The following is a 288,358-nucleotide window of genomic DNA, read 5'->3' on the forward strand; positions in this document are numbered from 1 at the left end:
GGTACTAGACTGGCCTGCCTGCAGTCCAGACCTGTCTCCCATTGAAAATGTGTGGCGCCTTATGAAGCGTAAAATACGACAATGGAGACCCCAGACTGTTGAACACCTGAAGCTGTACATCAAGCAAGAATGGGAAAGAATTCCACCTCCAAAGCTTCAATTAGTGTCCTCAGTTCCCAAACGTTTATTGAATGTTGTTAAAAGAAAAGGTGATGTCACACAGTGGTAAACATGACCCTGTCCCAGCTTTTTTGGAACGTGTTGCAGCCATAAAATTCTAAGTTAATGATTATTTTCTAAAAACAATAAAGTTTATCAGTTTGAACATTAAATATCTTGTCTTTGTAGTGTATTCAATTAAATATAGGTTGAACATGATTTGCAAATCATTGTATTATGTTTTTATTTATGTTTAACACAACGTCCCAACTTCATTGGAATTGGGGATGTATACATATGGCATTTTTCCTCATCATTTTACAGCCTCATTTTGTCATCCTCCACCCTGCCGTCCGTTTCTCATGGTGATTGATTTTGCTGCTATCTCTGGGCAGCAGTTCTGTTTGTCCAGTGCCTATATGTATCAGAAAAGAGCAGGCTGTTAATTTTATGAACTGTCACACGCCTTGCCTTTCTGTGGCGACTAGGTCTGGATTTCCTTATCGCGTTATTCATTCCTGTCCATCCCTGCCAGGCTAAAGTATCATCACATATATGGGGATCAGGGCTGAATTGGTTTCAATGTGATATCGAGAATGGGTTCACTCAGAGTAAAGATTATTTTGATACTATGACTCTGAGTCAATAACCTGTTCCAGAGAGAGAAAGTTTGCTATATTGATGGGAGCTAAAACTTTTATGTATTCATAATATATATAAGGGGTAAGGTTGGGTTTCAAAGCAGGCTTTCATCACAAGAAGAAATGGAAAAAAATTATCTACCTGACACTTCTTCTGTCACCAAGCCTCTGAGGAAATGTTTCATAAAGCCAGTTCAATGATTTGTGAGTGCTATACTTTTCTACATGGTCGTGAAACAGGAACCCCACTGGGGTACCACACTGTTGTTCCACTAAAAACTTGTAGGTGGTAATACAAGTAAGAGGAAGTTGTCTGTGGACCCAGAATGTTTTTGTTAAAAACAATGCTAACAACAAAACAATGATGATGATTTGTGCGAAAAACACAAAACGGAGATGTTAGCACATGCAGTATATTCACTACATACAGCATTTGTGCCATGGTTTATACAGGCTCTTCATCAGCTTTGCAGAAAATTAGTGAGGGGAAAGATTTAGGGTTTGGGAAAACTACGCAAAGAACTCTTTACTTTAATTGCATGAGAAATGTATCCAGTCATTGTATGACCAGCTGGGATGGACCATCGCTCATTGTTCCTTTTTCCTGACAAGAGACTTAAGATTGCCCCCAATTCTGATGCTCCCATTTAAGGTAAAGTATTTTTCCAATAAATATCAGTGATTTTAAACTGTTCATGTGCACTGACTCACTTTGTAGATCTTACTCTGTATGTATTTTAGCATTGAAAGTTGACAGTCCACTGTTCACCAATGCAACCCCCGATGACTGAGACAGAGGACAACAATTTTAAGGAGTAACGCTTGTATGTCCCAATTGACTCTGACAATCAAACAGCAATAGGCCTATCGAAACATTGTTACCTTGAATGCATGGCTAGCCTTGTTACACACTTGTGACGGATAATAATTTACTGCAGCTCACATTAGTCGCTTAACAGCAACATTTTTTGTTAACATGCTAGGAACAGCATACCATTATTGCACAAATAATAATCATAATCAATAGTTGAATGGTTTGCTTGGAGCAAATAAATGTGTGCATCTTGATTTTTGAAGGATTCAACTGACTATGCAGATGACTGCATAGCTTTTTCCTAAGCCAGCATTCATTCGGTTGATTTTGGATTTTAGAAACGGAAAACAGCGATTGTCTGAATAACCTGTATGACTGGTGCCTCCAGGTGCCTGGAGCATTTCATCTAAGTACATTACATTTAGTTTTAAAAAATAAAAAAATAAAAAAATGTTGAATGGAGCGGCACGGTGGTCAACTGGTTAGAGCGTCAGCCTCACAGTTCTGAGGAGCGCGGTTCAATCCCTGGCCCCGCCTGTGTGGAGTTTTCATGTTCTCCCCGTGCCTGCGTGGGTTTTCTCCGGGCACTCCGGTTTCCTCCCACATCCCAAAAACATGCATGCTTGGTTGATTGACAACTTTAAATTCCCCATAGGTGTGACTGTGAGTGCGAATGGTTGTTTGTTTGTATGTGCCCTGCGATTAGCTGGCAACTAGTTCAGGGTGTACCCCGCCTCCTGCCCGATGATAGCTGGGATAGGCTCCAGCACGCCCGCGACCCTAGTGAGGAGAAGCAGCTCAGAAAATGGATGGATGGATGGATGTTCAATGGAGGTTCATCAGGACGGTGTCAGCCACTATTGGAGCCTGTTCTGTGCTGTGATTGGCCAGTGTCTATTTCAGGGGTGCGATTTAGTGAAAGGTAAATTACTAAGAGTCATTCGTGAGGCTTTGTCAGCTCTATCACAGCTCTTTTTAAAATGTGTATTAGAAACCTATTAATAATCATTTGTATTACAATCAAATTCCAACATTGTGTAGCTATGACCTGAATATAACCATTTTATCCTTACAAAGTCCCACTAATTGCTAGCCAAATACAAAGCAGGATGGGTAACTTGGCTTTGTATACCTTTAAAATTGTGAAATTACACACAGCAGAAGACAGTACAGAGAGTCTTTGTCTATGAGGTAAACAGACTTATTGAGAACCTGCACAAAAGGGCCTTAAATTATTGCACAAGATCAAGGACACGTTCATCAGCATAGAAACAATACGGGACCTTTGAGAAGTACATTTTAATTTGTCAACATGTGGTTGTAGGTTGTGTTTGTGCAACAGGATGATGCTCTGTAGAAAAAAAAAAAAGGGGATTAACAACTGCCTGGGGAGCGGGCTGATGATGTATTATGGGCCGTGTCCTTTTCAGAACTACAAGTTTTGTGCCAGGAAGTCTTCCCGTCTGTTTCGAGGACATGAGTGTGTGTGGAGTGTGGGGGGGATTTGAGAGGGGTGGGAGAAAAGATGAGAACTCTCCCACCCATTTTAGAACAGTTCCCACATGCTGGGCTTTCAGTGGGAGGACTGGGCTATTACAGTAGTTTGTCAAGTGTTTTGTTTGGAACCATCGCTGCATCTTGGTTTTTCCCAGAGCTGGTTAATTGTTGGAAAGCAATCAGTTTTGATTGCAGTTAGTTCAACCTCCAAGCAATTTCAGCCTCTCACTGGGTACTTTAAAAAGCTTCATTGTATTCCACATGAATGATAGACGGTGTGCACGTTAATGACCAAACATTATATTTGACTGACCAAACCACAAAGTATGTTGTGAACACTTTTCTGTGGTTAATTTAACCCATGGCACAAGTTTATAATAGTTTGGTTTGCAGTTTTACAATATATCCGCAGATCTATCCATTCATTTTCTATACCATTTGTCTTCATTAGGGTTGGCGGTGAACTGGAGCCTATCCCGGCAATCTTTGAGTGAGAGGACGGGCACACCCAAGTCAGCATAAAAGTAAGCTAACAACCAATCTTAGCAAACTTAGCTTCAAAATTGCAGCGATACAATAACATGTAAAATGTGAAATCAAAAAATAGTAATTCCAGCATTAGACTGAAGAGCTTGACTTGATCGACCGACATCCAACGGATGTTTCAGTGACATGGGGCACTGGAATGTGGCACCCCTCCTTAGCCCTATTTATTGCATTGAAGAGGAGCTACTACACATATCAAACTTTTAACGAGAGTCAATGGATAAACATTTCTGTGCTCTAGACCAGAAGTGTGTGATAATTTCAGGCAACAGAGATAAAAGAAGCATGCATTCATCATTAACTATATGCTTTTTTATCTTGATCATCTTAAAATATTTATTTTAGTTTGTCATCAATTTTTATTTATTTTTATAGCTTCAAGTAAAGTGCTGAACATCACCAGTGATAGGACGGCCGTCAGTGGTGGGCTGTGCCCTCTATTAACCAATAAAGACATAATACAATACAAATACAAAATAGTATAAATAATGATGTTGTCAATCAGGGGAAAAAAACTGGTTGATAGACTGATAGAAGTTGATGATTGACAGAAGCAGCACTCAGATACAGTAAGTGTTATGTTCAGACCTCATCTTTGAGATTTTGATGTGTTTGGAACAGCGGTAGTAAGGACTTGTTTGTATGGGTTGCGTCTTTAGACTCCAGTCAGGGTGTGGCACAATTGAGACCAGATGGAAAAATATGCCAAGCAAATAGAGCAGAAATTCTATTGTTGTGGGTAATGACTTTCCACAACATGTGGTGAATATGAAAGGAAACCCCCATCCTTTCCTTAAGAACCACCTTTTCATCTCACTCCCCTCCTGTCTATTTTGGGCTATTTTACAGACAAAGCCAACAGCAGTGCATATACGTGAATCGTCTTCAAATGCTCAAAGAATCTGCATAAATAACAAATATCCAAGCACATGTAGAAAATTCATCCATTGTTTATTTATTTTTGTTCCTCCACCAAGCTTCAATGTATAAAAAGGAGGTGCCAGTCTGTTGGAGGTTGCTTGAGGTTTTCTTATCCCATTATGGGCGTGATATACTGTACTTTTATTGGGTCCAAGCAAACAATTAGCCTCAGCGTGGTGGTGGCTCATGATATTTTCACATTGGCCTAATTTGGGCTCAAGTCACAGTGGCTTACCAACAAGGGTGTGTGCTCAGACTCCCACAACATGTAGCCATTATGCAGAGACCTTAAAGGGAAAGTTTGCAATTTTCAAAATAAATAAATTCCTTTTTTTATGGCTGTAGTTATAACCTAACAATAGTACACGAGTGAGATGATCTGTGAAAAAAATAAGCCCTCTCTAGCCCCATCTGACAAGAGAGTGGACAGATTTATCAAGACAGGCTACATTCAAATATCGCTAGCAGTTTTAACACTGCAAAATGCCCTTAAACTAAATAGCACAGTGAGTTAGGTCATAAAGTGCCCAGGAAGATAACTTGAGTACACATTCACAGTCTAATAGGATCTATGGACAACGCACAGATGAACATAAAACGGACAAATGATGTATGTTTCAAGGGGGGGTGGGGGGTGGGGGGGGGGGGGGGGGGGTATAGAACCAACTGTGCTGGTTTGCCACAAAAATGTCAAAGAGCAAATACCATGTGTTACTTACGAAATATGAGAATAATATTCCTCCATTACATGATAAGCACCGTTTCGGATAGGCTAAACACTCAAGTCTACATACACCATATTGTATGAAACAGCGTCACCAGATTGGACCGATAAATGATGTTTGGACATTCTATGGATGGAACGTATTATTATGAGAGAAGCACAGAAAAATGTGCAAGTACTCTCTTGTCCCACAAATTATATATAGTCAATAAAAGGAAATATAACAGAGATTGCTACACACTGTACAACCCACCCTTCACGACCTCCTTCCCTGTGATGAGTAAAAGCAAAGCACCAGAGGCAAAGAGAGAAACGGCAGTCATTACATTGGGTGAGGTGTTCCTTTTGATTCAGGAGGAATAGGTTTCTGCATTAATGGAGTCATTTTGACTCGTCTCCTACTTCAAAAGTGGAAAACAAAGACTGGGGAATGATAGCTGCAAGCAGTGTCTTCACCCTGGCAACATTGGATTGCTGTACATTACTGCTGTTTTTAATGCTGTGGTATTCATGTTGCAAATGCAATTTCACTGAGTGACTGATTATATTCAGTTGATTACATGATTTAACTATATCCTACATAATTCTCAATGTTGGAAATTGCTCTATACTGCGATTTAACAGCCACCCTGGTCTTGTAATTGGAGTGTTTCTTGAATACAAGCAAACAGATGAGCTCTAATGATAATCAAGCCGAAATTTGCGTGGCAAGCTGCAGGTGCCGAGTGCTTGAATCTGGTGGCCGAGGCTGGCTGCACTAACTATTTATTAGCCGCAGCCACCTTTAGCTACACAATCAGCAGTTTGTACACCACTGGAATTAGCCATCTGCATCTGCTCCTTGGATTTGCATCACTGTCAAATTATCATCATCACAAATGATATAAACCCATTGGAGAGTGGTTTAATCAGCTTTGTGTTCAAATGAATGGTAGATTGTATTGAAATTCACTGTTATGTATTGACCGTTTGGTACCTTTGTCATGTAAAAATGGAGATGACACGAAGGAATGTTGGTGAAGAGAATGACATAGAGACAAAGGAATCTTGTCGGTTTAGGAGAGCACCAATGAGGTGAAATGACAACCATCATAGACATCGGGCTAGAGTCATGACATTTGAGACGCTTCGGGAAAGGAGGCGGCTAGTGAAAGAGTAGAGAATATAGTATCCAGGGAAAAACAGACCTTTTGTTTGTCTGACTTATTCATTTCTTTCCTTGTGTTGGGAGCTGCACAAATACTTGAAAGATGCAAAACCCAACTCAACATCACAGGCTTTCTTAACAAATGAGTATAAGGGCTGACTGAAGCAGCATAATGTTGTAACACAATCTGGGAAACATGAGGTTATGCCACATCACCAGAGTACCAACAAGATATTGCAGGAATGCAATGTATGTATTCTGCTACAATTCACTAGATTCTTAACTTTAGCTCTTTCTCGTGTGCCAGTGTGAGGGTGATGTCAATCTCCCACTGTCAGGATACTTTTCTTCATGTAGCGAAAACAAAGAGTGCACGTTATTACTGCAAGACACGAATGAGAGAAAGACACTTGAAGGCATTAGCAGCTGCACGTACAACATACTCTTGGTCTATTTCCTTTGCCCAAGTCAGCTTCAGTACCGATTCAGATTTATCATCTTACATTTACTCATCACCTTAAAAAAAAAAAAAAAAACCTCATTGCACAAAACAATCTATGATCTGTTTGATTTTAGATCAGGTGACATATGTTTATTTATTTTTCTTTACCCTTACATTACCATGACACATGGGAGAACAAAATCAGAATAACATCACTTGACGCATGGAGCGCTACCAAAACAAAAACAGTGATAACAATCTGCATCAGGAAGTATTTACAGTAGGTATGAGGTCGAAAACATCAAGAAAATGAGTATGTAGGGGCTTGTTTAGGAATTTTAAGTTCTACTAAGGACAATGCAAATTCAGATTGGTTGATTGAAAGGTGCCAGTTTACTTTCTGAGCAGTGGTGAGGTAGCACAGAGCAAAGCATTTACTCCTAACTGCCAGGATACACTCATTGTTACCAGCTTAGTGACTTTGTCACAAGATTTATAAATTTTTTGACCCCTCTGAAAACTATTTTTCATAAAAGCGACTACAAATCTACCTACATTTGACACTCAATGAATACTGTATCGGTCGACATAGATGTAGGATATTCATGCTTTGTCTTTTTTTAAACCTTGTGATGTTCAAGGTTACTACAACGTGAATCTTCTTTGATGATATTATTTTAGGTCATGTCTATAATGCTGAATATGTAAATTGTCACTGTTTACACAGATGATGCATGTTTGGTTGTGTCTGTACGGATATCCGCTGAGGAGTAACCCCATTAGCACACTACAGTATAAGAACTCAGGGACCCAGGGGAGATCATTATGAATAAGCTGTTTGCTAACCTCCTGTATGTAATTAACAATGCACAGAAAAGAACTGGTTCAAGAATAGTTATATTATTAAGGTAATTGTCTAGGTTTGATGCAATTCACTTCATACTTGCAGAATTGTGTGATAATGTGCAGCGTGTTCTGGTTTGGCAGGAAAATAGAACTGGGGCTAGCAAAGGCGTGTGTGGTATACCAAGTTCCCCATGTGAGCTGTGAGCTTACACATGACAGCTTAATATTTACATGTGAAGACAGCATGAATATAGAACTATTCCATCAGAGGGATACACCTCTGATTTTATTCCCTCAACATGCAGCAAGACAAATGAAAACAAAAGCAAATAAGTGAGTTTTGGTGATAGAATAGGCACCAATGTTTCATTTGAAATGGAAAAAGAATGAAAAGGCTACCGGGTATCTGTTGTTTGCACCGAAAATGATAAAGTCGCTTTGATTCACGTTTTTTTGTGAATTACATGAATTCACTTGGAGGAACAGGTTGGGAACTGGTTGTGTTCATTTGTGGACTGTCTAGAGATGGTTCCCAGAGGCAGTGGGCGAGCATTCAAACAAATGCCAGCTTCGTTTATCAGAACCCTGCCTCATCTCACCATCGATCAGTCTCTTGCCAAGTGGTTCACAGGCTGCTGCATGCAAAAGGCGCAATTTCACGGGCTGTTGGCCAAACTTTCTGAATAGACAGGCTCATGTTTGTTGAGTCATATAATTTAGGGATGTATTTAATGCAGCGACGAGCATGGACAGAAGTGGTCGCGCAGCTTCAAATATTACTACTGACTGATTAACTGTTTTGATACATGTCAACAGCACCAACCACAAAATATAACTCTTTTTAGGATGAAGCCAAATTATTGTGCCTGCTCTACTAGTAACAATTTAGCAGAGCGAGAACCTTCTTTATTTGAGTGATTTGTTCCAAAATGTTTGTGGTTGCTAGAGTTAAAGGTTGACACTTTACTGCTATCAAGTGACAGTTTAGTCTGGATCATGCTCTCTTTGTTCAGGTTACAGTGTTATATTAAGTGGAATTCAATTACTGCTAGTTCTCTTTGCCCAAAAGTACATTTCTTTTTACATGTTGTGTTGTTAGACTTGACATGCCATCGCTGTGCAAACATTGACAATATGTTGCTTTGCATAACTGGAATCTAGAAGAGCATGGTTTAATTGGGATTGTTTGTTTAAAAAATGCTATTACCAAGTAAAATACATTTAAAATGTTTATACCATAATACAATGATAAGTACATACATAAACAAAACAAAGTGTATCACCTGGAATGGTTATTGTTACTGATTGAATTAGTGATGTGGGAATGGGTAACATTTTCCAAATAGACATACAAGGGATTTTGAGTTTTAACTTAGCAATGAGGGAAATTAAAATGCAGGTCCATCACTAAAGGGCGAAAAATAGAAAGAACAAACTTTACAGCAATATATACCTCAGTAATAACACAGAGATGACAGCTAATGAGAGTAGAAGACCAATCAAAGAGGTCCACATCCAGGCAAGTGTCACCACTCCATCTTTCCTGTAGCACCACCCAGGTGGAGTAAACTACTCCGTTATTATTTTGATGTCCTTTCTGTTGCTCTTCATCGACAAGCTGTTCAGCTTTCAAAGGGCTGTGGTCAAAACACAGCATGTGAAGCCTGTCATGAAACAAAGCTGGACAAAGTTATAACATGGCTTTCATTGTAACAAATGACAATTTGGTTACAGTGGAAATGGTTTTAAGACCATAATAGCGATTAACGTCTCAGCTGTTCAGGAAAACACAATAATAATCATGTTTTTGTTATTATTTGTATTTATGTATTTATGTATTTCAAGAACATTAAAGGTAAAGAAAAATCTGTTCATTTAGTAAGTTCCATATTCGATTGTCTTTTCCTCAGGAAATTAATCAGTTATAACAAAGTTAAGTTTGAGTTATCTCTTTGTGTTAACGCAAACCTTTATCAACTGTACGGTGTATGCTTTAAGAAATGTTTTACTGTAAAATAAAATACATTACCCACTATATTACTAATGCATAAAAACAATAAATGACACTTTAGACACAGTCAAGTTCAAAATGAAGTAGATCACTAGGAAACGTAAAATTAAGAACACACTACATACTAGCTGCTATCATTAGCAATGAATTCCACTGACTAGACTTCGACCTATTTGTTGCCAATTTTTTAGGCATATTTTTTCCCATTAATTTGTACAATGTATGCGGCCTTTGAGGTACCACTGATTTTACAGTGTGTGATATGCACAATTACACCTACAGTACATCTATCCATTTTCTCTACCGCTTATTGTCACAAGGGTCGCGGGCTGCTGGAGCCTATCCCAGCTATCTTCGGGCGGGAGGCGGGGTACACCCTGAACTGGTCGGCAGCCAATCTCAGGGCAGATAGAAACAAACAACCGTTGGCACTCACATTCACACCCACGGGCAATTTAGAGTCTTCAATCAACCTACCACGCATGTGGGAGGAAACCGGAGTGCTCGGAGAAAACCCACCCAGGCACGGGGAGAACATGCAAACTCCACATAGGCAGGGCCGGGATTTGAACCCCGGTCCCCAGAACTGTGGGGCAGATGTGATAACCAGTCTGTCACCGTGACAACACCTAGAGTACATGTAATACTAAAATAAAATGTCTGTTGGTTGCAGAAAGTAAATGAAGTGCAAAATACTGGAGCGCAATTTTGGCTTTCTGTTGTTGATTGGTTATGTACAACAGTGCAAAAGCAATTGCCAAGATTTCCTGCTGCTCAACGTGTAGCAAGCCAATGCCTTGACAAGCATAAGGTAGCAGCTGGTCAGCAGCGTTTTCATTTGGAAATGAAAATGCTTTCATGCATACAGTACGTGCAGAAACACCTACACGCACACACACACACACACGCACATACACAGACGTATAAAAGAGCCTCAGGTTGTTTCAAAAGTTCCAGATGAGCAAAACTTTTGAAGTTGTTAGATGTTGATGTTCTCCAGGTTTAGTGTTAAGATGACTGGGCTAGCCTGGAGTCCATATTCTGCTTTTGATGATTCAATACCTGATCCAAAGGATTTTGGTGCTCAGACAGGACCCATAGAATGAAAAGTAGTAAAAAAAAAGTGTTAAGCAAGGGGGAAAAAAATCTAATAAATGTGACTCCTCTTTTACCTTGTCATACACTTTTCTTGTTGCTTTACACCCAATTCATTGAAGGGAAACTTTCTGTGCTGGCAAGATTTGCTTATGTTATGGAGTTTTACTGCAGGTGCAAGTTGCATATTAACAAAAGAGACAAATGGGACTCAAACAGAGCTTTAAGGCATCGCAGTCTTTCATTAGAATGCTGAGCCTGTCAAATGAGACTGGAAAACACAAACTTAGTGAGGAGGGGTTTGCTTGCCTACTCAGGATTTTGCATTCATCCAACCAAGAGGGCAGCCCAGACTATCTTTTTTCCCCTTCTCTTTCTGTCTTCTATTGTTCTGCTTCGTGGCTTCATCAGCATTTTCTCCCAATCGGAAAGTGTGGGATTATGCAAGACAGGCGGCATCAAATGATAGGTAACTTACCCCTTCTCTTGTCTTTAAGTCTCCTAAATGCTGAGCATGTATATCTGTGAAGCCTGGAACAACACAACAGTCAAGTCTGTCAACCAGCACTGTCAGCACATACACGTGTGTGCGGACATGCATATACACACATTCACTCACACAGTAATTCACACATGTATCAATGCTTTTAGATATCAAGGTCAAACTGTGACAAAAACATGCAGCTGACATGCTGTACAATGACTATGACAGGCATACTGTATATTATAAGCCTTTACATTGGATGTCTTTAAGCCATTCCTGTATGCGCTGTCAATTTTTCTACTAAGCAGCAGCATAGCGACAACTGATTTAGGGTTCTGAGCATTTGCGGGGCCCTCGGCTGGCAGGCAGGGGCCCAAAGTATGGTATAGAATATAGAAGTTGGATGGAAGATGGATGGACTTCTTGTTGCTTCAGCAATATTGAACTGGTCAGCCATGACAGAGATGGCGGCATTAGAAAAAATAAAATACACTTGTGGTTATATTCCTTCAGATGTTCATATTTACAAGATTAGGTGATGTTGCACGTGACATTCCGTATAATTATGCAAGCCAAATTTCTCTGCAATGTTTGAGGCATATTCAGTACTTACGTTGTTCAACTTTTATGGTTCCACTATTACCACTTTGAAAATATTGATAAATTGGTAATAATGTACAAGCCAAGCTTTTGTATGAAGAAACAATAGGTTCAACTATGGAAGCATTTTTACATACTATATGTGTCATTACAATTATCATTATTATTCATCCCTGAGTGGAAATTCTATTTATTTTTTAAAATTGCTTTATATGTTTTTGTCCGGGTACACTCCGGTTTCCTCCCACATCCCAAAAGCATGCGTGGTAGCTTAACTGAAGACTCTAAATTGGCTGTAGGTGTGAATGTGTCTGTGAACCTGTTGTTTGTTTCTATGTACCCTGCGATTGACTGGTTTTGGGTGTACGCCGCCTCTCGCCCAGAGTCAGCTGGGATAGGCTCCAGCAACCGTTACCCTAGTAAGGATAAGCAGTTCAGAAAATGGATGGATGGATGTTTTATATACCTGGACTTGGATAGACTGTAGCCAAAGGCTCATGGATAAAATTTCATTTAATTTCATTTAATTGCCATATTATTATTACTATTCTTTTTTTGCGTTATTTCAGAAGAAATGTATTTCTTGATAACACCGGCCCTCAGTGGCGTGTCCCAGAAACTCATTGGATGCTTTTAAACTCAAAGGACATTGATTATTGGGTGTCAGTGAGTGAACTGTCTCTGAGGCATTGTGTCTTATCAGTGGCATTGGGTCATCTTTTGAGTCATCACGCTGTTTCTCTTCCTGCAGGAACTCACACTGTCCTTTTAGTTGATGAAATCTCTCTCTCCATCCCTGCCAATTTGAAAAGATCCAGTTCAATACCTTGTTCCTTGCGCTGGAAATTTCTCATCCTTTGATTCAAGTAATGCATTTCTGTGCCTTGCAGCTCATGGATCCAACAAAACCAGTTTTTGCTTTTCACCTGAATCATGAATTTTGTTTGTTATGCTTGTTCATTTGATATAATGGCAGAAGTGATGCCAACATAGCAATTAGAGAGCAATTACTTGTTTGATTCAGAGACGTGTATATATCTGGTAAGCCAATAATCCATTAAATATACACACATTGCCTACTTTGCCAATTTAAACGGATCCACTATTACATCCAGTAAATACTTTGCTCCGTTTAATAACGCCATTAAACTTTATTGTGCGATGAAAAGACTACCCAGAGTCCTTCATAGTAGAGCAGAAAAAAAGTGTACTGCAATTTGGACAACATTATCATCATTGCTCCGTTTTACTGTTAATGTAATGACCCATTGTGGTAGTATAAAAAGGTGGGTGTGGGTAGGATCCATTTTATTCAGCCACCCAAGTTTAGATGATATTTATAGTTTGTGTATTACTAATGCATCTTCAATATTGCTGTGCTTGGTGAAATACATTAACGGTGTGATGGAACATTGCATCCTCTACCCATGCAGAAGCGTCACACCGAATTATACTTCGGTGGCTGCACAGTAAACCAAACGGCACAAGTAACGCTTTGCAGGCAGTCAGTCATTCTGCCCAGCAACACCTTATCCCAGGCATGACAGATAGAGTAAGTGTGGGGGGCGGGTTTCAGTGGGTGCAAGGAACGGGTGGCTGACTTCAATGTTTGGGAGTGAAGGAGTGGTGGATTGCTGGGGTACTTAAGCATTAGCTATGTAGGCTCAGAAGTGTTTTCTATCATATTTTAATCTGAATAAGGTGTCTTATCAGTTTTAGAGTTTTGGGTAAATTCCAACTTCTGTATGGTATTTTGCTTTATTATTTTCACTATAATGGGTGGTGAATATATTTTACCCTTGTACAGTACACTGTATTTTACTAAATATTTAAGTATATCTTTTCATTCGACAAGAGTGTAAAACTGTTGTCCCCTCCAAATAACCCGACACAGCCATTAATGGCTAAACCGCTGGCAACATAAGTGAGAACACCCTTAAGTGAAAATGTCAACTTTTTGTGTGGCCACCAATTTATTTATTTTTTTATTTTTTGTAAGCATTGCTTTAACCGTCTTGCGCATACTCATCCCATACCACACATTCTCCCTTTACGATATTTTAACTTTGTGATAGTATTGATATTGTGTAAGCAGCATTTGGTTGGGCTCAGTACATTGACATATTTTCCCTGAAAGGTTTTGGTCATATACCAGAGGGGGTTTTAGACATAGGAATACCATTATTACTACAACAACTATGCAAGATCCATAAAATGTGATCCAATCTCAGCCTCAAAGTTAATTTCAAATACTACAGCTGGTGGTCACGTGTTCATTTCAATTCTTACCATTTAGTCATGCATATGTGTGTCATCACATCACTGTCCATTGACATACTTCACATAATGTAAACAAGTTTCTGATGTATTTTGTGCCTCGTCTTGACCTTGTGGACCTCGTTATTTGATATGCCCGTGGTAAGATGAGAAAGAGGCTGGAACACAAACTGATACTGTGCAATGAATTGGCAGACATAAATACGAGTTAGAATTACAATAGTACAATTATGTAATTGGCTGTTATGTGCTTTCACAATAGTTGTATGACAAGTACAATGGTAGGAAACATATGGCTGACTGATGTATTGTAATAGTTTAAGAATTAGAAGCTACAGCAAGAGGGGGTCAGCTATGGGGATGGAGGTGTCAGAGGAAGAGGTAAAATTAATTTTCAGTAGAGCAGAGCCCATGACAGGTAGGGCGCATGGGCTCAGACAGGTGGTTCAGTAGTGATAAGGAATCAAAGAAGCAGAGAGACACACAGAGACCTGTGATGGCTTATTCTTTAAAGAACTGGACACCAGAACCCATGATTGATTCCAGTCAGCAGTTGAAACAGATTCATGTATGAAAGAGAGAAGGGACTTGGTGTGTCATTGATGGTGGTTGATCACATCATGACAGTGTCTTGGAAGGATAAACTAGGAAGCTATCCCCAGTATACCCATTGCTATTACTTTGTCTTTATATACCACCACAATGGTTTAAATTGAAACAAATCAAATCTAGTGTTTTGGAGTCTTTCATCTTAATTCCATTGGTTTCAGTCAAATATACTGGTTACCTTTTTAATAATTGTAGCATCTATTTTCAAGGGCTCATAAGTATTTTGACTGATCAGTATTTCATTTCTTCTATGGCGTTGTCCTTTACCAGATCTCATACCGGTGGAGCCCTTTGAAAGGAATGCCCCACAAACAAGTTGAATGAGGCACGCTAGAAGTTTATCCAGCCTCTCCAGGGAGAAAATTGAGGGCAGTGATTAACTGCATTTTTTTCTTTGTACAAAGCAAAAGCAAACCATGTATCATATATTGTACAGTATATTTTAATTGCTGCTGTTGTTATTAGGGATGCTGTACAGAGAACATCTGAAGTAGAGAAAAAAAATAAAATTGAGAGGCAGCACTTTTCCATCAAGCCGTTTCACAGTTCTGTATTCAATGTATGAAAGCATAGCAAGAAGCGTTGTTATTAACTGATAGTGGAATTTATCAAATGGATATCTGGGTAAAAAGGAGGATTAAATGCTGGGACATGGACCAAACAAACATGTTGCCTGTTTGAGTTGCATTTTGGTACCCAAGTTTGTCAAAGTTTGTCAAACTTCTCGTCATAAATGATGACGTAGAAACATACTATTGGACTGAGTATATGAAAAAGTTGCACAATATTACTTATAATACGAAATAATAATACAAAATAATACTATACTATCAACAGTTGTATCAGTATTCTGAGCGACTGGACCAGCAACATGACTGGAGTTAAGGGGAAAAAAAATGGAAGGGCTTTGTTGTAGCAGGTTTTCAAAACTGCTGTCGAAAATCCATCCATCCATTATCTGAGCCGCTTCTCCTCACTAGGGTCACGGGCGTGCTGGAGCCTATCCCAGCTGTCATCGGGCAGGAGGCGGGGTACACCCTGAACTGGTTGCCAGCCAACCGCAGGGCACATACAAGCAAACAACCATTCGCACTCTCAGTCACACCTACGGGCAATTTAGAGTCTCCAATTAATGCATGTTTTTGGGATGTGGGAGGAAACCGGAGTGCCCGGAGAAAACCCACGCAGGCACGGGGAGAACATGCAAACTCCACACAGGCGGGGCCGGGGATTGAACCCAGGACCTCAGAACTGTGAGGCTGACGCTCTAACCAGTCGTCCACCGTGCCGCGCTGTCTAAAATCATATGCTACAAAACAACAAACATAATTAGCCAACATTATTTTTTGAAAACGTGTCAATATATGATTGCAACACTTGATGGAATGTTACCAAATCACAAAGAAAACACAACATCAATGAAGAATCAATTAGATTAGATTAGCTATTATATCAAGATAATATGATCCTGTTAAATTGCAAGAGTCTGCTATAGGGGGTCTAAAACAGGTCTGGTTAATGGTTGGCTCCAAAATGCAACAGATTTTTGAGCAGGAGATAATTGGTTTTCAAATCCTGTTAAGGTTGTTTCGTGTAGCTCTACGTGTGTGTGCGCGCGTGTGTGTCAAATAGGGACTGGAGATCATCAGATTAATAACCGCCTCTTTTTAATAAGAAACACTGTTACTTTGTTTGTTCATCTAAGCATGACCAAGTAAGCCAATGCACTTGCTGCTGCAGAGCTGATTATTGTCCATTATGTTTGTTTGGAGGACTTTGGTTTGACCCAAACGGATTAGGGCTGATTTAAAGACTAAAAAAGAGGGGATTTGGGGGGAGTGTGCAGTTGTGTACATGTGTACAGAAGTGGTTGCTGAGAGTACGGAAGCAAACACTTTTAAATGAGACTGGTACTGTATAGCCTTGTTGCCTGGTGACTCTGTTGCTAGCTATTCTGACAATTCAAGAGGATAATGACATCTCTTGCTGTTCCAAGTCTCAGGGCTATGGCACAAACAGAATAGAGGAATAAATATACTTCGAGACTTTGTTGCCTGTGGATTACAACTCACTTAATAACCCCTTTTGCGCAGAAGCAATAGCTTGCGACATTATACAGTATATCAAGAGAAAATAATTCCCAATGGAGCCTCTGCTAGTACTGTAAAAGTTCCCTGTTGTTTTGTATGTTTTAACCTTTTATTCATGCAAAATCAAATGAGTAAACTCTCACAAAGACAAGAAGTCGAAAATAATGCATGCACTCAATGGCTACAAGAGGTGAAAATTTCAATGAGAAACAGTAGGAAGAGCTATGACTAGGGCACTGTCTATATTTACTGTATTTAGTATTGAACATTATTCTTAGCTTTGACAGTACTAATGTAAATGTGTAAAAGGTGTATCATATTTACTGGATTGGACTTTCCATACTATCTTGTAACATTTAGCATGTTACATAAACATTACGGTTTTTACAGTGTATGACATTCATTATGTAGAGTATTTACATTGTTTCACTCCATCCATCCATTTTCTATACCACTTATGCTCACGAGGGTCGCCGGTGAGCTGGAGCCTGCACCAGCTGAATTTGGGCAAGAGGAGCTGTACACTGTGGACCAGTAGCCAGCCGAAAGCAGGGCACTGTTTGTTACCATTAACTTAATTTACAGAATACCATTTAATCAATGGATCAGCTATGTGCCTTTATAATAACTGACATGAAAGTGCGTGACTCCGGCTATCCCTTAGTGATTATTTGCTTGAGAGTGTTAGCATCTGAGTTAACTAGTATATCTTCTACTACCAGCATGCCATACACACTGAACTGTAATCGGTCTCTTGAGTAAGATTCTATTCTGAGTACTGTTCCACAATGACAATCTCAGCTGCTTTGGTACTCCTCTCCATACATACAGTACCTGTCATTAGTGAAGAGGCCGATCCTCTTTATTCTCTGGGCAGGTCACCTCATGGAAGGTGTTAGCAGAAGCTATTACAGCTACCTTGGTGTTCCTGCTCAGGGACTATGAGAGACTATGAGGATTGCCGCATGGATGTGTGCTGGATAGATGTGGACTATCTATCCGCTGCCTCCCTTACCTATTTATTTTAAACATTTAAACACAACAACACTGCTGGCACTAACTCTTTATTGTCTCCTTTCTCCACCTTCCTCATCTTATGTAAAATAGTCTATGCAGACTACCTGACATCTTGACAATTACTTGGAGCAAGGAAAACAACAGTCACACTGAAAAACAATTCAAGAAAAATACATGACAGTCAAGTGATGTCTGCAGGCTCTATCGCACAGACAAGATAAACATGTATCATGTGTAACTCTGTGACTTATTGAAAGCACACTGACTGTGGTTCTAATTAGCTGATGTGTTCATTAGCTCTGTCAAGAGATTACACATTCAGTCAATCAGGGTGACGGGCTAAAATGTGACTCTTGTCTCTCTTGTAATGACACAAACTAGTGATAGAAGACCACTAATGGACAGATCACTGTTTCTGTTTCAGTGTTTCTCACTCCTGCTTAACATTATGTTACATTAAAACAGCAGTGCATTGTTTCTGTTCCACACAACATTCTGAACGTTGACAAACCGGGGTGCGGTGCAAAACTCCTCCTGCTTGAATTCAAAAGAATAACATTTCAATGGCATTGGCAACCAAGGGGAAAAAGAAAGATGTGGCTCTTGTGTATCCATGGTTACATTGCTTTTATTGCTGTTTGTTTTGGGCAGTTGATGCAATAAAAATGCTGTAAGAGAAATGAATAGGTATCGGGTGCAGTTCCAAAAGAGCTCATAGAATCCACATGAAAAAAAAATCCCTCCTTTTCAAAGCCATCTGGTTTCCAAGGGTCTCGTGATTGGATTGCCCTGAATGCATGCGTTCATCATGTTTTAGTTTTCCAATTAAGATTCAGAGTGCAAGGACTCTCATGTCTGCTATTTAAATAAAGCCAAATGGAAAATTAAGGGTCTCTAGTAGCAGGCTCGAGCAAGCTTGGCCTCATTTCGGTGTTAATGAAATATAGCGGTGACGACTCATGCATGTGCAAAGGAGGGGGAAAGGGGAAAAGTGCACGGTGAAGGTAAAATGGGGAGTGTCAAGACACAAAATGCATGTGAAGGCTTCATTTATTAGATAGTGGAAATAACACGTTGTCATGGTTGGTAATGTTCTGTATGCTCGTCATCTATTAGCAGCCTCTTCTAAGGGTATTTAATATTATTATGGGAGAAATGCTTGGCACGTCCACTTCCAGACTGATAACCAATAGGGCATTGGAACACACAAACTGACACAAACAAAAGGGCACAGACAGGTTGAACAATGTTCTTCAATGCGGAACAGTGTTCAGTGTTGCTTGTCACTGAAATGGCAACTTCTAGGAGACATGGATGAATTTAAAGGATAGATAGTGAGATATCATGTTAGGCCATATCTATCTATGCAGGTAAAACCATTTACCAAACATTTATTTACTGGGAAATGTGTAGCATGTAGGCTTGTTTGGCAAATCTTATGGTATTTGTTTGCATATTTTTAAGGTTAACAATAACGATTGGAAGCCATTGAAGAAGTGCTTTATTGTAACATGTTAAAAGGTATGGTTTGTACAAAACAGGAAAATCCAAATAAATCAGGAACAGATCTATAGTTATTCGGTCAATATGCATATTTTTAGTTCCTATTAATATACAATTTCATTAACCATTTTGTTGATGTTCAAGGAAACTGTTCAAATGTACAGTATATATCAGTATATCAAATATAAATGTCACGTAAAAAAAAAAAACATGTTCTTAGATTAGTTCCCATTCTGTTTCTAAATTATGATTTTAAAGCATCAAATTTGTTTCTAATCAGTGGAATCCTAAAATGAGGATAAACCCAAATTTAAACTTTGAATGATATACTTTGTCCCACCCATTTGTTTCTACTTAGAAGCTCCAGTTGCAGCTCTGAAATAAAATATACTTGTTCAGTGAAGTAAGGCTAGATGAAATAACACTTAACGACAAATAACCTTGGTTCACCAAATTAACACATTTGCCTCATCAGTAAGAGTGCTACCATTTGGGGAAAGCCCCCGTGAGACCGAGAGCAAGTAAGCATTGCATGGTTTGCTGTGCTCATTTAGATATTCACCCTTGGGGGCCATAACTCCCTCATGTCTGCCACTGGCAAGCCATGTCCTGATGAGAAGCATTGTCTTGTACTGCAGTGTCATAGTTTTATGTAAAAGCTACCCCGGGTAACTTTTTGAACACTATGGTAAATACGCAATTGTAATAATATTTTTGTTTTCTTGTAACCATGAAATGGACACATTATTAAATGATTGTCGAGCTACAGATAACCAATGGAATGACTCACATTTTCTGTGATTCACATTTGAAATACACTGTGTGTGGGACTAATAAAACTAATTGATTAGATTAGTGGAATCATCTCTTTTGGATTAAATAGTCACCCTACGCAGTTGTTTCCTGGGTTTTTTAGTCAGTCATTTTCAAAAGAACCATACAGTATATCTCTGGTATTTTAAAGAACCATATATCAGAAATGCTGGCCTCCATTCTTGCCACCCATGCAATGTTTCAATTAATTAGGGAATGTATTGTCCCTTTACAAACCCCAATTCCAAGGAAGTTGGGACATTGTCCATCCATCCATTTTTCTGAGCTCACAATCATGCCTACGGGCAATTTTGAGTCTCCACTTAATGCATGTTTTTGGGATGTGGGAGGAAACCGGAGTGCCCGGAGAAAACCCACGCAGGCACGGGGAGAACATGCAAACTCCACACAGGCGGGGCCGGGGATTGAACCCGGGTCCTCAGAACTGTGAGGCTGACGCTCTAACCAGTCGTCCACCGTGCCGCGTTGGGACATTGTGTAAAACGTAAATAAAAACGGAATACAATGATTGGCAAATCATTTGCAACCTATATTCAATTGAATACACTACAAAGACAAGATATTTAATTTCAAACTGATGAACGTTATTGTTTTTTTTTTGCAAATATTCTCTCTTTTTGAACTTGATGCCTGCAATACGTTCCAAAAAAGCTAGAACGGGGATAACAAATGACTGGGACATTGAGGAATGCTCAAAAACACCTGCTTGGAACGTTCCACAGGTGAACACATTTATATCCTTTTGGGTATAAAAAGAGCAACCCCGAAAGGATCTGGTTCTCACAAGAAAGGATGGGGCGAGGTTTACCATTTTGTGAGCAAATAGTCCATTCCCGTTGATGATTGGCCAGGGGGCTCGCTGTCAGGTGGGCGCACAGTGTGCATAGTTTTGGGACAATTAAAGAGAAAATTCTGAAATGTGAAATGTTTATGATGGAACTGATGTCCCCCTGCAACCTCATATGTTGGTATAGAGAAAGAAAATTGCATACATTTGTTTGATGTTTTCAGTCATAAGCATTATTGGAATTTTTTATTTATTTTATTTCTATCATTTATTTTCATTTTATTTTGTTTTGGGCAAAATAGAAGAGTTTAAACAAAAGCTTGACTTTTCCAACAAACATGCAAATAATGAGGAATAAACTTCAGCAAATGTAGTCACCTAAACTACAGCAGCAATATGATCATTCATGGTGACCGCCCAACACTTATCCAGGCTAATATTCATCATCTGCCTTTCTGAAGGCGTGTTCAGCAAATTGGATGAGAAACATGTCTCTCCAGTTATTATTTAGCAGACTATGAGGAGTTGCCATAAAAGCTAAATGCACCCTGTGCGTGCAGCAAACATGAAATTAGACACACATCAGTATCCAAGGGCATACAAATGGCATGATGAAATGCGTTCAAGCATCAAAATCTGCAATCTGAACATTTGCTACTTTTGAGTTATTCCTGATTACTATTGATTGGCCATGCAAGAAATTTTATTTGGAAATGGATTTCTGGATGGTGGCTGAACGACGACACCAGATGCTTTAAAAAGCTCTCTTCATTCATTAAAAAGTCACTGTCACCAGAGACGAGGCGGGGACGGGGGTTAATCCTTGCTTATATTTGTGTGTGTGTGCTCGTGGGGTTGTGTGTGTTTGTGTGACACAGCTGAGTGATCCTCCTCATGTCTCTGAGGGGTAATTAGCTTTGGCGTGGCCTGTCGGTGTTCTGCAGGCCTCCTCAGTCCCGAGACTCAGCTGGCTGTGTCATGGCAGAGGCAGCACTTTGTCTGTGGGGAGAATAGCAAGCAGTGGACCGGTTATGGTGGAGGAGTGACAAGGGGGTCACGTTGGAATAATACGCTTGTCAGGTTGCTGTCTTTGTGCAAGAAATGTCTTTTCCTTACGTTATCTCCACTCCTTTGCTTTGTTGGTCATTCCATTCGTCTTTCCCCGTCTCTTCCTTTTTACTTATCGCTCTACATTTTTGTCCTTCTTCTGTGTCATTGTTATCCTTCTCATCAACATTTCTGACATTCCCTGTCGCCCCCCCCCCCCTCCCCTTCCATCTTTTAATAATCCATTGGTCTATTATCCTGCAATTGGCTGGCAACCAGTTCAGGGTGTACCCCGCCTCCTGCCCGATGATAGCTGGGATAGGCTACAGCACGCCCGCGGCCCTAGTGAGGAGAAGCGGCTCAGAAAATGGATGGATGGATGGATGGACGGTCTATTATCTATCACTGGTTAGTGTAAAGCAGTTGGATATCACTAGGTTTGAACACTACACATTACTGTATGAGATCTAATTTGAAAAATATTGCCTTAACCGAAATTATAATGCTCGGTTCTTAGATTGTAGTTGTAGTTTGCAGTGGTGTATAAATACAATAGATATTGTAAAGTAGTCCCTTGCTGATATTGTCAATCAAAAGTGTCATCTTATCTTTGTGAAATCACATGTTTTGATACATATGAATATGATTTTTGTATTGAATCTCATAAGATTGTGCAAGTGTGCCTAATTCTGTGGCAAGTAGTTTCTATGTAGAAAAAAATCATTTCATTTCAATTCCCCCTCTCTCTCTGCCCTCTGTTTCCATCAATTCTTTCTTTCCCTGCAACCTTACATTGATTTTCCCTAACACGGAGCATGACGCCTATCGATATTTCCCGCTGCGATGGCCAACAGCCATCCACCAGTGATTAAAATCCAGAACGCACTCATTCTTTTGTTAACAAACTGGTGATCAATTTCCAGTCATATGTGTTATATCTTTAAACATAATCCACAAAAGGTAAATTGTTGCACCCGTCAAAACAGCTATCATCTTAAATTTGCTCAATGTTTTGTGGCTCTAGACACTAGTTACATTTTGAGGACCAAACTAATCTCAACTTTATAAGGTTAAGTACAGTATTTATTGTTAGTTTTACAGTGGTAAACCCCTTTTTATGCTCGTATGGAAGACAAGAATGTTAAAATGTTATTTGAAACATTGTCTACCAGATACTGTTAATGAATGTTTTATGATGGCAGCACTTTGACCTTGGAACTGTTTGATTCAATTTCACCAATTTTGAAGTATTTCTTTAGTGGAAGAATTGGTTCGAAGGTCAAAGAAACTGGAATGCATTGTGAGTTCTTAAGAGGTTCTTAAAAGGTTACTATAATTAGTTTAAAAGTGCCTGCTCTTTTTCCAAATAGATTCCAAGAGCTCTTCCATAGATGGACTGTCAGGATAGTATTTAGTGTTGACATTTTTAACAGAGTGGTCAAGGCAGGCTGATACATAAATAATTAAAGGCATAGCGCTAGATTAATGAAGCCCATTGGATGTTCTTGGAAAAAGTGAAACTTTAATGACAAGAATTGAGTTTGTAGAGTGTAATTAATGAAGTGAATGAGGGGTCGCCAAGCCTCATTAAAAAGGGTGACTTTTATTCTGTCTCTAAACAGACAGCTTGGGTGAGCATCACAAAGCCATTTCACTAATGATCGGGTCAGCACCTTCATCCATAACCCCGGCATGCCAATCAGAACCACACACACACACACACACACGCACACACAACACACTCAATTGTGTTCTTTGGGTGCTTGAAAGGGGGAAAAGGCCAAAGTCGGAGCTTATAGAGTCATCAGAACGCCACAGGAAGCTCCTGAGCTCAGACATTTCGCGGAAGTGCGAAGGTATCTGCCATCTGGTTGACCTTTTATTTGGTGTCATCAATACTCAGTAGGCAAGCTAATATTGAACCTGAAAGTTGCTGTTCGCCAGAGCTGCAATAATGTATCATTTGCACAGTGAAATTGGCATTTTAGTGTTATAAAACAATTGTATGTACAGAATATTTACAACACTATCCATCATTTCTATAGATGGGGATGATTGGTAAGCATGTCACCAGCCCAGTATAGTCAATGTCTTTCTTTAGGATGTGTGCAGTGTAGCTGACATATTCAGTATATATAAACACGGCACATGGAGTTTGCATTTTCTGCCCATGGTGGGATCAGTACTCCCTTCTCTCAAAAAACAAAAACAAAAAAAAAACATGTAGGTTATGATAATTGAAGAATACATTTCCCATAGGTGTGCATTGAGTGTGAATGTTTGTTTGACCTAAACACGATGTCAAGCGGGAGCAAATTCAGTAACAAAAGCATGCGAACTTCTTGTTCTACAGCAGTACACAGCTAGCAATATGTCTGGATTATATATTTTGAACCAATGTGCAAATGTGTTTATTTTGGCATGGGCATACACACAGATGGGTATGGTCTCAGAGGATGACCCCGCCTTGGGACTCCCTACCCACCACCCTGTACCCAGTTAAGACCTTGAGGCAGTAGCTCCATCCACAGCAGAAAGAAGGGCTGTCCCACATCCTGAAATCCCTTAATGAATGTGACATTTAGCTGATATTTGGATGTCATGCGTGATGTTAAATTAGCATGCTGAAACATTAAGCTTCACATTAGACAAAGCTTAGTAAATGCATACAATCCATCATGCAAAGATTTGGTACAGGTGACCCGTGTAGCTTAGCCAAGACACCCACTTAGTCCTACTTCCTTTGGAACCTTCATTAAAATATTACACACATGACTTATTTACAAAGCGTTGGAGCGAAACACAGAATCTCTGCGGGGAGAACCTTTCAATCCCATCCGTCACCACATGAAATTGCACTGGTGACAAGAGGCGAAATATCAATCAGAAGTAATTTCTTCTCACCGCCTCAGTTGTCGGAGCTGCAGTAGAAAGTTGACCCTCTGTCATTATACATTTGTATAGCCTTTACGTCATCCACCACACTGACTACAAAGCACTCAAAGATGTTGTGGCAGCAGCAAAGTGAGAATATAATACAGCAAGGTCATTTATGTGGCATGTTGCTCGAAAATGACTTTACTTAAAGTCACAGGCATGTAGACAATTGAGGCTATATTGATTGCTTCTTATATTAATCATGTAACCGCAATAGTAAAGTCGACCATCAACACCCCTAATGGCGATGTTACCTGATTGGCAGACAGCTATCACCAATAATAGTGCTTATATCAGCAAGTTTTGCCCAGACAGCCTTGGGAGACCCGCCGCAGTGCCTGTCAAGAATTCAACTGATTGGTAGTACTGGTTTCAGTAGAATGAATGTCATTCCAGTAGTCACAGTCTATGTATGTGTGTCTCACACGTCAGACTGCATCCAACTCCAATGTCGCCTGCAGACAAAAACACTGAAGTGCCCCTGAAATGATTCCCTCAGCTCCCCTTGCAAAACACTGTGGAAGTGGCTATTTTTGAATAGAAACGTCAGGTCATTAATAACTATTATCACAGCCCTTCTGCATGTTCTACATCTGAGGCAGAGAAAACACTGTTTACTTGAATAGATTTGTTTCCTACTGGGTGACCAGGGAAGGCGAAGCTGAAGGCTGGGGTATGGGTCCAATAGATAAGAATGACATTTTAAGTTGAAAGTCAACTACAGATGCCAGTATCACTCCACCTTTACAAGTAGAATAGTCATTCCGAGAGGCCACAAATGTGGGACAGTGAAAGGATTGTATTAGCAGTCTTGTAGGCAGCATCATTGACATGAAAAGTTCCATTTCTAAAGTTAAGAACATCTAAAGTAGATCACCATGGCTTACATTAACTGTTCATGAGACACATGAAAGCGGTACTGTACAATCCATTGCTTTTTACCATAAACTTCTTTTTAAACTTGCATATTTGTAAAAATGTTAAAATGCTACCTAAAATATTGCCTGTAGAGATTAAAAAAGGTTTTATGATGGGAGCAAACTAAAACTGTCCATCCATCCATCCATTTTCTGTGCCGCTTTATGGAAATGATTAATTAGGTTTCAATGTGAATTTTCTTTTTCAATATTCAGTCAAATAAGAGGTCAACCGGCATCCTTGAACCGATTCTCTTCAACCATAGATGCATTTATTTCAATCCATCAATAGCAAAAGCAGTTTTGGTACAAAGAAGAAAAAAAAAAAAAAAAAAAAAAGAAGTCAGCTCCCATGCTCATTTACACTTGTGTCCACTGTATCTGCTTTCATGGTGACACCCTTCAGGTGTGTATCTGTTCATCACCTTCTCCAAGGTGTCTGGGAGCTGAGAGCCCATCTGTGGGCTGGCTCTGGAGCCTCTTGAGATGGCCACAAAGCCTTCTAATTATCCCTGACCTTCTGGCTCTCCCTCAGCTTGCCTCCCTCTCAGGGCCCCTGTGGCTCACTCAGGACTGCACTCTCCTCATGGGTTCCACATCTTCACTCGGTTTGCCCCATCTCACCCTCAAAATAACTCCTCAGCTTGGCCCCAGCTGCTAATTGCTGCCATTTCCGAGACAAAGAACGGTGTTTGGTACAAGGCAGTCCTCAAGGGCAGTCAAGGAGAAGCCCTCAACCACCTGCATGTCTGCTCAGGCTTGTGGGGTGTTTGTAATCATGTTGGTCTGACAAGCAAAATGTTCCATTTGAGGGCAAAGAGAAAACCATCCACAGGCATCACTGTTGAGTGAGACAAGGAAAAAAAGCTTATAGCTATCCCTTCACCGTTTTCTTTTAAAACTATGTACCTATATAGTTTACATCAGCTTTTGTTCTGCTCTGGGCTTCCACTGTAACTAGCTGCAAGTGCAACATTGTCAATAATGTGCCTAACAATTTTACCACACAGCATTGTTGTTTGCTAAAATCTGAATGTAAACATAACATGACTATCATTTTTTAAGAAAGGAAACTCTGATATGGTTCACACCCACACACACACACACACACAACAACAAACTTATAAAACAATTTTGAATTCAGAAATTATCTTTTGCTGTTATTATAATACCACTTTTTAAAATGTGGGTTATTGGCTGCTTCTAAAGTTGAGTTTTAAAAAAATATATATTTTAGAGATGCAGCAATTAATCGATTAATCGACAACTAATTGATTATCAAATTAATCGACAACTATTTTAAAATATGATTAATCGTTTAGAACCTGTCAACAATCAACATTTTTCCCATTTTCTGACATGTTACGGCCCAAGCCAGTAACTGAATCATAATCAGTTTGTTTGTGTATATTCCACAATGTCAATTTGAAATAGTGTCCTGTTTTTAATAAAGGGATGGATTTGTTTTTTATTCATTGATTAATCAAAAAAAAATCAACAGATTAATCAATTATCAAAATAAACATTAGTTACAGCTCTAATTTATTTTGTTTTTATTGAATGCCCTTTAAAAAGGGGTTAACACATGCTTTTTTATCAATGCCCGCCACAGTATAATAGTTATTGAAGTTATTGTTGCATTAAATGCTTAATTAACTAACATTACATGATCTTGTCAGCAGCTGATGAACGGATTTGAGACAAGGTGAACTTTACTTGTTACTCCAAGCATGTTATAGCTTAAGCAGTATTTATTATTTACTAATGCTCTAGCATGAATTTAAAAAAATCTGAACACAGGCAGTAATTAAGACCACGCCTTATTGAATTTCACAGTTTTCAGAATGTCTATTAACCACCTCCTAAAATGTGGCCTTGCTGCTTGCTCTGGCCCATTATGAAAATGCTGAACCCAAAAACAGAAATTACTAGTGTAGTTGCTGTTCTAATTTTCTTTTTACGACAGCAGAGGCCCATAAACTTTTTAAAATGATAGCGTTTCCACCTGCCACAAACCCCCAACCATCAGGGACGTTTCTCTCTTTTTCATTACACATCATTGCCGTAAATCAAAAATGTCCAGTGAGTAATCTGACCAAAAACATCGCTGTGGAGATTGCAATTACATAGCTCCGAATGCAGAGGATCGAACTAGACATAGGAGAAAAGGGGCTGACACTATAAAGCATGTCAGTTAATATCAGAGCGTCAGAGCCCTGCTGTAAATAATGACTCCACTGCTGCTCTCTGTCTCTTGCAGTCATTCCACTGATAATTAGTGGGAGCGTTGAATGGACTGTTACTTATTCTCTACATTTTGACACCCACAGATAAAATAAGAATGTTTTCAAGCAAGATTGTGAGATTACTATTATGCTTGAGAGAGCTCAATTTTCTCTTTAAATGCAAGCTAACATTGGATAACCTTGAATTCTAACAGTGAAACATGGAAAAAACAAGCTCACTGTCAACCTGAACAGGAATGGTAAACTACATTGCGGAGCATAACACTATTATATTTGTAGAACTGACCTTGACTCACATTAACCTTAGAAGCTTCCTAGCAGAGTAACTAAGCATCATAGCCCTTTGCTAATAATAATAAAAAGAAACTAAAAATATATATTGATATATAAATAAATATTCGCTATATCTTTCAAAAGAGGTTGCCAACTAATCAAAGACAAATCACTTCCTAAATTCTTCACTTATTATTATGCTGGATCACATTTGTAGTTTGTGAGTGTTTGTGTAGGTGAAAAGCAGACACACTCTATCTTCTTTCTTTCTATTTGTAGATACACCCTTAAATATCTTGTCTTCCACCTCCCCCTAAACTAGATAGATCCAGGGGGACCATCCTGTTTAGTAGTTGTGTGTGTGTTAGTGTGTGAAAGCGTGCTGGTTTGTTTTGTCCTTGTTATCCATGTTTGTTCTTTGTGCACCAATGTTATCTAGTCATTTCCTACAATTACAGGCGAACAACATGACACTGAATTCCCTGGTTCATCCATAATGGATCAAGTGATGTCCTAGCTGCTAGTACTGGATCACCTCCGGAAACAGGCCTCAAAGAGCTCGCCACGTCCTGGAGCTCGTTCCAGCGAGAGGAATGAGGACCCATATGACAAGGATTGGGGAGCTGAGGCAGAACAAAGCTGCTCAAATATTGATCACTGGGGGTGTCTTTGAGGTGTTTCCTCTCAGCCAGACAGCCACCCGTGGGACTTGGTGGCGGGTTTTAAAGGCTATGCAGCCAAGAGTGTAAGCACAGGCAGGCTTCGTGGGCTTCATCCACCATCCGCTGTTGATTCAAGCAGAACAGAAGAGAAGAGTGTCACCAGAACTGTAGTATTGATCAGTGAGGATCTATTGGATACACATGGACACTGCATCTTTCCCAGTCGAAGAGGTTGGTACTTAAATCACTCGAGATATCCATCGAACGTTTCCACCAAAACATTTTTGTTCACTTTCTGCATGCATACAAAACAGAACTACTTTCAGTAGTTAGGCCAAAGCCAACGATTTGTGCCCCATAGGTGGCAGGAATGTTTTGGGTCCTGCATGTTTTGGGTTTCGCAATAGTAAATGTTAAATTAAAAGAAAATCCTGGAACAACACCCAAAACTCAAAATGTATTGTTGTAGATGAGCACAGTATATCTCTCTTCCAATTGTTTATTTGCTGTATAGAGTATGCAATATGTAATTTTGTTCAACAAAAAAATTCAGATTCCAGTTACCTCAAGCTACACTGTAAACCATCTTTTGATCTGGAGGAAAACGCAAATGAAGAAAGAGAATTTGTGGCCCATGTTGAAATGTAAAATACTGTCACAAACACAAAATTGCTTCAAATAGAACTTTGTTCCCAATTCTGTATCCAAATACCCTGCAGTGGACAGATAGATTACTGAATCCAAAGTACAGGCTTCTAAGCTTAGCCCGTTTAATACCTTATATCGGTTGCATACATACTGCCTCGTGCTTTGTTCTTGATGGATCGATACAGTAGATGTAAATATAATGACTCCGTGCACTCTCTTACAAACAATAGCATTTCCGATCATATTATGAATAGCAGCAGTGTCATCATGTCATCAAGTTATTTGAAGCATGAACGTAATTATAAAACATACATATTATCAGGACGAGGGTGGAAAATGAAAGCACTTGCTTGGCTCTACAGCTCATCTGGCTGTTCTCTAATTAAACTAAACTTTTTTGATGAGCCCCCAACTTCTACTTCACCTAGCTAAGCTGCCAAAACCACTCTGCCTTGCTACCCGTGCTCTCAGAGCTGATTTGGATGACTGCCACTGATTCCCTGCATGTCAACACAGCATCAGGTGCATTTCGACTCATTCCATGCCCATTTGAAATTTCCATCCTCGGTACTGCAGGCTGCTGAGGGGCGATGGCTCGCCAAACATCGCCACTTTGCCAGAATCCCGAAGCAAGCTCCAGATGCACACGGCGACACAGGGTCCCTTCACCCTGCTGGCACAAACCCCCGCCTGGCCATCTGGTCCTTCAAAAACAGGTGCCAGTCACTCATCACGCCTTCCCTCCTATTTTCCTGAAAGACACAGCCCTCCAACACTGAGGTCCTTGCACCAGCTTCACAGCCCCTCACCTCGTCCCTGCCAACGCACTTATCTCCTGCTGGGGACACAGCCCACATAACACCAGAGAGCTGGCGTGTTAGAGTTGTTCAGAATCAGCTCATATGCACAATGGGTAGCCCGGAGCTGAGCAGGGATGTTCTGAATAAGTAGCCCCAGCTTGCCACTACGGCTTTTCCAGAAAAAGAAGAATGTCTGTGGAATGCACAATCACTTGCTTTGTCTTGTCCATTCATGCGATGCTTGAAGAGAAATAGACCTATTGCTAGGGAAGACAGGCTCATGTCGACATCCGCATCAATCCATCCTGTCACTCAAAGATGGCATGAAAGAAACCTTAACTGGGAGCAGAGGATGGAGGCGTTGATTTGACTGATGAAATTCCCCTGGACATTAGCACTTTAGCCACCTTTTGATTAAGCCCATCAATATGGCAGCCTTCTCCTTTCAGACAGCTCATATTTCCTTCCAGACATATTTTCCATATATATATTGCATTTTCTAAGTAACTATTATCCAAAAAATAGCACTTTGTTTCGAGAACCTAAAACAACTTGAATGTGAGCACGGCCAAAATGTAGGTAAAGAGGTAATGCTGATGCAAAACTTACAAAATTGAACAAAGATATTTTTTGTCATAATCCGTGTTCAGTACATTAAGCCCAACTATAACAGTCAACTTGGTCTGTGTTGCACAGTTGTGTCACAGGGTGATTATGAGGCTGATGTGCAGATGATCTTGACTGATTAATTCACGTCACGCAAACGTTTACCTCATGATTTCTGATCAGTCAGTCAGAGGCTTCAAAAGGTTGAACTGTGGTAAAAAGCACGTTTTGCAAGCCACTGCTGATCTTATCTCGGAATTCCTAACGATTTCCAGAGCTCCTATTTTCTCTGCTGTCGTGGTTTAATCATAAACTTGTGAATATACTTATGTACGACTGTGATCTTAATGCCAGTTCGGTTTTCATGCTATTTCATTCTGTTTCAATTTGTGTTCTTAACATAGGTTTTGCACCTGGACCAGACACCATAAACTGTTTGAACGTGTGGGGGGTCTTTGGCTTTCACACACATTCATCTCAGCAGAATGTGTTCCAGCACTCATTAGCGTTGTCATCTATAGACTCCTCCACCACCATCTTATATATACATCTAAGTAGCGCTTCAAATATAGACTGTTCACACTCACTTGTGTTCCAACAACGCGATAAATGCCACTACATTCGCCTTCATCACCCTCTCTTAGATAAAGACTAACACAGATGAAAGTCGCAAAGAAAAAATAACAGAGGTATCCATTTGTCGTGTTTGATAGCATCTACATGGAGAGGACGATCGATGGGAGCGCTCATGCCAAATGTTTTAAGTTCATTCATCATGCCACCGACGTCTGCACTCTGGGAACTCTCGATCTGAAGAGAAGAGATCATCTTGGTAATATACTTTGAGGATGTTTTGAGAATGTCACCACCACTTAACGATGTGATATTGAACAGTTAAGGAGCCATTCAAAGTTAGATGGGGTTAAGATTAAAAAGTGGTGGTGGTTACTGATATTATTTCATCATTTAATATAGGCATGTTTAAAATAATTTTATGTTCTCTGGTATTAGTAAATGATATGATATGTTTAGTCACTATGAGCTAAAATATAAAAAGAAGACAACTTCATGAGGTACTAGCCAGCTAAACTGGCATTTTCCGGGCTTTTTCTTGGCTCGCTTTCCTGTGTGTAAGGGGCCAATGTGGAATGAGGCGTTGAAGTCGACACGAAAAATCGTCTGCTTTTAACGTAGTATCATAGGCGGAAAGCCACCACCCATGACCAGGTTGTAAAGTTTTAAACCTGAAATCCACGCCCCTTTGCGCTAACAGAAATTATCTCTGTTGCGTTGAGGTTGTCATGCATCTAGTTATACGAGAGCGGTGGGTGCTCTCTGAAACAAACAGGATCACGGCTCGACACTTAATGCAGTGTGAAAGTGGCTAAAGATACGTAGTCTGAAGTCACTCGCTCTCTGATAATCACATGCATCATTATTTCTTGGCCCACCCTGCATGTACAGTCTATGAGATTTTTAGCCTTGCTGAATATCCAACTTTTTTAAATTTAAAAAAATAAAAATAAAAACCCATCTCTGATTCAGTAGACTGTCAAATAATTCAAGTATAAATGAGATTCACGTCAAAAAGACACTCATATGCCTAATGCGCATGGCTAAAATAGAAATTAACATAGTCATTGGTTTCGTGTTGGTCAGTCATAAACCTCTTGAGCTTTTGCAGAAGTTACTGCTAAGGGCAGAGGCCTTCCTCAAAATAATGTACACAAGGTCATTTTAAATGTTTGAATTATGTTTTTCTGCAGGAAGGGAGATTAGAATCTCACTTTAAATGAAAGTAAGCAAAGGGAAAAAATGTATCATAAATATAATGATTTGGCTTTTTATACGTTGTGTCCTTGGCCAGTAATTGCAAGCGTAACAGCTATTAGAGTCTCCTAAGTGTTGAATTCTTCAAGATTACCTATGCGATCATTTTGCATCTTTATTATGATTTATGCATGAGAAAAGTGCAAAAAACCCACACTCAGCAATCAGTTCTTGATCTCCACAAAAGTCAATTTGCTCTTTGTTTTGCTTCTGCTGCATATCAACTGAGACGGGAGTCACTTTGGTTTTCCATTTTGATCATCAGCGCCAGTCAAGAACTCTTGATTGTGCCTAGTGAGTGAGTCATTTTCAATCATGATATGAGACTCGTACAATATCTGTCATGAATAAACATGGCGAATATACGCTGTCTTTTTTTCCTTTCGTAGTTATAATTCTCACCTGCTGTATTAAAATGCGTAATCGTCTCACAATTGCAACCTGAGTGATGTCTGTTGTATCACAATATCATAGCAAGCAACAAAGACCTAATTAGTACCTGCCTGGATATGATGAGCAATAATTAACGGGATCATGGAGAGTCAGTGACGGCAAACTTACAAGCGGCAAACGTGGGCCCATGAATGGCATGAAACAAAAAAGGGCCTCATTCACCAATTGCTCTTAAAAAAAATATATGATTAAATCCCTCTTACTACTTTTTAAAGTTGAATATGGTATTCACCAACGTGTTGTATTTGTTCTAATATGATTTCAGAAGTTGTTTGCATCATACCCGCACATTTTCTTGGCATTGTATTTATACAACAATTATATTTTTGTCATTGTAATGTTTTTTTTATTTAAGAGGTTACTTTACAAAAAGGTGCCTTGACTTAAAACTGTTGTCCCTCACCCCTGATTAAATATGCGAACCATCCAACTATGCAACAGGACGTTTTACAACTTTCACTGAGTCAAATATTAATCCAATATGTAACTACTGCCCTTCACTCTTCAGAGAGTTTAAATCTCTCCCCATCACCCAACTAAATTTTTGTTTGTGCAGCTATCTTTCCCTTCTGGGTGACACAACTCCGTGGAGCAATAGAATTAAACAAAGAGAGCAAACAAAAGAGTCGAGTGACACCAAGAGGATAATTTCTATTTTTTTTTTTGTCTACTTTTGCATTGTTGTGCTTGAAAATCACATACGAGTAATTTAGCCTCTTCTGCCCAGCTTTACAAAACAAAGACTTAGGCTTGGACATTACTGCGAGGCATGTGCAATTGAATTGTAAAGGGACAGTTGCACATGCAGATGAAATATGTTAATAAACTGTCAAGGCACAAGCACAACCTCTGGGTAATGGCTCAACGTTGCAATCTGGCCTTCTGGGAGGATAGCAATATGAGCATCTTCATCACTAAAATCCCTTCCTAAGAGTGGAAGACTGATACTGACAGGCAGCAAGAAAGACAGAGACGAGCTGCATAGGCGCAACTACCATTCAACAATATCCCTTCAACCAGAGGAGAGGGAATATTGAAATAAGAGTATCATTCCCTTCAAGTATAAAGAATAGAGCACATGAAAGGAAATAAAGATAATAAAAGTGGGTTGCCTATAAATATGAGAAATGACTTATGGAAATGAAGGGATGGTGATGTGTTGGTGAAAGTGGAACACTACATCTCCAACAACTTGTAGATGACTTTCACTATTGCGCTGTGCACTCCACACACACACACGGTATGCTGTTTAAAACCCATCAGCCAGCACCACAAAGAGGCTTGGGATCCCCCACACCAGGTTTTAAAAGTGAAGAGTCATCCCATTTCTGGGTGTAGTTGTGCTTTTAAAGGCTGACTTCCCGAGATGGTGCACGACGAGGTCACAGTGACATTTTCACACATGATGTAAATAGAGGAAGCGTTTCATAGCAACACTTGTAATCAAGCAGCCAGTCTTGGTTAGAATGACACATTTGTTTTTTATGCAGTTCCAGCAAATAAAATGGCCTCATTAAACAGGCATCTATGTGGTGCTATTAGAAGAGAGGAAGTGAGAAAGTGAGGTAGACAATATGTCTTCGCTGTTATTTAATTAAACATCTTACAACAGGACATTTATCTGAGGGGCAAGCTGTCCAGTAATTTTGTTATTGCCAACAAATCTTCAAATTCCTCAGTGAAACTGCCCAGTATTTCCTGCCTGGAGCCAGAGGCTGCTATTATTTATTGTTTTGTGTCATATGACACTGTAACATCTGTAACTCACTCCCTGTCCACAATCTAATGTGGTTCAATGCAAGACCTTTAGAAATGTTTTATGAAGACTGTGTGGAAAAGATCAGAATGATACCACCTCGATTTTTAGACAAACCAACACTTGAGAATTGTGTTTAAAAAAAATAAAATAAAATAAAACAATATTTTTTTTAAAACATCACTGCAGCAAGTGCAAACATAAATAGATGTAACTTCACTAAAGAGCTTTCCCCATCATTGCTTCAGCCGTGTTGTTGAGGCAGGTGCGTCTGTAGTGAGTGACAAGCAGCAACCTTAACAGGGTTTGAATTAACATTTTGTGGAAACAACCACCAATAATTTTTCCCGATTGAAATACAACATGGCAAACTTGCTAGTGGGAGTGACGGTGCCCGTACCAGCCACTGCTGAAATTCACCCACATTTGTCAGGTTGGTGGGTGTTAATGTCAAGCCCTGGACAGGAATCAATAATAAAAGACACTCACGTAAAAACTGTGACCATTGAGAATTTACAGTTACACATATCATTCCCATTGTAACCCAGAATTTACCATTTTCCGTTCACCAGCTAACGGACGGCAGTGTGTTGAGCTCTTCCTTTACGCAAAGCATTTTCACGAATGAAGTCCTTCTCTCAATAATTGGCTTACTTCCGATGTTTGCTGGTTCTCTTTGCACTTGTAAATAAGCACCTCAGCCACTATTTCAGGAAGTAAGGTAATACCGCTCTTACATTGTCTACCAAATGTCAGAATTACTATTGTTTGTGAAGATTTTTTTTTTTAATAAACCTCTTATCATAAAATAAATGAGAGCTAACACTTTAACCAAAAGTGGAGCTATACAATACTACAATTACAGCTTTTTGCAAGTCCACTGCAATTGCCTACTTGCTCATATAACCTACCTTAAAACTTATTAGTAGACTATGACAGCTCCATGATCTGATTTTACATTTTATGATGACTTTGCTGTGAGATTATTCACGAACATAACGCGTTGTTTAGCTGCATTTTCGCAGCAGCATAAGCCAACATTTTCTTTTCTTGTCTGTTTATAGCCCCTTGGCCATTAACATGCTTACTCATTTACACATTTTGATGAGTTTACCCTGCAGCTGTCTTCTGGCCCTTTGTGAATGTATGTATGTGTTTAACTTCAAACATGTCAGTTTTGCTCCTGTGCAAACAAAATGTGAAGGGACGTCTAACAGGGCTTCAAAAAAAGGTTGCGTTTGTGTGTTTGTCTGGAAAGCGTGATCGTGGTGTATTAACCCCTAACACACACACACACACACGCCTACACAAGAGAGGAAGTGTTCAGAATGATGACACATTGAAGATTGCTATTGTCCTGTTAATGCTTTCTGGTTTGTCCCCACTTGATTGATAAGGGAAGCCAGGCCCAAATGCATGTGTGCGCTCGTGCTTGTTTGTGGAGAGAATTGGAGATAGAGCAGCAACAACAAAAAATGGTAAACTGCAGCAGACAAAAAAAGATGGTTGTGATAATAACATTTGTAATAAATATTTTAAGAATCTTTTGTTGACAATCTATCATGTTTAAAAATATTTGAAGACAGAGCATAGATTTTCTGTCTTTATTTAATTAAAGTTATTGGATCTGTGAAAAAAAATATGAATTCTCAGCAATGGCTTCTCCCTGGTATCTTTTCATGCAAATGATCTGCTACCAGGCTTTCAGTCGAAAAAGAAAAGATGAAGGGGGAGCTCCAGCAAAAATCCTGGTTGACTAATCAAAAGATTTAGCAGAGCACTGAAGTTGAGGACTCACCATGATGCTCTGTGAGTTGGAATAACGAAATTTAAATTGAGTCCCGAGGGCTGAGCATGAAGGGTTTCCTGCTTGACACACGACCTGCTCATACACTTCTAACTTGCCATAGCTGCAAATACTGATTTTCTCAAAACCAATTCAAATAAAACAAGGAACAGATTCAGACTAATGGTGCAGAATTAAATACAGTTATAAATTAAGTAAAACCATCCATAAATTTGTAAAAGCTGCTGCAGTAGTTTTTGTGTCATACTGCTTGCTCACAAATAGAGTAACAATTGGTAGAGTGCTGACCTCCACCAAAGCCCAACAATACTAAATGAGGAAAAACATATTTGTATTAGTTCTTATTTCACAGAAGATAAAGAATATTTGCCTGTGAGTATTGTTGTATGCTCTGTCTGCATGTGTTCCTACCGCTGTCAAGTTGGTATTGCAAATGAGAATCTGTTCTCAACTGCCTTACCTGGACAAGTAAAGGTTTTATATATATATATATATATATATATATATATATATATATATATATATATATATATATATAATACACACACACACATAATTTGGCCACTTAAATATGTAGAATATTTGTTTACAAATTAGTTAAGTCAGTTAATCAGTTGGTTAAAAAAAATAAAAAAGGAATTTCCACCCAATTTAAATCTCTTCTTCATTGGCCACAGGCCTTAAGTGTTTTGCATGGATCTAGTTTGAATTGTTTATTAGTATATTTTTTGTAATTTTTTTTTATGCTGCTCACAAGCTCATAAATATCAATGAAAACAAAACCCTTCTTCACAGAGGAAAGGCTCTCACACACACGTTCGATCTTGTTTACAAAGTCCAAGCAGCTTTGCACTTACCTCCTCACACAGGAGCCTGTTTGGCCACAGAGGCCAGGTGACAGATAAAGCTGGCGGACACTCCATATCCAGAGTTGAAACGTCACTGACCTTAGTAAACACAAATAATCAGTGACTCATGCAGCCCGCAAACACAGGACCTCGGTTGTTCAGCAAGGTTATCTTCAACTAAAAGTGGAGTCTGGAGCCTGCAGGCATGTGACAGGATGGCAAGCTTATGTGACCTTGTTAGGCTGTGACTCCACACAAACTCCCGATAGTAACCCTGGTTAAGGGTTAACACCCACAGATGATAAAAGAGAGTTTTTTGTTGTTGACATGTCCAGTGAAGCATGCATTTAAAGGTTTACAACCCCCTCCAAAGTAGATTCTTGTGTAAAATATATGCCATTCTCTACATTCCATTAATTTAAATAAATTCCATTCATATTTGACCCTCAGTGCCTTTTATCAGCAGTGCAGGCTATGTTTACATGTACAACGTAAATATATGATGCTACACTGTATTTACTTATTGATACTTTATATTAATTCATTACTTTAGGTTATACGTAATGAATGGAATGACTCATTCTGTAGTAAACCTGAAATTAACTGGTAAATATGGAGCAATTGTGTTATATTTACCACATTGTTAACTCTCTGGCCTCTACATTTTGTACAAGTGTACTATATACAGTATAAGCCTACAGATGTCAGAGAGCTGTCGATTTGGCATTTAGCATTTATTGTGGTTGTAATTTGCATTGCATCTCATTGAGACACTATTAATAAATGACTGTTTGTCCGTGTTACGATAACATAGCTAATTCTGTGGCTGGTTGTGATTTAAAAAATTAAAAAAATCTTAAAAAGTATCTTCGTTAGTTTGTCTATTAGGCCAAATATACAATATTAAAAGGCCAAACAACCCACATTTAGGCTTAAAGCAGTAGTAAAGACATTTTGTGTACATGTTCATGACCTCCAGGCATTTCATTATGACTGAAATACGTGACTTGGTGGAGTGCAATATTTACCCAGCACAATGGACAGCCCAACTCTCCTTTCATAGCTCTTTGCTCAAACCGAGCACTACAGATCCTATCTATTTGATTTTTCACAGTCCTAATATAACCTCTTCCACGCAAGGCTTTTTATTACTGCTCAGGGAGACAAGCTATATCTGCAAGCTGTTTGCTGTAGCAAATTGTTATTGCTCTGTGGCATTTCAATTGAGTGAGCTATCAATGGATTGTGTCATTCACTGGACAGACGTGACTCCAATAGTAAAATAAAATATTGGAATAAGGATTTTATTAAACCGAGCTTTGATATGACTTGACCGGAAGAGCGTCAGGAATATTCAACGGTAGACTGACGACAATAGCCAAACTCGTGTCTGTCAATCCTAAATTTTGCATTCATATATAGAGACTCTTTATTGGTTAAGATTAATCAGAAAAACGACAAATCCTCTGAGCCGAAAACTGTCAAGGACCCCAAAAGCCAAATATTATCTTTAGACATTGATTCTTCTAATGAAGGACTTGTGCTGTCTCAGTAGTTTAACTTTCACAAACATAATGCTCAGTTTTGATTGAGAGTTAATGATGATTGTGGTCATAAGTTGCATTCATTGTATGAAGTGTTTCTAATACTAGTTGCCGAGTTCTGCACCACTACCAACCATAACACAATTATGCCAATATATTTAAACAATGGACAACCAAACCTAGCATCATTATTTTTAAATTGTTCGTACACTGCTTGCATCGAGTGAATCTTGTCATATCAAAGTAAGGCCATTGTGTTCAATCGCCTGCTCATATCAAATTACAAAGTGCCCAAAAATGTGTGTAAAATGTTCTGCACTGTTGCGCCCTTCCTTCTTGGTCTGGCCCCGAGTGATCTCTGGCATCTGTCTTTGTCTCGAACCTCTTTGTTTCCCTGCCTGTCTTCATTTAACTTGTCAAGTTCTTGTTGCAGCTTTGCCAGCCTTCTTCTTCTTATGATTTGCTGCTCTCATCAGCATGCCCTTCAGTTGCCTGGAAACTGAGTGTGACGAAGACCTGAGGAGAGCAGCAAAGCACACCTTCCGACGCCAGCCAAACATCAGATCGAGTTATATAAAGTGGATGAAAAGTTTCAGAAGCAAGGTGAGGCGCATGCAGAATGAATGCGATGTGTGCTGTTATGATTGCATTGTATAGCCTTCAGTGTTTATAAATTTACTAAAGAGAATGTCACATCCACAAGCTTAGGTAAACAGCAAAAAAAAAAAAAAAAAACATAGCAGCCTCAACATTAGATAATCTGAACCAATGAATCAGATATATAGGTATCAGTTTGGTTTGATTTATTTGTCACTGATGGTGTAGTGGTACATTCGCCTGACTTGGATGCCGGCAGCGTGAATTCAGTTCCCACTCTGTGACGGTGTAAATGTGAGAATGAATGGTTGCCTGCCCTGCGACTGAATAGTAGTCTTGTCCATTCATGTAGGAATGACATATCAAAGTATTCTTCATTAACCAAACGTAGCCTGCGAACACAAATATAGTGCTCCACAATATATTTATTACCTACTGTGTTCATTTGGCGACAGAGCCGCCCCTACCACCGAATCCAAAATAGTACAGCGTTGTTGTCTTTCCTCTGTTATATGCAAGCATACGGCTAGAAAGGCAAGCACAAATATGATGTTAATAACGGAGAAGTAATTCTTGCAGACTTTCTTACTAGCTATGCCATTACCAGCGTAATTATGCTTGCAGTTTTTGTAGCGGGTCGAACTTGGAGTTATACACTTTCATTGTAGTTATCCAAGACAGAAAATTCAATACAGCGCATGCCATTTAATTTGTTTTGTGTAAACCAAACAGCTTAATGATGATTATGCAACTGACCGGTTACTGTAATGAGAAACTATAAAATGATATAATTTAATTCATTTGTTTTACTGAATTTGGTGGACTTCACAGCCCTTGAAAAATGTACAACCCCAATTCCAATGAAGTTGGGACGTTGTGTTAAACATAAATAAAAAAAGAATACAATGATTTTCAACTCATATTCAACCTATATTTAATTGAATACACTACAAAGACAAGATATTTAATGTTCAAACGTAAACGTTATTGTTTTTAGCAATTAATCATTAATAGTAAAAGAGTGCGGGTACTAGACTTGCCTGCCTGCAGTCCAGACCTGTCTCCCATTGAAAATGTGTGGTGCATTATGAAGCGTAAAATGGGACAACGGAGACCCCAGGCTGTTGAACAGCTGAAGCTGTACATCAAGCAAGAATGGGAAAGAATTCCACCTACAAAGCTTCAACAATTAGTGTCCTAAGTCCCCAAACGTTTATTGAATGTTGTTAAAAGAAAAGGTGATGTAACACAGTGGTAAACATGACCCTGTCCCAGCTATTTTGAACGTGTTGCAGCCACAAAATTCTAAATTAATGATTATTTACTAAAAACAATAAAGTTTATCAGTTTGAGCATTAAATATCTTGTCTTTGTAGTGTATTCAATTATATATAGGTTGAACACGATTTGTAAATCATTGCATTCTATTTTTATTTATGTTTAACACAACGTCCCAACTTCATTTGAATTGGGGTTGTACAACAATTGGTACAGTTTCCTGCATGTGCACAAACTGTACTGATTATTTCTTGAAAAATACTAAGTACTAAATGCTGTATTACCGCTGCTGAAAATATTTGATTGGAAATACACTTAACTACACAAAACTGTAACAGTGTTAATAGATAATATAGTACAGTATTATTATTATTTTTATGATTATTATACTTCAATGTGGTCACTGCTAGTAATAGAAAGGAGGAAAACACTGTACTAAAAAGGTCATTATTTTTCCGTCTGGAATTTTGTTGTGAATAGCTATGTTCCTGTTTAAAGTGTAAACATTCTGATACTTAGTGGATGTATAATCAGCGCCAGATTTCCTGTCTTTGTGGATTCAAGCTCCCTTCTGGAAAGTGAGCATTGCCATGACTGCCCACTTTTCCAGGAGTAAAAGGAATAATCTATCAAATGTCGTATCTCCTTTTTGTCACCAGCTGCCCACTGTCTCTTGTCAGTGTGTAACAAACATTAAAATGAGCTCCCTCCCATCACTTCTGTAAAACCCATGCAAAGCAAAGCTGATTTGTACATCACTGCCAGGCAGCGTGTGATGTTAAATCAATATAAGGGGCATGTATTTGTGCGTCGCTCTGTGAATGCGGAGCTAATGACCGAACAAAACAGATTGAGTGTCTGCTTAGAGGAATGATGGGACAGCAGAGTGGGGAAACAAGGAAACAATGAGGCACCTATCTGAGAAGAGCACTCCATCTTATCGCACGGATTTGGAGGGCTGTTGGATGTGCTGTGCACAATGTGATGTGATGCTGATTGCATCCACCGTGTCAAAGAGGGATAATGTCTGTATATACTGTATATGTCATGCTGGATTCGTTGTGTGTGTCATTTGTGCATTGAGGACCCATTGTGAGGCTTTGAGAGGTTGAAGAGACACTGAGAGAGCAGACAAATCAGACAAGCATATCTCGAAATTGGATGCATGCAAGTGAAACTAATTGACTGAGAACCTCAACAATCTTAGAATGTCAATCTTACTTTGTTGTACTATTACTAGTGTATAAGTAATACAGTAAGCAGAAAACTCACAAAGCATGGCCCCCAATCACTAATGTCTACATTTAAAATATATATATGTGCCAGACACTCAACTGACTTCATATGGCTTATACTGTTTGAAAATTGAGGCTATTACCTTGGTAAAAATATAGTAATAATGTAAAATGCATCCTGATCTAATCCTTTTTCTAAAATTGAATACGTTCATTTTCTCCTCAAAATTCTACACATAACACCCTAAAATGACAGCTGCAGCCTGTTTCCACTCCTCGTCCATTATGCTAACAGCAATAGACCAACCAGCAGGAAAAGCCACCCTGTTACTTCCTCATTGGCAGCTACGCAAACACTTCCAAATATGGGCAAGCTTGCACCAGGGAGCTGTCGTCCGAACACGAAGAAAACCAAGTGCTTGTGTGAAATCACTTGTGTAGAAGGGGGTATAGTTATGGATATAGCCAGCGGTGGCTTTGCGCAAGGTAAGCAGGCCACGTTGAATATAATAGTCCTCGAAATCTGTTTTTGAGACTCAAAAAGAATCCCTGGAGGTTTGAGAAGGATTCGGGGGAAAAAAACGAAAAATGAGTGGTATCGAGCTGACAGATTGGGGCCAATTCTGCGCACAATTATAACATAATTATAAATCTGACAAACTAACATCTGTGCAAACGAAATATCTGGGAGCCGACACAAACCAGTAACTCATAATCTGGCGCCAGATCCGTATCAGTGAAGCTGGGCTCAGGGAAAGCCGGGAGTATTTCACAATTCAGCAGATCCTGTGTCCAATGGCAAATTAACATAACAGTTAACAAGAATTCAATGTGTTGGAACCAGTGTGTGGTTTGTGCTGTGGTGTTCTCGCCCATTTTTAAACATTTGCACAAACCTTGTGGCAATTACAACCAGCCATATGTCTAGTCTGTAGCTTCACAGCCACTCCAATCCATTTATCCGTTTCAAAGGACAGCCACTATCTTCAAACACTTAATAATTAACCATAAAATATGACTGGGGGAATTGTGGTTAGCCATCGTTTTTTTGTTTTTTTTTGTCTGACATCCAGAAAGGGTCTCTGGCTTCTTGTTGGGTGATGTCATTATTCTTTACAGCAAATTTACAACAATACCATGAGCTGTGAGTGTGTACTGTGGCCTCATTTTCATCAGGCAGTACAATTCTGTTGATTAAAATGTGATGATGACCAATTGGAAATGATTGCAGTGCCTTGTTCAGTGGCACCTCAACAGTAGCCTGGATGTAGACTAGCATCTCTCCAACAACTGGTTGTAATTCCTTTGGCCTGCAGTGAGACAGTATTTATTTATTTATTTTATTTTTTACACTTGTATGACAGTTATGAATGTTAAAAGCATGATACATCATTAAGTCAACTCACCAGCTCCACTTCCCCCCAACTCTAGGTGTTCATTTGATTTTTATTTGTTATATAGAATGGCTACAGTGGCCTGTTGAGTTCATAAAGCTTTTATGATTTATTTTTATTAATTGTTTTACTTCCTGACAATACATGTTATTCTACTGTCTTTTATCTTATATGCAATGCTTTTTCCCTGACTGCTCAGAACAGTATCTGCTTTTCAACATCCGTTTCTCCCTCTTGATGCTCTTGTATTCCTCTCTCGTAGCCCCCTTCAAATATTTTGCATTCCAAAAAAATGTGTCCATTTCAGCTCTGCCTGTCTCCTCCTTCGCTCTGTCTGCCCTGCTACACTTCTTTGTCTTGCTGTCCGTCTCTATTTGTCTTTGTGGAAATGTTGCTTTCTCTGAGGGCTGCACTCTGACACGGTGTAAAGAAATAAGTTTGCTCCTGCAGTGACAGCAGCAGTTTGCAGCCTGGATAACAGCTCAGAATATTGACAGAGTTGAGGGAAAGGGTCACAGTTAGTTGGCAGCCAGGAGAAGAGAAGCTTATTTGTCTACAGGGTTAAAATAATGGCATGAAAATGCTTTAAATTAAGTGCTTATGTAAGAGTCCTTCACATTCCGTTCTTCAATTGCAGAAAAATCAAGAATGACGTAAAATGTGAACGGCACAATTTAAAGATTTGCTGACCCCAAGAACCAATTAGAACCCACATCTTTGTCACATCCATGCCGACACGTACTGTCATATTATAACAATGTTGTATTTATCACAATACAGGAACAGAGTGACTTCACTACAGTTACATCAGCCAAGGAATATCACCTCAGTAGAATAACCAGTGAACACAAACTGCATTTTAATGGAGATACAGTATATGAAAAAAAAGCCCTAGACCAAAGTGTACTCATGTAAGAAGGTCAAATATTTTTCTTTTCTCTCTTTGAAAAATGTTCCAATCGCCCAAAGAGATGCGGTGGAAATGAAGGGGAAAAAAATAGCACATCTGTGGCCACCAAGCTGTTGGATTTAGGAGGCCACTCAGCCAATAAATTTTGAACCGAAAGTCCACTTATGTCAATGAAGCGAGCTTAAGGTCCTTTCCTAATTAGCTATTGTTCCGTTTTAAGTCACAACCATGGAGTCAATGGATCTGCCACCTTCGGTGATGACCACACAGATCGGAAATACTGAACACGTTCGACATTTATAATTGTCTGCCCCAACTACTGATCTGGGAAGAAAAATCACTCTTATCACACCCCACACCAAAGGATAATCGGCCAGGATAATTTTCAGAGCCATCCAATAATCGGGTCTTTGTTGATTATCACTGGAAATGGGGAATCGATTATCGGAATGTACTTACCGCTTTAAAAGAAACGGGTATGGTGACAATGACTTCAACTGAATTTGCTTTGAACGGGGTTGCTCTTACTTTACTCTACTTCTACATTCTTATTCTCTTCGCACCATCTTATACTCTCAACTGCCTTTGTTGAAGCTAATCCTGTTAGAAAGATGCATTACAAATTAATCATTTAAAATGCTGAAACACTACCACTGTAAAAGTAAGATAAGATAAAAGTAAAAATACCCCGGCGTAGCCTAAAATTTTAAAATGACTTAACCCTGTGACAAATTCAGAGGAAAACGTTCATGCTTGATCCCATTCCTTAGTAATGTTGAAGGATCTCGTGACGTCTGCAACCACAGTTTTCTGGAGAAGTTAGTGTTCATCAGACTTCCTTTTTTAGTCTGTGCATCACATCCTGTTGGCAGGCTCCTCCTGCGTTTGAACATGATAAGACCAAGTCATTTTGTCCAGTAACTTTTGAGGCTGTACTTCTGTCTACAGTGGCCCCATGACAACTGTTAGACCTTGTGACACAGAAAAAACACCGCCTTGTTCAGAATATAAATCATGGACATAACTACAATTTATCCAATGAAACTTAAAATTCCTTATTTAAAAGTATTAACTAGAAGTTAAACCAATATGAAACAAATGCATGTTAAACACTAACAAAACTCACCTATATGAAATTATTTTCCATCATGCAGAAAGGATATGTTCAAAGCGCTGACCAAAGTAGCCCGATTCCAAATTTTTGTTACCATGTGTGTATGTAGTCCTCGATTAACAGATTTCTGATGTTTTGCGGTACGGTCTGAGCAGCAATGTCGTATTTCCTCAGGTGTGAGTGTGTTCTGTTGGCAGGCACTCAAGCACCCTACTCCTCAAAACAGTATGATTAAAAATGTTGCTCTCTTTCTTCACTTATTTTGCCTACTTCCACTGCACAGCAGTATTGAAAATGATCTGTACACTTTTATTTCTATATTTACTTTAGTAAACACAGTGTGCTGCGTGTAATGTGTATGTGTGTCACTTAGGGAACTTTGAAGCTGATAGCAGTCGTATGTGAAAAAAGATGGGTGCAGAAAATCTGATTTAAACATCAAAACCTGTATAAGCATACCAACAAGAACAACAACAAGAAGTGTCCTGGGTGATACACAAATTGCAATATACTACTCGAGTAGGTGATCTGGGGTTACCAAGGAAATGAATGACACTGTATTTTTTTTCCAATCCAGCATCTCATTAAAATGCACTTAAACCTGTTATTTTAGAACACAATTATGACATATTAGAGCTTTATTACTCATTGGGGATTTATTTCAGGACTTGGAACAGCATGCATACTGTATATCCACTTACACAAACACACTTTGACTGATTGAGGTACCTCCCACCCCTCCAGCAAGACTCGAGATACAAAGCCAGCTTCTCATCTTCCTCAGTTGCCTGTCTCACTGTTTCAGCTAATCTTCGTCATCACAGGCATTGTTGGGATTTCCTCCTCTTAATTGCCGGGACTTTGGGCTCTCTCTGCTGCTGTTTCAGGCTCGATTTCAAACCTTCTTTATCAACCATCCGACAAAAGTGGATTGGCCAGAGGGAGAGCTAGATTTACCACCTGTTGGGGCAGTTCCTGTCACTTAACAAAGCATGGGTGACAAGTGTGGGGGTTATAGTTCGTTCACTTCATTGTCCTCCTCATGAAAGAGCGTTTGACATTCATTATATATCATATTGTTTGTTTAGCTCAATTGAATATAAAGTTGAAGAAGAGCATTTGCAGCATGACCCAACTCCTTTTCACAGTACAAAATACAATGGAGTCTTTGAAAGAAGACCTTTAGATTTTATCTTTTTACCTTCATCTAATGATCCAATTTTTTTTATTTTTATTTTGCATCGTTTATTCAAGTATCATTTGTCTCATGTGATGCGTGACTCTAACAGAGGAAATCAAATAAGGACCTCACTGTTTGGTAGTGGGACACATCAATAATGCCAAACTTACCTGAACTCCTTTTGTCCCAATTAATGGGCCATCTTTGTAAAAATAAAAATATGTGAATTTGAATAACAGAATCCCATTAATGGTAGTGACTTTTAAAATAAATAACTATTATTTTTACACTTTAAAATGCAAACAATTAAAACATTTTAAAAATACATTTTAAGTCAGAAGTATAACTTCTTATGCTGAATGCAATGAGGGAAATCTTGTTAAAGTCCAATTTGTTCAAATTTAAAATATAATTTTCCTTTGGGGAATAACGGGCAAAGATAATTATTAGGTTCAGGGTCAGATGTGCCCAAAATGTTCTTCCTACTTTTCCTTTCCTGCGCAATAAGTTCCTTTTCTGGTTCATGCTTGTCTTCGTTATCACTGGCACCTTTCTGTGGTGGCAATCACAGAAAACACAAGACAAGAATGACAAAAGAAAAAGGAAAACATACTGTACTTGTAGAGTCTGAACTCTGGGTTTTGCTACGATTTTAGGGGCATTTCCCCCCCACCCCCCACAAAAAGACGGTCCAACAACAACTGACGGGTTGTTCAAATTCAGACGTTCCACTTTATATTGAATGTAGTATTTGCCTAAAAGCATGCATTAACAGACTGGTGAATAGAGGATACAAACGGCCTTCATCCAATGGACAAACTTCTCTCTGACAATGTTAAGCAGATCTACTGTATGTGGCGTAATATACAACAGTCCACATGAAGAATAGATATTTTTTTATCCCCCTCGGGGAGCAGGGTTTATGACATCATTCACCAAGGAGATTTTAGAAGGGTAATCGCTCATCATTTAAGTCAGATGGATTCAGCAGAAATCATATCAACCTCCCAGACTGTGAGCTGAGGAGGCAATATCCCAGTGCAATTCTTCATTGACCTACATAGCTTTTCAGGCTGACAGTTCCCTCCTGGACAACACCTCCCTCCCCTTCATCACAACCATCCCTGGGATTTTTCCTACGTGTGTGTCTCTTTGTGAGTAGTACAACATTCGTTATCACAAACTCAAAAATGAAGAAAATTCCAGAGAACCAAATTAAGCATGTTAAAAAATAAAAAAGACCATAATTGGATAAAAAAAAATAACTAAATAAACATTTCCCAACCAAGGACTCAACTTGCGTTCCAGAAATGTAATTAAACATCAGTAACAATTGTAAATTGGGGTCTCAAAAAAAAAAAAAAGATTGCTTGATTAGGTATCGGGGATTTGCTAATTTCCATCAGTGATGAGAAATTCTGGTGCTGCAAGAGCAAGTTTGAGAGTGTGTGAATGTAGGCCGCGCGGACACACGCACACACGGCAGTAAAATGGCGGCACATGTTCAACTCACACGCACACCCCGAGACTGACAGTCGGCTGCCTCATCATTAATTCAGGAGCAGTCTCTCGCACCCTCTTTCTACCCCTGAGAAGCTCGCAGTGCTTCCCGGCAACATTATGCATATTTATTCATACATCTTCCCTGCTTCGGTAAATGTCACTGTAAATGTGTCTACTACCAATGAGGCCATTTCTTTGTTTTTGTTCCGTTCGCTCTACACCACCTCCTCTTCATATGATCCCCCCACCACTCCCTCCACCCCCCTTCGCTTGAATGAGCAACCGCCCCTGAAAATGTTTCATGTTCTTTAACTATTACCATAATGTCTCTAAACTTCAAATGCGCTTTATTCAGCCCTCTGCTAATTTCATTCACACTTGGGTTCACCTTGCACTAATGGCTCGGCGGAGACGCCTGTCTTTGTAGCACTTACACCAGAGCTTGATATCATGTCCCACCTCCCCCCCCGGAACTCCCGCCAATCTCACCCTTCTGCTAAAGAATCGGCAGCGTAGAGATTTGTTAGTGTCCACTGGCACCCATGTCTTCACCCATAAATTCAGACAGTGAACCCATAGAGAACCATTCCACTGCTGCTTCTGGTTGCCTCCTTTCTACTTAGTTGTTGAATTTGCAACCTGCAGTATAAGACACACGCACACACACACACACACACTCACACACACATTTAACATTCCTCTGATATTATAAAAAAATAATAATAATAATAATATATCCCAGATTCCCAGCTTGTAGCTTTTGTCTCAGCAAACCCTTTAAAAGAGTGTGTGAAGTATTTCTTTGGCTAGCAATCGTCAACATCTGCCTTTTTAACTGTGTCGATATTTAAGACCATGTCAATGTATTTTACTATGGTTGTCATGAAGGACAGACCAGAATACAGTAATGGTGGGAGGGGGGGAGTCCCAAAATGTTCATGGGCTGCACCTCTAATAGAGGCTGTAATGCCTTGGAATGGTGCTGCCATGCTCGTAGCCAGCTATGAGGTCCCCAAGGTCTGGAACAGAGATTTTTTTTTTTTTCCTCCTCTCAGACTTAAGATTGCAAGATGTGAAAGGAGAGAGAGATGTTTACATTATTGTTACATTATTGTAACTGCTGTTTACATTATTAGTGTATGCTAATGTGCAGACAGGTGATTATATGATGTTAATGTTTTAAAAATGAGTATATTAGTGACAGTGGGCACACAAGCACATGGGGGTCATCGAGGATGGTTTGATGGATGTGGTGAAGCGAGTTGAACCCAAATGATTGTGACAATCAACAATGACCAGCTTCCTGCCTTTTACCCTTCCCTGTTTTTAAATCTTTCGAACTCAACCTATGTAGGAATCTGGTGGAATTATCCACCAGTACTGATCCTCTATCCAATCACCTAAAGTGTAGTGCCCACATACAGATAATCAGGCTGAATTTGAGCATTTTCCCCCAGTTCCGATCAAAGTCAGCAAAGGTCCAATTGCCGAATGCCTCTAAAGGATTATTCTGATTGATTATCCTAAAATGAGTTAAGTGTGATTTTCCATCCCCAATTTGCTTTGGAAATGATCTTGGTCAACAATAGTAAATGTTAAACCTGTTCAATATTAACGATTGCAAATCCGAGACACGGAATCCTTGATTGTGACGTGAAACAAAACGATAGCCAATCAGGAAGCGAACTAAAGCTTGAGCTGTTGCTGGACACAAATAGAAGAGCAACTGCTTGCATTTAGTGTACAACGTGTCTGCCAAGTCATTCACCGCAATAAAAATGACAAGGAGAAGAATTTGCAACCACAATGTGGTTAGGAGATCATATAACAGTTAGCTTAGCTTCTCAGACTTCTTCCAGTACTATTATTCTCTCTTCTTTTTATTTTCTGGCATTCTGGATCCCCTCATGTAGCACCATGCTGCCTCTCACAGTTAAGTCTTGACACAAGGTTTGGGTAAGGAGACTGCCGACTAAGAAATTGGAGATAGAGATATTGTTACAGGTATGGGTGTGGTGTGCTGTGTTGATCATCTCGAGAACACAACACACTATAAGAGCAGAAACCACTCATGCATTTATTTTCTTTCCCTTGTGTGGGTTTCGTTATGATCTGAAAAAGCTGCATGTGTGTACCCCACTTAATCCACAGTAACTTATAGGAGTCTTATATATGTCATCGTATAGCGTTCTCATTTTTTGTCAGATGGTGTTAACAGTAAAAATAAAAAATTGTTGCATTTCGCAGAGACCCAAGTGCTTGTCGCTCAGTACGATTGCACACGGAGTACTCAAGCAATTTTCACTAAATTTCCTCGAGAGGTGGAGCACAGGCCAAGGTAGAACCAATAAGACTTTGGGGCAGATTTCTATATAAGTGGCCTTGGAGGAGGCATGGGCTCTAAAGAGCGCTCTGACAGTACATTGTTTTGCTTCCATTCAAAACCTTTTTGTAACCTCTCATCCAAAATAGCCCAAAAGTATTTAATTGCAAACAGGTTGTTGGGATAATACTCAGAAAAATTGATTTTTCAATCAGAAATCCAGGTTGGAATGTTCTCTTCTGTGCCAAATAGCTTGATCCTGAAGAGCTTACTTTGAAGGAAAAGAAAATACTAATGAAATCAAATCCACCGCTTTCCGCAGCAATAAAAATGTCTGCTTTTTCCCCCAGAAGTAATTATTCACCCAGCTCTACAAAAGATTATTGGGGCAATATAAGAGAGCAAATCCTTTAAATGGTTCTTTTATTGTTCGTCTATAATCAAGCCCTCATTTCAGATGACACAGGCAGGCACTCTTGTGAAATGACTATACACATTGTTCCTGTGTTATCACGTGGACACCAAAGGCTAGTTCTGCTTTTGAAAGAGATGCCCAATGCCAATTTAATACTTGCACTATCAGTAAGAAAGATAATCAAAAGAGTTGGGATGGGAATGAAGCTCTTGCTCTCTAGGAAAAAAAAAAAAATGTATATATATATATATATAATATACTTCAACGATGGTCTTATCTTGCTCTGATCTGCTATATAAACCTTTCATCAAGTGGACATCTTAACAAAGTGTATGCTGTTGAGCTGCTAAATCACATCTTATTTTGGATTTCCAGTGGCATTTATTCTGCCTTAACAAAAAATAATGGTCCCTTTGATCAGAATCATCTTTATTTGCCAAGTATGTCCAAAAAAACACACAAGGAATTTGTCTCCGGGAGTTGGAGCCGCTCTAGTACGACAACAGACAGTCAATTTACAGAACACTTTGGAGACAGAAAGACATTGACAAAAAAAAAAACAGTCACTGAGCAGTAAAGGGTTGCTAGTTATCTGGTAATGGCGGTACATTTTTTTTTTTTTTTTTTTTTTTGACAATTGTGCGAATGGTTGTTTGTTTGTATGTGCCCTGCGATTGGCTGGCGACCAGTTCAGGGTGTACCACGCCTCCTGCCCGATGATAGCTGGGACCCTAGTGAGGAGAAGTGGCTCAGAAAATGGATGGATGGATTAAGAATGTTTTTTTTCTTCTTCTTAGACACAATTATTACCATTTCAATGATAAGAACTTCCAATCATTCAAATACTCATACCAGTAAAATGTATCAATTTTCAAAAGGAAGTGGGGTATGTCTTTACCGTTATTGATCAAATGATAAGAAAATGGCCCATTTATTTTAAAAAACTTGGATTGCAGTAGCACAATGCAGTAAACATTAGCTGCCATTCGCTTCCTTGTGGAGTCAACAAAAGACTGTACCATTCTCCGCTTTGAATCCACGGCATTGGCTTCTATTACATTGGAAGGCTTTACTCAATCAAGTGGCCCGTGAGTGCATATCACAACCATTATTTTAACTTCAAAGAAAATACATGCATGAATTATTGCTACTGAAACAACTTGTGCCATGTAGAGTCTGATTAAAATGAATACAGGACGATTTGCAAGGACGCAAGTCTGACAACAACCTTTATTCCACTTTAGTGCACTTGTCTGGAAACCAGCTGTGCAGTCACTCCTTGAGGCTGAGGAGCAGTGCTCAGCACCCCAAACGCCCCCTACAGGGCACAAGGGTCATAACTGCACAGACCTGCAGCTGGAAACGCTCAGTTATTGGACTCAGTGGAACTTGAAGCCAGCATTTTCACCTAGATTTGACCTCTAGCCCCAGTTGATCAAAAAGTCAAGAATGCACCACCTATCTGCTGCATTATCAAATTTCCCTTTTATAATCCATTCTAATTAAACATTTAAATTTCTAATTCTCTATGACAGGTAATTGTTTTAACGTCACTGGTTTATCTTCCACTCATAGGTCCACACCAATAAGTACACCAGCAGTTTTATTAATTTAATGATGATGAAATAGATTGAGGCGGCACAGTGAGCAACTGGTTAGCACATCTGCCTCACAGTTCTAAGGACCGGGGTTCGTATCCCGCCCCCGCCTGTGTGGAGTTAATATGTTCTGCCTGTGCCTGCGTGGGTTTTCTCCGGGCACTCCTGTTTCCTCCCACATCCCAAAAACATGCGTGGTAGGTTGATTGAAGATTCTAAATTGCCCATAGGTGTGAATGTGTGCGCGAATGGTTGTTTGTTTATATGTGCCCTGCGACAGGCTGGCAACCAATTCAGGGTGTACCGCTGGGATAGGCTGTGTGTTTCTAATATTCCACCTTCCAAGTGAACCTCACCAACACATAACTTTAGAAACACCTTCTCTTATGTTGCAGTGCAGTTCTACACCACTATAAAGCACAACCACAATAATAAACATATTTTTAAATGAATAACTCCAAGTATAATAAAGTTGTACTATATATTATTAAACTAGGCATAGATGAATTTAAGCATTGTCACTCATACTAATACTTCAATCCTGCCTCTTTTAAAATACAGTACACAGCCCCTTTTGCACTTTTATAACTTTAAAATTTGTATATGCTAGTATGTAAAGTGCAAATAAGATTAGCAGTGGGTAAAGTAAACACACTGTACTTGAAGTACAAATACTTGTTTTCGGGAAAAAAAAGACTGGTAAAGAGAAGCACTACATCAAGTCATTTAATTAAAGGTTTTTAAAAACAAGTAGACTGAAATGTATTGAAATGTAAGTACAAAAGTAAAAAGGTAAAAACGAGTTTTTACTGGCAATTATATACAATATCTGTTTTGATAACTTGGCACGATGAAATAAAACTGCACACACGTTTTTAGGCTGGTAAAAAAACAAAACCCATTTGCTCCAAATCATTCTGGGAGTGGACAACATCTACCAGTACTCTTGACCAATAAAGCCAAGGAAAAGGGAATCTCTTGCTTCTCCTAATCTGGTGCATCATTGTCTCACTATTCCCTGGTTCAGAGTTCAGATCCTTGTGTTTTTTCTGCTTTATACTATAAATCCGCAAGATCTCAGTACCTCAACTGCGGTTGACATATCTCTCTAGTTACGCCTTTTTCATCTGTGGAAAAAAAGTAACTTTTTGACAAAGAAGTAGAAAGTACAGATATGTGTTTTGAAATGCACAGTGTAAAAGTAAAACCATTTCAGAAAAATAAATGGGCTCATGCCCATTGCTAGCACAAGCAACTTTTGCGCTGGATGAGAAAAGTGCCCTTTACCTGGAGCCCATTTTTTTCTTAAAATATAAAATAAAAAGAAACACTTCCTCTATTATCAATTCTCCCCAAAAAGTGTTTTGATATCAAATGGGTATTTATTTAAATTCTTGTGAGAATTGTCCCCGTCGGTGATCCGCAGTGCACACAAGCCACTGCCATTTGATCAGGGGTGTGTAGACTTTTTATATTCACCGTAGTTTTCCTCCACCTCCTTTCCTAACTCAGTTTATTGACTGTAAATTGATTGTCTTCACCGAAATGAATACATAAATTAAATACATCTACATATTGTCTTAATTGTGTGTATAAGTATGGCAAGTGACTTGAGCACCTGCCCCCAAAAATGTCCGTGCACGTGCCTGGCCCACTCAAGTAAAGTTACAAATGTCAGAAAGTAATCTACTTAAGTACAGTAACGAGCTATTTGTAGGCTACTTATTTCCCACAACTGCGAGATAGAGAGAATGACAAACACCACCGTAGAGATTGGCTTCAAATGTGCCCTTCGAACTCCTTCGGGTCAGCGCATGAAGTTCAATAAATGCGTATCGGATCAAAGAGAAAAGACAGCTGTGTGAACTCCCGCACCCACATGCGCGCGCCCGCGTCCTCGCGTCTCGTAAAAGGGGCGTGAGAGGCTGGCAGCCGCTCAAACCCTCCTTGGCGTTTTCCATCAGTTGCAGCAGCGGCAGCAGTGGCGCACTTAGGGAGACGCGGACGGGAAGAAACTTGCACAAATTGGCTCGCTGTGGATTTCGCTGTCGCTTTATGTTATTTCAACCCGTCGTCTCGATCGAGTGGAACACTTTTGGGTCTGCTTTTGACAAAGACGGGGGAGAACGGAGCGAACGATTGGCCCCCCAAAAAATTATAAAATAAAATAAAAAAGCAGCCTGGAGAAGCGCGTCTGAATGCGGGGAAGAGAGCAAAGGAGTCTTCGGGGCATCGGCTGTGCGTCTTAATTGACGCAAATTGTGGTTGTCCCTCCGCGTAAAAAAAACAAAACAAAAACACGAAAAGGAGGTTGGAGCTGTATTTACTTATTTTGATTTGTTTTGAAAAGACTACATTATTTGAAAACACAGCCTGTCGGATTTTAGCCTGGAAGTGGTGGACTGAATGCACGCTCCTTCAGACAGGTGAATATAGCCATTTTTTTATATATATATAAAATATATATATTACATAAAGAACGTAGTAATCTCGGTGGTTTTGTGAGCACTTAAAGGACGAGAACGAGCATTATTTTCATGAACCATTGGTTGTTAACCTCCCGACTTTCTTTGCATTTGTCTTTTTAATCAAACAAGCCCAAAAGCAGATCATGCAATCAAGATCAAATGCATTGGGTTGCGATTTGAGTGGGGACTGCACACATGAGTGAAGGTTAAGGTACATGACGACTACAAGCCGTCTTTGTTCTTATTTGTGCAGCCTGACCCTATAAAGGCAGCCTTGAGTAAAACACCAGTACAATTCTATCATTTATGCTTGAATTGATTCCCCCAGAATATTAGAGTGCTTTTTTTTTTTGGGGTGTCTGCGCTGTGGGGCATGCTCCTATCGCTTCATCTTAATAACAACTGGTGCGTGCAAAATGTCAAGCACAGAGAATATAAACTGTTTTATTCGAGTTTATGTGAAGTGACGCCGCAACAAGCTGTTTGCCGTATAAGTGACCTGAGTATAAGCACACTTATAAGTTAGAATGTTGCATATATAGTAAAACAGAAGAAGAAGAAAGGAAAAAAAACATTCTCATTTTAAGGTCTGCTTCATTATTGTGTGTGAAATCAATTTGGACCTAATTGGAAATATTCCTTTAATATTCTTGCTGTTATAAGAGGGCATCTTTCATGAATGTCGCGCTCCTCTGTGTAAGAGAAGACAGGGGGCGAAGAGAGGGTGGTAAAAGAGAGAAAGAGATGGGGAGGAGAGAAAGAAAAGAGGAGAGAGAGAGAGATAGAGAGAGAGAGAGAGAGAGATAGGCATGTCACTTAATGGACGACTGCCGCTGTGTTCGTCAGAGCTGCGCTCCGCTTTTACGCGTAAAACACTTTGGGTGCGTGCAAGCGGGCCAACTTCAACCTCTCATGAGGTGGTCATTACTTAAATAGTCTTTTATGTCCAATGAGTCCTCAACTGAGGGTTGAATCGTTTTTGACTTGTGAAAAGCTCACAACTTCATCGCCAGTTTCCAAGCAGCGTGTTGTTTCTCCTCTCCACAGCGGAGGATTGCGCCCTGCCAACTTCTGGTTTGACTAAGGTTGAGTGGATCATCGATTTGCATTTTTATACACTGCGCACCTGGGCTCCGGTGGCGAGGATATGGCCAACTCCGGCCTGGAGAGAAGAGCGCGCTCGGCTGCTGCGAGAGGAAAGAGGAGCTGAATGACAGGATGCCAGCGACCTGAACCCCAAACTCAGCAGCTTCACTACAAGTGACACTTTTGGTTTGTTTGTTTTACTACTGCCAAGCTTAAACGAGACAACTTTCCAGCAATAAGGCGTTCGGATGAGTTTATCTGGGATTTTTTGCTAATTTTATTTTGACAAAACAAGGATGCATTGTGGATTAGTTTTTGTCCTGTGGATGGGATTCCTCTTGTTGGCCAAGGCATTCAAAAACGGTAAGTGACATCTGATATCTATTGAAATAATCCCTTTATGTACTCTGCATGGCAACTAATCCCAATATTTTTTAAAAAGATTAGGCCCGTGTGATCCTCACTGATCTGCTGGCAAACTCTCACAAGCACCTTCTGGCTATAAAAAAAACAACTTATTTTTATTAAAGAGAATTTGGCTTTATGCTTACTTTTATTCAAACGCCCATGATAACATTTTGTTATACCCCATTCACAATCTAATACAAAAAAAACCTATTCTTTTACTCTAAATCACATAATTGATAGATACAAAATATGATATTTTTTTTTTTAATCTATCATGACTTTGAAAGATTTTTTTCTTCTTCTGCATTTTACATTTTCTTAGTTTAACATTTTCCTCTATTCTAAATTTCCCAAAGTGTCACGTTTCTCTTTACACTTAACACTTGTTTTCTCACATTAAAACCAAACTGCGGGCTCCGAAAAGAATTGTCATAAAATCTGAGCACTAAATAAATAAATTGATTGACGAATGAATTTTGAAAGTAAGTTTCAACCCTCCTTTTTGCATGATTTCTTCGGCTTCATATATGCCAAAAATATATGAAACTGCTCCATTTCCTCCCATGCATGTTAAATCTATGTATTTGATGAATTAATAGCTTTGTTTGTAGACTAAACATGGCTCAGTTTGGATTTGCGGTTGCAGTGAAACAATAAATCAGTTAACAGTTAGATTTTGTGCATTTGTGCCATAGTCAACGATACAATCCGGCTGTTCTGTCCTTTTTGCCGACTGCTTCAACATGTTAACTCGTTTCACGTTTCGCAGACAAATGTGGAGGCAACATCCGAATCTCAAATGCCAACTACCTCACCTCTCCCGGGTACCCCCAGTCCTACACCTCCTCCCAGCGCTGCACTTGGGTGATCTCGGCCCCTGGACCCCACCAGCGGATCCTCATCAACTTCAATCCACATTTTGACCTGGAGGATCGGGAGTGCAAGTATGTACCGAGCGAACTGGTTCTCATGCTCTAGGAAAAGGGGAAAGCTCACACACTCTTTTGGTCCGGAATGTGTTCGTTGTAAATCGAGATTATAAATGACTATAATGCTCTAGATTGACAGGAGTGTCTTTGTTTAAACTTCCCCATTCTCCCCGTTAACCTCTTGTACATATTGCACGTGAAACTGCGCCATCTAGCGGTCGAGAAGTGTCCTTAATGCGACCCCAGCCTTGCACTGCAATACATACAGTAAAGGTCACAAAAGAACCTCTTGTGGAATGAATGTCCTCACTTCCTGTCTTTGTGGCATGGAGGAGTCACATGGTTTTGGGCTAATATACTTTTTGTATTGTCTGAGTCGGGCACACAAATCATCACTAGAGGGTATTTTCGCAGCTTTGACTCAGACACAAATGCTTTCACAGCCTCTGCAGTAGGAGGTTCCATTGATATGTTTTCAAAAATTAGTCTTTAGCTCATTTTCGGCAATGAAATTACAATAATCGCCCGAGGAGGGTCGCTTCGTACTCCTTGGTTAAGAGGAATCGCAAACGTTTTGAGCAGTCCCACTCAACAAAGCCCGTCAATCTGTTGTCTGATTGCGAGTTGGAGCAGATGAAACCAGAGACGGACACTAATGTGATGAGTCAAGTCTCAATGTGGGTGCCCGGAGGTGAGCCCTAGCTGGGCAGACTGCCTCGCTCTCACTGCCCGTCTATGCATGTGTGTGTGTGTGTGTGTGTGTGTGTTTGCGTGTGCGGTTCGGTGCGTGTGTCAGAGCCTCTGCCCCGCTCTGTCCCAGCTGTTTGTTTATGCTGCAGGGCTCAAGAGAGTACAGGGTTTTGCTGGATCCTGTTACTGTATCCCCACTCCACCCAAAAACCTGGACCCACTCTCCCTTTGTCTCTCCCTGAATGGCTCCTGTATCTGTTTGCAGCTTTCTTTCTTTTTCTTTTTTTAAATCCCGGATTTCAGTCCCACTTTAACCTACCTTTATCGCTCCTGAGATTAATGGCTGGGTGTTTTTAAAGGCTGGATGCTCCCCGATTCTTCTTTTGGTTCAGATTTCAGCACCAGAGGGACTATTAAACTGTCCAATGGAGTGGGTGAGGAAGCGCCGGGAGGAGTGGGGGATGCCTGCAACAATGATCATGCTAATCAAATTAGCCAGGAATGAATTTCCTGTGTCTCAACACAGGCGGGGGAAAAATAATCTGGTCTGTGAAGACTCAAGGAAGCCATCTTTTTAGGATGACATGAGGGTGGGATTTTAAATATAGTGGACCGTCACTGAATCATGTAGGATTTAGGTGTTCTTTTTCATTTTCAGCCGTTGATTGTATACACTTGAGCGCCAGTTACTAACGTGTTCAGAATAATTTGTATTAATGTTTGACCCTTGTAGCTGCTCCTTACAAATGCTGTTTTATGTGGTTTTGCCATTTGGCATTTGACTCATATTTGGGGGGGAAATATACCTCTTAAGATCCGTAAACCCTCAATGTGTGAACAATGTTAACAATGGTTAACTTCTTTATTTAAAATTTTACCATGAAACAGATTACTTTTGTTGCTATTATTTCCTATATGAGAAAAACGGATTTCAAATCCAAATGAATCAGAAGTCAGCCAGCGTCCTGTTGGAGGATCTCAGAGGTTCCACTGTAATATAAACAAACACCAAATTGTGACTCTTCGTGAGAACTCTAGAGAGATTGCACTGGAAAGCTGAGCTGTCCTGACCTCAAAATATTTCTATTTTTAACCAGATGCACTGATGTTTCATTTTTAATGGTTTTATAATGGAGCTGGTTTCCATGGGACTTAGGTTCTAGTACACATTACTTTCCAGCTTGTATAGCGTTCTCACTTCAGTATCAGCCAGCCTTTGGTGGTTTTTCAAGTTTAGCCAGGGGCTCATGTATTTAGTTACTTTCACAATATGCCAATTTGTCACATGTGGGCGGGTTGTTTTGGCCAATGCTCTATAGTTGGTTATGCTTTTTCAAACTACATGTTGCAATTCCATTCACTAAATCAGCCTTTACAAAATGGACACTGATGAGAGACAGAATAACCTTCTTATCTGATAGACTGGCAGAGTGGGTGGAGATGGAGGAGACATGAGGGTGGGGGGGGAGTGGTGGGTGCTACAGTTCATGGTTCAGTGCACACAGCCTTTGCAATCTAATTAGTGGGCAAATGGAACACACATGCACCACATGTTCCCCAACATAGCCGTTATCAGCAAACCAAACAAGAAGCACTCAAAGTGGTGCTGGTAAAAAGAAAAGAAAAGAAAAAAACACAGTGGAGCCTGGACGCATTGATGTTGTTGTACATGCACGATACCCTTGTCGGGTTTGTTTGGGGAAGTGCATGGGCCTGTATCCTGAGAGGAGGAGGAGGAGGAAAACACTTCATCACAAAGATAAGGTGACTAAGTGAGCCCTGCGATTCTCAATGCAGAACGTGTTTACAGTTCACGCACCGTTGTAGACTTTCACAGAGTGGAGTTGAAGGTGGGCCGACCCTCGCAAGTAATGAAGTTTGAGCCGCAGGCACAGCCTGTGTCGGGACAGATATTTGAAGTCATTTCGTTCTTAAAATCAGTTGAAAAAGTATGCTTAACTCAAATGAAAAAAAACTAAGTAAATAGATTTTTCTTTGTGATACAAACGATGTGAGGCCGAGCTAGCTTTTTCAGCTGTACATCTGTGAAAAAAAAAAAGTTTGTTTTTCAAACAGGCTTTAAAGAGCAATTGATCTACAAATTAAAATAGACTTTTCTGTTTTAAAATCTGCTAATGTTTAACCGAGGCAAGACCTTCAATCGTCCATCTGTAGCTGCAGGCTGTTCTCGCCATCTCACTCCCCCCTGCTGACTCATGGAGGAGAAGAAGCTTTCAATACATATGATCCTGACAGTCCTTATGAATCATTGATAACATCAGATTTGCTGACCATTCCGAAAAACATGTAAAATCAATCAAAGCCAGACAGTCAGTCACTGTATGTTGCAGCATTTGTTTTATCGAGGCCGGGAGTAGGGGACTCTGAGTTTTCTGGATTCCATGGTGAAGAATTCCAAGAGAAATGTTGGAAGAGTGGGCTATATGAGATATATGGCAGGGTGGTACTAAGCAAGCAAAGTTATTTGAAGAATGCCTTCTCAAGCAGCCTTTTGTGTAGGTGAAGGAATGAAATCATCCCGCCTTGTCACGGTTCAGAAGTCTGCAGGAGCCCCCCTGCCTTTCGGTGGCTGTAACTCAAAGCTTGGAAAGCACTTCTTTCCTCAATTGAATTGTAGTCTTCCTTTTACTTTGGTTCCCCACAGCCCCTTCCACACAGATCTCCTGCGGTGTCGCTCCCGTGGAGCTGCTCGGCCTGCTGGGAAGGCAAACATTCTCTGCTGAGCACCTTTTTCCAGCAGACAACCTGTCCCTTCCTGGTATTCTTGACCAGGTTTAGACTTTAAGAGGGGCAGGGTAGAAATGCACCCTGGAACTATTGTTAGTTCTTGCTTTGACATTTGAAATCCTACTGACAAGGAATGCCACCTGTTACTGGGAAGTGAGAGTAAAGGACAGAATGGTCGATTTCCTTTCTAAATCCTATTTACCCCTCCATCTGAATTACAACAATAATTCCATGATAAAGTGATGGGGTGCTGCACAGCTGTAACTTTCCATGAAAGTCTGAAAGCACCTCCCTCTTCCCAATCCAAACTCTCCTACTCCCCCTGCAATCCCACCAGAGAGGGGCTTTCAAGTAAAATGTGCCCAAAGCTACATACAGAAAAAGTAAATACAAGAGACACTTCTTCTTCACTGCTATGAGCATGGCTTCAATGGATGTACAGGTGGTTTTCACAATTTCTGCATTGTCTCGGGGCAAATAGCTTATGATATGTGAAATAATCACTGCCTAAGTACAGTTCAGTTGTATTTAACTTCTAAGTTCAACATATTTACATTTAATCTATCGGAACAGTTGATGTTTAACATTTATTTAGGTCATTTTCTTTATCAGTTTTATGTGCACTACATTTTATTTATTTTAAAGTAGTTTTTTCATTCTGCAATATTTAATAGTTTCAAACAATCAATGAAACATCGTGATAGAAAGTTAACTTTTTATTTTACTATAATTTGAGCAAGATTGTAGAGAATCTAGCGATTGTGGACAATCTGACCAGCCTTGGTGGAGGTTAGTGCTCAAAGTTTGAATTCAGTTGACATATTTTACGTCTCTTCAGAGAGAATGGCATCCATGCTGCGGGAGTCCAAACTGGAGCTGCAATTGAAAAAAATAGGTGTGTTGGGCAGCAACGTTCTCTAAATGACCACCTTTGACAAAAGTGTCCCAAATTATGCAGCTGGTGTTTTGCACAGCAATAGACCACTGCAGTTTATGACAATTGAAATCAAATTGCGTCTGAAATTACACTGAAACGCTGGGCCGTCATCTGAAAGAGCAATCTGCTTTGAACATGTCTCGTTTGTGCTTCACAATTATTGTAAACATATTTTCTTAACATTTCCATGTACGGTCCCTGTTACTTACAAATAGAGGCGAGCAAGACAGGTGAGCCATTGAAGGCAAATGAAAGCTGCAGTACTTATAAATGTTAAGTGTTCACCTTATCAATTAACCAGAGGCAAGAGAAGAGTCCAGCATACAGAATCACCATTGACCTTCACTCTCATTACTCTCTTTCTTCATCACTTTTACACATAAAAGGTTACTCCCTGGCTAATGAGCAGGATTACAGCAGGCCCTTGCACTGTGCGATAGAAAATGTGCAGCAGTGCGAATGACCGAGGGTGTTTTTTATTCTTCTTTTTTTTTTTTTTTTTTTTTTTTAATCTGCTGGTGAAGTGTTTCACCTTGGCTGAGACTTGGAAGGGCAACCTGATTGAAAAGCTTTCTGGCTGTGGCATCTGCCATCCTCCCTGCTGCTCTGTCACCACTTTGATTCATGCACAACCTGACCACAAGCAGGAGGTGAGCCACTCTACCTCGCAGCGGGAGGGAGGTGCACTTCACAGCAGAAGAATATAGGAAAAGGAGGGGAGTGAATGGAAGGGACAAGGGGCAGTGTTCATAAATAACATGCTGGATTTTAAATCCGCCTCTTTGGTTGTTCCTCACGATGTAGGGTGTAGCAGCCTATGTTTGCGAGGGATGGAATGTTGCTCAAATGTCAGCACACTGTTGATTTTTTTTTTCTTTCTCTTTCATCTTGCTAGACTTCTTTCCAACTCCAAACCGATTCAGGCGTCCTTACATGCAAGTCTCTTTCTGGAAAGAAAACGCTGCTCTCTAAATTGGTTCGACATGTTTCTACAATAGGACTCATAATGAAAAAATCATGTTAAAATGTATTTTTTATCGAAATGTAGACATTATTACTTTCAGTACAGTGTGTAGTCTGCCTTTTGCTGAAGTCATCTGGATAGGCTCCAGTTCCCCACAACCCTGGACAGGATAAGCGCTAAAGAAAATGGAGGGATTGGGATTCTTATTGATTTGTGTTGCAGTATTGCCAAAATAACAATTTTATTATTGGTGAAGCCTCTTCCCTATCAGTCTGCGTCATGTCTTCAGACTTCTGCGGAATCTAATTTCTCTCACAATAATTCAATATCATAAGAATTGATTTATGATGGTGATAATTTGCAGCGGTTTGGAAATTCACTGCGTCATACCGAGATGTTTTTCTTGTATTTTGAACTCGTCATTGAGCTAAATAAGGTCATCAGAAATATCTTTCAGGTGATGCAGTTGTACAATGTCACATAAATAACATGAATATTGCTAAATGAATTGCTCTCTGTCAATATAAATAAAAGCAAGGTTTTTATTATTATCTTTGCAAAGGCAGAATTTATGATGCCGCTCTAGTGTTGGATCTGTTTGCATTGTGCACTCAGACTGATGGGGAAGGTAAATGAATAAGCAAAACAGTCTTCATGATTAGCGGGTTGCTGTATACCTGTGGTGGTCCGCTGACATATTTAAGTCGCCAGTGGCTACCACCAGTTCATTATGTATTGACTCAGGGTACCCGCTCACATTGTCTGTTGCCACACCGGCCAAGACCAGTGACAATGCTCCGGTCGGCTTTGTTCACTCCCACAGCGGCACATAGCGCCCTTTTTCATATGCGCAGGCTTGCGTGCGTCTGCTAATGAAAAACCGGCCTAACCTGCCTCCCGCAGATTTACGCTGTCCACCACGCCCAATTTACGGCAGTCATGAAAATAGAGCCGGGTGTTTCCATGCTTGCCTGATTTGTTTTTCCCCAGTAATCTCAGTGTATTTGCATCTCATGATTTTGATTGATGCAGGGCTGGTGCTAAGTCTCCTGTTTGTTACCCAGTGCGTACCCAGATCGTCACAGGTCACAAGAAAGGGAGCTCAGCAAATACAGGATGCTTTATTCCACGAATTAAGCAGATCCCATGAGGGCATCTGAGTGAAATGTAGTTTGTTTGCAGTGGGTAAGAGAGTTGGTGGGTAGGAAGTTAAGCCCGAGACCCCCAGATCCACAGGGTCATTTAAGGTAACTGTGTTTTCACACAGCAGGCTTCAAATTGCTGGTGGTTGTCCATCACTCAACGTTGGCGTGATTCGGCCACAGGACAAGAAGACAGTGATTGATGCGGCGCTTGCCTGCTGCGCTCTGATTGAGTTCCAGCCACTCACAATCTCTCGCTTTGTTTGCTCTTTGCTTGATCTCTCCTCACTTAAGTGGCTCCTTCTTTTTCATTGCCGCCACTGTTTTTTTCAAAGCTTTATGTCTTTTGTTGGACAGCAGTAATTGTGTTTGTGTGTGTGTGTGGGCGGGGGGGGGTGACGACGACGACGACTGTAATTGTCTCCATAGCGAGCTGAGAGGCGGTACCTTCCTACCCATCCATGCCAACCAAAAAAAAAAATAGGCTATTTATCTACTAAACTAAATTAACCTAAATACCTTTCCCCCATCCTTTCCTGTTAAGAACCAGGAATATCCTGTTCCTGCGTCAAGGTTATTTTATTGTTTAAACCCGTGTGTAGCTGCTGATAGGGCACACTGAGAATTCCAAAAAAGACATTTTGTCAGGGTCTGACCACAATCTACATCACTCGCGGCCAAGTGGCTGTATGTCCAGAGACATGACCCGGTCACAAAGCAACATGCCCAGACTGATCTCCGACACCCTCATTATCTTCCCCTCCTTCTTTTTTGGGGGGGGTTTGTAGCTGCGTATTATAAGAAGAAGACGAGCTTTGTTTGAGCCCTACACGCTTGACAACTTTTGGAAATGGAAATGCGATAAAATCGACTGAACTGTATTAAAAGGAATAAGGCGTGTTTAATTGCACCACAAAACAATACAATGATTTTACAATGATCAAATATTGGAAAGCAAATCCAGCCATGAGGTTTCTCTATGTATATGTCTAGCTAAATATGTAACAGATGAAAAACAACTTTTGGAAAGTTGCCAATATATGCAATTCCATTGTAAACTGTAAAACAAAAAGTAGGTGTAGATATAGATTCGAAAGTTGGCAGTGTGTAGTTCTACATGTCACATTTACACACTTTTGTTTAAGGAGCATCACTGTGACAAACTTTGAAATATTGACCCACATATAGCAGTATAACTCCTTTTGACTGCCCAGTTATTTAATAAAAATATGAATATTAGATGCTGTCGATACTGTCTGACAAGATACTGTAATCATATACAATGCATTGCTAGATTGATATTCGGTTTCCCCTCCGAAGTGAACCCTACTGTTCTATAGAAACAGGGCTTAAGTGAGCAGACTGTCTTTTATAGAGAAGTTATTCAAGTTATAAACATGCTATTAACAGGAAACATAACAGAGAAAAGATTATAAAGCTTCATGTAGTTTTTTTTGTTGTATTCATGTTGGAATGCGGCGGCACGGTGGGCGACTGGTTAGAGCGTCAGCCTCACAGTTCTGAGGACCCGGGTTCAATCCCCGGCCCCGCCTGTGTGGAGTTTGCATGTTCTCCCCGTGCCTGCGTGGGTTTTCTCCGGGTACTCCGGTTTCCTCCCACATCCCAAAAACATGCATGAATTGGAGACTCTAAATTGCCCGTAGGCATGACTGTGAGTGCGAATGGTTGTTTGTTCCTATGTGCCCTGCGATTGGCTGGCAACCAGTTCAGGGTGTACCCCGCCTCCTGCCCGATGACAGCTGGGATAGGCTCCAGCACGCCCGCGACCCTAGTGAGGAGAAGCGGCTCAGAAAATGGATGGATGGATGGATGTTGGAATGCAATTGTGATATCTTTATTTTATCTATATATATATATATATATATATATATATATATATATATATATATATATATATATATATATATATATATATATATATATTCTTTCTTCTCTATATACTCCTTCACTATGTCTCACCAGCTCACTCAAAGTCTGTTTCCTTTTAACGGACCCAAACCCACACACAGCACAACTCTTTTCTCCTTCCTGCCCATTGTGACAGTAGCGAGCGAATTCCACAGCACCCAACAGCTTTTACCTCGGACTGACCTCAGTTTCAACTCGCCTCCTCCCATTTCTCGTCTCCTCCTCTCGCATCTCCTGCCCACTTTGAATGTCGTACGCTCCTTGCAGCTCATTACTGTCCAGCATCGCTCGCTTTTACAAGCAAAAAGTCTCAGCTAGATGATCAGATGCGCATATCTGTTGCTTTTTCTCATCTTCTGTGATTTCTTTTACAGTGTAGATTACTGGGTTCATATAAATTGAGAACTGTATTTCTATGATTCCTTTTTCAAGCATGCACAAGCGACTGTATATCCTACATCCCTAGCGACACTGACACATTTGTTTAATTGTAGCATAATCCTGCATCGTTCCTCATGCAAATTCTCCCATTAAAATGTGATCACCATACTAGTGTAAATAATCTTAATGCTTTCAAATCATGTAGAGTTTGGTGATGTTTAGTCAAGTGGGCATTTAATTCCCTCCTGACTGATGTGTAAATTTGTCATCTTCATTGAATGAGTAGATGGAATCAATACCATCTGCACCTTCCACATGATGGACATGTGTCCATGCTAATTGGAGTTAGACCTGGTACATACATAAGGATTATTAAAATCTCAAAACATTTTTTATCTGTGACAGACCCCGACACATGAAGATAAAAAAAAAAAAAAAAAAAAAAAAAACAGGCATTTCACAGTTGTGGTTGTACCATGTGTGGTGTGCTCTGATAAACTCAACACAGACCACCGCACACATAAATATTCTTTTCCGCCACCAATCTAGAAACAAGACCTCCGAGGCAGAAATCTCGCGTCATCACACGTGATCATGCAGACACTTCCAGGTATACACTGGTGTTTGCTGAGTGTTTTCAAGGGGAGCGGAGGCAGCAGCATTGTAAAATGCCGATGTTGTCAGAAAAGACTTGCTTTGGAAAATACTTTTTGCCGTCTGGGGAACCCACTTTTATACAAAATATTATATTGTGCAGGACATGTTTGTTTTTATTCATGTCCGCTTCCTTGTGCGACAGTTAGGGCGCTTCTTTGATTGGCTACATTCCGTTCCACGTCACAGTTGTGTCAGTAACTTGATAGAAGTCTGCTTTCCCCACACACATGAAGATTTTTGGTTGTAAATATTGAACACGTTTAATAAAGATTGTAGGCACCAACCTGTTTCTGCCCCGATTATGGTAAAGGGTATTCCCAGCTGGTCCTTCGGCCTGGAACGAGTTACAAAAAGACTTCAAATTGCCAGGACTAGTTGCACTAGGAGAAATAAAAACCGCTGTATTCTAAAAGACAATGAAAACATCTCTTTCGAATGGTGCCATTGTGTCTGACAACTTGCCTAGAATCTGAACCTGTTGTGAATGTTTTTTTGCCTGTTGAAATGTGTTGTAATTCAGTTTTTTGACTGACTCACTTGGCCAGGTTGCTCTTGTAAAGAGCTTTTGACCTCAATGACGCTCATCTCTCACTCATTCACTGCCAGCTTTCCCAGTTAACATGGTTATTTGACTTCTAAAGCCGTCAATGGCAGTGAATGTGTTAAAATAAAGGATTTGATTTCATTGTTTGATTATCTTAAAAATAATCTTATAAAACATGAGATAGTCTGGTGTTTAGCGTCATTCATCGAGAGGGGCATCACAGCCACAGTCTGATTGTCTTTGTGTAAACCGGGTCTTATGTGACGAGATAAAGACAGGAAGAACGAATCCTGTTTAACACAGACATACAGTATATATTAGCCTCGCTGTGCCTCTTCGCGTCCTTCTTGCACTGTTATTTTTACCGTTGACCTCTCTTCGCTGCCACAATGGCGGATCATGTGGGTCACGTCACCAACCCCTGTGGAGGACTCTCTTTGCTCACCTCTGCCTGCTCCTCTCTCCTTTGCAATCAGAGATCCTTTAAAATGTCAAGGTGGGACAAATCGGAGCTATTCCTGCCTGTAATGGCCCACAGAAATGAGGAGGTACTCTCTCTCTTTCTCCCTCTCCCTCTTGCTCTCTCTTTCTTTTGCTCCCTCTTTGAGCAAACACATCATCAGCCTTTCAGCTCTCCATCTTATAGGCTCACTTAGTATTTTAATGCCTTGGTCTTCTTTGTCCACTAGGATATCCCAGAACATCTCTGAAATTCTCACCACTGCAAACTACCAGCACAGTAATACGCTCATTAATCAGATTTTTCTTTCAAGTGTATCCAAAAGAGACACTTCATTTGCAAAAGTATGCTCTCAGGGTGTGATTTAACTGTCCACCGAGTTAAGCAATTTATTTCACAAAGCACACTATAAACAGCAACAGTGTTAGATGTGTATATTCTAACTTAGCCTTTTTGCACATACATTTATTATGTTAAGTTAAATTTTGTGATAATAGACAACAAAACCTGATGGACACTTTCAAATGCAATTATGAATATTCCCGTTATACACTGTACTTTACAAGACCACCTAATAATCCTGCTTTGGCCCGTGAGTATGCAATAGAATACAGAGCTTCCACAAACCACGTTCACACTGAGTAAAAAATAAAAAAGGCCCCTTGAGGCAAGCAAACTTTCCTTGTCAATGAGGCCTCATATATCTAAATGAAGAATTATTCTGTGCATTGTATACGGAGGGGGTAGTTGTAATAATGGAGTCTAAATAGCCAGATTCATTATTGTGATTGTTGTCGTCTACAGATCGCATGACAACATAATTAGGAAAGATAATAGATGGAGGCTGGCTACGTCCATCAGTGGTAATGATAATTGCTGTTTAGGAATATGCTTAGGCCACAAAACCAGAAACAACATTGGCAGCTAAAAATGTTTCGCAAGTGAGTGTGGCCATATTGGCCAAAGAGGCCCGCTTGATGGGTACAGCTGGGCTTTTGAGGACAGAGATTTTTCCTCTTTCTTATCTTTTCAACCATCCCTCTGGCAATGGAGTGGTGCGCGAAGTAATCACGGCCTTCTTCCTTTACTGACAATGAACCACTTCTGAAAACACATCAGCTTTGATTGGTGAGTGTTTTATCCTGCTGTGTCACTTTCCACATCCAGATACTTCAACACTGATTTTGGGGGCAGGTTAAGGTGTGGGCACACAGCAGTGCTTTCCCTTTATTGGGCAAAGAATCATATATGTACGGCACACGCTTTACTATATAGTAATAGTACCCTATGATTTCTCTGAGCCAATCAGTCAAAAAGATGGTGATAATGAAAATGTTAACATATTGAAAGAAGAGTATTATAATGCAAAATAATTATTACAAAAATAGTTGTGACTGGCGGCACGGTGAACAACTGGTTAGGAGTTCCGCCTCACAGTTCTGAGGACCGGTGTTCAAATCTCGGCCCCGCCTGTATGGAGTTTGGATGTTCTCCCCGTGCCTGCGTGGGTTTACTCCAGGTACTCAGGTTTCCTCCCACATCCCAAAAACATGCAGGGTAGGTTAATTGAAGACTCTAAATTGCCCGTAGGTGTGAATGTAAGTGTGAATGGTTGTTTGTTTATATGTGCCCTGCGATTGGCTGGTGACCAGTTCAGGGTCTACCGCTGGGATAGGCTCCTTTTTTTTTTTTTTTTTTTGGTCTTGTAGTTGTGTTTCTGATATTCCACCTTCCAAGTGAATCTAACCAACACATAACTTTAGAGACACCTTCTCTTATGATGCAGTGCAGTTCTACACCACTATTAAGCACAAGCACAATAATAAACATATTTTTAAATGAATAACTCCAAGTACAATAATGTTGTACTACATATTATTAAACTAGGCCTAGATGAATTTAAGCATTGTCACTCATACTAATACTGCAACCCTCGTGAGGATAAGCAGAACGGGAGATAATGAATGAATGAATGAATAGTTGTGGCCAAAAGTCCTAGATTGAGTGTTGTGTTTCTGACTTTTCTGTTTCATATCTTTTTAAATAGTATTTGTATGTTCTATGCTCCACTAAAAACCAAGAATAAACAAGTTACAGTATAATTTTTTAAAGACTTTGCTACATCAAATGTGTGCAAAATGTCAATATTTATTTTGATCCTTCTTCAGAACTTCTGCAGTTCACTCAATGCATATATATTTTTTTGCGAATATATAAGCAATGTGAGTCATTGACGCGACAAAATATGGAAACACAAAATTTGAATAACTCTTCTAACCTAAAAGAATAATGTCAACGTATACATATACATTATGTTTTTGATATGATCCTTTTTGTTTTTGAGATCTCATTAGGTCTACCCGATGTTGTCTGCTGAAGAGTGTATTTTCTCCAAGGGGACTTTATATTCCTGCTCAAGGAAATAGAGTAGAGCTCAGTTTTCGAGTGAAGGGTAATGAATGTCATATGCGAACCAGATTTACAGGGAAGGGAAAATTATGAGGAAAGAACATTTTATTTGAGCCAGGATCAAAACATGGAAAAAGCACCTCAGCGATCATCTTGTACAACTACTAATAATGTTATGCCTGTGCCCCCAGTGACAGTTTGTAAGCATGTGGGGGCCCAACTTTCCTGACAGCTGACAAAAGCTCATTTTCCTCTTTAAGTCCTCTGGGGCCTCCCAGACCTGCAAATCAGTTGTTGAGGTTCATTCCCCCTAGTGTTACCCTGAGATGTTTGAACATGTTGTTGGGGACATGTTTTCATACAGCAGCCATTATAGTAGGACAGCTGCAAAAAGAGAAATGTCATGGACAGAACATTTTCTCTTATTCGCAGCTGAGATCTTATTTGGGGGTTTCCACAGCATGTTCAAGCGTTTTGAGGCTCTTATTAAGAATCTAGCCAGTTGTAGGAGGCTTCCACATAAAAAGCACATCAAGTAAACATTTATAGCCAGTAGACAGACTATTTCCATGGGAAAACTGCAGGCAATATAAATGTTAGATCGTCAGGCTGAGGGTTTGTTGCCTTCTTTTCGGCTTTGCAAGAAGCTACTAATGTTCTTGTCCAATGCTAGCCAATTGCTTTCTCTCTGTGCCTGGAGAAAGACGGCAGGCTAATACATTTGAGTCGGTGAAGCGAAGGTTGTACAGAATTACTTTCACCCTCTTTCCCCTCCGAACTCCCCCTCTTCGTTCATTTTAATTTCCCCATTGGATTGACAAACAATTTTCACTATTAGCACAGTGTGTGTGGGTGTGCTTGTGGAGCTCCAGAGCAGACAAGACAAATAAATAGGTGCAATGTTCACCTTAATTATATTGTCGTGAGGCATAAGAACAACATCCACTGCAGTGATATAAAGGTGCATGACACCACAAAGGCTCTGAGAGGCAGCATACAACTTTAACTTGACAGGTTAGGGCATTAATGACAAGCTAACCCTGAAACTGAGGGGCCATTTGGGACTTTAAAACCAGGCTCTGTTTCCTTTATGATTATAGATAAGAGACTGATACATGACCCCTGTCATTTCTAAAGACTGTCGAGTTTTGAAATAAATCCTCACAGGTGTAAATGGCACTAGAACAGACAGGAGAGGCTTTTCAGAGGCGTTAAACTGCCCCACCAAGCAATTTTACCATAATGTCTTCCAGATGATAAGAGTCTAAATGGATTTGCGTTAGCACAGAGAGTGTCGAGTGATTGGTGCAGAACTACTGGAGGTCTGGCTGACAGTCCACTCATCAAGGCCCAATAAAGACATTTTGTCGTCTCCTTTTGGCACTGCATGCACACAGTGAAGCAAGCACTCCGAAAAAAAATCTATTCTCTTTTTTTTTCATTGTGTCACTTTTCCAAGCACCACCTGACCTGAGGATGAAGCAGGATGTGGTAATTAAAACATCAAATGTGTGTGCAATAAACATCTTTTCCAGGAAGTATGAGGAGCTAATTTAAATGGTGAAAAGGGAGACTTTGCGAGTAGGCTAAATAAAAACATTGTTTATCATTATCCAATCATAAACTTGCATGTGGCATAAAAATACCATGCAATGCAAATGAGCATTAATCTTTGCTCCATTTTTGGCAGGTAGCTGCAGAAAGAGGGAAATGGATAAGAGTTATAAATCAAAGAGATTTCTAGCTTTGATGGGAAAATACATTAATGGGATCAGATAATCAACAAATGCAAACTAGTAAACCTTAAATGAACTTCTAACACCTGCATCCGAGAAAGTAACAGGCATCATTAACCCAAAACGATTCCTTTAGGTCGGGGGAGCGTTTGAAGGAAAACTCCCAAACCATTCAATCACATTGCAGGGAGAATCAGAATCAGAATCATCTTTATTTGCCAAGTATGTCCAAAAAACACACAAGGAATTTGTCTCCGGTAGTTGGAGCCGCTCTAGTACGACAACAGACAGTCAATTGACAGAGAACAACATTGTAAACACCATGTGAACCTAGCAATATATTTATTTTGTTGCAATTGATAAATAAACTGAAGCAAAGTAGTTCTTGTTAAAGTTGCACGAGCAAAGCCATTCCCACAGCTGGAGGAAAACAAAGAGCATGCAAAGGTTTAAGGCAGGAAACAGGAAAAAAGTATAAAAATACTCAAAATGGCTTTGCGCTATTTAAAAAAAATAAATAGATCTCCTGTTCTGTGAGTTTGAAGTCACCCCAAGAGAGTAACAATAAGAGGAGAACAAGTGGGAGAATTATATGCATGTTGAAAACTTTACTTTGGATCCCTTTCAGTTTTGCTCACTGGACAACATTTTAAGCATGACATACAAATGGTAGTCTGTAGGTTCTCAAAATAGCTACAATCTAACTATGTCATAATGTTTCATATTAAGATTGTAAAATTAGAATGGAACCCAAAACCCATGCACATCGTCACTAAATCACTAACTAAATTTCGGAATCTATCTAATCTATGAAAAGTATTCCATCTGCGAGGCAGTTTCATAGAAAAGGGGAGAAACAAAGGATACAAATCTGGTCCCACTTGAGGAAATTATCCTACCCTGAGCTATAAGCAATTGTGAATAGGTTTTTTTCTGAGCAATCCTTTTCAGATAAATTCGGAATCACCGAAAAGCGCAAATGTTTTGACAGTAATTTGGGATTCAAGCAAACCTTGGAAAACCAGTCCATGTGCCCAAAAGGTACATATTTGATCAGTATACGGAAAGAGCTCGTGTGCAACCAAACATGTCTGCACACCTGCCATTCAGTATGCCTTCACAACCTAAAATTTCAAATCGGTGTACGGTAACCCCTCGTTTATTTCAGTGGTTAGGTTGCAGACCATTATTATCTATACATATACCTCCCCAGACTATTATTAATCTTCCCCACACTCCTATAAACCTCGTCCATACTCTTATACTTTCTATACACTTAAACACCTTAAACTCTTAAACATACAGTAGTACTCTATCACTATGTACAGTACATTTTATTCCTTGTCAAATGTGTTTTAATGAATTTTTTGTTTTTTTGTGTTTTTTTGTTTTCACAGTTTTAATGTTTTAGGCTAGGAAGCGTTATTTTTACCACAAAAAAAATTACATCATACACTCAAAATCCCGCAATATGGCAAATTATGCGCAAAAAATTAATATGAAAAAAAACAAATTCAGCAATGCGCTGAATCCGCAGTCAGTGAACCGCGATATAGCGAGGGAACACGATATATGATTAGTTGTCAGGTCAGACTTACTGCAGTAGTGGTTAAGTTAATTGTAAAGATGCATTCCAAAAAATTTAATACAACGTTCTCTGACATGATGGAATGAAAGTGCAAACTGAACACTTCATAGGTTACACTTCCACAATAATGAACTGGTTCTTGTTTGTAGTAATGTAAAACTGCTACTAATGTTTCATATAGAGAGGTGTTTTCAATATTTTAAGTTTAAATGTCTAAATAAAGTCAAATGTTACCTCGCTCTCATTATGATGTGGTGCAGTTCTTCATGGCTGAAAAGTAATCCTCCAATAAAAAAACATATTACATCCATCGATCCATCTTCTATACCGCTTATCTTCACTACAGCCTATCCCAGCTGACTATTAAATTCATACTTCTCTGCCAAGAATAATAAGAGGCATGCACATATTAACCTGAGGCTGTTTGGACCACCCTTGGTGATCTCAGCCTACTTCTGCATGCGTTATACTGTGTGTGCATGTCTTTTTGCATCATGTCTCCTTTCCCAGAGTCCTATTTCAAAGTTTATCTGCTTCTAAATTCATCCATCCATCCATTATCTGAGCCGCTTCTCCTCACTAGGGTCGCGGGCGTGCTGGAGCCTATCCCAGCTGTCATCGGGCAGGAGGCGGGGTACACCCTGAACTGGTTGCCAGCCAATCGCAGGGCACATAGAAACAAACAACCATTCGCACTCACAGTCATGCCTACGGGCAATTTAGAGTCTCCAATTAATGCATGTTTTTGGGATGTGGGAGGAAACCGGAGTGCCCGGAGAAAACCCACGCAGGCACGGGGAGAACATGCAAACTCCACACAGGCGGGGACGGGGATCGAACCCCGCACCTCAGAACTGTGAGGCTGACGCTCTAACCAGTCGGCCACCGTGCCGCCGCTTCCAAATTCAGTTCTGACTCAATTAGTCTGCTGTTTCCCCTCAGGTGCTGGAGATCTAAATTCCATCGACATTTAATTTTTAGCGTGTGTGCATGTTTAATAGATTTTACACCTGCGCTGCAGATTCAGTGCACATGGAAGGCAATACATCAGCAGTGTTTGTGTGGTGTATAGAGTGTAATGATGTTAGATTACAGTATGATAATATGGACACCTCCCCAACTTCATTAGTGGGTGTTTGCGACAGAATTTTTTTTTAAATCCCCCCAATGATCCAGTGTGTTATGTAGCTTATAGTGACGCTGATTCTCTTGTACTTCACTCAGGTATGACTATGTGGAAGTGCGAGACGGCATGGATGAGAGTGGTCAGCTGGTTGGCAAGTACTGTGGCAAGATCGCCCCCTCTCCTGTGGTCTCCTCTGGAAACCAGCTCTTCATCAAGTTTGTCTCTGACTACGAGACCCATGGGGCAGGTTTCTCCATACGATATGAGATCTTCAAAACAGGTTCGAAGCACCACAGCAAAGCAAAATTTTGAAAATCACCATTGCAAATTTTTTATCATTTTATCTAAAAGTTTTGATGATTGGGCTTGTTAAGGCTAACTTTTAATTAAGCTTAAAATGATTCATGTGCATCACTGTAGGATCTGTGAGCATCTCTTTCTAATATCATGCTGTGTTTGTGATGCAGCAAGGCAAGAAAGCGTCAAAATTATGTTGGAAATATGGCAAGCATTATGCGGCATTCCAAACCAATGATTTACAGACTCATATGTTCCACAATTGCGGCCCTATTTATCTGAGGAGAAATATTATAGAAGGAGCAAAAGCATGATTTGATTTAACTTGATATCAGGTGTTCTTTTGTCACAAGGAAGCTACTACCTGCTAGATTTCAGGATATATCTATTTATTCAATTTCAATACCACCTCCTATTCATGGTCACGAAAGGGGCTGGAGCCTATCTCAATTAGTTTTGGGCAGGAAGGCGGCCTCCATCCACACTACAGTGGTTGGCAGGCAATTGCAGGGTGGTTGTGAGTGAGCCATTAAGTGGGAATCGATCCCATGCCAGCTGCACCAAAGTCAGATGTCACATTACTAGTGCCCCTATTTTAAGACGCAAAGTTTTGAAAAAAAAAAAAAAAAAGCATAGATATAGGAACACAATTTAATATTTTCTGACAAAGAATGATCAACAGATATCAGATACCCAATGCAACATTGAGAGAATGCCCTGCTGCTTTTAAAACACATAGCTGCAAGTGACTACCAGGCAGATTCCACTTTCATTCATTAACCTTAGCAAAAGTCTATGGGAGAGCCCCCATTGACCTCCAAGACATGATGAATAGTCCACAAGGTCCCCTTCTTCATTTTAATCTTGGCGTACGTGTGTGTGTGTATCTGTGAATGTCACCACCACAGGAACGCAGCTGGTGGAGTGTGGGTCCATTTATAAGATCAAAGTGACACTCCACCCTACCACATGGAAGCTCATCCTCGCACACACTGCCTGATCCCCCTTGATGGACCAGTTAAATCCACAACATTCTTCCTTTGATTAGCCTGGTATTTTCCAGTCCCATCTATTATCATAGATTTGAATTTGAAATGTATAAGGGGCCTGGTGGTGAAAGTAATGCAATTGCAGAACTCATACTTAGAGAACTGAGGACATACAAGGACTATTCCATTAATGAGTCTATATAGTCAGAGACAGATCAACAATTTCATGGGGAAATTGTGCTTACGTTACTTTTTGAAGATAAGGTTACGCCTTAAATCAATCAGATAAAAGATGTAAAGTCTATATACATGTATAAATAAACACATATTCTCTTGTGTTCCAGTGGCACTGTTAAAAAAGCACACAAAAGAAAAAATATTTTGACTTTACAACAGAAATAAAATTGTTTGTATTGTTTTTCCTGGTCAAATCACAATCCAGGTGGTTGTTGCCCAGCCGAGTTTATGGCAAGCTATCGTAGATCGTATATTAAACATCTTAATATGTCAGTCAATCCCAGGAAGTAGTACAGGCATTACTTTCATCTCCATATGTATTATGCAATGCAATCAGTAATCTGAATTAAATTTTTAAAAAAATGCACCAACTACTGTTGGGACACTGCCCCCCATATTTAGCGTTTCAAGAAGGAACTGTTATTTCTCAGTAGACCAAAACCCTCATTATGCTATGAATAGACTGCATGTTTTGACTACTGCAGTGCAGGGAGCCAAGAATGAGGCCCCGAGATCAATTAAGAGTGTGGTTTCTTTGACGGAGACAGAGAGCCTAGCAGAGCGAGGGGTACAAAGCTAGCTGATTAGCACGTCTTATCAACAAGCAGGGTATTAGCTGGGAAAACATTGTGTTGGCAAACACATGTAGCGTTAATGATGATGCACAGATGATCTGATAATGGAAGGAATTGCCAACTTGTGCGTGCCAATGAAGTCATATACAAAAAATGCAGGCGGTTTATTACTATGATTAAAGACTCGTGATCACTAGATGTCAAGCTGCGGGACTGGCACCGCCTTTTGTCATGGGTTAAACACAACCAAAGCTCACTGTCACATTCAAGCTAAGCATACCCTCAAAGCAAAATTATGCAAACACACTTCATTGAGGATCACATACCGAGCTGAATACATACAGAAGCGTTTAAACTATAGACTCACAAATACCTCAAATATACTAACATTGGAACTCCTGGCCTTCATCACTGGGGTGCTGAGAAGTGTCTAATTGGAAGAAAGCAGGTTGTTTTGCAGCGCTCTATGGTCCTTTCCTCATCTGGCTCTCACCCACTCCGATCCCATCCAACCATCTTAATTAGCATAGGCTATTTAGTTTATAGCTTGCAAATTGGCAGCCACACTCCACTGGAAACAGAGCGGAAGTGCCACAAGGTGGAGGAAGTTGAATAATCCTACATGCACAAACAAAAATTAAGGTTAGGAGATTGTATTGTGTTTCCTGATGGAATCTAAGTAGTACTCTAGCAAGAAATTAAGAGCACAGATAATGGCAGGACCGGAAAGCTGCTTTTTATTATTATAATTATTGATAAAATATATACATATATAGTTCAGTTTAGTTTCTATAATAGACTTTTCCACTGCAACTTGTTCATGCCTATGTTAAAAAAAATACACCTTTGTTATTATTATGACTTTCATACTGTATTGTTTTTAATTCACAGTTTATCTTTTTCCAATACTCATATGATGGTTAAAAAAAACATGTTAAAATATAACTTAAAACATTCAGGATTATTTTGGTACTCTACGTTTTACAAAACAATGTACTAAGTTAAAGATAAAATAGTCTACTCAGTGGAAATTATCAGGCAAACAAAAAGGATGTCTTACATGATTTATCCACAGACAAATCATGTTCCTTCTACAGAAGACAACCTTTATTCTTTTAGATAAAATCTTAAATCTGAAAGTGTTTCTTAAATGTTAGCATGCTGGCTCGACATATGTTTTCCTTTAACAGCTTGGCAGTTTGCATAGACCCACATCAAGGCTGGCTGCGGGCCCATTCAAGTGGGCGAGGTGGCTTCAATAGACAACCTCCGCCCCCCATCCCACACCTCACCCCCCGCATCGCATTCAAGCTCAAGCTCATCATTACTATTACTCAGAAGCATGACTAAGTCTGCTTGGGGGCCGTCTGACATGACTACTATCTTTGAACATAAAAATAGCCTTTATTGCAAATGCCCGCTTTATTAGCCATTAGCAGTCAAAGTGCTTTTACTTGTACACACCTGTAATAACACACTCAAGGTGTGTGCGTGCGTGCGTGTCGGGTGGGGCTCAGAGGGGGCAAATGTAGCTTTCATGGACTACACGCCCAAGAGCCACAGGTCACATCTGGCACAGAGACATGCTGTCATCATACAAAAAGACGTTTGCCTCATGGAAATATAAGACTATGTATGAGTGCGACCAGAGGGAGACTGCAGCCCTTTACGTCAAGCCCCCTCCCCATTAAGCGCTGTGTCATCCCCCATTTTATTGTTAGAGCTTGTGTGTGTGTGTCACCACATGCTTATGGGTTCATTCTTTACCTGTGATTTAATCTCAGTGTAGTCGGATGAAGGAGGGTCACAACAAAATGATCATAAAAGGGAAAGGGTTCCAGGGGGTCGGAGAGTAGGCTAATGATCAGCCAGAGAACAAACAGCGTGGAACATAGTTTTCATTTACTGGGCAGCTCAGGAACAATGTTCCCTCCTATGGCTCCAGACGCTAATAACTAGTGACCAAGGAGAGCAAGTGATGAACAATTGGGAACAAAAATTTAGAGGGGAAAGACAGAAGCCCCTTTTCCACTGTTTCCACTGTCTGACGATACATACGCCTTGCAGCTCTGTGTAAATCAAACACAGACGTAAATAGGCGTTGTGGAATGTTACACAGTACTAATAACGCTGTGCTCTTTGTCTGTAAATGGAACATCTAGAATGGTGGGATTACTTCTTCATTCCAGAACATCGGCTCGATATAGTAGCCCGTTAAGAGCAAAGAGCCCTATTTGATAATGTCGTCGAAATGTAGCCCCATGCCTTCATGTGATTGCTCCCAATCAATCAGTGAATAAAGTTAATGATGATGATAAATTATCATGAAATATCATTTAACCTCTCACTACACTAAGACTGTATCATCATATTTTACTTTACATGTCAAATATGCAGCAAAAGTTTTTTTTTTTTTTTTTTTGTGCTTGTTTTATGATGCCACTACAGATTGAGAATACTTTTTTTATATTGCTTCTTGCTGCTTGGGGGGCAGTTGAGAACACGTCAATAAATATTTGTAACAAATCTCGAAGTCTTGCAGGAATTGAAATCTGACAGCAATCAAATAGCATTTCAAAAGCATATTTTGACCTTTGTTAAACAAATTCCAATCACTCAACGACTGAGCCAGAGTGACATTTGTGTACTCCCCTAGCCGGCACAGAAGGCTTAATACAATGGGGAGCTCAAAGAATCCATTACTGCTGGTAATACATATTGTAGCCCCCTGGTTGGAGGTTGTCACTCAGCATTACTTCTTTTATTCCCATTTCCTGTCATAAAATGTATTTTGCTGAAAAGCAGTATTTGGACTACAGTGGCTACACTGTCTGCTTCATCTCAGATGTGGTGACACATCTCAGTGTGCGTGTTGCTCTGCGATGAGCTTTTCCTGAGTCAGTCCTCACAAATTCCCTTTCTGTTACTTATTTTGACCCTGTGGCTAAATTCCGGCTGGAGTGAAGCAAAAATCTTGGGTGATAAAACAGGCAGACGCTGAGTCAGTTGGGAGCGTGTACTTGGTTGTCAACACGATATACATTTCTTGTGATGCTGATTGTCATGACGACTCGGTGTACACATGCTCCATGGACTGATGGTGTCGCAGGAAAGGAGTGACTGTGCTATCAAGCAACAAGCACAAAACTTCCGGGGTGGAATATTTGTGCTTTCCTTCTCTTGGGGGATAGCAACACTGTTAGGCACACAAAGAATAGCACACAAAAGTATGACTCATAACTATTAAAGTAGCCGTAAGGATTCATCTTTCTTAATGTTGCTGCAGGACTCCCCCCCCCCCCCATGTCATTTACTACTGTGATTAATATAAATCGATAGCTGTAAATGGGTTTTTGATAAGCTACAACAAGAAGCAGCCAACCAATGTGATAAACTCTTAACAGCTCAACTATCCGCTTTACAACTTCATGTCTAAAAATGAACATTGTCTGATCACTTAAGGTTAATGCCAGACAAGGGATTTAGAAATGCATTTTTCAACACGCTGGGGTCTCTGCACATATGGAAATGCATTTCATTCATTCATCTTCCGTTCCGCTTATCTTCACTAGGGTCACGGGGGAAATGCATTTAGTATAAGTAATTAAGTACCATTGTGAAGAAAGTAATTACCAGAAGGCTTTATATAAGAACAACGAGACACACCTGGACAAGACCGGCTCTGTCTACTACTGAACAGAGATAAGGTTCTTGATAGTGAAATGGTTACAAGTAAAATTACACTGTAGAGGGCACAAAGGCAACATGGCCAATAAGAGGTCTGCGTCTTTCCCCCCTACATTACTGTCAAATTTGTCCAGGTAAAGCAAATCAGTGCAGCAACTAGTGATCCAATCCTTCTCCTCAAAGTATTCCAATTTTCTAGGCCCAAATTTGTGTAAAAGCTGTGAAATTATTGTCACCTACTGTTTTCAAAAGCCACACTTTCACTGCTGCTCTAAATGTCAACTCTGTAAAATGGTCCACATCGGGGCTTTCAACTTAAATTAAGAGCAAATCGACATGGTTCTCCCTTTAATTTCCCCATGAGTGGACAGTCTGAAGCGGGTATGATGGACTGAATTTATGGCCCAGCAAGATGCCTGAGTGGAAAAAGCAGTTTGCCACATTCAGTTCAGCTATGACAACTGTACCCTGCTGTTTTTTATCGTGCAAAAAAAAAAAAATCCTTCCAGTTATGTTTTCGGTCAACCCCTTCTGCACCCATAATGCAGACTGTCAGACTAGTGGGAAATTATGTTATCCCGGGCACATTTCTGCCACTAATAGCTCCAAATGATTCCCTTGGATGACACATGACTGTGTGCTTGTGTGAAGCGGGGTCATTCACAGTTTGCATTTGTGCGAGCATAGAGACCATCTTTCCCTCAAACGTATTGTGTCACTCCTTCAGAAATTGCCTGGATGTCACTGATTTGTGAATTATAATCTCACGCTAAAACTTGGATAATGCAGGAACTGTATAAATGCTCAAGTAATGACAGTAAGCACTTTAAGATGGGAATTAAAATATTTTGGCATGAAGCTTTGTCAAAAGGTTTGTTTGAGTGTGAATATTGATAAGGTTTGCCTTATTCATGTTGTGTTTTTGTGTTTAAATAATCCAAGCAAGTTTCTTTGCAGTGTGAACCAATGCTGTATGTTCAATGTTACCCTTCCTTTCTCACTTTTCAAAGTTCACGTTGCCGTGATGTGATAAGCTCATCCTTTGACTAGCCTCAGCCGACCGAATAGAACAGTTTGAAGGCCGCACCGCTTGATAAACTTTATTCAAATTTACCAGAAAAACAAAAAACAACTAACCTTTTTATAGAATATCAAACTTTACCCATTTCTTTGTCTGAGGTTGTAATTTACCATTAGGTACGATGTTCTTTCTTGCAGGTCCTGAATGCTCCAGGAACTTCACCTCTAATAGCGGTGTAATAAAATCTCCAGGCTTTCCAGAAAAGTACCCCAACAACCTGGACTGTACATTTATGATATTTGCCCCAAGGATGTCAGAAATTATTTTGGAATTTGAGAACTTTGAGCTGGAGCCTGACCAAACGCCTCCGACTGGTGTGTTCTGTCGTTATGACCGTCTGGAGATCTGGGATGGCTTTCCTGGAGGTGAGCTTTTCTCTTCACAGCCCTCAGGATTAAATAGAGTGTGTGAGTGTGTGTGTGTGTGTGTATATATATATATATATATATATATATATATATATATATATATATATATATATATATACATATATATATATATATATATATATATATATATATAAAATATCTGAAAAGTAATATTACATCGTGGCAATACAGGTTTTGTGTCTTGCTTAAAGATAGTTGGACGGGACCTTTGTGTTGATGCCACATATTCCACAACATCATCAAATTTTAATAGAAACTTGTTTTCATAAAGGTCCCTCTTTAGACAAAGCCAAAAACAAATGTTCTGTGATAATCAGAAGTCTCAGTTTGAGCTCAGTATGACGCAGAAGCAGGTATCTCTTGTCAGGGCAAAAACTGGACAACACCACCTCAGAGTGTCATGGCATCACACGAACTGAAGTGTTTTTGTATGTGATAGACAGCCTTGACTAGCATTAAGCTGCAGGAGGAAAAAACGTTGTCTGCTTTTGTTGTGGATTCCGAGGTAACTGTTGGATCAATAGTGCATTAGCACAAGGGATGGAAATCTGCTAGTCCACTACCAACTACCATAACCACCAGCTCTCAAATCAGTGAGAGTCAGAGAGGTTTTCCACGCTGAATTTGGCTTTGGAAAAACCTCTGGATCCGCCTTCTGATTCTATGAGGTGTAAAGCAACAAAGGAAAATACATGCGAAGGCTTAATTAAAATGTCATCATGCTGGGGACTCATGCAAATAATCTAGGAGATGGTCTTCTTTTGTCTTCAGCCCATCCCTTAGCATGTTTAAAAGACACACAAACCATTATGTGTACACAGCCCGTACTTGGGTTATGAGGATTAAACTGGGCCATCACTGTGCGCCCCCTAAAATCTCCGGGGCCCGGCCTTTGCTTTTTATCCATCAAATAGACAGAAAGCGGCGTGATGGGATGACAGCCGGCTGCAGGGATGTTGTACTGTCACTCGTCACTGATCACAACATTAGTAATCACAGATAAGGTCTCTGCACACCAACATGGGTGCATGGATCATAGCACACATGAGGGACACAGAGCAAGGTCATTGTGCTTGTGTGCCATCACCTCCCTATGCTGCTAACGTTGCTGTCCATTTTTCTCACTCTGCTTAGTAGAACGGGCACCACATGAGGCTTTATTGCGTTGCCTTTTACAGTTCCTCTTTTGTGTCTGCCCAGTCTCAACTTGTTGCTCCTCCACAAAAGTGACTCGAAGATTGCAGTTTATCGCCTTCAGTGCTGACAACATTAACAAACATGGTTGGGTGATGGGACAGGGCTGAGGTATTTACAGCCAACAACCCGACAATGATCACAGGAAGCTAACCTCACCACGTTTGATCACAGTGGCCCATGGAATGTTGGAACTCTTTTCTCCAAGCTTCTTGCAGATTTATAGGGTACTAGTCAAGGGGGATTAGTGGTAGGTGTTGTTAGTTGCCATTATTAGAATAAGGTCTCTGTGATGTCCCCAGTGCTGTTATGAGAGACTAAAATTTCTTCGTGGATGGCAGCTTTAACTGACGGAAAGCAAGCTTGTTGTCATGATGAAACAGGAAGAGAACTATCAAAATTTTAACTGCTGGTTTTTAAGTTTTACCACCTGTCAGAGGCAGGAAACACCCTGGACTAAGCCCCAGTGAACTGGGGGACTAAAACCAAAATAATACAGGCAATGTTAAATTACTATTGAATCATTTTGGATTTTACGGGATTTTCTTAAAATACAATACAATGTGCTTGGCAGTTATGAGGTTCTGTAAAGGTTTGATGGAAGAGTCCTTATGGTCTATTAGGTAAGGGCTGTATTTACCTCGCCATGAGTGCTGTCAATACACACAAGGTTTTTTCATTGGGTCACTGAAACATTTTTTTTACATGACTATGGTACACAAATAAGGCAGTTGAGCTCCAGTCCAGGTTTTGCCTGAATTTTCCCCATGTATTTTCTCTTCTAGTTGGACCATACATTGGGAGGTACTGTGGACAGAACACACCAGGAAGAATCATCTCTTACACCGGCATCCTGGCACTTACAATCAACACTGACAGTGCTATCGCCAGGGAGGGTTTTTCTGCCAACTTCACAGTCATCGAAAGGACCGTTCCAGAGGGTGAGTTGGCATAAACACACTAGAAAATAAAAATGACTAGGATGTCAAGCAAAGAAGAAGCAGACATAGCCAAAGAATCTTATCGATGCAGTTCCACAAAAATAACTGCCAAAGGAATATTATGAATGTAAAGTAGCAACTGAGGATACATCGGTTCCTTATAATGTAGGCACTTGATTAACAGAGATTAAGTGTTATTAAATAAACACCTCCTGTTTCTTAATTTGTGGAATGTGTTTTACAACTCCTAAATTAACACACAACGGGCAGAGACGTGCACCAAAACATGTATTCTCCACTCCGTAGACACACACACACACACACACACACACACACACAATTCTGGTGTTTTAACATCGCCGTCACTGGGCTGGACCTCCCGACCCCATTGTGCAAAAACGTTACGACTAAACATTTCATTAAGAAAGAAAGGGCAGTTAGGAGTCATAAATCTGTCCAGAGGCTAAAGACCACCCTTAACACACACACGCACACGCACACACACACACACACACACACACACAGTGTGCCTTTGACTAGCACAGGAGATGTCTGACATTCAACAAATCTACTGATCATCTCCAAGGGATTGTGTCTTACCCTGAGGGGAGACACACACAGACAACAGACATTTGCAAAGAACGATTAGCGTGCTTGATGATGTCATTCTTTGCTGATTTCCCCCAAGCTACTTGAGTTGCTCTAATCACACATCTCTTAGATCAGACTGACTTTTTCAAATTGACATCATGGTAGAGTATCGGGCTTTATTAGCTGATGTGATGGCCAAAGACAGTCCTCTCTTTCTGTCTGTGGTTGGTGACAGCAATGGTTGAATGGAAATAGCTGAAAGTCATTGATGAAGGTGATAACTTCTTCTTAACTCCTCTGATTGGATTTATCACAATTAGTGCCTTCTTGGCTGTAATCTGACACTATGTGATGTCTGACAGCACGCCTGATCAGGTTGTACCAATGGTTACAAACAAGCACCGCTTTGTGTTTCTGCCAGTCAATAAACTACATGACTGTGTGGATGAAATGTCAGTTTGACAAGACCAGACAGAGATTTCAAAAAGTTCTGACAATGGGTAGAGTGGAGCATTTTGTTTCTCTGTGTCACAATGAGATGCCAACATGCATGACTATATGTCTGTATGAAGAAAAATTTGAAACTCTTGAAACATAAACCCTAGTAACTGTCTGTGGGCATGGTGACACATGGAGAGATTTTCTGTTTTGCCTGGCCATTATGGCGTCACCTATAGAGGTGTCAGCATGTCTGACCTCCAGGTTGTTAGCGGAGTCGACCGCAATCTGACCCAGCAGAATTTGTAACCACGGAGCCTGGCATGTCTGGAAACGGCTGCCCCATGTCAACACCAAACAACATAAACCATCTCCTAATGTGGGTGGTGGGTCATTTTGATTGTGATTTGCAACCACCCCAAGATACAGACAGTAGATTAATCTAAACTCTCCCAAGAGACTAAGTCAAAGAAAATAATGCCATGTACAAAAAGAGAGATGAGGGAAGCAGATCCAGTCTGAAATGAAAATGTGGCAGGACAGCAATTTTAAACCATAAAAAGACGAACGTAGCCTACACTGAATATTTTATGGAGGCGTTTTTACTTCTTAATGCAGAACACTTCCAACCTGCAATCCATTAAAACCAGGGGACAATGAAAACAGAAAGGATTTACTGAAGCTTCCCTGATGTGGAGTTCTTTTCCGGACATCAGCACCGAGTGCCTGTTACGTGGCATCCTCCTCCCCAGAAATGAGCTGTGAAACTGGGAAACACTGAAAACATATGCTTAGATCTATTGTGTGCTAGTACAGCGCTCAAATAAATACCTCCTGCTCTCTCCCCTTTTCATCATTTACTCAACCTTTATTTCTCAGACTTTGACTGCAGCGACCCCTTAGGAATGGAATCGGGTGAGATAACATCTGACCAAATCGTAGCCTCATCCCAGTACAACCCCAGCTGGTCCCCCGAGCGTTCCAGACTCAACTACTATGAAAATGCGTGGACCCCTGCACAGGACTCAAATAAGGAGTGGATACAGGTAACCAAATGCATCATTACAAATCCAAATATAAATCCATCCATCCACTTTCTGTACATTATTATTTCTAATAGATTAAAGGATCTCTTGATTTTAATATTTTGATGATGTTGCCAAACACAGCCCACACACATTTACAAACAAATGACCCACCCTGAAGTGTATATTTGATTTTCCAAAGTTGTTTCAGCTGTTTACCCATCCACATCTTCCTATGTCTTCCTGCCCTATCCATTATTTCCCCCATTCCTTGATAACAGATTATGGTAGGTTGGCTTTTCTGCACAACAATCATTATTCACATAGCAACTACATGTAAAAAAATATATATCATCCAGCCCTGCATGGAAAGATGTTGCATACTCCATGTCCACTCACAGCACAAACAGCTTTGTAACAGTGACCGAGCCAGAGCACTACCTAGATGCAAATAGGGCATGTTTGATTTATTATCTGAAGTCCCGTCAGCCCTTGTAAATTCCCAGACTGTTTTTCTTTTTCTTCCGTTTCTTTCAGCTCTCTCTGCTTCATTGCTGAAAAGTTTGGCCCCAGAATATTCCTGAGGGGATGAATAATAGAGCCGACCGCAAGACAAATATTTACTTGCTGAGAGCCATAAGCAAGCTTTTCCTTTATTATTGCAATTCAAATATTGTCTTGGGATCCCATGGTGCTCCTTCAGACTAATTTAATCAGTGAGAGAATGTGCATGTGTGTCAGTTGGTGTGCGTTCTCTGAAGCATGCATCTTTTTTTTTTTTGTGCTTTCGGAATTGTGGGTGACTGAGCAGGTCTGGAAGGGGCCCACGTTCTCCTGTGGAAGAACACAGCATGCGTCTGAGTGGACCAGGAAGTTAACATACTTCCCCTTATAGCCACAAAGGTTGTTACATGTTTTCCCCCATACATTATCTCTCTGACAAAGACATAGTGTATGCTGCTTGTCAGCTATATAGTCATCATTCCCTTTTTAATGTATAGTTGCTGAAACCCTCAATAACTAATCAGCAAGTCACATGGCAGGAAGCAATTAAGCATTTAGCTATAGTAGACACAGCCAAGAAAATAATGACTCAGACTCAGTTACTTTTGCTAGATGAGCTGGCATGAGTACTTCACCCACTGGGATTTTCAAACAGAACCAAAGTTAGGACCTTGAGAGAATAATTTGTAAAAGAGAATATCCTGGTTGGTTGAAAATGACAATTTGCCAGCTAAGAACAGGAAAATTTCGTTTTTAATTTTAAAGGCCATCAAACAATTGATTACAGTGTACAAGTTTGGAAAAATATTCCCTGGTTTTATAAGTCCAAAGTTCTGCTTCCATTTCCACCATGAGCACAAGGATTCCATCTCTATTTGATCTTAGTTGTGTAATGTTTTGTGGGGTATTTTCTTTGGGCTCCTTATTACCGATTTTACCACATCCTAACTGAACATTGTTGGTTACCATGCAAATGAGGAGTTAAGAGAGTTCTGAAGGCAAAAGGAAATTGAACTTTTGAACGAGGTGCCTACAGTATTTGGCTCTGATCACTAACCAGCATCTTGAGCATTATATCCCAATGTGGCTCTTTTCCAGCTGAAAGACCCCACAATGATTTGTTGTCACTTGAGACTCCCCTTGTTATACAGTATTGATCATATTGAAAATTTGATTTGGCAGTAAAATGTGGATTTTAAAATGGATGCACTCTAATGGGCTTGCTTAGTTCCCCGATACTAATCAGATTAAAACCCTTCTAATTTCAAAGCGAACGAAAGAGCCAAGTCTGTGGTTGCCATGTAATTTATGTCGTCTGAGGAGTGTGTAGCACTTGTGACGAGCACTTTGAGCACACGCTTAATTATCACAAGTGGTATTAAAAGAGTGGAATTCGTCATTCCGCTTTCATTCAGTCGGTCAACAAGCTCAGGTCCCCTCATGGCACGTACAAATCATCTCATGGACCGTGAGATGTATCACATCCATTCATTATTTATTTCATTATCATTCTCTGGCTGTGGTTTGTGGCAAATAGTTTTATAATTCATGACATGTGACCTTTTTGGTTCCTGGACATTTTACTTTGCTTTGCTTGTCCTTCATTTTGCCGAGCATAATTCAGTTTTGTCATGAATCTTAATGTAGCCTCATTCTGACGTATGCAAAGGTGGGTGGTTAGATTATTGTTATGTAGTTTGGACATTGAGTGCTGAGTTAGTTGAGCCTTTTGGTTATTTGTTTTTCTGTGTGTTTGAGCTCGCTACCGCCTTCACTAGTCAACCCACTTATTCCTCATGAAAATTCAGGTCTGCAGAGGAGCATGAAGGTGGGAGATTTGTGCGTATTATCCTCCTGTATGAGCCACTGTGTTCTTTGAAGCCTAAGAGGATGAACAGCAGGAGTCTCTGCAGCAGGTTGACGTTAAAATGAATTAGCCTACACCCCAGACTCTATCGGCTTAGGGCCTGATCATCGCCTTTATGAAGTCAGGGTAACACCAGAAGGAAAACCTGATTAACACTTAGCATTGTCAAGAAAACACCTGCATTCGCACATTGAGGATCGGAACACGGCGGCCCGAGAACTAAGGGTTCCTTGGGGACCATAATGGGGGAAATTACTAAGGAGCTGGAAGCATATAAGAGAGAGAGGATCTGATGGCTACAAAGAGTCACTGGAGTGTCTGAATGATTCAATGAAAGCAGGGCCAGGTCGCTGTCAGGCAGCTGCCATTGATTGCATGCAGACACAACATGAATAATTAACACTGTCTTGGAGGGAGCCCAACTGTCAATACTGAAAAGCCTTTTTATTGAACAACTCACAATGGCAACATTTTTACGCTAGCATATGTGCCATAAAATAGGTAAGGTTTTTATGCCTTATGAGTCACAGCTATAATTTAATTCTCAATAGTTCCTGCTATTGACTACAATCTTTATTCTAGCATGCTTTATCTGTTATTCGTATTGGTATTTGTATATTCATTGTAGTCTACACAACCAAACTGAAAGGAGACAATATGTACACAATACATTGTGTATTTACATACACGTAATGTGCATTTGCGCTCTCATATGTGATACAAATCTGAATGTGATGTCCAGCATTCTTGTTTGAATGTGTTTTCTCAAAATTAATTTATTAAGTTTAATACCTGAAAAAAGGCACAGTTTCACCAAGCGGTTGGCGTTGACCTTATTTCCTAAGAGTAGCTCCATGAAGTAAACAGCTCTGACAAACAGTCTACATAGCAAAGATAACAGGTTGAGTTCCACTGCCCGACCAACCAAACAACCACTAATTGCACACTTATCTGGACAAAAAGTACACCATTAGGGAGAGCATTTTTCTGTTCTGTGGTTCAAACAAGAGAGGAACCTCCCAAGCAAACCCATCATTTATGTATTTTCCCTTTTCATCCATATATGCTTTCAGTCAGTAGAGGCGCCTTATATGCCCCCTCCAGTAACATTTATTGCCCCTCAAATGAAAACAAAATGTTAATAAACAGCATTGACAAAAGCAGCTATAAAAAGAGGCTGGCAGTGAGATCATGAACCTCGTCATCACCGTAGCGTTCAACTGGAAACAATGGTGGCTGCCTCGCTGCTTCCCTGTTTCCCACTCTCAATTGGAAAATCAATGAAGGGTAGAAAATCACACTTGAGTGGAGAAGTTGAAACTTGGACTCAAAATGGAACCATAAGAGATCATATGATGTGATAAAATGAACCATTTTGTTACACGTACAAATTCATCTCATAATTACTGTCATGATTCCTAAATGGTCAGCTGCATATTCTGGGACGGGCTCATCAAGCAGCTGCCAGACGTGACATAAACCTCCAGGAAGGCTTCCTTTCCTGTCCAATGACCATGTCATTGTTTCGCAATGACTCACCGCAGTCATCATTCATACAGATGTGTCATGGTGGTAATAACAATAGAGCGCTCACAATGATTAAAAATGACAGGGACCTAAAAAAAATAAACATCCAAAAGCTTGAACTCACAAACCATACATACCATTAGGTAAACCTGTACAATCTAATGAGATCTGGAGTCATCAAATATTCTACCTTTACAGAGATACGTATGCTCATTTCACAACATTTAGTATTGTTGTTATAGTTTGCAGTGGTGTGGACTACATCATACTGAGATATATTTGTAATCTCTTCCCTTATTTAGCTATGAGAGTAAAATATTCAGATGAATTTCATTATAATGGGAAAAGTACTGATACAGCTCTTAAAATTAAATTGTACAGGCATTAGTAGTGAAGTGGTAAGTGTAATACAAGCACACCTTTCCCATAAAAATGTAACAAATGTATATGTAATTTGTTGTGAGACTATGTCCCTCTGTGTGAAGTAATAAGACATGGAAGACATACATAATTTAATGGTCCATAAGAGCTGCCATGTCTAAAAATAAACCATAACAACGTCAGGTGACTATTATAATAAATGGGAGGTTGTGATGGGGGCTCAAAGGTCCTGCAGTCATTGAGTAATAGTTTTTATTCAAGAAGATTTAATTACACTGTCAAATAATCGAGCTACAGGATGCCCCAAATCAAGGAACAACTAATTCTGTATCCCGTCGAAGAATAGAAAACCGAAGAGGCTGCTCAGAAAAGAAAAAGAAAATAATGAAAATAAGGCAAAACATGCTGTTTGCATTTTAGTTTGCCAAAAGCCTTAGTCTTTTTCTTATTATCATAAAAAAAATGATTATTACTATTGGGATAAAGCTAGCATAATGGTTTGCATTCAATGGAAGGTCAGATCTTTGATTGGTGTATTTGATCCTTCAAGGGCCATAAAGCATTTCCAGAAGTTATGTTCTGTCTATTTCCACCAGCTGCTCTTTACTAACTTTGAAGCTCTGCTCGCTTTCTGATTTCTCCTTTTGTTGTTTTCAGCGGGGACAAAATGTCACTTATTCAACCAGCATTCCTATCACGAACACGTTCCCCAACATTGACGAGGAGGGTTTTTAAAAAAGTATTTGATAACTTTTTTTCCCAGAGCTCAGACTGCTGGCTTCTTGACAGCTCAATTATAAGCCAATCAAGCATAGAGAGATATATTGTCAGAGAATTGTGTTGAGTTTTTTTCCACAACACCCATTTTACCATCTTTTCATACTACATTTACGCAACAGTGACTATGCTTAGTGTAAAATACATATCATGTAGCTTGAGTAATGACTAGACCCTTCAATCCTACAGCTGCTAGTATACTGTTTAAATATAATTTTATAATTATTGCTCCAAACACATGCAAAAATATCTCATTCAAATACATGATGTGGGCTGAAGCATATTGTTACAAGCCTGATCACAACAGATTTTTTTCTTTCAGGTTGCAATAGTGCACACAGAGTTGTCAGTTTGCCTCCAAGCTTGATTATTACAAAGGAGTATTCAGACCACACAGAAAGAACACAAGTCAAATTGTTCAGGCCGGGCTGATTTTCTTTTAACGACTCAGTGTTCTTTCGTCCCATATGTATTTATTTGTCTGGACAGTATCCGGGCTGTGTTTGTGGACAACTTTCACAATGTTGGATTTCCGAAGTTCCAAAAAGTCTCCGTAAATGCTTATTAGAGTCACTTTTCACTCCCTGTGAAGTGATTCACTCATCGAGCGTGATTCAGTATTTCGGGGCTCGAAGCTGTGCACTGCAAGTAATTACTAAATGTTCATTATTGGTTTATGTGTAAACATCAGTAGTTTGCCCTGTCCACAGGCTGAAGTAACTGCTGAAAGAACTTTCACTCATTGTTATTTTAGTTTGTTTGTTGTTATTTTGGCCTCTGGGCTGTGGAATGCAAGCACCCAGGCAGGCAGTCTTTTGCTCCTGACCCTTGTAACCTTGGTCTGTTAGTGCAACCACTAGCTTGTTGTTCTTCCTCTAACAAGCAGTCATTAATAAATCATGCTTTGCCCATTATCCAGGCTCCTACTGTCTGCCAGTCTATATGAAAGTTACCCGCAGTAACCTCACTGTGTTCAACTTTCACATCTTCCAAGCCATCCTACTCAGGTCCAACAGAACTGTGAAACAACCTCAATTCCTTAACATTACAGAGCGACTTTATGGCATTAATAACTTGTTAGTGGAAGCTCCATTAACATGTCAATTCTTTTTTTATAATTCTTTCCATAGTATTTCGAAACAATTCTTTTATCATGACATCCTCTCTTGATAGCATGTATGATTCAATTGACTTTATAGATTTCGGACTGCATGTGGTGATTTATAACGCGTTAACGCTAGGAAACTAATTAACTAACTTTCGCTAACATAAAAGCAAACAGTAAGTGTGACTAGCTGTAACATGCACTCTTTTCTGTTCGGCTCCAAATGCATCAAGCGTCATTAGATTTAACCCTCCAAAATGCTCAATAGTTATTTACTAAGAATAAGCACAAACATACATCTGTGCCTTTAGAAGCAGTCCTAAATGAATGGTTCCATTTTGGTCATTCTTTCCTACACACACATGCAAACACCAAAGTGTACATTCATAGTTGTATTTAAGATTCAAAGCAGACTCTCTCATCATGATTTGGAAACCGGTTGCCCCATGCCCAAAAGTAATGCACTGCTGTTTCAGTAGCATCTGAAGGCAATTACTCCTCATTAATGTCCGCTCAGCCTATCAAAGTAGAGTTGGAGCTTAGTTAGCAAGCTTCTTCATACAGCATATGTTTAAAAACGTTTCAGTTTGCACACCACTGCCACTCAGTTGTGGTTTAGGGGTTGTTCCCTGGGATTTGTCTTCATTTCATTCATCGGATAGTGGATTTGTTCTTGCTGATTACTGATTACTCTACCTTAAGCCTAGAGTAGCAGTCATTGCAAGCAATGTAGGCTTTCGAAAGATATTTTTAAAAAGGCACGAATGTCCTTGCCACATAAACCGATGCCGGCCGACTTCCATAAGGGTTTGTGTGGTCTTCGTTTCCTGAAAGTGATGGTCATGGTCGTGATCATGCATGATGCTTGGCCTACACAGAATGTGATTCTTTTTAAGGGCTGAGGCAAGTCAATGACTATTTTTGCTGAGCATTAGCTCTGAGAATGTATACATGTGACAAATACATAAAGAACAAACATCCAACTGCACACTCTCTCATTCTCCAGGAGGTCCTACTTTGTAAAATATAAAATAGCCCATCGGTGATCCATTAGAGGTCATGATTACTTCATAAAGACTAAGAGGCACTATATTTGATATTCAGTCTATATTTCTTACCTTCTTACTGGTGAATTTGGATTTGATCTGATTGCACAACTCTGTTCCTGTAAAGATTAAATTTTTATCCAATAAGCTTGTGTCATACACATCAGGAAATTAAGTTGTCATCCTGAGTCTTTTTCTTTATTACATAGACATTGTCATTACATGTTATTAAATTCCTGCTAGCAACCCTGGCTAGAAATGTTTCTGATTGGGGGTTTTCTTTACGTTAAAAAAAAGTTTTTCATTTAAATGTAAAAAAAAAACGCATGTTAATCTGTGTTTCGAATATCCTGCCATTCTTGCAATAGCTGTGAAAATATATTAGATTATCAACCTTTTAAATGAGTTGCTGTGTTTGTTCTGATCCTGAACTTCTCAGGTGGACCTTGGGTTCTTACGATTTGTCTCAGCCATCGGTACACAGGGTGCAGTTTCCCAGGAGACCCGGAGGACTTACTTTGTCAAGTCCTACAAAGTGGACGTCAGTTCAAATGGAGAGGACTGGATTACGCTAAAGGAGGGCTCGAAACAAAAGGCAAGCGTTTTTCTCAAATGTATTAGGTACACATGTCCAATATGAGTGTTAATATGAAGTAATAATGTACTCTATATCCTCTTGCGTTTCCAGTTTGCTACAGGACATCCTCCAGATGTTGACAGTACAATAATAGCAGAGTAGATAATGAAAGTAGTTTATTTTTGTGACTTCTCTGCCATGACCAAGTCACAGATACAAGCAACATTTGGAATGTCCCAACTTCAACAGACCAGCTGATTTGAATTATGGTTTGCTGCATGTTGCCTCCGTGCGCCACAAAATGGGAAATACCCTGTCATGTGTCCTCTAACGTGCAATTATCCACTCTGCTCAGTGTGGTCATCCAACCACTGCGTGTGTGTCAGCGGTCACCTTTTACTGAGCATGCTCGTAGTAAACTGTAACCAGGGAGGAGATTTTCCAAGGAATGTTGCATCCGTTTGTGTTTGGCTCTAGTCAGCTTGTAAAAGGTACAGCAATGACAAAAGACTTGACAAGCAACACTTTAATGGAATGGTTGTTGAGGATGTCATGTTTGCCCAGCTGGTAGAGGAGGATCCAGGAGAGTGAAAACAACCAGAAAGAGGGAGGGAGGAATAGCATGCTCGACCGAAGTGTGGTATCCATTGATTGCTGATCAGCCGGTCAAACAGAGCAGGTTTTGTCCATCTGGATGCAACCACCAAAGTGGGTGTCCACAGGGTCAGTGAGTCATGTTTGACGTGTAAATATTTTTGAAAGAGCATGGAAGCGATACTTTCTCCTCAGCAAAAGGGCATCTAAACCATCATGTTTGGGCACACAGACCACTGGGTCTTAAGTACACTGGCCCTTGTGTGTAAAGTGCTGGTTGCAAGGTACCACAATAAGACTCGACCATGTGTTTTCCCATACTCTAAAGTGCTTCAGTACAGAATGGGCACCATTTACCGCCTGCTGAGGTTGCAGTTTTGCACTCTAGGAAAAGCAACTTTACATTTAGCAAGCTGATAACATTTAGGAGAGTTCATGACTTTGTTACTGAGTCCCTTAGTGGTGAATCCCTTAGTGGCATATCTGACATCGTTAGGTCGGAGACTGCATGGACTAACAACTCAGCCATTGCATTATGTTTTAGGTCATGTGAAATTCACCAAGCTTCAATGGTTTTTTTTTTCTATCTATCCATCCACCCTGCTCTTCTCTGATAGATTCCCCTCTATGCCCTCAGTTCAGGAGTGTTAGGGGATTGTATGGTCACCAGTGAGATTCAATTACCCGGAATGAACTGTGTTTTTTGGCTGGGTGGTCAGCCTCCATATATGGTGCTAGTAAACTGACTGAGTACCCCAGGGCAAAACTGTGACATCCCTGACCTTTAGACAAGACACTGCAGTAAAACATCCACGGATCTGGAGCTAGAGGACAGAAAAGGGCATCTTTGGTCAATTTTGTCCAGTTAGTCTTACGAATACATCCTCGGGTTTCACAGGTCATAGCCTACATGTGTTGCACAGGAGACAGGCGAACTATTTATGAGCCACCTAAGTTCAGGTCTTTTACTCAAGCAAACATAACACTGATACGATAGTCGCTTGGTGTCATGTGGATTTTCACTTTGAACATACTAACTGAATCCTAATGTTATAGTCATTAGATTCATTTATATATGTAACCCTTTATGTGGCGATCATTGAAATAATTATATCAATATAATAAACATATATTTCATTGTACAGTAATTTCTTATATATTTGTAATTTTTTTTGGGGGGGGGGGCTTAGTTTAGAGTGAGGTGTTTGGATGATGATGACGTTACGCAAATTTGGTTAATTGCCTGCAAAGAACTTCACTTACTATTTATTTCTTAATATTACAGTATCCCGTAAAATATATCGTGAGGGTAAATTCAGCAAGTCAATGATTTTCTTCACTCATTCTGACAGGTTTTCCAAGGTAACACCAACCCAACAGACATTGCCAAAACGATGATGCCCAAACCCACTCTGACGCGCTTCATCCGCATCCGTCCCGTTACCTGGGAAACAGGCATTGCAGTGCGCTTTGAAGTGTATGGCTGTAAGATATCAGGTTAGTGCAGTGGCGATCCATCCGTGACCGACATGCATGCAAACATGCAAACACTCCTCTGCTGTGTTTGTCACTAGAGCTGCATCGAAAAGTACTTCTTAGAATGTGAAATTCAAAATATCTTTGTTGTTGTTATCTTGCTGTCCGTGGTTGCCTCTGCCAGGGTGACTGTTTTATCTATTCAGCATATCAACCTGCATTTTATAATGATAGCTACAGAAGGTTCCAAGTAATTTATATTTGACACTTTAACCCCAGAAATATAACTTGTACATTCCAAAAAAACAGCTGAACAAAACAAAAATGGCAACTTCAAGAAGGTAGGTTTTCTCAAACCAATGGTGGTCTACCTGTAACCCAATGTTGTGAATCCATCTCAAAACCATCCGCTTATACCAATTGCGAGGTTGTGAAATCAGTGCATTTTGTTATTGTGTTGTGGGCAGGGCATCTCTTACCCAACAGATGGGTTAATAATTTGCTCTAGTTTTAATCCAATGTTGGTTCAAATAGACCAAACCTCTGACCCAACTATACCAAACCAACAGCTGAGTTTGACCGAGTATTTTTTAGTGTGTAACAGGGAAGTGATGCATCTTGGGAGATGAGCTATTCATGTTACCTTGTCTTTAGATGTACCTCATACAATATGAATGGAGCTAACATCTGCCAGACAGAGGGATGGGCTTTATACGGTCCCATCCCTCCTGCTGATCTGGTCTCAGCTTCCTCTTTAGCTACAGTCTGTTTCTCTTGCAGAGCTTTGATTTTGGCAAAGCTCCTCTTGTTCCCTTTTCTTGTTGATGTTATTTTAATGAAACTGGCAGTGTATACAGTATGTCGAAGTGGAAGGCTTTCATATGGCTCAAGCACATCTGCTGGTTACTTTATGAGTATGTGTAGTAGTTTACATGTATACACACTTGGGGCAAAATAAAAGCTATTTTTGTTTCTGGTTTTAGTTATCTTGGATAAAGGAAGGTTTAGGATCCGTTGTATATTGAGCTGAAGAGCATGAGTGTTGTGCACTTTAAATGTGTGGCTGTTTGTATGATTGCAGAGTGCATTGTGGGTATATCAGTGTTGCAGCTGCGTCGTGTGTTTTTCGGGAACGTAACCAAACCATGGTACAGAGGAAGTAAACACATCACAAGACTGAAGTCACCACAGGGCCTCTGAGATGACGTCAGCACCCCTGGGTGCTCAGAAGACACTGCCAGCTCGATGGCATTAGTACAGCGCATGTGGTGGGATAGGAGTTGTGAGGCTCTTGTGGCCTATGACTCACTCTCTTCTATTTGAGGTTAACAATCTCTGATAGCAGAACTTGCTCAAAGAAGTACAAATATAGAGTATTGGGGAGAACTGAGTTTCTTAGTGATTGATCTTTGATTTTTAAGAAAACTATACACTACATGTATAAAACACAGGTATATGGTAATTATTTGACATCAGAAGTGCTTGGGCCTCATCGTAAAGTTGCAGCTATTCATTAATATCATGAATATCCACCCTGCTGTTAGTGAATATACCACAGTTTATAAATATATGTGATGAACCACTGAGGCTCCAGCCAAACCCAAAATGCGACCCATGAATTTCTGGATCGCCATCTCCACTAAGATGTGTGTTCCTCTGGGTGTGCCAGTTGCACAAAGTATGTCATCAGAGAGGCTACAGCTGAAGTCCATCTAAACTACTCCAGAAGCCATATAAAGTGCAAATCAAATCATTTCAGATACACTCTCAAGCACACACCCCTACAGTACACCCTTCTACCATCCTCTTGCTTCCAAGATCATCCTTAGCCAAAGGTTATCTCCCGTGATTGCTGAGCTCCTGTGGAGACCTTCTTGAGCTCCATTTGAACATTTACACCAACAGAATACAGAATCAGAGATTTCTCTCACGGTTCTGCATAGGAGTTGCTTTTAGATAACCAGAGAAAGAGTCTGAATGAAGCCTTGTTCTCAAAGTCTTTGGTCGCTTTTCCCAGATGCAGCTATGCTGCTTAGTTGTGCTGCAACACAGTGCAGACTTTGTCTCCAGCAGACACAGAAGATATATAATAACGTATGGATGTATTCCTCTGTGGGAGTCAGAACTGCTACAAATGGCCCCTGCTTCAGCATCTGGGGATATGCTGGAGGTCAGGAGCAAATAGGTCCGAGGAGTTTTCTATTACCCCGTACAGAAAGCTACTAAGGCCCTCTGTGTCCTTCTTGGCCTCCTGTAAAAAAGGCAAATATATAATGGCATGTGTTGCATTAGGGTATTGTATCAAAGGACTGGCTTTACCTTAAATATGATTATTTCTTCAAGTGCTGAAATATCCGGTTACAATAAAGTTATGAAGTGCAGTTCCCCTCAAAATAATGTATGCAAATGCTAAAAATTAAAGGCATGAATGTAGGACTATACACTGTTAATACACCACAGCCTAACACAACACAGGAATCCCCAAAGACAATATGAGCAGCATAGGGATGACATCAGGGCCACATGATTAGGCATCAATAATTATTTTGATGTTGTTGTGACATAACTGTCATATGACAGATTTTCTCTCCACAAAGAAAGATAATAGCTTCATCGCCTTGAGCAAGCCAAACTTTTGTGTATCTGAATTCAAATCTGTTGAATGCAAAACATTTAGCATTTGTTGAGCTACAAGAACAATAATGTAAATGTTTGACTCTCAGCATTTACACAATATCAATGTTATACCATTTTGATGACCTTGGATGTGTCTAAAACCCAAATATTATGTTTAAAAATGCACATAACATACAGTACAGAACAGTATACTGCATTTGGCAAAGTAAAGATGGTCTAGTCATACTCTATTCATAAATCAAATCAGTCGTCTGCCACCATCACCTTTGCATTGATAATCTGTATGTCAACATTCGAGTTAATTTATTAAATTCGTAACTAGAAAATGCGACTTTCTATGAAAAGCATGTTAAACTAAGGGATGAGAAAATGCTAAAGCAATTGTTTGTATTTAGAAAGAAAGAAAAGATCTACAGCTATATATTTAAATAAACATATGCAGTATACAGTATGAATATGTGTACAAGAAGGGATGAGGCGGTAAAAGACAGAGTCAACAGATGTCCCCAGCTGTGGAACAGAAGGTAAATGAGTGCAGTCACAGTTGAAACAAAAAGACAATGCTTTTTTTTTTTTTTTTTTTTTTTGTGCAAGATTACATGTGAGTCTGTGGTGGAGGGAAATGAGAAATGAAAAGAAATAGTGCCCCCAGAATGCAGGAGGTGGAAGCGCCAAGTGAGTGGGGAGTTTTAATTGGCTGCCTGGAGACAAGCGCCTCTGGGCAAAAAAAAAATAGCTTGCATGAGATCTGTGGACAAGGAAGAGAATAGGAGGGGAGATCATAGTAACATCACAAAGAAGAAAGTGTCCTCACAATGACTCTGACACTTACCATTACCCCTGCACAAACTTCAAACACACAGAGGAAGCCTTGAAACATGCCCATATTCTTTTTTTCAAGTAGTTTCAATAAAAAAAGAAAATCTTCACTTTGATTGTGTTTTTCTCTCTTAGAGTACCCATGCTCTGGCATGCTGGGCATGGTATCAGGCTTGATCACTGACAACCAAATTACTGCATCATCTCACACCGACCGGAGCTGGGTACCAGAGAACGCTCGTCTGCTGACGAGCCGGACGGGTTGGACCCTGCTGCCTCAGCCCCAGCCTTACACCAGGGAATGGCTACAGGTGGACCTAGGGGAGGACAAAGTGGTGAAGGGCTTAATCATTCAGGGAGGGAAGCACCGTGAGAACAAGGTCTTCATGAAGAAGTTCCGCCTTGGCCACAGCAACAACGGGTCTGACTGGAGAATGATTCTTGACACCAACGGAAACAAGCCAAAGGTACAGTATTAAGAAATGTAACCAATTGTTCTGAAATGTTTTCTTGCATGCCCTCTTTGGAGGAAAGCCAAATTGACATATCTGCTGCAGAAGTCATTGAGATTTTCTTGTGTCACCCTAAGTATCACAACCATCAAGGGTGCAAATATAATTTGCTTTCCCTAGTACTTCATTGTATCAGTAGAGATGATATCAGTTATCAATCTAAACAAATCCTGTACCTCAAGAAAGACAAATGTGTGCATGGACATCAAGCTCATTAGTCCAAATTATAAAGAATGTACTCAGTTTCCCAGTTTTCTAAGTCTTTCTAGAATCAATCCAAGCAAGTGTCTGTCATGACTTGAATCAATTGAGGATAAGCACCAGGAGTTATTCCCACTACTGTCTTCCCTTTTAGTATTCTGCAGAACACACTCAGTTGAGCTCTTTCAGTGGCAGCAAGAAACTTCACCTGAGGAGAAGTTGTAGGGAGTGGGGAGGTACGAGGGGAGGAAAGGATATCCAAAATCCTGGCAAAACCAAAGATATATTTTCCACCATCACTGCATACACAGTACACAAAAAAACACGATAACAATGTAGACCATCGTTACAATATACACTCACTGGAAACTTTATTCAGTGTTTTTGCACAATCTAATGAGAGCCAAAACAAGACCTATATCAAGAAGTCTGCCTTAACTTATTTTAATGCTATTTTTCAATGGTGTGGGCAGGGAGTGAATGCATGAGAACACATGTAACCACACATCTCCAAGTGGAACTACAACAGTTACGACTTCAAGTGACCATGACACAACATAAACTATCCGGAATGCTTAACGGCTGATTTATGAAGGAGATGATTTGTGTCCCCTTGTCATAGTTTGATGCCGTTTCTCCTCTTTTGAGAGGTGTTTTCATGTAGAAAGCGTTTACCATCCAGCATTAATTGATCATCAGAAATGTACTGATTTCACAACCACCCTGTGTTTATTTCCTCTACTGTTTTTCTCTGTCAGATTTTTGAAGGGAATAGCAACTATGACACTCCCGAGTTGAGGACGTTGGAACCCCTGCTGACCCGCTTTATCCGAATCTACCCAGACAGGGCCACCGCTACTGGAATGGGCCTGCGACTTGAGCTCCTGGGCTGTGATATTGAAGGTAAACAATCCATCAAATTACATCTAAATTACACATTTTCAGCTTGGTTGCATGATGCGCAAAGAGGGCAAGTAGGAATATTACCTTTATTCAAGCGGGGGGAAAAACAATTTCCGGCCATGTTTATGACTTCTCTACAAGCAGTAATGATATTGCCACCAATAGTGGTAAAGTGCCACTGACAGTGAAACCTATTCCCACTCATGCTAATGACATTTCCAGCTGTGCTAAAGTTTCACAGTAATGATGCTTTCACTCATCATGACCTCATCTTTCCCATCTACACACCGTGAGTACCATTGGTGCACTTGTGACCTGCGTATGATTTTGCATATTTCAAGTATATGTTTTCATAGCTCTGTTATACACACAGGTGAGCCATCTATCATCCTAACTAATAGCATGACTATAAGTAGCTTCATGTCTTTGCAACAATCAGAGTTATTTAAAGGTGTCCATGAAGGCTCCTTATGTTGATCCCACAGCTGTGCAGCTTCTGTTCTGTATTCCCACAAGGGACACTTGTCTTGTCTCCCAGTTTCATCAAAGCTGCCCCTATTGCTCATCACTTGTTGGGGAAGGGGATCAAATAGATGCCCACCTGGCCCAGCTGGATTATAGCAGCCTGGCATCCATCAAACTCTTCCCAGTTCCCGTGCATTCTTTGTTCTTTCCAAGGGCTGCACACATTTTCCCTCCATTATCTTTAAAATTACCTTTATTTTTTTTATGCCACTGCCAAGCTAATAGCACAGAAACAGCTTAGCAATATAACAATATGCAGCAGGCAAGCCCTAAGTGGATTTACATATTGAATTTCAGGGCAGCCCATTCCGTTGTAAGCCTCATTGACTCCCAAACAGCAGCTTTAGTCAGATGATAATGCTTGTTTTCAGTGTTAATGCCAAACACACACACACACACGTATAGCGATGGCCAAACATGTTGTAACAGGCATGTACACACTATTACAAAAATACACAGGTGCAGATTTGTATGTGTGTGTGTATGTGCACGCACAACCAGAAGGGCTAAATCCTCATTTCAGTGAGAGGCTCCCTTGATGCAGCACTGACCCCATTTCTGACCTTCTCCACCCTGAATCTGACAAGGGCTGATCTGCCTCATATTTCATCTAACTGAAGAAGAGGACACACACACTACACATGCACACACACACACACGTGCAGGGAGTTTACCTCAATTTATCTATGTCTGTCTTTATCGACACTTCCCATCTTCTCTCCTATTCCTCTTTACTCCCTCTGTAATGTTTTGACCTATTCCTTACATACTGTAGCCAGTGCAGATGCGCACATTGACACACCCACACACACACGCACACACACACACACTTGGACGGTTGTGTAGCAGAGAAGCAAAAGTGGTTCTGGACTTACCCACATCCAAGTGTCACAGGATCATAATGACAGGCTACTGGGGCCACCAGCCATCTGAAACCCCGTTCTATGTGTTTGAGCTCCAACTATACCTTTGGTTTAACTCTATTTATAAAAGACACCCCAACAGAGGTACATATGCATGGAAGAATTGCTAAAAGGGCGCTCGTTCATAGCTCGGGCAAAGTAGCTACTGTAATTCAAAATCCAGAGGAATATCGGCTATGGTTAGTTATTTGTAATCCAGATGGTCAGTATTTTCGCTGGAAAATTCTAACGTCTAAAAGGTATGGTTCAATTCAGCTTGTGCATACCATTTGTAACCCTGATTGTGCTTTCCACTGATCTGTCGATGGAGATGACCAGTAGACTAGGAAGTCCTCTAACCTTTTTAGTACCATACAATTGCTGTTGGTACTCAGTGAAAGGGTGTCAAAATATGTCTGGTTAAGCATGAAATCAATCCATTGTCTTTCATTTTGTTTGCCGCAGCTCCCACGGTCCCTCCTTCCACGACTCTTCCTACCAGTTCTCCATCAGACGAGTGCGACGACGACCAGGCAAACTGCCACAGTGGCACAGGTGATGACTACGATATCACAGGTGCTAACTTCGCCCTCATGAGACTGCAACTAAACCCCCCCCCCCCCCGACCCCTGTCTCTCTTCTTTCCCTCCACCCTTCTTCAATGGAGTATGCTCATACCTCATTAATTTAAAGTTCCCGTGCTCAACCACAGTTTACCTGAGTTCCTTACACTTGCAAACACACGTGCACCTCTGTGTGCTCTCTGGCTTGTTACAATTCTAACAGCACCCACTTTGTAATTCCCACCTCAGTAATTTTTTGCTCCATTCCAATGCAAGCTGAAAGCAGGGGATCAGTACTTTCAGATCTCTCACACGCACACATCTGCTTCAAATCTTTCCAATCCTTTTATCGCTCACCTTGCTGGTCCTTCCCTCAAGTGCTTTTCCCACTCACGCCTATTGGCCTAATTTCCCACTAACCCAGTAATGCTCTGAGCCTGCACTGCTGCCTGCACTCCCCATTAACCTGCAGTCTCCAATGAAGAGCATGACACCATCTCAGCCATGTGTTGAGGAGGTTGTTGCATAAGTAACTGTAGAGAGGGCAGCGTTGTTGCATCCAGCATGGATGCATGAAGTGCATGGGAATGAAATCAAGGTCGACTCATGGCTTCATTTGGACAACTGTCCTAATGTGTTGCGTTTTTGCAGGTGGTACGACAACAGAGACCACAACGGTTGCAGCGGATATCATCCCAGGTTAGTTTCTGCTCCTACGGATTCCATTGGTTAACAAAAAATATAGTTGACAATGTTTGTGTGGTGCCACCATGGGAAAATATTTATCTACTCATGGTTTGTTTTGCTTTAATTTCCATTCTGTTTTATCGTGCCTCATAAAGTCCTCCATCTACTGATGTATGTGTGTTATTAAATTTGATGATAAGCTCCTCAGAGGCCCCTGCTGAGGCAGAATGTGTGATGCAAAGATGATTAGCACGGGCGCTCTGCTGCTGCCTCAGCGTAATCACTAATCACCGGGCTGGCACAAACGTGCACATACCGCACACTCAAACACGGTAACGCAATGTGTTCAACTGAGACTGCTTTCTGGCTGCATGCACTCATACTTATACACATTGCATATAGCATGTTGATGGAGGTCAAACTAGTAGTTGTGCCCCAGTCTCACCTAATATGTCATGCACCCTAATCATAGACCTTACTGTTAATGAGCTTTGGCAAGATCTAAATATGGAACAAAATTGCCAAAGTCAGTTTAATTGGGAGTGGGAGTTCTATTGGTAATAACATGTTTGATGTGTGATAACTGCATTGTTTGTGTTCAGTTGGTAAATATAGGCATCCCAGAGATTTATTTCATGCCATGATTGAGACCATAGTGAACATCTCCAGACAGAGTTCTTAATACAGTTAAAAATATATATATATTTTTTTAAAAACACTAAAGCAATAACACCCACATATTTTCTGGCATCTATGGAAGTGTGGCATGTGTTCATGCTGAATGCCATTGTTGGAAAGGGGCCCCTACACTGTTGCCATAGTTGTCTTCAAACCTCAAGTCCCCGCTCTCATTAAAATCCACAAGTCTCTGTGGATAGCTTCTATTGAATGTAGCTTTTAAATAGACAGCATGCCAGCAACTCATTTGTTCTCTTGTCACCCATCTGTATGCACATTCTGAGGGACCCCTCCCACTATATATTTTTCTTTTTAAAAACAGTAACTTTTTTTTATAAAAATATCAGAATCAGAATCATCTTTATTTGCCAAGTATGTCCAAAACACACAAGGAATTTGTCTCTGGTAGTTGGAGCCACTCTAGTACAACAGACAGAACACTTTGGAGACATAAAGACATTGACAAATAGCAGAGCCAAACGTTGGCCTTTGTCCTTTCTGATCCCCAGAACTGAATTAATGGTTATCCCTTCGCTCTGGGCTGCTAGGTGGTTCAAAGCACACTTTCCATAGTCATTTGCTGCCCTCTACTGTTTCCAGTTCAATGTAATAAGTGGATGAAGCTGCACTCTCTATCCCTTTATGTTCTTATGTAATTGCATGACTACAACCAGGCCTGTTGGGATATTCTCTGTGAGTTATGAAATGTGGTCCAATCGCTTTATCTTCTAAATACATTTGCAGATTTTCTGTGGTTTGCCTGCGACTTTGGCTGGGCCAATGACCCGTCCTTCTGCAGGTGGACTTCTGAAGACACTGGCTCTCGGTGGCAAATCCAATCTAGCGGAACTCCCACCCTCAACACCGGACCTAACATGGACCATACAGGTGCGGGCTCCACTCTTGAAATTGACCATATACAGTAATATATACCGCCCTTTTGTGCCTCACTATATCTTATATTGTAGTCAGTGAATATATATTACCATTTGGTACTGTTACAATGGCATATAATGGCATTGTACTGTTACAATGGCATATAACAATTTTTTTTTTAAAAATACCTGCAATGTTGGGCTTTTGAGACACGTTTTTTTATCCAATAGGTGGCTCAGGAAATTTCATCTACACCTTGGCGACGGGTTTACAAGAGACAGAGGTGGCACAGCTAGTCAGCCCTCAGGTCGACTCCCAAGACTCTGAACTGTGTGTGTCATTCTGGTACCACATGTTCGGGTCACACATTGGTACACTACATATCAAACAGCGCAAACGGACTGTTGATGGACCCGTTGACATCTTGCTCTGGACTATCAGCGGTCACCAGGGTAACCGCTGGAGGGAAGGCCGTGTTCTACTGCCACGTACAAACCGGCCATATCAGGTAAGTTAAACTCTTTTGCAATTTAAACAAACAAAAAGGGTTTTTACCATCCTCTCTATGAGCTTCACTTTTTGTGCTTTTCCCATTAGAACATCATGTAAAACGCAAATGTGTTTTGTGTTCTAGGTGGTGATTGAAGGCTTGGTAGAGAGAAAGAGCAGGGGAGATATTGCAGTGGATGACATTAAGGTTCTCAGTGGCCTCATTGCAGCAGACTGTAAAGGTGAGAGGTTCACAATACAGGACAAAACTAGACCTTGAAAGCACACTGTGAAATGTATATGCTTTTTGGCTGAAGTTTTGACGTACATTCTCTGTCTGGACAGATCCAGATGTTCCCACTGAGCCAATGCTCCCAGAGGATCACTTTAATGAAATCAGTAAGTCATTTTGTTTGGAACTGTTACGTATACATAACGTGGAAACGCTAAGGTTGAACACAATATGTTCTGGAACACTGGTAGACTTCACACTCCCTTTTTTGCGGGGGGGGGGAATCCCATAGAAAATAATGACAAATTGTAATAATTATTAACTGTGCAGGTTATTTTTGTATTTATCTTTTTAAAATCAAGAGTATAAACTGTAATCCAAGTGTCAAAATTAACCACTGTTATCAAAATGTAAAAAAAAAAAAAAAAAAAGCTCAGTCTTAATTTTAAAGGTCAATAGTCATTAATGTGCCTTACATACAGCATCCTCTAGATGGCTTAAAAGATTTTAGTAACAGGTTTGCATTTATGTTGTGAGTAAACATTTTTTTTTAACCATTACAAGGAATGAAGTCAATGAAGTCATACCAAAACATCTTATTTAAAACGTATTATATCTGTTATTTCTATGATGGGTTTACTGGCAAACATTTCAGGGTGTACCCTGCTTCCTGCCCGCAGTTAGCTGGGATAGGCTCCAGCATACCCGTGACCCATCCATCCATCCATTTATTGAGCCGCTTCTCCTCACTAGGGTAGCGGGCGTGCTGGAGCCTATCCCAGCTATCATCGGGCAGAAGGCGGGTTACACCCTGAACTGGTTGCCAGCCAATCGCAGGGCACATACAAACAAACAACCATTCGCACTCACATTCACACCTACGGGTAATTTAGAGTCACCAATTCATGCATGTTTTGGGGATGTGGGAGGAAACCGGAGTGCCCGGAGAAAACCCACGCAGGCACGGGGCGAACATGCAAACTCCACACAGGCGGGGCCGGGGATTGAACCCCGGTCCTCAGAACTGTGAGGCTGACGCTCTAACCAATCACCGTGCCGCCTACCTGACCCAAAAGAGAATAAAGCCATTTTAGGGGGTGCTCGAGTGCTTCATAATTTATAATTAGGAATTACTTTTACTACAGCTACTGTAAAAAATTTTCTCAGCTACAACTATGTATAATTTACACAAGTGCATGTTTCTGTATTTGGTGCATGCATTATTTGAAATTTCATGTCCTCCAATTCTGTAACGAGTCACTTACTATTGGCCTTACAATTTCTTATATTTAAACTCATATCGCTTCATTTTCAATCCCCCTCTCCAGTTGAGGAGATCACAGAATACCCGGACTTTGTGGAGACCAACCAGATCAGTGGAGCTGGCAACATGTTAAAGACACTTGACCCTATTCTCATCACTATCATCGCTATGTCCGCCCTGGGCGTTTTCTTGGGCGCCATTTGCGGTGTTGTCCTTTACTGCGCCTGCTCGCATGGAGGCATGTCGGAAAGGAACTTATCAGCCCTGGAAAATTATAACTTTGAACTGGTGGACGGCGTCAAGTTAAAGAAGGACAAACTCAATGTACAGAGCTCATACACAGAGGCGTGAGACCCAAACCAGCACATTCATGTGACTTTGTGATGTGCACAGGTTTGAGAGCGTGCACGGGACACACTGTAGCTACATCTTCTCGTATGTCTATACGAGAAGGTGGACTCTAAGGACCGTCCATTACCCTCAGCTTTCTGGATGAGGGACAGATTCAGGAACCGACGGGAGGTTTGAACTCATCCACGCATTTCTCAGGAGCTGCAGTAAAAAGAACCTATCAGTAGGGGACACTGTGTACAAAAATAAATACAGAAAAAAAGATGTACAGATACGTAGATGAAATTTTAATTTTCTATTTTGATTTTCCATTCATTTTTACAATCGGATGCTGGTGTTGAGACCAATTTATTAATAATGTTAAGAGTATTTATCATTTTCTGGAAAATAAATGATTTTTGTTTAATTTGAGTTCATGAAGGTGAAGAATTTCAAGTTTTGAAATTAAAATCCTAAATTAACCATATCTGGCAAAACTATAAATTTGCCCATGTTATGGCATACAGGGTGTGCTCATAATCCATGAATCTGATATATGTACCCACCCCCTTTGAACCTCCTTCACTCCAAAATGAAAGTCACATCCATGGTAATTTATGGGTCTGATAGTGCCTTTAGTACATATCGGATGGTCTTTTTTTTTTTTTTTTTTTTTAACTGTACTTTCCTTAATTTATGACGAAGGGCAGAAAACAGGGGCACATGATCATATAAGTACCTGCAAAATGGTATCAAATCTATCAGTCTGTCACATGCTTGTGTTTTATTTGTTTGTGTCTGAAAACCACACACTGTAAATATGTTTTAATATATTTTATTGTCTTTTTTTAAAGAAAGTGATAAGAAAAAAATCTGCCTTTTTTCATTGTGTGTCTGTGTGCAAATCACGAATGTGTGTGTAAATACAATTTCCTGACTGTGTTGTGGATGGTGCAGTGTTAACGTTTCATTTGACATTTTTTGTGACCATGTTCCAATGATTCAAACAAACATTCAGGCCAACTGTTATCAAAACACCCACTTCATTAAAACCATTGAAGGATGAATGAGTAAAAAAAAAAAAAAAAGACTGCAAAACACACTCTAAAAACTGAAACAATGAACTTCTGGCGCTTTTCAACATCCACCTAATTGCATTATCATCTGTCTCTCATGTAGCTCTCATAACATGCTCATTTTGTTGGTAGAGCCACCAACATACCAAAAAAATACAACAATCATTTTTGCTTTACCACCTCTAAATGTCACTGTGGATTGCTCACTGAGGAAAAGCTATGTGAACAATGCAGCTTGTGTGCACTTTGTTACTGATAGAAATCTATTAAAAGGGGTGAACTGACGAATGGTGCTATAATTACTTTAATCACACACACAAAGCAGTAGGAGCCATAATAATGTGATGTCAGAGCTGTTCTCAGTAGAATGGAATGTTTGGTGAAATGGGGGATTGAGTGAGGTCACCTGATTCAGGTTACCTGGCCTCCATCACTTTACCAAAGGTTGGTGATCCCTCTTTTTCTTCACTCCGGGGTCTTACTGTCATTTTATAAGACCACAGATCACCACGAGTCGGCATCAGACGCAAAGGAATAAACTAAAGAGAAACTCAAGATGGGGATAAACAGAGAAATGTAAAGAAATGTAAGAGTGTGTTTTTTGATGGCTTTTTAAGCAACAAGAGGCTCAATATCACCTTGGTGTGAGCGCTCCAGAACCCCCACGGAGATTCTTGTTTGTTTGTGAGTGGTGGGAGGATGAACTTTGGGGGAAATTTACAGCATCAGGGCACAATATCCCTGCAGGGGACCCACAACTCTGTAGTGTATTTTACACACACACAAAAAAAAAATTGACCGTGAGAAAGCATACATCTTTTGCAGTTGTGTGATTTGTGTGTTGTGCTATGGTGAACACATTCTCAGCTTGTTGATTTCAGGATTTAACATGCCACCTTGCTCCACCGCTAAACATAATAACATCTGTGCTTTCAGCTCTAAAAAAAAACGTGTAGCTCCAGCAACATCTGCTGCTTAAGTAGGGGGGAAAGAATACTGTAGCGTGGACTCAAAAGAAACAATGTTGCACTGATAAATATTATATTTCAAATGCTTGTGTGTTTCTAGTGAATATTTGCAAAGAAAAACAAGAAAAGAAGTCAAAAATACACATAGTGTTGATACTTTCATGTTTTTATATATAATTTCAGGTTATGTGATATAATTCTGAAATGTAAAATACTGATGTTTTCATTATTGAAAAAAAGATATATAGATATTCCCACTTTCATTTGAATGGCATATAATTGCCTCAATTTGTACTGTCATTACAATTTTGTGCTTTTTTTTTATAAAACAAGAAAATACTTTTTTATTTTCAATACTGCTTCTGTAATTTGCTGTTGTAGGAAGAAAATAATAAACAGCAACGCCTTAAAAAGAGAGCATTTGTATTGTGATTCAAAATGCTGATTTATGAGAAAATGGTGTAAGATACATATGTGCTCATTCTATAGATCGCACCATTCAAAAGGTCAACCATTTATTTAAGTTTGGTTGTTGATCCTTCACAGGAAGAATCAGCACTATAAGTAAAGTCATGGCATAAATTTACCCTTTGGGAGTTTATTTGAAAAAGAAGCATGTCAACTTTTTTTATTATTATTAATAGGATGTACCTTCGAGAAAGGAATGCTGTGTTTGTTTGCACTTCTTGAAAAAAATTACAAAGTCTGTGATGTGAGGATTTACCACCACTGGATGTAATCAAAGGTCAAAATGATTGCATCGTAAAAAAGGGTGTGTACTGACCACTAATGAGACACTGATGTAAGCTTGAGTTAGTTGGTTTTCATGGTAGCCTGTCATTTGAAATCAGGCATTTTCCCCCGAAAGACATATGGCCTCTTGTGGCACAAAAATACTTTATTATCAATCACTTGAAGTAATGAATGTGTTAAAATAGTAATTGCAGGCACCAAGTAACAAAGTAATGGACATTCCACTCTGAAATGTTTAAACTTTATACTCTTATTGCTTTGGTCAGGACACACAAAGAAATCTCCAAATATGTGTTTTTCGGCGAATAATGACAAATAGATTTATTTATTTTTTTTAAAAGAAAAGCACATTTGCAAAAGCCACTCCTTTCCCATTACCTTAAAAAATGTCGCCCCAACCTGTAAAAATACAAATTACTACTTTGGTATTAGGGATTTGATCATGTTTTTTCATAAATGACAGCTTGGTGGTGGAGTAGCCACTTCTAACTAAAGGGACCGACCGGGAACCAAACCCCCGTCAAGACATTTTCTCACAGGTAAGTGGCAACTGGTAAGGTTGGGTTGTGTTTTTGTGTGCGAGTTATTCAGCAAAACATTTACAAGCTTTAATTTCGTGACTAGCACAAATCCAGCGCTGCGCTTGGTGTAACTCTGTGGGGAGGCGGACTAGACCTGGTTTTGGCAATTTCGTGGACTGGTGTAAGACAAGTAATTTAAAAGTGGGACATCTGCACTGGTGTGGGCGTCACCATAGCCGACTTCAGACAGCGCAATGGTCTCGCATGAGACGTCTTTTACTTGCGGAAGAGGACTCAGCGATCTGTGCGTGACTGGAGCATTGTAAATATAACAATGTAATGTAATGTAACATGTTACATATCATACATCAACCTATGACCAAGGTTTAGGTATTTCATTTATTTGCCCGTACTTCAGTGATGAAATTCTTTGGGTCTCCTTTCTGAACATTACAAACTCCCCCTTTTAAAGAGAAGTTAGCAATCTTAAAAACACATTTGAAAAATCACTTTTGCTTTTTGTTAAAAGTGACTTTTTGACCTCGAAGTAGTGCATTATAAATGTGCTATGTGCCCAAATCTTGTCTATCTGGTTCTGTGGTCCCTTATTAGAACCAGATAGACATCCATCCATCCATTTTCAACACCGCTTATCCTGGTTAGGGTCACGGGACGCTGGAGCCTATCCCAGCTGACTTTGGGCGAAAGGCAGACTACACCCTGAACTGGTCGCCAGTCAGTCACAGGGCACATATAGACACGGACAACCATTCACACCGTCACTGAGTGGGAACTGAACCCACACTGCCTGCACCAAAGTCAGGCGAGTGTACCACTACACCATCAGTGACTACCAGATAGACAGCGTATAGTATATAGGGTATAAACAGCTTTATTATTCAAGTAAATCTTGTAGACTCAAATTTGATTGATTTTGCACTTAAAATATAAGAATATTAATTAGTCACGTGTCAGCTGTATTATTCTACCTGGTGTTGTTGTTTTTCTTCTATTGACTGTGGAACGTGCTAAGTAAGTACTGCATTTTGTCTTGTTTGACTGCAGTGGCCAAAGCTGACCACAAGGAGGCGCTAGATTTTAGAGTATTCAGCAGATGAGCAGTTACCAGTAGGTAGTAGGCAAAAGAGTACACATTCATTAATTCGTCTAATTTGTTTGTAGTTCTGTTTTGTATAGAAGCATATCCTAAGGGTGTGAGAGGTGAGCAGATATTTTGTGAGATGTGGGTACACACTCAACAAAATGCCAGTAAATTGCACGCCATTCAATCGTATTTAACTCTACAATTGCCTATAGCTAACAGGGGATTTATATTTTTAAATTCTTTTTTTGTAACCTTTGACCAAACTTAAAGCTTTTCGCGCAACATTTCCCATTTCCCCCCAAATTTCCCCTATCTGTTTACTATAGGATGTTGTGGATATTGTTGAAACAAGTCAACGTTGGATTTGCCTGAGCTGTGATTGCGTTGCTAAACTTCTCTGATAACATTTGTCAAATGTCTGACTTCCTGTTACACATGATGCATCGCTTCATCACATCCTGCCCCTAACTCTAAACAAATCTGCCCTCTGGTTTGGAAACGCATGCTAAATAACTGTGTACATCTTTTGAAATTCCTCATTTGTTTGTTGTCTGACATATTGGTGTTATTCTGGGTTCTATATGATCTGATTTTGCCTATGAAACATTACCTTTGTAATACCCCTCAGGACTTTTGTTGAAAGGAAAGTGATACCAAAAAAAAAAAAAAAGCGAGTGTACTTTTCTTGGGTCAAATCAAATCCTGAAAGTAAAGGGCAGGAATAATATAATAACTGCAGCGTTTCCAGCCTTTTAATGCAGAGTCAGCGTTCTACATGTCTCATGGGGGTTAAGCTGCATTCTCTGGTTAAACACTCCTTGGGGACTAAACAGGATTCAAGACCCTTCCGGAGTTGATGGTTTGTTTTCTTTGGGATTGTCCAGTGTGTGTACTTTGTGCATACAGAAATGTTTTCTATGAAGTTTTAAAAATAAACATATCTCAAATTATTATTTTTAACTGAAAATGATATCAGACCTGAGTATGTGGGTATTTATGGAAAGCCATTTGAGCAGTTATTTGATATCCTTCATATCCAGCTTATATCCATATATAGTAGGCTCTTTGTCCTCACTAGTAAGACAGCACACGAGTGAAACAACTGCCAGTAATTATTTTCCACTACTAGTACCACTTTTGGCCTACTGGTACAACCTTAGGCTGAATATCAATGATATTGAATAAGTGCTCAAATGGCTTTGCATGTATTTGGCATCCTTGATATCAAATAAATGCTAAAATAGCTGCAATATCCTTGATTTCCACCTTAAGCTCCATGAACTAGTAGGCTCTTTGGTGTCAATCATACTATTACTGGTACTCGACCAATTAACATCTTGTACTTCACTAGTAGTTCTCGTAGCATGCAAATCTCAACTAGTGCACAGTTTTACGTTACTAGTAACATACTGTATGTAGTTTTTCTACTAGTGCACCAAAGTTGCCCTACTTTGCAGAACTGCACTAGTGGAAGGAAGTAGTAGAAAAACATTACGCAATCATTCTACTAGTGTGCTTTCCATATGCTTCTGCTTGTACTGTATATTGTTATAAATTCCAAATCCAAAATCATCCATCCATCCATTTTCCGTACCGCTTATCCTCACAAGGGTCGCAGGCGTGCTGGAGCCAAGGCCATCTGACTCTGGGCAAGAGGCGGGGTACACCCTCAATTGGTCGCCAGCCAATCGCAGGGCACATATAAACAAACAACTATTCACGCTCACATTCACACCTACGGGCAATTTAGAGTCTTCAATTAAGTTTTTGGGATGTGGGAGGAAACCGGAGTACCCGACGAAAACCCACGCAGGCACGGGGAGAACATGCAAACTCCACACAGGCGAGGCCGGATTCGGACTCCACTGTGCCGCCATGCAAAATTATTATTAGATCTTATGACATATTTTCTTTCTCTTTTCAGTTGATGCATTGTTAACTGTATTTTTTTGCAAGTGGGTCGTTAGTTCGTTAGCTTGCGAGCTCGTGGGCTAGCGAACATAACAAAACAGTTCACTTTCCCTTAAGTGTCTCTGTCGTGTGGATCAACAACGCGAGGCATGGAGCAAGGCAACACTTGTCCGCCGCCGGTCCATGAGCGGTTAATATATATTAGCCTAGCGGCTAGTAGCAGGCCACTTCGCAGTGGATCCGTCCAACTCGCTGCGTTAGCCGCATGTTGGTCGTCGCCACAACAGAGACACTAGCCCAAATAACACGACGCTTCGGGGAAGATAAATTTTTCGGGTTGTAGGCATAGCTTGATGTCAAACGGCACGGTGCGGTGGTGATATGTAACGGCCAACCATAACGTAACTCGCAATTCCAGCGAATAGCCATTGACTGAGCTTGTTAGATACGTAGATGTGGAAGGTCTCATGCCAGAAAGTATACGCCCCAACCCACTTTCGTCACTGTTTTTAGCCCCGCCCAAATAATACCTCCAGCTGAGATGGTGAAAAGGAGTTTTAGCTATAGCTCAACAAGCCAATCTAAATTGTTCTCAGTATTTGCAAATGTTTTCAGCACTTTCCTTCAAACATATAATTTACCAATATTTAGGAACAAAAAAGGTAAATGACTTTGTTGCAACTTTAAAGTCATAATCTTCCAGTTGTGTGTTGTTTGTTTTTGGGTTTATTGGACAATAGTTAGTGAAGCATACAATATGAGCACTCCAACGAAATCAGTTAGGTCCATGCATTGTGATTCGCCGAACGCTGTAGGAGTGTATTTTCCTGTCAGCGACGACACACTCTTTAATTCCAAGCGTGTTTGGCAGCATGAGCATCAGTTTCAAAGGAGACTGGATGGGACCTCTACAGTAGCAAGGCTAAACCGGAATGCCGATAACTGTAACTTCAAAATAAAATAACATGAGTGTAAAATTATTACAAATTGATTCTAAAACGAACCAAAATGTTATAAAGCATCAATAAAATACATGTTTAGCTTTTATTTCACGGACTTTCTGGTGAAGCATTGGAAGTATTAAAAAGGCCGATGGATCTCTTTGTTTTATTTTGTTACTTCAACACGAAGCGGAATGCCTTAAAGTAGTTTTCGCGTCCTGTCATTCAAGCAAGAGCAGTGCGGTGTGGGCTGGAGGAGAGGAGCGTTTCGTGTCGCTTGTTGTCTTACTGAAAACTCAACAAGCACTCCCGGCATACTATTTCTTTCAATTTTACGTTTGACTTTATACAGTTATTGTTTCTTCTTCTATCGTTTATCTGGATTGAATGAGCAGTAGGGGAAATCAGCTCTGACCTTTTTTGGGGGGTGGAAAAAGTGGTCCGGTGCCAGCGGGGCGGTGAGTAAACCGCCGCTGCTGTGGCGGATCATCCAAGGCGGAGGACTGCTATCTTCTGCGTGCTGCTGCCACGGAAATACCAATTCAACGCAAAGGTAAACAATATAACCAGTTTATTAATAATCTCAGGTGGCGAGAAAACTAATTATTAAGATGTTATTTTTTTTTTTTGTCTATTTAACTGATTTTACCATAACGTTTGGATTTTGAGGGGTATTTAGCACTATAATTTGGAAGTTTCTTCGTCGTTTTTGTAATGGTCATAATGCTGTATTGATATTTTTTTTTAAATCTGACATAGTGCTAAAAGTGAACAAGATGAATGAATTCATGTTTTATTTTTTTATTATTTTTCCCCCGTTTGTGATCAGCCCGGATCTCACCTGTTAATGATCTCACCTGTAGAGTAGCCATGCATCATTGGAGAAACAGATGCAACAGTTGTGCTGTTAACCCTCTTACCCTTAGTGTGGACACTACAGGCATAGAAAAGCGCTTCCCTCTTCACATGCTCAGTTTCAATTATTCAGGGGTCACTTAACAGCAGGGGATGCTGCTGGCTTAGACAAAAGTGGTTGAAATAGATCATCAGTTCGATTGATGTGAATCTGTGTACTGTATCAGCTTCTTTTGTTTGTGTACCCACCTGAGAGGTAGGGCCTGTTCATTTTGTGAAGACACATCCTAGACAACCCCCAGACCTTGCTGCTTATTTTGCCAGTGCCTTGCATGAATGACATGCTGCACATTCATTGGATAAGAGATCAGCATGAAGGAGAACAGGGGGATAAAGGCCTTATAAACAGTCGCTGACTCCGCAGCCAGTTTAATCAAGGAAATGGAGGCAGGATGGGAGGAAGGGGAGAGGGAACCTTGGGGATGTTACAATGATAAATGGAAGGGGAGGGGGAGATGACAGTAAGGAAGGTTAATTGAGGAGGAGTATAGGACATAGGGGGGGGGTTGGGACTAGCGTAAAGAAGAAGGCAGTAGCCGTCAGCTAAATGGATGTGACCTCAAGTTCCCAGGGAACAGCTGCAACAACAGGGTCCAGGCTCCAACCTGATTTAAAAGGCCTCCACACACAGAGCCACGCCCAAGCTTCCCTTGAGGGCATGTGACAATTCTCATGTGTGGCATACATCTTATGTGTGAACTCTTCCCCATGAGACAGGGGCAATGAATGTGCACTCTGTGGCCGTTTCTCTGTGACAGAAGTGATGAATGTGTGCGATAGCCCTCTGTGACACTAGTGCTGGTAAACTTAGGTTACTCTGAATCACTTACCGAAGTGATCCGGTTCATTTGTGTCACTTTAGTCAATGTGTTTAAAAATAATAATAGAACATACTTAGCAGCAGCTAGCCAGAGGACGGTTTAGCTCTATGTGAAAGCCATTTATGTCACACACCATTAAAGAGGGAAAGCAGGTCTCCTGCTGATAATACCAGGAGAACAGTGAATCACATTAGGGAGTGAATCACATGTTTGACCAACAAGCACAGCCATCTTTAGTCTGTCAAGCCATATGGAAATGCAAAGCCTAGCTAGAAGAAAGACGACTCAGGCTTTTACTGTCTGACATCATAACTTCCAGTCTGTTCATTTGAAAGTACATTTGCAGTTAGATTGTGGAGTAGTGCGTCTTTGGTATTGGTTTCATGCGCCTCTGATGGAGCTCTATTTAGCCAACACTTCAGGCTTCGCCGTCTTTCCCCCCCTCCACATTTAGTTTGGATGTCTTTTGGGTGGTGGCGCCTGCTTCTAAAAACAGCCTTCGAAGACTCTTCAAGGAGTAGTGAAAGATGACCTGCTCGCAAGGGTCTCCTGTAAGAACGAATTAAAATGTAAGTTGGCGGAAAAAATAGTAGCAGAATGCGTTGTCACAGCTTGGTCTTTGAGAGGGAACAGGAACATTTATTTGGCTTTCAGGCCCAGCATTTTAAGAATAAACACTCTGCTTAGCAGCATTTCTTAAATTACTAACAATAACTCATACCAACACTTCTGATAAACTGACGTTTGCAAAGGAAACTACATTGTAATCTGTGAAAGCATGTTGTGAAGAGTCGATATACCTTGCTATTTTTAAATCTACACTATCTTGCAGCAACTTTAAGCTCACAAGAACAGCAACAAGAGCTGTATGAATAAGTCTACCGGTACCTTTACAAAAGTTAGCAATGTTAAATTTTCATTAACAGACTTGTAATGTAATGCACTACATTACTAAATTGCATCAGTAACTACAGTACATTGACATTGATAAACACATGGAGAAAAATATCGGCCTGCATCACATTTTCAAAGGTCTTTTACATATCGTTAACATCTCTGACAGACAGTCAATACAGAGCATTATTATCTTTTTGACATAGTAATTGCAAAAAATTAACCTTGTTTTAATATACAGTATGACCTCAGCTGTATCTACATGTTGCATTTTCTCTATGTTGTTAATGCATTGATTCCTTGTGCAATTGAAGCTGAACCCTCTCCCCAAATGTGACATAGAAACATGAAGTTTCCAGGGAAAAGAGCGACATTGTTAAAAGTTCATCGGTTGTCTGGAAGGAGTGACATAATAAACAATGCAAACAGTGTTCTCTATCTTTGTGAATGGGTCTTTTTGACACTCAACTCTTAGCAATGCCAATTGAGTCACAATCAGATATACACTAGGACATATTGTAGATGAAAGAAGAATAAAAAGAACAGACATCACCCAACTGGGGTTTGAAAATGTTAAATGAGCATGCAATCTTGACCACGACTTCATTCTAATTGGTATGGCAATAACGGCAATACCATTCATCCACATTTCCTCTATGGAGCAGGAACACCAAGTGTAGTAAGCAGAACTTGCTGTGCAATTATAAGCCTGTAAGTCAGTGTGTTACTGATAACAAGTTCCCTACCATCACTGAAATGCAGACATAGGACATAATATTCAGTCAGAAACCTCTAAACATGTCTTTAAAAATGAAACATGACCATTATCTGCTGATTCCAAGAGGAATAACATAGCCGTGGAGTGTTTACTGTTCCTGGTTTGCAGAGTTCTCACTCACCTGTGGTTGCGGAAATAGAGGCCTTCTAGTTCAAGTGTCAAGCCTTGAGCCTAATATAAGACATCTGCTTGTCATTAATATGGCAGTTTCTACACATTCAAGCAGAGGTGGCCACAGCTGGGCCTTTTCAGATCAACACCAAACTTTGACGTTGCTGTTTGTGTTGAGGCAAACAGAGCAGGCGCACACTTTGTGCAGTACTGCAGTTCTTTTTGATGTCTTGGCTACTGTTAGATGACTTTTGTTCTGCTCTGTGGCTGCTTTTGCTCAGGCATGTGTTAAATTCCATCTAAAAATGCACATACGTATACTGTACAACTATTTATAGCAAATAACGTTTGTCTCTAGGCAGAAGCAGCGCATTGGCTGTTGGGACCGGTAGCTCTGGTGAAAAGGTCTAAATCTGGACAAGGTCTCTTGATTAATACTTAGCAGCTGTTTTTGTCTGAGATTTCAGACATGCCGTCATTTTTGTATCTAAATGGTTTGTCTCTCAGGAAGGAAGTGCAGTTCTTGTCCAATATCCCAGAAAATAAAAATCTATGCAGCTTTTTGTGGGGCGCGCTTGCGTTTTAACTCTCTGTAAAAAGACAACCTAGACCGCTCCTTCACTCTTTTCTATGGTTTCTATTCAATGTAAGCCACATCCCGTAATGCTGCTGTTCGGGGGGTCTGCGGGGACTGCTTCTCCAGCAACATAATACAGCTTTCCTGTGTGATCCAGTTTAGTTTCCTGTGTTTCAGCAAAGGAAAGGCTAGCTCAACAAAGACAGTACGATTTGTGGTGACTTAAGTGTTTAGAGGCTCCTCCTTGTTAAGTTTTGGGCTCACAATTGGTGTTCAACTGCAGGAGCTCAGGGCACTTACTTGCCAGGTGGCAGGAACATGTACAGCAACCCCTCTCTAATCTGCCTCTTTTTTAAATGATATCTGAGCTGTAGTGTTGTAAGTCTTCCATGCTCAGACCGTTATGGTGACAGCTTTGAGTGTAAGCTTGCCAAAGCACCACATAAGAGGCAGATGAGGAGAGAAGTGAACCGAAACATCTGCAACGCACCCATATTGCCTCCACTTTGATACTTAGTTTTATTTGCTGGAATTGACTTTGCTGTAAAAGGTTGAACAAGAAATGTCAATCATGAGCCCCTACCCTGGTGGCTCCTGGTGAGGAATGAATGTTCGGCTTCTGCCCGCTGAAGTACATCTGCCTTCAGTAAAGCTCCATAAACTTTATCACTCCTGGCTCCCTAATACGTTCAGATTTACAGATGTTCTCACAAAGCTACTGTCCACTCAAATTGTGTGCATAAAAAATTCAAATATATAATGTATAAGTGTGATAATTTCCCATTGATATCTTGAGACCATTTAGTTTTGTTAGGCAAGTACCCTGTCATTTATTTAAATTTTGTGGTGCGTGAGCTTGGATTGATGCAGCAAGGTTTCTTCTGCACAGTTTGTCTTCAAAATACTGTACATCGTACGTAATTTTTCAAACTGTATCCAGATAAATATTAATTTCAATTTCTTAGGATATTACCCTCTTACTCACATTTTTAGATTCCCACAATCATACCAGCCTGGCCTTGTTCTTGACTCCTTCTCATATTGCCCTCAGTCTTGGTCTTAATTTACAGTAATTTGAGTTTATATGCCCTTGACTACAATATTAAAATAGATTTTGACCACAAGTAGGTGTGCGCTTTTGTAACCAATGTAAAATATTTTCGTATGTGTCTGTTGGGTTGAGGCTGGGTGCAGTTGAGGTCTTTTTGTGATGGTCTACCTTTTGGAGTGATTGCAGACACCAGGTGTGAAGGATGATTGAGAAATATCTTTACCGCTCTGGACAGCTATTTTCACCATTGGGATGGAGCCATGAATAGTGATATGGACTTGGCACTTTCCCAAGGCTGTGCATAAGCCTCAATTGTTTCTGTCAAACTAGTGAACAAGCAGCTTTTGAGTGCGAGCTTTATTCAGTATCAATGAGAATTAACTGTTGAATAGAAACCAAGACAACGTTCACATTATTGATTGCCAGACATGGAAAAGGGAGACCTTTTCCAGTCTGTATCCCTCTATTGTTATTGGAGTGTATCTTTATCCTTTGTCACACATGAGGAATGCTGACTGGCTTCAGGTCAATTGTGGTTGAGTGTTTTGTGTAAAATGAGTAGAAGTTTCAAAACAAGTAACAAGCTCTTTAAGCTACTCGCAAAGCTGACATTTAGGATGTCGCTACAACCCTTATTTTATTATAAAATGGATTGGTATGAGGATCAGCCGAGCTTGTTTGGTAAATGCTGTAGAATTCTGAAGTATCTTTTTTTGTGATGGACCCAACTTTAAAATGTAACTGCTTTATATCTGCTGCAGCCTGGATTAAATCAAGACCGATCGTTATTTCTACAGCTCCTTAAATATATAAAAAAAAGATAATTTAGGTGTTATTGTTTAAAGCAGCTCAGTTCTTTTCCAGCGAGTAAAACTATGACACATGCTCCGATGTTACTCCCTCTGGCTCTGTACTGAAAAGCGTCTTAAAATGTGGAAAAATAACACAACCCGATGTCATTATTACTGAAAACATCTATATTTATTTGAAGATTTGATAATGAAGGAATGGCAGGCTGAGGAAATAAGGATGAGTGGAAACTTATGTTTGTTTGTTTAACCTTCCTTCCTCTGGCTCACAATTTCTACTCTAGTTCAAGTTATTACTACCGTTGTTTCCATCATAAGAATATTCCCATTAGTTAGTTAATTAGAAAATGTCATTGCTCATATAATCAGGCATCATTTACCAGTCAGTCTTCAGTCAACACTTTTTTGTTTGCTGTGAGGCAATTGCTCATGTGATTGTGCTGCGAACCAAGGAAGCATCTAAAGTCACCAGCATCTGTCTCATTATTATTATTTATCACACAGGGCCTCTTTTAGGGGAGAGGGGGGCAGTGAGTGAAGACACATAAAGAATCAGATCCTCTTTCATGATCTCAGCGGACAGTCTGATTCATTGCTTGTCCTCCATTAGATAATCCTTCTGATGGTGATGAGGGGATGGGGGATGGACAGAGACACCAGAAGAGGCTGTTTGGTATTCTTCTTAGCTCTGTTGGAAGCCGTGTAACCTCTCAGTGTTCCAACATTTTCCCTCTCACCACTGTTTAAAGTCAACGGGGTTTGGCTCATATCAGACAAGTGAGCTGTGGATTGTGATGCTGCCATAAGTGGGAGAGGAAGGGAAGAGGAGGTGGTGTGTGTGTGTGGGGGGGGGGGGGGGGGGGGGAATGCCAAAGATATGCCGGGGGGGAATGCCAAAGATATGCCAGAGACAACTCTGGAGAGACTAAAGCATGATGGAAACCCTCAAAATATTTTGTTTTTGCTGGTTTGTTCTGTTATACAAGATTATACAGAGCAGCGGAATCATCTATTTTAAGACATATTCTGGTAAAGTATTGAACATTTTCAACCACTCTGGACAATGCCACCATGAAGTCTACCTCCAACAAATAACTTTGTGGTAATAAATGACATGATTGTAATCAGCCAAATTAAATTGAGTCATGCAGAATTTGGCTATACATTAGTGAGTATATGCTCCCTAAAACTAAGTTACATAGCTATCCAAGCACTTGGGAGAGCAAGTGCTCCCATGAATAATGACCGGCAGTGCCATGGTGGCAGTGAAACAGCTCAGGACTTGTTGGCAGCTCAAACTCACAATGCTCTTTTTAAGAAAAAGCCAGGGCTTTCCTGCACTTAGAATATCTGTTCTTCCTCAGACATGGCTAAGGAGGAATGGAAAAGAAGGAAAAACAGGAAGGGGCGGCGCGTGTTTCCCAACTCGAATGCAAAGAGGATGACTGAATTCCAAAGGAAAAGATCCCACAGACATGCTTGCCTCTGCTGACTGCTGCCATTTCTTCTTCCCTAACACGTCTCCTCAATTTAAAAGTACGTTAAGGGCTGTTTTAGTATGATCGAATATTAAAACTTAACCATTGATTGTTATGTCCTGGTGGCACTCTGAACGACTGGTTAGCAGTTCTGAGGGCCGGGGTTCAAATCCCGGCCCCGTAGGTGGGGAGTTTGCATGTTCTCCCTGTGCCTGCGTGTGTTTTCGCCGGGTACGGGTACTCTGGTTTCCTCCCACATCCCAAAAACATGCGTGGTAGGTTGATTGAAGATTCTAAGCATTACACACACATTAATAAATAATAAACAGATTAGCTGAATTAACCGCACAGTCTCATTGTGTTTTTATTCAGTTGATCATTCCCATGCAGGCACTGTTGCAAGTCAGTGAAAAAGGCTATCACAAATACTATGGTTGAAATCAAACTCAAGATTTTGGACAGCAGGAGGCGTGCACATGAAGCCTTGAGAAATACAGGCTTCATCTTCTTATCGTCACACGACAGACCTCTTCCAAGTTGTGTCGCACCCTATCACGTTCTGTTCACGTTGTATCCCGTTCTAACATGGCCACTAGGCATCACGACTTTGTTTCTCACCTGCATCGTGATTGCTGCGGCAAATTGACAGTTTGAAAATCTCGCCAGGCACCCACAGCAATGACGGCCTGAGATGTTTGTCCATTGCGTCCCCTTGCGTTGTCTGAAAACTATGCCGTTTTGTCCACAGCTGCCTGAAACTTGGCTGCCGTGACCCCCAAGAAATTAATGTACACGTAGCTTCATAATCAAGCACGTGCATACATAGATCCCCAGTGGTGGTCAAGCACCTGCGCGTTTGCCCTGGGTGAGAAAAATGCCCTCTTTGCTGCAGCCCATTTTTTTCTTAATTCATCAATATTTAAAAATAACAACAAATACCTTTTTGTCATCAATTCCCTTCAAAGTGTTTTGATATTTGATGGGCATTGATTTGAGTCTTTGGAAGAATTCTACATATTAGCTATATGATGTGACATTTTTTTCGTACCCTTCTTCTACTAATAGCTGTGAACAATGAGACCCCTCTGATGCTGCGGAAGCTCTCTGCCAACCATGGTTTAATGTTGTAAGATATGACGAGCAAAATGTCAGGAAAAGCCTCCTAGAAGAGCTGAGATTTATTTGGGATTAACCAGTGGCACATTAAATTGTGGCAGTTGTGTGTATCCGTCACAGATACTGTGATTGATCGTGAGAAGACTTGGCCGGAATTGAATAGGGAGGGGAAAAAAATGCAACAATTTCACAGCGCACTACATTTTGGACAAACCATGGCCACTGGGAACAGGGAAAATGCTCAAATTTGGCCTGATTGTCAGTATGCATGTACTCTGCTTTGGATCTGAAACAACTATACTAGCATAGGCATACACATTATTTCAGTAGTTTACAAAAATATAGTTTACAAAAATAGGGTATGCAATCAATATTTTGAAAATAAAGGCCATATAAAACTTGAATGTTGGTAAGATCTCCTCTTCTTAGATTTGGAATGACATTTTGGAATTATGTCTTTGTCTTTCGGAAACAGGCAACATGCAAGTTGTTGTTGACTTCTGGTCAGAATTTCACTTACCGGTAGTTGCTATTTTTTTGTAGTTTTTAATGTTGTCCCAAATACCAAGAAGTTATATTTCAAAGATTCTGAGGTATGGAGGGGGATTTTAAAGGCATCTATACCTTTAAAATTAATGTTTAGCTTTTATTTATTTATTTTTTTACTTTTTTTTTTTAAATTAATTCCCTCCCATAAGCCTTTTCTTGGCCTGTGCTCCGCTCTACAGAGTTACTGCAGTTTTCTTTAGAACATTCTTCTGTGCAGCTGCAGAGCTTCACAGGCTTCTGACAGATCGCTGCTGCCTGTCTTTGAGGGTTAATCCTCCCTTCTCTGCTCCCAGAAATTTTATATACAGACAGTGTATCAATACTTTTTCAGATATTTCTTTTGAACTGTTGTGTAACATTAACATTTGCTATTGCTCTGTGACAAAAGCCTTTTAACGTTACAAAAGAATGATGTAACTGCTTTTTCAATCCCACATCAAATTGGGGTGTCATATTGTGTCATTCCTATTGCTGTGATGCTGGCCAAAGTTAGTGTAATGAACATCTGCTAATGTTTTGTATATACACGATCGATAAAGGTGAAAGGTTTGGTCGCACTTGCTCATGTTATAAATGAGAAAGTGTCCTTTTTTTCTCACTGGTACTTTGTATAACAAAATACTTAGTACGGCATTCATAGCATACCGCACGTGAGGGCAAAGAGTAGTAATACTATGTTGTGCATCAGATTCGTCTGTTACTTTTCTATGGTGGCACGTGACCCCACAGCAAGGCTAAATGCGCTGCTTATCTCATATGGTAATACAACACACACATAAACACATACACACACATACACGCACACACCAGTGAACAACATTGCAAGTCTAATCTAGGCAACTGTTGACGGACCGTCGACGTGTCTGTCTTTATAATCAGACAATGGTCGTACTGAGGGAATACATCACTTAACACCCCACCTTGGAGGTCAGTGCGTCCTTTACCACAGTGTAAGAGAATGCAGTCTTTTATGGAGCCTCTATGAATAGCCAGTGACTGCCACTGGTCTAAAACAACTCTCGTGGAAATTTTCTGAGCAATGACTTTCAGGAGTTTCTGATTTACGGATCGTCTGGCTTTTGCTTTTACATTCCGCGTGTAAATTAGTTTAGTTTAGTAGTTAGTTTAGTTTTTCTCTTTTAAATTGAAACACTCCACAGTGCAATGTGGAACCTTAAAAGTATAATGGAATTTGAAGAAATGAAAAGAGTCCATTGTCGATTGTTGCATTTATGTTGGGAGCGAAGCAAAAAGAACTGTGACACACCTTAGTAGACGCGATCAATGATAAACTACGAATACTACTAATGGTGTAGCCGTGATTAACGCTCACACAGTAACAAATGTGCAACAATTGCCATTGTTGTTGCTAAACTTCTTGTATGTTGCAATTAAAATTTTATTTTCGATGGTTTTCATTAAACTTCTTGTTTTTGCCATTACTAAAGTCTGTTTCCTGAAAATGAGATCAGTTTTCAAATTGTTTGGCCTCAGTTTCGAACTTACCCTGTATCAGTATCTAACTACATTAGACAGATTTGTTAATACTAGTGCTCGGACTTGGGGTATTTTTTGCCACTCGCTATTCGCGATGACAGAAACAAGCGATGATCGAATTAATTCGATTTGTTTTACTCCTTGTACTATTTCAAAATTATAGTCCAACAAATGAGAAGTCTGATTTGAATATTTGAAAACCATCTATTGAACCATTAAGAAAGAATGGGCACGTTTTGACTTTTGACTGGTGCGTTTTAGCGACTGCATCTCCGTACAAAAAAGTTTTTCTTTTTAGTTTAAAATGGCTTACTTTCACAAAGATCCGTCGCTGTAGACTGGCCACAGGTTGAATCTCTGTTGGGTCTGTTTTGCGATTTTTGCCAGTTCCATAGACCCTCACGGACCAAGCTGCCGCCTTTCCAGCTAGCCTGCTAGCTAGTTAGCCTACTGGCTACCTAGCCGCTGTAGTTCACGGCACGCTGTGCTGGATCAATATTCTCCTAGAAAATTTGCCACCGTGGTGGCCTTCTTCAGGGAATAGGCATGACCCCATTTCCGTTTCTATTGTATCCATGTATCACATTGGACAGCTAGGCTAACAGCAAGCCTCCTTCAGCCATGACCGAATATTTTTTCTTTAAACTAACTTTATGCAGGGCTCAGTGAATCCACAATGCGTACATGCGCAATAAGTCAAGTAAAAAGGCGCTTGACAGAATAAAAAAAGTATATTGACTCGTTTCATTTGAATGCGGAAATTCTGACTGCATTAGTTTTTATTTATTTTTTTAAACTTGATAACTGACTCGATTTACGATCGACTAGTTTGTACCTCTAGTTCACACAATTTTGTTTACCAGGGGTTTTTCTTGTATTGGGATCAGGCTTGTAATCAATTTCCTGAAACTATGACAGCAAAGTTGTTATTGTTAGTATTCTCAAATGAAACGTCAAACTTTTAGCTCTAGCGTGACCGTAGATGTTACCAATTCCAGCTGTTCAGCACAGCCCTCTTATCATTATTAAGTCATGAGGGCTGTATTAAGAGCAAGACAGGCTGAATCGATTTGACTGACCAGAGGACCTGCACACAGCTGAGGGGTGAAAATGCATTGCTAGAGAAGGACTCTAGGGAGCTCATGCTATTTACAGTAAAGGGAATTGTGGGAAAAGGCAGTCTGCAGCAGATACTGTGTGTGTGTGTGTTTGTTTGCATGTGTGTTTTTGAGTGTGTGTGCATGCTCACGCGTGTGGGTACGTGCAGGTGCATATGTGCACATACTGTATTATTGTTCCCATACATGTTTGTCTGTCTGAATTCAATTAGCTGGCTGAAAATAGTCACGTCCCCTCCCAGCCCACCACACATGATAATTTATTAACACCCGTTAAAACTTAACCGGACACGCCTTCCCATGAGGAAGCAGAGTGTGGGTTCTCTGAGGCGGCCTCTCCTATCTCTGGGTTTGAGGTCACCGAAGAGTTGGATGAAGTGGCTGTGGAGACGAAAGTCTGGGGGTCCCTGCTAAAGCCACTGCCCCCGCGACCCGACCTCGGATAAGCGGTAGAAAATGGATGCATGGATGGATAAAACTCAACCATTTACAGATTCAGTCTGTCAAGCCTATAGCTCGTCATTATCATATTTTACTGGAAAGGATGAGTTAAAGTGTGAAGGCAACCATGCACTTAAGCTATTGTTAGTTAAGAAAATATATTTTGAAAGGGCCTACATTGTTCTATTTTATTTGTTGAATAAAGAGAATATGTAGTAATGGAATATCATGTTCCCATGTTCTTTCAGATGGACTTGAAACTGCTTTTAATATCTACATTGTTAGGAGTCTTCTGCACTGCTCAGAAAGGTATGCAAACAATGTATTGTTATGACATCATTATTATATTGTCATACATGTATTAAGTATCGTTGACGAACGCTTGCAATACAGATGTGTTACTCATAATGATGACTACCCAGTTCTCGAAAAAGTGGTAGCTAGCTACTATATCCTGATGATGTCATTGACTATTGCTGAAGCTCCACCTCAGCATCATGGAGAGAATAATGGAGGCTGGATATTCCACTCCCGTCTCCAATTACGATTGAGCCACAGTGTTCCAGATGAACTGATGTGTAAACACGGGGGCTTACAGGCCAGCTTACTTTGCGAGGGCTGCGCTGCACTCTCTGACACTGCGTCCTCTTCTTTTCTCTTTGTTTTTCATTCAGAGGGGAATGAGTGCATCAGTGCAAATGCCAGGTACTGTGGAGAGTGCATCCAGGCAGGAGCAAAATGTGGCTGGTGTACAGACCCGGTATGAATCAATGGTCTAAAAAGCAATGATAAGCATTTTAGATCATAAGTGATGCAGCCAAAACATTACTTCATTTTTTTCATATCTATCCTTGTAAAAAAAGCACTGGATCTGACAATTTAGTGTAATACAACCTCTAATGCCTTCCTCTTTTAATATGGATATTACGTTTAAAAATTATTTTCAAAAACCTTATTAAATCATTAATTTAATTTGATCATCATTCATTTTAAGGTCATGTATTTTTGGCTATTTGGACCTCCATAGAGTGACTCTCTAACATGGACAAAATATAAAGGTGTCAATTTCATTAAAAAAAAACATCTTGCTTTTGTTATACGAGTGTCCAGAAAAGGCCCCTCTAACAGCTACTTCTGTTTGACCCAGTTTTGTATCTTCTTTTTCCATATTTGGCTAAAACTGCCCCCTTTCCTCTGATTGGTTGCCTCTATGTAGAAGACCCACTTGTGAAAGCACACACATTTGTTACGTTGACAGCGCTGCCTCAGGAGCAGAAAGGGAAGGCGGAGAGCTTCACTAGTGACGTAGACAAGTTCAAGAAATTCGAATGACCTGATTTCGGGGCTCTCTGCAGAAAAACATCAGGCACTCATGAATGCGTGGACGATTTTAATTCATAGTTCACATGTTTACTGAGGCCCCACAGAAATAATATTATATCCGAAATACTAGAAAAAGTTGGTTTGGAAAAATATGTCCCCTTTAAATTGAGCAAATTAATAATTTTTTAATTTCTGGCTATAATAACCGGTGATTTCAGGACTTCCTAAAACAAGGTGAGACCTTGTCTACCCGATGTGACGAGCTGCAGTCTCTAAAGAACCGAGGTTGTAGAGAGAGGTTGATAGAGAATCCTCGTGGAGAGAAGAGAGTCCTCAAGAACAAAATGGTGACAAACCGCAGAAAAGGAGCAGAAAAACTAAAGCCAGAAGAAATCACTCAGATCCAACCTCAAAAGCTCAGTCTCACCCTCAGATCAGGTGAAAAATTGTCAGCAAAAAGATCTCTGTGATTATGTTCTCTGCTTGTATTGATATGACTGTAACGGCTGACTTGTTTGTAAAGGCGAGCCCCAGTCTTTCAACCTGAAGTTCAAGCGGGCAGAAGATTATCCCATTGACCTGTACTACTTGATGGACCTTTCTTACTCAATGAAAGACGATCTGGAGAATGTGAAGAACTTGGGAACTAGTTTAATGCTAGAAATGTCAAAGATCACATCTGACTTCAGGATAGGTAATTATTTTACTTCTCAATTTATATTTTGGAAGTTTTACTTTTTGATTCACAGTAAATCATATAATTGTGTCCTTCCTGGGTTTGATAAAAAATGTTGTCGTAGGCTTTGGTTCTTTTGTGGAGAAGACAGTTATGCCATACATCAGCACCACCCCAGCCAAGTTGTTGAACCCATGCACCGGTGACCAGAACTGCACCAGCCCATTCAGCTACAAGAATGTTTTAAAGCTCACCAGTGATGGCAAAAAGTTCAACACCCTGGTGGGCCAACAGCATATTTCTGGAAACCTGGACTCTCCTGAGGGGGGCTTCGATGCCATCATGCAAGTGGCTGTGTGTGGGGTATGCGGTAAAAACAAAATAAACTTGTACCTATTCAGTGAATGTGCACGAGCAACACTAATAATGTGTGGTTTACCAGGTTGTTTTCCCACAATCGTAATTTACTTGAAGGGATGCAAAACCATTGACCATGTTTATGCGCTGATGTGTGAACATGTATTTTATGAGACCTACATCCAGATTTTTGCTTTAGTGATAATCAAAAGCTCATGCACATTTTACGATGGAAACTGAAAGTATTTTACAATGTACTGTATGCTTTTTCCTCATCTCTCAGGAGCAGATTGGTTGGAGGAATGTGACTCGCCTGCTGGTGTTTTCCACTGACGCTGGCTTCCACTTTGCAGGAGATGGCAAGCTCGGTGGCATCGTACTGCCTAATGATGGAAAATGTCATTTGGAGAACAATTCATACACGATGAGCCACTACTATGTGAGTATCCAACTTTTCTCGCTTTGGAAATGACATGACCACTCTTCTTAAGTGTACAATGTGTGTTTTTCCTCTAAATGTAATGTTTTCTTCTTCTTTCAGGACTATCCCTCGATTGCTCACTTGGTTCAGAAGCTGAGTGACAACAACATTCAAACCATATTTGCTGTCACAGAGGAGTTTCAGCCTGTTTATCAAGTTAGTTCTATATTTATTAATGATGACACACTCTATCATGCCGAACTACTGTATGTTAACAACATATCATACGAAAATTTATATTTTCAGTGATTTCTGAATTTAAAATGTCATTGGTTCACTTAATGCCAGAAATATAAACATTATTTTGTCATCTAACAGTGTAAACTCAATTATTAGATTTAGCAGTTAGTACAAGTGTAATTCAGAAGTAGATTCACTAATCATAGGAGTCATTTGATAAGCATATAAGAATTCGTGTTTCTAATTCTTATTGTTTGTTTACTCGTGTATGTGACAATTTGGAAGAAGTTCAGTGTTGCTTCCTAGAGTGTAAATAAATAACTGTACCAAAAACAAAATAAATCTAACTAGGCCCATACATCTGTTACAAATTAATGGCAGCAACTCCTTGAATCCTTGATTATTTCCATCTGTTGTGCAGCCATAGCCTCGTCGAGTGGGATCAAGGTTCTTTCAATGGGTGACCCCACAGAAGCTCTGGTGTGTTTTGAGCAATAAAACCTGTGTAATTCAATAGTATCCATTCAAATTACAAGAAAAACAAACTGTAATGCAGTGCTTCAGTGCTTATTTGGATTTTATGGTATAAATTTAATAAATTTTGAAAAAATAAATAACACTGTAATGTGACTTTCTCTTGTGTCCTTAGGAGCTCAAAAATCTGATACCAAAGTCTGCAGTGGGCACCCTGTCTGCCAATTCAAGCAACGTGATCAACCTCATTATAGATGCTTACAATGTAAGTATGATGTCAAGACAGTAAAAAGTATAATTTATGTATGTCACATGGAGCACTGTTTAAAGCCTTTTTACTTCAGTGGAACAGTCTCATTGTCTACATTTTTAGAACTGCACGAGTTACTAACAAGTTATCATTGGAAGAGGAAAGATTAAGTTCAGATTAAGTCTTTGGTCTAAGTGAAATATACAAAATACTCTATTCGGAAAAATGTCCCTAGTTATTCATTCATTTAATATTCAGCTAAGCCATTTGTGTCGTCTACCGTCGAAACAAAACTACCAGATGACATTCCAGTGCAGGGGAAAAAAAAATTTACATCCATGTTATTATCTCTTCTTTGTTTGACAGTCGCTCTCATCTGAAGTCATTCTGGAGAACAGCAAGCTTCCAGAGGGAGTGACCATTGCTTACACATCCCGCTGTAAGAATGGAGTAATTACTGAGGGTGAAAATGGACGAAAGTGCTCCAACATCTCAATTGGAGATGAGGTGAGGAATACAATTTGGAAATAAAATTGGAAAATGTAGAAGCTGTTTATTTGCATCACATGTTAAGAATCGGCGGCACGGTGGTTGACTGGTTAGCACATCTACCTCACAGTTCTGAGGACCGGGGTTCAAATCCCAGCCCCGCCTGTGTGGAGTTTGCATGTTCTCCCTGTGCCTGCGTGGGTTTTCTCCGGGCACTCCGGTTTCCTCCCACATCCCCAAAAAAACATGCGTGATAGGTTGATTGAAGACTCTAAATTGCCCATAGGTGTGAATATGTCCGTGAATGGTTGTTTGTTTCGATGTGCCCTACGATTGGCTGGCGACCAGTTCAGGGTGTACCCCGCCTCTCGCCCGAAGATAGCTGGGATAGGCTCCAGCACTCCCACGACCCTTGTGAGGATAAAGCGGTACAGAAAATGGATGGATGGATGGATGTTAAGAATCAGCAGTGGGGTTAAAATACAGGATATATCACATTAAATCTGTTTTTCTCTCATTTTTCTTTCATTTATGATGTTCCTTTCTTTACACAGCTAGGTAATGCAACAAGTAAGGAGAAACACTAAGAAAAAAAACTGTTTTCTAAAACCCAGCCACATGTGCTGCTTTCAATAATATAAATTAATTGTGGGTGAATTAAAATTACCTCCAGATGTGCCGCATTTTTACCTCTACACTTATTGGTAACAATAAAAATAAATAAATAAATAAAATAAAATAAAAATGCACATGCCTTAAATCTACTGTGATAGAATATCCAATTTAGGCTTAAATCCCCAAAGTTCCATTCCAGTTTCCATTTGGATTGTTGTTGTTCACAGGTCACATTTAACATCAGTGTGACATCTAAGGGCTGTCCAAAGCACGGCAAGCCTGAGACAATCAAGATAAAGCCCCTAGGATTCACAGAGGAGGTAGAGATTACCCTCAGCTTTATTTGTGAGTGTGAATGCCATAAGGAGGGTGTCGCCAACAGTGACAACTGCCACTATGGGAATGGGACCTATGAATGTGGAGCCTGCAAGTAAGTCTGGATATTACTACCACCTTTGCTGCATCATAAATATTCTTGTAGGTATGTAAGAATGTAAGAAAGATTAAACCATGTGTATTTCCATGTGTTTTATGAAAATTGCATTGTCCCCTTTCAAATAAACTGATTAATAATAATATGTAGAAAGAAGAAGCAGCACAAAATCTGTTATTCCTTCCTCCTCCCTCCCAGGTGTTATGAAGGACGTGTCGGCAAACAGTGTGAATGCAGCAGCAATGATGTGGCTACAGAGGACATGGACCGCACTTGCCGCAAAGACAACGGCACTGACATCTGCAGCAACAATGGCGACTGTGTTTGCGGCACGTGCGAATGCAAGAAGAGAGACAACCCGGAGGAGCGCTACAGCGGGCAGTACTGCGAGTGTGACAACTTTAACTGTGACCGCTCAGGAAACAAACTATGTGGAGGTGAGCAAAATAATGGAACTCTCTTTTTGAGACAATATTAAGTAGCTTCCCTTTTTGTTTTCATTCTTTAGGGCATGGGCGTTGTGAGTGCAGAGTCTGCATCTGTGACAACATGTGGACTGGGACCGCCTGTGACTGTTCTCTGGATACCAGCACATGTCTGGCCAGCAACAGGCAGATTTGCAATGGCAGAGGGACATGTGAATGTGGCACTTGCAAGTGCACTGACCCCAAATTCCAGGGTCCTACCTGTGAAACGTGCCCTACCTGCCCAGGAGTGTGCACTGAACACAAGTAGGTTTGACCAGGCTGTCAGTAAACAAATACTTGAAGGACACGCTTTAATTCACAAAATAACCCAACACAGAAAGTTTAAGTAATTCCGTTTACAGCTTTTCAGGAGAACCGATAACCTATTCTGTTAAGTTTCAGTTGAGGGAAACTTTCCAATCGTCAAGTGCAGATTTTTTGTTGTTGTTGTTGTTGTTTTTTTGATGAGTCAGTAACAAACAATAAAGCCTATGTGTTTGTCTCAGTCAAACATTTTGTCCCCCATGAGGCACAATATGCGTAGTGTAATTGCACTTCGATGTTTGAATTTATGATGGATACATGAACTGTAATGACATGTTTTTGTATTCATAGGGAGTATTATACTATGCCTGATATATCTCAAAATCAAAAGTATCATGTGGGTGGTATCCAACAATAATCCCTAAACCTTGATGAAGGTTAAACAATGTAATAGCTACAAAATTGACCAAACACAAATCACTATACTACTATCTTTCCTCCAGAGAGTGCGTCCAGTGTCGGGCATTTGGTACAGGCGAGATGAAGGAAACGTGTGAACGAGACTGCAGCTACTTCAACTTGTTCAAAGTGAAGGACAGGGACAAGCTGCCTCAGCCCAACGATGCCTCCTACCCCGTGATGCACTGTAAGGAGAGGGACGCAAACGACTGCTGGTTCTACTACACCTACGCTGTCAACAACAACACAGAGAAGGAGGTCCATGTGGTTGAAACTCTGGGTAAGCTGGAAGCCTATCTAATGCCAACTCGGATGTGGTTGTTGTTTTATTGTTTTTGTCAGGCAAAGTTCAATCCAGGCTTTGTGGCAATTGGATTTTAAAATAACTCTTAAGTTGCTCCACATACTGTCGCCTGAGAGTGTCCTTGATATCTGTGTCTTAATGCTCCATTGCTGGGTTTCAGACTGTCCTGCAGGTCCTGACATCATCCCCATTGTGGCGGGTGTAGTTGCTGGCATTGTCTTGATTGGTTTAGCCCTGCTGCTCATCTGGAAGCTGCTGACAATCATCCATGACAGAAGAGAATTTGCCAAATTTGAGAAGGAAAAGATGAACGCCAAATGGGACACGGTGAGGGTCTGGAAGTACAACAAGCTCAGTGAGATATTGGTGGGATACTTCTGTGGATATTACAGCATTCTGAGTCATACTGATGCAGAAAACAGGTGTTTGAGAGGCTGTGGTGAAATGTTGGCCTCCAAGCAGTGAATTCATTTGTGAAGATCGTGAACTTTGCAGACCTGTTAATATTAATTTTAAGTGCCTCACTTTTTCTAAAGTCTTGTTTGGAGAAACAGATCCAATATGTGGCCGTTGAACAGCTCTCAAAATCAAGTGGAAAATGTTGGAGGCTCCATGGACTTTTTAGGGAATGTTATGCACTCTGAGCATAAGCCGAACCTTTTTCCGGGGAGTGTCAGCACCTCCTCCTCTCCCTTCTTCCTGCCTGGTGTACAGTCACCAGCCAACATCAATATGACAGGATTGCAGCACGACTTACTGGTCTGTAATTAGCCTCCACCTAGTGGTGGCGTGATAAAACCTTATGTTTGTGATACATGTCTCTTGCGCCACCTTTTGGTGGGATTGGTGTAGTCCTCAGTTGTTGAGCTATGGCTCTGTTCTGTGCTGAGGTTTTACAGTATTCCCATTCACTTTCACTCTGAGCTCTTTTGTGTTATGTATGTCTTTTATGTTTTCATTCTTGACTTTTCTCAGCATCCGTTTTGCAATCTTATTTGTTCGTTACTGTTGAATTCTTTCTGTGCCCATTCTCTATATGTAGCAAGAAAACCCCATATACAAGAGTCCTATCAATCAGTTCCAGAATCCAAACTATGGGCGTAGAGCTGCTGTCCTTTAAGTTTGTATTCTTTCACATTTCCACTTTATTTTCCTGCATGGATTATTTGTGTGTGTACTGTCTCTTAGTATCTTCTTTTGTATCTCTGTTTACAAAACCCTAAATAATACATGAGCTTACAAGGGATCATGAGGAGGAATATAGTAGTGACAAAGCAAGTGCATGAGTGTGCTGTGATACACACAATTTGAGGATCAAGTCTCATTTATGGCTACAATTACAAAAAGGCATTTTCTGGAATGTTAAAAAGGTCTCATCTCTACCTGCAAATATTATCTCAAAGGCATGTTGTGAGTGTGTTTTAAATGCATTGCAAATGAATATCCATCCATCCATCCATCTAGCCATCCATTTTCTGAACCGCTTATCCTCACTAGGGTCGCGGGCGTGCTGGAGCCTATCCCAGCTGTCTTCGGGCAAGAGGCGGGGTACACCCTGAACTGGTCGCCAGCCAATCGCAGGGCGCATATAAACAAACAACCATTCGCACTCACATTTACACCTACAGGCACTTTAGTTTTCAATTAACCTACCATGCATGTTTTGGGGATATGGGAGAAAACCCACGCAGGCACAGGGTGAACATGCGAACTCCACACAGGCGAGGCCAGATTTGAACCAGGGTCCTCAGAACTGTGAGGCAGATGTGCTAACCTGTCACTACCGTGCCGCCGCAATAATAATACAAAAAAGAATGGTATCCATTTCTTTGTGTGATTGTTTTTTTTTTTTTTTTTTAAATTGTGGGAATGTATAATAATTGTGACTGTTTTGTTTAATTCCCAGGGTGAAAATCCCATCTACAAAAGTGCTGTTACGACTGTGGTCAATCCCAAATATGAAGGAAAATAATGAACAAGAATTTGACATCGACAGCATACAGACATCTACAGCTTCTGAGGAGGATTTTGTTGTTTCCTGTTGTTGCTTCACCATTACAATGCACATGCGTCTTTATTTTTACTAACACATATTTATATGCTTTTGTTGTATTTTAGATGTACAGTATGTGTATATACTTTTCAAATGAATATTTCTTGGAAGTTGATGGATTTGCGTTGTTTTTCTAACCTGCCAAAAGTCTGGTGCGGGCATATATTTTCGCTTGTTTTACCAACAGAACGTGGATATCCTGAATATTAATTTATGCCCCAGAAATATACAGCTTCTTAAATGTTGTGCTAATTTCCCAGCTCATGTTGAACTCTACTCCCTCTTGTGTCTTTCTGCACTGACTGTTTGTCTGTGGTGTCTTTCTATGTGACAAGAGCTGAGGTGTTTTTGATAAATCGTCAGCCATAGCAGCACATTATGCCACAATATGTGTATATCTTGAAAAACAAATACAATACCAATTTACTCCTTCAGTTTAGCATTTTGGTAAAAGTTTCATGCCACAAAAGTGAATATTTGTAAATGTAGTTTGGACTGCAGCAGTTTTATTGCACTCTTGCGTTTCGCTTACTTTGAAGGAATTACACCACAATATAAATGTTTAATATCAACAGTCATTTGTGTGGTTGATATGCAGTCATAAATGGACTTTATACCACTTGTACAAATATGAAATGATGGCAGTGCTGAGGCAAATGATTTGTCGTCTTTTGTTTCTTTTTTTTAAGCGAGCAATTGTGATACATCTAATTTACCAATAACAGTGACTTCTTTATTCTCAGGTCCTTTCCTGTATTTTTGCCAAGCACACCAAAAAAAAATTATTTTGTGAACTTGTTTCTCAGTCATCATTTTTTACAAAAATATTTTATCATTCACCTTAATGCCTCAGAAGCACCACACGCGCCTTTACAGTATTGTTTAAAAAACTCCCTTTTATTTCAGTTACCATGTTCTCTCCCAGTGCTGTAATGACTTATTTATTAAATAAACCTCCAAAACAGTGTTGTTGTCTGTTTCTTAGGCTAGACAGAATAATATGCCCCAAGCAATCCCATGCAGCGTAAACTGTAAATCTACACGATGGGCACAGTCACCATGGGCTCTTCTGACTCTCTGTCTGCATATAAGCACAAATGAATCTCTGCAATGTTTTGTTTTTGGCTACATCATGTCATGTTTAATTAATATGAAAACGTGTTTTCATTAGCCCTAAATCTGAATTAGGTATTGACTATAAAGTAGTAGAATGAAGGCAATATGTTTAACATCTGCTGACTGATGTTACTTATTTGACACTTCCTATTATTTTGTCACATTTGATATTACTCTGTGCTGGATTCCATAATTGATACCACCACCACATGTGAATGTACACATATTTGCATTTTTTATTTAAATTACACGTTTACATCCTGGAATACAGCATTTCGATGATACGAACAGCAGTAAGAATTTGTCGCTATGCGGCACAAGAGAGCATGCTCAGTTACTGCTGTTATGGTACTGCTGTACAATTTACTGTTTCATTTGCTTGTTTTATATTTATTGTCTAGAAGTGATTTTTGTATTTACAAAGTGTAATTATAGAGTTGGTTGGCGATAGACTGGCGCATTCTGACATACAATTTTGTTTTACCTCACCACCATAGGAGCAGATCTCTGTTGTAAACCAAGGACCCATTGTGCCCTTTTTTAGTTATAATAAATATACAGTTGAAAATAACATACAATACTTAATATTTACTCAGAAAATGAGTCAGAGATGCTAATTGCATTATTCATTGGTTCTTTTTGTGGGACGGTAGCAAACAATGTTTTAATAACCATTATCAGTGGTGCATGTGGAATCTGTAACAGTATTTTGTACACATTGTTTCTCGTTATAGCTCCTAAGGTTATTAAACTCTATAGCAGTGATTTTCAAAGTGTGGTACGTGTACCACTAGTGGTACGTGGGCTACCTCTAGTGGTACGTGAAAGAATCATTGCCTAAGGACAGTTAAATTGTATTTAACTTTTATGTTCGATACACTTGCATTTAATCTTTAAGATTTAAGACTTATTCCTATATTTCAAACTGCATAATGTTACAGTGGCTTAAAAATGTTTTATATACTTCTTAGGACTAAAACTTGCTTGTTTTTGATGAACACTTGGGCCTACCACGCCACTGTATTTTTTAATGTTGGTTGTGATGGTGGTACTTGGTTTAAAAAGTTTGAGAGTTTCGTCAATGTGAAGGATAATACTATTTTTATAACTATTTTGTTAGTACTATATCATGGAAACAGCTGTCACGCTGATTTGCACTGCTTGACATGACGGTAATGACTGCCACAATATGGCGGCCGCTCTGACGTACAAAAGAAGGCGGAAGAGTTACAAACCGGAAGTCTAAGTCCATTTTTAGCGGAAATGGTTGGACTCGGGCTGTTTACCAAAATACTGTCAAACTGAGCCCACCCAAAGCAGTAAACAGGAATGCTAGCTGTTGGGAAGCATTATTTAAACGTTCGTTTGCGTTGTTCTGTGTAGACGGACAGTTACCCGTTTGGAGGCAATGGAAGAAGACATACTGACAACGTTAAAAATACTAATCATCGGAGAAAGTGGGGTCGGAAAGTCCAGGTAAGTAAGAGTAACCAGGGAGGGTATTGATGTTCTAGCTAACTGCTAAAGCTGGCTAGCTCATCCGCGAACTACACAATGTTGGGTTAAAACAAGCGTGTTGAACGTGATACACCGTTTTACAGTCTTATTTTGATGAACAAATAAGCCAGTACTATTATGACTGTAATTAGTTTTTGTAAAACAGTATCATCAAATTAGGCTTGGTTTTTGTTTAACACGCAGCCAGCTGGCCAGCCAGATGAAACGATCGATTTTGATCGAGATCATCGAGAATAAATAGCGCCGTATTATATGGTGTTTTATTATCAAAACTGGAACGTCTCCCCGTTATAAACATGTACTCACAAGACAGTGACACATTTAGTGTATTTATGCATACAAACCGTACACCTAGATAGAGGTTACTCACTTTAACAGCACCTTGAAGAAACCTGATGTACAGACTCATGTGTCGTTTGTTTGCGTCTGTTACATTAATATTCTGTTTTTAACGAACCCTGTGAAAAGCAACCCTAGATACAACTTGAACGTGTGGCATTGGCACAGGAGCCTCCATTCTTAGTATTGTACGTATTTATAGACATAACCCCCTTTTCTTGTGTTGTCTGTATTTTGGTAATGTCTTCTATAGACCGACTGTGCCCTTACAAACGATCTACAAAAATAGAGCAACATTTTATTTTGGAGCTTTCTGTGGTGTTCAACTCCACTACATCACAGGGTGCTGTTTCTAATATTTTGCTTAACTTATTTAGTTAATGATCGTGGAGTAGTTCACCCCCCTGGCCAGATTCCTCTCACAATAACCTGACATTGAGTGTATGGATGCAATAAAAACCATGTATAGTATTTCAAGATCAAAATTCCTGTTTTCTATTACAATTCCAGTTAAATCATTACAATTTAATAATTAAGTCTTAATTTGAAACAAGTTACGAGTCTGTGTCTCTGTATACACTCTCTGTTTAGCTGATTTGTTTGTGTAATTCGATATGATAATGATAATCATGATAAACCAATGTTGCTAATCAATAGCTACAAATGTGTTTGGCTAGAGATATGCATATTCAAGTATTTTGCAGGTTGTGTTCAGTCTGAGTCACTGCCAACACAGAACTTATTCAGATGCATTAGTGTTCATGGATGTGGTGACTGCATGCGTGATTCTTGATAGCTGGCCTGAGTCATCAATCATCACATTGCAGACTGAAGCCTAGAGTGCAGAATGGCTTCAAGAGTCATAGCAAGGTACAAGAATTATGAGGTTTGATGGAACATCATCTTTCAAGGCAGCCTGATGTCCACGCATCAGCTTCCAGGAATAGCAAACTGTAACATGTGCTGTGAGTGGGGTATACATTGGGTTTAATTGTCATATTCATACGACTTTGCCATTCAGTGCGATCGGCAAGGGATCCAATCGAGTTCACATTCAGAGATTTAGCCTAATCATAATCTCATTTAACGTGACAGACAAAGTCAATTAATAATTTGCAATATGCAGATTTATTAATGTACAGTATCATGTCGTTAGTAACAGCTGTAAGGTGCAGGAAAACCTTGAAAATCCTCGACTATCCTTTGAAAACGTTTGATGAACGTTTTATTTAGAGTCAGCCAGTAGTCAACACAGGAGGTTGGAGATAGTCTTAAAAGTCTGTTCTTTCTGTTGTTCTTAACATCAGCTAAAGCCAGTAAATGTTTCCAGAGCACTGATAGTGATCCCATTTATTTTTCTTTTTTTTCTTTTTTTTTTCCCCTCATATTTTCAGACTTTGATGTGCTATTCAATATATTGGCACTGTGTGTATGGTTGAGAAAATGTACAAAATAATGTCCTTTTCCTGGCTTTGCCACTAGTGTTTGTACTGTGATTGCAGGTAAGGCTAAACAATCAGAGTAAATGCCAACACCATGCAAGACCCAGGTCTGTTTATATTTCCAGAAAACTGATGATTTTGCGGCCAAATGCACCAATGTACCGTACAATGCCTCTGAGTGCATCATCGAGGCCAAGGGCAGTGTTTCCCGAAAGTAATTTTCTGTTATTACACAAAAAAAACACTTTTGGATGGCATAACATTGATTTCATTTAACAGCCTTTAACTCATCAGGGAGAGGGTTATCAGAAAAATGATTTGGGCACAAACAATGCACTGTTAGTTTGGCGTTCTCCAAGAGTAGCTCATTGGCTCTACACTCACTGCTTCAGCATTCACTTTTGGAAAAGGGTTGTACTTAGGTCAATGTTTCAGTGAACCTAGCCTCACCTCAGGGGGTGTGAGTAAGACATTTACACTTAATTACATGGAGTTAAGAATGAACTCTGTCCTCGTAACCACAACCTGGCAATGATGTCATCTTGCGATTGTGCAAGTTCAGCACATGGCAGTCAATTAAGCAAGCTGGTTCTCTGGCATCAATGCTAAAAATTTGAAAAAGTAAGTCCGCTGTTTTTTGTGATGTGTCAATTAAGCCCTCTGTTTTCTTGATCCTCTCCACAGCCTCCTCCTAAGATTCACGGATGACACATTTGACCCGGAGCAAACAGCCACAATAGGTGAGTAACTCAGACAAGCTCATTCGATGAGAATATATTTGAAATGCAACATGTGATATAAACCAAGAGGTGCAAGAACTTACCCAAATTAGTTTAACACAAGGGAGAATCTGACATTGAAATACAGGAATTTCCTTAGATGGAACATTTCCCCAAATAGAGGCAGAGAGTACCAAGTGTTTGTTTGAAGTTGGCATTTATTTAAGAGGAGGCTAATTGAAAGAGTGTAGAATTACTAGGACACAATGATGACTGTTCAAACAACAACCCAATCGTTTCGAAGGCATGTAAAAAAAACTTCTTTAGAATATTTTCCAAGGTCAAGGCGTTTGGCTACTGTTAACTTGGCCAGGTGGTATTCTTTGGCAAACAGATGTCTACATTGAAGTCAGGCAACCTTTAGTTGATTTAAGATTTGAACAAAGTAACTTAATCTGTTGCCACTCTTTTTCTGTGAAAATATTAATACCAAATGGAGTAATATGGCCGACTCAATACGGCAGTCGCGTTCTTAATCCTTTTGTCACGTTAACTTTGTTGACATGTTGTGTTATGCAAGCCACGCCGTTGCTTCAGTAAAGTGGGGGGGGGGGGGGGGGGGAAGTTGCAGATGTATTTTTATTTTTTGTATATTTCTTGATTGGGACAAACAGTAAAACACACAACTCCAAAATGAAAACACTCGCAGGGAGCATGGAGCAGACACTGAACTAAGTGTGTGATAAACGGTCAACCAGACTGACTGCAGGTCCTGACGTCACTCAATGGGCCACACCCCCGAAAGGCGCACACAATGCATGAATGTACCAGAGTGTGTGCGTGTGACTTTTGGCTTCATTACACTTTAGAAAATCAGTTAATTTATTTACATTCTCTTTTATGATGTTGTTATGTTTCTCTTTTACAATGCAGTGTTTTTTTGGCAGACTGGAACAGATTAATGGCATTTCAATTAATTTCAAAAGGTAAAATTAATTTGTCGCTACTGCAGATTGATTATTGACTGGTTGCTTTTTAATTGTCCAGGTGTTGATTTCAAAGTGAAGACCATCAGTGTAGATGGTAATAAGGCAAAGCTGGCTATATGGGTAAGTGTGCAATAATTCAGTAATACTGTATTCAAATATAGTATGAACTTTTTTTCAGTACTGCCGTCTTAGAATTCAATCCAGTGTCCAGAAGATGGCACTCATGTGACACTGTTTCCACCTTCACTTATTCTGGCGCTTCTCTTCTTTTTGTCGTCTGCCATGGTCTTTGAGCTGTTACAGATTCTATCCTGCCCCTCAAAGATCAGAATGTTTGTGTTGCAGGACACTGCTGGACAGGAGCGTTTCAGAACCCTGACACCTAGTTACTACCGTGGTGCACAGGGAGTCATCCTAGGTAGGCCCTCATCATGCAGCAGCACACAATGTATCCATGTTTCCTCTCTGCTAATTTCCAATTCTAAATGGAAAAAATAATATATAATGTATTTATGTAAGTTCAAGGCAGCACTGTTAACATAATGTCCTTTGTGTATTATCGACACAATGCTGTACTCGTGGTAATAAAAAATAAAATAAAAATACAAAAATGTACTACTTGAATGTGTGAAATGTGTAGATCTTCAATTGCCTTCATTGTCAGCATACCTCTGTTTGTTTGGTTTGGCCCAGTGTACGATGTCACGAGGCGAGAAACTTTTACCAAACTGGAAAACTGGCTCAATGAGCTGGAGACATATTGTACAAGGAATGACCTTGTGAAAATGCTCGTTGGAAACAAAATAGATAAGGTGAGTAAGGTTCTTGTTCTTCTATTGTTTATTATATCTCAGTAGTGAAACACTTGATTTTTGATTGTGCAATGAGGTCACAGTTTTTTTTTTTTTATTGTTTTTTTTTTAATCAGTTTATTTGAAAGGGGACAATGCAATTTTTATTTACAGTAGCTTATTTTAAAATGTGCAGTTTTTTTTCTTCATCGATTCAATATCATTTCAAAGATACAGGGGGTCCTCAGTTAAATACTAGTTCCTATGGTTCCTATGACACCGACGTAACCCAAATTTCTATGTAAGTTCAAACACGTGTACTCCCGTATCTCTATCAATAACTTTTGCTAATGCAGTAGTAAAGTCATAATTACAGTAAATATTTGGATGTAAACTATTCGATGCCAAAATAATCAAATGCAAACTACGGTATTTTATTCCGTGCTTTTCGTAACCACAAAGCATCTTATATTGGGACCATTGTAAACTGAGGATCGAGCGCAGTTAACAATTTAATATAAGCAGACCTTATTGTTCGATTTGTTTCACTGAAGAACTATTGTGGTAAGTATGAGTGATGCACAAAACCAAAAATTCCTGGGCAAAACCAAAAATAAGGAAACAAAGGCCAAAAAACAAAACACCGAAAGAAATTCTATATAATTAAAAACCTTAAAAAAAAAAAGACAATCATTGGCTGGATAATTTTCTGATGCGCACGATTTCACGGCAGTCTTTGGCAGCCAGGCAGCCTTCTTGCCCGATGGCCCAGCTGCTGATGCGGGGAATTTTAGGCTCACCGCCCACCTCCGTTCAGTTCAGTGGGTTGTCTTCGCATGCGTGGCCGAGCGAGGTGCACCGTGAGCAGCTACAGTGGCGTGAGGCACTGCTAACTGCACCTGGTTCTTTTTCCGTCCCCTCTCTCTAAATCTAATGTTAGCCCCAGCTCCATGGCAGTGCGTCGTGACATTCCCATCATTGTGCCGTCCGGCAAGCTCTCTGGGCGGGCTAACCAGTGCGAAACGCCCGTCTATTCGCCGAAAAATGAAAATGCACTTTTGGGGCATTTTCGGCCGCAAATCTTCGGTGACCGGATTTTGGTGCATCCCGAGTACATTTGCATATCATAAATGTGATTTTATAATGCGTGGTGGGATGAATCTACTGTATCATATTGGGGCTGTCTACAACCATGAATTTGTAGTGTCGTCTATATTATTTCTAGTTATTAGTTTTGGGTTTGTCATCAACAGGAGTTATGGCCTGCCATTCACAGTGATCACACATTAATATCTTTTAAGCCATCATGTAAGGTCAAATCCCAATAGATGTCCAAAATAAAGCACAACTAATGGACAAATGACTGCACTAAATGAGCATGGCAGACCCACCCACATATTTCTGGCAGCTCGTGTTAAACCAGGATGCCAGTGGCAGTGAACCACTAAATAGAGAATTATGAATTCATTGTGTCCTGTTTTTTGAAAAAAAATAAATCCCTTTTCCTCCTTGCCCTCATATGCTCACAGTAGTTGACAGCTCCACCCGGCAGACCTCAAATAAGCCATTACTTCTTTGTTTCAGGAAAACCACGAGCTTGACAGGGCCGAAGGCCTGAAGTTTGCAAGAAAACATTCCATGCTTTTTATAGGTAAGTCATGAGGATTCCCTCCTCCCCGAAGAGCCACTGGGCACGTTGCAGTGGACTATTACAAGAGGGGAAACCGCTTTTTAAAATGGCTCTCTAATACTCTGAGAGGAATTTTTGTGTAGTCTATTTATAAATCCAACTTCAAAAAGTCAGATGCAGCGCACTTGACATTTTCCTAGTCTTTCAAAAGAGTTCATGCTCCTAGCTTTTACTGTAATCTTTTAACTCTGTCCTCACAGAGGCGAGTGCAAAGACCCGCGATGGCGTTCAGTGTGCGTTTGAGGAGCTAGTAGAGAAGATCATCCAGAGTCCAGGATTATGGCAGAGTGAGAGCCACGGCAGAGCAGTCCAGCTCACCGATGAGGACGCGGGAGGTGCCAGCTGCGGTGGATACTGCTCGCTGTTCTAAACAACATGCGCATACACACAAAGCATTTTTCCAACGAACAAGTGTGAATACCCAACACACTGACACAAACCTCTGCTTCCGTCCTCCTCCCCTCGCTTGTTGTGTAATCGCGAGCTGAGAACCCAGACTGTGGGCTGGATCATCCACCCTGCCTGTGTTCACACAGGCGTTACTGTTTGCACATGTTCTTGATAAAGGTGCGCTTGAAATGCAAAAGCTGCTCAACCTTGATCTGAACAACACAGGATGTGTGTGATGTGTTCGTCTTGCCTCATTTTGAATTGGCGTTCGTGGAGTTGCAAGATTTTGGGAAAGATCATTTGTCAGTCTACACTCTGCAACTCATTTCTTCTTGAAAGGAGGCAAGTGTGATGAATTAAACCAAAAGTGTGTAAAAAATGTCCTTCCTAAGTAGGATCATAGAATTATATTGACCAAGTGTATTTTTTGTTGCTATTGAAGGAATATCTTGCTTGAGCTGGCTGATCTGTATTGAAGCAGGTACCGGTGCTTCGCAACATGGACAAATGTATTGGGACACCAGGCCATTACTCTTACACAAACTGAAATTGAGAAAAATACACCACCTTGCTTCTTAAAGCAACTTCCGCTCCTCCAATTCTTGATGGGATTGGGATCAGGGCTCTTAAGTGCTTCTACACCAAACTCATCCAATCTCAAGACAGAAATGGACCTCCTCCAAACGCAAAGCTTGAAGTATAGAATTGTTCAAAAAGTCTTGGTGAACTAAACATTTAAGGTCAAGCCAGGCAGCCATCCCCTGATTCATGAATTAGTTGGTGAAGACAGGTGTCCCAAAACCTTTGTCCTTAGTATTTCCAGTATACACCACACTTTGCGTATGGAGATGTTCTATAATGCCAAACCATCTTGAAGTCCCTCGCAACACTCTGTGAACGGCTTGGATCCCGCCCACACTACTGCCTCATTTGCTCCGTTTATAATAGATTTAGCAAGTGTTTTGGATGACATTTTACCACTTTTATTGACTTTGACTTCTAAAGCTGTGGTGTTTTTTGTCATGAGTGGATGAATCAAATGTATCGGCACCAGAAAAAAGCTTTCCACCCAACACCGAAGACGGGAGCGCCTCTTAGTCAATGTGGCACTTCAATAGAGTGCGAGACACTCTGGCGCTCCCTCATTCAGACAGATAATATCAGTGATATCACCAACAGGACTGCATTCTGTCATGATGAAGGAAAAGTGTTCAATATGAAACAGTCCAGCAAGTGTTGCCTAAATTTGAAGAGTCAAAAAAGGCTGTGCTCGGTGTCCCGCATTGCTAATGGCTTTAACAGTAGTGCTGGTGTTGAATCTGGGAAATGTATAGTAAGTAGTTCTGAGCATCTGAGCTTATAACACAGGGATTGTGAAAATGACACAAATAGCCTGCTACAATGTCTAATCACAAATGGGATTTGTTTTTTGTTTTTATTTTCTTTACTTGCATGTGGAACTGCCTTGCCATATATTGTTTTGGCCTGTCTTGTCAACTTAGATTTAGCTCATAAGAGTGAATAGGTTTTAGCAACAGAGTGTTATTGAACACAAAAGGAAGAATTGTTTGAATAGTTATATTACTGCATACTCCTGTTATGTCTGCCATTTTTTTTTTATGTTCAGAGATATGAAACAATTAATGTGTACATTTTGTGGAGTTTAGCAATTAAAGGGATCATTCCTAAGTTGTAAAGATGAATGTATACATATTCACTACAGACTGCCCGATCTATTAAAACTATTGTTTTTTTAAAGTAAAAATGTCGCTGTTACACACACTTCAAGCTATGTTGAGGCGCTGTTAATGCAATAAACAATAATGGAAAGGAAGCGTTCTCTGTTTTTGTAATGTTGTGGTCTTCTGTGGAGATGACCAACAACACTGCTGTCATGGTTGCCGTGTTGGAAATGTCGCTCTTAGGTGAGGGCTTCTTCACCCGGCACCCTTCACATTCCGATGCCTTCAGAATCAAGACGTGTGTTTGAACAGTGTCGGAGGAAGCCTCAGACCCCAGACGTGTGATCGAACTAAATCATATTTTTTGGCAGACTTCTCGGGGAAACACAACCACAGCCATAACTCATCCTACCAACGCTTTAACTGGGATGTGCATAATTCCTGGGCGATTATGAAAGGCTTAGGGCTGGCAGCATGAGCGAGGACGCTTGTAGCCTGTCCCTCATCTCCTGCCACAGTGCAGGCCGCTGTCTGGAAATATGTCTCAGTCAAACATTAACTGAGGCCTTCATGTGGTGCGACAGTGTGCTGAGCTCTAAGCGCTGCCATTTCCTCGTGCCTACATCGGAAAAACATCAGCTAGTAAAGAGGGTCCCGAGCTGACAAATGCTCTATTTTTGAGGTATTTTTATTTTGGTGGGGGAGGGGTGGGCAAAAAATGCCCCCAAAATAGTGAAAATGGTATGACAATCTTCTTTCCCAAAATTGCGCTAGGCCTCTGCTGAGGTTGAACATTTGACAAAAGTCAAGAGAAAAAAAATAACAAGATGACTAGCTTCCTCATGCACTAATTCCTTCTTGGATGAAGACATGAACCTAACATCCAATGTTATGATTTCTTTTTGTTTTGGTTTTGTTTGCTGTGTTGTGTCTGTACTCCATAGGTTTTAGGTCTTGTTCATGTTTTCATGTGTTCATTTGCCCTGTCTCTAACCTATTTGACACTGCAGGCCATCTAAGACTGCATTTCCACTTTTTTTTTTTTTTTTTTTTTACTGTCTAGCTGTCCTGTGTGAAAGGTTCTGATTCTGATGCTGAAGGCAACCCGGGTATACTGTATGGCAGCTTCTGACATAGTATCAGAGGTGTAACAGCAGTGGAGCACTGCCAGCCACCACCAGAATGTGAAGTTTAAAGACAGAAGGACAATTTGTAAAAGAAGGGGGGTGGGGAAAGGGAACTCTTAAGACAGAGAGGAATTTGTGTTAGTTGTCATGGAAAAAGCATAATAAACCATAGGAGACAAATCCTTTACGTATAGACTAAATAAAAATGTAATGAGCATCTTCAGAAAAGAAGTAGTTCCTAGTTTTAAAATGTTGGTCACCTCTGGTACGTATGTACTGTATATTTATGTGTGCATACCATTGATCAAGCTCCTCCCCAAAAAAGAATTCTTCCTTGGCCTATGGCCAAGTTTTGTGAAGTTGCAGGGCTGATTCTAAACTGGTGCACCATGTACTTCAATGAAAAAAGTGAATGGCAGGACTACTGTTTCATTGGGGGAAACAAATTGGTGAAGACTGAATATAAATTCCTACATCTCCAACTTCATCTGAATCATCAACTAAATTTAATGAGTTCGGAAAGCGTCCCAGTTCGACAAAGTTTTATGGAAATTGGTGTCTAGGATTTGCTAATCCTGCTAACCAACAAACGACGATCGAAACAATACCTGACATAGGTTTAATGCTTAACTTCGTCGTATTTAGGAAGCTTTGTTGAGAGGAGCTAGAGTGTCGACATTGAAAGTGTTCGATCCTCAGTTCTTCCACAGACCTGTCGCATCCTTGAGCTATCAATCGACAGTTGTGGATGTCACAAATTTGAATAAGCGTACTACACGAAGCTACAAGTAGGCACTATGCCAATGAAGCCTATATGCACCATTCACATCAGGCTGTCTATGTGAACGATAGACTAAACACAGTTTGGAACTTTTTAGAACGAGAAGTCAAGAGCAGCTCTACGGGGACCACTTGACGGAACGTTTTCTGACATTCTGTCTATCCAACCACTAATTGTCAAGAACAAATCTTCCGTGAATTAAGTCTTGTCCCTCTTGCTCCTCTGCTTTGCCAGTATCTCTGCCTTGTATGGATAAAGCTTGGAGGAGCTTCTCAAGGGAGCAGTCAGAGCTGCCATGTGTTAAAAATGTTACTAGACATCAGGCATCATTTCATAAGGTGTCGGATTCCCAGGCGTCACTCACTTTGTCATGCTCATGGCTGGATTGAGTGCCTTGCTGGCTTTTAAAAGCATGGAGGATGATTGGAAAGATCATCCTCTGCCATCAATTTGGGAAAGTAATCTGTTTATCGTAAGGACAGCTTCTTATAGCCTATACTCTGGAAATGAAAATGTGATGGTCTCGCACAGAGTGAATCAAATTCTCTCTTTAGATGACCTGTCATGATTTAGGCTGAGGGCACTTTTGCCGCCTGAAGGCCTGCTGATTGTATCCCTGTTTATGTTGAATTGCTGGAAAGTGACCCTTTGTGCTGTTAGTTCCTGTGAAGTTATCTGAAACCTGGCTCTCGTCTCTCTTAGTTTATCTTTAAAGTACCAGACGACAGTGAGCTAATGACCAGCATGCACAAGGCTGCGTCGTTACATGTGGAAACACTTTTGATTGTGTGCAAGCGTCTGTTCAGATTGTTGCACCCGTTTATATTTCGGCCCTTTTCTCATTTAATCAAGCAGCTGTGGTGTCTAAGTGGTCTGAAGTGTTGAGCTGTGCGATCTGATGTGGGTATACATAGGTGTTGTGCTATAGGCCTGTTGATGATCTGTTTGACCAACAACTAGTGTGGGCTCATTTACACAACACAACATTTTTTTAAAATTAGTTTTGACAGGTCACTGTCACACAAAACATAAATCTTTTCAAATGAGAGGAGAAAAAAAATACATGGTAGGGGTAGTAGTAGCATTTGTAAAAGTTGTGGTCGTAATGAAAGCAAAAGATATCAGTCGCAAAGCACTTGTACCTCATCCTCGACTGGCATCAATGTTTTGATCATATTCTAACATACAATTACAACAACACTGCAATCGATTCAATGGTGTGATAGAGCTAGCCATGATACTAGCCATGTTAGGGCTTAATTTTTGTACCATTCAAAATACCCATGAGAAAATATGAAAAGTGTAAAAACATTTGGGAGAAGTCTTATCGATGATTCATTCTGTCAACACATAGGCCTAGTCATATCCTTGTACCAGGGTTATATGTCTTCCCATCAATCCTACCAAACAGCTTTAACTTAATAAGAAGACGCTGCATGAGCTGGAAACTTCCACCCTGATTTTGCTGTGAACCTTTAGCCTTGAGCCCATGTAAGTTAGATCAGCTATATGTCTGTAATTGAGTTTTGTCATATTTTGATATTCGGTCAATCTAATTTAAACCAAAATGGTTGTTTTGTAACCCACTTTTATTTTCTAAAACAGTGCCCCATGGACAGGCCCAAGAGGAAGTAAGGGATGAGGACTTCTCACCCTCTAAAAGAAAACTTCTCTCACGGTAGGGGTTGCGTTCATTCTGGCCTCTGGTTACTTTTACAATAAACATCTGGACCGAGGACACACCGGCAGCAGAGGAGTGGTGTTTCTGGTGCAGGGATGACTTTTAGTACCCAATTCTAAAGATAAGTACATTCACCTATCAGGACAATATCCATAAATCCCCTTGTCTACGACACTTTTCTACCATCTGGCCATACACATCCTCAGATTCCACAAGAATGCCGTCATTCTGTGTGTCAGGGTGCCCATCCGGATCTGTACAACATGGAAGACCCATGTAGTCAGGCTTTCAGCTGCTATAATAAACTAATCTCTTTGTGTCAACATGGCCTGGGTGTTAGTTTTCCATAGGCCTCAAACATTGCCAATGACTTTACACATGCTCCACTGTAGCACCCCGCCCCCAGTGGGGAAAAATCCACATTAATAAACTGCCTTCTGCGTGAAATGATTGGCATGTATAGAAACAAATTCATTATTTTGTGTAAATAATCTACCCACTGTGTTATAATTGCATCGCTTATTTTTCTTAGCCAGGCCGATCTTGGCTTTGAGGTTGGACCAGAAAAAATGAACTGCAAACCGCTAAGACAGAGTTATCCTGATTTCCCTCACTTTGAAGAGACAAGAAAGGCCTGGAAGGCAGTAGAAGATCGGCTGGTGTTTCACAAAGGCCACTCGAGACTCAACCAAGCAAATCATATGGGGATACATTGAGAGGTTAAAACCTTGCACCATCAACCCTGTGGCGTTCACGGCCTTATCCGTTTAGATGCCCATTTCACTTATTCTGTACAAAGATCATTTGCAGTCCTCTGTGATGTGACTATAAGCTGTTGTTTAGGTTAAATACAGAAACCTCAGGAAATGTAGTGTATTTTAACAAACAGTGAACAATTGGATGTGAAAATACAGAGCCAACCGCTACATGTCCCGCTCTCCCACCTGTAAAGCTAATGTCAAATAAAGCTCTCCCCGAGGTCATTGTACCCCGGTCACACAAACATATGATACTTCTCATCTATGTGTTTTTCAACTAATTTCAACTTTGTTTCAACTATCCAGTTTGTTGTGAGTGTTTTATTTCATTCAGATAATTTGGGAGAAGAGGCAAGACAAGTGTTTTGTAATGGCAAGACTGTTGATGTTATTTGTCCAGGTTCAAGTACAGGTACTTTTGTGTCTCCGATGGAGCAGAGTGTGGGAGAACACTGCTTGATTAATCAAAGTACAGGTTTTGTAAAATGTTGCACTCACAAAAGGTTTGTGGGAAATGCATTAAGTTTAGCACTGTACAGTGCAAACTCCAAATTCCACCCTGAATCTTGGAATTTGGAAAAGGGACAGAACAAAATATGCCTTAATAGTCTCACAATGACTTGGAGGTTGAACCGTTATGGCAGGCATAAGGATGTTGCTGGGGTGCTCTAAAACTTTTGACCGGTAGTGTTAATAAAACACGATCTGGACATGTGGACATCTCCACAATCACCATCAGAATTAATGGCGATAACACGATGTATCGTTTGAAGTTTCATCACTCTTTACCTCTTTTTACACTTGATACCAGTGGGATTAAAAATGTAAATATGTTACTTTCAAAATAAGTTTTTTATTATTTTAATTGTAGTTTTTTATTTTTTTATTTGCAGTCCCTAATTTAAAGATAAAGACAGCAATATTTCCTTGACAGCTCAGAAAGTTTCATTTTCTTGCAAATTATAGTTATTGCAGCTTGTTCCTTAAACTTACAACCATATTTGAAAAGATTTTGGGTAACTACAACTGTTGCTTTTGCAACGTAACAAAGTTTTGAATTTCAGAAAATTACTTTTATGATTTAAGTACGTTTTCCAGACGAGATTGGACAACGTCTCACTTTCAGCCTGTGGGTAAATTTAAGCCAGTTTTGAGAGTATAATACCTGTAAACTGTATTACAGAATAATGATGTATATTGTATATGGTGAAATTAAGCTTAAAGAGTTTTGGTCTGAACTGAGTTTTGCTTTTCTAAGAAGTCGGAATGTATAGCCACTTTTTTTTTTTTCAGTTGAAACTGACACCTTTAGATGCCTCCGAATTACGAACCAGATGTCCATAGATGGAGGCAATCTTGTATACCTCCCTGCATGTGTGACTTGGTGAGATAGTAGCTACAGTACCGGGGCAGCTATTTTGGCTACACCTCACCACCTTCTGTTGCAATGTGGCTTATGTTATTACCCCGCTGACTTTCAGCTTGTCTCGGTCCTCCCCAGTCTTATTTTACATGAGCTCTTGCAAACACCGAGCCAAGAGTAGACTTGTTGTATTAGACTGGGTCGTCACCCCGACCGCTGCCTTGTGCCTTCCTGGGGCTGTGAACAGATGGTGTTACAGCGGCTACGGCATGGTTCTACTTCCACACTGTTTAAACCTTAGTTCTCTGCTCCAAGATCCCAGAGTGGCCCCTAAATTCAGTTATGATGCGGGATGCCTGAGCTCAGCTTGCCAGCAGGCAGTGGTTCTGTGTTCAAATATTTACATTCATCTAATCCAGCATCAGACAGTAGCACATGTATGTTTGAGGTCGGGCAGGAGATGCCATCCCTAACCTTTGCTCCTGGATATCAAGTACTGACTGCTGTCCTTTAGAATAGAGTTGACTCAAAGCAACACTAGTAACTTGACCGTTCACAATCATTTTGATAGTGCACTAAATTATGATACAGAAACTATCTCTTGTCATCACCATGGTCACACTAAATAACTTACCTTTGTAGTAAATTGTGTTGTTGGACCAATCATCAGATGTCTCGTGTTGTTACTCTTACACACTAAAATGAAAACAATATATAAATACAGATAATCATTGCTTTGGCTTCTGGCACATTTTTTTCTAATGTTGGTCGGACTCCAAACTGTAAGACCTCAGGGGCATTGGACTATCGTTCCACCATATATTCATTTCTATCACTCTCCACCTTTAGTCCCTGATTTCAGTTTTGTTTTCTATCAATAACCAAATCAGAGATTCACAATTTTGGGCCACCTCGCCTTGTTTCTTGCTTCGTCTTCTTGACTTGGCGAAGCTCGTTTTCCATGTTCCCATGTTCCTCCGCGTAACAGATAGCTTGCAGTTTAAACTGTGTTTCGTAAGCGTGTCTCTTTGTAGGCACCATTTCCGGGGGGTCCTTAGCCAAACCGATGCACATACCGGAACTATATACCTACTGGGGGCGTGTCTTTAGCGTCCTCTGTCACGCGCACCCTTCCCCATTTACGTCCGCATGCTGTCCTCAGTCACATCTGCCTTCCTCTATATAAGCAGCGTGTCGGCAGGAAATGCTCCCAGTCAGTCAAGCGGAGCGTTCATTAAAGTCACACAACAACATTTACAGATTTTGGAACTCGGCGCACACATCAGGTGCGCCGCATTATAAGGCGCCCCGTCCATTCTGGAGAAAATTTTTAAGATGGTCGTGAAAATACGGTATATATTTGCTTCCCCCTGCATTTTACATTCAGTGAAGAGAACATGCAGCTCTCGTTGAACATTTTCTTGATACAACCAGTGAATAATTGCTTCAAATTGCCTCCTCCCGACATTAACAGACTGAACATGAAGACAGATTGTTTGATGCCGTGGCTAGTCGGAGCAGAACGGGATTAGATGTTTCTGTCCACAAAAGTCGAATGAAAATCACAAACTGACTTCATCAAATTGCAACTCACCCGTGGTTAGATTGTGCGTCCAGACAGTTCCATAAGCAACATCTGGAGGAATGAACTGCCACATTGGCTCAGTATGCCCATTTGATTCCAGATTTATGGTAACATTGCAGTTTTGGCTCCGACTGCGTACTTACGAAATGTGAGGCCTGTTTATTTGCGAGCCTTCAAAACTGGCTGTTATATTCCTATACAAAGCTGTCTGTGAGATTTAAAGCCCCTAAATCTGTCTCTATGAGTTGGCTGCCTTGTCTAAATATCACAATACAGTATGCTCTAATGAAATAAATGAAATGTGTGTGTGCATCTGTGTTTAATACATCTATATGCCATCCTTTTAAAACACGTCCAGACACTTTCACCAACTCTGAACACATGGCGCTCGGCTTTACACAGAACATTTCCATCGATCAAAGGGATTAGACCCTGTGCATTTCACAGATGCAGTATATACACATGCACATGGCGGAGGCAGACAAGCAACCGGATTCAAGCTCAGTCTGTCAACAATATAGCTTTGTGTTACAAAGCGTTAATATTGAGAGGAGCCTGCAGGAATCGCATGCTGCCAAACCGCATTCCTCCGGCAGCTGCCATTTCTTACATCTGCTGCATTGACGTGGTTTCACTTGACTGTTCCGAGGAATTTATTTAGCCTTTCTGTGATGAAATATTACACAGATTCACCGCGCCCAGCTCTTGTCCATGCCTTATTTGTGATCCCATAGCTGTCATTATGTTATGAGTGCTTGTGGCTCCTTGTTTTCCTCAACAGCGCACTGCTGCTTAACCCAACGGAAATACTGTAGTTTCTGTCCTCACAGAGCAAAAACATAGTCCTGATGTGGCCATTGGGACTTTATATTATAGTTATGTATTGTGTATTGTTATGACTATGAATATATATATGCCAACTGACCACAATATTACAACCACATTCACAATTGAATGAAATCAATACGAGTGCTGTAATTCAGTTGAATACATTAAAGCTTAGTTTTGATAGACACCATCAAAGTGGTATTAATTTGACTACATATTTGCCGTCAATGTTATGTCAATCCATCGTAAATACATAACAATACAGTAAAGCATCCCAGGGCACATATAGACAAACACCTTTCACACTCACATACACACCTATGGACAATTTAGAGTATTCAGTTCATCTAAGATGCATGTTTTTGCGATGTTGGAGGAAGGTGGAGTACCACCTGCAGAAAACCCACACGAGCAGGTGTGGTAAACACTATACCCTGTCATGCTGCTCTCTCTCCATGTAATGCCTTCCCAAGATTCCAAATCAGAAAGTTAAGGCACAGAGTGTATTAAATTTGACATGAAAATAAAAAGAAATGTACATGCATTATTTATTAGCCTGTTAGACTGAAATAATTGTACCCTATTTATTTATATTTCACTATGTGGATTTTATGGGTTTGTATTACCCCCCCCCCCCCCCCCCCCCCACACACACACACACACACATTATTTCCACATAAAGTTGGGATGGGGACGTAGTAATGAGGTAAAATCATTAAACAATGATGTGACTTCAAACACATGGAGCTATGACCGCTTTGCCAACAGATACACGAGAAAATGATTAGGATTGAGGAATTTCTGTGCTTAAAGGGCAAGGGCACATCTCGAGCTGATCCAAACACATGCTCTCAGTATTACTTTGGCAAATATTTGTCAAACACTCCAATACGTAGTTACATCCTCAAATGCCAGATCAAACTTATGTGTGCCAAAAGGAAGCCTTTAAGTTAAATGTGTCCAGAAGAGCTGTCTCTGAGTATTGCGGCATCTGTGATGGACCGTCACGGTGGAAACGTGATTGTGGTCAGACGAGTCAGTGTTTTATGTCTTTTTTTTTTTTTTTGGACGCAATTGTTGATTTGTGCGCCAAAATTAAAAAGGGCTCTCCATACTATTAGCTGCAGCCACAGTCTATCATGGTATGGGTTCATCAGTGCAGTCTCCATATGGGCCTTCAGGGTAGCGTCTTTTCCAGGGTTAATGCAAAGCCACGCACCGTAGACTTTTATGTAGGCATTGGTGCAGGTGGGCTGGCCTACCTGCAGTCCTCACCTGAGCCCCAGAGATGATGTTTTGGCAACTGTAGGCATACATTTAGCTTTTTCTTTGGCTTTTTGTAACACTTGTTCTACAAGATACATTAGTGTCATGCATGATTTTACACAAGAAGTTATTATGTTATTATGTCATGGAGCTTTAGTTTGGAGCTTTAATGATTACAAATGAGCATGCAGTACATAACCTCTGTTAAGTTTTATTGTTACATTTTACTCTTAGGAGTGTTTAACTTCTTTTTACTCTTATTTGTGCGACAACTGTCACTCCTATAGACATTGAAGGATGAATTTTGGAGAACAAAGTAACGCCATAGTATATAAAAACAGCAATCCTATAATCATGGCATATATTTGATTTTATTTTTAAATTGTGCTGCCTCAGCCACTGACAACACCCGCAGTGTAGGACTTGCTGCTGGCAGAAAATAGAATGAACTTTTGACCTCGTTCGATCTACTGTATGTATACCACAGGTGTCAAATTCTAGGCCCAGGGGCCAGATCCGGCCCGCCACATCATTTTATGTGGCCTGCGAAAGCAAATCGTGTGTGTCGTCTTAATGTTTTTTTGCTAAAATATCAAAATTGGAAATTGTCTTCACTTTTATTAACATTGAATATATCAAGCAATTTTTTTTTTTACCAAGCAACCTTTTAAAATACATTGAATAATAGTTTTTTTTTTTTTTTACTGGCTTCTGATTTCAAAACTAGTTATTCATTAATTTGTAGTGTGCCAACCAAGGGGATTGTATGTTTAGAATAAAAAAGTGTGTGTGTGTGTGTGTGTGTGTGTGCGTGAGAGAGAGAGAGAGAGAGAGAGAGAGAGAGAGTGTGAGTGTGTGTGCATTCCCTTGCATGTGTTTTTGGATGGCGTGAGACATGGGATCGAGGTAGAAAACTGAGAGACTATCTATTTCCAATAAACAACCAGCGCACGTTCCACAACCTTTACCTTTAAACATGAGACATATTGTAATGCACGTCTTTGTGGAAAGACATTCGGTCAACTGGGAAAGACAAGGAAAAAAATTTTCTCGGTTATGCTTCATTTATTGTCCATTCCATTCCAATTAAGGTCTGCATGCAAGGAGCGGAAGTAGCTCATCTGTAAAGCCTTTGGAACCGCAGGGTCACGGTTCGAGTTCATCTACGAACAAAAAGAAATTGCGTGCCTGTATGTGTGTGGTCTGTTTTTCTGTGTGCAACAAAATATACATACCAGAGTGTAAATTGAATTTGCCATTGAGGAATTAAAAGGAGTACAAATAAAAGTTAGTAAAAGAGGTCAAAAGTAAAGTAAGAAATTTAGTTTAAAAAATTACTTGAGAGACCATAAGGACTCATTTTAAATCAAAAGACCCATCCCCACCACAGACCGATTCCTGTTCCAGTTCATGGAAAGTGTCTCCTTTTCAGTCAGGAATATTTACTCTGGCAACTCTACAAAATGATTTAAAAAAAAAAAAAAGTTCATCCATTTCCAACGTCCACTAGTCCGTACAATATGTGCGCTTCCACACTTCTGTTCTAACAAGCACATGACTTTTCTCTTTCTCTTTAAAACTGGCAGTCAACCAGTTATGTAGTTTGAGGTAAAACAAAACAAAAAACAACCTCAAGAGGATGATGTCCACTTTGGATAACACTGTCTTTATTCTCATTTCATTTAATCTTTGTTAGCTGTTTATGTACACATATTCACCCGGCACAACATTTGGTACACTTGCACAATATAATACAATTCAATAAAAAGGCAATTGCCAATAATTTAAATCTTTACAAAGACAATTATCCTCTATTTACATTAACACTGTTGGACAAACTAAATTTAACAATGTTAACAATGACAATGTCGGCATGGTTACATCACAAGGACAATTTTCCTGAGAATTACTTTTCTTGTCTTGGCAAACGTACATACATCATGAAAAAGTAGCTTTAAGGGTTCCATTCCATTTAGGTTTTCGAGAAGACAGTTTATGCTCACCACTTGGATAGTACTGTACATTATTGAGTAAATTATGATAAACAGCTGTCACTATGACCGCAATGCAGTTCTAAACCAGTGTAAACCACACTGCAATAATAAACCTATTGTAGAATTAGCTCATTGAAACTGAACATTGAACATGATACTGTATTGCTTTGTAAGCAAAATGTTTTCTGTTGTACTGGACATCTTTAGAAATAGTTTATAAAATGGGTAGCATGTTTGTTAACACTCTGTAAAGACTTCTGTAAGTCCTGTAAGTAATTATGAAATGCAAGTACTGCTTTGCCCTTTTGCTCTGCTATGAATATTTTGTCTTGCACTTTTCAATAAGGGCCCTGTGATAGAAAATGGATGGATAGACTTTACAATAAGGCTCTCATTAGCCAGTGACCAAACTTGTATCAGAATAGGTATGGTATGGTATGCTATGGTATGCAATGGTATTATGAATGCATTTTAATTATTGCTGAAAAGGCTTTTGATGTTATTTATAACTGTCGATGGGTGTTTAAGTTATTTACAAAAGGAGCTCCAGAATAGTGGTTCATTTGGTTTTCACATATTCATAGAAGGTATAGGGAAACCATACTGTATATGCTATTGTTTAAAATACATTATGCTATTAAACCTCAGAATTTCTTTTACATAATATAACGCAAACTCAAATTGCAGACTTGCCATTGAAGAAGGGATGCTAATTTTTGTAGTGTAATTAATCTGCTGGGTAATAAGACATGTCTGACCCTTTGTCCACAGTTTGATTATGTCTGCTTTTCACAATATCCATGACCTAAACAATGACCTGCACACATCACCTTTAGCAAACATCCATGAAGTTATGGCTGAGCCAAAACAGCTCAAATCCCCAAAGTGATTGCAAGACCTGACCACGTTGATAATCAGTCCATTCTTTCAGGAATCAAACAATTAGCCGCAGCAGTTTTTCTCATATTTGTATTCAGCGGCAGGTATAAGCTTTAATGAACACGGCATCCTTCACATCACGGTGGATAATTACTTCAGCATGCCACAGGAGTCATATTTCCTCATCAAATGGGAAATCATTTTCAAGACATTCTTGTATTTTATTTCGTGGTTTGAGGTTCACTTTAGGGCCAACCAACCTGCCAAGGTAAAACCTGGAGTCTGTCAAATGACAGGCAGCGCAAAGCGAGAATCTACACTTGTCTGTCTCCCGAAGTTCTCTGATTTTTCAAAGCAGAGAGGGGGCATGAATTATATATATATATCCATCCATCCATTTTCTGAGGCGCTTCTCCTCACTAGGGTCGCGGGCGTGCTGGAGCCTATCCTAGCTGTCATCGGGCAGGAGGCGGGGTACACCCTGAACTGGTTGCCAGCCAATCGCAGGGCACATAGAAACAAACAACCATTCGCGCTCACAGTCATGCCTACGGGCAATTTAGAGTCTCCAATTAATGCATGTTTTTGGGATGTGGGAGGAAACCGGAGTGCCCGGAGAAAACCCACGCAGGCACGGGGAGAACATGCAAACTCCACACAGGCGGGGACGGGGATTGAACCCCGCACCTCAGAACTGTGAGGCTGATGCTCTAACCAGTCGGCCACCGTGCCGCCTATATATATATATATATATATCTATATATATATATAGATATAGATATATCTATATATATATATATATAGATATATCTATATATATATATCTATATAGATATATCTATATCTATATCTATATATATATATATATATAGATATATCTATATCTATATATATATAGATATATCTATATATATATATATATATAGATATATCTATATATATATATATATATAGATATATATATATAGATATATCTATATATATATATATATATAGATATATCTATATATATATATTTAAAAAAACATTGTGCAAATATCCCTTGTATTTTTTTCAATAGAAGGTATGGCTCAGAGTTCAATGTGTAGCTGGGATTCCATTTGCAAAAGATAAGAAGGAGAGACATTTTTTGTCATGCTATTCTTTCAGGGATCCATCTCACAGGGCCATTCTGAGGTCCTGATGCACTTGCAGCAAAACAAGCAGGCCTGCATGTTTGGACTGTTGGCAGTCTCCTCTGGCGCTGACTGACAAAAGAACCACAGGATGCAGCGACGTCCAGTTTGTGGCCATTTCTGCTACCAGTCTGGGACGGGATCCTGTCAACATCTGTCTGTCAAATCGTCCTTACAATCTTGTTTTCTCTCTCATATTCTCTCTGGTGCAAACAAGGTTCATGGCCTCTGCTCAGGTTTGGCTTCACATAGTTGATCCACGCCAGAGGCTGAAGGACACCTAGGGTGACTATAGACCTTGACACTGCACAAAAGCCATAGAGGCTATTGACAGTATCACACAGGATGTTCAGCACCACAGGATTTCAAATTATATGTTCAGACTTCTTTAGGTATCCACATCACAATAGCAGATATAGAAAAACCCCAAACTGTAAGATATCTTTATTTTTTGCTGCTGCTGTTGCTGTCCTCTTGAACTCACAAAAGATTGATTATGATGTGATCCTGGGTTATACAAATAAAGAATTATGCCAAACATGCCTCTGAAGGTAGCAAAATACACAGGAGATAGTAATGGCCGGGACTCAAACCACTAATGTGCGGTATGAGGCAAACACGGCTCGCCACTGTATACATTCAGCTCTTCTTGCCATGATTACTTTGTTTAGCTCTTAAAAACCGCTGCGCCTTGTGCGTCATAAACAAACAGGTACGGTTTTGTGATGAGCCTCAAGTTGTGGCCAAGTGTTAGAATCAAGAGCTTAGTGTGCTGACATCAACAACGGAAAACAACCATTTACATCAATGACATTTTCTTTACTGGCAAAATTGTTCCTTTTACTGAGAAATAGCAAAAACTTTAGATTAAAACATGACATACTGGGAGAACATTATTGTCTTATTTTTTTTTTATTGACATATTATGTATATAACGGTTTCTGGAATTAAAAAAATGCAAAATTGGGTGGATTCTACGATAATTTTAACTTTGTTAATACACATCACAGCACATCATACACAAATTTGCCCCTTAAAGCCATGAGCAATGTATGTATGGATGTTGCTAGCTAGCTAAAGGTGATTAATGGATAGGTAGGTAATGTCACACTTATCCCAAAAGGTTTTCGGGGTTCGTCTTGAAAAATGGTAATCCTATCACACACATCAAAGAATAATCATAGAATATTAAATATGAATTATATTTGGTTGTTAGCGCAATATTTGATATATTATATGTTAATATTCTTTGATCAATTCCGGGATACATTTATTTGCAACAGAGCTGCAACCTTTCCATACCAGACGAGCAGATGAATATAACATGTTAGTAGTAATAGCTACTTTGTATGCATCTTGCAGCAGTGTTTCCCAATCTTGAGCCAAGGCACAGCTCACGGCGCACCACCAAGCAAAAACATGTTACAAAAAAATCTATACTCTGTACTGAAATAATCATGATCGCATCTTAGTTGACTCACAAATGTACTTATTCCGTGTGACATCTGGGCCTAAAATCCTGTTGTATGAATGGCAGCTGGTAAATACACAGGTTAATTCTAAATTCTGCTATCTAGTGCAAGAGCATTGAATTGTTTTGCCTGTCACTATACACCGCTGGTGTAGATAGATGAACAAATACACATAATATGTAGTAAATAAATAATACATTTCTGACCAATTAAGTGTGATTGTATAATTTCCCATGGCACACCTGACAATCTCTCACGGCACACAAGTAGTTGAGATTCACTGGTGTAGAGCAGAACTGCATCATACTGATGTGTTTGTTATAATATAATATTATATAGTTTTTGGCAGCACGGTAAACGACTGGTTAGGACATGTGCCTCACAGTTCTGAGGACCGGGGTTCAAATCCCGGCCCCGCCTGTATGGAGTTTGTATGTTCTCCCCATGCCTGCGTGAGTTTTCTCTGGGCACTCCGGTTTCCTCCCACATCCCAAAAACATGCGTGGTAGGTTAATTGAAGACTCTAAATTGCCCTTAGGTGTGAATGTGAGTGCGAATGGTTGTTTGTTTCTATGTGCCCTGCGATTGGCTGGTGACCAGTTCAAGGTGTACCCCGCCTCTCGCCCAAAGATAGCCGGGATAGGCTCCAGCATGCCCGCGACCCTAGTGAGGATAAGCGGCACAGAAAATGGATGGGTGAATGAATATCTAGTTTAATTTTGTAGATCCAACTTCAAGTATATTTTTTTCTTGACTTAAAAACTGAGAAGTAGATAATTCACAAAAATAAACTTGTCTCAGCTAATCTTGTGGCACTGTTTTGTTCCAATGTCATTCTAAATTAAATGAGACCAAATACAAATTACTGAATTTCCTTACCAGTGACAAAAGCATTTTGCCATTTTTTTTTTTTTTTTATTCTGAGGTTTATTCAATGCTTTGACCAAGTAAAAACTGTTTATAAAATAAATGAAATAAAACAATACAATGAGATATGCATTTGGTCATTGGATTAAAAATCCAGTCTCTATCAAATAGACAAAAAGAGAAATCAATTCATATAACTTAACAGTAGAAAAAAAAACACTGGTCACAATTTCTTAGTTTTTACAAAGTCGGTAATAATAATTTATCGGCTTTACATATGTTGTTGCCTTTCATTTGTAATGGGATTCAGCCTGTAGAAAGGCATGTACAGCACCAACGTTTTGGCAGTAGAAACCCTTCTGTTTGTGTCACTTTTGATGATGGACTGTGAGTAGCATTGAACAACAACAACAACAACAACAACAAGATAAAGACTGGAAAAGAGGCCTCCTCCCTTGTACAACGTTCACCCAGAGAGTGGGTATCGTGTGAGGTGTGAGGGTTGTGATTAGAAACACAAGCAGTCCAAACTGCTACCCTGCAGCTACCCTGTCTGGGTCAGGTGTATAAAAAACACATGTGGTCCCCGCTGTATAAATAGTGCCTCGGAGTTAGCTAGTGTGATTCATTTCTTTATACATCCATAAGATAAGATGAAAAACATCGAGTTCATTTCTTTGACTTCATGTAATAAGGCATGTTCCCAATGAAGGCTTCTGATTAAATGACAATACGTCTATAAGTGCATCATTTTAACCATTTGCACATTCGTATAGAAAGGTCAAAAAGTTAGTTTGTGCAGCATCTCTCCCTCCCCTAAATCCTTGACCATAATCACAGTCTGGGTTGTCAACAACAACAACAAAAAATAACTGCACAATTTACAAAGGAATGTACATTTTGAAATGATGGAGTATTGAGGCCACACTGAAAAGAATATATATATATATATATATATATATATATATATATATATATATATATTACAAGAATAAAATTATAACTTTACAAGAGCAGACTTCAATTTTGAGAACAAAAAGACATTACATCACAACATTACAATCATGGCTTGTGTATACCACAACTGAGGATCGTGTAAAGTTTTAAATTCCATAGACAATGAAATCAACACCTGCGATTGGCTGGCGGCCAGTCGAGGGTTTGCCGCTTGCCCAAACTCAGCTGGGATCATTTCCAGCTCACCCACGACTCTAATGAGGATGAGTGGTATAACAAAATGAGTGAAAGACGAATGGATGAAATTAACACCATCATCATTACGAGTCGTGGGAATGTGCACATTTTTGTATTCCGAATAATATGTGGGAGGTCTCGAGAGATAAATAGTGGCCGCTGGTCTCAGACTAGGTGAATGAAGGAATTGTTTCTAACAATACAAATACAATATATTAAAATATAGGAAAAGATATCATCAGATTAAAAATTCCCCCAAAACTATGAAGATTTTTCTTAAAAAAAATCATTATTTTCGTATTCTTTTATTTTTCTTTTCATTGCGGCCCGAATTCTCCTAATGACACATAAACAGTACCTTATAGATCTTTAGAAGAAAACACATGAAAAAAATGGGTCAGCTTTAGCCTCTCGAGTTTGTCAAACTTTTGTGAACATTTTGGTATGTTCCATCAAATGTCAAAGAAGCTCTTAATGTGGTAGGCTTACGTTAAACCAAGTACAGAAGGCTGATCAAAAACATACTGTAACAACCACCAATGTACAGATTGGCAATAACAAAATATTTAAACTGAGATACTACTGCAATGCACATATGTAAAAAAAAAGAAAAGAAAAAAAGAAAGACAAAGGGTAAAAAGTCAAATGTTTAAGCTTGTCCTCCGGCTTCTTGTAAACACCAATTTGAATGTAATGCTAAACAGCTGAGGATGAAGCAGAGCCAGGGGTTGTCGTGTTTTTTATTTTTTTCACCCCACATATCTTTTTTGTGAGCACAAAAATGTGAAAAGGCAATGCCGTCCACTTAAAACACAGATAATGAATACATTTTTTGTTTTAAAAAAACATCCCTTTATAATCAGGGGTCAAGTTTGTAGGGTGTGCATATTTGTGTCACTGCATGTGTGAGTGTAACTTGATTTGGGTCCAGCATTTGCACGTTTTGTTCCGATAAGAGGGAGCGTCGTCACTAATAAAGCACAATCCAAGGATGAGATGCGTCCCTTAGTTCCTTATCGATGTGTTGCTCACGTTAGTGCCGCATATCTGTGTACTCAACGTTCATTGTTGGGCTGCTAGCACCGACAAAACATGGTTCAGTTTACAGTCAAACGGAGGACTCCAGTCAAAATACATAGAACACCCTCAAGGAATTACTTACTGGTTATTTTGTAACAAAGCGTTAACACACGATATGTCTGTCGGTCTGTATGCGTGTATGTATGTTTGTGTAATGATTGATGACCTCATTCGGTCTTTGAAGGCACACTTCCATTTCCTGTATCACGACAGTGACTCTAAACATTGTCAAATAATCCTTCACAAATTCCAAACAGGCACTACGAGTATCTGTACTTTACTAGAGCAAAAGTCACTTTGGCAAAATACACATTTAGTGTAAAAAATAGGGAAAAAAGTCATCCAAAAAATAAGTTAATATTAAAAAGTGTCTTGTTATAGGAAATACTGCAGTACAACTTGTGATCACTTTTGCATGTCAGCACAGCAAAAGAAGTCCTACTGAACACACTTTTAACCAACAAAATGTTTCTTTGTCCTTTCAAGGAGTTCTCTTATGAATAGTTTGCCGAAACAGGAATGTTTGCATAGAGTAAGGAGGCTCAGCTTGGAGCTAATAATGGCGCACAAGTGGCACTTTAACAGTCTTGATCTCTGCTATATGGGAAGACTTTTGGATGATGCAGCTTGTGGTGCCGGGGGCACTGTCCTTCCCCTGCGCCAAGTTAGTCAAGGCCATGGCGGCATTGATCTCCTTCCAGTACGTCTCATCTTTGCCCTTCACCTTGTGTTCAGCTCTGACGCCACCACTGATGACACGTAAAGGTGGGCCGTCAAGGAAACAAAAACAATAAGGGCAGAGATTAAGATGTGGTCAGTGTGCATGATGGACTTCGATAGCACAAAGTAATGAGATCCAAAAAAAGAGCTACATGAAATATATCACTTATTATAAGACAGTGTTTTAACATCCTTTTACAAAACTCACTTACACCAACAACATGAATATGAAGCCAAAGGATGGTGAACTCACTTGTCATATTTACTTGGTCCATGCTCTGTGGTTTCTGAAGGAAGAAATAAAATGAGTTAACTTTAAATTATAGTGATGTGTCACGTGCAGGGTTGTGTGTATCATTTTGTGTTTTCAGGATAAGAATATTTCCGAAGAAGCCATCAGGAAAGAAAGTAGCTAATAGGATCGAGACTTGTGACTCATAGACTCCATTCTCTAATATTTAGTTCAAAAACAATTTGTCCCCCGCCAACATAATTGTGAGGAAATCATTTAGAAAACGACTGAGCGTGAAAGACTTGAGTGGAAACGAAAGAACGCATGGTGAGTCAGTGAGCTCTCTCTCTCTCTTTTTTTTCTATCCTAAATTGGAAGTAATCATTATCTCATATGTAAATCATTAGCAGGCAATAACGTCGTCATTAGACAATCTAACCAACTTTCTCTTCAGGGCAACCAGTGTGTTTACTTCAAAATGCTGTTCAATCAAAGAAGAAGACCAAGTGCGTGTCAGCGTATGTTCCATGTTGTGTGACGAGCTATAAACCCGAACGGTGTTTTGCTTGCAGTATGATGACACACTTTTGGCTTTGAGGAGGTACCGAAGAGAGAGCAGAGCATCTGGATATCCTCGCCAGTCGCTCTCCTTAAGCTACCCAAACACACAGCTAAGGCCCTGGGAGACCTTTCAGAAGCTCACTCTTGAGCAGGTACAGAGGATTTACAGACACAAAAACATTCTGAAGCGAGCCAATTTTATTTTTAGTCAAAAAATACCAGTGTTTGTCTTTGCTTGAGTAAAAGCATGTCCCGTAGCATAGAAATCCCCAGTCTCATTTCTAAACCGTTGTTTCAAACGGACCTTTTTGTTTCTGTCAAGTCAAGACATTTAAAATTGAAAAAATTGTTTCTTGATTTCATGAAGGTCAGCGACACTTGATAATGATTATGAGCAACTGAAAAAAAACGGAACCTTTTTGTCCTCAAGACTATTTTTTTTATACTATTAGAAATAAATAGGGTTCAAGTTATGACATAGAACAATACTCATTGGATAAGTGAAATGAATTGAGGGGAAAATTGTGACTGGTAGAGTGCTGAAAAATAATCAGATCTGCAGAAGGATTTTCCCTCAGCCGACTCGTGTTGGATTTCATTCAAAATATAAACTTTGAGAAAACCTGAGAAAAAAAAGTCATATGACTGGGACTGATAAGGATCATGTCAAAACACCTACAGATTTTACCGATGTAAATCTCAATAGATTCAAGATAAATAATTAAAATGTATTTTCTTATTTCATTGTTTTAGTTATGATGGCGGATCGTCCAGGATGCAAATGGTCTAATCATAACTTTTAAATCAATATCCAAGAACAACAAAGGTGCTTACTAACGGAATAATGGAGGATACGCAAAACAGTCAATTGTTTTTGCCAATTGAGTCAAGATGGAACCGGAAAAAAAGACGCAGCCTTGTCATACATCATCCACTATGAATCAGAAAGGTTTGTTCCGCTTTTGCATTGCAATGTTAAAGGTTCTAAGTATTTCTCTGTGCTCCACCATTGCACAGTGAATACATTGCTATGCAAATACTGAGCCGAATCTGCCTGATTAGAACATTTCCTTTCCAGTGTATATTCCATAGAGAGAAATATGACTTCATACTGTATAGTTCTTGATCCTTGGCAGACAGAAGATGAGAGGAACGTCTGCACAAGTGTAGAAACCGCAAAATGAAAGTACCTCAAAGCATTCCAATTAAATCCCCTGGATTATCCCTGATGTCCTATCAGTGCTCAGTCTTTATGTGGCTTTATCAGAGAAACATTTTTCTTGACATTGTTCATGTCTCCATGCTCTACTTGTTCACCTCTACAAGGAAGTTCTGTAACACCCCTGGATCCAGGTACTGGACATGGACCATTCCCGTCGCTCCCTGCCAAAATAAATGCAAGGCTTCCTGTCAATGTTTGGGTTTATGCTTTGTCAAGAATCAGCACTTCTACAATTCCAAAATATTTTTATGAAAGCTTTTAGTGCATCCAAGCTCTTCTTCAACTTCTATTTTTTAAAATATTATTATTGGCACTTATATAGGTTCAAAGAGTAACTAAACGGCCAATATTTGAAGAGAGTGAATACATCCTCTTCATTCCATTTCCATCTGTTCTCCCTGCTAGACTGTGGATTGGCAACATTCTCCATCACAGCGGTGTAATTATAGGGCCAATGTTCATATGATGTTTATATTCCCCCCCAAGATATATTAGCTCAGTGTTTAGCTCGTCATTGGCAGCGATAACAGTAGCAAGTAGGTCGACTTCAGTGACATGAAAGACATGCAACGTGTGGGGCAAACCTGTGTATTTGTGTGGGCAGACGGTCTCTGGATTTGTGTCTTTCCATCCACCTTTTAAAGTGTTTCCTGTGTGTGTGAGGCAGCCACTTCCATTCACAACATCCAGCATGACAATCCAAGACAATTTCATTATTCTGAATAGGCAAATTTAATTGACCGGTTTGTTGTACCCACAATACAAAGTCATGTAACATATATGTCAGTTTGGTAATTCCATAGACAATCTCCAACAAACAAATCTTGACAGTGGGCTAAGAAACATAGTATTTTTTCAGTCGCTCTCTTTCTTTTTACTCCCTGGTTCATGGAGGGTTCGGCTCGAATGTTAAAAAGTAAAAAGAAATTTTGTTAGTCACTGAAAGTGTCATGAAAATCCAAACGCTAGCTCACTAACGAACGAACTAACTAACTAACTAACTTGAATGTCATTCAGTTAAGTGTTAAATCATTAGTGGTGCAATTGGCTTTGTTTGTCTGACTTTATTTTGGCAAGTGGCAGTTTTCTGCAGTCAGTAAGAGATTGGATGGTGAAAAGAGAAAATAAAAGTATCTGCATTTTCATCTCGGTAGCACATGAATGTAATGGGCTATTCCTTGGCCCATGTACCGCTTATCCATATAGTTTCATGGAAAAATCAGTTCAGCATAACCCGACCAACCAACCATAAGAAATGACCTAAATCCTGCTTATTCTTCTGGTGGCCTCGGGCACCTGTCTTCACTTCTGGGAGCCCACAACCATAGGATTTGATATCACTGTTCCCTCCCCCAAAAACTCAGTTTCCAAAGCTATGTGCCTAAAACATCGAAAATCCAGATAGTTTAAAACAACAGCTTTGCCAAAGACTATACAAATCTCCATTAAATGATGATAAACTATTATTTAAAAAAACAAAAACAAAAAAATCTAGTTTTTTTCTTTCTTGCTTCCCTGATTTGTTGCTGAAGACTGGAGTAGAAGTTGTTGTTGCCTTTGGGCTCCACAGACAGTGGGGTTTCACACAACATCGAAGGGGAAAACTAAGAAGTCTGATGGTTTCTGGCATTGGGCTACAAGTCCAAAAATACTAGCTCATTTAACATCCCTGCGGGGTGATGGTGGGAGGGCATAAAGAGGGCAAAAAAGAGTAAAAAAAAAAACATAAAACCTTGCAAAAATGAGGGGAAAATAAACCAGGGCTGACAAATTAAAGAGAGGATGAGGTTACACCTGTTCGGATGAGTGCAGTCCACTATCATCATTCCCATGTGGCGGTGTTGTTAGCAACATACAACAATAAACAAGGCCGGGGCTGCTGTGCAAACCATGGGCAGGGCTGAATTAAGACCACAAATAAACGCACTAACGCACACTTTTATATTTACAATGTGTGGCAGGCCTCTGGGAGGGGGATGAGCTCATCCTCCTCAAGTGTCAATTCTCTAAAAATTACATGCTGCCTAGAAAAAGTAGTCTTTTCCCATGACAACAACAAGAACAACAAAGAGGGCTTCAGAAATGTAAAGAAAAGAGAAAGAACGTTAAAACAATATTTGATGTGTTGAATAGATGTACACATCGCAGCAAATGGCGGTTTCTCAACAGGTTTACAATTAAGACGCAAACTGTAGTATTAATCACTAAAATGTTATGGCTTTGACTAGTCCTTTGTCAAAAGACCCATAAATTGGTTCCTTCTGTTTCCAGTAAATCCTCTCATCCATCTTATCATTTAAATATCAATAGCAACAAAGAGGTATTGCTTCATAACCTTTAGGTAAAAGTGGTAGAGTGTAAAGTGTCGTGTGACACACAATTTTCTTCACTTCTTTTAAAAACCCAACAGATCACTGTTCTCAGTTGCATGTCAGATCAAGAACCCTATTGACTGTGGATTATATCAGAAGATTGGAGATTTAGTAGCAATTGGAGAAAATCTGACACAACAGCTTTGCACTCACTAAAGTGAATGGACAGCTCAATTGATGAGACTGGTGTCCACCTCACAATTCTTTCATGTATAAAGTATTTAAAGGATCAAGAAATTTGATTTATTGAGCTAGCCAAGGTCGATGATAAAAGGGGGTCAAAAATCTAATTCCTAAATTGGAACATGCCGTAGTTGATCGCTAACCTATGTTAACACTTTAGTGAAGTCATAATTACAGTACATATTTGAATGAAAAATACTTGTCGGCCATAAATACAAAACAATCAAATGAAAAATTATAAGTGACTGAGCGTTCCTTTTTTACGTTTTACACCACTGAGCAAACTAGTTTGAAACTGCGTATGTCGGGACCATCTGCACATGCTGGCAGTCAATTCTCTAGTAGTCACGATTCAGGTTTTTTTTTTCCAGGGCTGAAGGATTTTGATACCAAAGCAAGATCCCTTGCAATTAAAAAGTATATCTGAATCAAGAAGTTAAAGCATGCAGGAGTCAAACGACATCTCAATATATGTTCCTGTTACCGTTCTACTGGTTAGAAGTATTGATGCGTTCTTGAAACATTTACTGATTTGATTTGAATAATAGTTGATTAGGGAATGTAGCTATGGTAAAAAGTCATAATGCAGTGTAATTTTTGTCTACTGGTTGAGCGTTTTCACGTATTTTCTTATTGGCAGACGAAAGAGTGATGGCATAACTGGTGCTAAACAGTTATTTTTTTGTTTTTGTTTTGTTTTTTGACAAAAATGCATCACTTTATTCATTTGTTTTAATGAATCACTTATTCAACTATTATAACAAAATTCTGACAGCTGGCTAATTAAAAGAAGACATTAAACATTGTGTATGAATAGGTTTAAAGCAAAATTAAGTCTTTAAGACAAGTTCACATAAAACAAGATTCTTCCAGTGGTACGGGAAGACAAACTTGAACACACAGAGAATTCCAAACTCAACATCCAAAGGAAGGAGATGAGGTGAACAGATTTCCACTGAAACATCTCATAGGCATTCTGCTCGACACTAACCTGCAACTGTAGGTCAAGACTAGAACAGATCACTGTGTAATTATGAAGTCCCTTGGATGTCTCAGGCAGCCGACATACAGTATGAGTCAGGGGTTACTGTCATCATAGGCCACTGGATGGAAAACATATTAACCAGTTTTACCGCCTTTGTGATGACGCAACTTTTACCGAAGCCTCATTCAAATTGCTGGATGTGCAGATGTGAATGCTTGGACACAGGTTTTTGCTTCAAACCAAAATGGAATGGACGGACGCTGTGCTCGATAACGACATCTCCCGATGCGCTTTCTGATTTGAAACCAAGCCACGGCCTTGATTAGGAGGTGCGACACCGAGGGACCACAGATGCCTTTGGGCTCGCTCAATTTCGCGTTTCGTTAATAATCTGTATGTTTAACAATGTCAAGAGCGGTCTGTCGCCTGCATATTGCCAACTCTGCTTCATTAGCTGTCCTTGTAGCCATTTCTGTCTGACACACACTTACGCTGCCGATGTGAATCAGTCAGTTGCACTCATTTAGCCAAAGACATTAAACATGGTGCAAATTAAATGACAACTCGGCAGGCTTACACTGTCTGATAGTTACTGAGGCACTGCCTATAAATGATTGCTGCACACTTCACTGCTTTGTTGCTGTGTGTGTCTGGCAGATGTCACACTGGCGGCCGTTGAGGAGGCTTTAAGAAACTGAAGTGAGGAATTAGTCGGAGCCAGATGAGGAAACAAGCTTATTTCCGATGAGTAAACGCTGCCAAATTGTCACTGTTTACGTGTAACAGTAAACAGTGTGTAATCAGGGTTGCATTAAATCAGCCAGAAGGAGAAGACAAGAGAAGTAAATACAGTATATTGTCAAAGCTAGTGTCCTCTTTTTGTGTGTGGCAATCCAGACTGCTGCAGGGACGCCACGGACAAACAACAGACTATCATTACCATGATGAAGAAGATCAGGGTTTATGTCATGTAGCCTGACAACACAAGTCATACAAAAATGATCAACACAAAAGATGGAAAAATAAACTGAGTCACACCGCAATGACTTCATCACAGCAAGGATGTTTGAGCCACTGGTGATGAACAGATAAAACCTTTATTACTGGTTTGATAATAGAGCAGGTATAAATGAGTTGCTTTGAGCATTACTGTCTTTGCTAAAATAGTGGCCAGGTGTGTTTGTTTCTACTGCAGGGAATACTAAGTGTTTATTTTAAGGAGGTGTCTGTTCGAGTGGATGCCTTTATTTGCACGAATGGTTGATGGTTCACAAGCTGCTCTCGGTAAACGGGTCCACTGAGAATGGTTACTTTTATGTTATAATGAGAATGGAACGTGTAACTGCCTCACAATTGCAGTTTCAGAGCATCTATTCAAGCTGAAGCTACAGATATTTTTTGAGAGTATAGGTTATTTTAATAATATTTACCAAAATCTGGACTGATACTTTGACATGTTATGTAATTTGCCTACCACAAAAGTGGGAAGTCGGATATTACAAACCTCTAACTTGGAGATGAGCAATGGAAGTCACAAAGTTTGGGCAAATCGATTGACTTCAGTGAGATGAATACATCTCATGTCGCACAACAATGGTAATGCCAAAAATTAAGATAAAACATCACTGTATACGATACGTATTGTATTGTATTAATTATACATAGTCACATTTTTCAGGAAAAACTACACTCTCACAAAAACTCCTTCTCTCCTTATTCTCAGCCTATTGTTGTTGACACTGCTCACTATGGAATGGAAACACTTAGTTTCCTTCACAGACGAGGGCAGCAGGCAGCTGTGTTCTCCGAATGCGATGACCTGATTGTGGGCGTGTCAAGTTGATGATTTAAAAATTATCAGTTTGAGAGCGCTCGGTATGAGTTTTGTATAAACAATGTCTGTGTTGGTCAGTCAACATCCCCGGTAGAAAGAGGGTCATACCACAACTCTGCCAACTTTCAGTCATTCTCACTGTTGGATCAGCCACACCCTGGAGGACACACTAGGTTGTTTTTTGTTTTTTTGTTTTTGTTTTTTTACGTCACTGCAGACTCTACATTATGGTGACAAGAGGGCACGCATTGAAAGTGTGTTTATGGTAAAGACAGACTGTACTGTAGACATATTATAATTTGTGAGGATCCTACTACTAACTGGCCATGCCATTATGGACACCTGCATGCTCCAAAGAGGTCAAAGATTCCGTTCCATTGCCATTATTACCTCCTCCCAAGCACAGGCCATCGTGGCACAAATTGATTTACAATAATTTTGTACTGTAATGGGTGTTTTTAGGCCATGAAATAAGTGCTTCAAATTAACAGACAAACAGCTTTAACAGACGACCCCTCCCCCTTATTAGTCCGTAAAATAGCGGTTCCACTGTGTACCGATTTCAACGTGACACATCTTAAATCAGAAGTTCACCACTAAACCAGTATTTCCCCTGATAATAACAAGAGAAACCTGCCTGTGGCCACCAACTTGCTTCAAGCATTCAGTGCTTTTCCACATCAATGGAGTCACTTGCACTACATTTGCCATCTGGCTACTGTATTCATCAACCTGAGTCTATAAAATAGAAATTCTAGCCAAATATGCCTCTGTCAACCTTGTGTAATGTGTCTGAGATCACTCAGTCTCCTCTGGCAAGAACGTTGGGACTTATTTAGCGAATAATGATCTATATGATACCGGACAGGGCGAAATCTAGTACTGAGCAAGGAAGAAAAACATTCAGCCAGATTCCTGCCATTTAATATCCCATTAAAGGGTCATTTGGCATGAACCCCTGGCATGTGCGATGGAATTCTACTGTTCCTTGCCTTCAATGAAATTCCCCAAAGGCTTTGGACTGTAGGTGTGTGTTTATACTGGACGTTGTGTGTGCAGCTTGTGAATGGAAGTTGCATGTGTGTGTGTGTGTGTGTGTGTGTATGGGTGTGCGTGTGTCTCTTTGTGTGTGTATGAGTCATTTTAAGCCAGCAGAAGTTTAGTTTTCCATTGGGGTAAATCTACACCCTCCATCTTCTGCCACGTCTGACTGCCCTCTGAAGTCAGAGATAACACTGTGGGCTCACAACACCATTAATGGACGATATTTATTTTTTTTTAGCCAATGGCGTGACGTTTGCCAGGCATGCCACTTCTGCCATGACCAATCACAACTGATCCATCGGCAGGAATTCTTCAAAGGAATGTGCCAAAAGAAACTGATTGTGTTTTTTTCCCCCCCTCTTCTTTTGTGACCCTTACTGACTGAAAATGTAAGACACATTGCAATGGAAAGAGTGTTTATTTATTTAATTCGGGGAACAGACAGAGGAAAAATACAAAACAATGGAACTTCAATGCTGTACAATTTGGAGTTTTACCGAAATGGTCTAGAAAAGTCTAAAGCGATATTTTGATATCTTGGGATATCAAAAGACACAAGGACTCAGTTCAGTGCCTCAAACTCTGCTCATGTGTTTTGCTTTTTCTTTGTCATTTTTGTCTTTTGGGGCATATATTTTTAAAGACTTTTAAACTTGTTTAATTTCTATTCTATTGTGTTGGTAAAAATGGTGCAGTTTTTTAACCCTTGATTATTTAGTATGTTAAAGTGTATTATTTGCATCTGCAGTGTGATTCAACTGAATATTACACTTTTATCATTAGAGTTAAGCTGATTAAAAAGAGTATTATTTTTTTTTATACTTACTTTGACACATTGCACAGGCAGGAATAGTATAATGTTTATTAAAAAGCATGTGCACTGAATGAACTTTTATAATGGCAATAATAAAACTATAAGACAATAGAAGAAGAAGAAAAAGAAGACTTAGACTAAGACTTTAAGACTATGGGAAATGACTAATTACAGGAATATGAGAAACGTGCAGCACACGGAGAAAAGAAATACATGAAAATAACAAAAACCTAAACTTCTTGTTTCATTGACACTTACTACTGACTTGTTAATTCAAAGGAGACATATTGTGCCATTTTTCAAAAGAATTATCCGTTCTCGGGCGTCTTCATAAAAAAACGCTTGCATGAATGATATGCTTTAGTAAAATAGCCCAAGGATCAAGAATAATAGCACTTCTTTTTTACTTTCCTCTCACAGTCTTGTTTTGATTGTTTTGTCATACATATGAGCCACTGCTCATAACACCCCCCTCTAGCGAGGTGAGGGTGGATTTAGGTGTTAGCAGCTAGTTGGGCTCAAGCACCAGATGTTTTGAGTCGAATCTGAATTTTACTTCCAAAGAAAGAAAAAAGCGGGAACAAAATGCACTAGAACCCCCATGAAAACAGTAAAAACATTGATTGTATTCTTTATTGGAGGTGGCACTTCATCACCAGACCGCTGAATTACATTAGTCAAATAGTGTGCAGCTCTGCTTAGCTTTTATAAGTGATAGCGGTTTCCCAAAGTCTGGCAGTTACTTGAAAAACTGGTCGGCTTGTTGACAGACACAGTTTCAGAAATAGGCAGCTCCCTCCAAAAAAATTTCAGGAGACTCAAACATTTGTATACAAGCAATTTAAAGGCAGTTATATATGTGCCATTTAAAATCAAATGTTATGAAACGAGTGATCAGAAGTCACCCTCCCTTAGACAACTTTCCATGTGTACAGTAAAAGCTTTTTCCAGGATTTGTGCCAAGAAAAAGATATCCAATAGGGATCAAGACCAAAATATCACATTCAATATTAATATGAAGTAGAAACATCCACACAGTCTAACGAATTAGTCCTTGAATTGGATTCCTCCATTTAAAATCAAGTCACGCTTTGCCTTTATTCTTACTTTCCTCGCTATTTATCAATCCAAAATACTTCCTACCATTTTTCACAACAAATACACACGCACGCACACACACACACACACACACACACACACCAGAGACAGCTCCATGCTCCCATAATCCGAACCACATTTGTCCATGTGAGGAACTTTGAACAAAACAAGCTGCTAAAGAGCCGCTCGCTGCTGCAGAACGTGTCCGCATTAACCACACACAAAACAAAACCAAAAAAAATACAATTGGAATTTTTAAAAAAGGCTCAGTGTTTGAAGAAGAAGATCCAGTACAGATGTGGCCTTCACAGCTTAGCTGAGCTGCAGCGTTAAAATCTCTTTGGAAATGACTGCGTAGAATGCAACACATTTGACTGTATACTATTATCTATTGCAGTTAATATTTAGTGACTGTTGAGTTCGCATTGTTAACAAGGTGCATTGTTGGATTAGAATAACCTTTTACTGAAACAACACCATCCAACCTATTTTTTACTATACGGCTTCCCTGTCATGGATGAAATAAACATAAATGTTATATTAAACATACATGTTGTTTTTGTAATTTAATATTACACTGTTAGTATCATCTTCTTCCATTTCTTTTTTCATAAATTTTGAGATTAGAAAGTCAAAACACGAATCAAACACGTGGATGGAAGTTATGAATGAAAGGATTATGGCTTTCTTCAGATTTCTTAATTCATTTCTTCAATAAAATAACATAGCAGGCAATTTGAAACTTTATCTTGGGCGGGAGGTTGTTTTTAATTCTGTAGAACAATATTACAACAACATTTTATAGGACACTCATGAAACTACTGGAAGATTCAATATTTCTACTCTTGATATTTAATGGAAGACTTTTGTTTGATCTTTTGTGACTTTTTATAACACTATTACTGCCATTAAATGACTTTCTCTAGTGCTGTTCACGGTTGCAGTGAGCTGGACCTACGGCGACTGATTTTGGATGAAAGTCAGACTATACACTGGACTTTTTGTTGCCAGTCCATCACATGGGAAGAATGTAGTTCTGGATGTCTGAAAGTTAGTTATGGATCCCTGTGCGATTAAAATAGGGATAGATGAATGTTTGATTAATGGTAACACCATTTTTTTCAATGATGATGCCTGTGAATGGTAAACGTTTTAAGGAGAGGAAGTATTGTATGTTCACCTACTCTCTCCACAGGACCTTGTGGAGAGGATCAAAAGCAGGCCAAACAGTAGTTTGAGGGGCGAGCGTGTTCCATACAGCCTTGTTGTGTCTGGCTTGTTAGTGCTTGATCAGAGAAGCTGGCTGGAGGGAATTCCTTGTCTGATGTGAGTGTGTGCTCCAATGTGTGAACATGTGTGCTACTGGGACTCATAAATGCATTAAGAAAACGCATTCCTCGACACAAGCGGCGTATCAAATAAAACAAGGGAGCTGGGATGTGAGTTTGATTAACACGTTTGAGAATAACATAGCAGCTGCAAAAAGTAAAACAAGTGTCCAGATGGAGGGGACACAGAGTGAAAGATGGAGAAAGAATGCAAGAAATGTGGCTCCTTACCAGCGCGATAAACAAAGTTCGCCTCGGCCTCCGAAGAGGTCGGCGAGAGCAGCTCATCGTCATACTCGTTGGAGCTGAAGGAGCCCGAGTGGTTCCTCTTGCGAGCATCAATGACAGCGTTGGCCACCATGACGTGGCGCAGCGAGTCGTTGAGATAGCGGTGCAACAGGCTGCTCTTGTATTTGGGCGGAGACACGTAGTCGTCCGCCAGCGAGGCGGCTTCGGTGGCCGAGCGCAGGCCCGCTCCCATCCCCATGGCCATGCCCATCATGGCGGAGCCTTCCTTTTTAATGACACTCTGGTACATGGGCTTGGTGAGCTCCACGGCGCCACTCTGGGTCCTCTGAGGGTTGTCTCCATCTGATACATTGAAGAATCACGAAAAGATACTTAGGAATCTTCAATTCATGGTCAAGTAATGTACTTGCTATGGACAGTTTTTCAACTATTTATTAATGTGAACTGGATATATAGTGCACACTCACATTATGTACAGCATATCTGCACAATTTTTATGAGATCCAGTATAAGAACTATATCATCAAATCTACTAGATTATTTTGGATTATTTTATATATTTTTTTGGCGGCACGGTGGCCGACTGGTTAGACCCTCAGCCTCACAGTTCTGAGGACCCGGGTTCAATCCCCGGCCCCGCCTGTGTGGAGTTTGCATGTTCTCCCCGTGCCTGCGTGGGTTTTCTCCGGGCACTCCGGTTTCCTCCCACATCCCAAAAACATGCATTAATTGGAGACTCTAAATTGCCCATAGGTGTGACTGTGAGTGTGAATGGTTGTTTGTTTCTCTGTGCCCTGCGATTGGCTGGCAACCAGTTTAGGTTGTACCCCGCCTCCTGCCCGATGACAGCTAGGATAGGCTCCAGCACGCCCGCGACCCTAGTGAGGAGAAGCGGCTCAGAAAATGGATGGATGGATATATTTTTTGCTTGTTTGTTTGTTGTTTTTTCGTCACCGTCCTTCATAACTCCTGCAATTCACTCAGCTATACCAAAGCATGTTTACTGTACATGTTTACATTCTACAGAATGTTGAAAAACAATTGCAACTGCTCATTATTACAATATGGAAGCAATGTCAACAAACAAACTTAAAACTAAAGCAACAACGTTAAATAAGAAATACAAAAATTTAGTCACAATTGTAGACATATATTTAGATTATTACCAAACTGATGAGTCAAAAAATAATATTATTAGGTTTGTCTTTGATGAAGTCACTAGTAATTATTACCATAAATTGTATGTTGTTATTTATGATTTTGAATGCCACTTTTTGTATGCCATCAAGGTGACTACTATGTTATTTTCTAATTTAATTAATTTCATTTCTGTCTTTTTAATGGTTAAAGGCAGTCTGTGTATGGACACTTGTGCAGTGCAGAGCAATGATGAAAAGCTCAATAAAAGTGAACTAATGTTTAATTTCCTTTGGCATTCCACTCAAGAAAATAAAGCAGCTGAGCAAACCATAATAGTTGGGAGAATGTTTCCTATCCATTTTAAGCACATTGCCCCTCTATTTCCGTCTGCAGAAAGCTTGCAGTACTATCCATGGCATTTTGCACTGCTAAGGTAATCAAATTAAATGAGGCCCCTGATGAAAGAAGCAGGGGAAGTAGATAAAAAAAAAAATAACAATGCTCTGGAAAATCAGATATCAGGAGGGAAATCAAGAACTCCACTCTGGATCGTTTTGTAGTTGGGGAAGGTTGGATGTATACTAGCCAAATTATAATTACAGCTCAGGAAGGCACTTGCTGTATGTTAACTGTGCAGTCTCAGCAAAGATTCTCAAAGTCCACCTCCATTCTAAAACCATCCAAACAATGTTGATCTGCCATTATGATCACATGGCCGACATCCAAGTCTGGCACCGCTCAAAATAAACATTCAAACATCTAAAGCATTATCTTTGGGTGCGCAAGAGTAGCTACGAAACAAGCAGGAGGAGTTCACGAAGAAGAATGGTCAACGGGTCAGCGGGGTCGCACCTACTCATATAAATAGCCTCTGAAGCAAAAACATAGACTTTAAAAATAATGGCGGGCCATTCGGTGTATGGGTCAAATGTGGGATAAGGCTGCGGAAAACATCATAACCATAATGTGACAGGGGGAAGAGTACGGGAGATATAGCGAGCCACCGGTGGTACAATGGCATGCGGCGGACACAATGCAAACAACATGCGCACATTCCTTCGCAGCCACACGTTCAGCCGCTGACTCTCAAAAGACGTAATTAAAGATTACTCACACCACAGCGCTCTTCCTCTGCGTTGAATCTCTCACTATGCGAGTATAAACTGTATGTTTTTTGTTTATGTATTTATTCCTCGCGCCATGTTTTCTGTCCTGTCAGTGGCTAGCAAGAGGCAGCATATGTTTGCAGTAAGTACATAGCTGAAAGAAAGTTAGTCATTCCCAATTGCAGACTGGGCGACAGAGGTTGGCTCAGCAGGGTGTCTAAATAACGTCTTACAGCCCGCCAGTCTCAGTGACTCTCAGCTAGGTCACACACTTGCCATACAATACAGTAGATGGTATACAAGGTACTGTACGCCAAACAACTTTCTGTGGTACATTCGCCTCTCGCATGTCCTAAAAATTATTTTACTGTCAGGTTTCAGAGATGTGAGGAAAGCAGCAGGTTCACATCTGGTTCACACTAGCTTAACACGAGCATACTTGATAAATTCGGGACTGGAAACCAAAGCCATATACAGTAGGTGTGCAAACTTGGGAGACCATCAGCCTGAGAGAGAGAGTATTTCCTCTCTTGCAAAGGACCCTCTTAACTGAAACAGTTTGGCAGTCAATCAGCAGTCATTTTTGGACCTTATAGTTTCAAGGAAAATATTGTCCAAAACCTGAACAAGAATCCAGAACAAAAATGAAATCTGGGCAAGAGGTAACCCGAGAGAACAAAGCAGTGCATCCACCCATTTTCAACTGCATATCAACCGGGACTGCTCACTCGTCAACATATAGCTAAACAACCGCTCACACTCGCATTCACACCAATGGGAACTTATGGGAGTCGTCATTTAACTTTTGGAATGTGGGATGAGGAAAATTGATTAACCAAAGAAAACACTCACAAGTTGGAACATCCAAGCTGATAGTTAAAATTCAATCCAAGATCCAAACAAAATGAAATGTCTCCTTGAACTGCTTGTTTAAGTTCAAGAATTGTGCTGTGTGAGATGTTAAACCACTATTTGGTGTAGATTTAGGGACAAAATGGGTGAGTGTCCATGTGCTACCACACAGGAGTTAAAACTGGTTAACTAATAGCAAAAGTTCAACAAGAAAACAAAGATGAACTAAACAAACAAACAAGAAAACAAAGATGAACTGAACTAATTAAATTACATTTGACTTTGAGTTGTTGTTTACTGTCATCCATCTGCCATTGTCTTTATAATTGGATGTTCTTAAATTCATGTTGTCCCATTGTGATTTGCAACGCGACTCACACACTTGGAGTGGAGTGTAAAGTGTGTAGATGGTGCAGTGAAGCGTCGTCGTACCATCTGAGCAGCTGTCATCGCTGCTGACGCTCAGTCTCTCAGCATTGCCTTGAACGTACTTGTTGTAAAGCTTGATCCTGAGCGCCCAGCTCAGGTCGGGCTGCCTCACTGTGTTCTTCAGCCGCCTCCTGGCATTGGCGAACCAATTGGAAACCTGACGGACCAACGAAAAGGAGAGTCCGGAAATACGGCGTTACTGTTTTGACTCTTGAACATCTCTGCATCAACAGTGAAACAAAGACTTTAGAAAAACGTCTGTTCAGACATGACAGACCGAAACAGTCCAGTTACTAAAAGGAATTCCAGACAGTTTCATCTCATATTTTCTGCACCTAACACCTTCCACATGCTGGACAGCCAATAAAAATCATCTATTATTGATAAATGTTGACTTAGATGGATGTCCTCTATCTTTATTCTGGTTTCGCTTGGCCTCTTTTCAATAACACATAGTTCTAACACTGACCTCAAGTCGCAATAAAAAAAAAAAAGACACAAGCCCATTCTTCCTTTTACTGGGAAAGAAGACCATTAGATGTTATACTAGAATAACTGTTCACGCTCAATTGACCTGAAGTGGCTTATGCAGGGGCAGGGACAGAGGCCTTATGTTAGAGTACTTATTTTTGTGCTTGAAGTGTTGTTGTTTCTTATTAACTTAGACATCCTACAACCCTTCGTCAAAAGTCATTTTTGGTCCAATCTTGAACATTTAACTGTAAACTACATGCACATGTAACTCTTCAAACAATAATAAATCAAGTATCTTCATCTGGACTAAACAAAGTTGATTACATTAAAATTCAAAATTCTATTGAAAACAAGCTCATGCATTTGAGAAATGAACGCAGCAAATGTGGAAAGTATTAAATAACCAATCAATTATATAAATTTGCCTTTCAATTCATTTTGAATATTTGCTCTTGTTAATGAATATAATGCATGTGTGCATTAAAAAACATCCCAGCACCCAACATGAAGCAATCCTCCACACTTTATGAAGCATCTTTAGCAAAAGGGGTCATCAAACCCCTCTCCATCGACGAATGTATTTCAATCGGGAACATTTTTCTGTCAGCATCCCTCCAACCCCCGTTGACGCTTTCAAGGTGCATCACAGCATTGTATGCCCCGGGCAGCAACACACCTTTGCAAGCCACTGGGTGAACATGTTCAGAAATGATTCATTTACATAATAACTGGGAAGGCCACAGCGTGCCATTTCTATATTTAATTTTATGTTATTAATAATAATTAATGATATTGATTTATGAGAAAAAAAATTGCTCATGTTAATGGTTTAGCACAATCATTATCAACAATGATTTCACAAGCTAGGAAACAGAAAAATAACAATATGTAACACTTTATTTCTATAAATCTTTAAATGTTTACATTTTCAATTGATCAACTCTACAACCTTCCTAGGAAATCACAATGTCCCATCACTGGTGAGCTTTTTTTAGAACAAGCCCTCAGACTTGGGTGCTTGGGGGCCCGCAGGCACCATGTCGGTGACCCCATGCAGGAAATTATACTTAAAACAGCTCCTCTTACTATACACATCAATTTCACTATTTAATCACTACTCTGCATTAATTATAAATACATAATAAAAAGTAAATACCGCCATATGCTAGATCTACTGTACCAATATACTACACTGCATCACTGGTGGAAGTGCAAAAGGAAAAACTGCAGTAGTTGGAAGAAGGTAGAAATAATATCCACGGGTGTACGAGTGTTATAAAATAAACAGCTCAAGTTGTAAAAACATGTTCTCCTCACGGCCTGTCAGTTCCAAAACTCAAGCTCACGTCCAGCTTTTTCAAGCTGATTAGACGCACACGCACGCTCACACGTGTACTTGACAAAGACAGAAGACCGCAGACCCACCTGGACCAGGGTCATCTGTGAACCCAAGGCCAGCAGGATCTTCTCAGTCTTGGTGGGGTAAGGGTTGTCTCGGTGCTTGTACAGCCACTGCTTGAGCGGTCGCGCCATGTCCTGCAGGGCCTGACGCTTGTGTCGCACTTTGCTGCCTCCGGGACGACCCCTAAAGGGGACAGACGTAGCGCAAGGTCAGACCGCAAAATTCTACATACGGTACATTGTACTGTATTCTATCACTAGACACATTCATTTGGATAATCTTGGCAGTTCCAAGCCCAGAAACAAAGAAGAAAATCTGCCTTCTGTTTTGATTGACACTGTCTGTCAGAAAACAGTCATTTAACGTTTATTTGTGGTCGTAGTTTACAGCGGTGTGGAACTGCACGCCATCATACTGAAGTGTTTATTTTACTATATTTGAGGTTTTCCCAAAAGAGACCTTTCTCAGCAGCACACACGACAATAATATATAGTTAAATTAAGAAAGAACAGATAAAAAATGTAATCAATCTCATTATATTGTAGCAGCTAATGTAGTCTACTGTTTATGTATTAAACCGAGACGTCATAGGACATTCATTTGTATTGTTGATTGTTTTTCCATGAAACCGATCATCTGCTGGGCACATAGCATCACATACATCTTTAAAACGTATTTTTTAGTTTTCCATGTGGCACTTATAGCTAATGTCAAACTCAGCCTGAATTACACACGCAGACTTAACGCTTCAGCTTGATGTAAAAAGTGGTCCAAAGACCATGAAGTGGAATTAGATGTTTATTTATGAAGCAAGTAATGTTTCACAGCTTCCAGGTGGAGCAGTAGGTTGTGTGAAATTGTCAGTCAGGACATATAAAGTAAGCACACTGCAGTATAGGATTGCTGTTTTCTCATTCAAATGCTGCAATTAAGCTGAAGTGAGGCTGCACTGAAAGAAGCAAAAGAATCACTTTGCCACTTTGCATGTTTTACATTACATGTACTCTATGTGTATACAGTGTTTGATGAGAAGTGTCAATGAAATGAAATATGCTGAGATTCAGGGAACACACTTAAAAAGCCAGATTTTCCATGCAGCTACATCAGATATAAAGACTGATATTGTTGTAATTGCACCACCAAAAAGTCCATAAAATGATGAAATACATTATTTTATATTCCAACAACAGTTTGGTGTTTCTGATGCTCTCAAGCAGATTTATGTGAGAGCCTCCCTCTCACCTGTACCGTACAGAACTTTGGGATTTCACAAACCTGTAGATGTCAGTATGGTGCAGCACTCCGCTCCTTCCTTTAGCTCCCTGAAGAGCTCACACACTGCACATGTAATATTTTAGTCTAAACCTCAGCCTGATGGTTTGGTGTTCTACAAATATTTTCCTTGTAATCTAGATTGGAATGAACATCTTAAAAGTACATTTTACTCCCTGTTCTGAACATTGGGTTTAAACAACGGCCCTGCTCACTCACACAGTCACATGCCAACTTCACATATCTGAGTAGATGATACACTTAAAGAGACACCTGACAGGCACATAAACTCATAATATCCTCTATTTTACTGAAGGTTCCCTAAGGTTACTGCTCCCCTTCTATCTTGTTTGCTAAATTAAGAAAAACAAAACATCAAGCAATCTTTTCTTACACCTGTTCCCTGTCACACACAAAAAAATAAATAAAATACTTGGACAACTAACACATGGCCCTTGTGTGATGGACTAGACCACACAGAAAGTTGAAGGGCAAATGTATTTATTGGAAGCAGATGGCGAACTGTAAGAGACAGCTACTGAATAAAACCGACCTAGTTATTACACCCCAATTAACTATATGAACAACACCAGACTTTTGTAAAAATAAATAAATAAATGAATATATATATATATATATATATATATATATATATATTCACCCACTAGTCAATAAACTATGATACATTGTGCGTATAATAAAAAATGAGCTTTTAACCCAGAAATAAGTTACTTAACAGCATGACCTCTCTTGTGGACAAACTGGATTCACGCCTAATTGCGCACAAACACAGACAATGCCTTATTCTGTTACGATTTCAAAGATAGGCCTGATGCTAATATAATCAGATCATATAGAGTGTTTCAAAATACATTATGTCTGATCTGAGCTTGATTTGCCCGTCTTGTCACAATTTTGCGGACAGGTTAAATGCCAATGACATCGGTAATTGCTGTGCGCTAACTTTGGCTGAAATGACAAGTGCAAGTGCTTTTCATCCACACAAACCACCGTCTGGTTGAATCACCTACCCGTTGCGTCTGTGTCTGATGGCCTGGTTGTCCATGATGGCCTGCTTGCTGGACAGGAGGTCCGGGTGTTGTCCGTCCATGACTTCCAAGTAATTTCTGCTGCTCATCTCCACCTCGTTGGCCTTCTCCTCAAACAGAACCTGTCCGCTCAGCTTGTTAAACACGATGGCGTTCATCTTCGGCCAGGTAGTCCCCGAGTTGCGTAAAAATGAAAATATCCCCTCGGGCGCGTCACAGTACGCAAGTGTCTCTCCTGTGAAGGACATGAGCGTGTTTAGCAATGGTGAACTTGAAAAAACAAAGATTTGGAGTACTGCTGGGTATAAATGTTTTATAGAATCTCGCACATCATGTGCTCTATATGTGTTTAGTTATCACAGCTCTTTGATAAAGATTTGTTTTGAGGATAAACATTTACATTCCAGCTTTGTTTATATAACACTATGAATTAAACAGGAACATCATGCTACTGTCAATGAAATTAGATTTGTAACTTTTTTTTTTTTTTTACCCTTACCAAACATTTAATTAACTTTAAAAAGAACAATGTCATAACAACTGATAAATCATCGAGCCAAAACAAGTGCATGTGCCAAATATTGCAATAGAATCCTATGTATTTAGCGTACTGCAGTTCATGCAACGTGGATTAATTGCAGATTTTGAATTTTGACAAACAGCACTGTAGGCTGCAGTCTTTTATTCGCATATTTTACCATAAATTAATAAATTAACATTATTGCACTTGTCCCACGCACCTAATTTGCAGCGCAGTCAAATGGATGGATAAAGAATATATGAATTCTACATAACAATTAATTTCTCAGGTGCAGCATGGATGTTTGGATATTAATATAAGTAATAAGTAATTATCTCTGAATCCCACGCAGATGCCTATACCAAGTTTTCCTGCGCTACATCCCAAATTTGAGGCGATAAAAGGGAACCTTTGCATGCATCGCTAACGGGTTTGCCAATTTTGCATGCTTCGGTTACCTGTCCCGGGCTCTTCCTGAGTCAGTCCGCGCTGTCGAGCAATAATCCCGTCTCCTCTGGCCCATTCCCCGCTCACATGTTCCTCTCTGGAGGTCTTGTGCCCAAACTCGCGGAGCTCCGGCTCCTCTGCAGCTTTATCCGGCGACCTGCGCCGCTCCGCCCGGGACTCTGAATATGTCACCCTGCTCATGTTTCCTCGCACACAAGCCGAGCCTGCGAACATACTGTGGATGGCTTAGGCCGGTTCATGGGCAGGGCCGGCGGGCGGGGAGGCTCAGGAGGCGGGGGCGAGGCACCGTGCCGCTGCAGAAACTTCAACCATGACCACTTCATCTGGTTGAAATACATTTGACTCAGACAATATTAGTTACCCTTGCATGATATACATATAGATATACATATTACATTCTTAAAAAAAATAAATGGGGGAAATTATTGGCTGCTTCACAATTAATGAAGCTTGGGGTTTGAATCTTGCCAACCTACCTGTGTGTACTTTGGTTTGGATTTCACTGAATAGTGCATGTGTATCTAATGTTATGGAAGCACGGAGCAAAGTTTAAGTGAAGAGTACATGCAAAGTATTTGTCGTGTACAGGTAGCACACCTGACTTTCACAAGATCCATGGGAAAATGTGGGTGGCCATCGTTGTCTACAATGGTACATGCACGTGGTTCTCAGAGTCTTGCCCCCTCGCCTTTAGTGTGCAAGTGCATGCACGCCACACTTCGGGGACAAGAGTGAGATGTATGTCTGTCTTGGGGGCCAATAAATAAATAAGTCAGTAAGTGTGGAGTGCTTGCGTATGACTCCTGAGGCACGCCACTTGACAATAACCATTTGTCCCACTGTCATCGCTAAGCCCCTGCTTTAATAATAATAATAACCATGCTGCTTACTTACTTTGGGTGTACAAAAGGAGTAGGAATAGGAGGAGCAGTGGACGCTTTCTTGATATTTCACAAGACCCGTACAATTAGCATGTGCAGCACTAACTTTCTTCATGGCCAGTGGGACCTTCTATGGTGATGAAAACATGCAACTGTTGTTAGTGTAAGCTCTATTTTCCATTATAGACAGCCCATTAAAGCAAATAGGGTGGATTGTGAGTAAGGTTATGTAGTCTATATAATATTACAAATAAAATACACCCAAACATCAAATCCTGATCAGGATCAGCCGGTTCTAGCCATGCATACTTGAGGGGGCAGGCAGAAATGTTAAGAGGGCATCATGTGACAGCATCATATTTATTATACTGCTAACTTAGCAATCACTACTTGTCAACTTTCACGACTTAACGTCATATAAAACACTTTAAAACATTCAGGTATAGCAGATAATGGCTATTGTTAACAGGGCACTTGCATACGTGTACTTATGTCACTACTTGTCACTAAGTTTTGCTCCTCCAGCCACAGTGAATTTACCACCCATGCACGAATCATGTGAACAGGGCTGCATGAATAACAATACACAAATAAACATGAAACAAACAAAAACAAAAATTGCTTAAGTTACCCAAACTTAATACATTAAGACTTTATAGAGCACTCATGACAATACAGTAATTGCAAATTTAGAATTTCAACTCCAGACTGTTTTTGGAGCACATACTGTAAATGACCATTTTACTTTTTAAGAAACTTTTCAAGTAGAAAATCGCGTTCAACAAAGTGACCACACATGTTTTATTGGCAGTTAGTGGGGAAAACAAAAACAAAGAAACATGAACATCATAATCATTATAACATCATCATAACAAAGCAAATCAGCCTTTTCAGCAGCCTGAACCACTTTGATTACATCAGCTTGGCAACTTGAGAAACCCTGATATCCAATAGCTCGGTAATCTTCTACTGATGGGCACAATCACCATAAAGGTAAGGATGCTCCTCTCCAGAAACCCCTAATAGACCTTACCAGGGAAGCTTAGGTGTGTGATCCCTCTGTAGTTGGAACAGACACCCTTCTTAAAAAAAGGGACCATAACCCCAGTCTGCCAATCCAGAGGCACAGTCCCCAATGTCCACACCAATTTGCAGGGGCATGTCAACCAAGACAGCCCTACAACATCCAGAGCCTTGAGGAATTGAGGGCAGATCACATGCAACCCCGGAGCTCGGCCACTGAAGAGCTTTTGGATGACCTCAGCGATAAAGCAGAGTCCAACCCAGCCTCTGGACTCTGCTTCCTCATTGGTACGTATGTCGTATAAACTGAGGAGGACTTCGAAGTATTCTCACCGCTTGAAAATGGTGTCCAAGCGTAAGTCAGCTGGGCTTGTCTCAAGATTCCCGCGATCTTAAACTGGATAAGTAGTGCAGAGAATGGATGGGTGGATGGTATTTATGATTCCTTGAGACAAAGTGATGAGAGTGCATGAAAATTGTCATCAGGAGTCTAAAACTCAACACATTGTTTAACTGTAATCAGAAAGTAAGTAAACTACGCTGTTCCAAAATGCCCTCAAATGAAACCATTACTCGGTATTTTAATGAGTGAGCTGGAGCCTTTCCCAGCTGACTTGAGCGAAAGGCGGGTTATATCCTGGACTAGTTGCCAGCCAATCACAGGGGACATAATGACAACCATTCACACTCACATTCACACCTACAGACAATTTAGAGCAAACCTGGCCCATACACAGACCAGCCCTCGCAGTCTTTATGAAGTCCAAACACAAATTAAACTATGCAATTTAAAAATATATATTTTTAATATTAATGATCATTTATAATTATGTTTAACATTTTTATTACCTAATTATAACAACGTATATTCACAAGTAGAAGCTTAGTGAAACAATACAAATTAATGGCTTAGATACATCAAATTAATATGAAACACGTTTGAGGTTAGCATGATGGCGTGGCCCTTGACAACTGTACCACCAGTTTCAAGAAAATTAATTGCCCGCCCCTGTTTTAGAGTCCTCAGTTAACCTAAGAACATGTTTTTTGAATGTAGGAAGACGCCGGGGCACCTGGAGAAAACCAATGCAAGCACCGAGAGAACATACAAACTCCCAGACACCCCCATCCTCAGAAATAGGAGGTAGCTGTGCTAACTTTGCATAGAGGAAAGATGTTGGTCTTCACTACTGTGTCGTCTACAAATGCACAACATTTGAGTGAAATCCAAATAAAATTGTGACCTATGTTCTGCTCACTAACAATTGTCCAATATAATTCTATGTTGATAGTTGTTTGGTTGTTTGCTGTTTGGAAAAGATGTCTGAAAATTATGCATTACTACTTGCACTAGCTTTGAAATGACGGCGACGGATTGCGGATTGGGGGTGGTTGTTGGTGGCGTTGGGCTCGAAACAGGATGTGATTGTCTGTAGGAAGCACACATGATGACCAGCTGTCAAACCACAAACTCTAATTGCATAACACAAGTTGTTTAGAAGTAGTGAGCAAAACGATAAAGAATAGCACACCTTTAACCTTTCAATTTATAGCTACCACTGCTGTTTGGATCGGATCTCCTTTGAAATTTATTGGGTTGTTGTTACAACTCTGAACAATAATCCCTCAAATTAGGAGAAGACCTCACTAAAAAGAAATGAAAATACGCACTAATTTGACCTTTGACTGTGGCCATCCTGAGTAGGCTATCATTCAAACTCAGCAGGGCATTTACTTTGATTAAAATCACCCTACAACACTATGACCCCTTGTACCCGAGATTTCTGTTGCTTGTTTAAAATCGTCATCGTCACGCCATTCTGAGGCTGAATAACATGAAACATATTGTTTTTCTGTCCCAAAGCAAAAATTGCTATCAAACATAAGACTGGCGTTTTTCCTGCAACATAAATTATTCCATCAGGATCAAACCAAACACTATGCATGCTGTAACATTCCAAAAAACGTGGATTCTGGCTGTTTATAACCACGCGGGTGCTGATTACATCTGATCAACCCTCTCATTGACTTCCATTATAAGACCTGTCACGTAATGTGCTCATGAGTCATAAGCTCCGAGGTCCTCAGCTGTGTGTTCCGTTGGGGTTTATCCTAGGTAGTGATTCTAAGGAGGTGACTAAGCAGCAGGACTCATAAGAAGAGTTAGGGATCTGTGTAATTATTGTTTATTTGTGCTTATTTTCATTTAACGGGGGAAGTTAACTTTTACAAACAGCTTATGCAAACATGTTCTCTACTGAGTCGTCAAGTGGTGCAATCACTGTAATTAAGGTCAGAGAGGGTTTATTTTCTCAAGTTTGGTGGGCTTTCCCTCTCACCTGACGTGAACTTGTGTTACCTGCCACAACCATCCCTGGAGAGGATTCATTGAGATTTTATAGCAACCTTTCTTTAACGAAGACATGTGCTCCAAATGCTCTTCTTTGGCCTCTGTGTTAGACTTTGTGTTTGTAACTTAGCTGTAAACCAGAGGTGAAACATCATGAACACCAAAACATCAAAAGTGTAAAACCCCTTAAATAATGTGTAATGTGAATTTAGAGAAAGCTCCGATATCAAGATCGGTTGGAAAATGGCAGTCACTTAAAAGAAGCAACAAATGCTGTCTGTCCCATCCAGAACAAGCCAAATAAGATTAGTAAAACATGATGTACTACATGCACGATTGTGGCAATTAATGAGAGGTTTAATAGAAGCAGAGAGTACATACAGTACAGTACAGGCGACCCAGGGGAATTGCTTTGGGTCCTGAGCTGAAGGGTGCCCCGAGAGACAGCTGTCATTGGCACCAAATGAATGAGAAAACAGTGGCGCTCTGGATGACATGTCGGAAATCCCCTGCACAAGGCCCTTACTAGCCGATGCTGGCTGGTGGCCCTCAGAGACGGTTGATATTGGTCCATATCAACGACACATTTGGAAAACACCACGGATAGCCCAAGCATAAACTTAAAAACATGACTTTTCTATTATTTTGAAGACTTGGTCTCTGCTTCCATGTCACTTAATCATTCAAGGATCTGGCTATTAAAGTTGGTTATTGTTCACAGCGAAGCTATCTCTCCACCTCATGGTATTAGGATCTTAATTTTTTTTTTTTTTTTAAATCTCTGTACCACAGCGTGACCCTCAATTAACGTGATGTTTTTACTCTACACTTAAGACTGTGTAAACCGAGTTGGAATTATACATTGCAGCACGCAGACTTACTAGTTAAAAGCCACATACATATTTGTTCGTTGGTCTGCCTGCAATGGTGGAAAATGTGACTGCGGAAGAAATTTGCAGGTTGTTTAAAATGACCCAATTACTGTTTTTCAGACGACTGTTAATCATTTGGTACACAAATCCGTGAGTGAAAACGTGCACCATGTCTGTCCACTAAAAGCAATCAAGAGTGAAAACGGAATGTCATTAGAAGTTGCTGGGATTGGTTCTTTTAAATTACAGTGTGGCATAATTGCAACTCGGAACACCCATCTCTTAACCCTGCCATCGCTGTTGTCTTTCTATTTATGGCTTCCCAGGGAAAAACAAATAACTACTAAACACACACATGCACACTTTAAAGGGAGGATGTCCGTTACGTGTCCAAGCACTGATGGATGCATGTGTGAAATAACATGTTTTCTTTGTAAAACTGACGCTTAAGTTTGGTATCTAAATCCAATTCAGTCAAACAAAATGTGTTTTTAGACCAGATCAGCACAAATCACTCATATTCAAACATATTAAAAGCCATTTATAACGCCCACTGTAAAAAGGTAAGCGGAATATTTCAGCTATTTGTATAACATCACCTCTTTTACGCTGGTCGACCTACCTTTTGCTTTTTAGGTGAAAAACTGCAATTGAGAGAGTATGAAGATTTTGATGCATTGTGCAGAGATAAGTACTGTACATTAATTATCATCGAAATAAGAACAGGATAAAGTATGGAATATAAACTTGTAAAATGAACAAATGCATCACAGTAGAAACACACATTCTTGAGCCAATGCCTAATTCACAACATTGTTTAATTCCGTAATAATCTTAATTTTGTAGAAACTCAAGTCCACAGCGTCTACTTCAGTTTTGTTCTCATGTCTTAAAAAAAAAACTAAAACAAACAAAACAAAACAAAAACAGTAAGCTAAAGAGTGACATAGGATGTACACATAATACCTTGCTGATGTTTTGTGGCTTTAGCGTTAAGGGTCACGGTTGGAATAAAGTGATGAAAAACCCTTGAGAATTCTGGAATGAAATCCTATTTGGGTAGGTGCCGCACACAGCTCTCAGGTTGGATCCTGGATGGAGGTACCAAATGCTTTACAGCTGTGCCGGAGTGTGTGTCACATTATCACTGTCTTCTATATAAGAAGCAGTTGGCATTTTAGAGCAATTGGAGTAGCCATTATCACATATAGTCTGCAAACACATACAACTACCAGTTGTTAGCATCATCCTTTTCTAGTGTGGTGTAAATTCAGGACAGTAAAGCATAGATTCTTATAAACACAAAGTTAATGTCAGTAACACTCAGGAGAGCACAGACCTCAGCCAAGGCCATACAATCCCAAATATAGCCAATCATGACATTGAAGAACAAATTGTTCCACTCCGATTCTGTAGGTAGAGCTCTACCTGCTGAATATGTTTGGTCACTGCAACACTTGGCCCCAATGCAAGTAGATTGTTACAGCAAAGAGTAAAAATAAGGTCTTGCAATAACACCCTGCAATAGGTTCTTGCTCGCAAAAGTTGTATGGAAGTTGGTTATGTTTTTTTGTTCTTTTTTTTGTCCAATCCTGCTAACAAACAGTTAGAGGAACATAACCACTTGCCATTGCAATTTTGCACTGGAAATAATACACTGGATCTCATCAAATATTCTCTAATGTACTGCAAGGTTGTAAACAAGAATATGAAGACATGCACATTGTTGCCCCTTAAAAAATACCTTTTATGGCCAATCAAGGAACAGTCCTACCCTGGGAGTCTCATCAAATCAGAGCTTTGTCTAAAATTTCACAATTTCCACAATTTCATGGTCAGGTGCATTAGAAAAGATGTGATCTGTTAACGTAGCAGACAGGCATATAAAGTTGAGGCCCTTCTTCAAGCTTTTACTCAATAAAACAATCAGACAGACAACAGATGTAGACAGAAAAGCGAGAGGGATTAATTTAAATGTTACTATACTTTAAGGAGTACACAAGCGCTGTATCAAATGTTCTGTGCTGATTGAGAGGAACAAACCCATTGAAACCATCCATTACATTGTGCACATTTACCTCATAGCATGGCTAGTCATTTGATTCATCCATCCATCCATTTTCTGTACTGTCTATCCCCACTAGGGTCGAGTGCATGCTGAAGCCTATCCCAGCTATCTTCGGGCGAGAGGCGGGGTACATCCTGAACTGGTCACCAGCCAATCGCAGGGGTCATTTGATTCCTCTAAGCGAAACTCTTCACACCAAATGTAACGCTCAACTAATTGTATAGCTCCGGCACAATTGACAGGCATGTTGCAAATCAATCACAAGGAGGGTTTAATTTACAGATCTACACAAATTACCTGCTGTATGTCTGTGTCGCTTCTCAGTCATCCAGGTCATGTTAATTTGCAAGGGTTGAATCAAGGCAACTGGAGTCTCCTTGTTTGTTGAAGACATTTCACCTTCAATCCACAAAGCTTCACCCACCACTCCAACACCGACAAAGGAAGACATAAAGAGCAGATTCACGTCAGGAAGGCTCTCACTAACTGTGGATATATAAACAGGTGCTAATCAAATCTTGCATTTGCAATGCATTTCAAACCCAAGAACACCCTCAGACAAAAGGTGGTTCACCCCAAGGAAAAAATACCAAGAAGCAAACTCAGCAATGTTGATGTAGCAGTGTAATGTAGCAGTGCAGTGCAGTGAGGAGTGCAATGACCTCTACATTGGAGAGCCTAAGAAGCTGCTGCACAGACACATGGCGCAACATAGGCGGGCAGCTTTTTGGATCCACAATCAGCCGTTCATTTCCATCTCAAGAAGAAGGGACATTCCTTCGAAGAAAACAATGTCCAAATTCTGGATAGGGAGGAATGCTGGTCTGAAAGAGAAGTAAAAGAAAGCTATCTATGTGAAACTAGACACAAACTAGGTTTGAGGCATCACCTATCGTCTGCTTATAACATTGCTCCCCTCAAAGATCGCCTCATTTGACGGAAGAGTGGGCCTACCGAGCTGTTTTACCACAAGACGAGTCAATGACTGATTGGTATGCAAGACGGTTGTTTTACTAACCAAGCCGGACAACAGCAACACAACCATTGTTGATCACCCCGAGGGCACACACCCACTGAGGCATCAATAGGGAGACTCCACAACTAAAATTTAGAACCAAAGAAGCCTTTTAGATTAAAGGTTAAACATCTTCAACAAACAAAAACAGTCCAGTTGCCCTGATTAAACCATTGAGGATGATCTACTGCAGTAAAAACTATGTGCCTAAGAACATAAACTACCCAAGGAAATGTTTACTGAGTAAACAAATAAAATGAGGAGTGGGATCACTTGTGTCCCTTTTCAGACATTCAGTAAAGACTTCTTGAACCAGAATACAATTTTTCTAGCATACTGTAGCTCAGTTTCTATTGTGACAATTACTTAAAACTACATTTTAGGGTGGTTTGTTTGCGACCAGAATATCATTGGTGCTGCATATAATGACTGACATGTACAAGGCCCAATGATTGCAAGAACAGTGACAGAAATGTCGGCCCATGACAAGAGTCCAGCCCAAGTAGGACAGACAACAGAGATGCAAATCACAGTTCAGAAAATAATACCTGCTGACTCAGGTAGTATGCCTACGTTCTACCATAATTATTCTTTACTAGCACTGAGGCAATTTCAAATGTCTGTTAACATAATTTTCCATACAAAATCATGGTACACTGACATTTTATGAATGAAAAGTTTTGTCTAAAATCTAAAAATGCTTGACTTTGTACTTAAAGGCCAAAGCTGTAATGTTTTGTAGGATAATAACAGTCCTGTCCTGCCCTTTTTCTGTGCTCTCTCATCTTGATCTATTGGTTAGTTGTTGCATGTCCTCACCGGGTGTCTCCCCCCCTCATAAGAACCATGATTTGACTCTTGTAATGTTACTTGTGGTCAAATATTTATTGTTCTGATGTGGTTCACACCCCTATTGTCCTTGTCCGTTCTGTCCCCTAAGAGCCTTTTCTGTCCGGCTGCATTTTCAATAAACATCAGAATAATAAAAAAAATGTAAAAATAAGCAGAGGGAGTATTTCAAACTCCCCTGCTAAACAGCAAAACTGTTCCAGCAGAAAAGGCATACAGATCCACCATTCTGCATGGCCATGCAGCTGAACAGGACAGGTAAAAACAAACAAACAAACAAAAAACTGGGGTAATAACAAACATTACTGAGGCCTTAATGGAGATGTTTGTATGCTTGAAATATGACCCAGATGCTGTGGTATTTGCTCACTCATTTCTCTATTTATTTATTGTCAATTTATTGCTTGGTATTTACACATTATGGAAGTGAATGTCGGGATTCATACATGGCATGAAATACATTTTAAACTCCCCCCAAAAAAGGATAGCAGGAGATCTCATTAGACGTCTGAGGATTCGTGAGAATTTGCAAGGAAGCGGATGCATGGCCGCTGAGCAAACACTGGTTGAGTGTGACACCAGACGCTCCCACCACGAGACCTGCACGCTGCAATGATAGAAAGGCTAATTTACAGGTGGAGAACAGGAGCAGTGTTCTGCTGCTCTCAACTTGGACGGAGCTCTGAGAGGCTGTTGTGTGCACATATATTTTTTATGGCAATGCAGCAAGACAAAACTGCTGCCAACTGCTGTGATCTTATATTAAAAATGGCATTGAAAAGGGGTACGGAAAGCTGCTTCCAATACTTTAAGAAAACCTCTACTCTATTCATTACTTTTATGAAATATTTTTGCAGAGCATCTAGGGAAATGTGGGATACCTCAAAAGAAAACTTGCTTTACTTGATCCGCCCATTCGCCTTTAAAGGCCTGTGTCTTAACATGCTGCACGATAGCTGCATCCATCACTGAAGGTTGGGTTGCAAAACCCTTTGACAAATTGCATGAGTTGATGACGATTCACCTAAATGTAGTTGAAATGAATATTTTGCAGCAGAAATTGTGTTAAATTTTGTTTATGTACATTTCGCACCATACCACATCTCCATTATCGACTTGGTGGTCTTGCCATCAGACTTACTGCTGCATCTTTTGGACATTGGGTGAAGAAGCTGTAAAGTGATCACCCTCTTAAGGTGTATTAGCTTCGATGGTGAGGAAGGATGCCTGGCAGACGTGTAGCACAGACCCCTTCAATTCCCACTTACAGCAGAACTGAGACCATGTCCCTGGGGAGGCTGGGCACAATTTCTTAGTAGGCCATGTTCTGCACCTCTAAGTTATATGGAGTCTAATTGGGCCTTTTTTGCCCGTGGGACCTCTGAGAGAGCTAATGGGTATCAGGTGGTCATGCAGATTGTGGCTTCTGCAGTCGCTATGGCAAAAACTATCAACAGTGTCTGGTGGGGAGGGGCTGTGTCTGACCTCATCTTGGGATATTGTAGGCCAGTGGGGAGAATACTTCCAAGACCTCCTCAATTCTAGCGACCTGCCTTTGAAGGAATAACTACAGTCCGGGAGTTCTCCTATCTCTCAGGCTGAGGTCGCAGGGGCGGGGGGGGGGGGGGGTTAAAATCGCTGGTTAATCGTGGTTAAAAAAAAACATATGGGCGCCCCGTTGTTGATGCGTGTGGATGAGGAGAGGGTTCGGGGATGAAGGTGTTGAACGCAGAACTGAAGTCCACAAACAGGATCCTCGCGTAAGTCCCTGCGCCGTCGAGGTGTTCTAGGATGAAGTGCAGTCCCATGTTGACTGCGTCGAATGGTTAACAAAGAAGTCAAAGGTGCGATGGTGGTCAGTGGTACGGCTGGGTGGGTGTGAGATGTGAAACTGTCCTTTTCAAATCTGCAGTAGGTGTTCAAATTGTCAGCTAGTCCTCTTTTGTTCTCCGCTTGGGGGGATGAAATGTTGAAATGTAACTGAAAACATTTCAGTCAATAGGTTTTATGATGCAAGTTTGACACTAAAACATTATGTCCTGTTATTTCACAATATCCACAAATCAGACGAGCATCCCAGAAGTGATTATGATCGACCTTGAGGTTCCTTTGTATTTCCAAAATTACTCAGCTACAATGTCTCCTTTGTAACCCCAGGTGAAAGTCAGGCCAATGGTGAGACATGGCAGTTGAGGCACAGTGCTGAGGCAAATAGAGGGGCACTCATTTTCCCTGCAAAGCGGAGGGACAACATCAACAGGGATATCCCTCCAGTATTTCCATGTGAAGCAATGAGAAAACATGGGATGTTGAAAGGTGACCAGGAAGGCCAGCACTGGATGTAATTGCTGCCTATGCTGAGGCGTGGAGTCCTAACCTGTAATTTCCCTTGAATAATGTCAGTGGCAGACAGCAAGCCAGAAAAAGTGGCACTTTCTCTTCTAAGAGGGTTTGTGGCCCAGCTAATACTCTCAGCTGTGGCTTTAAGACCAAAAGGTCGGAAGGGACCAGGCTGCGTGACCACCTTACTACATCCTCCCAGCCTTTTGCCTTGTACTCCACAGCGTTCAACATCAGGTTCACACAGCAAAGTGCAACTGTGTGTTATTTCAGCATGAATGTTAAACATCCTGTCACACTGTCAACAATATTAGAAACACATCGCTTGAATTTACTTCCGACATGCTTAAACATTTTTTTTACCCTAAACATTGTTTTGAATGACATCATGGAAAGGCCTTTAATTTATTGTTATTATAATTGGTAAATTATGGCTACCTGGATACCCCTATATTGGTGAAATGTAATCTAGCTTCCTTTTAAGCCACTATGGTGAATACCAACAGAAAGTCACAAACATTGCCTGTATGTTTAATGATTTGTTTCCTTTTTCATGATTTAGTGTATGTTTTTCTTTTTAAATCCTCAGAAATTAGCCGCTGACCAAATTCCACTGTACAGTTGCTCTAAAAAGATATACAGGGTGGGTGAAAAGTAACTAGGCATTAAATCCATATCCCTATTGCAAATTTATTGAAATAAATTAAATTATTATATATTTATTACATGGGCAAATGAAAGTAAAGATGATAATTAATAAGAAGAAAAGGAAAGCAATAAGCTGCTATCTTGGCTCGCTTCTGAACAGTCACGTGACCGCCCATCTGGAAAATAAGAAATAAAACAGTAAGAAGTCCCCGTTAGGGTTGTATGGTTAAAAAATGTTTTCATAATGACTTCATTACTACTAAAAATCCTAAAAGCAATTTTTAATGCCTAATTACTTTTCACCCACCATGTATATACTTTCTGGTGAAAGAGATGTTTAGAAATTACGTCTTTAAAATGAGTTAGAAAAAATGAAATTGTTAAGATTTATTTTTTTTAAAAGTTATGGAATTAATTTTTGGTTTTCTCCAGCTCCTTGTATTTTGGGTAAGAGTTGCTTCATTCATGCACTGCCCACCATGCATCATGCTCCTCCAGTTGACCCTGTCTAACAGCTGGGAGTGGTTTGAACCTAAAAGAGTGATGGAGATTTTGGGCCACGCAGTTCCAATGTTCTGCTTATTTTCTATTTTCGTACAGAGCTAATATAAATCTTAAGGGCCAAAGTAGCTTCTGTGGCATCTAAGATAAATGGAATCAAAACAGACTGATAAACATAAGCGAGCAGAACTTGCCAATATGTGCCGAATTCTGTTGTGCTGCAGTCAAACTTAATGCTTGGCGGGTTAGTTAACCAAACCAGGGGATAAAAAGATCAGCTGGAAAGAACCACATTCACAAACCTCTGAGTATCTATGGGAAACACATTTAAACAAGACATCCAAGCAACAAAAATAAACAACATCCACAGCTAAGTTGAACAGAAATTTCTCAATTACCCAGTACCCTGGAGTTACATTCTACAAGCACAATCTTTTCAGAACTGTGAAAAAGTACTGTATGTTTACGTGTGTACAACCTCTTGGCCTGTTAAAAGAGAACTGATTTTGACGAGATTTGGGTACGTCATGGTTCATAAGACACACCATGTATTTGTGTTGCTCTGGTAATCCAGGGTTGGCCACAAACCAATGAAAGATGTTGTCACTTTTTCTCTTCATTGCTTTGCAGTTGGCAACCAGTTGGAATGTGCATTATCGTCCAGGGGTGAGGAAAGGGGGACAAACGTGATGAGGGCCCATGAGAGAAAGCGACCCTATAAAATAGCATTTCCATTATGCACCATTGATATTTTTTCACCCCTGCTAGTGCCACCAACTAGACTGGGGTGGAACATTTGCTAGTTTACAAACAGTAGCCAAAGAGTAACCATAACTATGTTTACGAGTTCAAGTTGACATGAATAATCTAGTTTCTTGTCAACAGGTTCACCCAATTGCATTGTGTGACCAGAAAACATTGAGTTTCTCTAATATTAAGGTAGTTATTTTAGTGTTTAACTAAAAATAATGACATTTTTTGTAACGAGTTGACAAGAAAATCAATTAAATAAAATCACATCTTCTTATCAATTACATTTTTTTAAGAGTACAGCAGTCGGTTGTTTCCCGCTTTGTTTTTCATTCATACAAAATTAGACTGTCTGTTTTACTTCATTTGAATGAGGGCTACTTTATTTATGTTACTGTTCAGAATCTCTCTTTTTTTAAATCAAAAATATACACAGACACACACACACGCACACACCAAAACGTAAATAAATGTACGAACCCAATTGTTCCAATCTTCAAGTGGGCACACTAAAATTAAGATCGTTAAAATGTTTCTATAACAATTAACTTGATGATGTCAATGTTACATGCATTACCTCATCTTCATGAAGTAATGGATCTGAAACAAAGATTAAGCACAACAACAAATAAATACGAGCCTGAGATTTTGATTTAATGATAGCATTTTATTTATAGCCACGTGGTTCAATTACATGCGTGGTGCTGATTTTTTGGCCCTGGGCTGGTCTGGAAAGAGCAGATGAATGTTGCGCAGGCATTCGGTGGCGGCTTTGCTAACCTTCTGATCATCAGCGCCCGCGAAGTGGGTCATAGGCTGCAACGAGTACAGAAAGAGGTTTGGGTTGGCAGGAGGAACACAGAGAAACATTGGACTGATTTGTCTGTAAAGACACTTTTAGTGAAACACAACTGTCTTGCAGCAGAGCAATGCATGTACTGTATGTACTATGTGTATGCATGTTTTCGTGTGTTTCTCATGAGGCATACAGAATATCAGCAAGGGGCACGCAAGCACATATTTTCACAAGCCACACAGGGAAGGCTTGACATTAAAACCTGAGAATGAACCACACCACTCAGTGTGCCACTCCAAAGGTCAGATTATATCTGACTATTAGTGGCTTGAGTAATGGAACGAGTTATAGATTGTACTAAAACAAGCTCCTGTATTTTCCACAATCTCAAGCTTTTGTGATTTGCACTGTGATTTGCTTACTGTTCAGTTTTGTCATGTAGGAGCAAGTGAAAAGAGACAATCTCACTATATATAGAGATAGAAACCACTGCTGAGTGCCATGTGTTTTGGGGAGATGAGCTTTTTTTCTCCTGTTTTATCTGGAGTGAAATCACTACATTACGTTTGCGTGTGGCTGTGGGGTAGAGTCGAAATAAAAGTAAGTGTAAGCATAAATACTCTGGCGCAATGGATGAAGCTAAATTTATTCAATGTGTGCTTCTTCCTAAATTCCCTATGGCAAACCACTGAGGTTTTCCAAGCCACACTTGTAATTATTTTGAAAAGGGTTGTTTACATCGATAATAAAGGAACAATACATCCCCCAAAAAAAGTAATTAAGGTAAAAGCCTTGATAAAATCACAAAAAGGGTAAATTATTCTGACAAAGCTTCATTTAAGTTTGTACGGAGCCCCCCTGGTGCCAAGGTATGAGAAAAATAAAATTCATTGATAATCTGTTCCCTCAGTTTAGTAATCTGTTCCCTCAGTTTAGTAAACTGTACCCTCAGTTTAGTAATTTGTACCCTCAGTTTAGTAATCCGTACCCTCAATTTAGTACTGTGTTTAGGAAACACGCAGGGTAATTGTAGCCAGTCCTGCTAGTACTGCTATATAATGATCAACCCCCTCGAACTACAGCAATATTGCCTTTCAGTTGAAAAAAATGGGATGTAGGATATATCACGACATGACAATTTATACACAGAATTCACACGAGTAAGAATATAACATACAAATAGAATTTACTTCACTTGACAGATATACGTAAGTATACGGAGCCCCAGACATTTGCTAAACTGAGAGAACGGATTACTAAACTGAGGGTACAGTTTACTAAATTGAGGGTACGGATTACTAAACTGAGGGTACGGATTACTAAACTGAGGGTACAGTTTACTAAATTGAGGGTATAGTTTACTAAACTGAGGGTACAGTTTACTAAACTGAGGGTACAGTTTACTAAATTGAGGGTATAGTTTACTAAACTGAGGGTACAGTTTACTAAACTGAGGGTACAGTTTACTAAACTGAGGGAACAGATTATCAATGAATTTTATTTTTCTCATACCTTGGCACCAGGGGGGCTCCGTAAAGTAACGCAGTAATAAAGTCAATTACTGTTAATATTCTGATGAAAAATACTCAAAAAACACTAAGTACACATCTAATGAAAGGGCTCACACGAGGGGGCACATATTGCCACTTAATAATGTTTGAATATATTAATATTATTTCAATAACTAATTCTCTAAACCATTTTTGGCACCAGAACCTGCGAAAGAGCCAGTTATATGCTCAGTGGGTGCGCTATGCCACTGGAAACTACAGTATGCTGTACATCCTCCTGCATTTAATGATTGGTATGTAGACCGCCCAATGATTGCATGATGAGGCAGGACAGAAATGCAATCCAGAGTGCAACAGAATACATGACTAAAGTTATGAAATTTCAGCTGGATGCTTTTTGTAGATCCCAAAATGTGGAGTGGTCAACCTACAGTACAATTTCTAATGTCCTTAAACTTAAAAAGCTTTAATATCTGCCAGCTATATAAAATAAATTGCCCAGATATTAACATGGACAGTTGGTTCTAATAAAATGAGTATCAATCCAATGCAAGGGCAGCGTGGCGTACGGGGAGACCGGGGTTATCCCCAGTGGGCTGATGAGAAGTCAATGAAACAGAAAGGGGCGTTAAAAAAAAAACAGAGGGTGCTTACAGCTGCCCAGGCATTTGAAAGAAAGAAAAAAAAAAAGCAGACACATGATGGGTTTCATCGTGGTCTCCAAACCAATCAGAGATAGTGAAGAGCGGGGGACCCTCCATCTGATTGGCTGTGCGCGTGTCTGTGTGTGTGTGTGCGCGCACCTGCATGCGTAGCGGCATAAATGAAATTAGTTCCAAAGCCTCATGCCACCACGACAATGTGGGAACATTTTGGATTTAAGCCAGATGAACGTGGCCATCCCGCGAACATCAACGAGCTGGTATGTTAAATTTGTATTAAGTCGCAACAAAGACAACAGAATTTAAAAACTCAAAGTGACAAAATCCATTTTAAATACAACCATGCCACTCAATTTCTTCAGCTGGGAACAAAAAACATTTGACCGTCAGCTTCCAATTACGGGAACCCTTTGCCCAACAATGCAAATACAAACGTGAATATGGCGCACGTATGTTCACATTATATACAGTATAGTATTACTGTTGTAAAGAAATTGAACATGTTGACAAAGAAGCGTTTAAAGAAAGGCTGAAGACTTTTAAAAAGTACACATCTTGAATCAAAACAGGTTGCTTTGATCTACTTGTGTTCTCATTAAGTTGCGACTTGGCACTTTTTCTTAATCAACTGAAAACTTGATTGGCAGTACATTGAGGTTATTAACGACTACATGAATTATGGTCCAAAAGAGCGTGGAATTATTTTTTATTTTTATTATTATTTTTTTTAATCATCAGGTTAGATGAAATTTGTGTTGCTGGCTGGCTGGCTGGCTCCCCACGGTGTGCATGAACTGGGCCAGTCTGTCCATGACTCCTGGGCCACTTTTTCCCCCCAATCCGCCTCTGATCCAATGAGTTGGTGGGAAGATCAACTTCTATCACAACTACAACTTCTACTTTCCTAATTGGAAGACTCAAACTGACCCTAAAACATCACAGTGTTTACATACAACCATGCTAATGGCTAACATTTGTGTGGTGAGCAAACAATTAAAAAGGCACAGAAAGGACATTCACAGTATTTTCTGAATAAAATAGAAAGAAAATGACAGGATGAGTCAGTTTACATGCACGGCATTAACCCTTTTCAAACGACGGGGATCACGGGTGACACCGCGGCGCACGTGTATTTCAAATTACTGCAACTCCTCGCTACCATTTTAATCATTCAAATTGCCCCTGAAAGCTGTGAAACTAATAAATATATCTACTATTATGGTGCTAAAAGAGTTAAAAGGGATTTATACAGGACGGTGGAAATAAACAGTGTTCCTCATGGATGTTATTAATTTCATTTCATAGAAAAAAGGCACACAGCAAAGAGAGATGTCAGCTCATGTCAATGCAGCAGTGTTGGGAATATGTGAAACATTTGCCCTTTGGTTTTATATGATTTTTAAATAGCATCCAAAACACCTCGGTGAGCAAACTTGCATCCACAGGCTGGAGAAAACATGCAGCTTGCTAACAAGTCTCTTTTGTGAAAAGAGGATGCCTGAGAAGTGCCAGAGGTCGAGATGTTGCCAACTTCACGGCATGTTATTCAGACTTCGCCAAATAAGTTATCCCGAAGCACGTGGCTCTGCTTAGATAAGCGTGTCTCTCTTTGCTGCCCCCCCCCCCCCCCCCCCCCCCCCCCTTTTCCCCTCAAGCTTGCCCTTCCCCTCCCAGCTGGGCTCTTGTAGAATATAAAACACCACTTGTTAGATATTCCCCTACTGTGGCAAACACTTTCCGCTACGTTTGAAATCGGGAATCACGCTCTTCTGAGGTTTTTGCACTTTACAGAACTCCAGTGACCTCCAAGTCGAAAGGGAAAGGAAGTGTACATGCTTCATATAACCTCCCTCCCGCCTCCCCTCTCGGGTTGGGAGGGCTGTGCACACTACTGCACATATCCTATCACACATGTAGGTGTCACAGTGTTAAGTGTGCTCACGTTTGACCAGCTGCAGGTAGTTCAGACTTACCCTTCCCCCGAGCTGCCATTATGGCTCCATCAGCTCCCAGTGTTCCCATGATTCAAGCGTTAGGATGTGGGGGCACCAACAGGCAGCTAAGTTTAGCTCTGACTGGTTGGTGAAGGAAGTCAAGGTAAAAAACATTAACTGCAGCCTCTCGCAAGCCAGAGAGTTCTGCTAGCTTCTGTTTCTGAAGAGGATGAAACAAGGGGCAGCTTTTACTTAAGCGCCTTCAGCTAGATTCTGAGCCCCAAAAATCTGAACAATTAATCTTACAAAAAGCTTTATGATATTCCTTTACATTACTGATATTGATGCATTTCGGTTTACGCATGGAGAATGAGGAAACACTACTCATGCAAGCACTTAATGGCGCAAACATTTTACAAATTAACACTGGAAATCATAAGCAGAAGCCTGTTCCAGAAACCCTGGAACAGCATGAAGCCGTAGTACCCGGAGAAAACCCATGCATAGGGGAGAACATGCAAACAACACACATAGAACATCAGAGAATCGAGTCCCGAACCTCAGAACTGTGAGGCAGACGTGCTGACCAATATTCCACCATTTCTTTTTCAGTTACTCAGGTACTTTTATGTTACTGCTAGCACTGATAACGGCCATCTGCATTTGGTCAATTTTCTCGATTTCCTATGAAAGAGCCTCTTTAACTGTCTGAAAGTGTCCATGAGAACTCATGCTTTGAGCAAACAATCCAGCCTTTTGGAAGCCATGTAAAGCACCGTGGCAGGCGTCACACAAAATGAAGCGCATCCATATAAAACTGTGAGATACCAAGAGTAGATGTCAAATCAAACGGTGAAGGGCAATCCATCTCTCTGGCTAAAATTTTCTCTGCGTTTCCTTTGAGAGAATCGTGTTACTTCATGTATGATCATGGAGGTCAACAGATTCCTCTGAAAATATTTTGACAGGAAGCTTTAGCATCCCTGTTAAAAAGGTTTGTAAATGACAACCTGAATCCACTAAATTAATGTGAATGAAAGGACAATATTCAAGCATTGTGGAAGGAATAAAACAACTAAAACAAAGGCAGCTTATCGATTTTCCAGAGTGAAATGCTTTCTTTTGGATGCCTAATTTCCTTTGTGAGCCTCAGGGTGCTGCTACACACATCATTAAGTGTGCTACAGCGTGAACATTACGTTCTAAAGCAACTCTGCAGTAAAAGAAATCTGCACTCATTTGAAACTGTACACTACACGTGGGTGAACATGTTTGGAGAGCTTCTCCACAGCACAGAAAATCTCACTGAAATACTGCTGCAATAACACAAGAGGTGGTCTATAAATTTACACCAGACCATATATTAGTCACAGACCCTCATATCAACTAATAAACTACTGATGATGTTTTTTTTTTTATTTTTTTTTATTCTTTCTATGGGGTGTCTGTATGTCATCCAAACGGATCATTACAATGCCCATTGCACGGTGGTGATTGACATGCTCTCAAACTGTAATGTCTCCTCAGGGTCACGCAGGGACGTTTCATGCTGGCTGAGACTGAAGCCAGACTGAACAATGAGGCCGCCTGCGGTGGCTTTCCTTGTCTGAGATTAACAACAAATGCAACACTTGGTGCAGTTAAGGTCTTTAAAAGGCCAAAAATACATTATGGAGCATGGTTGCAATCCTTCACTGCTACATTAATAAGGTCAAATACTGCAACGAGATTACAGAATGTCATGCATTTGCCCACACTTCCCGAGATAAGACTTTTCACAATAAGCACACACAAATAAAGTACACACACACAAAATAACGTGTGTCACTTCATATTGTGTAAAATAAAAAAAAAGTTCATAAAGACTTTTGCAAATAGGACATTTTTTTCAGAACACCCAATGTTTAGTTGAGCAAACCAATTATAGCTAAGTGCTCAACCACATGGACTGTAACAGCATAAAATAAAATACACCAATTTTATGAACGTGGGAAAAATGTTTTACTTTGGTTTAGATATAAATAGTACTTGGAATGTTCTTTCATTGAAAAAAAAAAAAAAAAATCAACAGCTTTGCAGTAAGTAGTGTACTGTGTGCATGAGACTGAGGGATGCATCATGCAGGTGCGAGAATTTACTGAATGTAGCTCTACATGGAACTTTTTTCAGATTAAAATTTTTTTTTTCACTAACTTCCCTGTCTAGACTAACTTTTAATTTAAGAAAAGGCCAGGCTTACTATTGTCCTTTTTTTCCAAAGTTTCCTACTTTAAAAAATATTACCCTACACACAACCACATAATATAACCTGAATTAACCTAAACTTACTTCTAAAAAATATATATTCAGATTAACATTTTATGGAAGCATTAATTTAAAATGCATAACACTAATAATTGGAGTGGAGAAGAACACTGCATAAAGCTCAGATGTGTATTTTTACATTCATGTTGGACGTGATTATTTTGTACAAGGATCTTAATTTTGACTGTGTTCAGTGCATCTACCCCTTGGAACAATACAAAGCCCACATTTGGAAAGAGAATATAGTTTTTCTTTTCGAAGCCGGCAGCTCGGCCTGATGCTGCATTCTCTCCTGATGTCCAGGAACCGACCTTAGCAACTGTTGCCACCAGCTACAAGCCTTTGACTTGCGCTGTAATGGCATGTAGGCTCTAGCAGAGAAATGACACTTTGCACACACTGCGCTGTTTGCTCTACTGAATTCCCATGATGGTTAGAAAGTTGAGCCGTGTTTCCTCAACTGAACAAAAAACACTTTTGTTTCTGGCTCCTTAGACAAAGGATGTGGAAATAGTCACAGATTTAATTTATTAGTTTTCACACATGACTAAAGCAAGTGTGGTGCAAGACCACATTTTTCGTAACAAAATTACATAATTATGCAGTAGATTCCCAAAAATAAGCAGGCATCAAACATCGCGCGACTGACCTTTACCACTCCTTCACCGTGCATGATGATGCAATTGTTTGACTCCTTGGACAACTGATGCAGGGCCATCACTGTACTGTGGCGGACTTTCATGTCCTGTGACTTTAAGTAATGCACCAGGTGGGGCACCACTCCCGCCTCCCCGAAGGTCGCCCTGTTGTTGCGCCACGTGCAGCACTGGGCGATGGCCTGAGCCAGGTGGCAGCGGAGTAGGTCATTGGGCTGAGTGGAGAACAGGATGCCATTAGAACCCAACAATCAGTCAAGGGAACACAAAGTTAGTTACTGCCTAGCAACAGGCTCTACAATGCATGTCTCATTAGCTGGATGGATGATATAAAGGATACAAAGAAGCAGCCTTTAACGGTTGTAAAGACAGTTGTTTATTTGAGAGTGAACACGAGTTTAAAAAAAGAACACGAGCTTTGAAGTGCGCTTACTTTGTCAGTCAGCTTGGCCAGCAGCAAGACCACCTCATAATCGGTCAGAACTGCCAAATTGTACTTGTCTTTGGCGATTTGGGCTATGACAGCACACATGCTTGCCAGAACATCATCGTTGGATGACTTCAGCAAATCAATGACCAGCTCCATGGCTCCCATCAGGGAGCTCACCATTTCCCCTGCTTCCTAGAGATAAACAATGCTTGCGTTAGATGGTGAGCTATGAACACCAAGGGCGATCAATTTGCAAAACTAAACAAATACAAATAATAATAAAAAAACATCATCTACCCTTAACCTTTTCATTGGCCTGCTGGGTAAAAGTGACCCTTAAGAACTCTGTTTAGCAACGAGGGGCTGAGAAAATGTTGACAAGACTAAGGAATTACTGTTTACTCATTTGGTGGTGGGGAACATTTACAGTATTTACTCAACTGTACCAGCAGTTTAGCAGGCACTGACAGTCTAGTGGTACACGCTGCTTCCTTCAGTGCAGACGGTGAAGGTTTGATTTCCAGCCAGTGCCCAAATAGCCAGCAACTGACGGTCCCAAGACCAGAAGAATGATGGGTGGCCAGTTTATTAGGAGTAATGCATTTCCTTCATTTAAAATCATGTTAGATTTTTCAGCATTTCTCTGCATGGGTTGTATTTGTCAGATGTATTGTATTTGACCTGCCTGGAATAAATCAATTGTAACAGCCTTCTCTCCAAGTCCAACTTTGTTTTTCCCCTTCCCCAATAAGGTTCGTTCTCTTCTTCTCAGCAGACATCAGATTTTTCTTTTGTTTTTTAAATGAGGCATCAGCTGATCAAGTGGTTTGAGATTTGAGATAATATGGTAGCCTGATATATGTTGCTGTCTGCAAGTTACATGTTATTTCAGCTGTAAAATTTAAATGGAATACAAATGGTTTTTATGTCTGTGCAATTTATACCATTACCTTTGGAAGGGAGGGTTGATTTCTTTCTTTAAAAAAGCACATCAGTAAAAGAGAGTAAATTAGTTTTCCTGGTATGTTTTGTTGCTCAAACATTTATCTACATAAAGGTATCAACCCTCAATACTTTTGTTTGCGTTAATAGAAAATGCTTCCCTTTCTTAGAACAGAAAAAAAGCAATCAGTCTGAAATATTCCTCGGCACTCTCCCAAAGTTGCCACATGGAATTTAAAGCTTAGAAGTGACATTTATAGCCCTTTCCCCCAGAGAACTGTTGAATTGTGAGAGAAGCCTCACAATTCAAATTCATGGCCATGGCAGGTACCGCAAGTGCTCTTACCCACTTATGGGGCAACGCTTTACCAAACCAATAGTCTGGTAGGGAGTACTAAAAGAACCACAGCGGAAGAGCTGGCAGAGGCACGGATTTCAGCAGGGCTTTTAAAAATACAACTCACCAGATTGCAGAAGAACTGACCAACGTGGCAAAGTCTAAATCCAAAAAGTATACAGCCTCCACTCTTCTTGAAAGATTTTCTACACTATGTTGGAGTGTCTGTAGGAATGTTTGCTCATCCGTCCTTAAAATGTTGAGATGGGCTCACGTGTGCTAGAATATTCCAAAGGTGAGGTAAGGGCTTTAAAATGTATCCGCACCAAACTCATCCAAGCATGCCTTTATGAACCTTGCTTTGTGCACAAGTGCAAATTGGCCTTGGCTAAACGCTTGCCACAAAGATGCAACCATTAAATATATTCTAGTGACAAATTAAGTTGTTTCCATATGATGGAAATGCTTGTTCACAATACCTATTTTGACATACACTGACACATTGACTTTACTATTGTAAAGTCTAATAAAATGTAGCTTTGTTGTGTCTAGTTACACTGAGCTCAATGGGTGTGCTGCTGTATTTTAAAGCATAGCTTTAGCTTCAGTAGAATTCTAGCCAGGATGCAGTCTATGGGTCCTGTGATACTTTGCCAGGGGATGAGCAATGTGTGCAGCGACAAGTAGAAAAGTGGGGAGTAGTGGGTAAAGGAGTCCAAGGCCAGCAAGCTAACCCTTCCAAACACACACAGGAAGCTCTCAGGCAGGAATACTGACGATGGGAGTCCCGGCGACAGCGGAAGCTCTCTAAAGCCACCAGCTGCGATGTGACTGGCCCTGAATCTCTTTCATGGCAAGGATTGATGCCCAGATGCTGTATAATGAGGCTCTTAACCAAGGATCAAGTCAAATAGATAACACTATCTGTTGTGTATTCTAAGGTTCCTCTCAAGAACATCAGAATGACCAGCATGAGGATAGTATAACGAGCATCCTGTGCCCAGTAGAATTATAATACGTTTGATCACACGTTAGTCAATCTGAATAATCATTGAAAAATAAAAACAACTGAATTATTCAGTGGTTCAGAGTCAGTTCATTGAGGGGCATCAAAAGGGATCATCCACCAGATACATAAATAAATATGCGGTCTCATGAATCCACTTTAAACCTGCAAAAATGTTTTTTATGATTTATAAATCTTAATGCAAATCGTACCATTATCAATTGTATCATGTTCCTTTAAAGGTAAGATGCACAACTGGGCTTATGTAAAAAAAAAAAATAATAATAATTCAGAAAAAAATAAATATATAAATATAAAAACATAAATGTCCCTAAATATTGGCAGCAAATATGCCGCCAAACATTGTCAAACTTCATTAGACCTCCTTAGCACGGGCTTGTGGTCCCACTTATCCCACCATATGGTTGCCATGCATCATTTTCACACTACTGAGCCAGTGAAATTCCAGCCAGCTCAAAACAAAAAAAAAAGAAAAAAAAAGGAAAAAAAAAAAAGAAAGTAAGCAAGATAGAAAAAGGGCTTCACCAAAGACCCTCATCTGGATTCCGACTTCTCTCCATGACAAGTTGTTTGCCTTAATAATAATCATAGTCATAATACGGTAACACAATATTAATATTTGTAGATAAAGCACTGGGGGATTAAAGATGTGTTAGTAAACAGACTTCATGGGTCATTTTCTATGGCAGCATCTAAACGGATTAAATAGTATCTTAATGATAATAATAACATCAGACTGTCAACTGCCCACTGCAGAGCTTCTTCGGGATGGGTAAAATAATATTTTTTCTTAATCCAAGCACTCAGCTCTGAAATTATGGGATTTGTCATGGCTCTGACAGAAGATCACAGAATTTAGAAATTGTCCAATCAGAGGATACCTCTGAGCATGCTACTCAAAGCATATTTGGTTTCTAAATGGTATATATGTGCATTCTATGACATGTAATACATTAACCACCTCTAGACCTCAAGTCTTCCTATTACATTTCAGCTTGGTGACAGCCTTTTCCATTTCAAACATATTTAAAGATGGAGATTTTGGGAGTTTTAAATTACCACATTAAGCAATACAAGGTGTAAGACTGTAACTAAAGCAACAAGGTGCTTGTACATTTGTAATATACAGGTAATCTGCTCAGATTGCTTTGAGGAATCTACTCAGAGATCCTTTGGTTTTTATATGGTACCTGTATACAGTATATGCAGATTCAATGATGTTGTATTGCACTTAAAAACCTATATAAAGCTGGACACGTGAGTTCATCAATGATAAAAAATGATCTTGTATTCGGTTGTACACTTGGCAAATGTATCTCAATAACAGGTAGTATGTTGAGTCAGGATTTTCAGCGCGAGAATAAGAAGCAACACCACAGGATATTACTTGGTCTTTTCTCCGCGCCTGCTTCCCACTTCAACAACCTCGGTGTGCCAAAGGAGCTGTTCTGCTACTTATTAGGCTGTGGTTCATATAAGCCCTGTCTGAGACTGCCCTGCCCCTGCTAACCTCCCAGCAGCAGGTTACAGTGAGACAAGCATGGTGATATATCAAGGGGCTTCTGCTATGTGAGTAGACTTGAATGCTCACGTACCATTTAATTCTGGAACAACAAAAAACCCAAGGCTGTCTTAAGGCTTTGGTTTTCTCTACGTGCAGACACAGTCTCAAGATTAAAAAAAAAAAAAAAAAAGAGAGAAGGGAATGACTCACAACAAAAGTGAACACCTCCACCCAGGTTCAATCAGTAACAAAAGTGTAAAAGGTGAACGCCTTTATTTTTTTGTTTGTTTCACTCGACCATATGATAACAGGTCCATTCGTGGTTTTACAGATGTTGAATCTGGAATGGGCAGAACTGTTTTATCATGACTCAATATAGTTTTTGTTGATGGAGACTGACGTAAGACATTAGGCAGATGGGAGTCTGCTATTTGTATTCTAGGATGAAGGGAATGGTTCTTAAATGTCTCAGTGAAAAAAGATAATAAATTAAAAAGTATTCGCCATAATTTGAGGAAACCAAAGATTTAATGGATATCAGCTGTGTAGTTATTGCATAATACTGCTTACAAACATAGTGCCTACTTAACAAAAAGTGATACAAAAAATACCTTTGCATTCACCAAATATGATATTCACTGTACCTTTGCATTCTCAATACATGGACAAAGGGCCCATGCAGCACTGGACTGAACGTCTGGGCTCGGGTTTTTCAACAAACTCCATACCCAGCGGATTGCATCGAGCTCCTGAATGATCCTTTGGAAGAAAAACACTGGTGTAAGAAGTATAGAAGGGAGTGGAACAAGCAAACAAACAATCAAATAAGAATCATGTCTTAATAAATAATTTCACATTCGCTTTAGTAAAGGTTGCAAGACTGTCCTGAATGACAGTCAAATTTTGCCCCGACCATTGAGACATAAATGAGGACTTTCACATTTCGGCCTGACACTCCATCAAAGAAGAAAAAACTACTTTCACCAGAAGAAAGTTTTATAATGGCCCAGACAGAGTCCAGACCTGAATCCAGTAGAAAACCTGTAAAATGACTTCAGGGGTGCTGAGCACATCATCTGTTCTGATTTGGAGCACTTTTGCAAAGAAGACTGTGCCAATGTGTCATCTTTTTTGCCAAATTGACAAGTCTAGACATGCCATACTGAAAGACAAAAAAATTAAAGCAAAAAGGTACAGCAAGAAAGTTCAAGCTTTATGGTGTGCACACTCATGGAACAAGCTAATGTAATGTTTATGATATGAATGTATACAATACATATACAAAACACACAGTATATAGTATACACACATGCACCAACCAGCCACATTGCAGGCAAGAGCTGTACTGCATCGAACTTAAGAGCTGGTACTATTTTTTTTCTACACTGCTGAAAACTACAGTTATATTTATTAAACTACTATTTGTTTGACTAGTGTCAATAAAAACTGAGTTCAGTAAGGCTAAGTGAGGTTTCCCCTCAATCTGCCTGGCTAGCAGCGAGCTCCATAAAATATACTCAATTTCACCATCAACATTTCACCACAACACATTCTCAGTCCTACTCACTTCCTCCCCAGGCGTAAAACTCACTCAGCTGCTGTGCTTACTCCAAATCCCACTCTACGGAAAAGCTCAGGTCAGAAGTTAACTTACATCTGTGTGAAGTGCCTCACGCACAGATTTATATTTAGACAGTCACACTGAGACAAATTTTAGTTATACATTATGTTGGTGGCATATTTTTTAACCAGAGCCCAAAAAAAGGTGAGCCCTTTCCAAATGAAACAGAGCCAGAGAGTTGGGTCTATATTTCATGGAGCTTGTGTGAAGTTTACTGAAGCATTAGCTGCATTTAAAATTGCATAGTCAAGGTTCAGAATGCACTGAATTTACACCACAGTGCACCCGTTGTGTGGTGTAAATAACATACATCCCCATGTGTGCTTGCACCAACAAGGGCCAACATTGAATGTTGTCATAATTAGTAAACACGCCGTAATCACAGTATCTCCGTGACTGGCAATGAATGAACACTCATCAGAGGCGTCCCGTGCACCATCTGTGTTCTGTTGGCACATACATCAGTCTCGAATGATCATAACATCAGATTCCAGTCTGCGGGGCCTCTTAAATCTGCACCAAAAACAAAAAAGGAAGCTTCATCTCATCCGCCAAAACAACTCTGTCTTCCTGTGAAGCAGGTATGAAACAGATTAGCATTGAAGTTGCAGCTGACAGTGATGAATCAGAGGAGGCGACCGCAGATGCTGGAGGTATCGAACAGTGTGTGTTCTCTCTTGTAGCAACATAGGAGTCATTGGAGAAAGTGCAACTGGAGTATTTAATGTAAAAGCTTCAAAAAACTGCTTTGAAAAAAGCTTCTGACAGTGATATTTGAGGAGGTGAGATTTGTCTGCTGTCGAAATAAAAATTGGATAACAACATAACAGGAACACAAATGATGTAAGTTCGTATTTTTTAACAAGTCAAACCATTAAAACACATGGAAAGGCAGCTTGGAACAGTTTTGGGTTAGAACAAGAAACTATCAAATGCAATTGATTATAATTGGTGTGCAAAATGCTGTACATACATGCCTTGAAATAAAGAAAAACTAAAACAATAGCTCTTGACATAAAATTTTGTTTATAGCAGCTATAAAGAGTAAATTATAAAATGTGATTATGTGGTCTGGCCTAAATAAACATACTGTGAGAAAACAGACAACAACATGGACCAACATCAAACTTTGTCTCATTTAGTTGCCTTACTTTTTTTAATGCCCTGGATTCAGCTTTTCAGCAATGACAGCCTAATGGCTGATTTGTTAATAATGCTAGCTTTTTAACTATGAGAACTCAGACTTGTGAGTTTTAGTTGTGTGCTAATTCAGATGTGTCTTGCTGTCCCTTCAGCCTTGTAAAAGCAATGAGGCACCGATGGAAGGTCCGCAGTGTTCTCCTGTATCAAGGGTGAGGTTTTAAATGAACACAGAGTAAATACTGGATTTGACTGCGGGTCGCTGTGCATTCCCAGCCATGTTGTCTTGGAAATGGGAAGTCTTTACATGTATTTGTCTTGACAGTGGCCACAAAGCTACAGTAAAAATGCCAGGAATTAAACCAACCTCTATTTAGAGCAGCAGGTAAAATAAGCAAAACCAAAACAAAACTATTATTAAACTGGGGATCAAAGAGAAATATATCTCCAAAATACAAATTAAAGCTCCATAGCTTTCTTTAAACATCAACATGTGACAAGTTAATGACACAGTCTTTCTATCCAGCATTTTCTTGTCATCCTCTTGTCATAGGAACTGAATGACCAGGAGTATAGTTTAAAGTTATTTCAGTGATGACATGAGTAAGCTGCTAAAAAGATTCAGAGGGACACCCCACACCATGTTAACAATAAAGCCACATCAAATAGGCTAGGTATTGTATGGTATGCTCTCAATAGTAGTGTAAATGTTAGTATAATCTGTCAACGGAATTAAATGAGGCAGACTTACGCCATGTTGTCCATATCTGTGGCACAGGCCTCCACCACCCGGGTTACATTCACCAATAGTGCCTAGTGGAAGGACAATAAATTAGATCTGCCCATACACTTCAAAAGCTAAAAGGCAATTTAGAAAAGGTTACATAAATGTGTGGTTCCTGCATGCCTCGTTTCTTCCGACAAGTAGGTGGACTAGTGGTTTGAGGCCTCCACACTTGCGGATGGTGATCTTGTTGGCAGGTTTTTGAGAGAACTCCGCCAGGGCTCCTACCACATTAACCAACACCTCTTCAGGCTGATTAGTCAGCAAGCTAATCAGGGTCTCCAGGACTTTATGCTCTTGAAACCTTTCGGGCATAAAGAAAAGGACAATTCATTTTGGGGTACAATCACCAAGGACAGCGAGAACATGCAAACTCCACACAGGAATTCCCAAACGAAGATTCGAACCCCAAAAAACTAAGTATTAACCGTGAGGTGGATATGCTAACCCCTAGAACCTAGTGGGAGCAATAGTTACCCCTAATAAAATAGATTAGTGATTATACTTTGGTGGACAGTACTACTGAACCTACTCTATAATTCTGATAGTGTAATATCCTGCTTTAGAGAAGCTACAATGCCTCTTAAATTAACCATCCCGTATATCATGTAGTGGCTCAGGACTTGATTTACTCAACTGCAGAGTACCAGGTCTGGTTTTTCAATGACTAATTATATTCTGTCATAGGAATAATTGGCAATATTTGCCATATGTCATATAAAGCAAGACCAACACACGGTGACATCAGTCATAGCAGATATAATGAGTATGTATTAATAGCCTCTCTGACATTAATAGATGATTAATCCTTAATCAAGACATTTGTGTGGTCAGTCTTGACATATGAATGCGAGTTCTGGACATTCACGGCGGAACCGCGGAGAAACATCGCAGCAGAAATGTGGTTTTACCGACGAATGTTCAAGATCGCCTATGGTGACAGAATAAAAAACACATAAATTTTACGATGTGCAAATGAAGAAATACAGCTCATGACAACAATTGAATGACGCCAACTCAAATTTATTGCACACTACATCAGAAAAGGAAAATTGGAGGATTTATGCCACAGGGGAAGAATAGAAGGAAAGAAGGCACAAAATGGTCAAAGGAAATCATATTTCAATAATTTTCAACCCCATTTCAACAGTGCTCTGGAGTACCGCCAGAGACCAAGAAAAATGGCACCACATCACCCAAACATAGTTCGCCTTGAGCCCGGATCGGGTTAACTACTGACAATGAGGACAAATTCTTCAGTAATGTTTCAGAGAAACCATTAATATTTGTTTTGCAGATCTTGCACTCAAAGAGGCGGGTGACCTCTTTGACTTCTGTTTCTTATATTCAGTATGTTTAATGACCAGGTCATCTGCTTAACCATACTTCCTTGATGTTGTTGTGGGTAGGTCATAGATATATGTACATATTAAACAGTATGGGTCTCAGCACTGAACGTTGTCGAAAGTTGTTTTTGAGCTTCCTCACACTGCTGCTCTGGTCATCGGTGGTCAGTAGCCGAAAGCTGCGATTGCTCAGCATCTCCATTATAAAGCTCACTAAGTCCTTATCTGGGATGGTTTCCAGAAGCTTAATGTTTATTCCCCGCAGCCAGACAGTGTCGTAGGCAGCTGTCAGGTCCAGGAAGACGGCACCAGCCTTCTCTCCTGCCTGGAAGCTGACTTCTATTTCTTTGCACAAGAGGGTTGCCTGGTCTACTGTTGACCTGCCACATTGAAAGACAGCTTGCTCCTCAGGTAGCTGGGGGTTGATCACGAGGCCAGAATGACACTGCACATCTCCACACAAAAAATCCACACACTTATGGAAACTACAGTTTCAGTTTCAAGATTCCAACCATTATTTTCAGCTTTATTGATGTAACTCACACTGGTAAATCGAAGGCGGCACGGTAGACTGGTTAGCACGTCTGCCTCACAGTTCCGAGGACCGGGGTTCAAATCCTGGCCTCACCTGTGTGGAGTTTGCAAGTTCTCACCGTGCCTGCGTGGATTTTCTCCGGGTACTCCGGTTTCCTCCCACATCCCAAAAACATGCCTGGTATGTTAATTGAAGACTCTAAATTGCCCGTAGGTGTGAATGTGAGTGAGTACACCAGTTCAGGGTGTACCCCGCCTCTCGCCCCCCACGATAGCGCCACCACGCTCGCGACCCGAGTGAGGATAAGCGGTATGGAAAATGAATGAATGAATGGTAAATGGTAAACCAATTTTAGTCGACATTGGTAACATTTGACACAGAAGAGCCTCAGTGTACACAAACCTTGAAGCATCTTTACAAAGGAAGTGTGTATTTTGGGTCACGTTAGGAAAAGTCATCAACAGTATTTAAGGAATAACAAAATATAGGCACAAAATGATGATGCAGGAGAATACCAGGACAGAAGGACAGCTAATATAACCATGTATTACCAATTTCCCAATTTGCAATTTGAATGTTACCTTGCAACAGTGCCCTCAAGATCAGTCTCAAACCAGGCTCGTTCAAATTCAAATTAGACAGGTAGCATAAAAACTTGTCCTCAAGGATTTTTTTGTGATTGTGCCTTGTTTCCCAGTGGGATTGAGTCGTAAACTACAGCACACATTTCAGAGGGATATAATGTGGTCGAAGCAAACCTCAAGAAACCCCTGATGTAGAGTTAACATTCACTATCTTTTTATTCACAGTTACGGTCGCTGGCATCCTGGTGCTTAAGCTATTGTAAAGGGCCACGGTCATTTCGGTTTGGTCAGGGTCCATAGAAGCAATAGACTATTCTTGAAAGAAAAAAACAATGCTAATGAACAGACAAGCTGCCAAAGCTAACTTGGGTGAAATTCACCCTAAATACAAGCCAAGTGTGAACAACTGACTTCGGTATAATCTTGTAATCAGAGACTCAGCGTTTGACATACAGTAGCTATATGAATAGATAGTTGTGCTTATTTTTGGTAAGCCAATCCCAAGTGACAAAATTATGTGATGAGAAAAGAAAAACAATTCTATTCCACACCACTGGAAGCTCATTAAAGTCTGTCAAATACACCGGGGCAAAAAAAAAAAAAAGGTTTTAATTGTCTTACGCAGCTGCATAAATCACAGGTTGAAAAATGCAGAAAGCTAACTTAACTATGTACTCTTTTCAGATGTCAAGCCAAGCAAAGATCTTTTTTTCTGTGCAACAGCCACATTGTCATATTGTGTGACTTGTATTATACCAAAGACAGTGCTGTTTTTTACGTGCTTGCTTTAAATATGGGTTGATTCAAGCTGGGTTTCTTCGGAAAATGAAACTGGCATGTATTGTTTTCAGGAGTGTTGTATGGTTTTCAGGAGTGAAATCGGGGATGATCAAATGACTGCCAGATGTAGTAGTTCAGTACTTGGGTCTTGGAGTCAGAGAATGTGGATTCAAGTTCTGCTATGAATAAAAATGTTAAAATGGCAACAAGTTGTTGAAGAGATACTAGTGAGCGTGCTGGCTACTGTCATGGTTCCCTTGAGCAGGGCATTGTCTCCGCCGCCCCAGCTCCAAGTTGTGTAACACTCTTTGCACACCTCTTTCACTCTGAAGCTCTCCTCGCATGCCCGCATGTCTGGTTCAGGTTCTATGTGTGGTATGCAACCAAAAGTATATGTCAGAGTGGGAGTTGAATTTCCCCTTGAGGAACACGAATACATACATTTGTATAATAAATTCTAAAGATTTTTAATTCTAAAAAAAAAAAAACCCATAAAATATTTTATGGTGAGGTATATGTGATACTCTTCCTGTTAATGTAATTTGCACCTTATTGAGTGTTTAAAAAAAGTGTTAACTTTTAACACTACATGCCAGTGTTAAGTAAATTCAACTACTAAAAGCGTTGTTCCTACTCTGTCACAGTGTTTGTTTTACAGTTTCATCTTATTTTAACTCTATCTAAATTGGACCCATATAGTCCTAATTAACATATAGTGTTAACATATCGTGTTCATTTAACTCCCTAGGAGTTGAATTAACACTTCTGAATTTGCTGTGTCGAGGTTTGGAGGTGATGTATTGGAAGATAAAGGTAACTGTGTTTCTTGCTTTATTAATAATGGTACTTATCCTCAAATATGCAAAATGCCTCTGTCTCTTCTTTAATGCCACACATATTTAGCATTTTTGTACATTATTTTGTGACATGATGGTGGTATTAAGAGGTGGATTAGGTCAATTATAGCCCAGGTCCCAAACTCACCACCTGCCACTGTTAAACTGTATTTGCAATCGCGATGTTTCTTTAACCAATCTGATTTTAAATTCATCACTCGAAGGCCAGCGAGCTGGTCCTCAATGATGTCGCATTTTTCCGCCCTCTTGATTGGTTGTTCAGAGCAAAACTTGTTCCAGTCAACCTGAACAAGTAAAACAGGTCTGTTTAATAATAAGCATGCATCACTGTGATTATGATGTATCGAGACCACAGTATCCAGAAGACCCATATTTAAATAGGTTCTTCCTATGTACATGCACCACCCTGCACCCATAGGGTGGCATTTCCACTAGAGATTACTGGCTCGGCTCAGCTCTTCTCAAAATAGTACAGTGGTAAACTACAAAAACCACATTGCATTGATCGCATCGGTCGGAACAAGACATTAACAAACTCCTTAAATAAGGAGGAGGACAAGCTAATTGTTTTTGAGGAGACTACGGGAAGTACTGGTAAGAAAGTGCTACAACAAAGTGGAGACTTTCAGTATAATACTGCTAAGGCACACAGCAACAGGGTAAGCTAATGCTAAGTATGTCTGTTTTTGTAATTTCTTTCCTCCAAACCAGTACCTGATTTTGCTCGTTGAAAAGTGTCAAAAGCTGTGTCAGGGTGAGAGGACAGGAAAATCTGTAGTGAATTTTTTATATCGTCCAGTTGACAAGCAACATAAGTAATATAATAAGTTTGTAACGTTTTTGCTGGGTTAACAGTGTGGACAATCAAAGTCCTTTGAGAACCAATTTAGACACCCAGCATTACTGTACGGCGAAACCTGGCAGCCATAATTTTCCATTGGAGGGGCTCTTCACTCACTCTTTTGTTAACACTTTTACACATGTCCATAACACCTCTGTGTACACACTGACTGGGTCACATATTGATGCATTCATAACTCTGCACTAAATAAAGTTCCATTGTTTCCACACATCACTGGCAGAGGACTTTTCCCAAACTACATAAAATCTTGGCCCACATTGCCCGTGCTTTGGAAGGTTCATTGAAAATCATAAGCTTATGGTAGACAATATTGTTTTAAAATAAACACTTTGATGAAACAATCAGACAAAATGGCTAACACATGCTTCCTCTTGTTTTAAGTGGGAGTCCCCCGGACAAGTACATTGTCCAGACCGTGGAGAACATCAGTGATGTAAAAAAATGTTGACGACCAAGGTCTGTTTCCCTGGAGCACGCACTTAACAAAAGAAGAGCAGAAAAAACAATATCTCTGCCTTTTATGTTTGTTGTTGCAAAACACACTCCAAAATGACTTAAATTCAGCCTTGCCACTATTAAGAGCCTTTCCCTTTTGACAGTAATGGCTTGGTCACTTCAGTCCATGGAGCTCTTGCCTGACCTTGACATTTAAAGAAATTCAAATAGGCCAGGGAGTTTAAAAAAAAAAAAAAAAAAGGAAAACGAATAAAATCCTAAAAATATTTGTTCTGCACCATGCTGACTTCCTTGTGAAGAGGTGACCACATCTGACCCTTCATTCACACCCAAGTATCCACAAGAGCTACAAAATGAGAGGTCGATTCATATTTGGCTGTTGCGGCACCATCATTAAGATAACTTGGTGACAGATGTGATTTAGTCTGAGGGCAACCAGACAGCGTTTGTACACTTAAGTGTTACTAAATAAGCTCTACAAGTGATGCAGGGTGCAAATTGATTTATTGTATTCCTTTTGCTGCTATCGATGGTACATATGTACTATTTTGAAAAGCAAGAACAGATGGCATTTGGCCTGTACTGGCTCATATTAATCAAGGCTTGTGCATTTAACTTGTTTTGGATCTGAATCCAAGTTGTGGTCAGAGCATTTGTTTCCCACTTATTCGGGAAGTGTTTTGTTAAATGATTGTGGAGCAACAATCAATTATAAATATTACCATCAACAGCTCCAATCTCAATGCCATGTTTTTTGAGAAAAGCCAGTAAAAATAGCATGAAACATTTTGTGATGTTTCTGCTTCTGTAAAGCAAGCTTTGCTTAACTCGTGGCAGCATACACTCAGCTACACTGGGGGAAGACTTAAATTAGACTTTAAATGCAGGATATCATTCTGTCACGTATGATATATGAAGTGCAGAAAGATGCATTTAAGAGCGACTCAGCCTTTTTTTTCTAGAATCTATAAATTCCTCTCTGCCATTTGAACTATTCACTCGGGAGGAAGGAAAGGTATTTTCAGATAATCTCACCTCAAAAAGCATCCAATGTCCTGTTATTTTACAAAATTGATAGTGCTTAGACAAAGTCTTTCAACTACTTACTTTCACCATTTAATGGATAAGTGTTATATAGACTGTATATATTGAATTAAACAAGACAGTAAAACCTCAACATTCAAAAGCCCAAAAGGTCCTTCAATTTGGAAACTGGACAAAAATCAGAGGGAAAAACCAACAACTTTTAAAGCAATTTTAAAAACTCTGAGGTGAAGCTGGGAAATTGTGTAAGACCAGCTGTGCGTCTTTCTTATGTGAGCTATCACAGAAGGGTACAAGTGGCGGAAAAGAGGGAAGGTACGGTAAGGGAACCAGCTATGGAACTGAACAAAATTTAGTAATTTAATCGTGGCTGCTCAGTACAAAATGCCTAAAACCCGTATCAATAATAAAACTGCTGATATTAGCTAGGCGAAGCGTTTTATGAATGTTCCATGCTGCTAGCCTCTAATTTTAGAGGAATTGCATATTGTGCCCATCACGATTATCTCACTGTGCCCACTTTTGTTGCATGTCAACAGTTTGTATCATTTTTGCAATGCTGTCATATTTAGGCAGCCTACTGGTGCAAATTATGTTCGAGTCACGGCGCTAAAGACCAGAGAACATTTTACGAAGCAAATTACATCATCCAGACACGATAGTAAAGATATCATCATGCTAGTGGAAACACTGACAACATCTAGCCCCCTATAAAAGTTAAATGCCATGAGATGATGACAATAACGCATGTTGTGTGTGTGTATACGTGTGTGTATAGTGGGAGAAAATAAGGGTGTCCCTTCTGTCTTAAGCTTACACATCCAGGTTCTCCGGGCTGAGGGAACACTTCCAGATGGCTCCAGTGGCGGCAGCCATGAGCTTTTTGTTTTCCCTTTTTCCCAGAAGTGAAACCAGGGCCTGCAGACCTTTGTGCTCATTCACTAAGGTGCGGGTCTGCTTGTTTTCTGCACACTGCAATCAATAACAAATGCACATACAGTTGATATCTAAGTGGCAAACAAAGGGGTTGGAGATATTTTTAGAGTCAGGGTGCTGAGATACAAGGGTGAGAGATTATTGTCAGTTTGGTTTGACAGGAAAAAAATACAGTACATAATTAATAAACTAAAACTCATGACAGATTTTCATGAAATCATAATATCACTTTTGGAGTCACAATGTTACACTAGTTCAGGGTGTAGTCTGCTTTTCGGTGTGTAGTCAGCTCGGGTAGGTCCCGCAACCCTCAACAGGATAAGCGATATAGAAATGGATCAATATCCCTACTCAAAAGAATGCAAACGGTTAGCCGAACAGATATGGCTTTATTTGTTCTTTTGCTAAGAAATTGTATATTATCTTTTTTCCATTTCAGTTCCACTGGAAGCATACCATGCTAAAGCTTATGATTAGTGTTACAGAGTTAGGCTTGTTGTTTAGGTAGACGAGTATTGTGTTTTTAATAGAAGATTTTATTTTGCACCAGGATTCAACTGGCTATTAGGACAGAAATATTTTGTTTTTTGTTTGGCTTTGATGTAAAGGCCATTCACTGCCATCTAAATCAGTGCATGAGCTTGCATGGAGACAGATCAAGAAATGTCACTAGAAAGGAAACATTATTATACAAAGAAGACACTTATTTAACTCAATGTACGGTATTTATCAAGCTAAACTATTAATATTAGATGTGCCTTTCAGCTGAATCTCTCAAGTTCAATATGGTACTCATTTTTGATGGGTCCACAAATATGCAACAAAGACTGTTCCAATGTTTATTAGAACACATGGATTAAAAAGTTACCTTGAAGATGACATTGGCACAATGTATTCGTAGTTCATCGTTGTCGTTGCTGAGGTTTTGGACCAAATATTTGATCAGGCCCTCAGTTTGAATCGCATTCTTACAACTTTCCTGTGATGTCAAACCAATTATTGGACTACAAAAAAATCATCGTGATGACAATATACTTTAAGTCTGAAGATAATTTGTTTTCACCTCGTCGGCACAGTTCTGGAGGATGCCCACCGCAGGTATGAGCATGTTCATCTGTGGAGACTTGAGCAAGCGTCCCAGTAGAGGGATGCCGCCAGCCTTATGGATGGCCTCTTTGTTTTTGGGACTCCTGCTGCAGCTCCAGAGTGCTAAAACCCCAAAGCGGGCTACCTCGACATCCTTCTCCTGCTTTGCATCCACATTCACTAAATCAGGGGCACAGTCAAGCAGCTTCACCTGATCAGAGACAAAATACAAGAAACAGACATATGGATGGAGCTAACATACACATAAAACAGGCTGATGACACATCTGAGCTGAAATTAATTACATTGCTACTTGGTGGTACAGTGGAAAACTGCCCAGAGGGACTGATGTAAGATCTAATTCATGACTATCATTCAGCTTAAATCTATAGTTCCTAATGAGACAGAGCAGGCAAGGCTATCACTGTCCGATTCAAAGGTGGTCTCGCACCAATCTACTCTTTTGAGTGACTCGCACATTAGAACATCTGATTTTGGGTCTGAGGAAAATATACAACGGTGTAGAGCCTTTAATCACAGGGCGCTCTGTCAACAAACATGAATGCAGGTCATCGGATGTAGGGGGGACATTCTATCTGATTAGCTTCAGCACCCAATCTGGTGTTTGTAAAAGACTGGGTGCAGAAAGGACGGGTAAACCTCTATCCTTTAATTATAAATGCATGAAGAGGGCATGAATGGGTTCCTCATATATTGTGCAGTGTTGTTTTGTATTTAAAATACAAAAATACCATAAAAATTACTGAATGGATGTCAATTGTAAACTTTTTTTCCCATCTTCGTTTCCTTTGACATACATCCATCCATCCATTTTCTACACAGCTTCTCCTCACTAGGGTCGCAGGCCTGCTAGAGCCTATCCCAGCTAACTGCAGGCAGGAGGCGGGGTACACCCTGAACTGGTCACCAGCAAATCGCAGGGCACATTTGAACAACCATTCACCCTCACATTCACACCTACGGACAATTTAGAGTCTAAATTAACCTTCTGTGCATGTTTTTGGGATGTGGAAGGAAACCGGATTACCCGGAGAAAACCCACGCAGCAGCGGGGAGAACATGCAAACTCTACATAGGCGAGGCCGGATTTGAACCCAGGTCCTCAAAACTGTGAGCTGGATGTGCTAACCGTGGCCACCGTGCCGCCTTTCCTTGATAGATTTAAAAAAATAAAAATAAAAGTCTTCATTTCCAGTCAGTTTCATTTACCAAGATGCTGACAAAAGATCTGGGTTTGGCCCTCCTGTATGTATGCGACTCAGGCATATGTTAAATTCAAATTCCTCTCTAAATTGTATGTTGCACATATACATTAATGTACAATGACCTATACCTTTGTTTGACAAATACTTACCAGTTTACTAATACCGTTGTATTTTCTAACAGTTCTCCTTGCCCTGCGGAAGCTGGTCAGATTAGCAATGGTCTCAGCAGCTAAGGCCTTCACGTCTTTGTTTCGTGAATCCAGGACATTAATGATGCTTCGCAAGCCTCCGTTGTCAACGATGGCCCGGCGGGTTTGGGCATTGTGGCTGATCTCTCTGAGGATTCGCAGAGATCCAAGCTAATCAAATCATAAAAAAAGTGTTTGTTTGATGGAAAAAATAAAAGCAATTTAAGAAGGACTGACATTTGCAGAAGACAATACTGGAGGATAATTGTTAGGCCATGACTTTAAGGCAAGGCACTGTACCAAGCACTTTGGTGTCTGTATATATACAACCCCAATTCCAAAGAAGTTGGGACGTTGTGTTAAACATAAATAAAAACAGAATACAATGATTTGCAAATCATGTTCAACTTATATTTAATTGAATACACTACAAAGACAATATATTTAATGTTCAAACAGATACACTTTATTGTTTTTAGTAAATAATCATTAATTTAGAATTTTATGGCTGCAACACTGGGACAGGTGGCAAAAAAGATTGAGAAAGTTGAGGAATGCTCATCAAACACCTGTTTGGAACATCCCACAGGTGAACAGGCTAATTGGGAACAGGTGGGTGCCATGATGGGGTATAAAAGGAGCTTCCCTGAATTGCTCAGTCATTCACAAGCAAAGATGGGGCGAGGTTCACCTCTTTGTGAACAAATGCGTGAGAAAATAGTTGAACAGTTAAAGAACAATGTTCCGCAATGTACAATTGCAAGGAATTTAGGGATTTCATCATCTACGGTCCATAATATCATCAAAAGGTTCAGAGAATCTGGAGAAATCACTGCATGTAAGCGGCAAGGTCGAAAGCCAACATTGAATGCCCGTGACCTTCGATCACTCAGGCGGCACTGCATCAAAAACCAACATCAATGTGTAGAGGATGTCACCACATGGGCTCAGGAACACTTCAGAAAACCAATGTCAGTAAATTCAGTTCTGCACTACATCCATAAGTGCAACTTAAAACTCTACTATGCAAAGCAAAAGCCATTTATCAACAACACCCAGAAACGCCGCCAGCTTCTCTGGGCCCGAGCTCATCTGAGATGGACTGATGAAAAGTGGAAAAGTGTTCTGTGGTCCAACGAGTCCACATTTCAAATTGTTTTGGGAAATTATGGACGCCGTGTCCTCGGGGCAAAGAGGAAAAGAACCATCTGGACTGTTATGGACGGACCGTTCCAAAGCCAGCATCTGTGATTGTATGGGGCTGTGTTAGTGCCAACTTACACATCTGTGAAGGCACCATTAATGTTGAAAGGTATATACAGGTTTTGGAAAATCATATGCTGTCATCCAAGCAACGTAATTTTCATGGACGCCCCTGCTTATTTCAGCAAGTCAATGCCAAACCACATTCTGCACGTGTTACAACAGCGTGGCTTCGTAGTAAAAGAGTGTGTATACTAGACTGGCCTGCCTGCAGTCCAGACCTGTCTCCCATTGAAAATGTGTGGCGCATTATGAACCGTAAAATACGACAACGGAGACCCCGGACTGTTGAACAGCTGAAGCTGTCCATCAAGCAAGAATGGGAAAGAATTCCACCTACAAAGCTTCAACAATTAGCGTCCTCAGTTCCCAAACGTTTATTGAATGTTGTTAAAAGAAAAAGTGATGTAACACAGTGGTAAACATGACCCTGTCCCAGCTTTTTTGGAATGTGTTGTAGCCATAAAATTCTAAGTTAATGATTATTTGCTAAAAACAATAAAGTTGATCAGTTTAAACATTAAATATCTTGTCTTGGTAATGTATTAAATTAAATCTAGGTTGAACATGATTTGCAAATCATTGTATTCTGTTTTTATTTGTTTAACACAACGTCCCAACTTCATTGGAATTGGGGTTGTAATACAAATTGGCACACAAGGTTGGCCCTGATCTTGTCTGCAGGCCATCTAAATAGAGCCTTGATAAAATGACTCACTTGGAGATTGACTTCGTCCAAATGTAGAATGTTAGTGAGGACTTTCAGGCCACCTGAATCCTGGATGGCCAGATGATACGTCTCTTGCATCAGGTCATAGTCCATCAAGGCGTACAGAGTCAGCAAAGTGGCTGTCTGGTCGCCTGCCTGGAATTATAATTCCGATCAGTACTGATCAGTCAAAATCTGTGTCCCAAGTCAGAGCCCTTTCGGTGGGTTTATAGAGGTAAATAGATGCGTCTGCAAAGGCCCTGTCAACCCTTGTTGAATTCAACGGTCGAGTCTTTGGGGAGAGTTCCAGGTTGAGTCACAATGCCACCGTTACATAATAATGCTAGGTGGCTATATGTTAGCATCACTAAAATGTTTTCACAGAAATGTCATGTTCCTAGATGCATAAAATATTTGGTAGTGAAAGTTAACTTACATTTTTTTCCTCCAAATTTAAATATAGAGACCACTGTCTGTCTTGCACAATGTTATATGACCTCATCGGCCTTCACATACTGTAGTCTTCAGAAGGATGCAACCTCTGCATTTGGACATAGCTGAACTTAAAAACAAAAGGAACACATTACCATCAAGTAACAATCCCAAGGAAAAAGAACTTAGTTGGTAGTTTGTTTGCCTTTAGAGAAATACTCCCAATCCTCAACTTCACTCTCTAGTATCCCCCATAACAACCCCAGCTAAGATGTTTTAATACCACAGCCTGGTCGCTATTTAGCTTTGTGGTGGGAGCTGATGGAAATAAATTATTTGCAAACACTGGGCTGTGCTCCGACCAGTGCCAAGACCAGAAGCCATTAGGTACTGCTCCAAGAAAAAAAGAACACTATTAGCATTCAACCCCCCAAAACTAATGTGGATCTGGCATTTCAAATGATAAATATGTTTTGACAGTTTCTAAACACACTCATTTATTTTAAACTTGTACCCCAGCGAACAGCAATGTTGTAACTGAAACGTAACTAAGTAAAAAGTGGACGAAGAGGGGAACAGGAGCTCTTTTCTTCAAAGTGATGGTAGATTCAAATAAAACAATCCAGGATTTAAAATAGAACATGTGCGGTTAAATTCTGAGACAATCAACTATTTGGCATGTTCCAGATTTACAGCTTTTTTTATGTTCTCCGCAGACATAAAATCTTATTGTGGATGGACAGTGAGCGTGCCATGCCATATGCCACTTAAAACTTTGGTCTAGGGTTAGTGCTTGGGGATGGTGAAACTACTGCCCTGACACGCATAATTTGTGTTTTTATGTCATCATTCACAAACCAAAAACACGTTTCAGATGTATTTTTTAGTATGTAAAGCCTGCTTATGTCCTTCCACAAGTCCTTATTTGTAGTTGTACAGTATGTATGTTGAAACAAGAGTGAAAAAATGTATATCCCTCCAATAAACATAATAAATTAGAACCTTATTTTATAGGGCATAAACATTTCCAAGAGTAAAATGTTCATTACTTCAAATGTGCAATCTGGATCTGCAATTTTGTTTGACTTTTGACACGAAAACCAAAATTGTTTGTATGCTGAGGAAGCACTGCCTGCTACAGGAGCTGTTGAAGTAGTTATATACAGCAGTCATTGAATCAGTCCTGTGTTTATCCATCAGTCTTGGTCTGGTGCTGCTACAAAGAAGCACAAAATCCAACTACATTGGATATTTAGGATTTCCTAAAGGATCACTGGTACCCTACCCACTCTTGAGGACTTGCATGCTACAAGAACTACAGGCAGACATTCTCTTGGAATCACCCCACCCCTGACACCACATTTTCCAGCTCCTTCCCTCTGGTAGGTGCTATCCAACAATGCAAACTAAAACCAGCAGACATTACAATGGCTTCTTTCCTCTTGCCATTTCGCTCTTAAAAACCTGACTCATAATTTCATAGTAACACTGCCAATTTTGTACATCTCTTAAGGGCCATTATTACTATATCCTTGTAGCTCCAACACTCTGCATCATTTGCACAACTGTTGTTGATCTGTATTACCACACTACTGGTACACTTTATATTGCTTTATGACTTTTCTGCACAATTTGCATTTATTGTTTATCGGGCAGTCTGAATCCAGTTCCCATTCAGTGACTGCATAAATGTGAGTTTGAAAGGTTTTCCGTCTCTATATGTACCCTGTGATTGACTGGTGATGAGTCCAGAGCAAGGTCACCTGAAGTCAGCTGGAATAGGTTCTATCCCCATGACCCTCAACAGGGTAAGCGGTATAAAAAAAATTGATGGATGGACAAAACCGTGTCCACTGTGTCTCATGTACTGTTCTTTTCTTCTTTTACAGTATGTCATAGGTTACATTACTGCAAAGCAACTGAAAACACAAAAACAAAAATCAGTCGTCTTGGGATGTTTAAATTATTACAGTAAAACCAAATGGTAGTGTTTGAACATCAACATTTAAATATTGAATGGGGGATGGGCATTTGACTGAAGTGTATGAATTTAAAAATGTAATGTATAAGTAGTTTTATACAAGTGGTATGATTTCTAAGAAACATACTACATTTTCGTTTTAACAATGACCTTAAAATGTTTTTTAAAAATAGTTTGTAAGTTGCAGTGAAGGGAGACTGTGAATGTTCTAAACTGCCAGTCTGCTGAGTAGAAAAATGATGAGTTCATCTGGATGTCGCTCAATTTCCCATCGGTGCTCTGTTGAATTAACTGCGCCTTTGGTTGGCTGCATGCAAGTAGTGCAGTACAGAATACAGTGTTATCCCTCAATTACTTCAAGACATCAATTACTTCAAGACATGATTAATCACTAATGAATTCCATGCAATAAACGTATTTCTAAATGATCAATTAATCAACTTACTCATCCCTTATAGTGACAGTAGAACAACTCATGTTGATAGCATGATGCAGTGTGATTAATCACAATACAAACTCACATTAAAACAGTATATTGTATTTGGTGTATCGTATTTAAATGCTTCTGATAGCTCCAGTGGCGTACAAAGATAGCAAAAGACCTTCGCACTCCGCTGGATAGCCCGCTAAATCAGATGAAATGCAGTGACTAATGAATAGCACTAGCACAATTGGGTATCACTGAAACAAAAAAAAACATTGTAAATTTGTTGCATGTAAAGGACTGCAGAATGAACAATGACAAAACAGAACAAATTTTTTAGGCTTATTGGCTAAACAGACAAACCAAACTAACCGGTGTGCTGCTAAGTTTAGTAAGTATTATTAATGTAATACTGTACTTTTTTACATTGTTTCTATGATCATACTTTCATTATTCTATTAGGTCCACTACGTTGACTACAACATTAGGCACACTTCCAAAATCTATTGGGTTGTAATAAATTGATACTGTCATTCAAATTCAGAAAACTGAAAAGGGTTTCCCCTTTGTTCAATTAATGTGGATCTATGATGATGGATTAATGTAAAACAGCCTTTGTAGCTTTCTGCATTAAATCTTGAAATATTTCTTCAAATTATTGTTTTTTTTCCCCCCTCATAAAACAAATACCAATAGACTTATACATGGTCATTACTGACTTCAAATGTTGTCTTTTGCGTAAACCATGCAACCATTTAACGTGAATAGCTGTGCAGTCATTTGGTTGTAAAAAACAAAAAAAACAACAACAACTGATTCTGCGGGCAAATGATACAACATAAAGCACATTAAACACAAAACAGAGCATCAGTTTGTGGCTTCAAGAAAGTATTAAACGTCCTATAGTACAAACAGCTGTCTATAATGCAGGGGGAGTAAGATCTCCCTAAAAATAAAACAGATATTTCACTTGGCTCATGGTAAGTTTCAGCGTCTGATGGTAATGATATTATAAAAATGAGTATTGGCCAAAGCCCATAAATAACTGCCCGGTGTGGTTTGAAGACAGATAGATAGCTGCGGTGTTGGTTCCTGCAGCATAGCAGCTTGTTGACACAGGAACATACACACTCACACAACCCAAAAGCTGGCACACCAAAATACAGCTGAAAAGTATAAAACATACAAACCTGTTTTTCATTTGTTTTTCTCTGACTAAATTCACTTCTTTCATATCATTTACACCCCCTGTTGCTTGTCTTTGGAACAAAGCAACAGCCTACTTTCAGAGTAGGCATTTCCTCTCATTATCCATCCATCCATTTTCTGAGCCGCTTCTCCTCACTTGGGTCGCGGGTGTGCTGGAGCCTATCCCAGCTATCATCGGGCAGAAGGCGGGGTACACCCTGAACTGGTTGCCAGCCAATCGCAGGGCACATAGGAACAAACAACCATTCGCACTCACAGTCATGCCTACGGGCAATTTAGAGTCTCCAATTCATGCATGTTTTTGGGATGTGGGAGGAAACCGGAGTGCCCGGAGAAAACCCACGCAGGCACGGGGAGAACATGCAAACTCCACACAGGCGGGGCCGGGGATTGAACCCGGGTCCTCAGAACTGTGAGCCTGACGCTCTAACCAGTCGGCCACCGTGCCGCTCCTCTCATTATAATATGCATATTTACTCAGATACTAAAATATACCGTCCAGAGACAACATTTGGTCTACCTGTACAATATTTTTTAAATATTATTTTGATGGATTTATGATTTTTATTTTGCTGTGTTGCAGATATTTGTTTTAGGTGGATGAAAGAGATGTATTCTGCTTTATTTATTTTTTACACTTTAAAAAGTTACCAGGTGTCCTAACAAAGGTTCTCTATGAATTATAGCACAATTAACATCCACATGTCACATACTGGTTCAAATCATGCCATGTTGTGGTTCTGTCTCATGCAAATGCAGAGTACGACTTTTATTTGTTGCCCGCTGGCAGAGAAGCAATGCAGTCTCTGCATATTTCCCCCCCAAAATAAGTTAATAGGATCCACTGATTGAGGATGGGCAATCTCTGAACTCAAGTAGTCAACTGGATTCTGAGGCGGTCTGGGTAACCTCTGTTTTTGTCTCTTTTCCTTTTCTTTCTTCGCTGACACATTAATATTCACCATATGCCCTGTCAGACTTGTCACAGGCGCGCTTCATTTTTATACTTTTGCGGTGTGGGCAAACACTGCATACAGCTGGTGCCGTTAGACAGCTCGATCCCTTCTGCCTTGGCTCGCGAAGGCAACCAAACAGGCCTGTCTCACAAACCAGGAATCTCCGAGCACAGCCAACCACTTCAATCTGAAAGAAGCATCTCTTTTAATCTCTAGTTATCCTTCTTCCTTCCTGATCAGCATCCTGATATGCCTGAGACAGGTCAGATTATGGAAAAGCATGTTCACTTTCCATAATCCCCCTATATTATAGGTTCTAACGCACCACTGTGGCTACATAAGATTCGCCAATGAATCAGGAACACTAACTCTGGCCAGCATCAAAGTTCTTGCGCAGATGACAGGAAAAAAAGAACAGATCTTCTGTTTCCTGTCAACTGTGTCGGTCTGTGTCTACAGGACAACATCTCTCTCTTTGTTTTAAAAATCTCCATTTGCGGTTGAAATCCATCAGAAGAAGACATGAGTGATGCACAGTGTGACGTTTCCTTACCCTAAGGTACTTGACCAGCTTCTGGATCTGCCAGTATTCTGAGGGGTGATCTGTGTTTCGTTGACGGCGTACTGGCTGCTCCTCTTCCTCATAACTCTGATCGCTCTCAGATGAAGTCTCACTGAAAACCTCCCCTGTTTGTCGTGTCTTGCTGAAAAAGTCAAAAAGCAGAAATTATTGACCACTAAAGACCACATGCTAGGTACTTCACAATTTTAGCAGAAGGAAGATATAGATGGAAATAATGTCATGGGATCAGTGGAGGCGATATAGCAGCCATATATCTAAATAGACACAGATGGGTTTTAAAAATGATCATGCCTTTAGGATAGACCGGTATCATAAAAGCTGGACACGAGAGCAATGAAATATGTGATTTTCAGTCAGTTCCATCATAACCATGGATCTTTGTCTGGCATTTCCTCTGAATGGATAAATGCAAATTTGCAGTTTTATTTCAATACGTTATATGCAGAATGTCAAGTGAACAAACAGGTTAGCGGACTTCCTGTGTATGCTGCGATAACTAGCAGAACTACGGGTTGATGATACGATGATTTGAACTCAAACTTGGTAAATTTTTATTTATTTTTTTTATGGCTGTTGTCCATGTGTCATTTATTTATACAAATATGATATATAAACACAAACAAAGCCTGAACATCAAATATTGCAATCTTTGGTAACTCTTGATAATGCCTTGTATAAAACAAAAGACATTGTAGGCGTTTAGAGTTCTACGGGTGCTTTGTCTCGTCTCCTGCAATGGGCTCCGCCATTTACCCAAATGCGGAGGTTGGTCGCACATAACCCCTATAACAGAAAATTCTAAACAATTATCTGTGAATATGTAATAACTTAGCGTTGCTCAAAGAACCATTTTGATTACCTCTTGCCTGTCAGAAATTTCATTTCCTTGATAGTGAACCCCCAAAAGATGCCAAAAACAGCAATACACTAGCCACATATTCCAACACATACAATACACTAAATTAAATTGCATCCACTCAGTTGCAGTGCATGACAAAACCCAAACTGCATGGTTGATGATGATCAAAATCTGCTCCATCTGGCATAACCCAGTTTTTTATGAAACTGGGTGTGTATTTGTCGTTACTGTGATAGTGTAATAAAGTCAATCAGCTTAAATGAAATGGTTACAGATACATGAGTAATGTTAAATGAGGAAAGAAGGTCAACACTGATGAGATACCATTTTTCTCCAATGCTGAGATTCCAAAATACTGTTACTTTTAATAAACACAAGATCAATGTAGTCAAAAAGGAAACCAAAAATGCATGAAACATCTTTTTGTGTTCTTGCTCAAAAAAACTATAAAGGTCTATTGTTGAGTATCGTAAAAATAAAAATTAAAAAAGCAGTGTAACTTTACAATCTAAATTTGAAACCTCTGTTAATTTACACATCAGGTTTTCTGAAAAAATAAAAATAAAAACATTCTGGAATCTTGCTTGCCCAAGTCTCAGTGTACAGTACATTATAACTTGTTGTTTCATGGCTTGTGAGAAAGGAAAACCAAAGTGGACACTCACAGTTTCATAGAGGACAGTTGTTCTGCGTAAGAGGACTCTGAAAAACGTGATATACTCTTGCTCCTGGCTCCCTTCTGTGCATCGACGTCAGATATATTTTCCTGTTCACTGTAATGACATAAAATAAAGACTCATGATGCCCAGTTGTGTTATTTCTATAGCTATAATTCTCTCCATAAGATGTATCTTGGAGGTATCTGATACAGCTGTGGCATGGATGAAATCTAACTTGCACCAAATGGCTTCCCCTGGAGTGCTTAACAAAGACGCTACTATAGAAGCAATTTAATCGGAACAGAACAATATTTCTCCATTAAAACAAAGAGCAAAGGGGGGCCCTTTCAATGAGAAGTTCTGGGCTACATCCTGAACTGGTCATCAGCCAATCGCAGATTATTACATTCATTTCCATATTAAATATGAACCTATAAATTTTAAATCAAATATTAACATCCATACATCCATATTCTTCCGTTTTTTCGGCGGGTCAAGTCGCAGCTTAAGTATCAACAAATATTAGTATAAAAATATTATTAAATAACAGGTCTCCTTTATTTTCAGTGCATTTTATAAATATCTTCGATTTTCACCTGATGCTCCAAATATTATACTGTTGAGCAATAAATCCACAAATTATGTATAGCATTAATTGCTTCATAATTTCAAGATGCAAAAACTAAACAACATGTCAGAAGCACTAAGATTAGCACCAAGGTGAATGCTCGCACAATATAGCAAGTGTCCAGCCTGGTTCAAGACTTATTTTTGTCCACCGAAGTAGGTGATCCAGGATTGCCACGGCAATGACAGAGAGCACTAATGTCATTATTTCAAGCCAGTGTACCATCAAAATGTTTTAAAATCTATTATTTTAAGGTCAAATACTACATAGTGTTACTTTAAAAAGCATTTCCTTACCGCGGGTCATATTTTTAATTCGGCAGCAAGGGTTTCCACGCTGCGACTGCATTTATTAGTCTTGATGACTGTGTAATCATGGGTATTTCCACTTGCCCTTAAACCATATACGGTAACTACACGCAGCACGGCATGACTCAAGCATCACTTTCATCTCAAGCCCACACAGTATCTTCAACAAAGGTGATTCCAACAACAAGCAGTAAGCAGTATTACCATTCTTCTGAGGACAACTATAATTACGTACACAGTTGAGGATAGAGATCCTACCGTTGTGAAGGTGTAGTGCTCTTGTCAATCCTTTTAAGTGACAGTTGTGTCTGCGCATCCACTAATTTTGGTGTACGTGGAGGTTCTCGAATATCCTTTTAAAGCAAATCAAACAAAAATGTATGTGTCAGTTTAATTAATCTTTTAGTTTGCTTGTACAACAAATGATACATTCTCAAGTTAATTACTCTTGTAGAAGCAGTCTACTTATTTCTGACATCTGTGTAACAAAGTTCATTTGGTCTTTCTTAGAAGTACAGTATAGTATTTGAGTTTTATTGTATACGAATCAAAGAAAGGTTTTAACCATCAAACGTCAGGTAAATTAAAAAAACCTGTCAAACACAAAGAAACCCAAATAGTATAAACCCTGACATGATGTGTGTGACTATTATTAATCCATTCTTCTGTCTTCTATACTCATTAAGGTCACAGGCGCTCTGGAGCCTATCCTAGCTGACTTCAGGGCCAAGAGCCAGTAACAGGGCACCCCTCCCAAGAAAAAAAAAAAAAAAGACAGTCACACCCATTGACAATTTAGAGTCTTTGATAAACATGTTTTTTTATGCATGACTAAACCTGGGCAATTGGAGAAAAAAAACATGCAAGCACAAGGAGAACATGCAAACTCCATACAGGAAAGCCAGAGTCCAGATTCAAACCCCCAACCTATGAATTGTGAGGCAGATGTGCTAACCACTCACTATCGTGTCGCTGTCATTATTATTGTTTTAAGAATATTACTTATAGTGGTTTGTCCATTTCCCTACAATGAATATTCACATATACAAGTAGGAACAATTCAGTGACATAGTGTATGTTGTTCTGTGCAGAAAAGGGCAGTTTCTGTTAGGTAGCTGAACAACATCTTTAAGTTATTGTTTAAGTACGCCTTCACACCACAAAAATGGGACCTTGGCACAGACAACAGTCATGGCTTTGTGTCACAGTTTTTCCATTATTATTTTTCGGTTAAGTTTACAGGGTCTGTATAAAACAAAAAAAACAAAAAAATCTTTAAAACCACATGTATGGATGCCAATATGACACATGTGAATTGTTGAATAGTTTGCAGGCAGCAGTGTTTTAATCACAGACACCTGCCTTGCAGAAATAGCTCAGACTGTCACTGGTTGTTATAGGGGCTTAACATTTTAAAGGGAAGAGGAAAAGAATTAAGATGTATTTCAGCTGACTGCGTTCACATACAAGCTGGAGCCAAGCATGCCCAATCACTTTTCCAAAGACTTGTTTTTGCTTAAACATAAAGTGACCGGCTATTGGAAATATCCAAGTCAATCCAACCAACCACAGACCCGCAGTCTGACTTTATTCAAACTAATTGACCTTCTTTAATTCCATTATATGTGTAATGGACAAAGTCCATGTGCTCTCACAGAAGGAAACACTCAAATTTTTTTGACATGCCTCAATAAAAAGCACTATTACTGGTAACTTACTGCAAGTAAACCAACACTAGAAGCCCAGAGGCGTAGGTTGAGTGAAGCAGGACTGACACCTGAAACAGTGAACTCATTTATTATTACCCGGTGAAATGTAGTCGTTGACACGTTTTGCCATTTTTTTTTTCAAAACTTGTTTCGTTCCTCCCATACGGCTTGATCACAATAACTGATGCGAAATCAGCACGGTTGTAAATCAGAGGCCCCTGACCGCTTTTAACAGAAAACAACTGTCAGTGTCTTTCCTACCACAGATTCCAGCATACAACAGTTGGTATTAATTTTGAGAGGTTTTTTTTTCGCTTGCAAATACACAGCATGCCCAATTTCCAATCTTGCTGAGATGTCAAAATGAATCCAAAAGACTAAATGTACAAGGAAAATCTGCTTCCTCCCTCCCTGCTCTGATCACTTCAGGTCAAGTCTCAGTCATCTCCTGTATGTCTGCCCGTCCATCCATCCGTCTTTATGGAAGGTTGGGACATGTGCCAACTTTGCCAAGAAAGAAACCTATACATAGTGTAAATCTGGATAAGTGCAAATAGAAGAATTGTATTTATTTTCTTGCTGTTTGAGTCACAACGGAATTGCTTGCTCCACAAAAAGTATAGTGAGACTGACAGGTATTTTCCCAAAGCCTTAACACCATTCACCTGTAGCCTGCTAAGAATCAATCAGACAAAAAAAAAATGCAATTCTATATTTTTATCCGAGAAAATGTTTACTCCTGCCACATTGGAGCTGTCCTGCCGGGCCAAGAATCAAAATGGTACGGTCCATTATAGTTTATATCAGCCATTCTTTCTAGGGTATTCTTATTAATTTGCTTGATAAGTGTAACATTAGATACATCCAACTATTAATTTCCAAAAGTGTTTCCTCATGAGTGTCATGGGTAAGTTGTAGTCTGTCCAGCTGACTTTGGTCTGGAGATGGGGTAAACCCTGGACTGGTTGCCAGTCAATTATAGGACACATATAAAGAAACAACTCATTACCATTCACACCTATGAATAATTTAGACCATCCAGTTTAACCTAAGAATCATGTTTTGGGAATGTGGGAGGGAGCTGGAGAAAACCTGTGCATACACGAGAAAAACATGCAAACTCCACAGAGGTCATGAGCCAAGATTCGAACCCAGAATCTCTCCATTGTGAGACAGAAGTGTTAACCACTAGTTTACCAAACTTCAATATTCCATCCATCCATCCATCCATCCATCCATTTTCTGAGCCGCTTCTCCTCACTAGGGTCGCGGGCGTGCTGGAGCCTATCCCAGCTGTCATCGGGCAGGAGGCGGGGTACACCCTGAACTGGTTGCCAGCCAATCGCAGGGCACATAGGAACAAACAACCATTCGCACTCATGCCTACGGGCAATTTAGAGTCTCCAATTCATGCATGTTTTTGGGATGTGGGAGGAAACCGGAGTGCCCGGAGAAAACCCACGCAGGCACGGGGAGAACATGCAAACTCCACACAGGCGGGGCCGGGGATTGAACCCAGGTCCTCAGAACTGTGAGGCTGACGCTCTAACCAGTCGTCCACCGTGCCGCCACGGTGAAAATAGTGTACCATCTAAATGATTATGAATCTGTTACATTAAGGTCAAATAATCAGTGTGGCTTCAAATTACCAAAAGAGTCAACAAATCAACCCAAAATTCCAATTATCTTTCCATGTATTAAGAGAGAAAGCAGACCCATACTCAGAGCTGGCACACTTAAGTGGCGCAAAACACACTGAGGAACTTGTGATGATGACACATTTTCCAACAAAATTACAATAAGTGAAAAGGGGGGAAAAAATCTATGCTCAAATGATTAACAGATTTTTGAGTGGGACTGGTGTTAAATATTGAGGCAGTTTGTTATGTCATCAAATTACTAAAGCAGGAAGCAGTACTACTGTACAAATCACGCAGATTTGAATGTCTGGAAGCTTGCCTCATTTTTTGTGTGTGTGTGTGGTGTGTGAAGCTGTTTGATGTTGGATCAAATACACTTCAGCCTACTGACAAGCAGACACTAGCTCACCAGCATAGAGCAGCACAGACACTGATTACACAATGTGCACTGTTTAAACTGTACATGTGAGTCATACAGCATCAGTGATCAAATCATTGCTCTACGGAGGACCTTGTTCATGGGATAGAGAGGAATTTACCACTCCATCATCTTTAAATTAAAATTAAAAAAGGAGCCATTCTTTTTATACAGGTGTGTCAGAAAAGCTCCGGGACTGGTGTCACAAAATATAAACATTTCAACCGCAAATTACAAACTACGAGTTTTCCCATCCAATGTATGCAAGACGATCAACCAGCACATCTACAAAGAGATTCTGCTTTGTTCATTGCGAGAAGAGGCTGAATTTATGGCAAGAAAACTTGTGGTTTCTTCACCATAACAACGTGCCTGCTCACAATGTCCTGAACAACCAACAGTTCCTGATCAAGAAGAAAATCTCCAGACCTGACTCTGTGTGATTTGTTTTCTCTTTCCCAGGCTCAAGGGGTCATCATGAGGACCTGCGTTTTGAAGAGGTGGATGACATCAAGGTGGCTATTATGACGCAGCTCTGAAGAATCCCGGAAGGATCCCTCTAGGAGTGCATAAAGTCGTGGCAGAGAAGGCTGGGAAAGTGAGATAGACTCCAGGGAGATTGCTTCAAAGGGTAAAACTTGTCGTTTGTAGTTTAGATTTGAATTATAGTTTTTTTGTGATAACTGTCCTCGTGCAGTGAACGAAGCCATGTTAGCTAAAAAGAAATGAATAATATAAAAAATGCGTTATTACCTAATTATTTAAGTTTGGTGAACTAGTGGTTAGCACTTTTGACTCACGGTTCTAAGGTTCAGAGTTTGAATTTTGCGTCACATTATGGAGTTTGCATGTTTTCCCTGAGGCTTGTGGGGTTTTCTCCAGGTACTGAGGCTTCCTCACACATTCCAAAAACATGCACAATAGCTTAATTGAACATTGTAGATTGTTCATAGGTGTGAATAGGAATGTGAATGCTTGTTTGTCGATGTACCCCGTAATTGGTTGATAACCATTCCTGGGAGTACCCAATCTCTCACCCCTTAAAGTCACCTGGGATAGGTTCCAGCTCATAGAAAATCAATGGATGGATGTAAGTCACTGATGGCGTCGTGGTTCACTTGCCTGAATTCAGTGCAGGCACCCATATACAATATGTTCAGTTGCCACTTAGTGATGGTGCGAATGTGAGTATAATATGTATATAATATGTAATAATGTCTTAACAGGAGTCGCGGGAAAGAAAATGGGTGGATTTAATTTTAAACAAATTGTACCTGTGAGTTCAAGCTCTCAGCAAAGAGTTGAGATTTGCTCTTCAGCAAAGTAACCAGGCTCTTGAACACATCACTCGTTCGTTCATAGGCATCCTCGTCTCCCTCCTGCTTGACACCCTGTGTGAGCACATAATAAAAAAAACTTTCATTAATTCTGAAAAACCACAATCCTAATGCAGCCCACATGCCAGTTTGGGAGTAGCCTATGGGCCAAGAAAGCTCAGAGGAGCTACAGGCAGCCTCCGAAGGGAAGTGTAAACCCATGTTAACCACTAAATTAGGTTTAAGACACTACTGTATTTCGAGGTTTCATTTGCATCAATGTCCCCCGTTCAGTGCCAGGCTGTAGTTTCTGCACCCCCACCCCTCTGCTTTGGCTGAAATATTTCCAGGTGAAGAAACAGACACAGGAAGTCTCTGGCTTGTCAGCAAGAGTCAACGCTGCAGCAAGAGTGTCAATTAACTTTTAGAAATGATTGAAAACAGCTTTGAAGGGAGCCAATGTTTGGTCTCTGAAAGCCTTTCAGATTTCTCATAGTCCGCTGAGGTTATCATACTGTCTAACAAACACCTGATGTAAAAAAAAAATAAATAAAAAAAAATGTCTGGCAGCAACTTGTCAAAAATTGTAACATTTAAAGTCCCTGTATAGTGAAAATAGACTCATGGCTCAAGTGTGTCAATTCGCTGCCTTATAGCCACACCCAAAAATCTGGAAAAATGGCTCAAGTGTGTCAATTGCCTGCCTTTTAGCCACACCCAAAAATATGGAAAAAGGCCCAAAAATTTGGAAAAAGGGCTCAAGTGTGTCAATTGCCTGCCTTTTAGCCACACCCAAAAGTCTGGAAAAATGAAATGGTGCAGGAAAATGTAATTTTCTCTCTCTCTCTCTCTCTCTCTCTCTCTCTCTCTCTCTCTCTCTCTCTCTCTCTCTCTCTCTCTCTCTCTCTCTCTCTCTCTCTATATATATATATATATATATATATGTCAGACTTACACACATTTTCAATCAATTGTCTTGAAATGTGTTTAATGTACTGAGAAAAAAAATCTCCAAATTCATTATACAGGGTCTTTAAAAAACTCAGCTTCGTTTTATTATACTCCATCTAGGCTAATGAAGTAAATTACACCATACAAACTCAGTCACTCCCTTGCTATAAAAGCACAATTGAAAAATGATAGTTCTTCTAATGTTAATCCTTGTGTACAGAATAGATTACTTTGTTCAACATGTTGAGACTGAGCCAATTAATTGGCTTTATAGCACTTTGGATCATCCATCCATCCATCCATTTTCTGAGGCGCTTCTCTTCACTAGGGTTGCGGGCGTGCTGGAGCCTATCCCAGCTATCATCGGGCAGGAGGCGGGGTACACCCTGAACTGGTTGCGAGCCAATCGCAGGGCACATACAAACAAACAACCATTCGCACTCAGATTCACACCTACGGGCAATTTAGAGTCTCCAATTCATGCATGTTTTTGGGATGTGGGAGGAAACCGGAGTGCCCGGAGAAAACCCACACAGGCACGGGGAGAACATGCAAACTCCACACAGGCGGAACCGGGGATTGAACTCCGCTCCTCAGAACTGTGAGGCTGACGCTCTAACCAGTAGTTCACCGTGCCGCCCATTTTGGATCATATTTTCTGAAATTCTCTGAAATTATTTTATCACAACTGTCCATCCCATTGGCAAAATTCACATCCAAAGTCGATTGATCTACATGCAATTCTAAAAAAGAAATACATCATATTGGACCTGCAAGTTATTATTGGGCATCAACACACTTAGGTCTATGTACTAATAATTTCAATTATCAATCATATTTACTACAACAAATTAAATTTAAGTCCATCATGTTTTCACCATGTCAATAGTCTTACCATGTTGAGAAAAACTCCAGCACTGCTACAGGTGATGTAGAGCGTCTCTGTGTCATAAGGCTCAATCACGAGGTAACACATCTCACCTTCTATCTGTCTCCAGAGAGGGGCACGACATCCATTTGAATATTCATAGTCTGAGAAGGGTGAGAGAGGAAAAAGGTTATATATAGAAACATACTGCATTTTAATAATATACTGAACAACCTGACAATGATCCATCAAAATAAGTAATGATCAAATCTATTTTGGATGATGAGAACTAACACGGTTGAGGGAAATGAGCCCATGGAAGAAGCGATTTGATTGACAACATATTTAAGTAGGCTCAATCAAAGAGATAACAATGTAATTCAAACCCACAGAGCATAAATGTAATATTTTAAAATAATCTGATTTTTATTTCTCATGCACGTGGCACGATACATCATCTACAGTAATGCAAAAGAAGCTTACTGATTACTGCCAAAGTAAACAACAATCTGACAGATGAAATGATGCTTGTGTAGTCAATGGCACCGGCCCACAGTCTTTTTATGGTGTGGAATATTCAGTATTTGTGTTAAGAGCAATTGCAACCCAGTGAAATACAACCCCAATTCCAATGAAGTTGGGACGTTGTGTTAAACATAAATAAAAACAGAATACAATGATTTGCAAATCATGTTCAACCGATATTTAATTGAATACACTACACGATATTTAATGTTCAAACTCGATTGTTTTTAGCAAATAATCATTAACTTAAAATTTTATGGCTGCAACATGTTCCAAAAAAGATGGGACAGGGTTTTCTTTTCTTTTAACAACATTCAATAAAGGATTGGGAAATTGAGGACACTAATTGTTGAAGCTTTGTAGGTGGAATTCTTTCCCATTCTTGCTTGATGTACAGCTTCAGCTGTTCAACAGTCAGAGGTCTCCGTTGTCGTATTTTACACTTCATAATGCGCAACAAATTTTCAATGGGAGACAGGTCTGGACTGCAGGCAGGCCAGTCTAGTACCCGCACTCTTTTACTACGAAGCCACGCTGTTGTAACACGTGCAGAATATGGTTTGGCATTGTCTTGCTGAAAGAAGCAGGGGCGTCCATGAAGACGTTGCTTGAATGGCAGCATGTTTCTCCAAAACCTGTATGTACCATTCCGCCTTAATGGGGCCTTCACAGATGTGTAAGTTACCCATGGCATTGGCACTAACACAGCCCCAGATGCTGGCTTTTGAACTTTGCGTCCATAACAGTCCGGATGGTTCTTTTCCTCTTTGGCCCCGGAGGACACGACGTCCACAATTTCCAAAAACAATTTTAAATGTGGACTCGTCGGACCACAGAACACTTTTCCACTTTGTTGTGTAAATGGCTTTTGCTTTGCATAGTAGAGTTTCAAGTTGCACTTACGGATGTAGCGCCGAACTGTATTTACTGACATTGGTTTTCTGAAGTGTTCCTGAGCCCATGTGGTGATATCCTTTACACATTGATGTCGGTTTTTGATGCAGTGCCGCCTGAAGGATCGAAGGTCACGGGCATTCAATGATGGTTTTCAACCTTTCCACTTACATGCAGTGATTTCTCCAGATTCTCTGAACCTTTTGATGATATTATGGACCGTAGATGATGAAATCCCTAAATTCCTTGCAAATTTACATTGAGAAACATTGTCCTTAAACAGTTCGACTATTTTCTCATGCACTTGTTCACAAAGAGGTGAACCTCGCCCAATCTTCTCTTGTTAATGACTGAGCAATTCAGGGAAGCTCCTTTTATAACCAATAATGGCACCCACCTGTTCCCAATTAGCCTGTTCACCTGTGGGATGTTCCAAACAGGTGTTTGAAGAGCATTCCTCAACTTTCTCAATCTTTTTTGCCACCTGTCCCAGCTTTTTTGGAATGTGTTGCAGCCATAAAATTCTAAGTTAATGATTGTTTGCTAAAAACAATAAAGTTTATCAGTTTGAACATTACATATCTTCTATTTGTAGTGTGTTCAAGTAAATATAGGTTGAACATAATTTGCAAATCAATGTATTCTGTTTTTATTTATGTTTGCCACAAAGTCCCAACTTCTTTGGAATTGGGGTTGTATGATTATAATACAAACCTGATGTGTATTGAACCAACTTTAACACCCTATTCTCCCCTGGACCGCAAAAGCTTTGTAAATATTCCACTTCATTATCCACGAAGGAGGGATTGAGCCGGAACTTTCTGAAAAATGCAGAAAAAAATAAATAAACAGCTTCCCGCCTTTTTAAAAACTCACTGAAGTATCTATTAATATTATTTGACTAGGGTTGACACCCAGAAAAGGGAAGCACCCACTCTGATATTTCTTTAAGGATCTTGCGAACAATCTGTTTGTCCAGATTTAGTAGAAGGCGGAGCAGCTGGATCTTGAGGTCTGTGTCCTTGCTCTGTGGGTGGCCTTCCTCTTTGTCAGTCTTTACAGCCTTCTTCATGTTGGCAAAGCTGGGACCAAGAATCTTCACCATCGGCATTCTGTTTTCTGAGCATTATGGGAAAATTAGCCATTTATTTACACTGAAATACAGGTTGCAGGCCATTCATTTTTCCAAGGGCTTCACTTTGCTATAATTTTAATCAGCACCAAACTCTACATCTTCATAGAAACCCAATTATGCCTGCATTGTGTCTTTAATATCCATTTAATTTTCAATAAGTAAATAAAAATGTTCATAATTTTGAAAAACAAGTCATCATGCTGCTTACTAATAATGCATAAATGGCAAAGGAAAAATCATGTCCTTGGAGGTAAAATAGTAACTTCTTCACATAATAGCGAAGGCAATCTGCAATTAAAAATTCTTAACATTAGCCACATTAGATCGCGTACCTGTATAAATTCATACCTCCAGCATATGAGTGAATTTTGTTTTTAGGTGCACAGTAATTTATTCTTCATTGATACAAAAAGGCGGCACGGTGTTCGACTGGCTACCACATCTGCCTCGCAGTTCTGAGGACCGGGGTTCAAATCCCAGCCCCACCTGTGTGGAGTTTGCATGTTCTCCCCGTGCCTGCGTGGGTTTTCTCCGGGCTCTCCGGTTTCCTCCCACATCCCAAAAACATGCAGGGTAGGTTAATTCAAGACTCTAAATTGCCCGTCGGTGTGAATGTGAGTGCGAATGCTTGTTTGTTTCTATGTGCCCTGCGATTGGCTGGTGACCAGTTTAGCGTGTACCCCGCCTCTCGCCCCAAGATAGCTGGGATAGGCTCCAGCACGCCCGCGACCATAATGAGGATAAGCGGAATGGAAGATGAATGAATGAATTAATTGATACAAAAAAAGAAAAACACCAAACACAACAAAATGTTAAAATATAAAAAATATATTTTATATTGGTTGGTTTGGGTTCATTGCTAACTAACAAAAGAGAATAGCAAGAAGGAGCACATGGGTTACGTGCTTTGTTGGCGGGCAGAAACCTTTGGATGAAAATGGGATTAAAATCTCACTAAATAGTTGAATCACTTACCTTCAAGGCACGACTGAACTTCTTTCAGTTTATTCTCATTTGCTAGATTCACAAGATTGGAGAGCTGGTTGAAGTTGTGGACAGAAATATTCGGGGGAGAGAGCCGTAATGTTGGACATCCGTTTTGATCTTTTTCCTGGGACTCTACTCCATCTGAGTCTCTGAGGGGACAGCACAGTAGTACTTTTCCAATTTTAGTTACATTATTTTACTTAGATTATAAATATCTGACTGTGAAACACATTGTATGATATAATAAAAAAAAATAATGTCACGCGGTAGAAAGCAAAGGACAGCATATCTTGCACAGACACCAAATAATAATGAAAGCTCATGATTAGACTGACTTGAGGTCATAATCCCTTTCAAAGTCAGACGCTGTCAAAGTGGTCTTCCATTGCAGCGGCTCCTCAAACAAAAGTTCTGCCTCCTCTGGGTGCAGTGAGCTGAAGTCATCCACAAAACGCATGATTTCTTCCAGAAGCAGATCATTCAGTGGCATGGAATCTAGTTTGCCTCCTTTGGTCCACTTTGCTGCCCTGGTCAATGAGTTACCCATTTTGCTGGAGACAATAAAAACAGTTAAATAGTGGAAAAAAAGATTACATTTGGCCAGAAATAGACAGCCACATGGGGCAATATTGAACAAGGGTATTACATTTTGTAAGCAGCAGTTGTCCTTACAGTCAACAGATGTACAGATGAGCAAACTTACCCGATATTTGTTAACACTCGAGTACTTTTCAAATGCAGGGACCCTCGACGAGTACCCACTGCCTTTGGTTGCTAAGATACAGCTAAACAAAAATGGAAGGTGAGGCAAAGAGCATGCTGCTCTATTATATTACATATTTTTTTTTAAAAAATAGATGATGTTGGCTGATAATTATTAGACCAATATGTTACAATTATAACACAACAGCCAAAATGTCAACACACCCAAGTTCTGTTCTGTAAGTGCAGCTAACACACTCAAAACTTTCACCAGGTCCTTGCAATGTTAATAACAATCTTCTTCCATGCATTCAGTCACAGAAACACAAACGATATACAGAAAAAAAAACAACGTACTTTTTCTTGCAGCCGCCGTCAATCTCTACCATGTCGTTGGAAAGCTCTCAGGCAGCACACTTCCTGTTAGAGCCAGGTCGCCATGGTTACCGGTGACGGCTCTACCGTAATATCGAGTAAAGCTGCGCAACTGGAGTCTGGTGTTACGTGATCATAGAATGACTTCACCGACGTTATAAATACTCGCTTTTCCACTGCGTTTGTAGCACTAATGACTCTTGTTTGTCATGTTTTCTTTCTTACCGCTGTATGTACTCATAACGTTAGGTATACCTGCACAATCATTGGCTCTAATGGGCAACAATCGGCTGTTTAAAACTCCAATAATTCACAATGAATTGTCCCTTTTGTGTATCTTAAATCCTGTATTAAGAAACATACAAACATACAAAAACCTATCTCAGCATGATGCATAGTACTGTAGTTATATATTATTCCCCACCTACAGTCAAGATTAATGAGGATGTTCTCATATTATTACATTTAGAACGTACAGCTGTATGTTGTGTTGAATCTTCTGCAGATTATGGCGTATGTTTTTTATAAACTTTCATATTTTTTTCATTAATTTCATACCATCAAAAAAAATAATAGATTTTACATCCACTTTATAATCTTAGAAGGCTAACTAAGCAGGTGATTTTATTCTATAGAGCATAGGTGTCAAACTCAAGGCCCGGGGGCCAGATGCGGCCCGCCATATCATTTTATGTGGCCCGCGAGTGCAATTCATGCTCGTCAACTTCTATGATTTTTGCTAAAATCTGTACCCAATTTCCAAATTGTCATAATAATAAACAATAATGTTGAGATATTGCATTTTTCTGTTACCAAACCCTTCCTCTACAGTAATTTAAACAATACTTGAACAATCTATTATCTTTGTCTTCTGATTTCAAAACTATCCATCCATCCATCCATTTTCTGAGCCGCTTCTCCTCACTAGGGTCGCGGGCGTGCTGGAGCCTATCCCAGCTGTCATCGGGCAGGAGGCGGGGTACACCCTGAACTGGTTGCCAGGCAATCGCAGGGCACATAGAAACTAACAACCATTCGCACTCACAGTCATGCCTACGGGCAATTTAGAGTCTCCAATTAATGCATGTTTTTGGGATGTGGGAGGAAACCAGAGTGCCCGGAGAAAACCCACGCAGGCACGGGGAGAACATGCAAACTCCACACAGGCGGGGACGGGGATTGAACCCCGCACCTCAGAACTGTGAGGCTGACGCTCTAACCAGTCGGCCACCGTGCCGCCTGATTTCAAAACTAGTTATCCCTCAATTTGTTGTGTAATGGTAATAATATGATTTGGTGATTAAACATTTATAATGTTTCACTATTCTAATGGCCCTCTAAGGGAAATCAAACTACAATGCGGCCCGAGACAAAAGTTTGAGTTTGACACCCCTGCTATAGAGTATAAACTGTATTGAATAAAGACACCATCTAAAAATCCATTTTTATTTAAGTAAGTCAAATTGCTTAAGAGCTCAAGTAGGAAATAAATGTTTTTGTTCACTATCGTCAGCAATAAAAACATTTTTATGTGACACAATAAACAACATTTATCAATTGGAATCGATTTTGGTCAACGAGTAGACATAGCCAAGCTCTATGTGGCCTTAATAAAAAACACTCAAAAAGAACGAAATGTTCCATTTGGATACTACATGCAAACATCCATCCATTTTCGATACCGCTTGTACTCATATAATTTCAAGCTGCATTTTGAGCTGAAAATATTAACAAGGCTCTGGTTCATGAATTCCAGTTGAATTTATTCAAGCTTTTAAATGACTTTTTGACAAAAGCAAACCATTGTTGCAATACAGGCTGTAAACACATCAGTGTGATTGAATAGCAACAAACACATTGGTCGCATTGTAATTCTGACACTATTTCTTCTCCTTTTGTTGTTCTCTAGACAAACTAGCCATGCCAATATGAGACCTATTGATGATGTTGTTACTGTAGTGCAGGTCTCTTGGCACACGATAAAACATGCTTTGCGATAGCGTGAACTGGAAATGTTTCGATGATAAGCAAAGTTGAACAATTAGTACACAAACGTGCTCCTTTCTGCACTTCCATTCAACATTTAAAAAAAAAGTGTTAAAGGCCTTCCATATTATTAATATGAACAAGGATTACAAATAGAGAAAGGTTGATTAGGTGAGGAGCTGCAGGCAGAATTGAAGGATTGCTTTATTTTGTTTACTTATGAAGCAGTAAATGCTAAACTTTACGTGGATGGACAACAATAAAAAAGGTAAGAAAAAGCATGCCAAAAACAATGATTAATTAGCTAGTAATTAAAGCCTAATTGCTGTTTGTTAAAGGATGAAATGAAATGCTTCCCCCCTTTCCTTGATCTTTTACAAAGTCAAACAAATTTGCCTTTCATCTGGAGCAACTTGGATGTTCTTTAACTCAAAACTTAATTCAACATAATAAACACAACCGCTCTGCGATGTTTATATGTTTAGTCCTTGATTAAACGGCACGGTAACACACAGAGGACACTAGCCTCCCTACTAGGGAGGAATGTCATGATTGCATCCGCTCACAAACTTCCACAACAGACCATTAACACTCACAATAAACATACCCATAGGCTAAAGAGGATGTGCGCCAACTACTGTTTTCCTCACTGTGGGGAGGCAAAGAGCACGCTGCTAGATTCAGATACAGCTAGATTGTTGCATCTCCATTATATTACATGTAAAAAAGTGCAAAAATACAAATATCTAATATCTATCATTTATAATGCTATCTACGAATAATAATAATAAAAAGTATACTATTTGAAACACTCCATTGAAGCCAAGAGGTCAGAAAACCAGTCAGTGTCTGGTATGACCACTATTTGCCTCATGCAGTACAACACATCTTCCTTCGATCAGTTGATTGTAGCCTATGGAATGTTGGTCCTCTCCTCTTCAACCGCTGTGTGAAGTTGCTGAATATCGGCAGAAACTGGAGCACGCTGTCATGTACGCTGATCCAGAGCATCCCAAACATTTTCAATGGGTGACAATATGCTGGCTATGTAAGAACTGGGATTTCTTTCAGTTTCCAGGAATTGTACACAGATTCTTGCAGCAAAGGACTGTGCATTATCATACTGCAACATGAGAAGAAACATAACATTTTGGCCAGTATGTAAAAGTCAGTTTTATGAACTAGCAACCCTTTATTGGTCAGTGACTGTTTTTTTTGTTTCTGTTTTGTTTTTTTGTCAATGTCTTTATGTCTCAAAAGTGTATGCATGTTTTGGGGATGTAGGAGGAAACCAGAGTACCCGGAGAAAACCCACGCAGGCACGGGGAGAACACGCAAACTCCACACAGGCGGGGCCTCGATTTGAACCCCGGTCCTCAGAATTTGGAGACCCTAAATTGCCCATAGGTGTGAATGTGAGTGCGAATGGTTGTTTGTTTATATGTGCCCTGCGATTGGCTGGAAACCAGTTCAGGGTGTACCCCGCCTCCTGCCCAATGATAGCTGGGATAGGCTCCAGCACTCCCGCGACCCTAGTGAGGATAAGTGGAATGGAAGCTGAATGAATGAATAATCATTCAATAATCATTAAAGTTGAAATTAAACTCGCACATTGCTGGAAACCTGTGTTGCACAACAGACAGAGAACCAGAGAACACACCTGCAGGCATGCACCTCTTGTGTTAGTAGGGTTTGGGGTTGGTGCTTTGCTCAGGGGTACTTCGGTGAGCAGTTGATGCAGATTATTATTTTTTTTTTTTAGATAAATGTTAGAATTATTTCTTTTCAACGTGTCCCTTGTACTCCTTTGTAATGTCTTTGGTCTGGCCTATGTGAGAAACACATTTATCTAACAGATAAGGCTTCTAAAACACTTTTGAGCAGTCAAGATTCAGTCTGCTAGATGTATCACGTAGTATCAGCTCACACTTCTCTTCGCACTGAGATAACAGCTGTTTCTACTTTTTTAAACATTTAGCACCTTTAAAAAAAATTCAGGTTTTCCCCATGTTGCTTTCCTCCTTCCTTCACCTCCTGGCTCATCTACTTTGCTTCATCGCTAACAGTGTAATTATGATTTTGGTCTGAGAGACTTTCCACGTTTGGAAGTGCCTCACTCAGTAAAACCCAGGCAGCTCTGACACAATTTGACTTTTGCATTTTAACTTCTCTCTGGGAAGACATCAGGAGCTCTTTGTTCCTCACTTCCCTGCCAGAGGATGAAGGTGGGTGGGGGTGAGAAGGGAGTGGGCAAAGCAAGAGCTAGGAGCAAGGGACAGAATGGAGAACAGTGGGCCTGCTTTAAGAATTAGAGCATGAAAAAAAAAAAAAGTGAACAAAACATGGGTGCAAATAATGGACTAAGATGAAGATAACTGTTGGGTGGAAAATAATGGTCAAACTGGGGAAAGCAAGACAGAGCGGTAGTAATCCGCTAGTGAGAGGCAGATTCGGGAGGAGGCTGGTCCTGGTCCCATCATTTGAGGAGGTGCTGCTAGAAACCTTTATGTTGGTGCCGCTCCAACATCTGTGCCGCCATTCCGATAAAACAAGAGAGCCAGGGAGGAACACTACTTCTTGGAAATGATGACACACCCTCCTGAAAGGCACACAAGAAAGATGTAATTGTGAACACACAAATATCATTGAAAGAAAACTCACTGTTCACCACTTTTATATTAAGAATAGAGTGGCCTGTGAAGTATTTATTTTCCTTAAAATTTTAAATTATGTACAAATGAACAGTACCTGGAATTGTACTAACAGTCTCAATTTTCCTTTAATTTTTCCGTCAATCAATTCTGTTTAAATTAAAGCAAATGTTCTTGGTATTTAGACTAACAGTCTTGTAGAATAGTATTCCTGCTAGCTGCTCTGTTTTTTAAGAAATATATGCCAAAACGTGGGAAAAGTGTTTTGGCCAAAGCTCAATAGGCAACCTTACTGTAAATGAGCAGAAATGAAGATACAATTGTAATGAAAGCATTCCTCAATGTTTTGCTGACATTGTTCCAGTCAGTCCTCTCATCACAAACTTAGTTATTGGAGACAAATGATGAGCTCTAAGCATGTAAGTGCTTGGACAACAAGAAATATTACTGCAAATTTGTGGCTGTGTCTGAACTGTATTTTGCTATTTATTTATTTTTTTACCCTGGGTTCTATAATCCCCAATTATAAAGAAATTTCAGCCAGTGAGAAACCTGAAGAAAGTCATTCCCAGAAAAGGCACATTAACAATATTATCGAAGATTAAGCCTGCGTGTGTGATCATACTTGAATAGTCTCCTGAAAGTTAAGCTAGCAAAACTTTAAAATGTTGACGGGAACACTATTCATTAAATCTACAGTACACTTACGGTGCATACACACGTATCGTATCCGGTACAAAAACTGTCTCATGTCAAGAGATAGCAGCACACCTGTCACTATGGGTGGGCCATAGGGGACAATGCCCACCCACCAAGATGCTTGTGCCCCCCTACTTGAGACACAGATCTCTACAAAAAAAAACATTTTTAAATTTAATTTTATTTTATCATAGTAGCTATTAGTTTTTTTTAATAAATACTAATGTTGTGACATCAAAGACATAAAAATAAAATTAAAAAAACAATGGTGTGATTATTTTCAAATGATATGAACGTAATCTGCAACAGTTGATCACGGCTTGACTGGGGGGAAAAAAACAAAAGTCGGTGCGTAATGCGTAGCCCTACGTAACATTACATATGTACTGTACATGTTGCCTCACAACAGTCCAACACAATTTTCAAAGTGAATCAGTGATTATATTTGTTAATTATGAATTATGGATAGAAGCAAATGGTTGAAAGCTCAACCACTGGTTGTATTAGCTGAGAGTGATGTGGTTGAATCGAAGGATACTGTAGCTCGCTGTGTATTCCCATTGAAAAAAAACGGCAGACACCCCAGCTCCCCTCAAAGATGGAAAATGGACGATAGCTAACATACTTAGCATATTCAAAAATGTACTGCAAGCTGTAAACTGACTACGTTTGTCACAGCCTGCACAAGTCCACGGTAATGTGTGAAAAGTCTTTCCTCGGAGCATTGGCGCATAGTATGCCGCCCAGCTTGTTTTTAAAAAGGACTTCACTCAAAAATGTCAATTTGATTTGAAGGATGCATTGATGAGGAGGTTCAGCGCAAAGAGACGTCACCTCACGCTATGCTGACACACAACTCAAAGTAGGTTCGAAGTGTGTGTGTGTTGGCAATGCATGTCCCTCTGTTGGGCCCTTAAACCGTGGAGCTTTTTCAGTTTGGGAGATGTTTCTGTGTTACATCTCATAAGTTAAAGACTCAAGTGTTTTGTGGCTATTGATACTATTGTTTTAAATTATGAGGATTGGTGTTGTAGCTGGTCATACTTGTTGTTGGTTAGGTTTAACATGATGATTACATGTGTCAGTGTTTCGAAAACAGAGTAGGCTATAGGATAATAAAAATTCATGGGAGGCCATGAATTTTATGAGGTCTGGCGATGGCAGCACATTTTATCTTATTCAGTGGAGCCTGGTTTGGTAAAAACATTTTGTGTAAATTTTCACTCTGGCCAGAGATTTCCCAAAAATGTATTTTCAGTGCAGCTTGTGCATGGATGAAGAGCCAAAAGACATAGGGAAAAGGTTGGTTTCATCATAGGCTAGGACAAATGACAAAAAGGACCGTAGCAATCCCAAAGGAAAATGACACCTGCAAGATAAAATCCTTCCTTGACATGTATAAAGTTGGGGACTACATTTCTCAACAGGCTTCTTTGAACCAGCCAGAGCAACATCTGTGCTGTTCCAAGGTTAACAATGTAGTCTAATTATAAACCCCGGCAGACTAATCAGTCTGTGTGCAGCCTGCGTGTGAGACCCGCTGTACAGACAGAGAGTTTTGGTTCGGCTTCAAGGCGGGTTCCTCCCTTGAGGACTACAGATTTGGCATTGTGCCAGACAGCCAACCACACTTTAGACCTGTGGGAATTTCCCTGTCCTCAGATGGATCCAGTTTGGAGATGATCCTTTCTCTCAGGCTCTGTCTGGCTATAAACCAGCCACCGTAGATCATCACTCATTAGGATCTGTTGTCTACACTCAAAATTAAACTGCTATCGAAGCCTTCACAGTCTTACTCCACTCCGCCCCCATCAACACCTGCTAACATACTGTATAGCCCACAGGCTTCAAATGACTGCTCATGGGGAGAACTCAACTTTGACCATTTTGACTAACAAGACCCAACACGTCTCTCTTTTCCTGGCACATTGCTTGTCAGATGCATACCTATTAGCCACCTTTTCTTTATGACCTTGTACTGCATTTCCTCAAAAACACTTCAGATGTCCCAAAGTCATCACCCTTGAGTGTTAAGCTAACTGTTATTAGTTGGCAAAGGTGAACCACTTCATGGTTTGTTTGTTTAGGGCCCCGCCACATGGTTTCTTTCTCGTGAGTCACACACATTGACAGTTTAATGTGTTGTGTGGACATTTTCACAGATCTGTCCTCTATCCACCGCGTCTTATCTGGGCAGGACTCTTGTCTGGTCAATACATAATGTAGTGACATCTTAATGTGACCTTTGGTTTTCTAAATTACATCAGCCCCACAACGGGACTTGTCGCATTAGAAAGTCACGTCACTGATCATCATCCTTTGCAAAGTGAGTCAGGTGGCCCAAATGGAATCTTAGTCTTCTTGATTTTGTTTGTTTTGTTCTATCCCAGGTGGGAAATTCCGGCTATCAAGGCTGAACTTGTGCTTGATTAGAAACATAAACAGCCACAGCAAGTTTACACATGTGCAGCCACCTTGCGCTCCTCATATCTAGACTCCCCCCCCACCTCTACTACATAAAAAAAAAAAAAGACTGACAGTGTGTCAAAACATGGTTCATGGGGTATTTAGGTTCATGGGCCAGGTCTTGGGGAGGCCAGGTCTAAAGGATACATCTGCAACTGTAATGGTCAGGTTCTAGGCCCTGTCAACCCCCTAAAGCGTTGATCCTGATTTTCCAGGAGCTCCTCTACCTAACGTGTCAAGATGTTTCTCAGAACATGCCAAAAACAGAGTGATACCTACATGTACTGTATGTTACAAAGCCTCTATGCAAAGATAAACACTATATTCCTCTAGAGCTTCATGTGACTGCATTCTAGAAGTTAGTGTTCATTTAACAAAATATATTTATTGTTCGATTAATGAAAGGAAGTTAATTTTTGTAGGATTACAAATTTATCATTTTTGTACGAGTACAGCCCTGCAAATGGCTGGTGACCAGCTCAGGGAGTACCCCGGCTCTTGCCCGAAGATAGCTGGGATTGGCTCCAGCACGCCCGCAACCCTAGTGAGGATAAGCGGTACAGAAAAGGAATGAATGAATGAATATATGAGTACAAATCCTCAAAATGACTTCTATATTTCATATACTCATATACTTATGGAACCTTGATGGTCAACAACGATCCGTTCTGCAACACATCAACGTCTGATTTGCTCATATTTCAAAACAATTTATTCTCCATTGGAAATAGTGGAACTATAAATAATCAGTTCCAGAAAAAAAAATCTCGCCATCATAAAACTCTTTAGATTCTCTACTGCCATATAACTGTGGTTGACAAACTTTTATGAGACATGGCAAGCCCAAGGATAAACATGAAATGGAAGGGAGGATGCAAGTCAAATCACATGGAGGCTATGGCATTTACTACAGTATGTCGCAATGAGTTCCACTGACGGTCATTTTTCATATTGTCATCACAGGTACCCAACTGTGGGGGCAACATACAAACAAACGCAGACATACACACAAAAGCAAAACATCACACCAGATGACAGAGCTAAAGTCTCATAAGATATGCTGAAGACTCCCAAGACCACAGCAAATGTTGTGGAAGGTCTGGTATGACCTCTTGTACACTGGACTTTTTTGTGACTTTTAGAGTCATATTGTTCCAATAAATTTTGGTGGACTCCAAATTGTATGACCACAGGGTCATTTATTTTGGTTCCTCTGTCCTTTACTAAAAGGTATTGGATACGCCTACTCATGAGGTTGGAAACGTTAACTTCCATGAAGGTAAATACATTCAGTTTGATCAGGGGCAAAAACTCCTACAAAAAGCATTAATATTTAAGTTCTGTATCGGACGACAGTAAACTATTTTATAATTGTCATATATCATTGTAAATCGTAATGTAGTTATCCACAGGCTACATCTAAAACGCTTGACATTGCCCACAGAAGCTGTTATTAGCAGAAGGGCTCTGCACTTGAAAATTTAAAAAATAATTGAATCATAGAAATTCCTTCTTGCCTGCCATCAACTTCTCCGAGTCTCTCTGTGAAGAAATTGGCTACTCGGTTGCCTTGAGGTCCAGCACTCTATTCCCTGCGGTGTAGCTACTGCCACATGGAGGTAACTTTAGTGGACTAAATATTCGCAACCAGTGACCTGGGCCTCCTTGTAATCCACTTACTGTCATTAGCCACTGGGTCAACAGGGACACTGCTGCTGGACTCTCATAGCTCTGCTGGACATACAACTACATTCCATTTGTATGCTGTATGGCTCAATGATGGAGAAACAATGTTTTGTTACGGTACTTACAATCACATGTGTTGGATTTGAAGTTGCAAAAAGATGTTCCAATGGAAGCCCTGATGGAAACCTAGCATAGTGAGAGCTTCTCAAAACCAATGAGAAGAGACATTTTTCTATTGTCTGCGGTAAATACGTACACTGATTTGAAGCCCCGAGGACTAACTTTCCGACTTCCAGATAACTACAAATTTGTCAATGACAGTTAAGAGCGTGTATATTAATTTAAATGGCTTTGACAGCCACAAAAAAATAAAAAATCATAATGGCAAAGATGTTATTGTCGCTAACTTCCAAAAAAGCCTGGTATTTAGTCAGTATTTAAAGGAGCTGTTGATAGTTCATTATAAGTGCATGAGTCATTGAAATTGGTTTCCTCAATGGATAACACATTTGTGGCCCTACTGTCTTTGTGGTGGCTTGCTTGTACATTGCCATTCACACTTGCTTTTTTAGGCTCTGGGTTCAACATGCAGCCAGCCTTAGCACTATAGCTTATGGTAACAAAATCCGCACTTGCCATTGGCCCAGCAGTGGCTCACTTGTATGAGACAGAGTCGCCCCATCGAAAAGGGTGTGCAAAGATATTTTTGATCTTTGGGAATTTTTCTCAAAACCATATCACAGATATGTTAGCAAGACACAGAGGAACTGTTTTAAATTGTGAAAAAAACGTGTAGCATATCTCCTCTAGTAACCCTATACAGTACAGCTATTTAGACATGTGAACACAAATCCCCAGATAAACAGATGCTCTGGGCAAATACCAGTGAAGGGTATCCCCTGTTCCTGTAGTTTCATATGGCCTCTAATGGAGTAATACAGCTCAAGGTAACATGCCCACAAAGACCTTCACCGACAGACATGACATAATGGAAGCTCTTGCGCTGTCAACAAACTATATGATCAAAGGCATTTACCTGAGGATGGGAAAACAATCATATTAACTAATCAAAGGGGTTCCTGTGATTTAAAAAAAACAAAACAATAATGAGTACTCAGAGAATGCAGACCATCAAGATAACCTGTAAAATTAACAAATGAATAGCTACCTTCTTAGATCTTAAATGTAGACAGGAGGACTGGATCAAACGGAGCAAAATAGTGACAAAACTCCGAGAATCAAAACTGCTGAAAAGATTGTTGGTACCCCCCTATCGACCCTTGAGGACGTGCACGCTGCCAGAACTAAGACAATAGCATGCAAAATCCTCTCGGACCCTCCACATCCTGGTCACCAGCTCTTCCAGCTCCTTCCCTCAGGTAGGCGCTACTGAACAATGCAAACTAAAACAAACAGACATTCCAACAGCTTCTTTCCTCTTGCCATTACCTTCTTAAACAGTTATCTTACAATTCCATTGCAACATGCTGCCAATTTTTTGTCTTGAGTTTGTTGTCACATTTCTGTCGGGCCAATTATACATTACTCGTGCACTCAGTGTAGTAGTCTCACAAGGCTCCACTATTTGCATATCTGTTGTTGACCAATACTGGCCACTCATGTGCCTGAGTAGCATCTGCAACATTTGCATAATCGACATTGTACCAGATTATCGCACTACTAGTCACTTTAAACTGCATAGATTTCTTGAAGTCTCTGCGCCCTTTGCACAATGGTCATTGCACCGGATTATTGTTCTATTAGTCTTTTTAAACTGCTCTAATTGTTAGAGGACTCTGCATTTTTTGCACAATTGTCCAAAAAAAAAATTGTACTGGCATGACCACATTACTGGTAACCTTTTATTGGTCAGTGACTGTGTTTTTTATGTCTTTATGTCTCAAAAGTATTCTCTGCCAATTGACTGTCTGTTGTCGTACTAGAGCAGCTCCAACCACCGGAGACAAATTCCTTGTGTTTTTGACATACTTGGCAAATAAAGATGATTTTGATTGTCTTCAATTTAAAGGGAACCTCATTTGAAGAACACCACCCATCATAAATAATTCATAGTCACAAAACCTTATCCAAGGATTTTGTTTTTCTTTATAAAATTCTGAAAATGTCTGGTTTCTCCTTTGATAAATGCCAATTCACTAAAATAGTAGTAACAGAAGACAGATACAGTATTTTTAAAAGGATGGCCGAATGTAGTAACTGATTTACAGTAAGCTCCTGTGATATTACATTAAATGTTAAAATTTTTATCTTTGCCACATCTTAACCTGCCCTTTACACTCAGCCCACTTTTCTGCTTCAGTCCTGCTCATATAGTGTCTCTCATCACCACTCAAACAATAGGTTCGGTTGTTGCAAAAATGGTTAAACAGAAATAAATACACCAAAAGGCCAAAAAGAGTGATTCGTGAGACCGCACTGCAGTATAACATGGGTAACATAAAACTCCAGCATCTGCAACTAAGGTTTAGCTTTTCTTAACATAAATCTTTAAAATGCAGAAAGCATTATGTTGGACTATTTGAGTCTTTGGAATGAAAGAGAAAAACGCATACTCTGTTCTTTGATTTGATGTGTTTTAGTATCCATGTCTGAACCAGAGAAGCCATTGCTGAGTTTTACTCACACGCCAGCTTGCATTTTAAGGAATAACATGCGAAATAATAAAGAGGAAGCAGGAGATTGGTTGAACACCCCTGATGTCGCGGTACGTATTCAGAATTCAACCATAATTTGGAGAAAAAATATACCTCTGGCAACACCGTGACCAAGTGTAAGGTTCTGGATTTGAATCTTAGCTCTAATTTTTTTTGTAGCGTTTTTATGTTCACCCCATGCTTGTAGGGTTTTCTGACATTACCGCACAAGCCACTCTTCCTTGTTGAATCCATTTCAAAACGCGCAACCATAGACGTCTTTGGTTCACTTCAAATGGTGTCCTTGACAACGATATGCATATATTTTAATCTTTCATTTCATATAAATATTATGGGAAAATTGTTATGAAAGCTAAACAAATCTGAAGTTGAACAGCATCCTAAAACGGATTAATGGCAATTCATTCCAATGGGTAAAATGTATTTGATACTAGTAAATTGGTAACGAGCTTGGACACGGAACAAATAAAAAAAACTTACCATAGGTACATCATTTGTTAGTTCTTAGACTTTCTTTATGAAATGTAAATTTACTCTGCAAACATGTGGCTCTGTCCACTTCAGTTAAGATGAGGTAATGCACTCATCGCTTAGTCAACGGTGGGGGTCTCTAAAGGAGCAAAGTGATGACATGACAAAAGACAGTGTCATCGCCTCAGATGAAGCCTTGTCAAACGCTGTTCATTAGTAAGACAGGTACCCATGCAGCATCACTCCCTTGCAGAGAAGTTCAATTACAACAAAAACATTTCTCATTGGGGTAGAATGGAAAGGGAAAAAAACCTAGGCAGGGAATGTAATTCAATGAAAATGAATGGTAAACATAAAACAACAAAATACAATACATTGCACCCCAAATGTGGTGTAATTTGGAATTCAATGACAGCCAAAGGGATTGATAAGCACAGTGAAGGTTATGGATGCTGTAGAGATTGACGCCCAGGCAGGGCTACTAAATAATTAACCTCTAACTAGAACCAATATTTCATATGGGCAGCCACAATAATGGTCTACTGGTTAACACGTCTGCCTCACAGTTCTGAGGTTCTCTCCATGCTTGCATGGGAATTTTCTCTGGGTACTCTGGCTTCCTCCCACATTCCAAAAACATGCATTTTAAGTTCATTGAATACTGAATGTGAGTGTCAATACTTAATTTTTAATCCTGTGATTGCCAGTCCAGGATCTACCCAGCCTCTCATCCAAATACAGCTTTGAGGATAGGCTCCGGCCTTACCCAAGACCCTTATTAGGACAAGTGCTATGAACTGAAGCTCTTAGCAGAAAGCATCAAGAGCTCCATTTTCGTAAACAGCGAAGCTGTGCTTCAGTGTAAAAACTTGCTTGATTTTCGTGAAAGTGCAGCACTAGCTGCGCGTGTTTGCCAATTTGTCAAGATGGGTGTTTTTCAGCACAGCAAGGGTGTGCCCTTGTTAGATCTTGGTGTCAGAAAATCAGTCTAAGCATACCCCTGCTTGGACCACATCTAACTTTTGGTGCAGGTGATCTAATGCGATTTTGGCAAATTTCATCATGCACATGCAGGCAGACAGACACACACATAAACTCCTCGGACAAGTGGATGGATGACAGACTTATTTTAACAGTGGGAATAAACACTCCTAATCACTGTAGAAATCAAGTCATTGAATGCATTATTATTATTCATTATTATAGTTAATACCTGTATATAATGTAGTTATAAGTTCTAAAGCATCCCAAATACTCGCTGGTATGCAGCTAGGGTGGCCAGGGTTGGAAATGAACAATCTTTGGAGGGGCTGTAGATATGAGGTCCATGGACTTTATTGAAGTCGCCAGCGGTTTTCACCATCGCTTTCTGTATTTAAGGGTACCTGCTAACGTTCAGTGCTCCAGTCACACATGGATGTCTCCGCCCTCTTGCACATATACAGACGTCCTCATGCAAGATCATTGCGCTACTTTTTAAGGGGAAGAAAGACGCCACTTCAATTAAACAGGATTTAAGTCGGCTGTGACGTTGCCTACACCAGCATAGATGTCCCACTTTTAAATTTGCTGAGTGTAAGCAGGTCCACGAAATTACCAAAACCGAGTCTAGCCCGCCTTCTCACAGAGTTACGCCAAGCACAGTGCTTAATTTGCGCAAGTCACGAAAAGAGAGCCCCAAATGTCTTCAAACACAAAGAAGTCCAGTTGCCAACCTTTGCATTTCATCACTACTGTGGACGTAAGCTAACAATGGGTCTCCTGCTGAGTTATCCCAATTAAGAAAGCAGCCTGAGAGAAAAATACAGCAAGAATAAAGTGAGTGGGGGATAAATGGTTTCTTTCCCCAGCTTGAGTGAGTGTTTTTACCTTTTCCCGACCTTCTCTGTAACTTCCTCCTCACCGAGTTCACCAAATTTACCCCCCTCCACAATCCACACAGCCATCAAAATGAGCACTACGGAAAGGGAAAATTTGAAGGTTAGACAACCCGAGTTGGTCAAGTGACGAGTGGGGGGTTTGGAACGTCATCAAACAGAGGCCTGCTATATACTCTGGTGGACAATTCAAGATCATGTAGGCCTGCTCCTTGCATCTTGCATTGATTCAAGGATTATAAAGGGGGGAAAAAATACTTGGATCAACCAAAATACAACTTAAAATATTTAATTGAGAAGAGAAATCTTTCTGATATTGTTCAAATTGATTACAGATGGTCCATATGAGAGAAGGAGACAGGAATTTACTGTACCTCTTTCCAGCACTGCAATTTACAAGATGAACGGTGTCAGATCTGTTTAACTTAATGTGCATTTTAGACTGAGCCTCTGTGGGACAGCTGAAAGATGGACCTGGTGGGGTTTCTCTAAAATTTCAACTTAGTAAAGTGCAGCTTGATTGGCACTCAAGGGCAACAAATCGAGACATTTGAACATTTTCCTCCATCATGTTCAGATGACAGCTAGACACATTACAAAAAATTGAACATGTAAATTTAAAATGTAGACAATTCACAGTGTCATTAGCAATTTATCTGTGCACATTTGTTTTCATAAATCCAATAATACCTAAGATTAAAAATGTAAGCGAAAAAGGAAGAATACTACATTTTTATGACAACATTTGGGGTGAAGTCATCCTTGAGGCATTGGAATGTAATAAGATAGAATGGCAAATCTGATAGCTTTCCCTCCCATTTGAATTCTTTTTACAGGCATGTATGTAAGTTGTCCACCAAAAGAAATATGAGAGCTCCTTTGGTTTCTAATAGTCTTATGTTTTAAACATTCTGAAAAAGACTTTAGTTGGAAGTGCTGCTAATGCACTGGTCTGACACACACAAAATACAATATCTGGTCACAATGTTTTTTTTTGTTCATAGGAACATATTTAGTATTATTGTATGCATTTATTTTCATACCAAGCATAAATATATGTGGACATGTCCCTCAAATTATCTGTGACAAACATGAGTATGAAAATGTTTATAGATATTTTTAATACAACCTTACACTGAAACTGATTAGCAAATAACCACAAATGATAAATGCATAATACTAGATGAGTAAATATTGGTGTTAATAACTGTATATTGGTTGAACCTTGTGCACAGTTAATATCAGACTCTAGGGCAGCTGTGGTTCAGTTGGTAGAGCGGGTTGTCCACTGACTGAAGGGGTGGCGGTTTGAATCCTGGTTCTGACTGTCCGCTCAGCAAGACTGAACCCTAAAGTGACTTTAGGGTTGGCATTGCGAATGAGAAACTGTTCTCAGAATGTTCTCTCTTATTATTATTATTATTATTATTATTATTATTATTATTATCATTGCCATTGTTTCCTGATTTTACAAATTAAGACTCCAAAAGAAATTCAAAAGCAGAAACTTGGGAATATGCAATCCAGAAACTGAACTATGGGTTTTTTCAGAAATTGACATGATGATGGGGTGAGACTAAAAAGATGACAGGGAAGGGAAGGAGGTTTGTTAGCCTGTGGAGGAGACTTTTCCGCTGTGGCACAATATTTTTGTCATGTGGACAAAAGATCGGCTGAACTTCCATTGTTGGCCACAGAATCATACTTAGATGATAACCATGTTTAACGTGTGTGTGTGTGTGTGTTTGTGTCTGTGTGTGTGTGTGTTTGGGGCGTGTGTGTGTGTGTGGGGGGCGTGTGTGGGGGGGGGGGGAAGTGTGTCTACTAACATCAGAAACCTCTAACGAGCTTCTAACGTAGGTGTGTATATATATATTTGTGTGTGTGTATATATATAATTGCTGTAACTGTTGTAATTGACTACAGAGCAATTACCTCTGCCAACATTTACAGTAGCACATATGTCAGCATCAACTAACATCTAACACGATTGTCCCAGCAGGATAAATCATGTCATATGAAGTTTTGTGAACATCTTACCATGCATGCATTGTTCATGTAAGACAAGCCAAAGTTTCAAATAACACAGTAAACATTTGTAAAACTAATTCCTCTTAACAAAAAGGTCAGGATTCAACTGGCTATCAACTGTCCGTGTTCAGCAGAGAGCTTTATATGTCCATCTTCTCCAGAAGCTACTGGGTACAAGCATGCTTCATTTGGAAGTTGGTCAGTCAGAAAAATAACAGATAGATCGTTAATTGATATTCAGGCAAAGTCACTGAAGTGGAATAATATGGTAAAAAAAAAAAAAAAAAAGCATAGTACTATACTACTGTAATCTGAAAAGGAATTGTTCCGTAGAATCTTTAACAGTGCTTAAAAAGAAATACACTTTTGGAGTTAAATCAAATCATTCCGCCCGCTGTCCTAGAACAACACTGCCTCAATCACATTTCAGCTCTTTGTAGAAAATCTACTCTGAAACATCTCCAGCTCAAACAATACTGCTAGAGTCACACCGTGTCTCTGAAACAATGAGACTACTGTTCCTCACCCTTTATCATAAAAGCAGACTTTGTCTTTTTTTGTGAGAGAAATACAGCTGGGTTTGAATCAAATACAGGTATGTCTAAAACAACTCCCCCAACATCAGCTTCTTTTTCAAAACCTTTAAAAGAAAGTTCATTGACCTACTTTCCGGGAGTGAGCATGAACAATAACAGGAGCTGGTTTCCTAGATCGCAAAATTGTGCCTTCTTTCCACATACAGTATTTTTAAAGATCTGTCTTTACACTACTTAAGAGCTTATTATTGCCATTATAATTTGCTAATTATCAAAAGTTAGCAGATGAATGATAAGAGTGAAACACCATGTTAAGCAATACATTTATTGAAGTAATGAACCTTACTTATTATTCAAAGTGACTTTATGAACTTTGGGACATGACCGAAGGACAAAGTCAAGATGCAGACTCTTCAAGGCTGATTCGGGAGGGAGTCAGGGTAGAGCTAATTCTCCTCTACATTGAGAGCATTCATTTGAGGTGGCTCCATTTTGGGCCCCACCTGGACACCAGGACAGACTGGCGAGTCTAACAGCTGACGTGAGATGCCTTGGGTTCCTTACATTAGAACTGGAGGATTTGGCCAAAGACAGAGAAGTGTGTGCTTCCCTCCAGACCCCTCGATGGACTTCATCAGGGTTAAAAGGTAGAACATTAGTGATCAAACGTACTTGGCAATGTGGGTATACAAGTGACATTATATCACTAAAATACAAAAACATCTGCGGAAACATCTGTTTGTCAGTGTAATAGCAAAGTGAACTATAAACTATAAACATACGGTATACTTTTTTCAATACATAAAGTGTAGTTCTGCTGGCCGTTTAAGTTAAATGTTTCCACAGAGGCATTACGGTTTCATATACGTCTGAATAATTGGATCCACATTTGGTTTCTAATATGAAGCTTCTATCCAAAATCATGTTATTTTCAGTCTAAATGTATTAGGAAGTGGTGCCACTTGTGCTTAGTGTTTGTTCACAGCTTCTTGGGATAGTCACAACTCCCTCATCTGTTGCTGTGCTGCTCTATCTTGTTGTGATCACATCTTCTTGACAGTTTTCCTTTCTCTTACCTATCACACGATGTGGCGTCCCATCAGGTGTCAGGTCAGCCCCACTGTGTTACAGACCTGGCACGCGCCCTCAGAGCTGACAGCTGCAAGAGAGCAAGGCGCAAGAAGCAAGCATGGGGTGGGCCTTGTGAGGCTGGGAAAACCATCAACCACCACCAAGCTTCTCTGTTATTGCACAGCAGCAGTGAACAACAGTTAATTGGTTTCATCTGGATGGCCCCTGGGCTGGGAGTAAGGTGTGTAAGGAGTGACCTTATCACCCACGTACTGTACACATGGGGTGCAGATAGTGTTTCTGTTCATTCTGTTTAGTGTGAAAGCCATATGCTTTAAAGCAAAACACTGTGTCTTGATTGGACTCCATGTGTATTTTAGGTGAGTGATCTTTTTACATCATCTTGAGGTCAAAAATAAGTCTAGTTTCTTACGTAACATTTTTTCTGTATGTGTTTAATATAACAAGTCTCTCTTGTCTCTGTTGTGGTGTACAGTATTCAGTAATATATCCAAACTGAGATGACATGTACTGTATGTTGTTTGTTGCCAGATATAAACTCTGCTGCCGACATTTTTTTCTTTTTTTTTTTTAATATATAAGTCATCTAAAGAAAGACAAATAAGTCCCGTCTAGCACTTTTAAGCCTGGTAGAGAATAGTCCTTGGTCATTTTTTATTTTTTTAATGTAATTTTATTATAGTCCTTATAATTCCTTAAGGAGAAATTCAACTTACACTCTGCTGTATATGAGAAACATATCACACACATGCAGACATGCAAGAAAATATTCAGAGGGAAATAGGCACGCAAATTGCACCACTTGTGCTGGGTTGTGGGTACAATGCCTTGTCCGAGGGCGCCTCGGCAGTAGCCAGCAAACGGACGAGCATCTCTCCTACAGCTAGTTGCCGTCATGAAGTTTTTGTCCGTAGCAGGACTGAAATCCAAAGCCCAAGTCCTTCGAGATGTGCTACTGCCACCCATCATGATGATTAACTAAGGATGTTGAAAATGTTTTCTTGGTTAACTAATGAGGCTATAGGCTACTTTATGGTTCATGTAAGATGATGAACAGACAGGCAATGCTATTCTGAGTCAGATTTTTTTTTTCACCTTAGCCCATGTGTCATCTTGCATCAGTCTGTGCCGAAGCTGGTTCTCCAGCTATCCACACCTGTCTTACTAGTTACAGTTTTCGTTTGTAAGCTGTGAATATAGGGTCATTACACTAAGATTCACAATACTGCATGAAATATTGCCAGTGTCTCCAAAGTGACATCTTGGAAGAGGAATTGAACACATACTGTATGAAGTTAAAGAGGTTAACTGTGGATGTTATGTTATTTTCATGAATATGACAGTTATATAATACGGCAAAAACAAATTTGGGCTTACACAACCCCACAAATGATTGCCAAAAACAAACATGTACTGTACATAAATAAATGTACAGTAAATAGCTTTTCTAGACTTCTACAAGGTGGCAAGCATGGCCCCAGTACTAATTCTCAATACTGCTAGGGTCAATGTGGTGTGGGACAGTGAAATCATATATATATACAGACAGTAATGGTAATATCATGGTATGCACTGTATATACTAGTCTGTCATCATCCACTGAACAAAAACAAAAAGGTAAACTGGAGAGAGTGGGAAATGACCTATATGAATGAAAGTCATGCTCAAAGAAGCTCGACATATGTTTGGGTAACAAGCACCACAAGATAAAATAAAAAGGCCCAGAAATGAAATCTTTAAAATAAAAAATTTAAAAAAAATAGATAGATAGATAGATAGATAGATAGATAGATAGATAGATAGATAGATAGATAGATAGATAGATAGATAGATAGATAGATAGATAGATAGATAAAATACACAGATCGAGATAAATAGACTGAAAATGCGAAAGGGACAAAAAAAATTAAGAAGTACAAAGAGTGAGCAGCAGCAAGTGGTGGAGAAGAATTGTTTTTGTCACTCACACAAGGCTGGAAGTCCTTTAGGCCCAATTTCAGTCTTGTGCCGTAGTAATTCCCTTAGCACTGGCCGAACTTGATGAACTTGTGAGGTGAGATGGAAAAGTACGGTAAGTGTTGAGCAAAGACGATTTCATGGAACATCCCGTTAATATTCCCCATATAAATTAGCATTTAAACGAATGTTCTTTGGAAGTAACTTTGGATTCGAGTCCTGTCACACAAAGGAAATCCATCAGAGAGATGATTTACAAAAATCCTACAAATCTCCAAGATTATACTTTTTAACTGCTGACAGATCTGAAGATAGTATTCCTCAGTAAATGTAAAAAGCAGACATTTCGGCCCAGCTTGTTTTTACATGTACCCTTTCAATCAATAACACCTGTCAGGTCTACTATGACTGCAGAAGCCCTGAATGCGAACTCTGTACTATCTCTTAGGACTTTTGCCCAACAAGCAACTGGTCACAAGTAAACATTTTCTCCTTTTTACACTAATCAGCTGTCATGAATAGAAAGTAAGCCACATGTGTATTTTTTGGGGGAAATTTTTTCTGAAAAGCTGCTCGCAGAGAAAGGATGTGGAAAGAATTTCAAGCTAATAGGACGGCATGTTATACTTACAGTCTGCTCATGACGAATGTCAGACAGACAGCCTCGAGTGTGACTGGCACATCATTTTGTAAAGAAAGTTTTGTGGTAATTGGCCATGTAAGAACATTTTATTTTTGTTGGTATACAGCTTGAAAATAAGTTAAGGAATTACAGTAGGCTGTTTATAACTCTTACAATGTTCCGTCCTGCTTATTATAGATACAGTGGGTACGGAAAGTATTCAGACCCCCTTAAATTTTTCACTCTTTGTTATATTGCAGCCATTTGCTAAAATCATTTAAGTTCATTTTTTCCCTCATTAATGTACAGACAGCACCCCATATTGACAGAAAAAAACTGAATTGTTGAATTTTTTGCAGATTTATTAAAAACGAAAAACTGAAATATCACACAGCCATAAGTATTCAGACCCTTTGCTGAGACACTCATATTTAACTCGGGTGCTGTCCATTTCTTCTGATCCTCCTTGAGATGGTTCTACACCTTCATTGGAGTCCAGCTGTCTTTGATTATACTGATTGGACTTGATTAGGAAAGCCACACACCTGTATATATAAGACCTTACAGCTCACAGTGCCTGTCAGAGGAAATGAGAATCATGAGGTCAAAGGAACTGCCTGAAGACCTCAGAGACAGAATTGTGGCAAGGCACAGATTTGGCCAAGCTTACAAAAAAAAGTTCTACTGCACTTAAGGTTCCTAAGAGCACAGTGGTCTCTATAATCCTTAAACGGAAGACGTTTGGGACGACCAGAACCCTTCCTAGAGCTGGCCGTCCGGCCAAACTGAGCAATCGGGGGAGAAGAGCCTTGGTGAGAGAGGTAAAGAACCCAAAGATCACTGTGGCTGAGCTCCAGAGATGCAGTCGGGAGATGGGAGAAAGTTCTAGAAAGTCAACCATCATTGCAGCCCTCCACCAGTCGGGGCTTTATGGCAGAGTGGCCCGACGGAACCCTCTCCTCAGTGTCAGACACATGAAAGCCCGCATGGAGTTTGCTAAAAAAAAAAAAAAAAAAAAACACCTGAAGGACTCCAAGATGGTGAGAAATAAGATTCTCTGGTCTGATGAGACCAAGATAGAAATTGTTGGCCTTAATTCTAAGTGGCATGTGTGGAGAAAACCAGGCACTGCTCATCAACTGTCCAATACAATCCCAACAGTGAAGTATGGTGGTGGCAGCATCATGCTGTGGGGGTGTTTTTCAGCTGCAGGGACAGGATGACAGGTTGGAATCAAAGGAAAGATGAATGCGGCCAAGTACAGGGATATATTGGACGAAAACCTTCGCCAGAGTGCTCAGAACCTCAGACTGGGCCGAAGGTTCACCTTCCAACAAGACAATGACCCTAAACACACAGCTAAAATAACGAAGAAATGGTTTCAGAACAACTCCGTGACTGTTCTTGAATGGCCCAGCCAGAGCCCTGACTTAAACCCAATTGAGCATCTCTGGAGAGACCTGAAAATGGCTGTCCACCAACATTCACCATCCAACCTGACAGAACTGGAGAGGATCTGCAAGGACTGGCAGAGGATCCTCAAGTCCAGGTGTGAAAAACCTGTGGCATCATTCCCAAAAAGACTCATGGCTGTATTCGCTCAAAAGGGTGCTTCTACTAAATACTGAGCAAAGGGTCTGAATACTTATGGCTGTGTGATATTTCAGTTTTTCTCTTTTAATAAATGTGCAAAAATGTCAACAATTATTTTTTTCTGTCAATATGGGGTGCTGTGTGTACATTAATTGGGGAAAAAATGCACTTAAATGATTTTAGCAAATCGCTGCAATATAAAAGTGAAAACTTTAAGGGGGTCTGAATACTTTCCGTACCCAGTGTATACTGGTGTGTTACAAGGTATGTTACTGGAGGTTTGGCCTTATTGAGAGTATGAATTGTAGCTTGACACAGAGATTCTCCTATCTTTTTAAATGTATATTTGATCCATAACACAAGCAAGTTCATTTCATTCATCGTTTACCTTTCTGCCTTGCAATTTGAGCACAAAAAAACAAAAGAAAAATCCACATCACACCACTGTCACACACCCTGAAAATCATTGCATGCCTTGAATGTACCACACCATGTCCGAAATACACAGCTACTGCTTTTACTTTGTCTTTCTGCATCCTTTGACACTTTATCACTCAGCATCACATGATTACATCTGCATCATCAGTGCTGTATGTGCTTGCATAAACACTGTACAGGGTTTTCACAAAAACACCCAAAGTGCATTTCTCCTCCTCTGCTGTTTGTATGCGATCATCTTAAAGGCATCAACCCTTCTCGTGAATATTACAACATTTATTTCGGCCTGTCGGCCACATATGTCACGTATGTAGCCAAATGCAGAGAGTGTGCTCAAGGAGAAGAGGAAGCAGAGGCAGGAGACCTTGGGGCCAGCGTCTGGAGATCCATTACCAATGCAGTCCTGTCAGCACCAGCTCACACTGAGTTACAGAGACACACAGCAGCAGGGAGTCTGTGTTTGAACAGTAGCTGCAAGTACTGGACTAGTCCGACAGCTGGCTTCACTGCTACTCGGGTTAAACAGTCTGATGTTTACAGAGGTATCCTTATATACAGTAACAAACAGTCTAACCTACATGTTATTGATCAAGCTCACATGGTTGCAATCATTTTATGTTGTTTTTTAATAATATGACGCATCTGTTATTTATTCAATAGGTCACTCAGAGTGACTTTTTAACAGTAAATGCATCAATGGTGATAACATTTACATTAAACGCCACAAATGCATGCTTTGTTTTTGACCCGGCATTTAAAAATTACTAGTCAACCTACGCAGCAGTATCCCATGTGTTTGTTTATACATGCTTTGCGGTGATAAATACTGTATAAATATATTTACCATATAATCTAAGGCTATGTTCACACTTTGTTCAAAGGCTATTTTTGAAAACGTTTTTTCCTGTTCCATGGCATTAGCATATCAATCCACATGAAAACATATCCCAAGAATAAAGTGACGTTTGGCGCTTTAAGGTTTTTTTCAGAGGCCTGAAAAAGTCAGTGAAAATGGCCAAAAACAACAATGATTAATCAAGAATAAAGGGAAGCCAAACTGGATTGATTGTGAAGTTAATCCCTGAAAAAAAAAAATAATAATAATAATAATAATAAAACAGACAAAAACTTAAAATTGACTGAAAAGGCAGTTTGACTGTCTATCAAATGTCTGAGCTTGTTTGGACATAACCAAAGTCTACTAATGTCCATTTCGAGAAAAAAAAAGTTGTGATTTGAAGTCATCATTTTACGTGACCAAAGCCATAATATTATGATCACATCTACTTGTTTTAGCTTGAAAAAAGAATCTCTTTTTGGGTGTCTCACCCAATGTCAGCTGGGATGGGCTCCACCTCACTCACGACCCTAATGAGAGTAAGCGGTATAAAAATGTATAGATGATTTAATGATATAAATATATATCGTAGGTCTCTACAGAGAGACAGCAGCTATGGCTGCTGGTCTCAAACTACATTTGTGCATCATTCATTATTTTTTTAAACATTGTGACCGTCATCTTTTTTTAAATGAGTGGTTCTCAAATATTGGACCACCTACAAAAATTCTTAGCTCTACAAGTACCAACATTAAAATGCAGTAGTGTAGTAAGCGCTCATCAAAAACGAGGAAGAGGTTTTATAAAATTACATGTAATATTATTGGAAGTTACTGTAGCATTATACAGTTTCAACATTACACTGTGCTTAAAAATATAAAAAGTAGACTGTACTTAAATGATACAACTAAAATGCATTGCACATAAAAGTTGAATTAAAATTGTATCAAAATAAACATTTAAAATGCAAACAAACATTAACTGCAAATGTATTGCACTAAAAAGTTAAATACAACTGAACCGTACTTGGGCAGCAATTCTTTTGCATAGCACTAGAGAGAGCCCGCGTACCACCAAAGGAACTCGTACCAGACTATGAGAATCACTGCTTTAAATGACTGAAGCTATATAGAGTAAATTAAGATGTCAAGTCTCTGACCCTACACCTCACAGAAGTTGTATTACATTGCAGCCAAATTAACATGATAATTCAATAGTGACATACAGTAATTTATAAAAGTTTGCATGATGTGTTGCACAGTTTTCCTCTTGTGGTGATTGCAGCTACAGTATGGCTCACATATTGCTGCTTCTCAGTCAAAAAATGTTTGGAGATAAAAAATAAAAAATAAACGCTTTAGCTGTCATACTTCCTCTTAGCCCAACTAGTGTCTGTAAGAGTGAGCGTGGACAAAGAGTGTAAGAGAGTGATTACTTCAGTCCCACGGTGTCTGGCTCAATGCTGGGCAAGATGCCTGCTGGGCCGTGCCAACCCTTGTATGTATTGTTGTGTAATTTCAGTGTAAATAACTGCCTGCAGTAATAAAAGTAAATAGTTTTTTTGTTTTTTTTTGCCAGAGCTTTACCAGGCATTTTAACCACAAAGAGATTAAGAGATCTCATTATGGGCCTACGAGAAAGCTTTGCGAGTGAATAGAAAGCGCCGGTACGTGGAGGGCGCGTGAGCAGGCACCTCTGGTGGTTTTGTTAGGGTCAAAGGGTGAACTCATACTTCTGGCCTGTTTCAGGAGTACCACAGGGGTTAAAGGTGAGATAAATACGGTATATAAAACTTTGATCACACGCTGACCAAAGTGTCATACTTCAGTTCAGTCGTCACTCCTGTTGTGTCACACAAGGTATAATGTTACACAAACTAAAGAAGATATATAAATCCACTTGTGACAGTGAAGACACTAAAGAAAAACACAAGGAGACCAGAGGAGTTTGTCACAATATATATTTAACAAGTCACCTGTTAAAAAGATACAAAACAGCTCAAGAAACACAAATCACCATGCCTTACTTTGACATCTGTTCTGTGGTACAGAATTCAATTACTGTTCATCAAAATAATGGTCATTCAAAATTCATGGAAAATATCAGTAAGCTTGGATTGGAATCAAAATGTTAACCCCCAATTGTAATGACTTATTGGAGTTTTCCTTGCCTTTCTTAGAAGGTTGGTATGGGCTCCCCAAACTCAATAAAAGGGGAAATGCTTTTAGGCTTAATTTAAAACAACAGCAAGTGTTAAATACAGCCATGTGTCCACTGGCAGCGAACAGTCGAAAGGAGAAGATGTAGACAGTTTCTGAGTCTCTTTCTTTTCAATGAGAGCCAAGATTTGATCTGGCCTATATTAAACACCCAATCACAGGTCACATTTAAGAAGTTTTTTTTTTTTTTTTTAATTATTATTATATAATAGTTTTAACTAGCCTTTTGGAAAAATAGGCACACTAACTGGAAATGAATGGCATTAATATTGCAGACATAGCATACTAAACATAATGTACATGTCCACGGGTATCAGCCCTCCTCAAATTTCCTAAAAATCTCATCCTAGTTTCCCTCCATGCCGAGTAAGACAACAACTGGTGCCAAAATTGTGGTTTTCTGTCACAAAATTTTAAACTCGGAAATGAAGTTGCTGTGTGGCAACTTTTGGGAAGACGCGATTTGACTTCTGGAAGCAGAGAAACACAGAACATGTAGACTACTAGACGAGAAATGCATGTGGAGTCGATTCTCTGTGAATGTGCCCCACACTTGAATATCATGGCTCAAACTGTAGTTACTCTCACACATTGTCAGCATAAAATTTGACTCCTGAACCATCATAAGGTGATCATCTTAATACTGCCAATATGTATGCAACAATATAGCGTATTTAAATATAGCAAAATGCGTTAATAGATTGAGCTCACTTCCAGCCTGTTATTTAGAAATGAGTACGCCAGAATTTTAAACATTATTTTACATATTCAATTTTACAATGAATCACATTCGATTTAATGCAGTTGGACCTAAAAAAGTGCCTGTAAAAATTATAGGTTTCTGAGAGTTAGTTTTGAAACATTATGTAGCAACGTTGCATCTCAGTAAATAAGTCTACTTAAGGTTATGTGAATTTGTTTAGTTTTGGAAAGAACAGCATTTTAGCTGATACAGACTTAATCTGAGGTTGGAGCAGAAAAAGGAAATTGTGGTCCTCAGTCCCGGGATATTTGCCAAAATATAAAACTCTTAACAAGTCAGACCAAAGAGTGATGGGGATCGCAATGTATGAAGCACATAATCAATTACAAAAAGTACACAGCTACGACACAACTATAAGAGAGAGAAATGGTTCGAACGATAAATGTGATCTGCAGCAGATGCTCATCATATGCAGGAAATGGATGATGTCGACTTTCATGGGACGGTCACACTGAAGTACTGCAGGTCAAAGATCAACCCTTTTCTCTCAAACTCACAAGACAAGTCGGTCCAGCACAAACACAACTTGACATTACTTGATCTATCACTAATGATCTCTAGCGAGAGCAGACACGCTGCTTTGCTAAAAGCTGTTTTTTTTTTTTCCTTGAAAACATGACAAGGTCGACATTTCAATGACAGTAATGTCAGTGGAGAAAAATAAGAGATGTACAGTAAATAATAGAATGAATAATGCTTGCAGTACTTAAATTTACTTCAGCTCAAAGATTTTGACATGAGTAAAGCTGGAGTACTGCCACGCTTCCAATATTTGACAATACTGTAAACTAATAAAAAAATAAATCTTCCAATATCTCATACAAAAAAAAGATTGCAAGTATGTTCAGTGCCAAATGTATCAAAGTGGTAAGAATATCTGTAAAAAAATATTAGCAAAATCGATTAAAACACAATCAACACAATTAAAGAATCTCTAGGGGAGATAATTGTTTTGATTTTAAGTGTGATCAGATGAGAGGAAATCTTGGTTACACTCCAATTGTTATTTGACAGAATAATGAAACTTATAAAGGAACATTTTCTGTTCGTCAGATGGATTTCCCATCACATTCCCAGAGGAGAAAACTGAGGAAGACAGATGAGAGGACAGCATAGGCGAAGTTGTGACTATTAATTCAACTGTAACCTCCTTCCAATATTTAGTCATCAAGACTTGCTTTTATATCTTTGGCTGCCGTGAATGCATTATTGATGGACATAAAACATCTATTGATAGGGAAAATATATTGCCTAAGTACATTGCGAATAGAAATTTTATTTGTCATAGGCATGTGTTCTTAGAAGAACAAGACACATGATGATTCAAAATATTGTCTCTCCTTATGGACATTTTATTTTATTTATTTGTTTGAGGGGTACATAAGAGATAAAAGGCTGTTTTTGTTCTGTTGGCCAGCAGACAAAAATGAATCTGAAAAAAAAGTTCTGGTCTGTTCGAGATATCATGTAGCGAGAAAGTCAATATTATACTTTTGATCCAATTAAATACAAGTTGAAAAATAATTCAATAACAGTTGAGACACAAACAACTGGCAAACTATGGCAATTCATTTATTCAATATCCTTGTTATCCGTCTTAAGTCTCTCTACCAGTCTGCGTTTTGTCCTCACTAAGAAGACAATTTCATGAGCAAGTAAAATGCTTAAAGAGCTTTAGTATTTATTTGATAACTTGGATATCAATTATAAATGCTCAAAGGGCCTGCTATATGCATCCAGCATTTACAGCAGCAATGTTATATGTTGGGCAATGTGATTGCAACTGTGGAACACATGCCGTTAGTGATCTTGTATCAGTCAAGGTTGTGAAGCTTTAATATTGACAAAATACAACAGACAGACAGTCATAAATGTCTGGGAAAGTACTCATAATTGCCTCTGTTGATTTTAATATGACGAAATGCTTCATTCTTACAGCTGTTTATTGACTATTTTATATCATCCAAAGTCTTTTGTGTCTTTTAAATGACAGGACAAGAAATCTGTAAAAATGGCTTTGGATTTGCTTTTTTTGGAAGGAAGCTGCACTAACATCAATTGAAGATTCTTTGCATGCCTAACGTTCTGGGCAAGCACTGCTATATCAGCAAAACTTGTTGCAGAAAAATACTTTTAACAGTGTATATCCTTAAAACAAATAAGTTGATAAGCGCTTAGCAATCAAGCTAGACAGCTAAACCTTACGCTGATTATACCCACATGTTTTATACATGTTGAAATGAATATCAGATGGAATATGAGGACCACTCAATGCCCACTCAACCCCGTTTTGGATGCACCCTCCCCCCCAGTTAGATAGATAGGTAGATGCCCTGTTGGTTGCTTTGTGACCAGTTTGGGGCGTACCCTGTCTCTCACACAGAGTTAGGTGGAATAACCTACCTGACTGCACTACATGCCACCCCAGTGAGGATAAGCGGTAAAAGAAAACGGATGTGTGTCTGCTTGAAATAGTGTATATGGCTTTGGTCCTGTACAGCGATCCAACTGAGCCATTGAGGCTACCACTGTTGATGTCTAACAAGTTCCCTTTACAACTATTTGTATCTTTTGCCAACCATTTCTCGACATTTCTCCCTTGCCACTTGGCTGCTGGGCTTTATGAGAATTCCCCAGAGAGTGATTTGAGCTTATTTAATCTGTGCCTACATCTGCCAAGGTGGCCAAACAGAAACACCACTCGGTATTTAACTAAAAGAAGCAGTGCCTGTAGAGCTGCCCTACTATCATCAGCAGTGCAATAAAATATAACCTTACTGGCTGACTCACTCTGTGTACTTCTGATGTTGTGAATTGCTTTGGCAGTAAAAATGTAATATTTTGCTATTAGGCTCAATCGAAACACATCCTATAATGCTTCAAATTGACAAACTTGACCAGGTCAAAGGCACAATTCATTTTATAAAGTTTGAAAAGTACCTGGTTTTCAGGCCTAGTAAAGCCTAACTCTGGGCCTGCTGAACCTGAACTAAACATATTGAGTCTACAACAAGTTTCATGTGCGGATGAAATTGTCGCCAATACGATCCTTGTACAAATGGAACTTTAAAAAAATAATAAATAAATACCTTTTTTGGGCATGTGGCATATGTGAGGTTAGAATTTGACATATGTAAACGTAATATGATTCAGATGGATGCAGTGGTGGTGCAGTGCAGTAAAAAAGTTAGCACAGAACTAAAACAAATGAAAAACGTGGTTCACATTACAGTTTTGAGTGTGACGTTCTCATCAATGCCATGACTGGAAACACACATGCAATTGTCCTCCCTTTTGACAGACCATTTTTAGCACTTAGATGGAAATAATAACAGTATCGTTTCCAAAATATTTAGCATTTTCGGGCTCCACAACACTGTTGTGCATATAAATGATATAGCCAAAGTGACAAATATTTTTTTTGTCATCTTGGGTACAATGCAAACAACCCCTAAATCATAAGGAGTTTTAGTTAGTAGTCATTAATTTGCACTGACACCTTAGTGCAGGAAGGTGGGGGTTCAAATCAGTAAGATCAATATGTTCACCATGTAACAATATATGTATGAAACAATGTAAAGTAAGTATTCTATTTTTTGCCAAACTAGACTGTGGGCAAAATAATCCATAGATTACGGTATTAATGGCTGGTAGTACATTACCAGCCAATAATACCTTGCAGCAGTTGCACCTGGTGTAGAAGTCAAGACACCATACAAACACAGAATTAAAGTGATTACTTTCAAACTATTATTTATGGAATAAAAATGCTGATGAGATGTTTTTAAGAGCAGAAGTGGGAGCTGTATAGCATTTTCTGGCTTTGCACTGTTAGCACACAAGCATATATTTAGAGCACTATACCATTAGTGGTATGGTTTGGCAAAAGGTTCTCTGAATTCAAATATATTTCGCAGACAATAAAAAGATTGCATTTCAATTTTTGATAAAAATTCTGTCATATTTCTAAGAAGTGACCCTTTGGAAAAAAGAAGCATAGAAACATAGTACAGGGATTACCTTGGGTCTCTGCTTTATTAGACCTTAATATTGTCCGTAGGCTGTCCTCCAAATTATGGGGTGCACTTGAAAATATTTACTTTAGCATGAAATGTAGGAAGGAGTTAGCATTCTGCAAGTAAAATTGCAAATAGAGGGGAGGGAATTGGCCTTGCTAATGAACAAAAGTCCTGATGAAGTCTATGTATGTGAAGTACAACTGAGTGCATGTGTTAGGAAAGAAAAGAACCTTCATTTACAGAGGCGTTTATACTAATTGAATGTTTTTAAACTGTCATTCACATACTGACATTGTAAATGAGGAGAAAATAGATCTGCATTGTAAATGAAACTGATTTGAAGCACTGTTGAAATTTATGTTATATTCCATTTCTGTCTGGGACATTTTTGCCATATTTTCTTAACAAAGAAAATATGGTCAATGTCTCTGACAATTCTACAATTGATTTTCCGAAATTATTTTTCTACTGATGTACCTGGGCAGGCGATATCTTTCCACCAGTCACTGGCAAGAGTTGTCTTCCAACCACAAATGCAGAATGAGAAACCACTAAATTAATTTCAAGACTTTGGGACATTATTAATCCATCTATGGAGTGATTTGTGACACCAACGTGTTAAGTGTAAACATTTCCTTCAGCTTGGAAAAGGTCATCAAGCATGTGGTGCAGTAAATGAACATACTAAATCTGACTGATGAATTTAAAGCCTGCTCTGTTTATTCTACTGAAGTCCCAAAACTGATGAAAGATTTTTGGGAGGTGGGAGGGCCTTGGGGGGGTGCACTAAGCCACCTGGGGCAAAACTCTGAGTCATAGTCGTTTCAGTAATGTGCCATGTGTCTCTCTATGGAGTGGAGGGAGGTATTTTATTAAAACCTTTAGCATACATTGTGCCAAGCTTTACAGCGCACCACAGAAAAGCAGAACAATGAGTGAGGTCAGCATGATTTCAGTGCCATTGTTTCAATAAGCATATTGAAATAAGCTTCAATAAGCAATATTGCAGCCAGTACTCACCAAACAGTACACCAGCCTGTGTTTAGGTTAATTCTTTGTGATATGTAATAGTACATATTTGGCTGGCCAATGTGAGCCAATGGTGGATGTCAGGCTTGATGAACCGACAGTGAATCTTGCGAGCCACAAGAGCATTTCAGCTGACCTGCCATGTAATTGTGAAAACAAATAAAACCTATAAGGACTGTTAAAACAAGCCCGAAAACATTCGTCTGACAATTTCCCAAAACATATAATAAAAGCAATCTTTTGTTACATCATATTATTTAATACATTTAGGATGTCCTTTTCTGACACTGCTCCAAGTGGAAAAAAATGACTCCCTACTTCTCGTGTATGGAGTTGTCTATGTCCATGATTTTCAAAGTCCTGAACATCCCAAACCAAGATTATGCATATCTTTAATCATCTATAAAAGATTGGAGAAAGGAGCTCTTGGCCCAAATTGAGGGAATATAGATGATCTAAACAATGATTAGGCTTAAATCTTCAGAAAGCAAGAAGTCCAATGTCCAATACTGTATATGCAATTTCTGTGTATAGGTTATTCCCCGCTTTCTCGTTATGAATTAACTGGAAAGCCAAAAGTCGATGCATTTGTCACTACTCCTTGACTTTTTCCACTCCATGTTCTACCTGCTGTGATACTGGGTAGAGACTGTATGAGCAGAACTATTATCAGTTTGCCATTTTCTGCATGCTGTATATTCTTCTCCAAATTCTGTAATACCTATACAGTGCAAATGCAACACTGGAATTCACTGAAGCAGGAAAATAATATTTATCCATAAGCCTATGTATCTGCACAGCACAAGCGTGCCACTAAGCATAATATAATGTTACAGTTATCATTTAGGGCAAACTTTGTTCCACTGTGAGTAAAGCCCAGGCTTATGTTGTCTGTGCCATTTATCGTTTGGTTAATCTTCACATTTGGCACCCGCAGTCCCCCGCCCAATGAGTATTACCTTTACCACACAGGGGAAAACTGCTTATCTGCACCTTGCGTGCCGACATCGTAGATTTCAAAGTCCACAAGTGTTGACATCATAATTCTACTGTGAAATATGATCTTAACAGTCATGTTTAAAGAGCTGGGATAGTGGAACGCTAAAACAATTGCATGTTTTAGGTTTTACCAGCAACATTCATTGGCTTGGCTTCTTCTAAGTATGCAGTAACGGTTTAAAAAAAAAAAAAAACAGTTTTGAAGTTATATAGATCTTAACATACAATACTTATATGAAGTTAGGGCTATTGGGCTTTGGGGTGTACCCAAAATTCATTATATCATTTACATGCAAACTTAATTTGACCTTCTATAAAGTGTTGTGTTGTGGTACTTTTGCAAAATTCACTATTCTTTAAAAAAAAAAAAGAGCATAAGGGCAAACCTCACAACAGTTGTTTGATCTTTGATTGGACAAAAAACAATTCCTGGATTCATTAGAATTTGTATTTAAAGAGTCCTCTTCAGCATTCAGCATGCTATTCACATTTTACACATTTTGACATCACGACACCAAGGCGTTAGAGCCTCAGCCTCACAGTTCTGGGGACTGGGGTTCAATCCCCGGCCCCGCCTGTGTGGAGTTTGCATGTTCTCCCCGTGCCTGCGTGGGTTTTCTCCGGACACTCCGGTTTCCTCCCACATCCCAAAAACATGCATTAATTGGGGTCTCTAAATTGCCCGTAGGTGTGAATGTGAGTGCGACTGGTTGTTTGTTTGTATGTGCCCTGCGATTGGCTGGCAACCAGTTCAGGGTGTACCCCGCCTCCTGCCCGATGATAGCTGGGATAGGCTCCAGCACGCCCGCGACCCTAGTGAGGAGAAGCGGCTCAGAAAATGGATGGATGGATGGACACCAAGGCGACACCGAACAATTGTGTTCTCAGAGGGAAGGGGCCACTGAGATCAGAGTGTCATGAGCAGGTTGCAACACAAATACAGAGAGACTGGAAGAGTTAGAGAAAGGAAAAGAAGTGGACATCTTTCAAAATTTTACAAAAATAAACATGGGTTTTGCCATTCAGCTTCTTGTTAGCGAACAGAACGATTTGATAGTGTAAGTTTCAACTTCTAAACAATGTCCGCAAGTAATTTTTATTGCAAATACAATTTGAGAACGTGGGACATGCTTAAGGCTGCAGCACACCAGGTGAGGTGATCGAATTTGACTGAGTTGTCACACTGTGTGCGGGGTTCACTAACTAGTTTTCATGAATGGTAATTAGTTCTGCTTGGATTCGATAGTTGAATCACAACTGAAAGGTGTTGCCATGTAGTAAAACATAATCTTTTGCATTAAAAAATTTACATTTCTGGGTACCAAACAAAATCCAGCCGGCTGCTGCCAAGTCATACCAATACAGTATCGTATATTTGGTGTTTTACAACAATAGTTTTTGTTTTTGTTTCATATGTACCTGCGGCTAAAAATCGAAGCGTGTCTGTTGCCGAAAAAACATAAGTGCAGTCGATGATTGGAGCTATCATAGACAACAGCTTCTAAAATATCCACACTCTCTCCTTTATTCTTGCCTGTTTCTTCTCCATGTATTACTCTAAAATAGATACAGAGGCCAGGGCAAGTTGCTTTTTCCTTGTTGTTTTGGGTTCAATAAAATAATATGTGGTGCCTCAAAATGTTGTTTCCCGATAAGAACACAGTGAACTCAAGTAGTAGACTTATCCCCTCCACCACACACTTACAGTACACACAAGTGTGGGAAGTCCTTGAAGCTTCCTTTCAACATGCCAATAGGAGGGACCCACTAAGTGCCAAGTACTGAAGCTAAATAACATCCCTGTCTACTTCATCAGTCTGATGTGCAGTCAGAGATGACGCTTTACAACAACGCAACAGTCCAGGAAATTCCAAGGATCTTTTATGGCTCAAATGAGATAGTTGAGTAGTTGATAAGCGCTTAGCAATCAAGCTAGACAGCTAAACCTTACGCTGATTATACCTAAATGTTTTATACATGTTGAAATGAATATCAGATGGAATATGAGGACCACTTTTGATGGCGAGGGGGGGAAAAAAAACATATTTTATTATGAACATGTTTTTTTCATACATAACCTTGGCATGGGTTATGACAGCAGATGTACAGATTTTCTGGTTTATAAAGTCTGATGAATGATAGGGAAAATGTAATCTCCTGGTGCATATTTTTCAAATGTGCCCGATTATTGCTCTGTTAACATGTTGGACAGAAACTTGAGTTTCTGAGCAATGCTCCCTAGATAAATCTGATTGGATGGCATCAGGGGACACATTTTTTCATCCATCCAGGATGTGCTTTCTTCTCATCACTTGGCTCAGGAAGCATTTCGGAGCACAGGAATCTGCTTACTTCCAAGTAATACTCCAAGCTCATTTTTGGCAATTGATGTTACAGACATTGCATCACTGAGATATGAAGAGAAATCTACCAAAAACTAAGCACAACAAATGCTAATCCTATTCCACTGCTTTCTTTATTTCCCTATGCAACCTCAGTAGCATTACAAAAGCATCTGTAGGTTCTAGGGTTTCAAACTGTTAGGAACGGGCCAACTCTAAATCATAAAACCACATCCAACAGGCTGAAAAGCCATGCAGCGAGTACTCGCTTAGCGAAGATGTTATTATAACTCAAGTTTTTTTCTACTCTTTTTGACATTCTCTCATTTCAGTTATACCTCAGCTGGAATAGAGAAATCTTGCTCACCCGCAACACTGCTGGATGTTGTTTTGGTTGCAAATGGGTAAAGGAGAGGCGAAGGTTATCAAAATCATTGATTGTGTAAGGGGTATACAAAGTTATAAATAATAGACTGATGTTTGATCTGTTCAACCCTGGAAAGTGGACCGACAGTAATCAAGCTGAGCAAGCATGGGGTTCTTTATTCCTGCATGCGTATCAAACACCATCAAACATTGAGCAAAAAACAAAGTTTGTAAAACGGACACAGTAAAAGGTGGACCAATTCTCTGTTTTTCCAGAGGCGTAATGACTAAATAAAAAAACACGATGAAAAACACTCTGTGAACAAGCCAGGAAATTGGACGGAGTGCCCTCCAAGGCTGGACAAGCAGCGTGTCACTGCCATGTCTGACCAGGACCACATCAATGATGTCGGACGTGGGGCGGGGACATCTACAAAAACATGCTAAATAAGCTGTCCCTTTAACCCAAATCCTTCCAAGGCTAATTCAGGACACAGCGGAGACAGACTAGGAATAACTATTACATTCTTAAATTTGTGTCACTGCCTGCCAGTGCCCAGTTAAACTTAGGTTAAGTTCTGTTTGTAGTTTAAGATGCTGAGAAAATTTGAGAAGGATACTTCAATCCCTGCCATGTTGCAATTTTAAACAAACACTGCTAATTCAAAATTGTATGACTATGTATCTCAGTTCATGGTTTGCTTACAATAGCTTTTTTATGTCCCGGAGCACACAATGTTGGTTGGTCACCAGCCAGGTTTGTCTACAGTTGTTTTAAATGTTAGTGTTCCAGGTTATGACTATACCCTCTTTTTCATGCAATGCAGTGTTTTTGTTGTTGGGGCACTAGTAACTTATCTCTAAGGCCTCTGGCTTTTTAACTGGAGGGTAATGGTTGGCGTCCCGTGGCAGGCAAAAATCAATTGATATGGCCGTTGGAAAGATGCTAGTCTGCTTCTTCTTCACTACTGTTGCAGTGCCCTAGAGCAAAGAACCAAATGCCATCATTCTAACATCTGTTCTTGCATGCTATTTTATGTGTGGTCTGGTTCTGTGTGGTGTAAAAAAAATAAAAATAAAAATAAAAAAAGCATACATCAGAGTAAAACATTTTTTTGCCATAATAATAATAACAAATTGACTCAGCATCTAATCTTATACCTGTGTAGATGGCTGATTCAGGAAAAATTTGAGACAAGGAAACTGAAGTGAAGAAAAAGAAAAACAAGGACAACATGTGAATTTTACAGATATATCCAGTATAAACATCTCTGTGCTTTCCTTATTTCAGATTGGTAAGCTTCCATCTGGTGCCTATACCAGAGGTATGGTTTTCATTGCTTAAGGCTCTTGTTGAATTGCTTACTCACATAATGGAACACTATGTGATAACTGAATATAAATCACCGGCACCCAATATTACCAAATGCTGAGAAGAATGTGAATATATTGTTCCAATTGAATTTAGTACACCAGTCCCAAACTGAGTGTGGCTGTCATCTTCTACAGGAGAGGGGGAAAAAACAAACAAATGAACCCAAGTCAGCACCTTGTAAATCGGTTTGGCGTCATCGGACACACACATTGCCTTCTCGTTAAACAACCTGGACATGCTTCCAATTCTCTAGAATTAATACCTGTAACAATACCCTTGAATAATAATACCTGAACAATTTGTAATGTTGTCATCAAGTGCAACATGATTTGATGATTCTCATTATGTTTTTCTAAACTTCTTTTCTTCTCTTTCAAAATTAAAAGTAGAAATAATAAACAGAAGACTAAGAATGGGTTCTCCCCACAGCCCATAGCCCTCAGCCTCAGCACTGGCTCCCCATATGGGTGTGTGCTGAGACCTCTTATGAACACACTGTACATGAAGAATGTGTCATCACCCACCCAGAAAACGCTGTCATTAAATTTGCCGTGATGGATTTCATCTCTGCTGATGATGAGACAGCACACAGGTAAGAGGTCCAGAGGTTGTTAGGGTAGTGTGCAGACAACAACTTGATTGTTTAGACCAAAGAGCTAATTGTTGCAGCCCATCACCTTCAAAAGGGGATTGTGTGGAGAGGGTGTCCATCTTGAAGCTCTTGACCCAGCACATAGATCCAGCGTCTTCACTTTCTGCTGCTGCCCATCCTCCACAGCTGCTCCATTAAGAGTGTTTATTTACTGCATTGCTGTGTGGTTCGCCGGCTGCACCATGGCACAGAAGAAGACACTGCAAAGGGTTATTTACACCACCCATTAAATCATTACGCCACCCTCTTCTCTCCCTGAAAGGCTTCTACAACACCCACTGTCTGACTAAAGGTACAGGAAGGTGAGGTCAATGGCAAACAAACTCAGGGACAGCTTCTACAACAGGACGATCACAATAATAATGAAAAAAAAAATATATATATATATATATATATATGGCAATATTTCAGAATGGTTTAGCCAAATTAAAAAGAAAATAATGATGTAACATAGGGACAAAACAGAAAGGCTAAAAAGAGATGTGTGTTCACGTGTTACGCAGACTGCAGACCAACCCAAACACTCAGTCAGTGGAGAGGTTTGGATGCCAGACAGATACTGTCAGAAACCCAGACCACGCTACTTGAGTATTCAGAGAGCACAAAGGGAGTCTGGAAATAAGACAAACTCTTTATAGAAATTATTCAAGAGGTTAAAAAGAGGAGAAATTATTTCTACCAAAAATAGCCCTAATCGTAAAAACTGCACCCTGGTTTCATAACCAAGAAATCCATCAAAGAAAGCAGCATGAGCAAGACAAGAGCTACTCTGATGAGACCCTTGCCAAGATCAATATTGTTTTATCAAGAGGGCGACCCCAACCTCAATCCTCGCCTTTGTTCTTGGCATGGTAACAAAAGGGGTCTCTGCGGTATGTTTTGATTAAACTACTTCATGGCCCCAAGGCCGGACTTGAGTTGGCCCTGTCTAAGCTGTCCCTCCCAGCCTCTTTGGACTTGGCTGCCACTGCTCCACAGGCATACATCCACTACTGAATATGACCCATGGACTGTTTCTGTCTCCATTTATTCAAACCAAATTTATATTCCTTTTTGTCATTTGTGAAATATCAAATGGATTCAATGTTTTCGTCTTATGTGTAGTCTGGGAGAAAGTTGGGAGATGTCGACTGATGATTTGCAGTTATTTGCATTGGAGCTAGATCAGAGCTATTTATTCAACGATTCATATTACATATAGCACAAGAAGTAGGGCCATTTCTGATATGGTCCTCTGTTGATGTACTGATGATTGAGATTAGCCATTGTCAAGACATGAGATACGTATAGATTAGAATTATATGGTGCACACAGTGAGCCACCATGAATTCATTGCAATTGGTCTCTCTCACGTCTCTAAAGCATAAGGGTAGAAAGTCTTTTCACTCTTGCGAGACTGCGTGAGACGTGTGTTCGTCAATTCCTGCCTGCTTTATTTACTACGAAAAACAAAGAGTTAGTAAATATGCTGCAAACGACAAGCTACATATCAATTTCATTACATGTACAAAAGTTACATAATAAACCATGATCATAAATGTCATCCTTTACATGTACTTACTGAGTTTTGAGCTGATCTGGATCTCATCTTGCGGCTCTCTTTCACCTCAAGAGGTTGATGTCCAACGCTTTTACCCTTCGCTACACTTCCTCTGATGACTGCTGCTATTTTCCATCTCAGCCATGATGTACACAAAATCAAATTAGTAAATCCATCTCTGTCTGCAGTCTGCCAGCCGACACAGTTCAACGAGCGCTGTATTAGCAGGCAACTCGCTACTTTAGCTTCGACGTCACTTCCGGTCTGCAGCTGATAATGATTTTGCTAAACATGGCACCCCTTATGCTGATTAATTTCTTATTCCACGAACCCAATATTAATCAGTGTACCGTGTTGTGACTAGTGCTGGCACATACAATGTATTATTGCTTTAAACACATTTTGGTTTAGTTCCTCTTTAAGGGTGGAGTCTGCCTTTTGCCCAAAGTTAGCTAGGAAGGTCTCTAGCTTACCATGAACAGGATAAATAATAGAAATTGGATGGATGGTCAAATGTTTTGTCTTTGATATAATCATATCCATACAAAATGATGGGGTGTGAGAAGGTTTAAAGTTAAAGGCAACTGGTGTAGCAATGACAAAAAATGTGCTGCGCTACTGTAAGTGTGCATAGGCAGTTGTCCACTCTTCAATTTGTCCATTTGTCAAGTACTGCTTTGCTGTCAGTTATCAACAGTATGTTGTCTGTTCTTTTATATGTATCACAGGAAACAATATACATTATGCTTGTCAACTCGAAGAAATCTGGACTAGTAGGGCGGCAACAGGTCTTGGCAAAGCAAATCTTCAGGATACACCGTTTAGAGAATAGAGAATAGAAAGGAAAAAGAAAAAAATGCACAATAAGACTTTTTCACAACAACAGGGGGGTAATAAAAAGATGAAAGACAGCATATGCGTCAAATTTCCAACAGCTTCATTCTTTTAAATTTGGAGCTCTGACCAAAAAAAGTGATAAAGTAGTGTGGAAGTAAAGAAAAAAACAAATTACTTGTGGTTTGAATCTGATTGTTTATGAATTAGGTGTTACTTTCTCTATCATGTCTGCACGTGCGTTTACCGTTGAGGCTGCTGCTTCGACCGTGCCAAAGTACTGCATCTGCACGAGCCTCCCGAGTTCTGTGTTACATATCAAGTGTGGCCGCCCAAGCACACACTGATTTGCAATTTTCCATCCACTTGTTGTCCAAAATGGATCCATACCAGGACTATCATTTTCTGTCATTAGTCATTTCAGGCCAGACAATGTGCGGAAATCAGGAGTAGGAGAAATTTGGCAGATTGTGTTTGAAAAAAAATATGAAGTGACAGTAGGAGTAGAGATAGTAGAGTGAGGTATGCAGTACAGGTTATTTAAGTTGGAGTTGTTTCTTAGCAGATACGTGCTAGCTTGAGCCCAGACACTGGCATGGTAACTTTGAGCAAGGTACAGAAGCAAAGCAAAGCAAATTTATTGACTGTATATAGTGCATTTCATACACAAGGTAACTCAATGTGCTTTACATGATTAAAAGCATTTAAAAACAAAGATAAACATTTAAAACAAAGACCAAAAAATAAAAGTACAATTAAAACAGCGTACAGTGAAAGAAATATAATTTAAAAGTGGAAAAGCTGTAAAAAGCATGAGAAAAAAAGACTTTTTAACCTGGACTTTAAAAAAATTCACACTTGGTGGCTGACGTCACTTCTGTTGGCAACTTATTCCATTTGTGTGCAGCATAATAGCTAAATGCTGCTTCACCATGTTTGCTTTGGACTCTGTGCTCCACTATTTGACCTGAGTCTGTCGATCTCAGAGCCCTACTGGGTTCCATTAGCATTTCTTTCATATATTCGGGACCTAAACCATTTAGTGATTTATAGACCAGTAGCAGAACTTTAAAATCTATTCTAAAGCTGACTGGGAGGCAGCGTAAAGACTTTAGAGTTGGAGTAATATGCTCTGACCTCTTTGTTCTGGTCAGAACCCGAGCTGCAGCATTCTGAATGAGCTGCAGCTGTTTAATGCTCTTTTGGGGAATTCCAGTAAGAAGACCATTACAATGGTCAAGTCTACTTGAGATAAAAGCATGGATGAGCTTCTCCTGGTCTGCTTGGCACATGCGACCCTTTCCTCTGGATATGTTCTTCAGATGGTTGAAGGCAGTTTTAGTAATTTGATTTGATTTGATATGACTGTGGAAAGTCAGGTCAGAATCTATCAGTACACCAAGGTTTCAGAATTGTTCTTTGGTTTTTAAAGAGAGTGACTCCAGGTATTTACTAACAGCAATGCTCTTTTCTTTATTGCCAAAAACAATTATCTCAGTTTTGTTGTGGTTCAATTGAAGAAAAGTTTGTCTCATCCAGTTATCACAAAACTATTAGAGGTTGTCTTTCATGTAGAGGCCTTCATTTAGTGTACATATCCTAAACCGCTGGGAGCTGTCTGTCTTCTTCAGAGGCGCTTTTCCTTACTTCATGTTCATAGAATCCTGTTTTCGGATCCTATCAGGGGTCTACAGGGTTCTCCCTGTTTGACTTGCCACGTGGATACTTCATCTTGGCTTATAATCAAAAAAAAAAAAAGGAGCCCTATCCAGTTTCCTTACATGGGATGACTTTGTCATCTGGGTTAAA

The 288,358-nt window shown here is 39.8% G+C and overlaps 5 protein-coding genes across 19 annotated transcripts; 3 read left to right on the plus strand and 2 right to left on the minus strand.

The window, feature by feature from the left end:
- Positions 1-40,002: 40,002 nt before the first annotated feature.
- Positions 40,003-109,447, plus strand: nrp1a (neuropilin 1a). Of its 3 annotated transcripts, none has more exons than XM_061758276.1 (18): positions 40,003-40,021; positions 56,481-56,882; positions 57,697-57,871; positions 75,266-75,447; positions 82,171-82,398; positions 84,402-84,557; positions 86,466-86,632; positions 94,258-94,413; positions 96,342-96,486; positions 100,057-100,388; positions 101,393-101,537; positions 103,430-103,540; positions 104,179-104,226; positions 105,637-105,780; positions 105,999-106,276; positions 106,403-106,499; positions 106,603-106,656; positions 107,818-109,447. In XM_061758276.1, the coding sequence occupies exons 2-18, from the start codon at positions 56,816-56,818 to the stop codon at positions 108,102-108,104; spliced, it is 2,772 nt and encodes a 923-aa protein (XP_061614260.1). In that variant the 5' UTR covers positions 40,003-40,021; positions 56,481-56,815; the 3' UTR covers positions 108,105-109,447. The 3 variants fall into 3 exon arrangements, with proteins under 3 accessions (XP_061614260.1, XP_061614259.1, XP_061614261.1); XM_061758275.1 differs by lacking the exon at positions 40,003-40,021 and adding an exon at positions 54,921-55,391; XM_061758277.1 differs by lacking the exon at positions 40,003-40,021 and adding an exon at positions 54,921-55,391 and having other exon boundaries at positions 103,430-103,519.
- A 6,136-nt stretch (positions 109,448-115,583) lies between these two features.
- Positions 115,584-137,303, plus strand: itgb1a (integrin, beta 1a). Of its 3 annotated transcripts, XM_061758544.1 has the most exons (17): positions 115,584-115,911; positions 127,762-127,822; positions 128,188-128,273; positions 129,055-129,274; positions 129,360-129,530; positions 129,637-129,875; positions 130,153-130,308; positions 130,411-130,506; positions 131,180-131,269; positions 131,621-131,761; positions 132,586-132,788; positions 132,990-133,228; positions 133,300-133,522; positions 134,026-134,261; positions 134,446-134,612; positions 135,328-135,405; positions 136,192-137,303. In XM_061758544.1, exons 2-16 carry the CDS (start codon positions 127,762-127,764, stop codon positions 135,403-135,405), a joined length of 2,406 nt encoding a protein of 801 aa, XP_061614528.1. In that variant the 5' UTR covers positions 115,584-115,911; the 3' UTR covers positions 136,192-137,303. The 3 variants fall into 3 exon arrangements, with proteins under 3 accessions (XP_061614528.1, XP_061614529.1, XP_061614530.1); XM_061758545.1 differs by lacking the exon at positions 135,328-135,405; XM_061758546.1 differs by lacking the exons at positions 115,584-115,911; positions 128,188-128,273 and having other exon boundaries at positions 127,800-127,822.
- A 1,430-nt stretch (positions 137,304-138,733) lies between these two features.
- On the plus strand, positions 138,734-147,166 carry rab18a (RAB18A, member RAS oncogene family). The gene is made up of 7 exons (XM_061758497.1): positions 138,734-138,930; positions 141,438-141,493; positions 142,520-142,581; positions 142,807-142,879; positions 143,155-143,273; positions 144,837-144,903; positions 145,143-147,166. Exons 1-7 carry the CDS (start codon positions 138,863-138,865, stop codon positions 145,310-145,312), a joined length of 615 nt encoding a protein of 204 aa, XP_061614481.1. The 5' UTR covers positions 138,734-138,862; the 3' UTR covers positions 145,313-147,166.
- A 15,218-nt stretch (positions 147,167-162,384) lies between these two features.
- Positions 162,385-194,063, minus strand: mkxa (mohawk homeobox a). 2 transcript variants are annotated; one of them, XM_061758339.1, is made up of 8 exons: positions 193,910-194,063; positions 186,409-186,621; positions 185,413-185,665; positions 183,133-183,292; positions 181,237-181,390; positions 177,689-178,048; positions 166,038-166,071; positions 162,385-165,813 (listed from the first exon to the last, which is right to left on the minus strand). In XM_061758339.1, the coding sequence occupies exons 1-8, from the start codon at positions 194,061-194,063 to the stop codon at positions 165,618-165,620; spliced, it is 1,524 nt and encodes a 507-aa protein (XP_061614323.1). In that variant the 3' UTR covers positions 162,385-165,617. The 2 variants fall into 2 exon arrangements, with proteins under 2 accessions (XP_061614323.1, XP_061614324.1); XM_061758340.1 differs by lacking the exon at positions 193,910-194,063 and adding an exon at positions 193,623-193,743 and having other exon boundaries at positions 186,409-186,632.
- Positions 192,344-256,250, minus strand: odad2 (outer dynein arm docking complex subunit 2). 10 transcript variants are annotated; one of them, XR_009785920.1, is made up of 27 exons: positions 246,777-247,743; positions 246,421-246,502; positions 246,053-246,268; positions 245,706-245,866; positions 244,531-244,714; positions 244,310-244,416; positions 242,204-242,340; positions 240,316-240,432; positions 235,533-235,627; positions 234,345-234,452; positions 232,791-232,941; positions 227,245-227,391; positions 225,225-225,434; positions 223,827-224,060; positions 223,632-223,742; positions 222,645-222,799; positions 215,487-215,667; positions 215,331-215,392; positions 212,463-212,577; positions 208,012-208,200; positions 207,572-207,793; positions 200,410-200,531; positions 200,293-200,315; positions 200,196-200,209; positions 193,910-194,436; positions 193,623-193,800; positions 192,344-192,635 (listed from the first exon to the last, which is right to left on the minus strand). XR_009785920.1 is itself a non-coding variant. In XM_061758337.1 (24 exons), exons 3-23 carry the CDS (start codon positions 246,262-246,264, stop codon positions 200,300-200,302), a joined length of 3,036 nt encoding a protein of 1,011 aa, XP_061614321.1. In that variant the 5' UTR covers positions 246,265-246,268; positions 246,421-246,502; positions 246,777-247,743; the 3' UTR covers positions 194,449-197,708; positions 200,293-200,299. The 10 variants fall into 10 exon arrangements, 3 of the variants coding, with proteins under 3 accessions (XP_061614321.1, XP_061614319.1, XP_061614320.1); XR_009785919.1 differs by lacking the exon at positions 200,196-200,209 and having other exon boundaries at positions 193,623-193,751; XR_009785917.1 differs by lacking the exon at positions 200,196-200,209.
- Positions 256,251-288,358: the final 32,108 nt, after the last annotated feature.

Source organism: Phyllopteryx taeniolatus, chromosome 20 (genome assembly GCF_024500385.1).
Source record: "Phyllopteryx taeniolatus isolate TA_2022b chromosome 20, UOR_Ptae_1.2, whole genome shotgun sequence".
Classification (NCBI taxonomy): Eukaryota; Metazoa; Chordata; class Actinopteri; order Syngnathiformes; family Syngnathidae; genus Phyllopteryx; species Phyllopteryx taeniolatus.

What these genes read in the sequence shown, in the direction of transcription:
- nrp1a (XM_061758276.1), top strand. Translation starts at nt 56,816, where the DNA reads ATGCATTGTGGATTAGTTTTTGTCCTGTGGATGGGATTCCTCTTGTTG. An exon ending in CTGGAGGATCGGGAGTGCAA is followed by an intron (nt 57,872 to 75,265) that starts GTATGTACCGAG and finishes TACTTCACTCAG; the next exon opens with GTATGACTATGTGGAAGTGC. An exon ending in CGAAAGGACCGTTCCAGAGG is followed by an intron (nt 84,558 to 86,465) that starts GTGAGTTGGCAT and finishes TTTATTTCTCAG; the next exon opens with ACTTTGACTGCAGCGACCCC.
- itgb1a (XM_061758544.1), top strand. Translation starts at nt 127,762, where the DNA reads ATGGACTTGAAACTGCTTTTAATATCTACATTGTTAGGAGTCTTCTGC. An exon ending in TGCAAGTGGCTGTGTGTGGG is followed by an intron (nt 129,876 to 130,152) that starts GTATGCGGTAAA and finishes CTCATCTCTCAG; the next exon opens with GAGCAGATTGGTTGGAGGAA. An exon ending in AGGAAACAAACTATGTGGAG is followed by an intron (nt 133,229 to 133,299) that starts GTGAGCAAAATA and finishes TTCATTCTTTAG; the next exon opens with GGCATGGGCGTTGTGAGTGC.
- rab18a (XM_061758497.1), top strand. Translation starts at nt 138,863, where the DNA reads ATGGAAGAAGACATACTGACAACGTTAAAAATACTAATCATCGGAGAA. An exon ending in AGGCAAAGCTGGCTATATGG is followed by an intron (nt 142,582 to 142,806) that starts GTAAGTGTGCAA and finishes TTTGTGTTGCAG; the next exon opens with GACACTGCTGGACAGGAGCG. An exon ending in TTGGAAACAAAATAGATAAG is followed by an intron (nt 143,274 to 144,836) that starts GTGAGTAAGGTT and finishes TCTTTGTTTCAG; the next exon opens with GAAAACCACGAGCTTGACAG.
- mkxa (XM_061758339.1), bottom strand. Translation starts at nt 194,063, where the DNA reads ATGTCTTCCTTTGTCGGTGTTGGAGTGGTGGGTGAAGCTTTGTGGATT. An exon ending in GAACTTTGTTTATCGCGCTG is followed by an intron (nt 166,072 to 177,688) that starts GTAAGGAGCCAC and finishes TTCTTCCTTCAG; the next exon opens with AAACCACAGAGCATGGACCA. An exon ending in GGACCAAGTAAATATGACAA is followed by an intron (nt 165,814 to 166,037) that starts GTGAGTTCACCA and finishes ACGTGTCATCAG; the next exon opens with TGGTGGCGTCAGAGCTGAAC.
- odad2 (XM_061758337.1), bottom strand. Translation starts at nt 246,264, where the DNA reads ATGGGTAACTCATTGACCAGGGCAGCAAAGTGGACCAAAGGAGGCAAA. An exon ending in CTGAGAGCTTGAACTCACAG is followed by an intron (nt 235,628 to 240,315) that starts GTACAATTTGTT and finishes TTGCTTTAAAAG; the next exon opens with GATATTCGAGAACCTCCACG. An exon ending in ACAACGGTATTAGTAAACTG is followed by an intron (nt 224,061 to 225,224) that starts GTAAGTATTTGT and finishes GTCTCTGATCAG; the next exon opens with GTGAAGCTGCTTGACTGTGC.